Raw genomic sequence first — 224,197 nt, forward strand, 5'->3', positions numbered from 1 at the left:
TTACCTCCAACGTTTAGCGGAAAGTAGGGAAGTGAAAAATCTATCAAAACATTGTTGGAATTTCACGTTAACAGCAAAACACAATATAGTTTGGAGCGTATATCACTTTTGTTTATAGTCAGGTGCTTGTTTACTAGCTTAAAACAGTCATTAGTTTATGCAACATATTTTGCAAGTCGCCTTTAAAAAAATACAACATGTCAGGAATTTATTATTAAAATTAAAGGTTATTATAAAATTTCAGAAGGGGATTTTTAAAAGTACATTATTACTATTTGCTGTTTATTAGTTTATTAAATACGCGTGCAATTTAAAAACGGAAGAAAGACCTTTAAAATTAAGTACTTATCTAAAATACACTAATGCTATTTAGCTAGAGAGAGCTGTATGTTGAAAACTAGTTAGTCTAACGATTTATTGATTTATCTGTTTACTAAATGTTTGTGTACTATAATATTAATTAATTTTTAAACTAACTTATTGTGATAAATTAAAAATAATAGGGTAACCTTTGTAATTAAACAATGTTTATTTTGTTTTAAAATGTGCAAATACTATACAGCGTTGATAGTTGTAACTGCAGCTCACAAAATTTGTACTTTTTACGTATTTCAAAATTAAAGTTTGCCTAAAAGTTAGAAAAAAGGGAAAAATCATATTCTACTAAAAAGTTATTTGTTATTTTACAGATTACGGAATATTTAAAAAAACTTTTAATTAAAAAGTAAAATGAACGACTCTGTGCAGTCTCGGCTGTTTGTTGATCCATCATTGTCTACTATACACAACTTGTCTACATTCCCGCCAAATGAATCTTGTGAAGCCCTAAAGAAGACCTTTATTCAAGCTGTATCCATCGTCCCAGCTCTTGTAGGATTCGAAAACGTCTTCTTTCTTGTCTCATTAGCATTGTACCGGAGCAGGTTAAGGCAAAACAACGTGTATCGTTATGTGGCTAGTACGTTGACTGCTAATTTTGTGACATGCGCGCTGGGATTTTACCATTTTATGAACTACTATTATGGATTTGAACCCACTACACCCAACCCTTGGTGGGCGTTTAGAAAAGGTAAGTAGAAAAAATCTACTGAAATTAAAGTAATTTATTATAGTAAGGTGATTTCTTTTTAGTAGATTTGTGTAAATTTAGTGCATCTTGCATTTTTTTGAGAATGTGCGGCAAAAAACGCATTTACTGTTAAAACCGCGTGTTTAATTTATCAACTAAAAGTATAACCATTTGAGTAAAACGCATAGAGTGGGCGGATATTACGTGGTCAGCAAATAGCCTTTGCTTTTGATGTTTTTGTAAACAGTATATCTTACTATTAAAAATACAAATTGACTTTTTTAAAGGTATGACGGTTGCGCTCTCTCTAATCCTTTGCGGTAACATTGGCCTTTTAATCTACGCCATTGACGACTGCACATACATTGTTGGCAGAACGACCAGAACAGAACAATGCACAAGATATGACCCCAAAATTAAAAAGCGCAAAGCCAAGGCGCTGATTTGTCTGGTGTGGGCTCTGCCAACCATATTTGGATTGCTGGCTATGACAGATTGGAATTGCACCAGTAAGTGTCTCTGTACGCTAAGCTACGCATCGCACCGACCTATCTGTCCTGAACAACGCTGCTCTCATGTATATACGCCAATGTCTAAGACATACTTGCTGGTTGTGGTTATATTATGGGCGTTAGAGTGTAGTGGGCTTTTGGTTTTGCTGTGCAACTCGATTAATTCCGTTCACAACGCTGACTGTGAGATGTCAACAACTGGTGGCCGCAGAAAAGTTAGTTACCGCAAAACACTATCGCGTTACCATGCCTCCCACCAAGTACTCTTCCTTTTATTCGGACTTTTTCTGCTTTGTTCAGCACCGGTGATGGTTTTATTTGTTGTAGATTTTATCTTTCCTGATATACATTTCAGCCATGCCCTTGTTAATTTTATTACGCCCTTGCCGCTGGTCTACTGCCTGATTAGTCCATTGTTATTGTCACATCGTCTTTCTGGCTTAAAGTCAGCAGTAATGATGGCTTTGACGTTCTCGTGTTTTAAAAGCAAGCCCAAGCCTTTTAAAAACTATAACACTAGCACGAGAAAAATGAGCACATCAGTAATTTTAAACGACCAAAAAGGATCTAACAGTGTAGTGGTAGATTCCAAGGAAAATGGGAACTCACTTTCCTAAACGTTGTATCGGTTGTAAATAAAAAATCGGGTGTTGTCGGTTGAACTTTTTGTTATTTTTTTATGAACAAGATTTTTTTAATATGCAACTTCGCCAAAGTTTCCAATTTTGTCAGGTTATAGTGTGTTCTTTACCCAAACTGAATAATAAATCATAAAAGCCTAACTTAACTAAATCATAATATTGTGGTAAATTATTACTAAGCATTTCTATTTGTAATGTATTTTGCCAATTGTAAATTATGTAACTATTATTAATTCGAAAATTATGTAAAATTTGTATTTAATATTTATAGCGGGATCAATTCTTTTTGTGAATATTTTTTATAAGAAAATTATGTAGTTATTTGACGGTCAACGTACTTTATTACTTTCAAAAAAAGAATAAAGAAAATATTAAAATTTTGTGATTTGTTTGGTAACGTAAACTCTACAAATAAGATGGATTTTTTTGGCAACACTTTTTCTATTTATGTAACGCATGAATAGAGTTATTGTCAGACAATATGGCGAAGAAAAAAATGCGTGGCGTGGTTTCTTGATTCTAATTTAACCCAATAATTAGCTAATTATACGTGCTTGCCATAGGTTTTAAGGCAATATGAGTAAAGTAAGGTAGATATATTTTTAAGATAATTTAATATTTTGTATGTGTTTTACAAATAAATTAACTTTTAATTAGATATTTAACCGGTAACTCGTTTTTACGATTTTACGGTAAAAGAAAATCAGAAAATGTAATTATAATGGTTTAAAAACAATAAAAGTACTATAAAAAAAGTCCTAAATAAAAGGCAAAAGTACAATTTTTAACTTTAGAAACAAAATGTAGTAAATATATATTATTAAATATTAAATTTTTATTAAACAGAATTAAAAATCTGATAATATGAATTTATGTGTAAAATTACAATGTACTAAGATCAAAAAATGACTATTGCCAAGCAAGTGGCGGACAATTTATTTGTTAGCAAGGAAAAAAGTGGAGTTGGACGGCCGAATGGCATCGACGAACATCTTTACTCATCAGCAAAGCGATTATTACTCCAAAAAATTGAGTTTGTTAACGCCAAGAATTCATACTCAATAGACATAAATAAACTAAAGAGTAAATACACTGTATTAAATGCTGGCAGTTCTGTTTCTAGCATCAGTTCAAAGAGTTCAAATACGAAATCAAGCCATGAAAATGATGGGATACCTAATCCTAGGATTATGTTGTTTATGGGGAACAAATTAGACTTGGCATGGAAAAAATCCATGCGTGCCGGCGCTGGTTTATCTAATCTTGGCAATACTTGTTTCTTAAATTCTGCATTACAGTGTCTGACATACACCCCACCTCTTGCAAATTATCTAATAAGTTGCAACCATGTTGCTATGTGTAAAATGAACGGACAGTTTTGTATGTTATGTGCGTTACAGAGACATATACAGCAGAGTTTTAAGAATGTAGGACAATCTATTCGGCCAATGAACATACTTAAAAACTTGCGACTGATTGCTAAACATTTACATTTTGGTAGGCAGGAAGATGCTCATGAATTTATCCGATACTCAATTGATGCGATGCAGAAATCATGTCTCTTTGGCCACTCTAGTAAACTCGATATTCACACCAAAGCTACAACCCTTGTGTACCAGATATTTGGTGGTTATCTTAGAAGTCGAATAAAGTGCAGACAATGCAAAGCAGTGTCAGATACTTTTGACCCTTTTCTTGATATAAGTCTTGATATAAACAAACAAGGATGTAACGACTTAAAACGCTGCTTTGAACAGTTTGTAAAACCCGACATTCTGCAAGGAGATAACTCCTACAAATGCAGTGGTTGTAAAAATTCAGTATCTGCGACCAAACGATTTTCAATTCACAGGGCATCAAATGTTTTAACCATTCAACTCAAAAGATTTTCATCATTTATGGGCAACAAAGTTAACCGCGAGGTCTCATATCCATCGAAACTTAACTTACTACCTTATATGAGTACCCAGCAAAGTGGTAACCAATGGTATGAACTGTATGCTGTGCTGGTCCATTCTGGTTTTAGTTGCCAATCAGGTCATTATTATGCATATGCAAAAGCGCCAAACGGGCAATGGTATTGTTTAAACGATTCTTCTGTCTATCAAGTTGGTATTAATCAAGTTCTTAGCCAACAAGCTTATTTGTTGTTTTACCACAAAACCTCTGCTAACAAAACAAACCATGAAATTGTAAAGGCCAAGACTACAATCTCACAAAACAATGTTATTTCTAAAGTTATACCGACTTATCACAAAAGCACAAATGGTAATAACAACGTGGGCCAAACCAATGGTATTGACGCCGTTTCAATAAAACCTACATATGATTCTGATAAAAAGAAGGAATCAAAAAGCAGTACTTTTGCAGTGCCCGTTAAAAACAAACCTAAAGTTTTAAAAATTACAGAAGTCAAAACTAAAAAGGCAGTCATTAAATCTACTCCAAGCAATACTATCACTGAAAATCACTGTCAAAACAAAACTTCCATTTCCAAACCAACAGAAATTGTAAAGAAAGATATTCCTAATAATGTCAAAAAGAAAAATATTCCTAATAGTGTCAAAAAGGAAGATATTTCTTGTAATGTCAAAAAGGAAGATATTCCTGATAATAGCCACAGTATAACTAAAGATAAGTCCAAAACTGAAAACACCGTTTCCACGAAAAAGCCTGATTTTAATTCACCAAAGAAAACTAAAATCTCATTTAAATTAAACAGTTGGTCTCCAGTTCACAGACAAAAACATTGGCAGAAAGTCCACAACCATCAGAAGTGCAGCCCCAACAAAAATCTTATCGGATTAAACTCTGGATCGAGAAAAAGAGGAAACAATGACAATCATTCTTCCTCTTCAAACGAAAGCCGAAGATCGGACAAAGAAAAGGAATCTTATATTAAGACTTTAAAAGTGCTTCAGCAAAAACTTAAGGAACCAACAGAAACAGAAAACTCATCTGAACCAAAAGCGAAAATCAAGAAAATTGAACTCCCTATCAGTAATCATTTACAAGAGAAAGAACCCAAAAGAGTATCAAGCACCACAAACGGAAGTTCTGTTGTTCTTCAAAAATGGGATCAAAAATATGTTCCCAATAACAAACCTAAACCCTCAAAGCTAACGAATCGATCAGATGTGTTACAGTCCTTATTACATCAATCTGCTGACAAGGGTTATGGGTCAACGGGTAAAATTAAGACCTGGGGTGGGGAAAATTCCTGGGTCCAGGAAGATGCTAAAATGGATGCGATCGAAAGAAGACACGTAATGAAAGATGATTGGAACAAAGAATACGATCGAGGAAAAACAAAAAAGACCAAGTTAAAAAAGCATCAACGCAAATATCACGATCATTCGAATTTGTTTCAAGCGTATCAAAGTTCTCAACTAAACAAGGCTCGTAATTATTAAAAATTAATTGTTGATTTGAAAACCGAACTATAGTAGTGGCATCAAATAAGTCTAAAGTTATATTGCATTTAAATAACTGTTTAACTGCCTATGCCTTTATTACAACATGATATTTTATTTTTATTTGAAGAACAACAGTTTGTTTGCGTTTTTGGTGTTGTTTGTGATAGGGATTTAGTATTTATCATGGTTTTTAAATAAAAATTATTGTTAATTGTGATATATTTAATATTGTTTTTTTTTATTATTTTCTGGTGCTATTTTTATTTTTTTTTTATTGGAGAAAATAAGCAGTGTGTTTATTATGTTTTGGTAAAAAAGTTTAACAATTCTGTAATAGGAATTTTTAAATAATTTTTTTTTATTTTTAAAATTGCTCTAAAAAAATAACTGTTGCCAAAATAATTTTTTTATTTTTAATTAACTAAAAATTTAAAGATTAATTTTTTTTGTTGTATTATGGCTATGTGCTAAACTTTAAATATATTTGTAAAAAATAATGAATGACAATTAAATGATGTGTATTAATATTTCTTTTTAAATTAATTATTATAACTAAATATGTTTGTTGCCAATTTAAAACTGTCAATATTTAAAAATAATCATTTTCTGTATCACGAATTTTGTCATATAATTAAAATCTAAAATTAATTTTGTTTTTATTTGAATATCTTTGTGGTAAATTCAACTTATCCAAAATATCTCAATTTCACTGTTTTTTTGCTTTTTATTATTGCTGTCAATTTATTTCTAACCCTGCCCTGTTATTTTTCCATTTAGAATTAAATTTATTTAAATTAAAGTAAGTAAAAGTAATAATGTCGAAAAGACATAGGTTGGATTTAGGAGATGATTCAAGAAGAAAAAGGGAGAAGGATCGAGATCGTGATCGGGATGATGACAGGTAAAAAAAATTGGATTTCTTTGTTTAAAAAAAATTGTTTATGTTTTTAAGTAGTTTGTAAAAGAAATAAAATCTTTATTTTAAAAACGATACCTCTTAAAGTTTGTTTGTTATTTTAAAAATGCAGTATATATATACTTATTGTTTAAATTTTTTTACAAATACTGTTTTTTTAGATATCGTGATAGAGATCGAGATAGAGATAGAGACCGAAGTGGGCGGGATGATAGAAAGTCTTCAATTTCTAAATCTCTATCTGCTGGAAAACTTGTAAATCCAACTCAGGTATACTGTTGTGTTAATAAATAAAAGCTGTTTATTATTTTTTTGTAATGCTATTGTTCATTTAAAATAAGACCATTATTACAAATGGTTGTATTTTATTTACTGTTCAAGGAACTTGATTTGCAAATTAATTTTCACTTTTTTTATCATTTTGTAGGTACCTGTTAACCCACTTACCAGCTTGCCATACACACAAAAATACTACAACATATTAAAGAAGAGGTTAGGGCTGCCTGTATGGGATTATAAAGAACAATTTCTTATGCTGCTCGACAAACATCAAACTATTGTTTTGGTCGGTGAAACAGGTTCAGGAAAAACAACACAGGTAATATAAAATGCTGACCTACATACATTATCTCATACGCTGGATCTTATTAATTATATGTATCATGTTATTTGACATTTTTTTTTCACATTTTTTTTATTTTTTTTTTTTTCACATACATTATCTCATACGCTGGACCTTATTAATTATATGTATCATGTTATTTGACATTACTCTACCTATAACCTAAGTTCGGTGTATATATACAAAAATTAGATTTAATTTTAAGTTTCAAAATTATTAGATTCCACAATGGTGTGTTGAATATGTAAGAGCCAAGCATCCGATACAGAACAGAAAAGCTGTGGCATGTACGCAGCCGCGGCGTGTGGCAGCAATGAGCGTGGCACAACGTGTTGCAGAGGAAATGGACGTCATGCTAGGACAAGAAGTTGGATATACTATCAGGTTTTGAATCAAATTTTTACTAAAAAAAACTTAGATTTTGATCCTACCATTATCGTACCTTCAATTTTTTTAAATTTTGTCTTAATTTTAATATTTTCATTAAGATTTGAGGACTGCTCTTCACAAAAGACTTTATTAAAGTACATGACCGACGGTATGTTGTTGCGTGAAGCAATGGCGGACCCTCTTATGGAAAGATATGATTTCATTATCCTCGACGAAGCTCATGAAAGGACGCTTGCTACTGATATTTTACTTGGTGTAATCAAGGAGGTCATTAAGCAAAGACCAGACTTAAAGGTAAATAAATATTTATTTAGATTTTGTTATTTTTAAAGATGTTTTTTTGTCCACGTAATGTTTTTTTGTAAAAAAAATAAAAATATAAATAATTTTTTTTTAGATTATTGTCATGAGTGCCACACTGGATGCTGGGAAATTTCAACACTACTTTAACGAGGCTCCTCTTCTCACCATTCCTGGGAGGACTCATCCTGTGGAGATCTTCTACACTCCGGAGCCGGAGAGGGATTACTTGGAGGCTTCTATCCGGACTGTTGTTCAGATTCATCTTTGCGAAGAAGGGGAAGGGGATGTGTTGTTGTTTCTTACTGGACAAGAGGTAAAATTATATGTTTCCAAATTTATTTGCCTTTGTTTCTCTTTCTATAAATCTGTGTGTTTGTTTAGTGCCAAACAACATCTAGTAGTAATATGGCTTTAAAAGCAGATTCAATTGACTTTTTAAGGCCTTGGGTTTGATTTCTCTTGTTGGTCTTTCATTATATTTTGATTTTTTCTTTTTTTTTCTTTTAGGAAATTGATGAGGCATGTCGGAGGATTAAGTCAGAAGTTGATAACTTAGGGCCAGAGGTTGGAGACTTAAAAGTCATTCCACTTTACTCAACTCTTCCTCCAGCACAACAGCAAAGGATTTTCGAACAAGCTCCTCCGAAGAAAGAAAATGGAGCAATAGGAAGAAAGGTAAAAAAATTAGTAAATGTTTTTTAATTGCTAAAGCCTAAAAAGTAATTAACCAAAAACAGAAAATTAGCTGAAAAATTTAAATATTGTTTCTATTTTTAAGGTTGTTGTATCAACGAACATTGCTGAAACATCTTTAACAATCGACGGAATCGTATTTGTAATTGACCCTGGATTTTCTAAACAAAAGGTAAAGTTTTAAAACCCATTTTACCCTTTTTTACATTATTTTTCATCTATATAACTTTAGTATATTTATCCATAGGTTTACAACCCTCGAATTAGGGTTGAGTCATTGTTGGTGTCAGCTATCAGTAAAGCAAGTGCTCAGCAGAGGTCTGGAAGAGGGGGAAGAACAAGACCAGGAAAATGTTTTAGATTGTATACAGAGAAGGCTTACAAGACTGAAATGCAGGTAAACATTAGAAATTCTTTTATTTAAAAATTCAAAATATTTTAAAAATTTTTTTATTATTATTTTTAAAGGAGAATACTTACCCTGAGATCTTGAGATCGAACCTGGGATCAGTTGTCCTCCATCTTAAGAAGCTGGGGATCGACGATCTTGTTCATTTTGATTTCATGGATCCTCCTGGTCAGTTGTGTTCATATTTTTAATGTTAGGTTTTTTTTTAATTATTTATAATACTTTGTTATCTTTACAAGTGCATAAAAATTTGTCAAAAATTACTTTTTTTTGAACTTAATTATTAGGTTTTTCAATTTTTATATTCTTGTATTTGTATATTGTTACCTTTAGTAAAGTTTAAATAATTGTAAAAATGTTTTTTTTTAATTTTTTTTAGCTCCTGAAACGCTGATGCGAGCATTGGAATTACTCAACTACTTAGCTGCTTTAAATGATGATGGAGATCTTACTGAACTTGGTTCAATTATGGCTGAATTTCCTCTCGATCCACAACTTTCTAAGATGTTGGTTGCATCATGTGAACACAATTGTTCTAACGAGATTCTCAGCATCACTGCTATGTTATCAGGTACATTTTGTGTTTCTTAAAATATTTTTTGCCTTTTTTAAATTTTTTGATATTTCGAGTAAAATTGATATTTAAATACTAAAATTCATTACGAAATTAATCTGCCTTACTTTGACCCGATAATTTTTTCATAATGTAAATCTAATTCAATTCCTTTTGGTTGGCATTTTAAATGTTTTTTACATAAGATAACTTACTGAGTAGTAGTTTTGACTAGTTTGTGACTAACGTGACGGGTCGTGATGTGGCACTTGTGCCGCGTCCCCTGTTCTTGTGACCAACAGTGCCACAATGCTTCGTCAGACCTGGTGATGCGAAGAAACAAGCGGACGAGTCGAAAATGAGATTTGCACACATCGACGGCGACCATCTGACAATGTTGAATGTTTATCATGCCTTCAAACAAAGTAAGAGAACATTTTTTGTGCGCTGTGTAATTTTTGTTATTAAAAACTCCTAATGTTACTGGCAGATAGTGGTTAGAACACTTGTGGAGTGGTTAGAACACTTGATGTTACTACATTCATGCTAAGCCAACACTTCATCAGCAGCTTAAATATCGGGCTATTAAAATTTTAAATATCCCAAACTGTCAAGTTCAACTTGAGACTGGGTCAGGGTAACTGTTGTTACTCTATGTTCAAGTTGTAAACTTGATCTTCTCATAAAAAATATATGTAAATTAGAGGTCTTACTAAACTAAATATCCATAATCATTTTTTAAAAAAATAAAAAAATTTGTTTTTAGATCAAGCGAACACACAATGGTGCTTTGATAATTTCATCAACAATCGCTCCATGCAAGCTTGTGATAATGTAAGAACCCAACTGGCTCGGATCATGGATCGATTTGCTCTTCCAAGAAGAAGCACGGAATTTACGAGCAGGGATTATTACATTAATATAAGAAAGGCTTTGGTGTCAGGATTTTTCATGCAGGTATTTGTGCAGATGGTTTATATCTTTAGGGGAAAATTTGCTATTTGTTTTTATTAATTTATTTATTTCTGATGTGAGAAGGCTGACTTTACATCCTAAACATAAAGTAACTAACATTACTATGCCCAAGTCTTTATTTAGTATCTAAAGCTAACCTGCCTATTATTTTTCTAGGTTTGATTTATTTATAAGTTATATCGTCTCTGATTTAGTATGACAGTAATATTTATGACTTCTTGAATATTTTTTTGTTTTTAGGTTGCACATCTAGAACGTACTGGTCACTACTTGACAGTGAAGGACAACCAAGTTGTCCAACTTCACCCTTCCACTTGCTTGGACCATAAACCTGAATGGGTGTTGTATAATGAATTTGTACTAACAACAAAAAACTACATCAGAACATGCACTGATATTAAACCAGAATGGTAAATGAATTTTAGATTTTAATAACAAAAACCATATATATTGATTTTTTTTGTATATATCTTTTTTCTCGATGTGGGAAAGTCGAATGCGCGACTTAAACAGTTACATCAGTTACTCTGACCCAGTCTCGAGTTGCCTGTGGCAGTTTGGGATATTATAGAAAATATAATTGCCCGATAATTATGCTGCTGATTAAGTGCTGGCTCAGCAAGAGTTTATAGCATCTTACATAAGGGCGCTACAGCATGAGATTAGTGGGCATTGGACCCACGACCTCTTGTGTAGTGTAACAAGTGTTCTTACCATTACACTCCGCTGCAGGTAATTTAAAATATTGAATTTATATTTTTTTTAGGATGTTAAAAATTGCCCCCCAATATTATAATATGAGCAATTTTCCACAATGTGAAGCTAAGAGACAACTTGAAAGGCTGGTGGCTAAACTAGAAGCTAAGGGTTAAAAAACTAGATCAATCATAGAATTAATATTGCTTTTTTGCGATCCATTTTGTATGTCAAAGTTCAAAAATAATGTATATCGAAAATTGGGTATTATTTTGTTCAAAAAATGTTTCTTTTTGTGAAAATCTAAATTTCTTAAGCTATTTTGGCCTCAACTCTTTATTTACTGTCTTGACTAATTAGTGGTTTACAAAAATAAAATAACATATTTGTAAATAATAAAGGGTGTAATACAGTGTAACACAAAAATATTTGGCAAGGTATTAAAACAAATATAAATACAATGGTATGACATTTAAACAATACGAGATTAATAAATATGAAATAGTTAAATTAATCAAAAATTTAACACTTGAATTATAAAATGGAACAAAAGTTAATCAGAAAAAATAAATAAAGAAATTTAATTGGATGTGGATAATGCTTGTTCTCTGAGCGTGGCAAAATTAGATTTTTTAGTACTTTGATTAGATTGGGATTGACTGCTGTCTTGTTGCTTTTGTTTTCTCCATTTAATTCTTCTGTTTTGAAACCAGACTTTAACCTTAAAACATAAAATCAATTTAATATGAATTTCTGTATAAAAAAGGGTAAAAAAAAACTGGTTTGTATTTGTTTAACATTAATGTGATAAGGCAACTTCGCAAAATATAAAAAATTGTAAGGTTTAGAAATACGTTGTTACGATTAAATACCTGTGATTCTTTGAGGTTTAGTTGTCTAGCGAGGTAATATCGTTCAGTTCCGACCATGTAATGTTGTTTAGCAAACTCTACTTCTAATCGCTCTAGTTGATGGGTTGTGAATATTGTGCGAGCTCGCTTGCCTTTTTCTTCGTCGCTAGGTGGGGAACTATACAATCCATCTTGTCGTTGGTTAGGTGGGGTAAGACCTGAAATTAGATTTATATTTAGATATACATAATTAATTTTAGTTAGCTGGTTATACAGGTATGCGGAATGGTTTGTAAATAGCAGTTATTTTTGGTTTTCTAAATATAAAAACCTATTGATAAACGACCCCACTTTAATGATGCATTGTGGAGGTGGAAAAAATAATTACAAAATAACGAAATCGATTTTTAAACACAAACAGGCAAATTTAAATTTTATTGATTTTAAATAATGGCAACAAATTCGGTTATAAAATAAGTTAATTGCTTACCAGTTACATCTGGAGATCGCGCATAGTTTTTCATCATATTTGCTTGAATGTTTTGTAAGTTGCTCATAGGCCATCCAAGTCTTGGAGTAATCGGTGGAGTTGGAAATCCATGGCCTGGCATACCCGTTTCTTGGCTTGCCATTGTCATTCTATAGTAATCCTGTACGTATGCCTTAAGCATGTTTTGATGGTTGACCGGTGTACTTGGTCCATTGTAATGGTTAATGTTTGGTGGATTTTTTGGTGTTGCATTTTGGTGTAAGCTTGAAGGTAAAAATCCAGTAGTTGCTTGGTTGTTTGGTTGAATGTACGGGTTGTAAGGCTTTTCAGTTCGTTTTCTTTTGCTGGGTTGTTCGCCAGAAAGTTGATTTATGCGTTTAATGCTAAAACTTTTCGGTTTTCTCTCATTCGATTTATTGTTGTTGTCTTTCTTGGAAAGGATCGAGTCAATAGAGAAAATTGAGTGTTTTTTGCTCGGTCGAACTGCTGGGTAATTTTGCGAAGTTTCCGATGCATCGCTAAAACTTTCTTTCGACGAATTTGTCCTTAAAGATGGTGAACTATATGTTGAAGACCAGGGTGAACTTAAAGGTCTTAAACCCAAAAAACTGTCGTTGTTGGATGAAATAGGTGAAGGGGGTAAAAACGAGTCGTTCGTGCTGTTGCTGTCATCCGAAACTTTGCTGACATTTCGGCCTCTGTTATCCAATACTGGTACATTTCTTGCATGTTGTACAGGATCTCTTAGCTTCATGTACGGAATAAAAGGTAAGTCGTTGCTATTAGGATCTATCTTCATTTGATTGTGGTGACTAGAGAACATCTCGTAAAATTTCTCACTACTTGGTAATGCTTCAAATATAGGAACTGGACTTGTCATTTCTTTTGAATATAAGAACGATATAAACAATATTTTTAAATATGTCAATATTCAATATTAATTCTTTCTTATTTGTCTAATTATATTAGCTTGCTGAATGCATGTAATGACTTCTAGGAATTTAGGTCTAGCTTATATAGTCATTCGATCTTGCATCTTGCCTTTTTTCCATGCCAAGTCGTTTATTCGGTACGATTGGAATCGTAATAAGCCTGATTGCGCCGCTAATCCATTTCGTACGGGACTACTTTGTTTATACTCTCCGTTTGTAATTAGCCAGCGGTTGGTTTTGATCTTGTATTGTTTGCATATAAGTTGCGGACGCCCTTGATAAGGTAGCCCGATAAGAAAACGCGTCTTATCTTCGCAGTATCAATATTATTTCAACCCTACGCACGTTGATAATGGCGTTTAGACAATAGAACAATTAGTCTGATATACTAACTTGTTCGATTTAGATAAAAAAATGACAAGGTGTAAAGTGAACAATAACATTAAGTTGACACATCCATAGAAAGTGAAAGTCAAGACTTACAAAAACTGGGTTCAAATTGTTTAGCCTTATTCTGTAGTCACGTGAATTCTTGAATAACTTACAGACTATAACTTTAAGGAATTTTAAAAGTACCTTTTCATTTTATCACTTAATCCTCTTTTTCAATCATAAATTAAATTTTAATTAATTTTATTAATTCAATTTCTTTGATGACAATTTTTACAAAGTCATCACTTTGATTCGGCCAATTCAAACACAACTTAAGCACAACTGCAATCGGATTACTAACATTAGCCCAAATTTTTATCATTTTTCGTTTCAAGATTCCCATTAGCGCAAACATAAGTATGTTATTTAAACAGTAGGCTTAATTAAATTATAAGCATCCAGCTGCGTTTATAGCTGTACTACTACATCCGTATTAAGATACTTAACTGTTAATGTTTACTGAGCGTTTAGTATAATCCCTTGACATTATTTGACTGATCTTATGTAAACTGGGCAATTGGTGTCTTTAATCAGGGCGAATGTTACTTATTGTCATAAATGTATCAAACTTAATTGGATTGTACATTAACAAAAATAATATCTTATTGCTTATCATGTTAGCAGTAATTGCTGGAACGCTTCCCTGTAGTTTGGGTTATTGCAGTTTATAAGATTTTAATAAACAACTCTTAAAAATTATAGATAAGTACATTCATGTAAAATATTGGATTTGCATATTTTTTACTAGTTTAAATTGCTAAAAATATTATCGTAGTTCTTAAATTACTCTTTTAATTTTGAATTTAATCATATTGCAATATTTACACAAGCAGATAGCCGCGTAATGGGTCACGTGACTTGGGTGTTGAGATTAGGATGTTGATGGTGTAATGTGTATATTGGCACTAACTTGCGAAAATAAGCAAACTTTCTAATTCATTTACCGTGGGAACAAGGCTATATTTATCTAATGGCACGGAAAACGTAAAGAAGTTTAGTGTAAAATGCATACACATTAAACTTTAATTAAAATATTTTTTATTATATTTAGCCCATTAAAAATAAGACTTACAACCTATTAATTTACTTTTTAAATATTTTTGGCCAATTTACCCTCAACATTGTAAGGTTATATCAAGTGTTTGCCTTTTAAAAAATTTAAAGATTTTATTTCTTTGTTGGTATATCTATTTATAAAAAAAAAACATAACAAAGAGATTAATAAAAGAACAACATTGTTTAAAGACTGTAACTGATACCACACGAAGCTATTTTCTCATTAGCAAGCTATGGTGATGGCGTAACCTCCTGTCGGCAATTACTGTTCTGCTTTATTCAATCGAGGATAAACAAAAACATTCACAATTATTAAAAATATTAATAATTTATTGAGGGATTGTGTTATATTTAGATTTAACTAATTAGGTTATGCTTTTTAGGGGGTGAAATATTTTTTATATGGCTATTTATAGCTTTTGCTTTTGCAAAACTAAAGAAGGAAACCACCACCTTCGCCCTATATTGAACAGAACCCGTAATGTATAATAAGGGTAGTTTGCTGTTGGCTATAATGTAGGTTATTTTTGGCTAATAAATTTTTACAGTCATCAAAATTTAAAACTTTTGTAAAACAGGTAATGATTTAGTATTAACATTTTTATACTGCAATTTGAAATATTTTTTTATCAAGAAAAGTTGGACTTTGTTTTGATTTTTATGAACGCTAAACTACCCTTTGCAACAGCGCCGGTCAGCTGCCGCCGACTTGTTTTGCACCGAGTTAAAACCAGTATATTCTGGTTTGATACAACCTGAACCGACCTCTCTCCTTTTCTCTATATGTCGTCACAAAAATAATGAAAACACGTTCATAACAACCAAACAACGGAAAAGCAATGCCTAGGTTCTCGCGCTGATGCTTTTTCGGTTTATTCTAGTTAAATCTAGGTTTGCGCAGCGTAGCTCGCGGCTTTAAGGCTTTGTTTTTGTTGTTTGTTATTGTAAGGTCTCAGTCTAGGCTGAGCTAGGTAAGATTCAAGTGTACGCACAGTAAAATCTTCAGACAGTTGCATTTAAGTTCGTCTGATTTTGCAAAGAAAAAATGATGACGTTGCAGATCGTAAATCACTAATATGTTTTATTTACGTTATGTTAACGATTGGTTTCAAACTATATGTAAATTTGAGCTTGTAATATGTTATTTAACAAGTAAATAGAAGTAAATAAGGTAGTCTTAACTGTTTTATTTTAATTGCAGATATATTTACCATTACAAAGTGATATTGTGAATTAAATTTATTGTACTACTTTAGTCATACTTTAAATTCTTAACATAATACAAGAATTGCTTAACAATAATCCAGTTAAGCTCAAGATGCAAAATTTTGATGCTTTTGTTGACAAACTAGTGAAGACTTCAACGCTTATAATATTTATAGTCCATCTTGTCCAGTGCCGCGTTACCTACACATCAAAAAGTAACAAAAAACAGGTAAATTTTATTCTTAGTATGTTATTTATGTGATTTTTATTGTTTAGTTATATTGGATGAGGTAAGTAATCTGTTTTTTGTTTTTTAGAACCTTTTTGTATTTGTAATTAACTGGACTGTCAAAAACATAATCAATTTAAAATTGACTTCCCTGCATTTGATTTATACAACCGTCTAGATTACGTAGTTTTGTATTAACCTGTCACTATAATGAACAATAATCCGGTGTTATACTGACAAAATTTGATCAATTAAATTTTTTAACCCATTGAGTTTAAAAATTTTATTAATTCAAATTTTTTTTGGGGTTGTTAGACTGTTATAAGTCACCCAAAAATTCTTTGCTGCAGGGCGTTTTCGGTAATATTTCAATGCCCTTTTTTGGCAAAAACTAAATATTTTTAAAAATAAAAAAATTTTTACTTCACCTAACATAAAAATGACAAAAACAATTAAATTGTAATCAAGATTTAACTGTAAATCCAATTTTAGTTGATGCTACAATTATAAATAATTTTCTGTCAATTTAAAATGATATTTCCATTTATTTGTTATTATTACTTTTGTTTACACTTTCCACCAATATTTTTCTTCTTTATTTTTTATTGTTGATATTATATTGGTGGCCTTTGTCATATTATAAATTTTATGTGCTTTTTTTCGAAATTGCACCATAGTTTGACATATTTTTGGGAATTTGTGTTTTTTTAACCAGTTGTAGTTGACTGGTGTAGCTGTAGCCCCCCGTGTCTCCGCCCCCTCTGCCATTCTTGCGTTCATTAACCCGCGACCAGCAAAATGGGGAGACTGGGCGACCAATTGTTAGATTTTTCAACGAGTAACACGCAGCCCGTGGTAAGTTTCAAATACCCAGGTATGCCCTCTGTTACCATGACGATATATCGGGATTTTAATTATTAGCAAAAATTGTGTTGTGTTATATTTTTACTACTTCTTTTATTGTCATGATAATTAAAATCTCTCAATTTTGTTTTTTTTTACTGTTTCAACTGTCAAATAGTTATAAAAGGCAACTTTTATAGCTCGTAAAACTTTAACTCTTGAATGAAGAAAAGGCTCTGACAAAGCAAAACACTTTTGATAACATTTTTTTGCAGTGTTTTATTCCCTTTTAGGAATTTCGCGAAATAAATTTGAAAATCCTATGCTGTTCTTTTTATTTAATTAAATTAAATAATAAGAATGTTCAATTACAATTTATAAGACCAGAATACCAAATTTTTTTCCCTTTTTTCGGGATAATTAAATTATATATAAAAACATTAATATTTTTCTTGTTAAAACTTTAATTTATAAACACTGACAAAATTTAAATTGGGCCTTTAAATAAATTTATAAAATAAATAGCATGCTTTACTGCATGGCCTACAAAGTAGTAAAAACATAGAAAAAATACGATGTTATAAATATAGGGTCAGACCGAAACGGTAACTTTCACAGGAATTTCTTCTTCTTAAAATTAGGCTTAAAGTTTATATCTATGAAACTTTAACATTGTTTTATATTTTTTTAGAACCAAGAAACGTGTGAAAACGGAAACGGTTCAATTTATACTTGTAATGTTGGACACTGCTGTGGTGAAGAAGGTTGCTGTACTTACTATTATGAACTTTGGTGTAAGTATTTTCTATTAATTACTAAAATAGTTATTTTGTAAAATAGCGAGGGCATTTTGTAACATACTTTTAGATACATTAGAATTTTTAAAAGCGTAGGCCTGTTATTTTTCAAGCAAGTCATAAATTTATAAAAAAAAAAAAACATCAAAAAAGGGTGTTTGTTTTTGTTTACCTTTTTGGGGGGGTATTTATTTTAATTATGTTTTGTAAGTTTGTGTTTTAGTAAAATTTCTGTTTTATTATGGAAAAACAGGTTAGTACAAAAACTGTATTAAAAATATATGTAGATATACGTCATTAAAATTGACTGGTCATCAATATATTTTTTTTATTGCTGAATATGCTTCTTTATTATGTTATTAATAATTTATAATATTGGATTTTTGCCTAATTATACATTGTATATTTATGCAATAAATGGAATTATAATAAGCTTACGATATTTATTATATATAGTTTAACAATGTAACTGGATTTATTTTTATTTTAGCGTATGTGCGTTTTATAAGGATCTGTATTATTATTTTTTTTGATTACTTTTTTGCAGTAAAGATGTCGTTAGCCATGGTTCGATGTCTGCTTGCTGTTTAACAAGCAAAGGTTAATTAGAAGGCAAATTTAAATTAAAAAAAAACTTGTTGTTTTACTATACCAGCTTTAATTAGCAAGTATACTGTACGCAAAAAATGACAATTTCATATAGTAAAAAAATAATACATAAGAAAAACACCAAAGCTGAAAAAAGTTTTGTCACATTTTCGCCAAATCAGCTTCAATAAAAATAAAAATTATTTATTTTAAACAAAATCTAATTTTTTTTGCAGGGTTCTGGCTGATCTGGGGTCTAGTAATTTTTATGACTTGTTGTTGCATTTACCACCACAGACAGAAGCGAAGAGATGCGAGAAGGTTGAGAAATAATGCTCATTCTATTACCGGCAGGGAGCCATTTGCTGGGGCATGTAACTACCCGGGCCCACCTTTGGATAACAGTAAGTTTTAATCAATTTTTTTCAAAAAAATAAAAAGTCCTTGTTTAATGTAATAACTTGGTATATATTGATGTAAATGGTTCTACAAACAGAAAAAATATAGTGTTTTTGTATGCTGTTAATATTAAATTAAATTCAAAATATTAAATTTTCGAACTAGTTCTTGCACTGAAAGATAATACTAAAAAATATTATAGCCACTGGCATGGGCGTCGATCCAAAATTTTTTTTTACTAATGTTAGGGGTGCCAGAAAAAGTAACGTATTTTCTAAAAAAAAAACGTTTTAAAGTGCTCATAATTGGTTTAGCTTTTCTAAAATAGACTCTAAATAGTCTTAATCTTAATGTTCGCAACGATAGCAGACCACGTTGGTTTTTAACCAACGGAAGTACAACAATTATTACGTAAAATAAGGCACCAGACAATTGTTATTTGTTTCGTAATAATTCCAGTTTTACACAATCTACAACGTGGCACGCAGAAAATGCCATTTTGATTAACATTTGTTAACTACTTGGCGACATTCCAAGTATTTATTATCGTGAAATTTTCTAGATCGCGTATATAACTATCCGTTTTTACACCAAATGCAAAATTTTGCAAATATTCTAGGGGTGCCACATATATTCAGCACTTGGTAAAATTAAAAGTGGGGGTGTATGCACCCCCTGCACCCCCAGGATCGACGCCAGTGGCCACTGGCAGTTACCGTTCACATGTTTAGGATTGTTTGATTCACATTCTTGCTCTGTTAAATCATTGACTTAGTTTTAATAGCCGAGTAAATAAATACTAAAAAGGACATGATTCACATGTTGTGGGTGGCTAAAGTTGTGCTGAAAATGAGTTACTAATATATTTCTATTTGGCCCTATTTTAAAATATGATAATGGGTCAAAAATTATTGATGTGTTTTTGTTTCTACTTAAAACTGCAAAAGTAGGTTATAGAATTTTTGTATTAAAAAGGTAATTTTTTTATAGTTTTATTTAAAAAAAATATATTTATTTTTTGAATTTAATTTTGCAGAGGTTTTGGGGTATTGTAAATTGCCACTATACGATGATGTTATTCGAATCCCCCCCAGCGCTTCACCCCCACCCCCTTATTCATCTCGAAGAAGACCCGTAAACACTATAGCATGTGTACAACAAAACGAAAATGGGTAAATATTGTTTATTTTAACTCAAAGTCAAGTTGTGCTATTATATGCAAATTGGCAATTATGCAAAGTAGCAATTTTTTTAAAATAGAATGTTTTTTTCCCGTGTCATGTAGTAAGTGCATACCAGCAATTTTTTGAAATTTAAATATAAGCAAGCCATTTAAAATAAAAGGCTTACAATGAAATGTGTATTTCTACATGAAAATTAAAAATTTAATAGCCTACGCTTTTTTAATTAAACTAAGATAGGCTATTAACTTTATATGTTTATTACATTGATTGTCTTTTTTTAATTTTTAATTTTTTTTGACACAGTGATACAGCCATGACAATAGTCCCATGTAACATAACTTCATCGATGTTATCACTTGCCTCACTTAGTTATTACATTCCTAAAGTACTCGCTCAAAACCACCTTTCCCCACTTAACAACAACGTGAGTTTCGTCAGCTTTTTTAAGTTGACCTTTTTCTATATTTAAGCGAGTTTATTTTTGTAAGTGTCTGGTTGTGGTAAATTTTGTGTAACTTTTTTATGACTTTTACAATAAAAACCTTAGGTATTAAATTTTAACAAGGTAAAGATGTCAATATTTAATATTGCTTTATAGTCACATTTTTTTGGAATTTTTAAAATAAACTTTTTTTAACGTTTAAATGTTGTCTCAGGTTGCAACTGATAATCGACAAAGCTTACACCATACAACAGCCATGACAAACAACACCGTCGACACACCATCTATAATTCCCTGTTGCACAACAAGCTCAAGTACAAATCAACTAACATGTGACGACAAACAACAGGAAAGTGTATTAATGCAAGAAATTGAGGTAAAGAAAGGCTGCTCATCTAAATCCTTAACTAATGAAGCAAATGAAAGGTTAAGTGATGATAGTTACTCCGATGATGAAGAGATGTACACTGGCGATGTGGATTTAAATAATAATGTTGCTGAAGCGTTTTTACATCCGAAATCGTCGCCAGAAGTTGATCAAATAGAGGAAGACGTTCCAACTTCTTAAAAGTTTATTTTAGACATGGCAATCTTAAGTTAGGCAAACCAAGGTATTTAAAATAATATAATAACGTTGATTGTTTTATTTAGGTGAGGGTTAATTCTGCGAATTGCTTGTAAAATATTAAAAAAGTTCAAATTATTAGGCAAGTTTTACATTTAAAATGTTAGCTGTTGCACCCATATTGCAATTTACCTTTTTCCAATATACACACATCCTATAAACTGCTAGGTAATTTAGAAATTTTTACTTAAAAAAAATTTACCCTTCACATTCCAACTAGTCTACCGAGTTGATGTACAAACTAAAAAGCGCTAAAAACTGTGTATTGCTACTTAATTATGCATATAAATATATACACAAACTGTATTGCAAATATCACTAAATATCACGGTGTTGCTGCACAAGTTGTGTTAACATGAGATTTTTCATCATAAACTACTGCCGCAATTCGCAGCCCTCAATACTCCTTTTTTATGCCATGTATATAGGATTTTATTTTGCGCATTGGCAGTATTAGCTTATTTTTACATGTCAAAACCAGGTTCGCTGCTTCAGCGGCGTTGTTGTACTTTTGATATTCTTTTTAAATCACTGTGATCCTGACATAAATGCTGTAAGCTAAGGTGGATATCACCCTGTGCTTAGAAAGTGCATCGATTTTTCTGTTTATACTCTTTTCGTGTGTGTTTGTGTAATCATTATTTGTGTATACTGCGCGTGTTTTGTAAATAAGTTTCATTTTGTTTTCGAAGGCAATTCTCTTTCTCGTTTTTTTCTTATATTGGCCATTAGTTCACGTGGGGTAAAAGTTTCAAAATCATTAGTTTAAAACTTGTAAAAAAGTGTGTTCAGTATGTAGTGCAATATCTGTTTAAGTTGGGCTAAAAATGCCCGGGTTTTTACCGCTTTGGTACAGATATTTTGAGCCTTCGATAACGTATATCTGTTCCATTCCAATCGTAATGTTTTTAGAAGTTTTGGCGATCAGTTACTTTTATTTGTACAAATAACTGTACATAATTGTCATGGTTTACCTATTTTTAGTTCTCCTGTAACTAACTTGTAATTAGTTAGGTAATATATACACGATGTTACTTTATACTAGTGCCTTGGTTTTCTTTAGCCAGGATTTTATTTGTTTTGTATTGAATCAAACGTTTTTATCTTTCAATTTATTATTGCAACCTTTTTTGTGTTTTTACTTCTTAGCGTTTTCGAAGATTTTTTTTCACCATAACTTGTTTTCCACTACATAAGCGAACTTATGTTAACCACTGCATCGTACTGGTGTGTCCTCTTATTTACAGTGTTTTTGTTTTAATAAACCACCAAGTACAATATATTTTTTTTTTGGTATTTATTCATCCTTGATGTGGGAATGTCGACTTTGCGACATACGTATACCCAGTAAAATTAGTTACCCCAAACCAGTCTCGAGATGTCTTCGGCAGTTAGGATTATTTAGCAAAAGTTTGCACTGTTTATAGCACATTACTCAAAAGCACCACAGCATAAAAGTAGCAGGAATCGGACACAAGACCTCGTAGTAAAGCTCAGTGTTCTGACCACTTCACCATGCTGCCGGTTTATTAGTAAACTTTAAGTTTATAATAAAGTTAAATTTTATTTTAAGTCATTATTAACTACTTATTCTCTATGGTAAGTAAGCCATGTTATTAATTTTTATAAAATTTGTTTTTTTCCTCTTGGGGGATAAATTAAAATTTTAATACAAATATTGTGTTATCGATCCAGCAAAATGTTGTCATCACTAATTTACAAGGTCTCAGTTTGATTGACAGCTAGCTCACTTACAATTATAATGCACGTGTTTCGTAAGCCAATTAAACAGGACAAACTAGGTTAAAATATAAGTAATAAACAAATATTCAAGCAAAATATTTATATTTTTATTGTATTTCTATTGGCAGAGTAACAGATAGAGGGCTTAAGTATCGGTAACAGTCTAATTTATTAAAACTAAAACCGCTTTACAAACCGACGAACCGACAGACCGAACTACATTCCTAGCTGTTATCTGACGACTAAACTTTTAACATTCAAGACAATTAACAAAAATGTTTAGTTTTAATAACTCATCTGATGATGAAAATAAAAATAAACCAGAACAGACGCCGTACATGCAAACTCCTTACCTCAATATAAACCCCAATTACTTAGGAGGAGCGGAAGAATATATTCTTCCGGAGGACGCATCAGCTACAAGGTCACGAACTCAAATGATGTTTTCTATGGTCGGCACGGCAGCAGTTGTCGGAGCAAGTTTAGGAGGATTGGAAAGTTTAAGATATAGCGGTTTACAATTACTTAAAGTACGATTTCTATTTTATTATAAATAACTAGATTAATATTTTTTTTATTATATTTATTGTCGACATCATGACCTAAACATAGAGTAACAACAGTTATCCTAACCCAATCTTCAGTTACTTTTGGCAGTTTGAAATATTATAGATTATAATTGCTCAATGATTAAGCTTCTGATTAAGTGTTGGCTCAGCAGGTGTAAATACTGTTTATAGTGCCTTACTTAAGATCACTACAGCATCGGAGCATTGGGAGTCGAACCCAGAACCCCATGTAGTAAAGTATAATGTTCTGACCACTACACTGCCATTGAATTAAGCTAAGATCTTAAATTAACTGTCTTGCTATTAGGGTAAATCTCAAAGAATGCAAATGACAAGCGCGATTCTAAAAAATGGAGGACAAATGGCCCAAAAATTTGGTTCTGTTGCTGTACTATATTGCGCTTGTTCAATTATTTGTGAAAAATCGAGAGGAGTTGAAGATGAAGTGAACACATTGGTTGGTGGAGCTGCTGCTGGAGCTTTATACTCACTACCAGGTTACCATATTTTGTTTTAATATGTCTTATCCTCAATTTTATTAAGTTTTTTAGGAAAAATAGTCTAAAGTTGGTATAGCAATTTGAAATTGGTGTTTTTTGAATTTATTTAAAATGTTTTTATTGGTAGGAGTTTTAAATGTTAAAAAACATGGAACAGAAGCAGTAGAAGAAGAAGCAGTTGGTCTTATTAGAAAAACAATTCGGTAAGTTTATTTTACTTAGTTTTAAAGCTTTCTAAGCATTTGTTCACTAAATACTAACAGCTTACAGTATTTTTTACCAATTTGTTAGTTTATTATATTCATTGGTTTGGTTCTCACTGCTGCCTTATCCTAGCGCCTTTAAGTAAGGGGCTATAAACAGTACAAACAACTGCCGGGTCCAAATAAAAAACTGCATGTTTTTATCTAGCAATATGCCTAATAACAAACAAACTTTGAAAAGCAGCTTGAGGTAATGTTGGGGTAACAAATATTATCCTATGTTTAGGCCATAAAGTCAGCCTTTTCATAACCTAGAATTTGCCAAAAAAAATTCTGCAAAAAAAAAATTAAGAAATAAATTTGTTTTTAGAAAATTGCCACCAGTTGGTCGTTTCTTTTTTGGAACAGGAGTAGGATTGGCACTCGGAGGATTTCTTTGTTTATATAAAAACCAAACTTCTGATTATATTCGTGAGATAACCAGAAGATCGTGAATTTATTTGTTTTGTTGTCATTTAAACTTCTTTTTTTTATTTTTTATGTATTACAATCTTGAACAGAAGTATTTTAGATGTTGGTTTTATTAGCTACAAACAAATATAAATTGCATATGTGTTAATTACTAACATTTTGCATAACTAAAAACTAGTTAAACTTTGACCACCAACTACATTCTAGTTCAACAACTACCCCTTATCAACCTTTATCCATTTAAAACCAAAACCCTTGGTATCCTAATTACAATGGTATTTGTAATGTACCATGCATCACAACAGCATAACTTCCAGCAATATCAATTCTGCCATCCTTTCTTATTGTGACTGTGACATCGCCTCCTCTTTTTGAACATTGCCTTGCTTTCATTGTCATTTTGTTAAGGATTTCACCCCAAAATGGGGCCAAGACTGTGTGTGCTGACCCCGTAACTGGGTCCTCTGGAATTCCATTCCATGGTGCAAAGTAACGGGATATAAAATCATACCCATCTTCCTTAGGTGGGTTAGCTGTCACAATAACCCCCTTAAACAACGACCCATCATGGGTTAAATGCATGGCAGGGATATCAGGGTTTAAGGCTTCCAGCTGGTCCCTTGTAAAGCCTTCCTTCATTTTTATAACTAACTTCTTTGTTGTAGTTGAAAGCCAGACAGTGTCGGTCATGTTGAATTCATGTGTTTGTTTAAATATAGTTATAAACAATTCTAATAGGTCTTTGTTACATATGGTTGGCTTATTAGATGGAAAATCCAAAATAATAAGTTCTAAAATAAAAAAAATAGTTGGTGTCGTTCTACTAGTCAAGTTTTTAACTGTGATATATTACCATCTTTTTTCCGAGCATTTAGTTTTCCACTTAACGTTGAAAATGTAATTTCATTGTTCTGGTTGTTGGCAAAATGAAATATTGAAGCAGCTGAGGCAAGAGTTGCATGTCCACATAAGGGGACCTTGAATCAATAAACTAAAAGGTTAGAAATACAACTACACTACAATATTCAAGACAAAAAATTAAAGATTTTTAAAGGTATTTACCTCGTTGGTTGGAGTAAACCATCTAAGATCAAATTCATTTGCACATTTAAAGTTATCAGAAGTAACAAAAGCAGTTTCTGATAAGTTCATTTCAGCTGCAATACTCTGCATCATTTCATCAGAAATTTTACTAAAAGTTAAGGAAATTTATTTAACAAATAATGTAGCATTCGATAAATAAAGCTAAGGTTTCACTTACCCTGGTTTTTGTATCCAACATATTGCAGCCGGATTCCCAGAGAATGGTTTACTTGTGAATGCATCAATAATACACAAAGGAGCTTCCATTTCTAATAAGCTTACAAGCAAGAAATATAAAATGTGCAAATTAGTAGTATACGTCACGTGGCCTAGAAGCGATTGTTGTAGTAAGGGAAAGCCCCCTCTTAACACGTTATTTATCCTCAGATAAACAAGGTGTTTTTGTTTTAAAAAACACAAACTTGCATTTAAAAAAAGGGTGTAAATAAATGAATAACATTTCTCTATTTTTTGTACGTAAAGTCGGTAAAAAATAACAATATATAAGCAAAAAAATTTAATTTAAAATAAACCAATAATGTGTTGAAAGTTAAACCATTGTTCTTTTGTTAAAATTATAGTGTGGAAATAAAATTAAAAATGTTTATATCAAATACCAGAAGTCGTTTTTGTTTAAATTAAAATCGATCGTTTACTATGACTAACACCATTGTGTTTTAATGACGTCAATACAAAAATTCCAAAGTAAAAATAATTTTTTTATCGCCCTAATACCAAGTAATATCGGTATATCGAAAAAAAACAACAATATTGCCATTTTAACAGTACAATTTACTATATTATTAGAATCAAAATTATAACCTTAATACAAAAAATAAACGAAATATTATGTGTATGCGTTATTGCATATCGGATGTACTTTAAAACGATTAAGGAAACTGACGCTCAGGCTAACATTAGTGGCCTATATACAGTATAGTCTGCCTTTTTTTCTTTTGAATTGTATTATGAATGGTTTAACATAAGGCCCGTAAGCTTTAAATATTCGTCAGAGCGTAGCGAGTGAATTTCCACTACGTGTTTATATCCATTGTTGCGTCAGTTTAAAAACGAGGCAGTTGTTGTAGTAGTATTCTGTTGGTTTGTTTACTTTGAGATTCTGTATACAGAGTAGTATATGCTATATAAAAAGGGTAAATAGTAGTATAGAAAATCATATATAATAACAAGAAACTTTTGATAAGGTTTAGATGTATTACAAATTTAATAGTTTTACCAGATTTAACCTACTGTCATTTATATGAATTATTTGGTTAAATAGACAAAATTATCAAGTTAAATGTAAAAGACTATACTGACTATACAGTTACATTTAACATTAAGTTATTGTGTGAACTCACGCTTTAATAAGCTGTTAAGTGGAATACCTTAAACCATGAATCTCTTTTTTGTTTTGTTAGGCTTAAGTACTGCTTATCGATTTTACTGTATTTCAAATTTCTAAAGTGTTATGCTTATTGCTATTTTAGAACAAGTTTAAATACCGTATCGATTAACTTGAAAAGAAAGTCGAACTATTTTTAAATATTAATAAATTCAGAAATCTAAAATGGTCCTATCTAGAAGCGAACAGCAAGAACTGACGATTCAACATCTTAAGAATGGTTCGGGTATGGAGACGTGGTTAATACCCTACTTCGTGACGTTGTCAATCCTGATTGTTGGAATTGTTGTGATGCTGGCTTTCCACTGGCTTAAAAAAGGGTAAATTTATAATTTTTTAGGTTTTTCAAATAGAAAAAAACGGCCGTTTAATTAAACCTATCCGTATTCAAATTATTACTTTGTCGCAGTATTTTTTGCTAGTTTTTTTTTTAAATTTTAGTGCCTTATTAAATACGATGTCAATCAATTAATGTAGTAATTAAACAAACATTTCTCATAGCCAAGAATTTAAGTGTCTCGAGTTTTGTGGCAATTTTTTAAGCTTAAAATTAAAGTCTTTATTTGATTGTCGTTTTATTAATGCTCAAGTGTCTGAATAGCATGCAGTTCAAACAACCATTACCTACTTAACATATACATTTTATAATCTTCTTAACTCATGTTTATATGTACTTTACCATCAAAGCAACATGTAAGTTGAAAATTTACAAGTTTTCTACTCCCAGTAATGTTGTTAGTAGATATATACGTGATAAGAGAATTAATCCAGTTCCGGAATTACAAACAAAATAACGTTATACTTGCCTTAAAGCTGAAAATTTTCCTCGGTATTTAAAACAATGTTACTTACAAAATTGCGCTTATATAAGTTTTTAGCAACGTTTTATAGCAGTCAAACTAACCTAAAATAGTTTTTAAATCTTGTGTTTGGTGTTTATTGCGCCATCATTTGTAACGTCTTTAAGTAAGACGCTAACAGTACTTCTGTCAAGCCTACTGACAAGTACACTAAACTAATGTAAATTGCCTAATATAGCGTCAAACTTTTAACATTAAATCAATACATTCTACTTAAACTTAATATAATTAAACTTGTTTAGAAACAAAGAAGAAGAAAGAGGACATGAAGGGTACAATGCTGCAACAACTGAAAGCGACGAAATGCTGACCATGAGACCAACGAAAAACACAGACTTTGTTGTTGAATGTAAAGATAATAACCCGCCCCCGACTTACGACAGTCAAGCTGCCCAGCAAAGCACGAGCTGGGAAAATAATTCTATGAAGGCCTCTAATATTTAAAATCTTCTGCTATATCGGTGCTAATGATAATGTTCCTATTTTGTATGTTATTTATTATTCGTTCGTTTTTTTGTGTCTTTTTTATTGAACTATGTGCATTTTACGAAGTACATTTTTTCCAATCCCAGCTTGCTACTTATTATGGATTTGTGCACTCGTTAATAGCTCGCTATATTTTGCTATGCATAGCTTTTGGCTTAGTTCATTTGGATTTGGATAAATAGAGAAACACCTTATACACATATTAACTATGACTTTGGTTCTGTGTAGATTACGATTAGTGTTATCGAAATATTAAAACGGTGAATAAATTTTCGTTTTTGTAATTTTGTTTAATTTAGCTTAGTACGGAAATAATCGAATGATTCGTCATCAGATAATGTGGGAAAAATTCAGCTTAGTCATGGGTCTATTCAAGGCGAAGACAATTGTTATTTTCTTATAACAAAGAGCGTTAATTTCGTTCTGAAAAACTAAAGAATTTAAAATTAAATTGTTATTTTATAAAAGAGCTATTTAAGCATTTTTCAGTTTCCTATAAAAGAGTAAGAAACTGAGACAATATAGTGTGTATATATATATGCACAAATAATGTAAAAATGCTTTAAATATTTAACTAAATTGTTTTTAAACCTAAATATATAAAAACTAATTTTTAATTTAAACGTTTTTTAATATTTCTGTGTACATTTCCTTTATAAAACTAGGGTAACAACGTCACTCACAAAAATTTGCAATTTATTATTTCAATAAATATATTTCCGTCAGTGGGAGCACGTGAGCTACAAACGCACGTGGCCTGGTTTGTTATGGTCACAGCATTTAGATCGGAATGTTCGCTTAAAATAGAGACAAGGTTAGTCGATAGGTTGTGAAGTATTGAGCTGTTGAGATTAGGCAGTTGTTTTAACTTTCCTTAATAACTAGCAAGTGTAAGTTCCTTTAAAAACAAGTCTACGAAACGTGTGTTTTGGAATTTAAGTGTATTTATACAGTTTTAAAACAACAATAATTTTAAGATAGCGAAATCGTATTTACTATGTGATCTTAATCAGCAGTAATTAATTGTTAAAACGGAAATATTAAACACGAATAAAAAGGATATTTAGGCTTAAACGATTTGCTCTATTAAATGTTGGATTGTCGTTCGCAAATGCCAGGTGCTATGAACATTTATTCGCGTCTTAAAAAAATCGTTTTTTTGCGTAAGCAAATAATTGTGTACTTATTTGTATAAGCTACTGTTACCTAATTATCGCCTTCGAAGAAGGACAATGCCTACAGAAGGAAGCTGAACACAATAGAAAACAAATTGTGGGGAGTTTATAGCGACAGTTATTTTAGTAATGATAGATTGAACTTAGTAATTTAGTAAATAATAAGGTCTGAAGAAATGCTATGCTAATGGTCAAGATTTAACATTTTTTCAACTATGCATTTTTAGGGCAATAAGTTTATATTAGAATTAATTTTAATAAAGTGAAAAGATTAATGTGATATACTATTGGAGTTAAATATATTTGGATTCAACTATATTGAAAGTGCTGAAATATACATTATTTAAAAAACAATGTCTCCAAGAGTACTAAGTTTTATACAACTTCTTGCATTATTTGCAAGTTTGATTATAACTGTCGAAAGCTCAAGAGCACGACGAAATGTTATGTTGTCAATTAAACCAAAAACACCGAAATCATGTCAGGATAACACAATAACAGAAAAAAATACAACTTCAAATATTATTCTGACTGGGACGGTCACACAATGTGATTTAACTAGAGCAGGGTCTTATAAATGTAATTTACAGGTAATGTGTTAATTTTTATCCTAAAATTTTAAGTGTAAATATATTTTTAAACAAAATTCTAACTTGTTTAATTTGGGACTATTTTTGTTACAAAATTTAAAAAATAAAAATTTCAATTAAATAAATAACAAAAACAAAAATTTGCACAAAATAAAAAAAAATAGTAAAATAATTAATTTATGTTTTCATCTCTAGATTTGGAGAGTTATGAAAGGTTCTGCTTTAACAAATGACCTCCTTGTTATTAAAGCAAACAGTATGAACTCTTTCTTTAAAAAGAAGTTTTTAGATGTGTATGGCTTTGGAAACACCTTATATTGTGATTCAAATGTAAGTATTTTTAAACCTTATAACACAGTCCCTTGTGTTTTGTTAAAAAAGCTCTAAACTGAATGTAAATAGCACAAAAGGTCTGATTAAAGAAATGTAAATATTTTTATATTTCGGCTGAATCAATATTGTTCTAGTGACCTACATCAGCTATTTTGTCTGGCAACTTTTTTGGAATTTTGAACCCAGTTTTTAAATTTTTCAAAAATTTTTTTTTTAAATTTAAAAACATTTTTCTTTCAAGGTAAAAGTACAAGACACTAGGATAGTTTTTCTTAACCGGTCCAATAATCGACTAATTTTATCGGCATCAGTGGAATACATTACTTTAAAACTGCTGGAGAATGTGCAAGATGTGATAAATGGTAAGTTATTTTTACTTAAAAAAAAAACTAAATTTGAAGATCAAAAATCAAGCATGAAAAAAGAAAAAAATTGACCAAGATTTTTATCTGTTTATTTTGCAAAGTTGTGTGAGTTGAAGATACTGGCAAAGTATACAAATGTGTGTGGGGGTTGTAACATGATCTGTAAATTAAATTTACAAAGGGTTTGAATTGTATGCCTTTTATCATTTCAACAGTATACACAATAGATTAAATAACGGCATCAAAAGTATTGGGGATATTAACTATCACAATTAAAACATATTAAAAATAAATATAACTGATGATGCAATGCGATTTTTTAACAAAGGTGATATTGTTTTTGATTAATTGAGTGCCTTGTTCTTTTTGTTTGGACGATTTAGTTTTGCTGTTCTTTTTGTATCAGTTTTCCGAAATCAAGTGTTTATTTTTGCTGAGCGGATATCCAGTTGACATTAACAGTATTTCAACTAATTCCTCTACTCGCCAATCAATCAGTGGGCCTAACTTTGAACTTACGCGCTTACAACACCGAACCTAGTCCGTAACTTTCTATCGGGTAACCCTTAAATCTCGACGCGAGGTCATATTAAGCGCGCGTCGTCGCGAAAGGGTTGCACAAACGGGCACTTACCTCTAAAGCGAAAAAACGCTAGCCACGATAAGGTTTCCGGTTCAGTCTCGTGTGCTTTGTTATTGAACATGTTCAGAACGTCGGTATTTGACACGTGACGTTAATATCTCGATTCTTTCCGCAAAATTTCGAAAAAATTAGCTAGAATCTCGTAGGCGTAAAGTTTGCGTATTCAAACCTCCCTACGCTTTTTAAACATGCCACAATTCCAATACCACGTGTTTAAGGCGACTTCTATTTAAACAAATGTGATATTTAAGTGATGATAAGCCTATGTAACATTCGTCATGTTATGTACTTTATGAATAATTTCCAATTCCCGAAATTTTTTATGCGGTTCATATTTTCTGGTAAAAATGCACTTTAAAATTAATTGCTGGTTAAATTGGTGATTTTCTTGGCAAGGGAATTGCTTAATTTTTGTTTGATGTATTTTATAAATCGCCTCCGGTAATAAAAGTGACGATTTCGTGATTTAATTTTTTATGACGTCTTATATAATATATTTTACGATCTCACAAAATTAAATAAAAAATTTCGAAATTCTGATCATTTTTTGCAATTCTCAATAATAATTTTTTAACTTTAAATACATAAACGTATAAATTTAAAATATAGAAATGTCTTTTAGGGCATTTTTGCGGGCGAAAATTATGTGCGATATACATTTAATTATAACCAATTATAACTTTGAAATCTATGAGAAAATCAAAAAAGTTTTGTACGAAATTTTATAAAGATGTAACGAATTTGATATAAAGTGGTTTTATAAGTGTACTTAATTGGGTGCCAATTACTTTAATGGTAATTAAATGGCGATGTTTTTAACCTGCTAATTGGGCAATTTGTTGTTGGAGTGGTTATAATTGGAAAAAATATCTCAAATTTACTGTTTCAAATATATATAGGATTTTATATAAAAAAATATATATTTTATTTAAATATATAAAAGTTGGATAGGCCTATAAAATATTTATTAAAAAATCCTTTTGTTACAATATACAATAGGGGATTGTCTTATTTTCTAATAAATTAGCTAAAAATATAAATAATTAACAAATTGTATAGTAACCCTTCTTCAATTATACTTCCACGTTTAAGTAGGGGTTTTAAGGCAATAAATTTACCCCCTTTATGTTACCCTTTGCCCCCACTTGACAACTTACCCTCTTAAATTTCATCCCGGATAATATTAACAGTATATATATATAGGATACAACTGGGTTTACAGTCGGAAACGGATTGCTTTCAGTCCTATGTAATCTATACTTAGGGATTTGTAGGATATCATTCTTAACTAAGTGTTACTTAGGCTACCTTTAAATCGTTGATACGGGCTCGAAATTGCCACCTGTTAAAATATGTAATTTACTTAGGACTGTGTCGTGAATATACGTTGAACTATGCCTTCAAGCCATGCCCGAATATTGGTTGAAAATTTCGCGTGAATTTTCCGTGCGTTCACCCTATATGGCAACGTTTTTTTAAGGATTTAGTTTATCTGTAAATACGATTTTATCTCGTGTATTGTAAAGCAATTTAATGGGTCCCGAGGTTTAATTTTTTCTGCTGAATTGTAATATCATGCTGGGAAAATAATATCAACTTTTATTAGGTTTATATTTTTCAAAATTTCACGCCGTAAATTTTGCAAAATCGGGTTTTAAATTATTTTGTGTTTTGTATTTTATGTCCGTTGTTAAGGTTTTTATGGTATTTATATTGTTTGTTTAATAAAACGCAAGAAAGGATCTGAATAGAAGAAATATTTCGCCAAATTCCGAATGAAAATATTTTTTGCTGATTGTTTTTTAACGTTCTGCATTTACATCAAGATTTTTGCCAAGTTAAAATTTAATTTTTTGTCGTTAAATTGTAAAATTCAAATCTAAAATTTTTTTAATATTGTTTTTAAATTTGATTTTATTCTGGTATGATATCGTTGTTATCTCTTAGGGTTTATGGTATTTGAAAACGTTAAATATTTAGACTTAGTTAAATCGAAAATAAATTTATGTAAATATTTAGCCAAAAATGTTTACTTAAAATATTAAAATTGTCATCACAAAAATTTTACACCCAGAAAAAAAAACGTAAAAATCTAAAAATTGACAACTTTTTCTAATCCCTGCCCACGTGACATTATCACAATTGATCATTTGTTACGACACAAACACATTTTCATGGTGGCCTGCATCCGTCTGCCGATTAGTCGACAGTTTTACTAAAACATTGAAGATTAATCGTAGTTTAAACTACTGTGTGGTCCTCAAAAAGAAATCTCAAGTTGAGAAAGTTTTTTCAAATTGTTATGTCTCTTCTTGTATGTTTAATACCTTATGCTTGAGCGCATTTGTGATGCTTAAACATCAAAAAAATATTAAAAAACCTAAATTTTATTCTAAATAAGGCTGTCATAAACTAAATAAAGCGCATAGGGCCGTTGTATACCCTTTACTTGCAATTATATCATTGTGTCTTTTGGGATATTAGTTTAGAATACACATTGCCTGTTTTAAGCACACAGAAAATTCTTTAGGTCTGGCTCAGTAGGTTTGTTTAACTCTCGAAAACATATTTGTAAGGATTGTCTATTTTAGCCCCGACTTAGGTTCGTTTATTCGATTTTTGTTTAGAAAGGGCGTCTTGAGTATTCCTTTTATGTGCCTAAAATTAGGATTACGTAATTCGTTCTTTTTTGTTTTAACAAACCATTTTGGAAAGTCCATTTCTGTAGGTTTTTGTTTTTTTTTATATATATAATATAAGAATAATAACAACTTAAATGTAGGATAATTTTTACCCAATTTTAGGTTCAATTTTTTTCAAGAATAACCATAGCGTTAATAGAACGAATATAGGTTTATAATTGCCCTCAATTATCGCGTAACACTTACTGTTATTTACCATAAAATTAACATATTGGTGCGAATTAAATCGTCTTTAATTAAAACTTCTAATTAGTAAATGTCAGTTTAAATGGTGACGTCATCTTTTTCGTACAATCAAAGTAAACTTAATGAGATTATAAAGTCACTGGTTCTAACCTACAAAGACGATTGAACAAATAATCCCGGATCAGATTTCAAATGAACAAAACGCGATGAAGAAGTAGCACAAATACTTTACACGACTTAAGTTAAGACTGTGTTGTTTCTTTAACAACTTGTTTACATTTTTAGGTTTTACAATTTTTAAATTTAAAATAAAACAAAAATAAAAAATATATAACATTTTTTTTTGAATTGGAAACTCTAATTTTTGACGGTTTAAAATAATTATTCCAATATTTTATAAACATGTCAAAAGTTAAATCCATCTTTACAAAGTATTACATAACAAGGTCAAGATATTAATTTGTAATCTTCCAAATATTTAATAAGAAAAATCAATTTTTCAGAAATTCTTATCAAGTATTACTTGAAAAAAAAATGCTACGATTTTTAGGTGAACTCCCTTTTCCAATAAAACGCGCAACGATTTATTATATTTCTAATAAAAAAAAATTATTTATTATAAGGTCAATATTACTCAAAAATTTAACTTAAGAATTTGTTTTAAATTTCAAGAAGTTACATAAAACCACGATTTTACCTTTATTTTGACAAATCATAAAATATATAATTTCACGCACTAATCTATACATAAAAATATGTGGGAAAAATGCCTAGAATTTATATAAAAATTAATGACACATTAAACAGCTTATTATGTTACATTTGGACATAACTTAAATGTGCGACCCATATATTTACGTCTATAAAGTTGTCGGACAGTCAGCCAACATTTAATTGTGTTCCAATATTTTGTCAACTTTCTATTGAATAAAAACCTTCCAAAGTCGACGACCTTTTAAAAGAGGTCTCGTCGGTTGCTTTATGACCACTTGCTTGCCATAAACCTAATGTAAAGAAATTGATATGCGCTTTATAGCCGGACAAAAATGCCAGTCGACATTTGTTTCAACGACTTTTCAATTTATTTTTATTGTTCGCTTTCTCCTTCCGTAACAGACTGATCCTCATTGTCCGAGTTATAATTATATCGTCACGCCCTTTAAGATATGAAAGTAAATAACTTAACAAGTTTATGGGGAGTATTTTAGAGTTTTTTTACGCTTTTGTTGATGGATTAGTTACCTTAGCAAAGCTTTTTTTACTCTATATAACAATATATGTAATTTGGTATTTGGTATATATAGAAATATTGTCTTCTATTCATAAATGATTATGTTTTAAAGTTAATATAATTACATGTTGTGTTTTTATAATACTTTAAAACACACGCGACTTTAAAAATAATTTCCAATTAAAAGTTAACCGTTTATCATGTCTGTAACACTTCTAAATTTTAGTCATTTTGGCGCCGAATGTCTTGGTTATGTCAATGCATTTTACATATAACAAAGTTATAACGATTTTGGGAACGAACGATCGATTAAAATATCGGTTTATTGTAAAAATTTTTAAGTAAATTAGGCATGGTAGGTTATATTACTAGTTGGTTAACCTATTGTCTTAACTTTGGAATTAAAAAAAAAAAACTTTTTTCTATGAAGGCAATTAGAGTATTTTTTTTGTATATCTCTTTATCCTCAATGTGGAAAAGGCAGTTTGGGATATTATATAGAATATAATTGCCTAATAATTATACTGCTGATTAAGTGCTAGCTGAGCAGGAGTTCTTACCGTTTATAGCGCCTGCTCAAGGGCGCTACAGCATGAGATCAGTGGGGATTGAACCTCATGTGTGGTGTAGCAAGTGTTTTTACGACTCGGTTAAGCAACATAAATAATATATAAATATATACCTTACAAAAAAGGCAAATTGGAAAGGACCTTAAAACACAAGTGATCCAATTTTTTTCAATCTTTTAAAATTTTACTGCCATTGTTAGCGAAGTTAATATTTAATATCTCAAACTTTAAATGCGTTTTTTGTTTACACAAATGTTAAAACAGATATTATGCAGCCTAAGAAAATAAAATTACATTATGCGCACTCACTCTTACAAAATTTAATTATGTAATAAAATTAATATTAGGCAATAAAGATTAACCTTTAAGTATATGGCGAAATACCGTCGTAAAATTGAGATAATATAAATTACTTTTTAAAGGCATCTTAAACGTTAACCTATTTAAAATAGCGTTAAATTTAATTACTTTTTAATATATTACATGCCAGGAAAAATACTTCGAATTTTTAAAAAAATTATTTAAGAAAAATTTTTGTAATAATTTTATAAATTTTTTATTGGTAACAGGTTTTCTAACTTATAAAATTTCGCTGCTATATTATAGAGGTTGATATATTGTAATATAAAAAACACGTGTTTGTTAATCATATATATGTAAGAACTAGTTATACAAGTTAACAACGTGTTTTTATTATATATGTGATTATTACAATATTAAATTATTCATTTTTTTTTTTTTTTTATAAAAAGGGCGGTTTAAATTTTATAAATTTTTTTGTACTACTTAATAAAACAATAGTATTTATTTTAAAGAAAAAATGCCTAATTTCAATAAATTATCTTTATTGAAGCTTTAAAAAGCCAATATTTTTGCGTTAAATGGATAGGCTAAACTGGCGTTCCGATAATCAATAATTTAATTGAATTATCGGCTTTAGATTTCGATTTTTCACTTTAAATTGATCAACTTAATTTACTTAAACACTAGAAACCTTTTTCTCTGGGGAAAAATTTACTACGCAAAAATTACTAAAAAGTTTACGATAGGTCTGTAAATATTTTAATTTTATTTTTATTTTTTTAAATTAAAAAAAATAAACTTGACAAATTAAATTAAAAAAGGTATATTTTATTTAACTTTTGATTTAATGTAAATGTTTTGATTTATTTTTTTAAATTTTTTTTTAAACTTTTTTAAATTAAATAATTTGAATTTAATCGAGCATTTTGTAGCCTCCTTCAAGGTACACGACATAATTATAAACCTATTTACATCAAAACAAATCACATATTCTCTTAACCAATAAAATTACATTAACATCATTCAATTTAACCTAAACTATACAACTTACGAAAAAAAATAAAAACTTATGGCTTAGCGTTATCCCATATTAAGCTTCTAATATACGTTTTAATATATGTAAATACTAAATAGCTTAACAACACACGTGGTAAGGTATCTTGAATTTGTGTTAGTATAAAGATTAAGTGAAGCAGGTATATTGTGATATCAAACAACAGTTTATCGCAAGCAATTTAAGTGTGCTCAAAACTTTGAAATTTAAATGTTAATTTTTTGGCAATTTTTTTTGTATTGTTGCTTTTTAGTGTTAAAAATGCATTAAATATAATAAATTGTTTGATATAGACAGCTAGCCCTTATTATTATAATTTAAATTTACCAAATTTACACGTAAACTCCTAATATTTTAATATTCACTAGCTAATTGATAAAACCAATTAATATTTCATGTTTTTGGAAAATTTTAATACCATAAAGTCAATGCCATATTTGTATTTTGTTCCTTAATATTATAAAGCCAAACCATGTAACAAAATTAAACTAATTATACGCAACATACTTTATATAATTGTCTGGGGAATTAAAATAAACAAGCATGTCTATGTAATCAAATCAAATATTAACATACAGAGCCTTGATTAAGATGCCTAAATTTGCCAAGACTTGACTGACTTCAGTTTATTAGATTTCAATTTCCCATAGTACGAATTAATTATTTATATAAATTTCGTAATAGTATCAAAAATTTAAAACCCGTTTTTACTATGATGTCATTTTCTAAGGATCAACACGAGACTGTTCTTAAGAATTAGGTTAAAATTTAGTACACAGTTCATTGCTCAGTCAAGAGGCTAAGGTGGTGTAATATTTAGGTTTCAATAATTCATGTTTTTGGCTTTCGAAACCTAACAAGAATCGCTTTTATATTTTGTAATGTTTTGTAAAGTTACGGGTATCGCTTTACCAGTGTTAGCACCAAACGTCTGCACCACAATCCCGTATATGACGTCACAAAGCCAAGGTCTGACACACGGCTAAACAAAAACTTATATTGTATTTCTAATGATACGCTCGATCGAGTAAATAAAAAGATTTACAAAAAAATCGATTAAAAATTAAAGGTAAAGTTACCTTGGCGCGACGTTTACAGCTTCCCAAAGCCACTAAACTGTTCTTAATAAAAGAAAAACAACCCCAAGTTGAAGTTTAATTAACTATTAGGTCTAAATACCTTAACACTTTAAATGTGGGGGATTAAATTCGAGTATTTTAATTAGGAAGTCGCTTATTTGGTTTCCCTCGTTTCTAGTCTTTACACTTTTATTGACATTTTGAAACACCTGGCATCAATAAATAAAGGGGTTAAATATTAGTATTTAAATAACACATACAAATTAAAAAGGGCAATGCTAATAATTATGTATTTTTTATATTACCTGAAAAACAGTTTTACACTTTAGCTGTATTTATTTTTAATTTTTTCAAATTCTTAATAAGTGTTCATAATAGTCTTTATAATTTAAATTGATAACTTTTTAAAAAATATTTTTAAATAATATTTATTTTGTTAAATGTCATGTTTAATAAAAGCTAAATTACGCGCAAAATTTGAACGCCAAAATTCTTTTCAAAGCAAAACACAGAAAAAATAAACAAAAATTTCGAACCTCATATTTTAATAGCTTGACGTATAAGATTTATTTTATATAAAGTTTATTTATTATTAAAAAATATTTTTAAAACAGGCCCAATTATAACACTACTGTATTATTAGTCCACGGTACAGTAAGTCCTAATAACTATTTTACCATTACTATAACACAGTTTAAACCTAGGTGTTTAAGATAATATATATATGGCTTAAAAGTAGATTTAATATTACTAACTTGTTTAATATATTGGTGTTTTTGTATGTTTTATATGCTGGTTTGTTATTGCGTGGTTATTCAGGTGTAAAATCCGTTTTTTTTAAACCTGTTTTAAATAGTAGGTGTGTGTATAATATTACTATTTTAGGATTAAATAAAAAGTTTTTAAAATTTGAATAATTATTATAAAATATTTTGATTTTTTTTTCAAAATATTTGCTTTAAAATTTTTTTTTGACGAATTTTTGAATAAAATTCGCAGTGCGTTAAAGCTATTTGTTGTTCACCCCCTGTCACCCAGCGTTTCAACGTTGTAATTATATTAACCACATAATCCCCAAACCCAATCTTTACCTAAATAAACAGAATTAAAGGGGATCAACTGTTTCCCGACGAAAAACGCTTTAAAGCGACATAGTTTAAATTAAATGTAAGGGCATTTGTAAGCGTACACAGATGGCAAAGGGTTGTGTTTTTACTTTCACTAATTATCTGCAGTTCGGGTAACTTTTTAACTGTTTCTTTTTTGGCCCTGTTTTACCGGCAAACCCATTCTGCCAGAACCACAAGAAAAGTGAACGCAAATCAACCAAAGTGACCTCACGACCGCGTTTTGTTTAAATATACCGAGCAAACGCATTTCGACACTTTGTAAAAGGGGTTTTGTAGTATTTACTCACAGCTTATGTATCTTAAAACTTAGTGTTGATATTGGAACTAAAGTAAAACATCAAATTTAGCCAAAAATTTGAGTTCAATTTTGGCGCATTTTTAAATTGGAACTACTTTGTAATTTTAAACTAAAAATTTTGTTTTTTTATTGTTCTTTTAATGTGTGTACCTAAAACATGCTTAAAATGTACTTAAATTTTACATGAAAAAATTGGGTTACCATTTTAAAATGGTTGGAAAAGTTAAAAAGCTGATTTACGAATTCATTTTTTGACCTATTTTTTACTTCAATTTTTTTCGATTTTTTGTCAATTTTACGTGCTTGGTTTTAGTTTTCTTTGCATTAGAATTAAAGAATTTCACTCAGCGCCCCAGCTGTGCAAAACCCAAGTCTTTGTCTTTCGCTTAAATTCATGTTTTTTGTGTTTTTAGGTAAAAAGATCATCGAACAGCCGAAGAAAATAATCGGTAAATTTTTTTTGATTTGTCTAAATTTTTGATTAACGAACTCAGATTTATTTCCTGATCAATGCAGTTGCTGGCTTAAATATGCCAAACTCTTCGCTCTATTTATTTTAGCTTAACCAAATTTTGGCGCAAGACTATGCGCCCGTAGAATTTTAAATTATGTTAAAAATTAGAGCACAACATTCCTGCCTAAAAGCATCACGTTAATACATATACCATACTGGTTTATGTATTATAACATTATCGCGGACTATAATATTTAAAAATAAATATATGTTCTATTTTTTAACAACTAGTTTTATCATGTTAAATATATCATTTGAATATTGAGTAAGACGTTATAAACGATACAAACTCTTGCTGAGCCAGCACTTAATCAGCAGCAACATTATCGGGCAATTACAATCTATAATATCCCAAACTGTCAAAGGCAACTCGAGACTGGGTCGGGGTAACAAATGTTACTCTATGTTTAGGTCGTAAAGTAGACTTTCCTATATAAAGAATAAATAAATATAACATAACCTGATATCTGTAGATCCATGTAACGAAGTACTTTGTGGTTATGGTTCGACTTGCCAAAATATCAACAACACAGCCACATGTGTGTGTCCTGCGGTCGAGTGTACGGGGCAGGGCGAAGATGATTTATTCGCCCCAGTTTGTGGGTCAAATGGGATAACTTACCCGAACGAGTGTAGATTGAAGGCAGCACAATGCTCGATTCAAAAACGAATTAGGACCGCATCTCAAAGCGCTTGTGGTAAGAAAATTTGAAAATTTAAATTTTATGTCAGGTTTTTATATTTAATTTTAGGACATTTTAATTTATTTTTGTTTTGTTATTTTTTGTTTCAATAAAGGGCCTGTATAGTAAACCCTTTATTTTTAAGGCAATAAAAACGTTATAAACCATTATTAATTACCGGTTAATTAGTCCATTTTATAATGATTAATATGACAAATTATTAAGTTGTATAATTAATTTATCGATGGTCCAAATAAAAAAAAGAATAATTTAATTATAACCTAATAAAAAATATAATTTTTACTATTAAAATTCACTCACAATTTTTAATTTTTTTTTAATATACATTTAGTATAAATTTAAACTTACTGTTTAATTCTTTTAACACTTAGTTATTTATAACTATATTAAAGGGGTATTAATATTACTTGGTAAAAACTAAGGAGTTAATATAGTAAACATTTACATGTGAAAGTTACAAAAATGTGGTTAAAATTTCATCGAATTTCAGGTCCTGACTGTATTGGAAAAGACAAAAATACAAAGGCTTGTAATAAAGGTGCTTTGTAGTTTCGTTGTTGTTGCTGTTGTAGTTGCTATTGTTAGATTGGTGTTCTGTGATTGTTTTTTGTGATTGTTAATATTGTATGAAAACCTGAAAAATAGGTTTTTAGTTAAGATTTTTTTATGATATTTTAATTTTAGATTTCGAATTAATTTTTTTCTCGTTTTCTGATTTTTTGTGCGGTAGTTAAGTGTTGTTTTATGTAGTTTGCATGGGTTTTAGTAGCTACAATTTTAAATTAAAGATTTTTACGATAAATATTAGTTTTTACAATTTTTTTATACAAAATTTAGCAAATTTAAGTTTTTAAAATAACGTAAAAATATTGTTTTTAAAATTTTTTTCGCTTGCCCTGCGTGGCCATTGGACCATGTTTCCCTTTATGACATCACAGACATGGAATAATGATGTAATTATAACATGCTCCCGCCCAGTTAATTTACAAATCCTGCCCGAACATTATCGCATCCTGAAAATATAAAAGTTTTTTTTTTATTGCTATCAATAGAAACTTAATTTCGTGTTTAACGATTTCCTTATTTCCCGAGTTCCCGGCGAGTTTTTTTTACTTAAATTTTGGGACAGGATATCTTTAGAAAATCCTTTTTTGTGTCGGCAAAATAAAAGTCGTTAATTTGACACAATTTCTAACGCACCTGCCTTGACTTTTATTTAAAATATCATTAAAAGCCAACCTACTATTAAATATTAAAATACAAATAAGGTCATATCTTAAAGACTCCATCAAATTTTTGCAGGTTTTTGTCATTTTTATTAAAGATTTTTCATTTTTTGTCCTAACTAGACGGAACTTATTAAAATTTGATTTTTCGATGTAGTTGCACTGATGTCATGCAAGGTGTGGAATAATTGGTGTTGTGCTGATTCAAAGTTTAATTTAATTGAGTAGTTTGTAGTAATATCACCGCGTGGGTGAATTTATTTTCATAAATATAAGATTTAATCTAGTTGAAATACCCGTTTTTTGTAAATAAATTAGCACTGATTCATACAAATAGGTCCTTTTTAGAAAAAAATTTGTCATTTTTTTATGAAATTATTGTTAGATTTAAAAGATTTTAATAATTTAACGTTTTTTAACTTATTTACAACAGACCCAGTCGTGGATACTTTAGTTTGTGAGGCTACTCGTTGCGAGAACGCAGCAGTTTGTGTCGTCGATGTAGGTACGGACGGCTCTCGCACGCCATCTTGCGTGTGTCCGACATGCGATCATATTCTGACGGCACCGGTTTGTGGATCCGACCAGAACACGTACAGAACTAAATGCGATTTGCGGAGGTCGAGTTGTATAAACGGGAGGAAAATTACGGTCGTGCGAGCGTCATCTTGCGGTAAGATATTTTCGGTTTTAAATGATAATTTATCAAAAAAAAATTATAATTTTTTGTAAAATAACATGGGGTTCAGGGTTCGATTCCCACTGCTCTCATACTGTAGTCCTCTAAGATATTGTGCTATAAGCGGTATAAACACCAACTATGTCAACACCTTATCTCCAAATTAGTTAGCTATTTACAAAAATTATGTTTTTGGATTCAATAAAGCAATGTGAACCGAACTCAAAACTCTTAAATTCAACTTAAAATTAAATTCAACTTACCTTAAAAATAAACCCAACTATTAATATTTAGACCCATGCGATGTTTATGATGATGAAAGCCAATCATTTATTAAAACATGTGACGGAATATGCAGCATAAACCCAGCAGGGTTATCAGAATGTTGTTCGAATATCGAATGTTCTGATTCTGTTGGGTTGGTTTGTGGTTCTGACGGAAATACTTATGAAAGTGAATGTGCTATATTAAGGTAGGAATAATGTCTGTATTTAAATATAATTAATGTTGATGATGAAGTGAAGTGGTTAAAACAAATGGATTTATTACATGAGACCCTTGGTTTGATCCCAACTGATTTTAGGCTGTAGAGTCCTTAAGTAAAGTGCTATAAGCAATATAAACTTTTGCCGAGCAAAAAACCTTTTGATAGTTTAATTATCGGGTAATATACTCAATAGAATCAAAAACTTTCAAGGCAACTAGAGACTGGGTCTAAGTAACTGATGTTACTCTATTTTTAGGCCCTGTAGTTGACTTTTTCCAAATCATATTTATATTAAATACAATAAAACATCAAATATTTCAATTTAACAATTAATTTTTAATAAACGAAATATTTACTTTTTAGTCTTAATTGCAAAACAACAAGGAATGTAACTGTTATTGCTGATGGAAATTGTCCGGCTAAAAAAGGTGATTAATATGTTGTTAATAAGATTTCATATATATAAAATAAATAAAACCTTTAACATTGTGTTAAACATAAAACTATATTTTAAATTTATTATAAGCAATAGAAAAAACAATATGGAAATTTTAAGTTCTATAGTTATCTAATAAAAACTAACTACCTATATGACTGACCTAATGAACTATTTATGTAGAATCTGTTACAAAAATGTATTTTTTTATAGAGATGACTTTGGTGAGGGGTTCTGTAAGTATTGCTGATCAACCAAGTTGCCCCGGAGATTGTAATCCAAAAAATAAAGAATTTAAAAACTTTGTAAAAAGATTCGCAAAAGATGTTAATGACGTAAGAATAAAAAACCTTTTATTTTGAGAATAAAAAACCTTTAATTTTGAGAATAAAAAACCTTTAATTTTGAGAATAAAAAACCTTTAATTTTTTAATTTTGACCTTTAAAGTATTTAGATTTTTAATTGTTTTTAATATAAGAGATTTTTATGTTGTCAAAAAACTCACAAAATTTTGTTTAATTTTTTTAGAATTTGATGAACATGAAAGATGAAACAACCGGACAAATGATCGGAGAGTTTGCGGTCACTAATGTACGAAAAGGAAGCGCAATATTAATTTTCAGGTTTTCTATTTTTAACTTAAAGTAGAAATATCATTTTTTTTTGCTTTTAAATAAACGTTTAAAAAATTGTTTTTCTAGAGCTTATGCTTCCACGTCTTCTGAACCAATCACAGCGTTCGATGACCCAGGTCAAATGTCAGGGTGGGTGTACGAACAACTATTTGACCCCTTGATTGGAGCCGTTATTATTGCCGGGAAAGCTGATGGCATCAAATTTGTGGTTAATCGAGATCCGAAAGATGACCTAATTGTAGAAGGTAAGTTAAAAGTAAAACAATATGGTTTTTATTTAAGCCATTTTTTAATACTTGTAGAACAACATTAGAAAAAACATAAAGTAACATCAGTTACTCCGACCTAGTCTCGAGTTGCCTGTAGAAGTTTGGGATATTATAGATTATAATTGCCCGATAATTATACTGCTGATTAAGTGCTGGCTAAGCAGGAGTTCATACCGTTTATAGTGCCTTACTTAAGGGCGCTACAGAATGAGAGCAGTGGTGTTTGAACCCATGACCTCATGGTGGTGTAGCAAGTGTTCTTACCACTGCACCATGCTGCCGGTATTGTATAATAATGTTTTATAAAAACATTTTTTTTTTATTAAAAATTTAATTTTTATTAGATGTTTGTCTACAAAAGCAATGTGATTACGGTCAAGTCTGTCACATCACTAAAACCAACAGAAATTTCACAGCAACTTGTTCTTGTGATAATATCGGCGATCCCAACCGCTTATCAGTAACTCATGCTTGTAAACTAGCAAGTACTGGAAACAATGAACCTCTTATGTTTGTGAATCAAGTTGCTTCAAGAAAAACGACGTGTAAAGATCAACAGCAGTTGAATTTTATTGATATGTGTCAAGGTAGGCACTTTTTTATACTATTTTTAATAAAAAGTTTCTATTTTTAGGTTAAGTACCTTTATATTTGACTTTGTGTAGTGGTTAAAACTTTTGGCTTTACTACATGAGGCCAGTGGTTTGATTCCCACTGCCCTCAAGTTGAAGCGCACTTGAGTAAGGCGCTATAAACAGTATGAACTCCTGCTGAGCCAATACTTAATCAGCAGATTAATTTTTGAACTATAATAATTTAAAATATTCCAAACTTTCAAAGTCAACTTAAGATTCAGTCAAGGTAACAAAAGTTACTTCATGTTTAGTCTAAAAAAACAGCCTTCTCACACCGAGGATAAGTTTTTACAAAAACATATAGTTTTTAATAAAACAAACTTTAAGTTAAGAAATAGGTTAGTCTTTTACCTGAATGGCACATCTAAAAACCCCAACACAAAAAAATTAAAATAAAAGTTTGATAAGTATGTCATCCTGTCTTTTTGTTGATTGTATTATCTGTCCCATATTTCATTACAACAATATGTTCCGCCATATTGTTTATTTTTATTTACATAATAAAAATGGTATTTTGTCCATATCATACATAAATGTTTATTTTTAAATTATAATATCTATTAAACATCAAGCAAATAAGATAAGGTAAGTCAAATTTACAAAAAAAATTATCTAAATTGAATTATTTTCTTTGCACTAACTGGATTTTAAGATAAATTTACATTTTTTACAAAATTTTAAATTAATTGTCTACATTTATAGACCCTCCAACTGACTTATGCTCAAGTATAGGAGGTTGTAGCACACCAGGTACAGCTTGTATTGTAACAAATGGACAACCTTCATGTAAATGTATAACCTGTAATGACCAGTATAAACCGGTTTGTGCAAGTGATGGCCAAACATTTAGGTAAGAAAATAAATTTTTTTTTACCATTTGAAATAAAAAAAAGTTATTTTTAAATAGATAAAAATATATAAATTACTAGAATTCAAAAAAAATGTCATATACTAGTAGATTGCTTGCTCTATGGCAGGATTTAAATTTAAATTGTTGTAATATGGTCACAACTCTTAACTAATATTTGTTTGCAATAATATACCTGGGCACTTTATTTTGTAGGCCTATAAATTGGACATACATATATCCACTAAGCTTTATTATATATATATTTTAGTACTGAATACTTTATATTTGTTCTAGATCTGCATGTGAACTCCACAGACATAACTGTATGTTTAGTTCTACATTAACTATAGGAGCAACAGAGCCATGTGGTAAGCTCAAAATCTTATAATTTATAGTAAAAAAATCTTGTTTTAAAGGATAAAAAAATAAATGTTTTTCTTTTATTTTTAATATTTCAGCGAGTCAATGTGATGATGTAAAATGCTGGCATGGAGCTCAATGTGAGGTTAATGCACAAGGAAATACCTGTGTTTGTCCAACTGTGGTAAGTTCAATCATCCTATTTATGCTATTTTTTAATCGTTAATATGCCAAAGGCAACTCAAGACTGGGTTGGAGTAGAAAATTTCACTGTATGTTTAGGTGGCGAAGTTGACTCTCCCACATCACGATAAATAAAAAACTCTTTTTTTTCCTTTTTTTTCTTATTTTTTATTTAAACTTTGTATTTTTAGTGTGTTGAGACAGTATCAAAGGTTTGTGCCAGTGATGGAAATACTTACGATAATCACTGTAAAATGGTGGTGGCAGGATGCAATGCTCAAACTGATATAACTGTTGTTCATTCAGGGCCATGTGGTAAGTTAAAGTTTTATTAATCTTGTAAAAAATTATTCTGGATATTTTAAAATTAAATATGATTACTATGAAAAAAACTTTGTTGAAAAATAATTTTAAAAAAATTAACCATTTTTCTTATTTTTTAGATGAGGGTGATGACGATGAGATGTCTGGGGATGGAGGGGATGATAGTTGTAACTGTAAGTTTGGTGGCAGTTGTGCCAGCACAGTTGATGATGAAGATAGTGGCTGTATTTGTCCCGACGTTGTTTGTCCCCCATCGTAAGTTATTTTTTGGAAAGTTGGGGTTTTTATTTGGTGGGGCATTATGGGGACCGTATGGGATTACTACTTTAAAAGTTTTGGGGTTATTTTCTTACTTGGTGGGGTAAACGTTCCCCTCTAAAAAAATCGCCCATTTTAAAATATTAATACCTAATATTAACTTTTTTTCTTTTTAAATTCATAAACTTTGTAATTTTTAAACTTCTACAGAGCCAACCAAGTATGTGGTTCAAATGGGGTAACCTATGCAGGGGTTTGTGAACTTAACAAAGATAAATGCAAACTTCAGAAAATGATTAAAGTGGCAAGCCAGGGTTCATGCAAAGGTAAAAATTAATTTAAAAATGTTTTATGTCAAATCTATTTAGATTTTATTTTAAAATTGAAAAGCAGCATATGAATAATTAAACATATTAAAACTTAGTTGTACATTTATCTGACTAAAATTTTGTTGTACTAAATTATTAAAAATTTGAACATTTTATGTTTTTTAGCTATGTGTAGTGCTAGTAGATATGGTTGTTGTGCGGACAACAAAACTATGGCAACAGGGGTTGCTCAAAGTGGGTGTCCAGGTAACGTTATAATTTAATTTAAAAAAAATGTGTTTAAATTTAAGAAAATGAAAGAAAATTTTTGAAGAAAAAAAATTAAAAAAATTTCCTGAAAATTTAACTTATTGTTTATTTGTCTAAAAAATGGTTTTTAATTTTAAAAAATTACTTAACTTTTTAACTTAATTTTTTCAGAGAAATGTGGTTGTAACATGTATGGCTCCTATGAGAAAACCTGCGACCCAAGCACAGGTCAATGTGTTTGTAAACCTGGGGTAGGTGGAAGGCATTGTGATAGCTGCAAACCTGGCTACTGGAACTTTAGAGCTGTTGCTCAGGGAGATATTGCAGGATGCATGGGTAAGTGATTAGGGGTTACAAAACTTAATATTTTTACATAAAAAGTTTTTGTAATTTAAAAAAAATTATTTTGTATTTTTTGCATTAATATTAAAATCCCATTGCTAGACACTTAATAATAGTATCTCAAAAACTGAAGTTTGATCCCCACTGCCCTTATGCTGTAGAGCCCTTAGTAGGGCACTATATACAAATCACTGCTGAGACAACACTTAACCAGCAGCATAATTACCAGGCAATTATAATTTATAATATTTCGAACTGCCAAAGGCACATCAAGACTGGGTTGGTGTAACAGTTGTTACTCTATGTTTGGGTCGTGAAGTTAACCTTCTCACATCGAGGATAAATAAATAAAAAAAAAATTTAATTTAGCTTGCAGATGTCATGAATATGGTTCAACAAGGGAAGATTGCAACCAAATGACTGGAAGATGTAGTTGTAAGAAAGGAGTAACTGGGATAAAATGTACAAACTGTTTATCCGATGACTCTTGGGTCACTGCATCTGTTTGCGAAATTGCTGGTAAGTTTGGTATTTAAAAAAAAGCGTAATAGCGGAAAAGTGTAGGAATTTGAACACTTGGCTTTACTACACAAGGTCCTGGGTTTAATTCCTAATGTCAAAGGTTAATTAACATTAGTAAAAATAATATTTAAAACTGCCAAAGTCAACTAGAGACTGGGTTGTGGTAATATCTGTTATCTTATGTTTAGGCTGTGAAGCCAGCCTTTCTACATCGAGGATAAATAAATAAGAATATACCATGAATATATATGATGTGATTTTATGTTGTATTTTTCTTACAGAGCCCTTGGTATCAGACTCCTGCTATAAATTAAACTGTAAGAATGGAATGAAATGTGTTATGGTGAATAGTGGAAATTATGAATGTCAGTGTCCATCGTTAAGCTCTTGTGACAATTATAAAGGAAATCCTGTAAGTAAAAATTCAGATTTAAAATTTTTTTAAATTTTTGTTGTTTGATTTGCTTATTTTAAATTTATGTAGCATGGCATCATTTCTGTTGTACTTTGTAAAAAAATTCTTACAAAATATATTATAGCCTTTTTTTTAAATTTATATTGTTGTCTAAAAAATTATCTTTTAGCAGTAACTTAATTTTTTTTTTAATACACAGTGTTCACTTATCAAGGCAAGTTGTTGCATGCTGTAGCAAGCATGGGTCACCATTTTCACTTTAAATTTAAACCTAGTTAAACAATTTTAACTTAACTAATATCATGTTAAAGCTATAAGTGTTACAATATATTAATCACAAAAATATAATTAACAAAAAAGTGTATTACTCAAATTTTAAAAATATAAAACATTTAAATACATAAATTTGTATTGCTAGTTTCAATAAAATAACGACATTAATTTTGAGGATAAATTAAAGTTCTTTTTTGTCATCAGGTTTGTGGTAGTGATGGAATAACTTATGCAGATGAATGCCAAATGAAAGTGATTGCTTGTAGGCAAGGTTTTACTGTCCAAGTGGCCGCGAATATGTCATGTAAAGGTAAGGCTTTTATTTTATAATCCTTAAAAAAATAATTTCAAAAAAATTAATTTTCTTATTTTAAGATTTGGTAAAAATGGAACAAGCTCTTAGAACAACTGTTCCTCCAACAACCCTGAAAACACCACCAAAAATAACCATGAGAACCAGTACACCAGCTGTAACTGAACCAGTAATGCATAGTAAACCAGATATGTCAACCAGTATCGAACCATCTGTGGTGCCTGAACCAGAACCAGAACCATCTCCGGAACCAGAGCCTGAACCAGTAGTAACACCATCTTCTGCACCAGAACCAAAGCCCGAACCAGTTGTAACACCGTCTTCTGCACCAGAACCAGAGCCTGAACCAATGTCAACACCATCTCCCGCACCAGTAACACCAGGTAAACCAGATTTATCACCAATACCATCTGCTGAACCAGGACCTACCACAACATTGGATTCAAATTCCGAAGGTTAAAAAAACATTTTTTTACCAGAATTTATCAAAATTAAAATAATTTAACTTAACAAAAAATGCTTGGTATTTAAAATGCAACAAATTGTCCCAAAAACTGATTTTTAGTTATCTTAATTTTTTTAAAGGTAGCGGAGGTTGCATGTATAGTGATGATGAAGATTGTGAGGAAAGCTCTGGAGACGGGAGCATGGCAGAGGTAAATGAGGTAAAATATTTTATTCTTCTAATATTTTAACAAATATTTACACGAGCTCCAAAAAAAAAATATTTACACGAGCTCCAAAAAAAAAACACCTATTTTATATTAGAAGCTCATATGTTTTTTTCTTTACACTTATTTATCCTCAATCTGGGAAATTTAACTATATGACCTAAACGCAACATTTACTACAACATTTGAGCAGTGGGGATTGAACCCAGGACCTTATGTAGTAAAGCAGATTGTTCTGACACTATATTATGCTGCCAGTTCTATTTTGTCTAGTAAGCTTTGTTATATTTGTGATTTTATTTTTTATATATTAGGGAACTACTGTTCATACAACTTCTACACTGAGTGGAAACGAAACCCCAACTGAGGGTAAGATTGAAATATTATAAAAAATTAAAGATTTAATATTAAAATATTAAAGACTTTAAAAAATCTGTAAGTTCTAGTTTTTATAAAAAATAATAAAAATTTAGATTTAATAGTATTTAACTTTATTAAACTTTATGCTAATTTTTTTTGCGATACTCGGACAAAGGCTCTTCGCATTATATCTACCATTTTATTCATTAAATTTTATTCATAATTCATTCATTTTTGTTGCTTGCTTATCATCCTGTTCATTAGTCCATTGGATATTGTTACAGTTAACATTAAACTTATGGTTCAAGGGTGAGATGAATGTGTCAATATCGTGACATAAATGTGCCGATGTTGTGACATAAATGTGCAGATGACATAAATGTGCCACGCATGAAATATACTTTCAAACTAATAAAAATATTTAAAATTTTCCATTTTAGGGTTTATTTTTTAATTTAAAAAACATGAAGTATTTTTTTGCTTCTTTAAAATGTCTATGGTATCTTTTCTTAAGTGTCTTTAAGGCTGTATATTGTTACACTGTTTTTTATTGTTTTAATTTTGTTTTTGTTACTTAGCACCTGTTCTTTACACTGGAAAAGCAAAATTTGATGAAGCCGACGGTGTGAGTTTATCATACAGCGACGTTTTGAAAGATCCTGATTCTGAATTATTTGGGGAATATAGCAGCCATCTTGAAACTGAGGTAAAATTTCAATTTTTTTTAAAAGCGTTTAGAAGTTTTTCTTATAACTTGCATACACTTATTCTATCTTAACATTCATTTATCCTTAATTTTGGAAGGTAGATTTCATGACCCAAACATAGAGCAACATCTGTTACCCTAACCCAGTCTCGAGTCAGTTTGTGCAGTTCGGGAAAATATAGATTACGGTTAAGCAATAATTAAACTGCTGATTAAGTGTTAGCTCAGCAGGAGTTTAGACTGTTTATAGCGCCTTACTTAAGGGCACAGATGTTGCTGGCAGTGGGGATCAAACCCAGCACTCTATGTAGTTAACGAAAATGTTTCGACAACTACTTAATGCTGCCTGTATTTTTAATTTAGTTTAAAATTATATTTTTTACTTTTTTAGATTATGAGACTGGTTAACTCCCCTGAGTTGACAGGTAAAGTCCAATCGGTCAGTATCACCTCATTTGTGTCCCCAGGCTGGTTTGCATGGAATACTGGGGTCATCGTAAAATACAACATTCAATTATCACCCAACGCTGATGGCAATTTGGTTCAGGACACGCTAAATTCGCTGTCCGATGACGAACACCAATTTGAACTGATCAAATCTACAGGTACGACCTCTTAAAAGGAGGTAATGGCATGGTTTTTGTTTGAAAGTAACTAACGTGTGGACTAGGATTTTTGTTTTTTTTAACTAAAAGACTAAAGTTCAAGACTAATTTACTTTTGTAAATTTTTATAACAGATTTTTTAACAAAAAATTTCTCTTTTTTAAGTTGAGATTTTTTTAAAAAGTAAATTTTAAATATTTTATTTTGTAAATACCAAAAAAATAAAAACAGCATTTTTAGGATTATATATATTTTGATAAACTAGTTTACTACTTTTTATTGTAAAAAAACATTAGGTTGTTTTATATATACCACAAAACCATAAAGTTGTTTTTAAATTAAAATTTTTCAGCATTTTTATCAAATTTTTATTTATAACTAAATCTGTATGAAATGTGTTGTAATTTATCATTGTATTTTTTCAAAAGACTTTTTATATTACATTTATATTAAATTTTCTAAACTGTTAATGTTTTAATATTTACCTATAAACATATATTTGTATAATATTAATTAATAATGATTTTATTTAACTTTTTAATAATAATATTTTTAGTTTTTTTACACTAACTATAGAGGTTGTAAAATTATTCTAGTTTTTATAATTTTACTTTTTAAGTTTTGGTGTTTTCTATTCTGCATGCCCTATATTGTGTTCTAATTAATTAAACATATATAAGTTAATGGTATAGATTTAATTTTAAGATTAGAACAATTTTTTTTCGTTTTTTCTCAATTAATTTTTCACTTATTATATATCCTTCATTCAAAAATTCATTTTTTATGTAATAAATATCATCCTAATAATTTTTCAAGTTTATTTTTAAAGTAAAGAAACAAAAAACTCAGGACGAAAACTGCTTTTTCTTTGCTTGGCATTGCTTTTCATTTCATGTTGTTGTGCTTTTATTTTTTTTGCTTTGATTCAAAGTCTAATCAATTCAGTTTTGTCTGTATGAATGTGATATTCTCTGGTAGTTGGTGGGCTGAAGTAGAAATATTTTACGCGTCTGATTGTGATTTTTCACTTAATTGCTGTAACAATTGCAGATTATAATGTGGCAGTCTTAATTACAAAACCAATAGATACCATGCTTGAATCTAATTAAAAAACATAATTAATCGTTTATTTTAAAAATAGTAATTTTCATTTTTATTCATTTAAAATTCACATTAAATTTTTGCATTCACATAAATTTTATCACATTTAGTAGCAAAATCATTTTTAATTCATCTATTATAATATTAATATTGCTAAAATTAATTGCACATTTTATAACTAATTTTTAAGCAAATTCTTTACAAAATTTTTCGGTGTTCTTAAATTCTGGTGAAATAACGTTCTCTTAGTTTTAAAAATTGAACATATTAACACCTTATTCTTACATACTCTTTCAACTTAACAAAATTTCTTTAAAATTTAAACTACTGTCAAAAACTAAAAAACTAATTTTTTAAACCTAAAAAAATCATCTTTATTTACAAACCTTTAACTTAAGTAGAAAACTTTTGCCCTTTTGCTTTGCTTTTTTCAACTAACCCAGCTAACCTAGTTAGACAAACATTAAAGTTAGTGAGGGGAGTAATAAGATTGCCACATTACCTGCAAGTTACACTATTAAGTGAGAAAGGCTTTGAATTTAGGAATTGAAAATATGCTTGTCCATGATTGGCCGTATGTATCAGCATGGGGAGATGAATTGGACCAATTAGAGTCCAAAACAGTAAAGAAACAGGGTAAGTATTTTGAAAATGAGTTTGAGTGCGAAGTTTGAGTGTTTTTGAGAATCAAAATTTGTTTTTTTGACTGTATATGATTTTTTATGTGTGTATACTATGTGATAATAATGTGAAGGAAGAAAATTTAAAGTGTGTTTTTATATTATATTTTTTTGTTAAGATCAACTTTTGTTTTTTTTGTTGTGTTTTTATTTTTCTTTGTGTACCCATTTTGCTTATGTATCAAACTAACCCATTTATAATATTGAATGTTTGTGTTGCATGTGCACTGTTAGCATGGAATTATAAAAACTTGTCAAAATTTTTAAAATTTTTTTCTTTGATTTTAGATGACAAAAATCAAGAAATTCCCACTTTTGGAAATGCATCAGATTATATGGAAGGTTAGTGTGTTTTAGAAGCAACTTTAAAAGACAGTGTAGACAAAATATTAAACTAAAATATCAAATTTTTAAACAAGTTTAAAAGTATGTTCAATTTAATATGTATCATGTGTTTCTGTTCAGTAATGTTGTACTTTGAATTTTTTTAAAGTTTGTCCACTATTTGTGTACCAACTATATTTGTTCTAAATCAGAAATGAAAATCTATAATTTTTTAAGTTTAAAAATATCTACATTTAAAATCTGATTTTAGGGTTTGAAACCTTTTAAATTCTTTTAGACGTTGAATGGTCTGTACCTCAATTTGGAGGTGCTTCGTACGCTGAATTTCCTAGAGTTGATGCCTTAAGTGCCATTACTATCACAATAAGTTTTAAAACATTTGACCCTGAAGGTCTTCTTTTTTATTCCGGTCAATCTTCAGCTGATGGAGATTTCATTTCCCTTGCAATTAAGAACGGCTTGGTTGAATTCAGGTAACTTTTGTTGCATTACAACTTATATCTGCCTGCGCACCACAAACAGCAGTTTTATCTATTTTGTAGGCCTATAAATTAAACATACATACATATTTATTCTGTCTACTAAGCTGCATAATATTAAGATTTATTATTTATTTATTGAGGATAAAAATAATGAATATTCTCATGTTCTAAATAGATTTAACACTGGGTCAGGACCACTCATATTAAGAACCAGAAGAACGGTGAATGATGGACAATGGCACGATATATTTGCCAGAAGAAGCAGAAGAGATGGACTGTTCAGGGTAAAAAATCTTTTTTTAATTTTTTTTTGATATTTGAATCTGTTTTATTACTAACAAAATTGTTTTCTTTTAGCTTGACTCTGATAGTCCTATACAAGGGACTTCCCCAGGAGGTCACTCTGGTTTAAATCTGGACACAAACGTTTTTATTGGGGGTTTGAGTTACACCTTACAAGATAGGTAAAAAAAATAATAACATTTTTTTTAAATATATTTTTTTTAAAAAACACTACAACAACATGATGTAGTGACTAGAACCCTTGTCTTCACTACATGAGGTTCTTTGTTTGATCCCCACTGCTCATATGCTGTAGCACTCCTAAGTAAGGTGCTATAAAGAGTATGAACTTCTGCTGAGTCAGCACTTAATCAGCAACTCAATATTCCAAACTGGCACAGGCAACTGGAGACTAGGTTGGGATAACTGATGTTACTCTATGTTTAGGTCATGAAGTTGACCTTTTTACATCATAAATAAATAAATAAATGTAAAAAAGAGAATTAATTGACTTTATTTAAATATTTTTAGAATGCAAAAACAGTCAGGTGTTGAAAAGGGACTGACAGGTTGTATTCGTCATGTTTCAATAAATGATTCTCCCCTCGGTCTTAACTCATCGTCACATCAATGTATTGAATCTCACAGGTATTGTAACAAACTTAAACATCCTTTTTTTATTTTTAATGTGGGAAAGTCCATTTCATGTCCTGAACATAGAGTAACATTAGTTACCTCGACCCAGTTTCGAGTTGACAGTTTGGGATATTGTAGAATATAATTGCTTGATAATTAAGCTACTGATGTTGGCTTAGAATGAGTTTCTTCTGTTTATAGTGCCTAACTCAAGTTATAAATTATTTTTGAAATGAGAAGCCAACTTTACATAGCCAAAAAGTCAGCATATTTAGCTTACATTTTGTATTTTTAAATAAAATATAAGTTTTTTTATTTTTTTAGACTGGCTGAATGTAGTGGTTCACCATGTTATCCGAACAAATGTGAGAACGATGCAAATTGTTTTATCACGCAGAGAAATAATGTTTACACCAATAAGTGTGAATGTAAACCAAAGTTTGAAGGTAAAAAAATCACAATTTATAAAAAAATTTAAATGGTTAAAATTTGAAAAAATAATTAATTTATGTTAATTATTTTTAGGTGACTTTTGTGAAAAAGCTGCCACGAAACCTGACCCATGTGCCACGCATAACTGCCACGAGTCATCGACTTGTGTGGCCAAAAATAACAATGATGGTTACGTTTGTAAATGCCCTCCAGGACGATCTGGCTCTTTGTGTCAATCTGGTAAGTAGTGGTTTTTAATGGTTTAATGGTAATTTAAATGGTGTAAAAATTAATTAAGTTTTTTTGTGTATTTTTATTTGGCAAATATTTTTATTAAAAATCAGAAATTTGCGAATGTAATTCATTTTTATGTTATTTTAAGTTGAATAAAAAGTATAAAAAACATGTTTTAAATCACAGAAGAAAGCAAGGCTAGTGTGAGTGGTCCTTCTTTCATGCCAGCTTTTGCTCAAGATTCTTACATGTCGTTTGATTCATTGGGAAAATCAGTGAAGAGTGAAATGTCAATCGAGGTTTTGTTTTACACAAGCCAACCAGATGGTAAAAAAAGATTAAATTTTTTTTAAATTTATTTTGTAATGTTTAAAAAAAATCTAGTGTTTATAAAAAATAGTTAAAATGTCAAAATATTTAAAAAAGTCATCGAAAATCAATTTTAAACTTTTTTTTTTGGAACGTTATTTCAATTTAAATTTTTGGTTGTTTAAAAAATTGTCATTTAACTTGGTTATTGCAATATTCTTTAAATTAAGCTTTAAAAAAATGATTTTGTTTAGGTTTAATCTTTTATAACTCACAGAAGAGCCAAGGAAGGGAAGGAGATTTTATTGCACTTAATTTAATTGAAGGATATGTTGAGTTTATGTACGACTTAGGACAAGGAATGGCAAAATTAAGGTTAGCATAACTTTTAATATTTTTTAAATTTATTTAAAAAAGGTTTGAAATCTTCATTGTTAAACCAACAGCATGGTGTAGTTAGTTAGATTGGTTGACCTTACTACATGAAGTCTTTTTTTATCCCCACAGCCTTTATGTTATAACAATCTTGAGTAAGGTGCTATAAATGCCTGCCAAGCCAAAATAAAAACAATAAACGGGTTAATTGCCAAAAAATTACAATTAGTTTTATTTAAAATAAAACTCTTTAAAAAAACACGTAAGTCAATGTTGGAGTACCAGACATTTTTTATGTGCGCGCTAGTAAATCCACTTTCTCATATCGAAAATTAATAAAATTAAAAACAAAATTTTATTTATGGTTATAGGAGTATAGACCAAGTAAGTTTGAATGATTGGCACACAGTCCGAGTTTCAAGAAGTATGAGAATGGGGGATCTTTCTGTTGATGGGGGACCCACTGTTACTGGAAGCTCACCCGTAAGTTTTTTACTCCTAAAAATTTTGACCTTTTTATTTAATTTTTGTTTTAATTTTTTTTCTTGTTTTTGCTTTCGTGAAGAAAATTATTCCTCAAGTGGAAAATAAGGTTTGTAATAAAAAGTGATTTTGTTAAATAAGTTGTGCATTTAAATAACAAAAAATAAAGGTTTAAAAAAAAAGTTGTTAAAATATTTTATAGCCTTTTATACATAAAATTTAATTTACTTATTACCTTTTTTCTTTTTTATAATATTTAAAGCGCCTATGGTATTGGAGAAATAGGGTAGGTCCCAAAATCATAAATTCCATTTTTTCTCAGTTTGTAATGTTTGTTATGTAACAAAACAAAATTGAAAAAAATTAACTTTTATTGAAACAACATAAATCATTGCCTTGTGTGTATCAGTTAAAAGTTTTTATTATGTATTTGTTTTAAGGCATGACCAACAAGTCATTTTGTTGTCATATTCGTGCGTTTTATCATATTTTCAAAGTTATGTTCTTAAATCAAATTTATGATAAAAATGTGGCAATTTTTATCACACCATGTTTATTAATATTAAATATTTAAATATAAAACAGTTCAAATTTTTATTTAAAATATAGTTTTATGTCATCAAGAATTTGATTATTTTTTATATATTAATTTTTAGAACAAGCACTCAGAATTAAATTTAAAGCAACCATTATACTTGGGTGGGGTCCCTGATTATAAAAAAATGCCGGCAGGAAGTGACATCACTACTGGACTAACTGGAGCCTTACAAAAGGTTATTATAGTAACTTACAGTTTTTAAATTTTAAATTAATTAAAAAAATCAATATTTTAATTTTTAATTTTTTTCAATTTTTTTTTTTTTTTTAATTTTTTTTTAGTTTGAGGTAAATGGTATTCAGTACCCACTTACGATGGCTGATGACAAATCACAGTATAACGTCAGACCTTTTAATGCCCATGTCTGCTTCCATTCACCCTGTGGTAATGGGGGGTCCTGTCACCCAAATGGGGCAGAATATGACTGCACATGTGCCCCAGGGTATGTAGGAAGAAATTGCGAAGAAGGTTTGTCCAAAAAAAATTGAAAAAAATAATTATTAAATTTTTTGAAAATTTTTTTGTTTTTAATAGCTTTAATGTTTTTTTAACAATCAATCATGCCAAAAGTAAATTTTTAAAAATTTTAAATGAATTTTTTTAGAAACTTTTGATGATAAAAACATTTTACAAGACGAACCAGTTCAATCAATTTATTTTGATGGAAAAACTAAAGCAATGTATAAAAACTCAGTTAAATCCAGGTAGGTGAATTTTATTATGTTTAAAATTGTTTTTAAAATTTGAATTTTAATAATTTTCTTATTTCTAAATGCTCCCAGTGATAGGATTACTAATAATTTACTGCCAGGGTAAGTTTAATGTTGTCGAAATATCATTATTCAGTAATTAATTTATGTAAATGTTCAAGTTTTGCATTGTGTTATTTTTTAAAATTTTATAGGATATTTTTGTAAGTAGTAGAAATACTAACCTATACAGTTTTTGTTAATCTTTTTAACAACATTTAAAAAAATTACATAAAGTTTAAATTATTTGTCTTTTTTTTTATAAACTAAAAATATTACAAATCTTTAATTTTAATATGTAAATTAATAGGGGTCATTCAGCCAGTACGAACAGATATGAAATCACAATGAGAACTTCTAAAAAACACGGCTTACTTTTAATGATTGGGAAAGCAGTAGAAGGTGGGGATTATCTGGCACTTGCTATAAGTAATGGAAAACTACATCTCAGATTTGACCTCGGTTCAGGACCTGCTTATATTATCTCTGAAGATCGAGTTGATACAGGAAAATGGGTGACAATAACGGTTGAACGGTATGCAAAACTTATTTTTTTCATATTTATTTATTCCTCGATGTAGGAAGGTCGACCTCCCAGCCTAAACATAGAGTAGCATTAATAACCCCGACCCAGTCTCAAGTTGCCTTTGGCAGGTTGGGATATTATAGATTATAATTGCCCTATAATTAAACTGCTAATTAAATGCTGGCTCAGCAGGAGTTTAAACTGTTTATAACACCTTACTTAAGGGTGCTACAGCATAAGAGAAGTGAGGATTGAACCCAGGACCCCATGTAAATTTTTTTATTTTGTTTAATAAACTGCTTTCCGTAGTTTTATTGCGTATATGTATATATATAATTACACACGTTTAAATTTTAAACTGTCCTTGTAGGAATAGATTGAAAATGTGATTTTGTTTCAGTGAGTTAAATGAAGCAATGTTGCAAGTCAATAATGGAATGCCCCAACATGTTAAATCAAATCAACGAACTAGAAAACTTAACACTGACGACTTCCTTTGGATAGGTAAGCACAAATAAATTTAACTTATTTGCTATAATACATTCATATATATGATGAAGCTTATTAAATGATATATATACATGTCTAATTAAACAGCCTTAAAAATTATTTAAACTGTTGTTATAGTGCACAGGTAAATTCTCACAGGCAAATATATTATAGTTGCAAGTTGCAACCATATTATAACAATTAAAATGCAGCCGTTAGTGCGGGCAATTCATTTTTTTATTTCTAATCTATTTATATGGAAATTATCTATGTATTAAATTATAGGTGGTATTGATTATCGACCCAAAGGCGTTGGCCTTTACAAATCTTTTTTCGAGCCTTTTGTTGGTTGTATTTCAACTTTATCAATTCACAACGAAATAGTTGATCTACGACACGATGTCATCAATTCACCTGAACTATTATCGTGTCGGTGACCTTAATTTTGATGTCAACGACCTTGAGTTATCATCTTATAATTGTTGATGTAGCATAAGTTCAATTTTTCCGGCCCTTGGAAATTTTGTCAAATCAATGTTGTAATTTAACGAAAGAAACTTATCTGAAGAATTTTGGGCCAATTTTTAACAACATTTCATAGTAAAAGTATCAAAATATAAAATTACTGTTTGAATTAATTGGAAAAAAAATAGTTATAAAATGTCAATTATATTCTATCATTGTTTTTCAATTAAAAATGTAACCTGCATTTTAATATTGTGAATATATTAGCATGAACAATGTTTAAAAGCAATATGTCACAAACTATTCTTATCTCAATTTATGTTATAGGCCAATCTTTTTTTATATTTTCATTTTGTTTATTAGCATATTTTTTCATATTTTACTCCTTTATTGTAACGAGTTTTAATTCAAAATTAAGAGGTTTTTGTAGTTAATTTTATGAATTATTTTGCCAATTGTTCCAAAATAATTGTTTTTAAATAAACTAATGTTGTTTATAATTAACATCAAATTTAGAATTAAATAAATTTTTATTGTTTTTATTCACTTATTGTAACAAACTTTTTTTCTTTTCAATTAGTTTTCGTAAATCCAATTTTATTTGATTTTATTGCGAGCAACGTGAATGTTTTTATTGTTTTTATTAATTATGTTATCTTATGTACTATTTATTTTTTATTTCTCTGTTCTAATCTGACTGCTTTTTATTTTCTTACTCACTGTAGTCACGTGACACTCGACTCTAACCATTTTACACTTTCAAATTTTCGTTTTTAATTTTTCAAAGCAAAGTTTATCCATTTTAACAACCTGGTTTTACATAATATGGTACGCACGCTTTTATGGTACGTTGAGTTTTTGTGGAGCATCATCAGCATATTAATATTGTTGTATTAAAATAAAATTACTGTTGTCACTAAGATTTTAAGTTACATTGGCATTTAAATAGCAATCCCATGAAAAATTGAAAAAAAACATACAAATAGACCATTTAGAAATAAGTTCTAGCTTTTTGGCATATTTTTTACTTTGTTGTAAGTTTTTACATTGTCCTTGTTCTGCATAAGATTGATCTACTGTTTATGTTGTTAGGGGATGATCAATATCCGATGTATCTATTTTTAAACTTTTAGTTGATTTATCAAGTTACTTAGTTGTTTACTGTTTTACCACGTATAAACCAATGCCAAGTAGCTTCTGTAAGGCCATATGAGATAGTTTTAATATCTATATTACTGTTACATTAATCAAGTCATGAAGTAGAAATAAAACTTTAAAAAACGCAAAATCAGGGCTTAATATTTAGAATACTTTGCTAAAAACGATTAATTTATTTCTTTTACCTTTTACTCTAAGCCATTTTTGGTTAGTGGTAATAAATATAATTAAATAAATAATATTAAAAATTACGAAAAACGTTTTGGAAACTCTGCTGTTTTATTTACTATTTAGCTCAGGTTACATCACGTGAAGCTTTTGTTTTTTTATTAAAAAGTTTTTTTTTAAATGTTGATGATCAAATATAAAATAAAATATGCATGCAATAGAACCACTATTGCTTAAACAACCACAAAAAGAAGATAGCAACAACAGTATGACTGTAAGTAACGTATATTACTTAACAAATGTCAATTTATTTTACAAAAAATTCAACAATTTTGTTTACGTAAATTGATTGGTTTTTAAAGGAAACGGAGCAGAATGTAAAGTCGTTGAAATGTATTGAATGTAATGCAGTGTTTAGCACTTCTAATGCTCATTTATTGTCTTTATTGCATGCTGCTGACTGTGCATTAAAAAGGTAAGTATTGTAAGCAATTTTTTTTAATTATTTTTTATTAGTGTTTTTTTTTATTTTGTTGTTTTTGCGCATTGATAAAAGTAAATAATAAATACGATATACAATTAATATTACAACAATGCGACGGGAAAAAATAATAGAACCACAATTGTTTAAATTGTCTATCTAGGTAAATTGCTTTTGCCAATAATAAGCAATATGGGTGTACTGTCCGCAAAAGTTTGATATATTTATTAGGTTAAAAATATAATTTTCCTTAGAAAATCAAAACAAGAGAATTTAAAAGAAGAAAATAAGATAAATGTGACAACTTCAATTGAAACAAATTATCCAAACAAGGAATCCTCTAAAGATGAATTAAAATCAAGCTTAAAGCCGGGTATATTTGATTTTTCGTATTGGTAAAGCACTTTATACAGTTAATTCTTACATTGTAATAACAATTTTGCTTTTAGAAAAAGTTGTTGTACCGATACCAGCACCATTAAAGAAGTTTATTCAGTATAGTGATTCGAATGGTAAGTACTTTAATTATTAAACATTTTTTATTTATTTTATCCGTTTTTTTAATGAAAAAAAATTTTCTTTTTTAAAAATTTTTTTCAAAAGATTTCCTTTTTTATTTTGTTTTGATTTTTAGATCAATCAGCAAATGATTCAAAACCATATCAATGCCAAATTTGTGAATCAATGTTCAAAAACCTTAAAATTGCTTTTATGCACATCCAAAAACATGAAGCTTTTCAAAAAGAAAGTAAGTAAGAGTTAAACAATTTGTATTTTAAATATAATTTTTTTTTTGTTTTTTTAATTTCTGAACTGTTAGGTTTTATTACGTTATAAATGTTTTTTTTAAAGTAAGTTTTTTAAATGCAGGTTTGAAATTGGTAAATGTTTGTAATTTTTTCTAGGGTCAAAAATATTTAAACCAAATACAAAACAGACTGCTAGAAAATCTACGAATAATTATAATCCATTAAAACAACAATCAACTGAAAAACTAAAGCAGAATTTACAAAATAATGACAAAACAAAAAAGGTTACAAAATCGAAAGAAGTTTTAACTTTAAAAAACACAAAAGAGTCAGGGTCCCAACAAAATCCTATGAAGTATAACGAACAAAACAAAAGTAAAGTAGATAAACATAAAAATGATGACCCAACTAAAGAAAGCACTTCAAAAAAATCACAACAAGTAGAAAAAAATAATCTCGGTACAAATCTTCAAACCGATGATGAGATTTTAGAACCTATTACTGCAATATTAATGGAACAAAATATAAGCATAATAGATAACCAGAATAATGAAGATGAAATCCAAAGTTTAAATGATGTTGATATTGAAATCGAAAATAATTTGTCAAAAGAAAAATATTCTTTAGAAAATCAACAACAATGTACTACTCTAGAAAGTGATAAAAATATTAATGATAATACTGAAGAAATTGTAAACAAAGTTAATAAACTAAAGAAAACCGAACAAGATGTTGAAAAAATTGTAAATAAAAATAAAACAAGTTCTGTAAATGAGAGTTCTTTGGCGAGTGCTTCACAAAATAATGCAACTACTCATAAAAGTTCTGTCACAGTGGAAAAAGTACTACAAGAAAACGATTTATCCAAACAACATAAACTACAATCTAAAGACAATCCAATAAAAAATGGGCAAAAAGAAAGCACAAAGTTAAATATGTCGAATACCACTCTTCAAAAAGAAAAGAAATTTCCAAAAATCAAATTTGTTCAACAAAAAAATTCTTCCAAAAAAATGAAACCTAAATCTGTTTCTGGCAAATCCAGTAAAAAAGATGCAGAAAAAGGTGTAGAAAAATTTGCCAAAAAGGGTATTAAAAATACCCCTCAGGAAATTGCAAAATCTAAAGAAAACTCTAAATCTAAACCAAAGGTAACCACAAACGTAACATCGATTGAAAAAAACTTAGCAACGAAACAGCCCACTTTAGAGTCGAGTTCACAGGAAAATAATATCGAAAAACCTGACGAAGAAATTTTAAGTGACAATTTTTCTTCAAATTCAATGAGTTCTTGGATGGACCAATGCAACTACAACTCAACATTGGAAGCAAAAAAGAAGGCAAAGCGAAGTGTATCACTTTCTAAAAGTACTGAGGTCCAAAATGGCACCACCGATGTTCAGAAACTGGCTGTTAAAAGACATTCCAGTGATCTAAACATTCCTGTCCGCAAGAAAACTGCTCGTAAAAGCATTAGATCAAGACCAAGTACTTCACTGCTGCAGACAAACCAAAATAACTCTGTGCTGCCTCCTTGTGTAGATTCACTCACTCCCCGGAGCTCTTTAAACAGTTTAACAACAGACAAGTTAAATAAACCAACTAGAAGTTGGGAAAGTTGTCTAGAAAGTATTACACTGCCTATCACAGAATCTACTGAAAGTACCACTTCAAATATTTCTCCAAAGAAAAAGCCTACTGCCAGAAAAACAGCAAAATCCAAACGATAACTGCTATTCTTTTATCTTTCTTTCTGCAATTAACTTTAAACAGTCTTCATTTTTTAGCCATATAATTGTATAGCAATTTTTTCTGTAAATCATAATTTCAAAGAACATTTCTAATATTAAAACTACGTTACATTTCTACCTCTAGTAATTAAATCATATGCCAAATTTACTTCAAAAGTTTGTGAAAATCATATGCAGTAGAAATCCATTTTTTACAAGAAGTGTATGTTAATATTTTTTGTGTTTTTTTTCCTATTTAATTTTGCTTGAAGGCTTGCCGTGTTAACAGTGTTTTTTAGTTCTTTCATTGTCACTGTTATTTAAAAAATGCTAGCCATCATAATTTTACCTGCCATTGGAAATTACTGTAAATTATCTAAAATGTTGCTCTAGGTTTAAACTGCAGTTTATTTTATTTTAGCGAAGCTTTTTTGTTTTTATAATGTGTATTTGCTATTTAATTTTGATTATTTTTGTGTTATGATTTCTCTGCCTATTATAACTATTTTATATTACATACAATACTTTCTTAAATAATTAAGTAATTCATTTGATTTGCAAAAATAGATTTTAAGAACAGACACCAATACAAAAGGACAAGAAGCTAGTAGAATAGGCATTAGGTAGGTTATTAATAAATTTTGATTTGTATACTTAAAATATATATTTCTTTATACTCTTATCCTATATGTACTTTAAATATTTCACTCTAACAAAAAAGCTAAAATCACATATATTTAATAATAGGTTATTATAACTTTTTTAAAATTAATTCATCTTGTTACTTTTATGGTTCTCTTTTTCGCCTTTCTGGTTTAATTTTTTAGGTGAACGTGAACTGAAATTGATCCAATTTTTCTCAAATGTAAGTACCCCAAAGTCAACGTAATATACTTAAAGCGAAGAATGTGGTTTTGCCAAAATTTTTTCTCTTCTTAATTTTTTGACCTTCCGAACTGCAAGTCTCCTTGAATTAAGATTTTGTATTAAACGTATACCTGCTTAAGAGCTAATCGTCAGCGATGTAAATTAATAATAAATGAACAAAGCGTTGCCGTCGAATGCTTGCAAGTACATGAAAGACTTCGCCAAACTTTCCAAGCCAAATAATTGAGACAAAGTTGCCGGTTTTCAGTTTTCGTGTAGAAATGAATTATTTATTTGTAAGCGAGTAAGGTTTGATTATCACTAATCAAAATTGGCAAGTTTATGCAATTCTACAAACATGGTTTCAAACTTAAAGTAATTGAATTTAACCTACAGTTCAAGACTGCTGTTTGAAGATATTAAACTGCAATGAAAAAATGTAAAATTAAAATTTAGGCAGCAGACGACTAGATGTTAAAGCGATTGCATAGCATAAATATCTCCCTTGAGATTAATTAAGATAAACAAAGCAGCATATTAAGTTAATATATTTGTTTTTATACTTTTAATATAGTTTTGTATATTATATCCTCGTCTTAATGCATAGGGGAATAAAGAACTTCAAACAAGTGCAAGTTGTAATCGAATAGCTAATAACTACTGTACCGAGACCTAGTCATTCGGTTTTGAGCAAGAATCGCCAAACCTGTATATTTTACCAAACCACATAACTAAAGTACGGGTTGTATTGTTACTAGAAAGATTAGGGTTGAGATGCAAATAAGTGAAGGTTAGAATTAGATTGTACTTTAGAAATGTAGTAACTTTTATGCAATAGCTTTGTTTTTAGTAGTGTTACAGAATAAAAACTTGGCTGTGATATTAAAAGAACATTGTTTAGTAGCAAATATAACACAATTAGTTTAGGTATTAATACAAGAAACACCTATAGCTTATAACACAAAATTATAAAAGTATCAAATGTTATAGTTTATAGGCCTTTATAGAAGAAGACCCAGTATGTATATGTATATTGTTATCATATGTTAACTTTAATACATTTTATTACATGTAACGTTAGTTGAATTTTCATATATTTACCTTAGCCATCCCTAATAAAACATGATGTTTAAATATATTAAGAACAGTGTATAAACTGCCTAAAATATAACGAAACTTAAGTCGTCTACTATTACAACGAAATCAACAAAAAAACGGAAAATAACTTTTCGCCAGCGAAGCATAAAAGTCCTTGCAACATTTCTTCGAATTTTTCAATCAAGTTCTTTTTGTAGTAAGTGAAGCGTTTCTAAGTTATCTTTCGTGGTCACAGATAATTGTAGAATCTGTATTGTTGTTTTGGGTTTAATTTGACCAAATTTGTTAATATTAAAGTCGTAATGTTACAATGTAATTTACCTATTACCATTACGAACTTTGTAAACGCTATGAAAGAGTTGTAAACGCTATGTAATCCAAGCCAATTTAACAGTTTGTTTTTATAGTTTTTATATAATCTTGAGCATATATTCGCGTAGTATTACAGTGCCTAAAATGTATCTTTAGCAGATGTAAAACATAAAAGGTTAGGACGGGTTTTAAAGTAGGCTTATTCAAGCAAAAATACAAAAAGTTTAATTAGATACTTTGTTATTATACAGGTAACAAGTGATAATGTATAAGGCACCTTTATCAAACGGGATCACGGTCAGAGAACGGCAAGGCATATCTACTTCAAACATACGCAGGACGAAAAAAGACAACTGCAAGATGGCGGTAGAGCTCTTTCTCAAGAATTGTTTTTTGATTCGTTGTCTTCACTTTTGCTGCGTTCCTGAGTTTGATCGTGAATATCTAATGACCGACGAAGAGATAATAGGTAAGTTTCTTTATTTAAAAGTTTTAAAACAAATTTTCCAAATGGTAAGGCTTCTTTTTAATTATGAATTTGGAAATTTAAATGGTTAATTTCGTTAAAAGTAAAATTAAAATCATCGTTTGTGTTGCTAAATGTTGCGTTTGATGCAATCATATTAGGATCAGTAATTTTTTAATGATAAACGCTATTATATTTAACAAAAACATATTAAATAAATAGTAACTTAACCTAAGCCATTAGGTTTACCTTTTTAACTTATTGTCATCCACAAGATTGTATGCTAATACTGGTGCGCAAAAATTCGATTGTGCGACCTTAGTTGATATTAATATCAAAAAAATAAAATTTTTATGCAACTTTAATTTAAACCCAATCATAGTTCATGTTTTATTTAAGCTAAATTAACTTTCTATATAACTTGATATCTTTTTGGAATTTTTTTTTTGATTTTGATACGCCAAGTGGTTATGAATATTTATTAAAGAAGATGGTATTTGAGAAATACCATTTGGTTTAAGTCACATCGGCTTTTATAAGAATTTACAAATAAATTTAAAAAAATTAAAAATAAATAAGCCAGAATATAGAAATAAATTATGTTAGATTTTTTTGTATACTTTAGTGTTTTTAGTTATAATAAAGTTATGTTAACACAGTAAAATACCTTTTAGAATTGTAACCATAACTCTATAATGTAATTTCGTTTTTTCAAGAATAAGTTTCTGTCAAATTTAAAAATTTTTATCTGTTTAAATTTTAACCACCATTGAGAATTCCTAAATTAAAAGTCGCTGCGAAATTTGAAATGTATTCGTTTTTTTAGTTACCCTAACGATTTTAATTTCGCTATGGTAGCATGCATTATTGATGAAATTTTTCTACAATAAAATAACATTGAATTGAATGGTAAAAGTCAGTATCATTTTTATGCCAAATTTAATATATAAATGCAACTATATTATATTAGAATTGTTCATATCATAGCATAAGCATCGTTTTAAATTTAAGTTGTCTGCATTAGGTAACTTGTTCTTTGTATTTAATGAATGTAGTACTAGTATATCGATTCGTGTTAAAGCTCAAAGGCTTACTTAACTTGTCAGAAAATTAAGGAAAACAGAAAAGGTGTTTTGTTAGTTAAGATTATTTAAAGTAATTTATTTTTTTTGCAAAAGTTGCGTATTGAGACCAAAATTAAAAAAAAGTTTTTATTCATACTTAGATTAAGTTGTTTTTTAACGAAAATGTATTTATTTATACTGACAAGGTTTTGAATTTTTGGTTAGAATTTTTGTTTTTGTAAATGAAAAAAGAATAGAATTTAGTAAAAACTTTACAGCATATTCCGTATGCATTGTGTATGCAAATTAATAAGCGAAAGCTGTAATGTATATTCTATGGAGGGCATTACATTTTGTTCTTATAATTCTTATATTGTAACGGATTTTAGATAAATATTTATGTTACATAAATCTCATGTTTAAATAAGATTTAATGAAACAGTCAGCCTGCTAAATAATTAATACGGATCAAATATATGTGCTAACTGTATTTTTTTTGCCCTTTTAGACTGGACACCATTAAAGGCTAGCTAAAAACCTGTTAGTTTATAAAATGTCACTGAAAATTTAAAATATTTTAAAGCAATACTTAGATTAAGAAAAAGGTCATATCTAATTTTGCTGTAGCGTAAATAAATTAGTTGCTAATGTAGTAGCTGAAAGAAAATGTAATATTTAAATTAAATTTTTTTTTTAATTTAAAAAAATCACAGTTTAGAATTGCGATTGCAAAAATTTTGTTAAAGTTGTTTGTCTCTTTGAATGTTGGTTTGTTAAATAATTAGTTTATTTATATTTATGATTACATTTCTCTTAATCTAACTTTTTATCTAAACAATCTATTAAATATTTAATTTGAATTTGACATTCGAAATTTATTTTTGTAATTAGAATTTGCATAATTTAGAATAGGTTAAAAAATTGGGGTTTTACAATTATGATAAAATCAGCCAAAAATATAATGTAGAGTCAAATAAAGCTACGGTACAAAAAACCTGTAAGCAATAATAGATTTTAAATGCAGTTAGCATATATGCAAGTCGTAACGATTATAATTAAGCTATTTGTGAATAGTTTGTGATTATTTGTGCATTTGGTTTTAGTTAAAATATTAGGGGTTGATAATTATGTCCGAATCTGGGTCTAAGTTGTACGTAAATTCGATCCCATCATTTTCGTTTCAAGACGAACATGAAAATTCAAATGAATTATTAAAAGCGATAAATCTGCATTGCCACTTTGATTTAAGCAATCAAGCCGAAGAGTCAACAGACTACAGGCAACGCTTTGACAGCACTGGGGCTGACGAAAACACTTTTCTTATACGAGACGGAAGCGACCACCTTGGCCTAGTACCGTTAGCTCGTCGGTCGCGTAGCCTGCAAGCAGTTAGTAGCACAAGCCGTCTTTTGAAGCGTAAGAAAACGCATAAGTCTTTTGATAGGCTGCACAACAAATGTGACGAAACGATTAGGGAAATAAAAATGTCAACAACAAAAATGGCAGAAGCTCACAGAGGTTATAGCGATGATGTGTTGCTTTCTGACGGAATGATTTATAATTCTGATCCTGTAGTAAACATGCAAGGCTCTCACAGTACTAGTAATAGTTTGTTGAAGCTAAGCACTTGGAAACGATTGATAGTCAACTATTTTCGAAGGATTGGTCAAGGATTTATGTCCTACTTTCAAACAAAAACTAAAGGTAAATTTAAATACTTTTTAAAATGTTTGTTTTTAGAAGACTTTATTCATTTTTTCAAAATTTAACTTTTTGCTAGATAGCGCAAGAGAGTTATTTTAAAGGCTTATTTGCTTTGTATATCCAGTTAATTTATTAGAAGATAATTTTACAAACATAAGTTTTCAAATATCCAAAATTTTAACTTGTTTTTATTTATTTAAACTTAGCTTTATATCAAATTTCGTTGTTTAATTAACTTGTGCGTTACCCATGACAACGGCAACGCTAAAAAATGACGAAGCACTTGAAAAAGTCACGTATTCGTTCCGACCAATTTCATTCAATTTTACGCAATTTTGGGTATTTTGACTATTTACTGTGTATTGTTTAGGCACATTTTAAGGTTATTTACCATATTTTAAGGGTTTTATTTGTTGAAGTTAGGCTAGAAATAGACAGCTAGTTGCAAAGCAAATAAAAAGCATTTTATATTACTATCAAAAAACCCATTCACAATTTTATTTCTGTTTAAATATCAGAAATAAAATTCAGTTATTTTGTTGTGGTATTTAAACTGAAAAGGCCAATCTAGAAAAAAGGTCACGTCAAGAAAAATGTTTTTTTTGTCTAGCTAATCCTACGCTCCTTCAGCTCGCCAAATGATTTTTAGGCTGATAGAAAATATGGTAAAAAGCGAGTAAACTTTGCGGTCGGAGCAAAATTATCCAATGTATTGTAAGCATAACATATTGCTATAATTCAGGTAGAACTTGATGGTTTTAAAATGTTAAGTATAAAATGTTGAGTATTTAGGTTCATGCCTACATAAGTTTAAATGTTCTTATGTTGTCATTTAAAGTAAAGCTAATGTATGCTCATTGTTATGCTACAGATAGACTACAATATAAAGACATCTATATTTTAGCAAAATATTGACAAATGGAAGAATATTTTTATGTTAAACGGGCAGTTTAACATGTAAAGAAATATTAGTTTGTTATGATAACTGATATTTAGGTTTACCAAATAAAATAATGTTTGGTTTTTTAACATAGGTGATCTAGTCTTAAGGTTAAGTTAGAAAAAGTTAAAAGATTTCAAGTGCAAACATTTGTTCTATAAATCGTAAAATTTTTTAAACAGACTGTAAAAAAAAAGTGTTGTGTTGTATAAACTATTTAATAGAATTAGAGTTTAAGTTAAAAACTAAAATATGAAGTTTTCGGGCGACTTGCAAGGGTTTGAAATGGTATTAACCTTTCTGGTCTTACTGTTTTTATTTTGGTTTTTCGGAAGATTCGGACAGTCCAAGCGAAAAGGTAATTTATTTGAAACATAAATTAAATTTAAGTTTATATTTACATATCTATTTTAGTCTGTGTAGACTTTTTAAGTGGGTAAATAAATTTGACAAGCGCATTTACATTTAATTATTGGTGTTTTCCACCAAAAAATAAGGTGTACAAGTTAAGAAAATATCAGAAAACTTTTTGTTATTTTTGAAATTTTTTTGCTGTTTTTTGTGGGATTTTATCTCCTATCAATAATGCACACAGAGAAATGAAGGCCATTCTACAAAATTTAATTCGCTTTATATTTAATGACAATCTTTATTGATATAAGTAATTCAAGGATAAATATTTATAAAGCTTTTATTTAAAACACATGGTCAATGTTTAAAAAGGCGCGCACAAAACTTTAAGACAATAGAAATCGTATATTAATGCTGCCAATTCATTTTCAATAAACATTATAATTAATTATTAAAAAAATATTTTTTATTTCAACTTTTGCGCTGTAGTAAAACGTTTGTCAAATTCTGACAGCTTTAGTGGATCTAAAAATGAATTATTAATATTAATTATTTTAACATGTTATATCATTTACGTCGTTTGATAAGGAAATGTTAGGTGTAACTCATTAAATCTTTGGACAGGTGAGAATTAAATATGTTTGTTATAATGCTTTATTTATTAAATACGTTCGCCTATAGTTTATACTTGATATAAACGGTTGAATATGTTTGACTTTAATACGTGCTTTTATCCGTTTAAAAACTCTTATTTTTTTTGGAAATCCAATACTAAACAAATACTGTAAGGTGTGTAGGATATATCCTAAACCATGAAATTGTCAACAGAATGCTAGATTAAACTTTAAAACGTTGGTTTTATGGGTCAATCACATTAAATATGATTTACTTAGGAGAAATTTTAAGTAAATGAATCATATTTTTGACATGTTTTTCGGCCTAAATTTAATTAAAAATTTTGGGCAATATAATTTCTTTATTATTTTTAGGGTGAATTTATTATTGTAGAATTTTGATACTATATAAATTACTAGTATTAACCAGCTTTTATAAATTCGTTGTAATAATTTAAATTAGCATTTAAAAAAAGATCTAATTAATTTTTACAACATCTCTAAGCCTTAGCTCCAATTAACACAAAGTAAGTTTTCGCTTTTCATTAAAACACATCGATTCTGCACCATAAACAATACCTATAGTGCAATTTGTGGTTCTTTACTAGCCTCAAGGGTAGGCATATAGTGCATTTCGATTGCCCGCGTCTTTAGTAAATTGCTCCTGTGGGAAAAATTAATAAAAGTTAGCGAGAGAGGTTTGTTTAAAACTGTATAAGCCAACACTCGTCGTTTTAATCAGTCGTCTAGTAGTTGGTTGTCTACCAGTTGCAAGCAAGTAGCTGATCTGTATATACTTGTTAGTTGGGTATTACTAGCTGTGTTAAGAATTTTTTGGATTGGAATATGGGTATCAGTGAACCGGGTAAGCTTTTAACTTTTAATATTTAGTTTATTTATTATATTTAATACATTTAGGAATTCGATTATTATAAAAGATCGTGTTTTAGTCGTTGTGTTGTCGTTTTATTCAATTTAGTGAACTCAGATTTAATAATCTTTAAATTTTAGTTTATTAGTTTAAATTTATTATTTTTATTATGTTTAAAATCTAGCTTGTCATAGTAGAACGGTTTTGTTGTGGTGTTGTCGTTTTATTTGTTTAAGTGGGCTAATCTATCAACTTTTGATATTTAGTAATACTTTTGATAAGAATTAATTTATAAAACTATTTGTAATATATATGAAAATTTTGTGTTTTTGTGTTTTTGTTGTTATGTTGTCATTTTTCATTTGTTTTGAACTGGAATTGTGTATTTGGGGCTTTAATAATTTAGTTTATAATTTATTAATTATTAAGGTTATTTATAAATTTGTAAATATACAAGTTTTGCTAAGTAACCGGTGTTATCCAAATGTCAGATATATTATCTTACTAACGCGATTAAAACAGCTGCTAATTCCTAATTTCAATAATGTCGACACTTAACTACAATTAGCACTTCATGTTAACGCAATTAGAAAAGTTTAATAGGTAAATAAAATGTCAAATTTTTGCAAATTATTTATTGCACAAATTAAATATTTGTTTACCGATTTTTAATATGTTTTTTCAGTGTAAAAATTTAAAAATTTTATGTCTTCAAGTTAAGTAAATTAACTTAAATGTATTTATTAAACCTAACTTACAAAACGTGTAGACATAGAATTAGGCTTGTTCATTAATAATCCATATGAAAACACAAAAATAAACGTCTTGTTTAATATATTAGTTAAACAGTAGCGTCTAATAAGAAACCTAATTGTCTTATAATACATAATTTATTTAAGAAAAGCATAGTAATATTGTTACACTAATTATATTGACTAGACAATATATAGCTGTTTGCGACATAGATATATTATAAATATAAGTACAATATAAATTTTATTTTTGGGTCATTTTTTTACCTTTTGTTTGATCATAAAGAAAGTTATATAACGTAAGGACGACTAGCTCATTATCCCTACCAATTTTGCGTGGTTAAAATTAGATATCGAGCCAGCAGCTTAACTGCTTTTCGTTCTTTTTTAATCGATTTTTTTGGAATCAACCTTCGTTAACGTTTCTATACCGGTGTTGAATAAAGGTATTCTTCAGTTGGGTTTCGGTTACTGGACAGTAATGTTAAATATACAGTTAAAAAAGGAGTATTTATTAATTTAAAATTTACTTTATTAATTAAGTTGTAATTTACAGCGGTAAGGATATAGATTTTAGCTACATTTTTTTAGCAAAGCCTCGAGTGCTAGGTTTTATTACATATTCTTTTGCGCCTTTTATAAAGAGCAAAGAATATAGGGTTTTATTGGTAAATTCACTTGTTTATTTTGTTAAATAAACAGTGTGGTTTTGCCCATTTTTTGAAGGGATTTGTATATTGTGAAAGGTTACAGACATAAAATGGCTTTAAGAAGATTGAATAACATTCGAAAATTGTTAAGTACTCGTTTTAATAAGGTTGTCCATATGGCAAAAACTGCTAAGGATGAACCCCCAAAAGGTAAGTCTAAAAATAAAATGCTAGTTCAAAATTATAAACATGGTAACATTGGTTACAATATGCAAATTAGGTAACAGTGTAAATATGGAAAAATATGCATTGTTTAGTTTCTGCAAATGGCTAAACAACACATAAACCTGTTTAAAAATAAACATTTTAACTATGGCAAAAACATAGCAAAAAGGCAATGCCATAACAATGTTTATTTAAAAATTCCAGTATTAAGAATATTTTATCAAGTAAGCTATTTTATATCTTTTTCTTTTGTTCCTTGTCTATCAAAGAAAATTGTTCGACATTCTGTCAAACCAATTTATCCAGAAAACTTGTTCAAGCGTCTGTATCGTGGTTGAATTAACTCATCTATCTAAAATCAATATTCGGTTGGTTTTATTTTAACCTCTTAATTAACCTTTGGTTTGCCTAGTCGGTGCATATAATGGCATTGGCCTTTTAACACGTGGCTTATCGATAAATGGTATGACTTTGATTCAAAGTTCAATCTAAATTTATAAAATTAAAATACATACAATTAATATGTCAAAAAAGTTTTATATTCTTCATTATTAAATGGCTTGTCGCAATTTGGAAGCAACAACTATTGACCTGCGTCCCATAAACGAAAACAATTTTTATATAAAATTTAATTAAACATATTTCGCCCATTTAAATCTAAAATATATAAATTTGTCGACTAAAAATGAGTATCGATTTTTTTACATGTCAAACGCTTTACGCCACCTAACGTATAGTATCGTAAAGCTTATGTGGGCACTATGTGGTGTTATGAGTAATAAGTTTTTCACGATCAATATACAGGTACAACGTAAAAAGCAAAGAGTTGCTACATCGTTGGTTTACAATTTTTGTATTTAATATTAAATTGTTTTTACAAAATTTAAAAGGGACTTTTATATTTTCAATTATAAGACGATAACTTAAACTTTGTGCGAGTGCACTTTATTGCATTAAATTATTAAATTAAGGAAATTTAATATGTATTGTTACACAATCTACTTTATCCTTTAATTTTTTGAAATTTAATTAATTTACTTAAAAATACAAAAATGCATTTAGGAATAAACTTTTTTTTTTATTGTTAAAAAAAAACGACTAAATATATAAGTCGTTGGAAAAAATATTACTTTTCAAAAAAAAACCTAAAGACAAAAACTTCCAAGTTTATGGAAAACTCAGCATTTTTTAGAACACAAAGCGATATGGATAAACTATAAATATTTTCCTTCTATTTTCAGTATTTTTTATCGATCTGTCCAAATTGAATTTTAGAGCTAGCATCGTAAAGTGTTTTTCTGTTGTCAGATTCCGTAATCTAGAAATGTGCAGTTTGTAATTTATTTTAAAATTTGCAGTATTTATGTAGTATAGTGTTAAAAGTTTAGCCTAAATTTTAAAGTTTATTTATCAAGTTTGTATCGGTTAAAAATTAAATTCAGGCCTAATTTAGTTTGCTATTTATTTTAAAAACATTCTATTAATTTTAAAACTGACCTTTTACTCGCATTGAATTTGTTCCATAATTCTAAAATACGATATTTAAGATATCTTTCGTTTTTCTTAAAAGGAAAAAGTAATCAACATTCAAACATAAACAACTTTATCGTTTTGGCATTCAAAATAATAAAAAAATATTGTTCAATGATGCTGTCTGATAAATTATTCACAAACGTAATTTATAAAAGTACAGAAAACATCACAACAATTCAAATGAAATTTTTATGGTACACCGCGAGTGTTAAAATGTCGTGAATATGAATCACTTAAGCTTCAGCTTGTTTACAATTCGCTTGTGACCGCTTCTAAGCCAAGGCATTGTGCGCTTTAGCTTTGTAATATGTATGTAGACTCTTAGAGCAGGGTTCTATTTAGGCTAGTGTAATTCTGACTCTGTGTATGCAGGTCTGCTGAAATAGAATGCCCTACCATGGCTATGTCTGCCTTTAAATTTGTGGGTTTTCAACTTGATTTTAAAGTGCTTGATCTAGTTTATTTTTGGACTAAGATATTTCTAGTAAACAGTGTGTTGAGTTACATATTGACTGGTGTTAACGGGTATGAGACGTACTAGCCAAAAGATTAACATTAGGCAAATCCCAAGTGATTATCGCGGCATACAGGATACTGCAAATTGAATATCGTTGTACAGACTTAGCCGAGCGTTTATGTATAATGTGTTTTGTAGATGAGATTTTAATTTGCTTATGAAAGGCAAAAATTTAGCAAAATAGATGTATTTTACGGCTATACCTAATAGTATGAACGCCAATAGTCTATGGGAAACTGAGAAAATTGGTATAGCAATACTTGGTGCTTGTATTGTAATGATTATTGTCAACAAAATACACAGATACATACCAGCTCTTAAATGCTGGACAAAAGGTGTGTTTTTTAATAATTTTCAGTTAGGAACATTTTCAGATACATCATGTTGCAAATTTTAAAAGCTTATGTTACCTCCTACGTTTAATCGTTTGTAATGACATTTGATTTGAATTAATGTTCAACAGAAATCAATACCACTGTATGGATTTGATTGTAGGAATTCAATGCCTGGTTTATAGAATTTTCCCTTTATGCTGCTATACGTCAATGTCATATCGTTTATGCAAGGCTTAAGTCGATAATTTTAAAGTTATTTTTTGTGTATTACAGACGCCGATGGAGGGGAAATAGAAACGGTGATTTTGAGGTACATGCCGGAGAGTATGGAGAGGTTGCTGTCTCTGACTAACTTCGATCGAAAAGAACTGAAAACTTTGTACCGAAATTTTAAAAACGTAAGTCTGTATGTTATCTATTTTAACCATAAAGAAATGAAAGAATTTTTAATAGGAGTACCCTTGAAAGGTCAACGTCTTAAGCTATATTGGCGTTAACTTGAACGCATTACCACGACTTAGTCTTGGAAAGCATTTGCTAGTTTAGTATGTTGTTGACCTGGTTATATTTGCTCACCTGCCTCTTGGTTTTCAAGAATTTATTATAATCCAGAAAATGTCAAGTTTATATTTCAACTTAATGGGGTGTTTAGGACTTTGACCCAATCTTGAGTTGGTTGTTATATTTTTGGGATGCTTTTAGGCTTATAAATTTACCTATTGTTGTATTAAACACGCACTTTATCCATTAAAGCTTTGTAGTTTAAATGTTTGGTCATGCTAAATCAAGTTTTAAAGTTTTCCAGAATTTCAATTTGTTAAAAGGTTTCGATTTTTAACATTTTTATTCCGAGGACAAACGAATAAGGACTTCTATTTTTTGTTTTAATAGGAATGCCCGACAGGTGTAGCACAAGAAGATGTTTTTAAACAAATCTACGCCCAGTTTTTTCCGAGTGGAGGTAATAGATTTTATATCAGATCAAGTAATTTGGTATACATATGCGTAACCGCTCAAAATTGAGCTCATGAATTATTAAAAAGAGTTGCCTTAAATTAAATGATAATCAAAAAGAACATGGGCCTAGATTATAAAATTGCTTTGCTTTTTATATAAAAATAAACCTTGATAATAGAGATACGAAAATCAATATTAAAAACTACATTATCTATTACCTTAAAAAAAACTGAACTTTTAAAAATTTGTTTTTTATTTTTATTTTTTTAGATTCAGACCAGTACGCCCATTATTTATTTTTAGCTTTTGATCGAGGCGGGGAGGGTCACATTAACTTTGAGGTATGTTAACATTTAACTTGTTTATAATGTACTTGCCAATTTAACAATTAGACAATACTACATGGTTGATATTATTTAAAACCGACAAAAGCGTGTTAAGGACTGGGTCAGTGTTACATTATGTTTAGGCTGTGAAGTCGGCCTTCCCACATTAAGGATAAATCAATAACATATATATATATATATAGTATGTCAAAAATATGCTAAATTATGTATAAAACATAGAACTCATATGGGAGGTTATTAATTATCCAATTCTCTTTTTAATATATCCCTTATGAGTTACTTAAAATCTATACCAGTAATAATTAAATTCGAAATTGTTAATTTTTTAGGAATTTGTGATTGGTTTATCAGCTTTGTTAAGAGGTTCGTTTTCTGATCGATTAAGGTGGACTTTTAGATTATATGATATAAACCACGATGGTTATATTACAAGAGAGGTTTGTTTAAATATTGGTAACGAACAAGTTAAAAATTGCTTTATTTACAACTGTAAACTTCGGTATTTTAAAAATTACTCAATTAATTTTAATATTTTTTGTATCTTTGTACAAGTTAAAAAAATGCCCGTTTATTTAAAAAATGAACCCTACCGGTTCATAACTGCTTTAAGTTTTCTTTTTCTATTTTTAGGAAATGTACGATATAGTAAAGTCGGTTTATATGCTGCTGGGTAAATGTGTCGACCCTCCTCTATCAGATGAGGATTATGTTGAACATTCAGAAAGAATTTTTACAAAGTTAGATCGAAATGGAGATGGTTTGATAACGATTGATGAATTTTGCGAATCCTGTGGAAAGGTAAGTTATGAACATTTTGTATTTTTATTTATTTAATTTGATTATCACGGAGCACAATTAGCGATAACAACTTAATACCATATATAATTAAAAATGGGACAAATTTAGAGTTATAAACATGCCCTAATTATTAAATTTTTGAACCAAAACTGTTATAACATACTTTTTCAAAGCCCATACATTTTCTATACATTTTGTAGTTAATTCAATTTCTTAATTACTGCTTTAAATGTAGGAGTTTTTATTTATCTAAACTCAAAATTGAGCGTCTATTTAAAACATTAAAATTATTTCAAAACGCCACAAAATGTTAAAACGTTTTATAACAATTATAGAGTGCGTAAATATAATTGTTACAATTATATAGCAACGATATTAGCGCTACAAACACAAAAAAACATTTAATATGACAAAGTCTTCTTGTATTATACCTCATTAATAATTTATACCTAAAACCAGATGTTATAAATAAAAAGAGAAACAAATTGTTAAGGTATTATGTGTTAGGTTGTATCGATTGTAAATAAAACTCAAGATATTATCATCGCATAATTTTCAGTGATTCTTATCCAAGTTTTGGTCTTTAGATATTTATAAAACATATTAGAATGATGCTAAACGCGCTGTTTGACTTAAATCAATGTAAATTTAATTAAACACAATAAAATTATTTGTAAGAAACGGTTTATTAAAAGTAAATAGATTATTTAAGTTTGAAAAGAGCTTTTGTATATGTATATAGAGTTATAATTTGTAAAAATTAGTCGTTAGAAAACTATTTTTGTTTACCTTTTGCAGGATCAAAACATAGTTAAATCAATGGCAATTTTTGACCACGCTTTCTAGCAATCTAAAAGGCATTACTAAGCATCTCGCTTTGCTGTAAAGTCGTCCTTACCTAGAAAAGCACTACGCAGGCAAAGGTTGTTTACACATGAATTAATAATTTAACAAGCAAAAACGATTTTTTGTATTTTATTAATTATCAAAAACAAAAAAAAACATTCAAAATACAAATATGCTTTAAAAAAGTTATAAAAAATCAAAATTTTAACTGTGACAAAATCTGTGATCACTTTTTCTTTCCACTCTTGCTTTCCGCTACATTATCATCGACTTCAACCTCGCTCTCTTGCGCCACCAGGGGAGGTGGTGGTGGTAAAATAAGCGGAAATTTAAATTCTTTCTGGTATTCCAAGCTACAAGACCAAAACAATACAAATTTAATATTTATTAAACAATGCAATATAAACATACAAGCATTATTATATTAAGAAACAACACAAAAAGGAGCTGTTTTTAATTAAACTTTTTCACATATTTTTAAACTATATATTCGTTGGTTAAAATCAAACCCAAATTTTTTGATATGACTTATTTTTATTTGGTTGTTTATAGTATTTTGGATTGTGGTTTTCGATATATTGTATGCAGTATTACATTGGATTTGTTATTTATTGTATTTAATCTTAAATGTTTTCTATATTTTTTGATATGATAAACGCTTTAATAAAATATCTTCCTTCTATTAATGTTTTATACAATGATATAGCTTAAGCTGTAATCTTCAAGTAGCTTTTAATAGTTTATAATTAATTTATTTTCTAATTTGTTTAAGTTTACCTTATCAAGTCGTTTTCTTTTGCATATTCTTCAATCTCCAGTAACCTGTTTAATCTTGAAGTATTTTCGCCACGATTCGGAGCTCCAAATCTTACAATGTTAACTTCCAATCCAACGGCCTGTAACAAATACTTAACAGTTAATATATCTTACGTCTTGGTTCCATACGTTATTTTTACCTGCAAATTTAACATTCTTACTGTATCAAATTATCTGAATTTTTGTAAAACAAGTTTTTATATTTACCAAATCAGTAAAAGCATCTTCTGCTGCGTCGCCAGGGGGCGCTACAAGTACACTCACGCCTCCGTTGGATCTTACGTCATTCACTGCTCTTATGACGTCAGAACACGTGACCCTACCTCCATTTGTCATAGCAACTCCACTAGAAGGCCTTACCTCGAGACATGCTGCAGTAAGATTGTGAAGAGAACCGTAAATGACATCACTTCCAATAACAAAACATCTTAAAAATGACAACCATAGTTTAGTCATTGCAATATAAAACTGGCATTTGGAAAATATCAAATTTGGGCAGAAAGGCAAAGGATAAACCTAAATTGATTAATAATAAATACGTTTACCACGAAGTTACCACGATACGCACGCTTTTAAAATATAAATAATATAAAACAACTTTGCAGAAAAGAAGGCGGAAGTAAAGTAAACAAATAGGGTTAGAATCGAAATAAGGTAAACAGGTAAAGAATCCTAATAATGTAATGTTTAAAGTTTGTTAGTTAGTAAATTCAGGTTACTTTTCTGTGAGATTTTCACAAAGCTTTGGCCACTGTTCTCTGTCTTCTTTACGAAGTGGATCAATCACCATAATAAGTGCTGGATATTTGGTGTGGAGGTCCCTGAACAGATCACAAATCTCGTCCGCACTTTTCAATGCTCCCGTGGCAATTTCATATTTACCCTTATCCTAAAAAAATTAAAGTGGGTTTTTTATGTCTTTATACTTGATGTGGGAAGGTCGACTTCATGGTTTGGTTTAGAATAACATTTGTTAGTCAGACCCAGTTTTAAGTTGCCTTTGGAAGTTCAGAATCCTGTAGATTATGAATGCTTAGCAAAAGTATATCAGAAATAGTGCATTAGTGAGGGGTGCTACATCATAAGAGCAGTGGGGATCAAACCAAGGACTTTATTTAGTAAAGCTAAGTGTTGTAACCCACTATTTTGTGATTTATACAATAATCACGAAAGTTATATGTATTACAGATAAATGTCTTAAAAGTTGATTTTGTTAATAATTATTTTGGATGTTAACTTACATAATCAAATACTTCATGTCCTGCGCAATCAATTCCAATAAAAATATCCTGACCTGCCACCAGACCAGAAGTTGAGATGGCTTCCAATACAACATCTAATGGTTGCTCTAACTTCTCATATACTGGTTGGTAAGCTCCTGTTGGTCCACTCACAATACCAGAACTCTGTTAAATATTTTAAATATTTGTCTGTGGAAACTTTTGGGACAAAATATTTAAATACATTAACTGCCTTAAAAAGTTGCCGCTATGTAAAAAACTTGGGTGAAAATATTTTTTATTTTTATTAAAATATTGCTAACAAAGTAATTTTAATATGCAGATATATACTCACACTTTTTGCAGAAAGCCCTTTGCCGACATTGTGATAAACTTTCGTTAGTTTTTCAACACTTTCTTTCATGCTCCATCCAGGTTTGGCAATCGCAAAAACATTTTTCACAAAATTTAGCTTTCCTGCAGGGAAAAAATATTTTACAATTAAAGTTCCAAAGGTAGATATACATATTTATACATAGCTATGTTAATTTGTTTTTTTAATAACTACCTGGTGTTGCTTTGCCCCCACTTATAATACTAATAGCAGGTACAGGCATCACAATATTTTGTATTTCTTTCTGATTTGCATCATCATTTTTCCACTGTTTAACTGTGCTGTTTAAGTGTTCAAATGTTGGTTTGTTTAAGAAATTTGAAGCAGCTTTTAACACAGCAAGTGAGGTGATAGACACAGCACTGCATCCCTGGGTATTAAGTAAGTAAATTACAAAATTAAAGATTTTTTTTTACATTTATTTATCCTTGATGTAGGAAGATTGACTTTACAACCTAAACATAGAGTAACATCAGTTACGACGACCCATTCTCGGGTTACCTTTGGCAGTTTGGGATTTTATAAAATATATTTGCCAAATAATTATGCTGCTGATTAAGTGTTGGATCAACAGGAGTTCATACTGTTTATAATGCCTTACTTAAAGGCAACAGCATGAGAGCATTGGGGATCAAACCCAGAACCCCATGTAGTGATACCATATGTTCTGACCACTACACCATGCTGCCATTATTAAGTAAAATAAGTCTGTTTTTTAACACTATATTCAATTTACCTGTAATCTTAATGGTGGATATTCCTTAGGGGGCACTGGTTTGTCTGGAACCTTTCCTGGTTTTGAGGCTTTTGCCGACGGAGCCTTTTTCTTTTTTCCACTAGATGGTGTTGGAGTTCTTGAGTCACTATCGACCACCTCATCAACAGGTGACTCAGCAGATTCAGCTTCGTTGACCCAGTCACTAAAAATGATTAAAAAAATAATTATTAAGGTGAAATTATTTTTAATGTAATGTCAAGTTATATGTGTTGTTAATATTTTTATATTTATTATTAATATTATCTTGTTAAAAATTATGTAAAAAGATAGAAAACCTTAAAATTTTATCAACTTCTAGCTGATTTTGAATGGGGAAGTCAAGTAACACTTTAGAAATAGTTTCATTTAGATAACAGCAACATTTTGAAGCTATATCATCATCACTAGGCAAAGATTCTATAAAAATATAAAAAAGTTTGTAAATTTAGGGCGAAAACTAATAAAAAAATGTCCTAGATTAGATTTGCCACATTTATATTAAATATTTTGATTTTTGTTATTGAAAGTAAAGGGGTATGTGAAGAGTTTTACCAGTTTCAGGTTGTGGTTGTGCATTAACACCATTCATTTCTGTATCTAAGGAAAGCTGTGCAGTTGACAGTTTCTAAATAATACAGAACAACAATGTGTTATATACTAGCATGGAATTTAAGAAAATTGTAAATTAAAAAGCAAAATGAATAAACCTATAATTTACTTTCAAAACTAATAATAAATTAATATATAATACTTGAGAGATAGTAAAAGTAGAACATCAGTAAATATTTAAGTTTATGTTTTTTATAAAATAATTAAAAAATACCTTGGATTTGTTTTGTACAATTGCATGAACATCACATTGTAAAGCAGGTAAGCCAGAACTGTTTAGAATTATTTTGCCACTAATGCTTGAAACATAAGGTTCAAGTGCCAGCCCTTTAAAGTATTCTGACTACAACAAAAAGTTGACTATTTTAAATCATGGGAAATTTAGAGCTTTAACTTAGTATAAAAGTTTTTTTTAGGTAGTGTTTTTTCTAAATAATATGCCTCACCAATCGACCAAAAACATCCTTCGGATTTTCAATAACCATTTTGTTTAAAATATCTTCAAGTTTTTCGGGAACAGCATTTTCGTTATAAAACGTAGCAGCCCGTTGTTTTAAGCTTTCAAAATCTTCGTCCATTTTTAAAACCCGTCTCTATCTTCCAATTTATAATTAAAAATAGTTCTAAGTTAATGATATGTGCTGTTTTTTGTTAAAATTGTTTTTTTTGTATAAGATTTAAATTTTTTAAACGCGTCGCTTTGCCCTTAGCAACTTTGCTTGGATTATTTTATTAGGAGGTGGCGCAATTAAGCCAAAAATGACGTCACTCGTTTATCCTCTGCAATATAATTTTATAGACGTTTAAAAACCTAATAGAGTGAGTTAAATTAATTTTATTTATTATGTATTATTAAAAAATATGATAGCAGACGGCAATATTTAACGATTACATTTAATTCTTTAAAGAAATTTGTGTTTTCTTTAAATTTTTTTCATTCGCTAATGCTCGCCTGCGTTAGGTAATAATTAAATTTATTTAACTCATTTAGAATTAGTCTAATACCAAGCCACAAAGATGTAATTAATTTTCATGTAGGAATTTTTCAGGACAATCGATAAATATTTTGCTTCTGTAAAAATTGTATTATGCGGTTTCAAATTTTTAGTTTTTATATTACAAATACCAAACAATTGTATGGTTTTCAAGACAAGACTGTTTGATATCGACCTATGTACGTCAATAAGTTAAGATCGACTATAAAACCAACCTTACAAGGCTGCGAACGCATCGTCTCAATCTTTAGTAATACTCGCCAATTATTTCAATAGCAAAATCAAGATGTAAAAGTTATAAGTTCGATCAATTAAAAGTGCATATAGTACTGTAGTCCCCATAGAGATAATATTTAATAATTGACGTAAGTCAGGTTTATATATAACTATATAGAATGCAAGGAAGTCGAACATTTCGTTATAGTACAGCGTATACGCAGCATATTAATTTCTCTCTTATATGTGTTTTATTGAATTTTCTTAAAGTTTTGAATGTAGTAATAGCATATTCGTAGTACCAGAAATTAGCCTTCTTAAATTTAAGGTAATATAATTCAAAGAAATATATTTTTACAGGCGAAAATAACACTTTTTATAAAAATTAACTTAGTTTTTGAAAGGTAGCCTAATTTATTGTAACCAACATTGTCATTAGAAATCAGCTTGGTAACAGTAAAAATAAATATTTTTAAATAAATTTTTTTAAGTGAATTAGCAATTTACTGCGTACAAACAAAATAATACAACGTTTAAAAACAGGATAGTAACGCACGTCTTATATATTTTTTTAAGCTCAAAAACTCCTTAAAAATTTTATCGTTAAATTTTAAATTAATTTTTAGTGTAAATAAAATATAACTATTAAATACCAAATTTGGCAAATTGGATTTATAACAAAAAATATAAATCAATTAATTTATAATAAATCCGATTTGCTATTAAAATAATTCAATTAATAATGTGATAAAATAAAATGTCGAATCATAACAAGAATAAATTTTTCCAAGTATATTTAAGGAAATGTTATGTCATTGTTAATTAGGTGGGGTAGGAGAAATAATATTAATGACACATCCTGTTGATTAAACTTAAAAAATTTTTATAATTTCTCTAATAAAAATATATATAAATAAAATATATATAAAATAAACATACAAAAGTTAATATAAATATCTTGAGATAAGAAAAAATAATAAAAGTTAAAAGAAATGTTTTGTTTTGATTTTATTGGAATTTGTAATTATTTATAGTTCATAGCCTCAAGCAGATAATAAATTTAAATCAAAGTAATTTTAGGGCAATTTGTATGCTTGACCATTAATTTTTTTGTGGTAATATCTTACTAAAAAGTATTGTGTTTAATTTAAATGGAATAATTTAGTTTTAAAGTAATTGAAATATGTCTGAATTAGAACACATGAAACATTCGCTAGAATTGGCTGAAAATATTCTTTATCCAATAATTTCAGGTAAAAATAAAATTTTTATAAAATTAAAAAAATTTTTTTTAAATGTAAACAAAAAATTTTTTCTCATAAAATTCTTTAAGAAAAAAAATTAAATTTTTATTTATAGGTGTTGGTATTGTTGCAAATGTTTTCGTGATCACAATTATTACAATTTGGGAGAAAGCTCATTCCAACAGAACAGTAGCCAATGTGTTTGCAGTTAATCTTGCTATAGCAGATTTGCTCTTTTGTGTTGTTCTACCTTTATATATGCCAGTGTGGCTTGTTAATAATGGCTGGATTTATGGGGCAGCACTTTGTAAAATTTTTGAGGGTAACAACTTTTTTTTAATTTATTTTTTAATTTCAAAAAAATCTTGAAAATTTAAACTTAAAACTATTCTTAGCAGAACTTTAAGTTATTATTTTTTGGATCTTAAATATTAAAAAATGAAATAATTTTTTTTATATTTTAGTCATAAAGTTTGTCAATTTCCGGGCTTCAATTTTATTCCTAACACTAATGAGCATTGATCGATATCTGGCCATCGTTTACACCTTAAACTCAATGACCTACAGAACCAGACAGAATGCAATTAGAACGTGTGTTGGTATTTGGCTGGTGAGCATTCTGGTGGCAACTCCTGTGGTCTTATATGCTAATATACTAAACAGCTCAACTCAATATCCAGCATGTAGGTGGGTGTATTAAAATATTAGTAACAAGATAGTTAAAAGAAAAAAAATATAAAAATTAATAAAAAAGTTGATTAAAATTTATTGGTCAGTTGCTTTAACTTTAAACCTTAATATTAAAATGAATTTAAATTGTTTCTTATTTACTTTTAGGTTAATGTTTCCTGGTTATAGGACAGATATTATAGAAGATGAAAACGCTTTTTACGATCTTGTGGATTACGCTTCAATTGCCTCTGAATATGAATATGATACTCACAATGCAACACATTCCCCAACGTGTAAGTTATTTAAAAAAAGATAAGGTTAAAAATTAGCATGGTATGTTTTGAGTAAAGTTACTCATTTACCTGCCTGCAGTGGGGATCAATCAAAAAACCCTTAAAACTCGTGCGATTACTTTTTTAAATTTTTAAACAATTTTTTATTTAAAATAAAGTACCTTTTATTTAAAATAAAGTACCTGATCATGTCTGTATTGATCATGACCATGAAAATTCGAGTGGATTTTACACTTGGGAGTATTGTAGTTTTGTTTTCTTCTTTGCTCTTCCACTTGTTGTAATCGTGTTTTGTTATTGTGAGATCGTAAAAACTGCAACACAAAGAAGTATACAACGAAGTAAAGGTAATTACTTTAAGGTTAATTTTAAAAAATTATCACAAAATGTATTTAAAAATAAGTCAGATAGCATAGTGGCCAAATTTCTACACGATGTTAAATACTTTAGGCCCAGAGACCTTGCTTTCAATTCCTTTTGTCAGTATTATTCGATTTTTTTTTAAATTTTACAAACAATTATTGTTTAGCAGGCAGCCAAAGCAGAGTAGTAATAATGGTAGCAGTGTTGGTGATATTGTTCGTTATTTGTTGGATGCCGTTTCAAATATGGAGATTACTGCAACTGCCACCTGGGCAAAGTGTAAGTCAAAAATATATAGGGCCATTTTAATAATACTACACCAAAATTTAATCAATTATTTTTTTAAATTATATTTTGCAATTGCAGGTTAGATATGCAAATGATTGTTTGATAATAGAATCAACTCTAACAATGTTAGCTTGGTCAAATAGCGCTCTTAACCCAATATTTTACTCTATATCAAGTAAAAGGTTTCGTAGCAAAGCAATTATGGCTTGGAAATACATCAGGGGACAAGACAGGTTAAATAAATGTTTAAAAACAACAATTTGTACTTCATAAGTTTATTTAATGTGACAAAAACATAATTTAATAAAATAATTTAAGATTTCCAAATAGACAACTACCACTACACTTTCATGTTAACGCCTTATCATTTAAATGCGTTGATTTTTATTATTTTAATTTATGTTTAGATCTGTGTTAATGCCAATGAACAGGACAACAATACAAACTAGAACTACACAAGTTTGCAGCAACCGCCATCACGTTACATCTATAAGCCCATGTTCTACACCTAAAACTGCGGTTAAATACAACAAAGACACAGACCAAGTAACTGGGTTACCTCAGGTTAACCCAACTTATACTTGTGATGCAGCTGAAACACATAGCCAAGTGTAAACACCTTTAGTCTTCATTTTTTATGTTTTTACATTGATTTTATAGTATTTGCAATGATGTATTTATTTGTATATAGTTTTGAACATATTCAATATAAACAGCATGCATTTACATCAAAACATAGGTATTTTGATAAAAAACAGCCTAATTAAGTTAAAAATGAGGTTAAATTACGTTAGATAAGTAAGTTTAGTGTATTATTATACCAAAGATGGGCACCAAACCGTTAACCTGCTAATCGTTGAATAACGAAGTTAACTTTTGCGTAAAAATTTAACTTTTATGCCGGATCGGGTGAGAAAGTAAGGAACGGTGTGTGTGTGTAGCTAGGCGGAAATAACCACAATCCCTGTGTGCCACATTCTTATTGCCAGTTTTTAATAACTGCAGGCTGGCGCTAAAAAACTATTTTGCAAAACATTTTTCTTTAATATAAAAGTTTAACTAAACTGTGAGTTGATGCGAAAGAATTGTTTAATTTAAATGTTAACGCAAACGGTTACATTGCATTTAATTTCACTAATTACAGTTAACAAAGTTAATGTTTTGTTTAACGAGTCACTATTTAACAAATTTACTTTTTCAGTTAGTTGAGCCCTCCTATGTATAATACGATGATTAAGTTGAAAAACAATCATTACGAAAATAAATTTGTTAGTAATACAGTTAGGTTGTTTCAATATAATACAGTTAGGTTGTTTCAATTGCAAGCCTATGTAAAGTATCCAAATCGTGATTTTTTAACAAATTTTTAGTTTTTTTAAAATAATTAAATTAGCTTTTATTAAAATTAACTGTCATTCAAGTTTAACAATTTTTTATTTTAAAAAATAATTTGGTATTGTTTTTTTTTCTTAATTATTTGGCAACCCTGACTAATTGTAATCGCTCGAATGACGTCACTATGTAAACTAATCAAGTGGCGAAGTTTGTTTTTAGCTCAATGCTGCACAGAACTTACCAGCAATGTTTAATAATAAACGTGTATTAAAATATTTTAATTTGTAGGTGTTAAGCATAAGTTGGTATTAAAATCTTTTTGATTTTTGGGTAGTTAAACAGTTTAAATAGTTAAAAAATTATCAAAATTTTCTTTTAAAAATTCGTAAATTTGATTAGTTTTAATTAAAATAATTCAATTTAAATAAACAGCTAGCATTTAAAGGTCGTACTACTACACTAAAAAGTTTTTTATTTTTTTAACAGTTGTTTTATTTATTTTTTGATTAATTCAATCCACCAAAAAAAAATTAAAAGCGATTTTATTAACTGAAATGGGTATATGGTTTACAATTACAAATCGATTTTATGTTTTTATACTAAATGTCCTCATACTACTTGCTTTAAATGGTGAAAGGGGAGATTCCATAAAAGTTACTGGTCTTAGAATTGGTAAGTTGATTTTTATTGTAATTTAAAGTTAAATTAATATTTTTTTCCTTTTTTATTTTTTTGTATGACTTTGATTTTAAAAATAATGTTTTTAGATACGCAGACATTGGCACCATTTTATGAAGGAATACCAGCAGTTTATGCCCAATCGAACACAACTCTTCGTTTGTTTGGGGTAGGGTTTAACTCAACAGAAGCTCGTATTGCGTTTGCTGAGGAGTCCTTACCCTTTGGTGAACCATGTGATGATGAAAAAGCAACTGATCCATTTTATATAAAACTTGAAAACAGCACTACTTCAGCGACCACTGTGATCAATGTTGACTTAGCTTCGGATTTACAGAATAAAATCTATTACTTGTGTGTTAAGGAGAGTGATAGTGGGAATTATATCCATCAGGGCCCACAAAAATGGATCGCGATTTCAGTGGTTCCTCCTTTAGAAGTAACCACAAGCATCTTGCCATTACCACTACAGGTATGTTTACCTTAAATATATAACCAAGAATAGCTCTTAAAATTTAAGTAGGTCTTAAAAATTTCACTAGTTTTGGTATAAAATGTATTTATTTTGTCAAACAATGGAAAGTTGGACATAAAACTTTTATAGAACAACGTTTTGATTAATAATTTATAAGTTAGGGCCAACAAATATTTAACTTACCTTAAAAACTTGATTAAAAATAACTATTAGAATAAATTGGTTTGGAAATTTATCGAAATAAAATAATATTTTTTTAGATTGTTATAATCATTATTCTTTTAATGATGTCTGGCTTATTTTCTGGTTTAAATCTTGGTCTTATGTCTCTTGACCCAATGGAGTTACAAATTGTCATGAAATCTGGCTCAAAATCTGAAAGACGGTATGCGTCAGTTATTTACCCTATCAGAAAAAAGGGAAATTTTTTGTTGTGTACTTTGCTGTTGGGTAATGTGCTTGTGAACAACACTCTGACAATTCTGTTGGGGGATTTAGTCTCGGGAGTCCTAGCTGTTATCGGTTCAACTGCTGGTAATTCTATTTTTGAAATTTGATTTTTATATATATATATAGGCTATATATTTTTCAAAAATTTTTAATGGTCTTATTTTATATTTATTTTATGTCAAAGTTACTTGATTTATTTAACTAGTAATAACACACCTACTTATTTTGTAATAAGCCTGTAATCAAGCAAAGTTTACTTAAACAATCTTATTGTACTCTAGCCATTGTTGTTTTTGGAGAAATTGTCCCACAAGCTCTATGTTCAAGATACGGTCTCCACGTTGGAGCTTATACTATCTGGTTAACCAAGATATTTATGGTCATAACATTTGTATTGTCTTACCCTATTAGCAAAGTATTGGATTGTATTCTTGGCAAAGAAATTGGAGTGATATACAACAGAAAGAAACTACTGGAAATGATAAAGGCAAGTTATTATTTTATACATTTTTTAGATTTTTTAAATAGATCTGTTTAATTTATTTTATTGAAGTGTAAAAGCATCTAACAAAAGGTGGCTATGGTAATCCTTTATTAAACTGGGATTAACATAGATTATATATATATGATTATAAAACAGACATAATGGCCATTTGTTACTCTAGCTAAATTTCATATTTAAAACAAAACATTAGCCATTATAGCCTGTATAAAATGTTTAGAAAGAGCATTAAATATATTATGTAATTATAAATATGTTAAAACTGTTAACCAGTTTCCTTTATTCGAATTTAAGAGTTTATTTTAATATCTAAATGTCAGTTGCCATAGCTGTATATTCTAATAATAACTGCATATGTCATACCCAGTCACAAGGGTAATATATACAAAGTACAATCATGTACTCAATTACCAGTAATTACTAATTTTTAATGGATTATTACCGGCACTTAATTAAAATATTTGGCAAAAAACAATATGCTTATGCTAATGATTAAAATACTTTAAAAAACTAAAGTTATTTACATATTTTTCTTATTTATTGACATCATTTGTTTTTTCAAATTAATATTATTCAGAGAAATGAATATACTAAAATAAAAATTGTGTTATGACAGTTTTTACAAAATCACAATGACTCAGTATTTATTATTAGTAACATTGCAAATTAATAAAAAAGTTAATATTATCACTAAACTCTATGTTCACCAATATTGACTAAAATTCATTTTAAAACAACCAAGTAATTAACTGTTATTCCCTCGAGTTATTCTTAAATTAAAAGTGGGATCATGTTAACTTAGGATATTATTAATTTTCTATTTTTAATTTGTTTTCGGTTATAAGGTTAACTTTAGTATTTGTTTTATTTTAATTTATTCTCCTTATAGTGAATTAAATTAGTGTTAATTATAGAAGGATATAATTGGTTAACACATTAGGTAACAACAGCAACCAATCTTTCGTAAAAGACATTTCATGTTTTAAAATAACAAATTAATTAAAATTTATGTTTTAAAATAATAATTGAATAAAAATGTATTTTTTAATTGATCTAAATGGTATATATACTAGACAAAAAGTAGGCTTAATTATAAATATAACATATAGGCCTATACAAAAAACAATATAAAAAACATCTTAATTCATTTAATTTTTTTTTCAATCCATCCAAAAATAAATAAACTTGAAAACTAATGTTTTTAGGTGACAGACCCTTACAATGACTTGGCAACTGATGAAGTGAATATAATCCAAGGTGCCCTTGAACTCAGAAGTAAAACAGTTGAAGAGGTCATGACCTCTATCGAGGATTGTTTTATGATCGAGATTGGTGCCGTTCTAGATTTTGAGGTCGGTTTAAATCATAACGAAAAATAAAATTATTACAACTTATGAAACTATTTTTAAAAAAATATGTATTTATTAAAAAAAGACACATTATATTATAATCTGTGTCTGTTTTAAATTAAGTTTTATTTATTATACATTATGTGGGAAAATAAAACTCTGTATAAATGTTAATAAAAATGTAGTTTTTTAATAGACCAGTTTTTGCATTATATATTTACACTACATTCAAATATATATTACTGTAAAGTTTATATACTATATAATTTTCTTTTTTAGACAATGCGTGAAATAATGTCAACTGGATTCACCCGGATACCGATCTACAGTAAGGAGCGAACAAACATTTGTTCAATTCTATTTGTTAAAGATCTCGCGTTTGTTGACCCAGATGATTGCATGGCACTAAAAACTGTTTGTAAATTTTATCAACATCCGCTTAATTTTGTGTTCAATGATATCACCTTGGATAAACTATTAGAAGAATTTAAAACAGGTGAATTGATTTTTATTCCTAAAATTCTAAAAAATTATTTTAAAAATTAAAAAAAAAATTGGGTTCAAAATCGGGGTACCATTTTCCTTGCCCCCTAATATACAATTAGGTAAAAAAGCCTTATTTTAGACATTAAGTAACAAAAAATTGTATTCAATGGTATATATTAATACAATACAATAGTAAAATGGTAATTCAATATCACCTTTAATTTACAATACCAACCCAAAATAACTTTAATAATTTATTTACAAAGGCACTTTTCATATGGCCATTGTACAAAGGGTAAATAATGAAGGCCCCGGTGATCCTTTTTATGAGGTGATAGGTATAATTACGATGGAAGATGTTATTGAAGAAATTATTAAGTCCGAAATTGTGGACGAAACAGACCTTTATAGTAAGAAATAATTTTAAATATTTGATTTAAAATTACTTTTGTTAAACAGTTAAGTTTTAAAATTTAAAAAATATTATATTATTAAATAATTTATTTTTTCTTATATATTTATATATCGCTAGTCAATAGCCCACCTATAGTAGCATTTTAACTGTGGTAATATCGTTGCAACTCCCAACTAATATTTACCCATGATAATTCACCCTTGCACCACAAATGGCAGTTTTATTTATTTTGTGGGCCTTTAAATTGGACATATAAATATATATATCCGAAAATGTCAATTTTAAAAAAAGGAATTATTTTTAGCTGACAACAAAACCAAAAAACTCAACCTCATGAGACAAAAAATTCCAGTTGATCTCTCCCTCTTCGCTGAGCAACCTGGAGAAAGCAAACGTCCCAAGATCACTCCTCAACTGATGCTCGCTGTTCATCGTTTCATGCTCCACGAGGTTCCTCCCTTCCAGTTGTTGTCCGACAAAGTTTTGTTGCGGTTGTTGAAGCAGGATGTCATCGTTGTGTTGAATTTTGACGCCAGCACAAAAAATGCAGAAAAGTTGAAAATCTATCATCGGAATAAAACTTCTGATTATTTTGTACTAATCATAGAGGTAAACTTAATCTTATTTTGCTATTTTTAAACTTTGTTATATTTGGAAATAAGAATGATAACACTATAGACTTAAATATTGCTAGAACTTTTATATTTTAAAAAAATATTTTTTGTTCAAAATTCTTTTTATTTTTTTTTATTTTACAAAACTATTTTAAAGGGTCAAGTAAAGGCCGTGGTGGGTAAAGAGAGCCTGGAATTTCAAAGCGGTCCATTTTCATTTTACGGGGTCAATGCTTTAAAATCTTCTGACAATAATTCATCTCCCCCTTCTGCTACTGTTATACCAAAACATCCGCACCATCCACATGCAATAAAAAGCAATTGTAATTTTTTTTAAGTTTATGGATATATAATAACCTAGTGTCCAACTTAACCTATTGACCATCATTTGGCTCTGGACACACCTACCTTATAACACTTTTTTTAAGCCCACTTGCTTTAATAATCCAAACCTCCAGGGGTTAAATTAACACTAGGTTAAGTTTTTATTTAGTTAATTTATCCAGGGTGAGGTCATCCTAAGGTTAAATTAAATATTCAAAATATAAAATTCCTAAAATTTGTGATTTAAAATTAACATTTAAAAAATTGCAATACTTTTGTAAAAAATCAAAATTTTAATTTTTTTTTCGTTGTCCACTCTAGCATTGCATCGTTCTTTTACCCAAATATCATCAGACAGTGGTTTAACTGAGCCTAATGTGAAGGTCAGTAACACAACCAACGATTTAAGCAGTTTCTCAAGCATCCCTTTTCAACCTGATTATGATCTAGTAGCTCTAACCGATGTCAAATACGTAAAGGTAAATTAAAATTTATTTTAAAATTTAAGAAAAAAATTTATTTTGGCTTTTTATAAATTTTGTGAGTTAGGTAAAACATGACATTTATTATTAAATGTTACTCAAATTCTACAATTTAATGCCATTTGCTTTAAAAAGAGACTAGGTTAAAACTATCCAATTTTTAAAGGTCATCCGATTTTCTATCTCCTTAAACAGGAAATAACAATATTATTTTTAATATCTATAACTAGTATGCTAATTTTTGAATTTATATTGTATAATTAAGCAAAAAATTGAATGAAATATTATTTTTTTAAATATAGATTTCAAGAAAGCAATATTTAAATGCACTGAGAGCCACTAGAATGACTGCAGACGAAGCATCGCAAGAAGTTTTAAGTATTGAACCTCCTTCCCTTACTACACCTCCCCAGTAAGTTTAACTTTACACATATTAATATTTTTTAATTTTCCCAAAAAACAATATATTGTGCAGTTTATTTTTGAACGAGTCTTTGATTTTCTTTGGGTATTATTCTTGTTGTTACTAGTTTTGCCCAGTATTTAAATTTGAAAGCAGCAGTGTTTAGTTTAAAATTTAAATGAAATAGAAACAACAGATTTTTTATACTTCTAATGACAGTTTAGTAAAATTTGTAGATAATTGAATCACAGAATTGCATATTTATTAACAGACAGAGAAATGTGTTTACAAGTAGTAGTCCAGTTGATCAGGGTTACAGTCTTACTGAAGAGGAAAGAGTTATGCATGAATCGGAAGATGCCAGCCCATTTAATGCCAGGCTTAAGGCCTTGTTAATTGCCCATGCAGTTCAGCATAATAATGAGGAAAGGACAAAGAGTTTATAAGGCAAAGTTTAGGTTTTTTCATTGTTTATAAAGGTATTTATTGATTTTAGTGTTATTTGCCTATAGCATTATTGCATATAAACAGATATTGTAACATATCTTACCAAAAAACTTCTATTTAGACTTTGTAATTTTTTATATGATTACTACAGAAAAACTGACCTTAAAGCTACATCAAGCCTAAAAGAAAGTCCAAAGAACAAAGACAACATGAGTGAGATCGTCCCCAGCAACAATTTAATTCACAGTGAGAGCCAAGATTGTAGCCAATCGCACCCAGATCTTGCCTTGGTTAAAAGAAAACCGTTCTTGTCACAACACAATAAAAGCTTGTCATCCGGCCATCTTATGGCTATCGCTGCCAAGTATGCCACGGTGGCAGGTGACAGAGTTCATCATCATGGCAGTTTGGCACGGGCTTCTTTTGACGCTGGCGTCACCAAATTAACTCCGAAATTAACTCCGAAATTAAGTGGCGATATTGATGCAAAAATACCTGGCATTGTTGATTCAAATGTTGATGTTGAATCAAATGTTGCTGTTGATGTTGAATCTAATGAAAGAACTACACTTGTTGATAAGATATAATCTTTATTTACATTGTGAAAAAAACATTTATTCACATTTTTGATACATTTTATTTCATATCTTATTGTTAAGTTTTAATCTAAGATAATTCAACTAATTTTCCTAACTTCTGTAGTTAAAAATATTAATACTATATGTCATTTTGTTATAGTTATTCACTGTGGAAAATAAATCATATTTATCTATTTAAAAATCAAAAAAATCTTCAGGTTAATGTTTTAATTTAACAATTTTTACAACTTAGTAAATGATTTTATATTGCAAAAGTCAACAAAGGTGCAGTAAAATTGTTAAAGGAAATATTTATTTTTCTAGTGATAATTCAAATAGTTTTATTTTTATTGTTCTGTTATCAACTTTTTTTTATTTATTTTTCTTTATTTGTTATGTGATTATTATTATATTATCTACAAACACTCAATTAAATTTCAGTAGCAAATTTTAAGAGTTAAATTTTATTGTTTGTTGTACAGACTTTAATTAATAACTTTAAATAAAGTCAACTTAACAACATTTCAATCATATTGTAAATAAATTCCTGATTGTAGTTTCAAAAATTTGACAAAATGTTAATACCTATTAAGTATAGACAAAATACTGTTGTTACATGGTCAGTTCAAAGACTTTAATATCACTCAACGCAGATTTAAAATTCAAGCAATTGTCTAACAACTTATAGAAAGCATCATTAACATCTAACAAACCTGCAAATTGTGCTCATAGTTTTTTTTTTTTTTAAAAGCTCTAGGACCTTGGTCGCACAAATCCTACTATGTCCCTGTAAATAGTTAAGATATGTTGCAAATAAAGGGGTATTTAAAACTTATTTTTTTAGTATAAAAAATGTTTTAATATATAAATTGAGGATAAAAAACAATGTAAACAAACTAGGGGACTTACCCCTTTGAAACGTTAATTTTTTTCGTAAAACGTTAATGCACGTTGTTTCCAGGAAAAACAGCAATTTGTTAATGTTTATATGACCCATGATTGACTGATAGGAAACATGGAGCTTTTTTTTAAATGTCCAAATTCTACACACCACGATATTCATCTTCCTGATGGGAAAACCGTTTTTATTGGTCGAAGTCCAATTACGAAAATAACTGACAAAAGATGTTCCAGGTAATGACAGTATGATGTTAGCATTTGGTAAATAACTTTAGTTATTTTGTTATAAAAAGTACAATGGTTAAAGGCACTTGTAAATTGTAATCACAACATGAGATCCTGGGTTTGAGTTCCTACTGCTTCCTAGTTTGTTTATCAAATGGTTTAAAATTAGGTGGTTTTCACACATTGGGGATAAATTATTTGGTTTTCACATATTAAGGATAAATAAATATAAACATTTTTATTAATCTGTTATGTTTATTAATAGAAATCACATTCAAGTTGTTGCTGATTACTCAAAGAAATTAGTTGAGGTAAAACAGATTGGAAATAATTGTGGACATATTGATGACAACATTTTGGAGAAGGGAAAAAGTTTTACTTTTAAAGAAGGAGAAATATTGTATGTAGTGGATAAGGAATATCCTCAAATCTTATTTGTTAAGCAAACAAAAGGTGAAAACAATTATGAAACTTAATTTAAGGAATTAATTTACTTTTGCTAACTTTATAACATTTTCTATTTTTTTAACATGTGATTTTTGGACAAGTTTTTTTAATTTTAGTTTCTAAATTTCCTAAATGCTTTGCATTTGATTAAAAATTAATTTTTTTATTAGCAATAGAAGAACCATCAAGAAAAAGAACTCTTTCCGATTATTTTGGTAACCAAGAAAAACCAAACAAAAAATCTAAGATAGATGTTGATGAATCAAACAACAATATATCTGATGGTAAAATTAACTTTTAGAAATTTTGTATTAATTAAAATTAATTAAAAAAATGGCATATTTCTATTTTTTAAGTCTATAAAATGGTTCAATTTTGTAGATGACGATGCTGAAAATATTGTAAAAAGGAAACTTGAGAAATTACAAGGCCAATCTTTTGTAAAAAGTAACATCACAGGTAATTACTACTTTAACTGGTAGAAATATCTTAAATTAAACTTATAAAATTTATACCATGGTTTCTACTAATAGCTAAGACATAAAGTATTATATAAATATTGTAATTTTGGTTAAAGTATTATAGAAATATTGTAATTTTTAATATTTTTGGAAACCTGAACTTAGTGTTTTATTTTTTAGAACCTAAACATAGTGTCAAAGATCAACCTATAGTTAAATCAATCAATGTAGTGACAAAAACATCAGAAGGCAAAGGTTGGTATAAAGTTGAAACTATGTTGGTTTATGAACCTGAAGAACTGATCCATTCTTCAAATATTGTAGCTTTTGATATGGATGGTACACTGATAACAACTAAATCAGGTTTGGAAAATTTCTTAATTATTTTTTGTATATTTTTAACATAACATAAAATTAGGTTATATTTTGTAGGAAAAACTTTTGCTAAAGATAAAGACGATTGGAAAATTCTGTACAGCGAGATACCAAGAAAATTAAAAGAAATCCATAAACAAGGTTAAAATTTCAACAATTTATAATTTATATATTTATAATCTATATATATACATGTTATAACATTACTTGTAGGTCAAAAACTTGTCATAATTACGAATCAACTTGGTATTGGAAAGGGAAAAGTTAAGGAAAATGACTTTAAAGAAAAAATTGAAGCTTTATTGAAGAAACTTGGTGTTCCAATAACAGTAATTTAAATAATATTTAAAAGCACAATTTTTTTTGATTGCATTTGTTAATTGAATATAATATAGTTCACTAAAAATATGTAGGCCTATATAAAAAAGTTTTTAAAGTTTAAATATTTGCTTTTTGCGATTAAGTTAGGAAATTTTTTTTTTTTATTGACAAAAAAGCAATCAAATTACTAAATTTCTATCAAATATTTTCAGGTTTTAGCTATAACAAAAAGAGGAAAATATCGAAAACCAAACATTGGATCTTATACTTGGTTAGTAGAAAATGGAAATGGAGGAATAAGTTGCAATAATTTCATGTATGTTGGTGATGCTGCTGGGAGGCCTAAAAACTGGGCACCAGGCAAAAAGAAGGATTTTAGCTGTAGCGACAGGTATGTATGTTATTTTTTTTACCAACACACCAACATTTTTATTGAATTTTACACTTTTCTAAATATTTAGGTTATTTGCTATTAACTTGGAGAGCGAATTTCAAACGCCAGAAGAATTTTTTCTGTCACAAAAGCCAGTAAAATTTGATATGCCAACTTTTAACCCAGTAAGTGATAAACATTCTTTTATTAAATCATCAAATTGTTAACAGCTATGCAATTTTTATTGTTGTTGCACAAGTTTTGTTGTTTGAATAGTTTGTGTGTAAATCAAATATTGACTTTTATGTAAATATTGTATTTAGAAAAGTTTACCCAAAGATCAACCTTTAACAAATGGGCCACAAATAACCAGCAGCAATCAGGAACTTGTTATCCTAGTTGGCTATCCTGCATGTACATAACATTTTAATTGATATTTATAAAATTATATCTGAAGAATTATTAATTTAAATAGTTTTGTATATTAAAATGAATTTTTTGTTTCAGTAAAGCATTTTAAAATATTACTAATGTGATGCTTTTAGGCGGAAAATCCTCTTTTGCAAGAAACAATTTAGTACCAAAAGGTTATGTTCTTATAAACAGGGTAATTTCATTCAATTTTTAATAAAATATTACAATGCAGATATTTTATGAATTTGTAAAAAATTTTTAGGACACTCTTAAAACTTGGCAAAAATGTGTGGCAGCTTGTAACAATGCATTATCATCAGGAAAAAGTGTAGTTATTGATAACACTAACCCAGATAAAGTATCTAGAAATAGGTAATATCTTGATGACATAAATTTAAATTTGATTAATTTAGGTTGGTAGGAATATAAACATTTATTTGATTGTTTTTTCCAGGTATATAGAATGTGCCAAGAAATATAATTGTGATTGCCGATGTTTTTTGTTTAATATATCGATAGAACATGCATTCCATAATAACAGGTAATATTAATTTAAATTTAACTTCAAATTTAAACATTGTCTCATTTTCAATATAAAGTTTTTGATTTAGATTTCGAGAGTTATCTAGCAATGACCACGATGTAATACCAGCTATGGTTTTATATTCGTTTCGTAAAAAATTTGTTGAACCAGACAAACAAGAAGGTTTTAAAGAAATTGTGAAGATTAACTTTGTCCCAAATTTTAAAAGTGAAGATGAAGAAAAATTATACAACATGTTTCTTGATTAGTTTTAGTATTTGAAAACTCTAAAAATTACTAGATTTATTTGATAAATAAAATATGGTTCAAAATTATTTACTCATTTTTTAAATTATTCACTCATTTTTAAATTATTCTTTAATAATAAATAAAGTTATGCATAAAAATTACTTAATTATAAATATTAACTGAATTAATAAACCAAAAATAACGTATTTAATTAATTAATCAAATATTACGTATTTAATTGTTTTAAAATATCAATTTTTAATTTTTAAATCAACAAACAAGTATTTAAATATAATTAACAAAAAAACAATTTTTTAACGCAGTTTTAAGTTGTTAATATCAGAATATACATTAGACAAAGTTTTGAATGCCTAAAATCGATTTTTGATTTTTAATAAATAAACAAGCAATTAAATCTAATAAACAAAAAAAATTATTTTTTAAATATGTATATTAATTACTAGTATTATAAATTACTTTATACTTAATTTTGAATGTTTAATATCAAACTTTAACTTTTAATAAACAAACAAGGATTTAAATATAAAAAACAAACAAAAATTAAATTTTTGATCCATTTTTAAGTTATTAATATTATAATATAAAACTGTTTTGTTTATAATATAGAACTGTTTTGAAATTCAAGATTTCGAACCATAATAATAAAAATATTCACAATACCGATATGTTTTGAAATCTAAGATTTCGAACCAAAAGGAATGTTGAAACAAAAATAATCCCGACTAGTAAGGTTGTGGTAAAAAGATTTTGAAATGTTACCGAAGAAAAGCGTAATCTGTTTCAGGCAATCAGCCCCGAATTTGAGCGAGACGCAGAATTTAAGAGAAACGATTTTAGGTTTTGTGTTAAAACATGTGGTATATATATATATTTTTTTGTATATATCTTTATCCTCGATGTGGGATGTCGAATGCGCGACTTAAACATAGAGTAACATCAGTTACTCCGACCTAGTCTCGAGTTGCCTTTAGCAGTTTGGGATATTATAGATTATAATTGCCCGGTAATTATACTGCTGATTAAGTGCTGGCTAAGCAGAAGTTCATACCGTTTATAGCGCCTTACTCAAGTGCGCTACAGCATGAGATCAGTGGGGATTGAACCCACGACCCCATGTGTGGTGTAGCAAGTGTTCTTACCACTACACCACGCTGCCGGTCATATAGTTTAATAGTTGGTTTATACAGCTAATGTTTAATTAAATATTTAAAATTAATAAAGGTTTCCAATTTAAATTGTTTCGTAAGATAACGACGTTGTTAGTTTCTTAATAAATTTGATTAGTTAAGAAACTATTTCTTTATACGCCTTTAGCATAATGCGTTGCGGATGAATACAACTGACGTCACAACTTGACTTCTTGGATCGGCTTATCCGCCATTGTCGATATTATTTATGTTTTTAGCCTTAATTTTACGTATTCTTTTCTGTTGTCAATATTATTTATGTTTTTAGCCCTATTTTTTTCATATTTCTTTTTGTTGTCGATAATATTTATGTTTTTAGCCTTATTTTCACGTACTCTTTTCAATTATCGATAATAGTTGGCCGACAGCGTGGTGTAGTGGTAAGAACACTTGCTACACCACCATGAGGTCGTGGGTTTAATCCTGCTCTCATGCTGTAGCGCCCTTGAGTAAGGCGCTATAAACGGTATGACCTCCTGCTGAGCCAGCACTTGATCAGCAGCATAATTACCGGGCAATTATAATATATAATATCCCAAACTGCTAAAGGCAACTCGAGACTGGGTCGGAGTAACAGTTGTTACTCTATGTTTAAGTCGCGCATTCGACATTCCCACATCGAGGATAAAGATATATACAGAAAAAAAATATATATATATTAGTGTTTTTAGCCAAATTTTTTTTTGTATTTCTTTCTGTTGTCAATATTAATTATGTTTTTAGCCTTATTTTCACGTACTCTTTTCTGTTATCGATATTATTTGTGTTCTTAGCCATATTTTTTTTGTATTTCTTTCTGTTGTCAATATTATTTATGTTTTTAGCCTTATTTTACGTACTCTTTACGTACACTTTAATTGCTTTACATCAAACTTTAGTTTTTTAAAAACAAACAAAAATTTAATTTTTAATCCCTTTTTGAGTAATTAAAATTATGATAAATAACTGACCAAAATTTAAAAACCTGATAATGCTCTTTAAATTTTCTAAGATTTTAAACCATAATAAACTGAAAAGCTTTTGAACCATAATAAACTAAAAAGCTTTTGAACTATAATAAAATTATGAAAGGTTCTACTGTTTATTAAATAAATGTTATTGTTATATATAATAATAAACAAACAAAATAGAGGTTGTGGTTGTTTTAATAATTCTAAAACAAAAAAAAACATTTTTGTCTGTTACAAGCTTTAACCGGCAGCGTGGTGTAGTGGTAAGAACACTTGCTACACCACACATGGGGTCGTGGGTTCAATCCCCACTGATCTCATGCTGTAGCGCACTTGAGTAAGGCGCTATAAACGGTATGAACTTCTGCTTAGCCAGCACTTAATCAGCAGCATAATTATCGGGCAATTATAATCTATAATATCCCAAACTGCCACAGGTAACTCGAGACTGGGTCGGAGTAACTGATGTTACTCTATGTTTAAGTCGCGCATTCGACATCTCACATCGAGGATAAAGATATATACAAAAAAAAAAAAAAAGACACAATTTGATAACTATTCCTGTTCTATAAGTTTTGGTCTTACCGAGTTCCTCTAAGAAATTATCAAAATAAACCTGGTTAAACTAGTTAATTTCGATTAAATTAGGAAAAGAAAAACGTCAAATAATTAGCTTATGTTAGTGTTATTATGTAAATTTAGTTCAAACGGTAATCAGCGTACACCTTGCATAAAAAACGCAATAATTGATAAACAGAAGTTACGTCGAATAAAAGCTTTTTAATTTTTCTATCTTCAACTGTTTTACATTCTTTTTACAGTTTAAGTTGTAGTTAAGGTTATTAAATATGAAATACTTAAACAATATAAAAAAAAATATTTTTATTTTGTTTTAACCTAATTAACGATCTGCCAACATGTCGTTAAAACCTATTTACATCAAAAAGTCAATGAAAGACATTAATGCCATTTGTAAATACGATATTCAAAATGGGAAAACGACAAACACACATGTCATGTTTGCAAATAAAGCCTATACAGCAGCCACCAAGGCTCATAATGAAAAGGATGAAGAAAGGGCTTACATTTTGTATATGCGATATCTTGACGCTTACACAAAAATCCGAAAATCAACCGGTTTTCAGAAAGACCGACAGCATTATATGAACTTACTTGGAAGTACAAAGGTTGGTAAGGCGATGGAAAATGCAGAAGAGCTGGCTAAAAGTTTGGAGTATAGATACCAAGAGTTAGAAGCAAAGGAGATGTTGGAAAAAAAGAAATCTGAAAGTGAGCAAAGTAACTCAAACAATGCTGAAATTAAAACAAAAACACCGGTATTTCAACTCCCAACTGAAAAACTTAACAATGCTGAATTATACAAACTTCTTATAAAAGACAAGAGAAATATAATTATGATAGATGTAAGATCATCAACAGATTTTAATGATTCCCATATACAACATGGTGCTTGTATAAATATCCCCAGCCAATTTATAAAACCCGGAACACTATCTTCTAAAGTGGAAGAGGGAATCTCGGAAGATCATTACGGAATATGGAGCACAAGAGACTCTGCCGATTTGGTTGTTTTACTCGACTGGCATTCAAACTTATCCAGACTTGATGATAAAAAAGACCCATTACGAAGTCTAAAAGATTCGATTTGGAAGTGGGAACAGAAAAAGATTCTGCCAAGAGAACCGGTTATTCTCGAAGGAGGGTATACTGATTTTCTTGATAGCTACCCTCAATTTACAACTAACCCAAATGTAAAAGCTCCCCGAGAAAAAGCAAAGACTGGCAACGTTAACAGTTTATTAGAGTTCAGTTATGACAATCTTAAAGAGCAACTTCATCCAAAGGCATCCAAGAATTCTAGTGATGAAAGTGAAGATGCAGGTTATTCCTCATCTCCCACATCCATTTCTAATCCTGAGATCATGCAGCAAAAAGAAGAGATCATGAAGGAAAAAGTTAAAGATCCTTTCAAAAAAGATTTGCCCTCTGTTAATCCATCATCAGATAACACTTCGGCGTTTGCGGGTCTATATCCTGATATTTCTTCAATAAGCAAACCTCAAAAAAGTCCAAAAATAACTCTTGCACCAGTTTTTGAAAAACCAGAGAAAGTCGTTGTTAAAAATAAACCTGTGATTGATCGCTCTGTTAAACCAACTTCAAAACCAGAACCAAAAATAACTCCTAGTGAGCCCCAAAAAGAGGTTGTAAATGTCAAAGTTATTCAAAACCCCAAAGTTATTGTCCCACCTCGAATTGATGTCCCGAAAAAGCCTCCAATAAATTCAAATGATCAGAATGAAGAAGACGAGACATTAGCCATTCTGCAGAAAAAAATGGAACAAATGAAGTTGGAGAAAGAGGAAAAACGTAAAAATCTTGCTGAAATTGAGCGCAAAAAACGCTGTGTTGAAATGCAGGCTGAGATAAGAAAAATGGAATCGGAGAATAAAGATCTTGATAAACAACAGTTGGAAGCGCAAAAAAATCTAGCAAATACAATGCGAGGTAATAAACCTAAAACAGCTGTATCTTTGGACAAGAAAATTCCAACCAAGCCAATTGAAACTACACCTAAACTAATAGATTCAAATGCAGACAAACCACTTTCTACAAGTGCAAATAGTCAGGTCGTAAAGGCAAATGAACCAATGGAATCAACGGCCAATAGCTCCAAGCAAAATGAACCAATAAAACCAGTTGTTACCAAACCAACTATCCCACCTTCTTCAACAAAACCAGTTGTTAAAGAAGAACCAATAGTGATTGCACCAGATAACATTTCTCACAAAACATCAAGCACAGACTTACCCATTGCTAAAACTTTAAACTTTACAAAAACAGAAATACAGAGCAATTTGAAACCGATAACTAAACCAACTGATCCTAAACCTGCTTTAAAAAGGTCTGATCCGAATACTTCTACTGCACCAATAATACCGGCTAAAAGTATCAGTGCTAATGATATTTCTACACACCACATTGCACCCAGTGATGTTTATGCATCTGTAAAAAAACCTTTAAGGCCTGTTGAGGATCTGTCGGTGATAGAGAAACCTATTAATCAAGCTAGGAGCTCGCGCTCTACAGTTTCTGCAAAGCCACAAAGTCCTGTGCAGCAAAGTTTTGGTGGAGGTAGCTTGAAGCGGTCAAGATCGTCACCAAATATCAACAAACTTGTCAATGAAGAAAGAACAATTCGAGCATTGCCGATCAAGCCACAAAAGCCACAGGAAGTGCCAGTTCGCGCTACAAAACCTTCAGCTAATTATGCACAGCCTAGCGAGATTGCAAAACAATTCCGAAATTCATTGCAGGGATTACCAGGTACTGTTGGCCCTGCTTTAACTGGATTAAGAAACTTAGGTAACACTTGCTATATGAACTCTGTGTTGCAGTGTCTCTTTAACACAACACCACTTGCTGAGTATGTGCTTACTAACCTATACCGTAAAGATATTAACTGTCAAAATAAATTGGGATATGGAGGAAGGGTAGCTGAGTGCTTTGCTGTGCTGTTAAGAGAAATATGGAGTGGCCAGTGGCGATATTTAGTGCCCTCTGACTTCAAGGCGATGATCGGAAGTTTTAATTCAACATTTGCTGGTTATTCACAAGAAGATTCACAAGAGTTTTTGCTTTTTCTTCTTGACGGTCTTCATGAAGACTTTAACAAAACTTCTGAGTTAAAATATGCGGAAGAACCCGATAACAGTAAACTCTCTGATGAGAGAGCTGCTGATCTCGCTTGGAAATATCACAAAGAACACAATGATTCTATTATATTGGGCCTATTTAAAGGCCAGTTTAAGGGTATTATTAAATGTTTATCTTGCGGTGAGATATCAAGAAAGTTTGATGCTTTTGTTTATCTATCACTACCCTTGCCGCAAAAATCAACCAACATACACAGCGTGATTGAGTCATTCAGTGCACCAGAAAAAATGGAAGGAAGTAACCAATGGGATTGCCCAAGATGCAAAAGAAAGAGAGACGCAGTTCGCAAGATCGAAATCTGGAAATTACCGGCAGTTTTGATTGTTCATTTCAAAAGATTTGAATGTAGTGGCCAATGGCGTGATAAGATACACACAAATGTATCTTTTCCCCTAAATAATCTGAATATTAATAAATTCTGTGGTAACAAGAAGAGCTCTAGAATTTATGACTTGTATTCAGTATCACACCATCAAGGTGCTGGTTTGGACAGCGGTCATTACGTCGCAACTTGTAAAAATGTGATAGATAATTCTTGGTATCATTTCGACGACACAGAAGTGACCAAAACTTCATCACCAAGGAGCTCAACAGCGTTTCTATTGTTTTATAGTTCTATACCAAGAATTAAACCACGCCAGGTTGCATTTAATGCAATATAAAATAAGGAGGTTTATATTTATGTTATATATCATAAATACCCATAACATGTAAAGTATTTTAATTTGCAAAAAAACATTTTTTTTTAATTTACCGATTTTTTTTTGCCTATAGTATGTCAGCCTTATGTTGTAGCTTTTGTTAAATTAAAAAAAACTTCTAAAGGTTGTTCATAGATTGCTTTAATACTAAACATGTAAAAAACGGTTAATTGTTGTGCAATTTTCTTGTCTATATTTTAAGTGTGTTTAAGCTTTATTTTATGCTTGTATAAAATTGTTTGTATATGTAAAAACGCTCTAAATTGTTTTACATAAATTTAATAATCCCTTTTTTTAAGCTTAGTGATCTAAACGCCTTTTTGTTTTTTTGTGAGTAATTTATATTATATATAAAATATTTTTTGATGTATAAAAGTTCTATAGTATGTATACATAGCTCATAACATATTCATACAATTATGCAAAATTTTGCTTGGTTATATAGAAAAAATATTATCCTTTAATAAAGCTTAATAAATGTGATAATATTAGGATCATAATACAAATATATTATAACATTTTAATTGTGCACTTAACTACTTTATGTGCTTATTACTTTTTGTTGTTTAGGTGTCTTAAAATTGTAACACTTAACTTAATATTAATATGAGTGGAATAGGGAATGTAATGATGCAAGAAATGGATTATTCTAACAACAAAGATGTTTTGTATCCACAAAATTCCTCGATATGTATTGAGATTATACCGAGTACCAGCAAAACTCTTAATACTAATTCGAGAAAACGAAAAGGTATTTTATTTTTTTGTGCTTTAATTTCGAAAAAAAATCAATTTGCTATTACTGTAAAATGTTTATTGTTTATATATTTTAGGATAATACTACCCAAGGTTTAGTAAAATAATTTAAATGTTACTCTTTTTACATTTTGTTAAAGCCTAGTACAGGTAAATATTTGTTTTTTAGGTGCTTCAACTTCTAACAACAATTACAAAGTTAAACGAAAAAGTGTTGAAAAAATTCACATTTCGGTTGAAGATCCAAACATTTCTCAAATATCATCAGCACCAAGTTTTATTTCAACAAACAATGAGGACGATGATGTTACTGAAAAATATTTAACTAAATCATCAAAACCAAATAAAAATGTAAATTTATAAAAAATATTAAATCGGTTTAAAAACTCTGATATTAAAATTCCTTTATATATTTAATCAATGTTAAATTATCATTTAAATTAAGGTGGAAGCACAAGATTCCGATCTTTTTAAATATTCAAATATGGAAATAATAAACAATTCAGATGGTAAATATTGCTATTAAAATTTTTAATTACTTTTTGAATATATACAATCCATTTCTTATGAATTATTTTTGTTTTATTAATTATTGTACTTTTGTTTTAATTTGTTGGTATATTTTTTTAAATCAACGTTTTGTAGACAAACAAGAGATTGTTGTTATTTTTCCACCCAATGAAATTGAAGGACAATCCAATAAAGAATCAAAAAAGGTTTTTATACTTTGTAAAAATACAATTTTAATTTTTTTAACAATTTTAATTCTTAACACCTTATATTTTTACACTATTAAAATCACTCTTTACCATTTTTATTAGGGTTTATTATTTTATTTTATTATTTTTTCCCAACTAGAATAATCCCACCATCTCAAATGAATCAGAAACGTATCAATACACCAACTCAATTCAACAAACAAATAATTTATATATTGCATCTCCCTTTCCATCACATGGTTCACATATAATGTAAGTAAACACTCCGTTGGTAATTATTTACTTATTGAATTATTTAAATATATATTGTTACTTTGTTAAATAAAGTATTTAATGTTATGTTACATTTTTTCCTACGAGTACAATTATATGTATAACATATTTATATTAAAGGTTTATTTTTTAATTTTGTTGACAATTTTAATCGAAATCACAATTTTTGTATTTTTATACATACACCATATTAGTATTAGGATTCAACTTGGCTATTGCTACCTAAACCTTTGCTTTGCCAGCCAACTTTTAAATAATTAATGTTGTAAGAGTGTTAACCTTTTAAAAATACAGTTACAAAAATAAAATCTTTTAGAAAATAAATTTAAGTGTACATAAATTTTAAATGTAGTTATTAGAAAAAACTAAACTTATATGCTTCAAGGTCTAAAACTTACAATACATTTCAAAAAGTTAGAATTCCAAAAATTTTTTTATTTAAATATCTATAAAAACATTTTTTTATGTATTTAGACCAAGTACAACTGATGAGGAGAATATTTTATATATTGACCAACAAAATTCACAAGTTCAAAAATTAAAACAAACTTCAAGTAAAGGAACCAAATCAAATCTAAAACGAGAAACAGTAAGTTTTTTTTCAATTTACTTATAAATTTGTTTAATTACGTTAAATAGTTCTATTTATGTTTACTAATATTATCGGCATTGTGGTGCAGTGGTTAGAAGACTTTCTACACTACATGAGGTCATGGGCTTGATCCTCACTGCTCTCATGCTGTAGTGCCCTTCAGTAAGATGCTATAAACAGTATTAACTTCTGTCGAGCCAACACTTAATCAGCAGCTCCATTATCGGGCAATTATAATCCATAAAATCCCAAACTGCTAAAGGCAACTTGAGACTGGGTTGGGTTACTGATGTTACTTTATGTTTAGGTCATAAAGTCGACTTTTCCACATCAAGGATAAATAAAAACAAAAAATTAAATAAAACTTATATTTTTTATTTAAATCAAAAATCTGCAATATATTTGTTGTAGCTCTCAGCAAGTGCTGAACAGGCAAAAGACCCAGTCCGTAATGTTTGGGTCACCTCCAAAGGACACAAAGAACAATTAAAAGAGAGAGGACACACTTGGACAACTGGGATGTGGAGCAAAGAAGAGGTCCAAATCTTGATGAACAACATCGAAAAATATTGCCAGGTTCAAAATCAAATTAATTTAAAAAAACTGATAGTTTTTTTTCGAACTTTTGCACAATTTGGTCACAACTCTTGTTTTGAGTTGCATAACTTTAGGATTCACACAATTTGGTCACAACTCTTGTTTTAAGTTTTTACACAAATTGGTTACATTTCTTGATCTTTATTATTGTTAATGGAGTACCTTTGCTTTAAATTCTGTTATAAATATTTATAGGAACATGGAATAGGAGATCCAAGTGACATGATATTTAACAGAACTAAAGAACAAAGAAAAGATTTTTATCCAATAATATCTGTTGGATTGAACCGGCCTTTATTTGCTGTGTATAGAAGGGTTAAAAGAATGTATGATAAACAAAACTACAAAGGAAAGTAAGTAGTTGATTAGATATAAATATTCAAAAAATAATACAAAAATAAAGAAGTGTAAAATTGCAAAAATTTTTTAAAATTTTTTATTACAAATTTTTTTTTATAATTTTTTTTCTTAGGTACTCCAAAGAGGAGGTAAATAAGTTGAAGGAGCTGCATGAGAGATTTGGAAGAAATTGGACTTCGATCGCACAGCATCTTGGAAGAAGTTCGGACTCTGTTAAGGATCGATGCAGATTATTAAAAGTCGATCTTGCAGCAGGTACTTAAATTTTTTTCAGATTTAAAAACTTAAAAATAAACTATTCATAAGTCTTTGTTTTTTAACCCGTAGTTTTCTAATATCTTAAATTTTGTTGCTATTTATTGCCATAGCATTTATAAAGTTATTGTGCATTAGGTAAATGGTCTCAACGTGAAGAAAATAGGTTAGCTAAATGTGTTTACATGATTTCTGAAACTGAACCTGGAACTTCTGTTACTGAAAATATATCATGGAATCTTGTAGCTGAAATGGTAATTTTTCATTTTGTAATTATCCTTTTTTTCGACTTTTCACCACTAACTACACTGTTACATAATCTACAAGGAAGTAGATTTTTGTCATATTCCTAAAAAGACATTTGACTAAAAATCATATGCCCAAAACCCCGGTCTACTAATAATACAATATTTTTTGTAAACTTCTTTTCATCCTAACTTTTTTCTAAAAAATAGCCCACAATTTCTAAAAACATATTGCCCTAAATTTTAGAAAAATATAGTTTTCGAAATTTTTTTTAAATTAATAAAAAAACATTGAAATATGAATGATTTGTTTTTCTATGTAGATGCAAACAAGATCAGAGAAACAATGCCGAGCAAAATGGTTGTATTATTTAAATTGGAAAATGTTAAGAGGTCAAGAGTGGACAAAGCTTGATGACAAGCTGTTGGTGGAAAGGTAAAAATTTTAAGGGTTAATAACATTGAAATACTACAAGGCAAAAGCTTATATCCTAAGGGCCAAATTTTAAACGTTTGTTAAATGACGATGTTTTAAATTTTTTTTAAAATTTTTGTAGGATAGCAAAATTAAATGTTGAATCTGACAACGAAATAAATTGGTCGGAGTTATGCGAGGGATGGAAAAGCGCTCGCTCCCCCCAGTGGTTAAGATGTAAATGGTCGGGATTAAAGAAATTATTACTTGAATTCGATCTTGTCGATCTTAATTTTGTTGGTAAGAAAAAAAATCAAAGTTGTTTGTAAAAAATAATCTGAGGATTTAAAAATTTTTGATTTTTTTATTTTAAAATTTTTTTTTTGTTTTAGACACAGTTAAGATTTTGCAAAATTTATATTCTGAACAAGTCATGGAAATTATGGAAAGACCGAGAAAGTTGTTTAAAAGAATAATGGGAAAACAAACCGTGAAAAAAGTTAAACCAATAAAATCAAGTAAGTATTACAACTTGGAAAATTTAGCTGATTGGGCCTTTATTTAAAATTTTAAACAACTACATATCAAGAATTTGGTTTTAGAAAGGTTTATTTAGCCCAATAGGTCAAGAGAGTTAATTATTTTTTGTTTTTTACCCAATTTTTCAAACTTGAAAAAAATTTTTAATTTTTTTTAGAAAATATCAGCGGTTTAAACTTAGCAGATCAAGAGGAATGTGATGACATCACGACGTGCATCGTTAGTCAAGAAGACGAAACCTCCACTGCTCCTCTTTTTATTCAGTCCTCAAGTCAGGAACCCCAGATCACCCCTGACCCTCCTTCACCCTCCCCTCAGTTTTATTTAAGGGATAATTTAAATTCAATTGTGAGGCCAAGGACTCTCTCTGTAAGTAGAAAAAAATTTAATTTTTTTTTAATTTTTTTAAAGCTCCGCTCTTAAGATTAATTTAAAATCACAATGGATGTGCTTTTTTAATTTTTTATTATTTTTCTATTTATCCTAAAATCTGTAACTTTTTTTTATCAGGAACTGAATTCAACCCCAACCAAGAATGAATTTCAACTTTCAACAGATAACGGTAAAAAAATTTTCATTTTGAAATCTAAACTTTTTGGGATTTTTATTGTCAATAGTCATCCATTTTAACCAATATATGCGGGCAATAATTTACCCACGCACCCCACCAGGTAGTGTTATTTATTTTGTAGGTCTATAAATTGGGTCTATATATATATATATCATTCACTAAGCTCTGTTATATAAAGATTTTAATTTTGATAAATTTATTAAAATATTTTTAATTTAATGATGTTTTTAAATCTCAGTGTTACTAGGAGACAACACCAATGATGGTGGAATGTCGCTTCCAACTGGGACTTATCATCTCACTCCAACATCCCTCGATGGAATATATCTCATCCACAGTGACTCACAGCCGCCCGGGGTAAGGGGATTTACCATATTTTTATTTTTTTTGTTCATTTTTTAAATTTTATTTTTTAACCTATTTTTAAATTTTTTGTTAATGTTTTTGTTTTTTTAATTTTTTTTTTTTGTTTAACGTACTTTTAATTTTTTAATTTTAAATTTTATTTTATATATACATATTTAAAATTTTTTTTAACTTTTAAAAACATTTTAGGAAGTTACACTGAGTGCAGATAGCAACAACGTAGTTAACATTACCCTCGCACCTGATGCATTATCTTCACTTCTTAAACTAAATAACACCAACCAACTACAACCTGATACTGAGTTAAACCTAAACAACAAACCTGACTCAGGTAGAATTTTAAATTTTTTTTAATATTTTTCTTGTTTTAAAAAAATGATTTTAAAAACCTGTTGTAGTGAATTGATTTTGACTGTTTGCATGTTTTTTTGTATATATCTTTATCCTCAATGTGGGGAAGTCGTCTTTACGGCCTACACATAGAGTAACATCAGTTACTTCAATCCAGTTTCGAATTGAAGTTGCCAATTTTAGATATTATAGATTATTATCTGCTTTTTTAAGTATTGACTCAGCAGGAGTTCATACTGTTTATAGCACCTTACTCAAGGACGCTACAGCATGAGAGCAGTGGAATTTAAACCAAGGACCTCATGTAGTAAAGCCAAGTGTATTGTTTTAACAATTTTAGTTTTTTTGCGACATTAGGAAAAAAATGTTTTTATTATTTTAAATTTATATGTATTATGCAGTTTTACAATTAACTATCAACCTATCTTAATTTTTTTTATGTTTTAGTTTACATGTTATCCCAGTCTACTTCTGACCCTGAATTAAGTGTGGCGGATGACAGAAATCATGAAACTGATTTAGATAATTGTTTATTAGAAACTTCAACTTCCCTTACAAGTAAAACTGAATTTTAAATTTTTGCTAAACGTTGAATTTTCTTTAATTGAATTTTAAGTTTATTTTTGTTGCTTTTAAAATTTAAAAATCATTTTTTTATTTTAAAACTGATCTTAAAATCAAAATTTGAAAAAAAAAATTTTTGTTTTTTTTAAGTTGAACAAAACATTGCATCACATTTGAGCATTTGAAATTATACAAGAACAGTGATGTCACAGATAGTAATGACGTCATAAAAACTGCCCTAAATCAAGCATTATTTGTGCATCTAAAACTGACAATTTATAATTACTATACATTAGTTTTTCAAACTTTAATAATCATTTTTTTAAATCACTGAAAACTTTTAAGAATTTTTATTACTTTAGTTGAACTTATGAATATTTTGTGTTAAATTGTGTTTAATATTAAATGCATATTTTTTAATGTATTTTGGTTTGCCTATAAACTTTTGAGTTGATAAAAAAAACAATTAAAGAAAAATAAATGTTTTTTAATGTGTCAATAATCAAATAACAAGAACATTTCGATTTTTTAAATATACAATTTAAGATATTTGGGAATATTATTTGTAAGTTAGATTTTATTAAAACTGAAGTTTTCAAACTGTGTGGTGTTAACAATAGTGTTTATGTAAACATTTAGTTAGTATTGGGTACATTTTTGTAATCAGAATAAGCGCTAATTAGTTGGATTTATCAGTCGACAGACTCTACAGGCAATTACGCGTAACTAAAAGCAACAACATGATATTAATAAGTTTATCCAATTTTTTGCAAAACGCTTATTAGGCTAATGGGTTGCTTTAAAATAGTTTAATTTAAAATCTAAAAAATTTTTTTTTACATTTGTTGCATACAATATTATATATTGCCCATAGCATATAGGTGAAAGGGCGCCTATTACGCCGAAGTCAAGAATACGCTGTAACAGTCACATATGTTATCCGGACAGAATTCTTTGCTATGGTAAACGGGTCCTTGTTTTCTTTTACATTTTATGTTAGAAAGATAGCATTTGTTTAAAAAATAAATACCTGTACTTTCCCTAATTGCTTTACACCGCGCTTAACTTTTGCATAAACTGTTAAAATTTTTCAATTAATTTAATAACATCTTGTTTTTTGCAAAATAGTTACCCTAACTAAAAAAAGTTTTTACAAATATATACCCCATCATTTTTATATTAAATTCGAATTTAAAATATGAAATATTGTGTAATTAGGTAGCACAGCTAATAGTAAAATAGTCGTAAATCATATTAAAAATAATATATAAATGTAAGAAAATGCATTATATAAAAAGAACTATTTTACAAGAAAAACATTTCAAAATTTAGAAGTTTAATAAAAATATTTTAAATACAATTTCATGTATGAAATTTAAATAAATAAAACTAATAAATTAAGTACATATACAAAAAATCTATTATAAATGTCGACGCAAATTAATTGTAAAATATACTCAAAGTTAAAACATTACAGTGTAATGTAATATTTATGTTGGAACCAGGTAAGGCATAATGGAAATTAAACAAAGAGTTTATATTGACAATGATCACCACATTATGGCTCCCATGAGTTGGACTAAAAGCTGTATTTTCTTTATTCCATTGTTTATGATCGTGAGACAAATTACTGCTTTTTCGCAAATGGGTGCTGCCAGGCGATTGATCGTAGCCCATGTTTGTAGCACTATTATTCTCACAATCTGAGAGCACCTCACTTCTTAACGAGGTGTTCGATTCCTGGTCAAAAATATCACGTGACCTAATTAAACCCAGAATAAAAATTTTCTGTAACTCTTGTTTTACTGAAATTTTTGCGAAATGTTTTATCTTGAATGTTAGTTAAGGCAATGCGCGTCTAATAAAATATAAAATTTTAGGTTTTGAGATTTCATCAATTTTTAATAAAAGTTTCATAACTTTTATGAATATTAATATTTTCAAAAAATATTTTGTAAACACGTTAATTGGACCTGTGCAGTTCTGAACTGAACAATTATTTGTCGATTTAAAATTTTTTATTTTTTTTTTGAATTATATGCAATACTATTGGTCAAAAATATCACGTGACCTAATTAAACCCAGAATAAAAATTTGCTGTTATTTTTGTTTTACTGAAATTTTTGCGAAATGTTTTATCTTGAATGTTAGTTAGGCTAATACGCGTCTAATAAAATAAAAAATTTTAGGTTTTGAGATTTCATCAATTTTTAATAAAAGTGTCATAACTTTTATGAATATTAATATTTTCAAAAAATATTTTGTAAACACGTTAAAAGGAAATGTGCGGTTCTAACAGAACAAATATTTGTCGATTTAAAATTTTTTATTTTTTAAAAAAAAATTATACGCAATAATATTGGCCAAAAATATCACGTGACCTAATTAAACCCAGAATAAAAATTTGCTGTAACTCTTGTTTTACTGAAATTTTTGCGAAATGTTTTATCTTGAATGTTAGTTAGGCTAATACGCGTCTAATAAAATATAGAATTTTAGGTTTTGAGATTTCATCAATTTTTAATAAAATTGTCATAACTTTTATGAATATTAATATTTAAAAAAAATATTTTGTAAACACGTTAATCAGAAATGTGCAGTTCTAACAGAACAATTATTTGTCGATTTAAATTTTTTTATTTTTTTTAAAAATTATATGTAATATTATTGGCCAAAAATATCACGTGACCTAATTAAACTCAGAATAAAAATTTGCTGTAACTTTTGTTTTACTGAAAATTTTCGCGAAATGTTTTATCTTGAATGTTAGTTAGGGCAATGCACGTCTAATAAAATATAAAATTTTAGGTTTTAAGATTTCATCAATTTTTAATAAAAGTGTCATAACTTTTATGAATATTAATATTTTCAAAAAATATTTTGTAAACACGTTAACTGGAAATGTGTGGTTCTAAAAAAACAATTATTTGTTGATTTAAAATTTTTTATTTTTTTTTAAATTATATGCAATGTTATTGGCCAAAAATATTACGTGACCTAATTAAACCCAGAATAAAAATTTGCTGTAACTTTTGTTTTACTGAAAATTTTCGCGAAATGTTTTATCTTGAATGTTAGTTAGGGCAATGCACGTCTAATAAAATATAAAATTTTAGGTTTTAAGATTTCATCAATTTTTAATAAAAGTGTCATAACTTTTATGAATATTAATATTTTCAAAAAATATTTTGCAAACACGTTAATTGGAAATGTGTGATTCTAATTAAACAATTATTTGTCGATTTAAAATTTTTTATTTTTTTAAAAAAATTATATGCAATACTATTGGCCAAAAATATCACGTGACCTAATTAAACCCAGAATAAAAATTTGCTGTAACTCTTGTTTTACTGAAAATTTTTGCGAAATGTTTTATCTTGAATGTTAGTTAAGGCAATGCGCGTCTAATAAAGTATAAAACTTTAGGTTTTGAGATTTCATCAATTTTTAATAAAAAGGTCATAACTTTTATGAATATTAATATTTTCAAAAAATATTTTGTAAACGCGTTAAATGGAAATGTGCGGTTCTAACAGAACAAATATTTGTCGATTTAAAATTTTTTATTTTTTAAAAAAAAATTATATGCAATACTATTGGCCAAAAATATCACGTGACCTAATTAAACCCAAAATAAAAATTTGCTGTAACTCTTGTTTTACTGAAATTTTTGCGAAATGTTTTATCTTGAATGTTAGTTAGGCTAATACGCGTCTAATAAAATATAGAATTTTAGGTTTTGAGATTTCATCAATTTTTAATGAAAGTGTTATAACTTTTATGAATATTAATATTTAAAAAAAATATTTTGTAAACACGTTAATCAGAAATGTGCAGTTCTAACAGAACAATTATTTTTCGATTTAAAATTTTTTATTTTTTTTTCAAAACATTTTATGCAATATCATTGGCCAAAAATATCACGTGACCTAATGAAAACCAAAATAAAAATTACCTCAAACTTTTGTTTTACTGAAAATTTTTGCGAAATGTTTTATCTTGAATGTTAGTTAGGCCAATGCGCGTCTAATAAAATACAAAATTTTAGGTTTTGAGATTTCATAAATTTTTAATAAAAGTTTCATAACTTTTATGAATATTAATATTTTTGAAAAATATTTTGTAAACACGGTAATTGGACCTGTGCGGTTCTAACACAACAATTATTTTTCGATTTAAAATTTTTTATTTTTTTTCAAAAAATTTGTATGCAATATCATTGGCCAAAAAGATCACGTGACCTGATTAAACCCAAAATAAAAATTACCTCAAACTTTTGTTTTACTGAAAATTTTCGCGAAGTGTTTTATCTTGAATGTTAAATGCACGTCTAATAAAATACAAAATTTTAGGTTTTGAGATTTCATAAATTTTTAATAAAAGTTTCATAACTTTTATGAATATTAATATTTAAAAAAAATATTTTGTAAACACGGTAATTGGACCTGTGCGGTTCTAACACAACAATTATTTTTCGATTTAAAATTTTTTTATTTTTTTTCAAAGAATTTGTATGCAATATCATTGGCCAAAAATATCACGTGACCTAATGAAAACCAATATAAAAATTACCTCAAACTTTTGTTTTACTGAAAATTTTCGCGAAATGTTTTATCTTGAATGTTAGTTAGGCCAATGCGGGTCTAATAAAATACAAAATTTTAGGTTTTGAGATTTCATAAATTTTTAATTAAAGTTTCATAACTTTTATGAATATTAATATTTTTGAAAAATATTTTGTAAACACGGTAATTGGACCTGTGCGGTTCTAACACAACAATTATTTTTCGATTTAAAATTTTTTATTTTTTTTTCAAAACATTTGTATGCAATATCATTGGCCAAAAATATCACGTGATCTAATGAAAACCAAAATAAAAATTACCTCAAACTTTTGTTTTACTGAAAATTTTCGCGAAATGTTTTATCTTGAATGTTAGTTAGGCCAATGCGGGTCTAATAAAATACAAAATTTTAGGTTTTGAGATTTCATAAATTTTTAATTAAAGTTTCATAACTTTTATGAATATTAATATTTTTGAAAAATATTTTGTAAACACGGTAATTGGACCTGTGCGGTTCTAACACAACAATTATTTTTCGATTTAAAATTTTTTATTTTTTTTCAAAAAATTGTATGCAATATCATTGGCCAAAAAGATCACGTGACCTGATTAAACCCAAAATAAAAATTACCTCAAACTTTTGTTTTACTGAAAATTTTCGCGAAATGTTTTATCTTGAATGTTAGTTAGGCCAATGCGCGTCTAATAAAATACAAAATTTTAGGTTTTGAGATTTCATAAATTTTTAATAAAAGTTTCATAACTTTTATGAATATTAATATTTTAAAAAAAATTTTTGTAAACACGGTAATTGGACCTGTGCGGTTCTAACACAACAATTATTTTTCGATTTAAAATTTTTTATTTTTTTTCAAAGAATTTGTATGCAATATCATTGGCCAAAAATATCACGTGACCTAATGAAAACCAATATAAAAATTACCTCAAACTTTTGTTTTACTGAAAATTTTCGCGAAATGTTTTATCTTGAATGTTAGTTAGGCCAATGCGGGTCTAATAAAATACAAAATTTTAGGTTTTGAGATTTCATAAATTTTTAATAAAAGTTTCATAACTTTTATGAATATTAATATTTTTGAAAAATATTTTGTAAACACGGTAATTGGACCTGTGCGGTTCTAACACAACAATTATTTTTCGATTTAAAATTTTTTATTTTTTTTCAAAGAATTTGTATGCAATATCATTGGCCAAAAATATCACGTGACCTAATGAAAACCAAAATAAAAATTACCTCAAACTTTTGTTTTACTGAAAATTTTCGCAAAATGTTTTATCTTGAATGTTAGTTAGGCCAATGCGGGTCTAATAAAATACAAAATTTTAGGTTTTGAGATTTCATAAATTTTTAATAAAAGTTTCATAACTTTTATGAATATTAATATTTTTAAAAAATATTTTGTAAACACAGTAATTGGACCTGTGCGGTTCTAACACGAATTTGTATGCAATATCATTGGCCAAAAATATCACGTGACCTAATGAAAACCAAAATAAAAATTACCTCAAACTTTTGTTTTACTGAAAATTTTCGCGAAATGTTTTATCTTGAATGTTAGTTAGGCCAATGCGGGTCTAATAAAATACAAAATTTTAGGTTTTGAGATTTCATAAATTTTTAATAAAAGTTTCATAACTTTTATGAATATTAATATTTTTAAAAAATATTTTGTAAACACGGTAATTGGACCTGTGCGGTTCTAACACAACAATTATTTTTCGATTTAAAATTTTTTATTTTTTTTCAAAAAATTTGTATGCAATATCATTGGCCAAAAAGATCACGTGACCTGATTAAACCCAAAATAAAAATTACTTCAAACTTTTGTTTTACTGAAAATTTTCGCGAAATGTTTTATCTTGAATGTTAGTTAGGCCAATGCGCGTCTAATAAAATACAAAATTTTAGGTTTTGAGATTTCATAAATTTTTAATAAAAGTTTCATAACTTTTATGAATATTAATATTTTTGAAAAATATTTTGTAAACACGGTAATTGGACCTGTGCGGTTCTAACACAACAATTATTTTTCGATTTAAAATTTTTTATTTTTTTTCAAAAAATTTGTATGCAATATCATTGGCCAAAAAGATCACGTAACCTGATTAAACCCAAAATAAAAATTACCTCAAACTTTTGTTTTACTGAAAATTTTCGCGAAATGTTTTATCTTGAATGTTAGTTAGGCCAATGCGCGTCTAATAAAATACAAAATTTTAGGTTTTGAGATTTCATAAATTTTTAATAAAAGTTTCATAACTTTTATGAATATTAATATTTTTAAAAAATATTTTGTAAACACGGTAATTGGACCTGTGCGGTTCTAACACAACAATTATTTTTCGATTTAAAATTTTTTATTTTTTTTCAAAGAATTTGTATGCAATATCATTGGCCAAAAATATCACGTGACCTAATGAAAACCAATATAAAAATTACCTCAAACTTTTGTTTTACTGAAAATTTTCGCGAAATGTTTTATCTTGAATGTTAGTTAGGCCAATGCGGGTCTAATAAAATACAAAATTTTAGGTTTTGAGATTTCATAAATTTTTAATAAAAGTTTCATAACTTTTATGAATATTAATATTTTTAAAAAATATTTTGTAAACACAGTAATTGGACCTGTGCGGTTCTAACACGAATTTGTATGCAATATCATTGGCCAAAAATATCACGTGACCTAATGAAAACCAAAATAAAAATTACCTCAAACTTTTGTTTTACTGAAAATTTTCGCGAAATGTTTTATCTTGAATGTTAGTTAGGCCAATGCGGGTCTAATAAAATACAAAATTTTAGGTTTTGAGATTTCATAAATTTTTAATAAAAGTTTCATAACTTTTATGAATATTAATATTTTTAAAAAATATTTTGTAAACACGGTAATTGGACCTGTGCGGTTCTAACACAACAATTATTTTTCGATTTAAAATTTTTTATTTTTTTTCAAAAAATTTGTATGCAATATCATTGGCCAAAAAGATCACGTGACCTGATTAAACCCAAAATAAAAATTACTTCAAACTTTTGTTTTACTGAAAATTTTCGCGAAATGTTTTATCTTGAATGTTAGTTAGGCCAATGCGCGTCTAATAAAATACAAAATTTTAGGTTTTGAGATTTCATAAATTTTTAATAAAAGTTTCATAACTTTTATGAATATTAATATTTTTGAAAAATATTTTGTAACCACGGTAATTGGACCTGTGCGGTTCTAACACAACAATTATTTTTCGATTTAAAATTTTTTATTTTTTTTCAAAAAATTTGTATGCAATATCATTGGCCAAAAAGATCACGTAACCTGATTAAACCCAAAATAAAAATTACCTCAAACTTTTGTTTTACTGAAAATTTTCGCGAAATGTTTTATCTTGAATGTTAGTTAGGCCAATGCGCGTCTAATAAAATACAAAATTTTAGGTTTTGAGATTTCATAAATTTTTAATAAAAGTTTCATAACTTTTATGAATATTAATATTTTTAAAAAATATTTTGTAAACACGGTAATTGGACCTGTGCGGTTCTAACACAACAATTATTTTTCGATTTAAAATTTTTTATTTTTTTTCAAAGAATTTGTATGCAATATCATTGGCCAAAAATATCACGTGACCTAATGAAAACCAATATAAAAATTACCTCAAACTTTTGTTTTACTGAAAATTTTCGCGAAATGTTTTATCTTGAATGTTAGTTAGGCCAATGCGGGTCTAATAAAATACAAAATTTTAGGTTTTGAGATTTCATAAATTTTTAATAAAAGTTTCATAACTTTTATGAATATTAATATTTAAAAAAAATATTTTGTAAACACGGTAATTGGACCTGTGCGGTTCTAACACAACAATTATTTTTCGATTTAAAATTTTTTATTTTTTTTCAAAGAATTTGTATGCAATATCATTGGCCAAAAATATCACGTGACCTAATGAAAACCAAAATAAAAATTACCTCAAACTTTTGTTTTACTAAAAATTTTTGCAAAATGTTTTATCTTGAATGTTAGTTGGGCCAATGCGCGTCTAATAAAATACAAAATTTTAGGTTTTAAGATTTCATAAATTATTAATAAAAGTTTCATAACTTTTATGAATATTAATATTTTTGAAAAATATTTTGTAAACACGGTAATTGGACCTGTGCGGTTCTAACACAACAATTATTTTTCGATTTAAAATTTTTTTATTTTTTTTTCCAAACATTTTATGCAATATCATTGGCCAAAAATATCACGTGACCTAATGAAAACCAAACTAAAAATTACCTCAAACTTTTGTTTTACTAAAAATTTTTGCAAATTGTTTTATCTTGAATGTTAGTTAGGCCAATGCGCGTCTAATAAAATACAAAATTTTAGGTTTTAAGATTTCATAAATTATTAATAAAAGTTTCATAACTTTTATGAATATTAATATTTTTGAAAAATATTTTGTAAACACGGTAATTGGACCTGTGCAGTTCTAACACAACAATTATTTTTCGATTTAAAATTTTTTTATTTTTTTTTCAAAACATTTTATGCAATATCATTGGCCAAAAATATCACGTGACCTAATGAAAATCAAAATAAAAATTACCTCAAACTTTTGTTTTACTGAAAATTTTCGCGAAATGTTTTATCTTGAATGTTAGTTAGGCCAATGCGCGTCTAATAAAATACAAAATTTTAGGTTTTGAGATTTCATAAATTTTTAATAAAAGTTTCATAACTTTTATGAATATTAATATTTTTGAAAAATATTTTGTAAACACGGTAATTGGACCTGTGCGGTTCTAACACAACAATTATTTTTCGATTTAAAATTTTTTATTTTTTTTCAAAAAATTTGTATGCAATATCATTGGCCAAAAAGATCACGTGACCTGATTAAACCCAAAATAAAAATTTCCTCAAACTTTTGTTTTATTGAAAACTTTCGCGAAATGTTTTATCTTGAATGTTAGTTAGGCCAATGCGCGTCTAATAAAATACAAAATTTTAGGTTTTGAGATTTCATAAATTTTTAATAAAAGTTTCATAACTTTTATGAATATTAATATTTTTAAAAAATATTTTGTAAACACGGTAATTGGACCTGTGCGGTTCTAACACAACAATTATTTTTCGATTTAAAATTTTTTATTTTTTTTCAAAGAATTTGTATGCAATATCATTGGCCAAAAATATCACGTGACCTAATGAAAACCAAAATAAAAATTATCTCAAACTTTTGTTTTACTGAAAATTTTTGCGAAATGTTTTATCTTGAATGTTAGTTAGGCCAATGCGGGTCTAATAAAATACAAAATTTTAGGTTTTGAGATTTCATAAATTTTTAATAAAAGTTTCATAACTTTTATGAATATTAATATTTTTGAAAAATATTTTGTAAACACGGTAATTGGACCTGTGCGGTTCTAACACAACAATTATTTTTCGATTTAAAATTTTTTATTTTTTTTTAAAAAATTTGTATGCAATATCATTGGCCAAAAAGATCACGTGACCTGATTAAACCCAAAATAAAAATTTCCTCAAACTTTTGTTTTACTGAAAATTTTTGCGAAATGTTTTATCTTGAATGTTAGTTAGGCCAATGCGCGTCTAATAAAATACAAAATTTTAGGTTTTGAGATTTCATAAATTTTTAATAAAAGTTTCATAACTTTTATGAATATTAATATTTTTAAAAAATATTTTGTAAACACGGTAATTGGACCTGTGCGGTTCTAACACAACAATTATTTTTCGATTTAAAATTTTTTATTTTTTTTCAAAGAATTTGTATGCAATATCATTGGCCAAAAATATCACGTGACCTAATGAAAACCAAAATAAAAATTACCTCAAACTTTTGTTTTACTGAAAATTTTTGCGAAATGTTTTATCTTGAATGTTAGTTAGGCCAATGCACGTCTAATAAAATACAAAATTTTAGGTTTTGAGATTTCATAAATTTTTAATAAAAGTTTCATAACTTTTATGAATATTAATATTTTTGAAAAATATTTTGTAAACACGGTAATTGGACCTGTGCGTTTCTAACACAACAATTATTTTTCGATTTAAAATTTTTTATTTTTTTAAAGAATTTGTATGCAATATTATTGGCCAAAAATATCACGTGACCTAATGAAAACCAAAATAAAAATTACCTCAAACTTTTGTTTTACTGAAAATTTTCGCAAAATGTTTATCTTGAATGTTAGTTAGGCCAATGCGGGTCTAATAAAATACAAAATTTTAGGTTTTGAGATTTTATAAATTTTTAATAAAAGTTTCATAACTTTTATGAATATTAATATTTTTGAAAAATATTTTGTAAACACGGTAATTGGACCTGTGCGGTTCTAACACAACAATTATTTTTCGATTTAAAATTTTTTTATTTTTTTTCAAAACATTTTATGCAATATCATTGGCCAAAAAAATCACGTGACCTAATGAAAACCAAAATAAAAATTACCTCAAACTTTTGTTTTACTGAAAATTTTCGCGAAATGTTTTATCTTGAATGTTAGTTAAGCCAATGCGGGTCTAATAAAATACAAAATTTTAGGTTTTGAGATTTCATAAATTTTTAATAAAAGTTTCATAACTTTTATGAATATTAATATTTTTAAAAAATATTTTGTAAACACGGTAATTGGACCTGTGCGGTTCTAACACAACAATTATTTTTCGATTTAAAATTTTTTATTTTTTTTCAAAGAATTTGTATGCAATATCATTGGCCAAAAATATCACGTGACCTAATGAAAACCAAAATAAAAATTACCTCAAACTTTTGTTTTACTGAAAATTTTTGCGAAATGTTTTATCTTGAATGTTAGTTAGGCCAATGCACGTCTAATAAAATACAAAATTTTAGGTTTTGAGATTTCATAAATTTTTAATAAAAGTTTCATAACTTTTATGAATATTAATATTTTTGAAAAATATTTTGTAAACACGGTAATTGGACCTGTGCGTTTCTAACACAACAATTATTTTTCGATTTAAAATTTTTTATTTTTTTAAAGAATTTGTATGCAATATTATTGGCCAAAAATATCACGTGACCTAATGAAAACCAAAATAAAAATTACCTCAAACTTTTGTTTTACTGAAAATTTTCGCAAAATGTTTATCTTGAATGTTAGTTAGGCCAATGCGGGTCTAATAAAATACAAAATTTTAGGTTTTGAGATTTTATAAATTTTTAATAAAAGTTTCATAACTTTTATGAATATTAATATTTTTGAAAAATATTTTGTAAACACGGTAATTGGACCTGTGCGGTTCTAACACAACAATTATTTTTCGATTTGAAATTTTTTATTTTTTTAAAAAAATTTTGTATGCAATATCATTGGCCAAAAAGATCACGTAACCTAATTAAACCCAAAATAAAAATTACCACAAACTTTTGTTTTACTGAAAATTTTCGCGAAATGTTCTATCTTGAATGTTAGTTAGGCCAATGCGCGTCTAATAGAATACAAAATTTTAGGTTTTGAACTTTCATAAATTTTTAATAAAAGTTTCATAACTTTTATGAATATTAATATGTTTGAAAAATATTTTGTAAACACGGTAATTGGACCTGTGCGGTTCTAACACAACAATTATTTTTCGATTTAAAATTTTTTATTTTTTTTCAAAGAATTTGTATGCAATATCATTGGCCAAAAATATCACGTGACCTAATGAAAACCAATATAATAATTACCTCAAACTTTTGTTTTACTGAAAATTTTCGCGAAATGTTTTATCTTGAATGTTAGTTAGGCCAATGCACGTCTAATAAAATACAAAATTTTAGGTTTTGAGATTTCATAAATTTTTAATAAAAGTTTCATAACTTTTATGAATATTAATATTTTTGAAAAATATTTTGTAAACACGGTAATTTGACCTGTGCGGTTCTAACACAACAATAATTTTTCGATTTAAAATTTTTTATTTTTTTTAAAAATATTTGTATGCAATATCATTGGCCAAAAAGATCACGTGACCTAATTAAACCCAAAATAAAAATTACCTCAAACTTTTGTTTTACTGAAAATTTTCGCGAAATGTTTTATCTTGAATGTTAGTTAGGCCAATGCGCGTCTAATAAAATACAAAATTTTAGGTTTTGAGATTTCATAAATTTTTAATAAAAGTTTCATAACTTTTATGAATATTAATATTTTTGAAAAATATTTTGTAAACACGGTAATTGGACCTGTGCGTTTCTAACACAACAATTATTTTTCGATTTAAAATTTTTTATTTTTTTAAAGAATTTGTATGCAATATTATTGGCCAAAAATATCACGTGACCTAATGAAAACCAAAATAAAAATTACCTCAAACTTTTGTTTTACTGAAAATTTTCGCAAAATGTTTATCTTGAATGTTAGTTAGGCCAATGCGGGTCTAATAAAATACAAAATTTTAGGTTTTGAGATTTTATAAATTTTTAATAAAAGTTTCATAACTTTTATGAATATTAATATTTTTGAAAAATATTTTGTAAACACGGTAATTGGACCTGTGCGGTTCTAACACAACAATTATTTTTCGATTTGAAATTTTTTATTTTTTTAAAAAAATTTTGTATGCAATATCATTGGCCAAAAAGATCACGTAACCTAATTAAACCCAAAATAAAAATTACCACAAACTTTTGTTTTACTGAAAATTTTCGCGAAATGTTCTATCTTGAATGTTAGTTAGGCCAATGCGCGTCTAATAGAATACAAAATTTTAGGTTTTGAACTTTCATAAATTTTTAATAAAAGTTTCATAACTTTTATGAATATTAATATGTTTGAAAAATATTTTGTAAACACGGTAATTGGACCTGTGCGGTTCTAACACAACAATTATTTTTCGATTTAAAATTTTTTATTTTTTTTCAAAGAATTTGTATGCAATATCATTGGCCAAAAATATCACGTGACCTAATGAAAACCAATATAATAATTACCTCAAACTTTTGTTTTACTGAAAATTTTCGCGAAATGTTTTATCTTGAATGTTAGTTAGGCCAATGCACGTCTAATAAAATACAAAATTTTAGGTTTTGAGATTTCATAAATTTTTAATAAAAGTTTCATAACTTTTATGAATATTAATATTTTTGAAAAATATTTTGTAAACACGGTAATTTGACCTGTGCGGTTCTAACACAACAATTATTTTTCGATTTGAAATTTTTTATTTTTTTTAAAAATATTTGTATGCAATATCATTGGCCAAAAAGATCACGTGACCTAATTAAACCCAAAATAAAAATTACCTCAAACTTTTGTTTTACTGAAAATTTTCGCGAAATGTTTTATCTTGAATGTTAGTTAGGCCAATGCGCGTCTAATAGAATACAAAATTTTAGGTTTTGAAATTTCATAAATTTTTAATAAAAGTTTCATAACTTTTATGAATATTAATATTTTTGAAAAATATTTTGTAAACACGGTAATTGGACCTGTGCAGTTCTAACACAACAATTATTTTTCGATTTAAAATTTTTTTATTTTTTTTTCAAAACATTTTATGCAATATCATTGGCCAAAAAGATCACGTGACCTAATGAAAACCAAAATAAAAATTACCTCAAACTTTTGTTTTACTGAAAATTTTTGCGAAATGTTTTATCTTGAATGTTAGTTAGGCCAAAGCGCGTCTAATAAAACACAAAATTTTAGGTTTTGAGATTTTATAAATTTTTAATAAAAGTTTCATAACTTTTATGAATATTAATATTTTTGAAAAATATTTTGTAAACACGGTAATTGGACCTGTGCGGTTCTAACACAACAATTATTTTTCGATTTAAAATTTTTAATTTTTTTTCAAAAAATTTGTATGCAATATCATTGGCCAAAAAGATCACGTGACCTGATTAAACCCAAAATAAAAATTTCCTCAAACTTTTGTTTTACTGAAAATTTTCGCGAAATGTTTTTATCTTGAATGTTAGTTAGGCCAATGCGGGTCTAATAAAATACAAAATTTTAGGTTTTGAGATTTCATAAATTTTTAATAAAAGTTTCATAACTTTTATGAATATTAATATTTTTGAAAAATATTTTGTAAACACGGTAATTGGACCTGTGCGGTTCTAACACAACAATTATTTTTCGATTTGAAATTTTTTATTTTTTTTAAAAATATTTGTATGCAATATCATTGGCCAAAAAGATCACGTGACCTAATTAAACCCAAAATAAAAATTACCTCAAACTTTTGTTTTACTGAAAATTTTCGCGAAATGTTTTATCTTGAATGTTAGTTAGGCCAATGCGCGTCTAATAGAATACAAAATTTTAGGTTTTGAAATTTCATAAATTTTTAATAAAAGTTTCATAACTTTTATGAATATTAATATTTTTGAAAAATATTTTGTAAACACGGTAATTGGACCTGTGCAGTTCTAACACAACAATTATTTTTCGATTTAAAATTTTTTTATTTTTTTTTCAAAACATTTTATGCAATATCATTGGCCAAAAAGATCACGTGACCTAATGAAAACCAAAATAAAAATTACCTCAAACTTTTGTTTTACTGAAAATTTTTGCGAAATGTTTTATCTTGAATGTTAGTTAGGCCAAAGCGCGTCTAATAAAACACAAAATTTTAGGTTTTGAGATTTTATAAATTTTTAATAAAAGTTTCATAACTTTTATGAATATTAATATTTTTGAAAAATATTTTGTAAACACGGTAATTGGACCTGTGCGGTTCTAACACAACAATTATTTTTCGATTTAAAATTTTTAATTTTTTTTCAAAAAATTTGTATGCAATATCATTGGCCAAAAAGATCACGTGACCTGATTAAACCCAAAATAAAAATTTCCTCAAACTTTTGTTTTACTGAAAATTTTCGCGAAATGTTTTTATCTTGAATGTTAGTTAGGCCAATGCGCGTCTAATAAAATACAAAATTTTAGGTTTTGAGATTTCATAAATTTTTAATAAAAGTTTCATAACTTTTATGAATATTAATATTTTTAAAAAATATTTTGTAAACACGGTAATTAGACCTGTGCGGTTCTAACACAACAATAATTTTTCGATTTAAAATTTTTTATTTTTTTTCAAAGAATTTGTATGCAATATCATTGGCCAAAAATATCACGTGACCTAATGAAAACCAATATAAAAATTACCTCAAACTTTTGTTTTACTGAAAATTTTCGCGAAATGTTTTATCTTGAATGTTAGTTAGGCCAATGCACGTCTAATAAAATACAAAATTTTAGGTTTTGAGATTTCATAAATTTTTAATAAAAGTTTCATAACTTTTATGAATATTAATATTTTTGAAAAATATTTTGTAAACACGGTAATTGGACCTGTGCGGTTCTAACACAACAATTATTTTTCGATTTAAAATTTTTTTATTTTTTTTTCAAAACATTTTATGCAATATCATTGGCCAAAAATATCACGTGACCTAATGAAAACCAAAATAAAAATTACCTCAAACTTTTGTTTTACTGAAAATTTTCGCGAAATGTTTTATCTTGAATGTTAGTTAGGCCAATGCACGTCTAATAAAATACAAAATTTTAGGTTTTGAGATTTCATAAATTTTTAATAAAAGTTTCATAACTTTTATGAATATTAATATTTTTGAAAAATATTTTGTAAACACGGTAACTGGACCTGTGCGGTTCTAACACAACAATTATTTTTCGATTTAAATTTTTTTATTTTTTTAAAGAATTTTGTATGCAATATCATTGGCCAAAAAGATCACGTGACCTAATTAAACCCAAAATAAAAATTACCTCAAACTTTTGTTTTACTGAAAATTTTCGCAAAATGTTTTATCTTGAATGTTAGTTAGACCAATGCGCGTCAAATAGAATACAAAATTTTAGGTTTTGAAATTTCATAAATTTTTAATAAAAGTTTCATAACTTTTATGAATATTAATATTTTTGAAAAATATTTTGTAAACACGGTAATTGGACCTGTGCGGTTCTAACACAACAATTATTTTTCGATTTGAAATTTTTTATTTTTTTAAAAAAATTTTGTATGCAATATCATTGGCCAAAAAGATCACGTGACCTAATTAAACCCAAAATAAAAATTACCTCAAACTTTTGTTTTACTGAAAATTTTCGCGAAATGTTTTATCTTGAATGTTAGTTAGGCCAATGCGCGTCTAATAGAATACAAAATTTTAGGTTTTGAAATTTCATAAATTTTTAATAAAAGTTTCATAACTTTTATGAATATTAATATTTTTGAAAAATATTTTGTAAACACGGTAATTGGACCTGTGCGGTTCTAACACAACAATTATTTTTCGATTTAAAATTTTTTTATTTTTTTTTCAAAACATTTTATGCAATATCATTGGCCAAAAATATCACGTGACCTAATGAAAACCAAAATAAAAATTACCTCAAACTTTTGTTTTACTGAAAATTTTCGCGAAATGTTTTATCTTGAATGTTAGTTAGGCCAAAGCGCGTCTAATAAAACACAAAATTTTAGGTTTTGAGATTTCATAAATTTTTAATAAAAGTTTCATAACTTTTATGAATATTAATATTTTTAAAAAATATTTTGTAAACACGGTAATTGGACCTGTGCGGTTCTAACACAACAATTATTTTTTGATTTAAAATTTTTTATTTTTTTTTAAAGAATTTGTATGCAATATCATTAGCCAAAAATATCACGTGACCTAATTAAACCCAAAATAAAAATTACCTCAAACTTTTGTTTTACTGAAAATTTTCGCGAAATGTTTTATCTTGAATGTTAGTTAGGCCAATGCGCGTCTAATAAAATACAAAATTTTAGGTTTTGAGATTTCATAAATTTTTAATAAAAGTTTCATAACTTTTATGAATATTAATATTTTTGAAAAATATTTTGTAAACACGGCAATTGGACCTGTGCGGTTCTAACACAACAATTATTTTTCGATTTAAAATTTTTTTTTTTTTTTTAAAGAATTTGTATGCAATATCATAGGCCAAAAATATCACGTGACCTAATGAAAACCAAAATAAAAATTACCTCAAACTTTTGTTTTACTGAAAATTTTCGCGAAATGTTTTATTTTGAATGTTAGTTAGGCCAATGCGCGTCTAATAAAATACAAAATTTTAGGTTTTGAGTTTTCATAAATTTTTAATAAAAGTTTCATAAATTTTATGAATATTAATATTTTTGAAAAATATTTTGTAAACACGGTAATTGGACCTGTGCGGTTCTAACACAACAATTATTTTTCGATTTAAAATTTTTTATTTTTTTTCAAAAAATTTGTATGCAATATCATTGGCCAAAAAGATCACGTGACCTGATTAAACCCAAAATAAAAATTACCTCAAACTTTTGTTTTACTGAAAATTTTCGCGAAATGTTTTATCTTGAATGTTAGTTAGGCCAATGCGCGTCTAATAAAATACAAAATTTTAGGTTTTGAGATTTCATAAATTTTTAATAAAAGTTTCATAACATTTATGAATATTAATATTTTTGAAAAATATTTTGTAAACACGGTAATTGAACCTGTGCGGTTCTAACACAACAATTATTTTTCGATTTAAAATTTTTTATTTTTTTTCAAAAAATTTGTATGCAATATCATTAGCCAAAAATATCACGTGACCTAATTAAACCCAAAATAAAAATTACCTCAAACTTTTGTTTTACTGAAAATTTTCGCGAAATGTTTTATCTTGAATGTTAGTTAGGCCAATGCGGGTCTAATAAAATACAAAATTTTAGGTTTTGAGATTTCATAAATTTTTAATAAAAGTTTCATAACTTTTATGAATATTAATATTTTTGAAAAATATTTTGTAAACACGGTAATTGGACCTGTGCGGTTCTAACACAACAATTATTTTTCGATTTAAAATTTTTTATTTTTTTTCAAAAAATTTGTATGCAATATCATAGGCCAAAAATATCACGTGACCTAATGAAAACCAAAATAAAAATTACCTCAAACTTTTGTTTTACTGAAAATTTTCGCGAAATGTTTTATCTTGAATGTTAGTTAGGCCAATGCGCGTCTAATAAAATACAAAATTTTAGGTTTTGAGTTTTCATAAATTTTTAATAAAAGTTTCATAAATTTTATGAATATTAATATTTTTGAAAAATATTTTGTAAACACGGTAATTGAACCTGTGCGGTTCTAACACAACAATTATTTTTCGATTTAAAATTTTTTATTTTTTTTCAAAAAATTTGTATGCAATATCATTAGCCAAAAATATCACGTGACCTAATTAAACCCAAAATAAAAATTACCTCAAACTTTTGTTTTACTGAAAATTTTCGCGAAATGTTTTATCTTGAATGTTAGTTAGGCCAATGCGGGTCTAATAAAATACAAAATTTTAGGTTTTGAGATTTCATAAATTTTTAATAAAAGTTTCATAACTTTTATGAATATTAATATTTTTGAAAAATATTTTGTAAACACGGTAATTGGACCTGTGCAGTTCTAACACAACAATTATTTTTCGAATTAAAATTTTTTTTTTTTTTTTAAAGAATTTGTATGCAATATCATAGGCCAAAAATATCACGTGACCTAATTAAACCCAAAATAAAAATTACCTCAAACTTTTGTTTTACTGAAAATTTTCGCGAAATGTTTTATCTTGAATGTTAGTTAGGCCAATGCGGGTCTAATAAAATACAAAATTTTAGGTTTTGAGATTTCATAAATTTTTAATAAAAGTTTCATAACTTTTATGAATATTAATATTTTTGAAAAATATTTTGTAAACACGGTAATTGGACCTGTGCAGTTCTAACACAACAATTATTTTTCGATTTAAAATTTTTTTTTTTTTTTTAAAGAATTTGTATGCAATATCATAGGCCAAAAATATCACGTGACCTAATGAAAACCAAAATAAAAATTACCTCAAACTTTTGTTTTACTGAAAATTTTCACGAAAGGTTTTATCTTGAATGTTAGTTAGGCCAATGCGCGTCTAATAAAATACAAAATTTTAGGTTTTGAGTTTTCATAAATTTTTAATAAAAGTTTCATAAATTTTATGAATATTAATATTTTTGAAAAATATTTTGTAAACACGGTAATTGGACCTGTGCGGTTCTAACACAACAATTATTTTTCGATTTAAAATTTTTTATTTTTTTTCAAAAAATTTGTATGCAATATCATTGGCCAAAAAGATCACGTGACCTGATTAAACCCAAAATAAAAATTACCTCAAACTTTTGTTTTACTGAAAATTTTCGCGAAATGTTTTATCTTGAATGTTAGTTAGGCCAATGCGCGTCTAATAAAATACAAAATTTTAGGTTTTGAGATTTCATAAATTTTTAATAAAAGTTTCATAACTTTTATGAATATTAATATTTTTGAAAAATATTTTGTAAACACGGTAATTGAACCTGTGCGGTTCTAACACAACAATTATTTTTCGATTTAAAATTTTTTATTTTTTTTCAAAAAATTTGTATGCAATATCATTAGCCAAAAATATCACGTGACCTAATTAAACCCAAAATAAAAATTACCTCAAACTTTTGTTTTACTGAAAATTTTTGCGAAATGTTTTATCTTGAATGTTAGTTAGGCCAATGCGGGTCTAATAAAATACAAAATTTTAGGTTTTGAGATTTCATAAATTTTTAATAAAAGTTTCATAACTTTTATGAATATTAATATTTTCGAAAAATATTTTGTAAACACGGTAATTGGACCTGTGCGGTTCTAACACAACAATTATTTTCCGATTTAAAATTTTTTATTTTTTTTCAAAGAATTTGTATGCAATATCATTGGCCAAAAATATCACGTGACCTAATGAAAACCAAAATAAAAATTACCTCAAACTTTTGTTTTACTGAAAATTTTCGCGAAATGTTTTATCTTGAATGTTAGTTAGGCCAATGCGCGTCTAATAGAATACAAAATTTTAGGTTTTGAAATTTCATAAATTTTTAATAAAAGTTTCATAACTTTTATGAATTTTAATATTTTTGAAAAATATTTTGTAAACACGGTAATTGGACCTGTGCGGTTCTAACACAACAATTATTTTTCGATTTAAAATTTTTTTATTTTTTTTTCAAAACATTTTATGCAATATCATTGGCCAAAAATATCACGTGACCTAATGAAAACCAAAATAAAAATTACCTCAAACTTTTGTTTTACTGAAAATTTTCGCGAAATGTTTTATCTTGAATGTTAGTTAGGCCAAAGCGCGTCTAATAAAACACAAAATTTTAGGTTTTGAGATTTCATAAATTTTTAATAAAAGTTTCATAACTTTTATGAATATTAATATTTTTAAAAAATATTTTGTAAACACGGTAATTGGACCTGTGCGGTTTTAACACAACAATTATTTTTTGATTTAAAATTTTTTATTTTTTTTTAAAGAATTTGTATGCAATATCATTAACCAAAAATATCACGTGACCTAATTAAACCCAAAATAAAAATTACCTCAAACTTTTGTTTTACTGAAAATTTTCGCGAAATGTTTTATGTTGAATGTTAGTTAGGCCAATGCGCGTCTAATAAAATACAAAATTTTAGGTTTTGAGATTTCATAAATTTTTAATAAAAGTTTCATAACTTTTATGAATATTAATATTTTTGAAAAATATTTTGTAAACACGGCAATTGGACCTGTGCGGTTCTAACACAACAATTATTTTTCGATTTAAAATTTTTTTTTTTTTTTTAAAGAATTTGTATGCAATATCATAGGCCAAAAATATCACGTGACCTAATGAAAACCAAAATAAAAATTACCTCAAACTTTTGTTTTACTGAAAATTTTCGCAAAATGTTTTATTTTGAATGTTAGTTAGGCCAATGCGCGTCTAATAAAATACAAAATTTTAGGTTTTGAGATTTCATAAATTTTTAATAAAAGTTTCATAACTTTTATGAATATTAATATTTTTGAAAAATATTTTGTAAACACGGCAATTGGACCTGTGCGGTTCTAACACAACAATTATTTTTCGATTTAAAATTTTTTTTTTTTTTTTAAAGAATTTGTATGCAATATCATAGGCCAAAAATATCACGTGACCTAATGAAAACCAAAATAAAAATTACCTCAAACTTTTGTTTTACTGAAAATTTTCGCAAAATGTTTTATCTTGAATGTTAGTTAGGCCAATGCGCGTCTAATAAAATACAAAATTTTAGGTTTTGAGTTTTCATAAATTTTTAATAAAAGTTTCATAAATTTTATGAATATTAATATTTTTGAAAAATATTTTGTAAACACGGTAATTGAACCTGTGCGGTTCTAACACAACAATTATTTTTCGATTTAAAATTTTTTATTTTTTTTCAAAAAATTTGTATGCAATATCATTAGCCAAAAATATCACGTGACCTAATTAAACCCAAAATAAAAATTACCTCAAACTTTTGTTTTACTGAAAATTTTCGCGAAATGTTTTATCTTGAATGTTAGTTAGGCCAATGCGGGTCTAATAAAATACAAAATTTTAGGTTTTGAGATTTCATAAATTTTTAATAAAAGTTTCATAACTTTTATGAATATTAATATTTTTGAAAAATATTTTGTAAACACGGTAATTGGACCTGTGCGGTTCTAACACAACAATTATTTTTCGATTTAAAATTTTTTTTTTTTTTTTAAAGAATTTGTATGCAATATCATAGGCCAAAAATATCACGTGACCTAATGAAAACCAAAATAAAAATTACCTCAAACTTTTGTTTTACTGAAAATTTTCGCGAAATGTTTTATCTTGAATGTTAGTTAGGCCAATGCGCGTCTAATAAAATACAAAATTTTAGGTTTTGAGTTTTCATAAATTTTTAATAAAAGTTTCATAAATTTTATGAATATTAATATTTTTGAAAAATATTTTGTAAACACGGTAATTGGACCTGTGCGGTTCTAACACAACAATTATTTTTGGATTTAAAATTTTTTATTTTTTTTCAAAAAATTTGTATGCAATATCATTGGCCAAAAAGATCACGTGACCTGATTAAACCCAAAATAAAAATTACCTCAAACTTTTGTTTTACTGAAAATTTTCGCGAAATGTTTTATCTTGAATGTTAGTTAGGCCAATGCGCGTCTAATAAAATACAAAATTTTAGGTTTTGAGATTTCATAAATTTTTAATAAAAGTTTCATAACTTTTATGAATATTAATATTTTTGAAAAATATTTTGTAAACACGGTAATTGAACCTGTGCGGTTCTAACACAACAATTATTTTTCGATTTAAAATTTTTTATTTTTTTTCAAAAAATTTGTATGCAATATCATTAGCCAAAAATATCACGTGACCTAATTAAACCCAAAATAAAAATTACCTCAAACTTTTGTTTTACTGAAAATTTTCGCGAAATGTTTTATCTTGAATGTTAGTTAGGCCAATGCGGGTCTAATAAAATACAAAATTTTAGGTTTTGAGATTTCATAAATTTTTAATAAAAGTTTCATAACTTTTATGAATATTAATATTTTCGAAAAATATTTTGTAAACACGGTAATTGGACCTGTGCGGTTCTAACACAACAATTATTTTTCGATTTAAAATTTTTTATTTTTTTTCAAAGAATTTGTATGCAATATCATTGGTCAAAAATATCACGTGACCTAATGAAAACCAAAATAAAAATTACCTCAAACTTTTGTTTTACTGAAAATTTTCGCAAAATGTTTTATCTTGAATGTTAGTTAGACCAATGCGCGTCTAATTAAATACAAAATTTTAGGTTTTAAGATTTCATAAATTATTAATTAAAGTTTCATAACTTTTATGAATATTAATATTTTTGAAAAATATTTTGTAAACACGGTAATTGGACCTGTGCGGTTCTAACACAACAATTATTTTTCGATTTAAAATTTTTTTATTTTTTTTTCAAAACATTTTATGCAATATCATTGACCAAAAATATCACGTGACCTAATGAAAATCAAAATAAAAATTATCTCAAACTTTTGTTTTACTGAAAATTTTCGCGAAATGTTTTATCTTGAATGTTAGTTAGGCCAATGCGCGTCTAATAAAATACAAAATTTTAGGTTTTGAGATTTCATAAATTTTTAATAAAAGTTTCATAACTTTTATGAATATTAATATTTTTGAAAAATATTTTGTAAACACGGTAATTGGACCTGTGCGGTTCTAACACAACAATTATTTTTCGATTTAAAATTTTTTTTTTTTTTTTTAAAGAATTTGTATGCAATATCATAGGCCAAATATATCACGTGACCTAATGAAAACCAAAATAAAAATTACCTCAAACTTTTGTTTTACTGAAAATTTTCGCGAAATGTTTTATCTTGAATGTTAGTTAGGCCAATGCGCGTCTAATAAAATACAAAATTTTAGGTTTTGAGTTTTCATAAATTTTTAATAAAAGTTTCATAAATTTTATGAATATTAATATTTTTGAAAAATATTTTGTAAACACGGTAATTGAACCTGTGCGGTTCTAACACAACAATTATTTTTCGATTTAAAATTTTTTATTTTTTTTCAAAAAATTTGTATGCAATATCATTAGCCAAAAATATCACGTGACCTAATTAAACCCAAAATAAAAATTACCTCAAACTTTTGTTTTACTGAAAATTTTCGCGAAATGTTTTATCTTGAATGTTAGTTAGGCCAATGCGGGTCTAATAAAATACAAAATTTTAGGTTTTGAGATTTCATAAATTTTTAATAAAAGTTTCATAACTTTTATGAATATTAATATTTTTGAAAAATATTTTGTAAACACGGTAATTGGACCTGTGCGGTTCTAACACAACAATTATTTTTCGATTTAAAATTTTTTTTTTTTTTTAAAGAATTTGTATGCAATATCATAGGCCAAAAATATCACGTGACCTAATGAAAACCAAAATAAAAATTACCTCAAACTTTTGTTTTACTGAAAATTTTCGCGAAATGTTTTATCTTGAATGTTAGTTAGGCCGATGCGCGTCTAATAAAATACAAAATTTTAGGTTTTGAGTTTTCATAAATTTTTAATAAAAGTTTCATAAATTTTATGAATATTAATATTTTTGAAAAATATTTTGTAAACACGGTAATTGGACCTGTGCGGTTCTAACACAACAATTATTTTTCGATTTAAAATTTTTTATTTTTTTTCAAAAAATTTGTATGCAATATCATTGGCCAAAAAGATCACGTGACCTGATTAAACCCAAAATAAAAATTACCTCAAACTTTTGTTTTACTGAAATTTTCGCGAAATGTTTTATCTTGAATGTTAGTTAGGCCAATGCGCGTCTAATAAAATACAAAATTTTAGGTTTTGAGATTTCATAAATTTTTAATAAAAGTTTCATAACTTTTATGAATATTAATATTTTTGAAAAATATTTTGTAAACACGGTAATTGAACCTGTGCGGTTCTAACACAACAATTATTTTTCGATTTAAAATTTTTTATTTTTTTTCAAAAAATTTGTATGCAATATCATTAGCCAAAAATATCACGTGACCTAATTAAACCCAAAATAAAAATTACCTCAAACTTTTGTTTTACTGAAAATTTTCGCGAAATGTTTTATCTTGAATGTTAGTTAGGCCAATGCGGGTCTAATAAAATACAAAATTTTAGGTTTTGAGATTTCATAAATTTTTAATAAAAGTTTCATAACTTTTATGAATATTAATATTTTCGAAAAATATTTTGTAAACACGGTAATTGGACCTGTGCGGTTCTAACACAACAATTATTTTTCGATTTAAAATTTTTTATTTTTTTTCAAAGAATTTGTATGCAATATCATTGGCCAAAAATATCACGTGACCTAATGAAAACCAAAATAAAAATTACCTCAAACTTTTGTTTTACTGAAAATTTTCGCAAAATGTTTTTTCTTGAATGTTAGTTAGACCAATGCGCGTCTAATTAAATACAAAATTTTAGGTTTTAAGATTTCATAAATTATTAATTAAAGTTTCATAACTTTTATGAATATTAATATTTTTGAAAAATATTTTGTAAACACGGTAATTGGACCTGTGCGGTTCTAACACAACAATTATTTTTCGATTTAAAATTTTTTATTTTTTTTCAAAAAATTTGTATGCAATATCATTAGCCAAAAATATCACGTGACCTAATTAAACCCAAAATAAAAATTACCTCAAACTTTTGTTTTACTGAAAATTTTCGCGAAATGTTTTATCTTGAATGTTAGTTAGGCCAATGCGGGTCTAATAAAATACAAAATTTTAGGTTTTGAGATTTCATAAATTTTTAATAAAAGTTTCATAACTTTTATGAATATTAATATTTTCGAAAAATATTTTGTAAACACGGTAATTGGACCTGTGCGGTTCTAACACAACAATTATTTTTCGATTTAAAATTTTTTATTTTTTTTCAAAGAATTTGTATGCAATATCATTGGCCAAAAATATCACGTGACCTAATGAAAACCAAAATAAAAATTACCTCAAACTTTTGTTTTACTGAAAATTTTCGCAAAATGTTTTTTCTTGAATGTTAGTTAGACCAATGCGCGTCTAATTAAATACAAAATTTTAGGTTTTAAGATTTCATAAATTATTAATTAAAGTTTCATAACTTTTATGAATATTAATATTTTTGAAAAATATTTTGTAAACACGGTAATTGGACCTGTGCGGTTCTAACACAACAATTATTTTTCGATTTAAAATTTTTTTATTTTTTTTTCAAAACATTTTATGCAATATCATTGACCAAAAATATCACGTGACCTAATGAAAATCAAAATAAAAATTACCTCAAACTTTTGTTTTACTGAAAATTTTTGCAAAATGTTTTATCTTGAATGTTAGTTAGGCCAATGCGCGTCTAATAAAATACAAAATTTTAGGTTTTGAGATTTCATAAATTTTTAATAAAAGTTTCATAACTTTTATGAATATTAATATTTTTGAAAAAAATTTTGTAAACACGGTAATTGGACCTGTGCGGTTCTAACACAACAGTTATTTTTCGATTTAAAATTTTTTTATTTTTTTTTAAAGAATTTGTATGCAATATCATTGGCCAAAAATATCACGTGACCTAATGAAAACCAAAATAAAAATTACCTCAAACTTTTGTTTTACTGAAAATTTTCGCGAAATGTTTTATCTTGAATGTTAGTTAGGCCAATGCGCGTCTAATAAAATACAAAATTTTAGGTTTTGAGATTTCATAAATTTTTTAATAAAAGTTTCATAACTTTTATGAATATTAATATTTTTAAAAAATATTTTGTAAACACGGTAATTGGACCTGTGCGGTTCTAACACAACAATTATTTTTCGATTTAAAATTTTTTATTTTTTTTCAAAAAATTTGTATGCAATATCATTAGCCAAAAATATCACGTGACCTAATTAAACCCAAAATAAAAATTACCTCAAACTTTTGTTTTACTGAAAATTTTCGCGAAATGTTTTATCTTGAATGTTAGTTAGGCCAATGCGGGTCTAATAAAATACAAAATTTTAGGTTTTGAGATTTCATAAATTATTAATTAAAGTTTCATAACTTTTATGAATATTAATATTTTTGAAAAAAATTTTGTAAACACGGTAATTGGACCTGTGCGGTTCTAACACAACAATTATTTTTCGATTTAAAATTTTTTATTTTTTTTCAAAGAATTTGTATGCAATATCATTGGCCAAAAATATCACGTGACCTAATGAAAATCAAAATAAAAATTACCTCAAACTTTTGTTTTACTGAAAATTTTCGCGAAATGTTTTATCTTGAATGTTAGTTAGGCCAATGCGCGTCTAATAAAATACAAAATTTTAGGTTTTGAGATTTCATCAATTTTTGAAAAAAAGTTTCATAACTTTTATGAATATTAATTTTTCTGAAAAATATTTTGTAAACACGGTAATTTGACCTGTGCGGTTCTAACACAACAATTATTTTTCGATTTAAAATTTTTTATTTTTTTTAAAAAAATTGTATGCAATATTATTGGCCAAAAATATCACGTGACCTAATGAAAACCAAAATAAAAATTACCTCAAACTTTTGTTTTACTGAAAATTTTTGCAAAATGTTTTATCTTGAATGTTAGTTAGGCCAATGCGCGTCTAATAAAATACAAAATTTTAGGTTTTGAGATTTCATAAATTTTTAATAAAAGTTTCATAACTTTTATGAATATTAATATTTTTAAAAAATATTTTGTAAACACGGTAATTGGACCTGTGCGGTTCTAACACAACAATTATTTTTCGATTTAAAATTTTTTATTTTTTTTCAAAAAATTTGTATGCAATATCATTGGCCTAAAATATCACGTGACCTAATGAAAACCAAAATAAAAATTACCTCAAACTTTTGTTTTACTGAAAATTTTCGCGAAATGTTTTATCTTGAATGTTAGTTAGGCCAATGCGCGTCTAATAAAATACAAAATTTTAGGTTTTGAGATTTCATAAATTTTTAATAAAAGTTTCATAACTTTTATGAATATTAATATTTTTGAAAAATATTTTGTAAACACGGTAATTGGACCTGTGCGGTTCTAACACAACAATTATTTTTCGATTTAAAATTTTTTATTTTTTTTAAAAAATTTGTATGCAATATTATTGGCCAAAAATATCACGTGACCTAATGAAAACCAAAATAAAAATTACCTCAAACTTTTGTTTTACTGAAAATTTTCGCGAAATGTTTTATCTTGAATGTTAGTTAGGCCAATGCGCGTCTAATAAAATACAAAATTTTAGGTTTTGAGATTTCATAAATTTTTAATAAAAGTTTCATAACTTTTATGAATATTAATATTTTTGAAAAATATTTTGTAAACACGGTAATTGAACCTGTGCGGTTCTAACACAACAATTATTTTTCGATTTAAAATTTTTTATTTTTTTTCAAAAAATTTGTATGCAATATCATTAGCCAAAAATATCACGTGACCTAATTAAACCCAAAATAAAAATTACCTCAAACTTTTGTTTTACTGAAAATTTTCGCGAAATGTTTTATCTTGAATGTTAGTTAGGCCAATGCGCGTCTAATAAAATACAAAATTTTAGGTTTTGAGATTTCATAAATTTTTAATAAAAGTTTCATAACTTTTATGAATATTAATATTTTTGAAAAATATTTTGTAAACACGGCAATTGGACCTGTGCCGTTCTAACACAACAATTATTTTTCGATTTAAAATTTTTTTTTTTTTTTTAAAGAATTTGTATGCAATATCATAGGCCAAAAATATCACGTGACCTAATGAAAACCAAAATAAAAATTACCTCAAACTTTTGTTTTACTGAAAATTTTCGCGAAATGTTTTATCTTGAATGTTAGTTAGGCCAATGCGCGTCTAATAAAATACAAAATTTTAGGTTTTGAGTTTTCATAAATTTTTAATAAAAGTTTCATAAATTTTATGAATATTAATATTTTTGAAAAATATTTTGTAAACACGGTAATTGAACCTGTGCGGTTCTAACACAACAATTATTTTTCGATTTAAAATTTTTTATTTTTTTTCAAAAAATTTGTATGCAATATCATTAGCCAAAAATATCACGTGACCTAATTAAACCCAAAATAAAAATTACCTCAAACTTTTGTTTTACTGAAAATTTTCGCGAAATGTTTTATCTTGAATGTTAGTTAGGCCAATGCGGGTCTAATAAAATACAAAATTTTAGGTTTTGAGATTTCATAAATTTTTAATAAAAGTTTCATAACTTTTATGAATATTAATATTTTTGAAAAATATTTTGTAAACACGGTAATTGGACCTGTGCGGTTCTAACACAACAATTATTTTTCGATTTAAAATTTTTTTTTTTTTTTTAAAGAATTTGTATGCAATATCATAGGCCAAAAATATCACGTGACCTAATGAAAACCAAAATAAAAATTACCTCAAACTTTTGTTTTACTGAAAATTTTCGCGAAATGTTTTATCTTGAATGTTAGTTAGGCCAATGCACGTCTAATAAAATACAAAATTTTAGGTTTTGAGTTTTCATAAATTTTTAATAAAAGTTTCATAAATTTTATGAATATTAATATTTTTGAAAAATATTTTGTAAACACGGTAATTGGACCTGTGCGGTTCTAACACAACAATTATTTTTCGATTTAAAATTTTTTATTTTTTTTCAAAAAATTTGTATGCAATATCATTGGCCAAAAAGATCACGTGACCTGATTAAACCCAAAATAAAAATTACCTCAAACTTTTGTTTTACTGAAAATTTTCGCGAAATGTTTTATCTTGAATGTTAGTTAGGCCAATGCGCGTCTAATAAAATACAAAATTTTAGGTTTTGAGATTTCATAAATTTTTAATAAAAGTTTCATAACTTTTATGAATATTAATATTTTTGAAAAATATTTTGTAAACACGGTAATTGAACCTGTGCGGTTCTAACACAACAATTATTTTTCGATTTAAAATTTTTTATTTTTTTTCAAAAAATTTGTATGCAATATCATTAGCCAAAAATATCACGTGACCTAATTAAACCCAAAATAAAAATTACCTCAAACTTTTGTTTTACTGAAAATTTTCGCGAAATGTTTTATCTTGAATGTTAGTTAGGCCAATGCGGGTCTAATAAAATACAAAATTTTAGGTTTTGAGATTTCATAAATTTTTAATAAAAGTTTCATAACTTTTATGAATATTAATATTTTCGAAAAATATTTTGTAAACACGGTAATTGGACCTGTGCGGTTCTAACACAACAATTATTTTTCGATTTAAAATTTTTTATTTTTTTTCAAAGAATTTGTATGCAATATCATTGGCCAAAAATATCACGTGACCTAATGAAAATAAAAATAAAAATTACCTCAAACTTTTGTTTTACTGAAAATTTTCGCAAAATGTTTTATCTTGAATGTTAGTTAGACCAATGCGCGTCTAATTAAATACAAAATTTTAGGTTTTAAGATTTCATAAATTATTAATTAAAGTTTCATAACTTTTATGAATATTAATATTTTTAAAAAATATTTTGTAAACACGGTAATTGGACCTGTGCGGTTCTAACACAACAATTATTTTTCGATTTAAAATTTTTTATTTTTTTTCAAAAAATTTGTATGCAATATCATTGGCCAAAAAGATCACGTGACCTGATTAAACCCAAAATAAAAATTACCTCAAACTTTTGTTTTACTGAAAATTTTCGCGAAATGTTTTATCTTGAATGTTAGTTAGGCCAATGCGCGTCTAATAAAATACAAAATTTTAGGTTTTGAGATTTCATAAATTTTTAATAAAAGTTTCATAACTTTTATGAATATTAATATTTTTGAAAAATATTTTGTAAACACGGTAATTGAACCTGTGCGGTTCTAACACAACAATTATTTTTCGATTTAAAATTTTTTATTTTTTTTCAAAAAATTTGTATGCAATATCATTAGCCAAAAATATCACGTGACCTAATTAAACCCAAAATAAAAATTACCTCAAACTTTTGTTTTACTGAAAATTTTCGCGAAATGTTTTATCTTGAATGTTAGTTAGGCCAATGCGGGTCTAATAAAATACAAAATTTTAGGTTTTGAGATTTCATAAATTTTTAATAAAAGTTTCATAACTTTTATGAATATTAATATTTTCGAAAAATATTTTGTAAACACGGTAATTGGACCTGTGCGGTTCTAACACAACAATTATTTTTCGATTTAAAATTTTTTATTTTTTTTCAAAGAATTTGTATGCAATATCATTGGCCAAAAATATCACGTGACCTAATGAAAACCAAAATAAAAATTACCTCAAACTTTTGTTTTACTGAAAATTTTCGCAAAATGTTTTTTCTTGAATGTTAGTTAGACCAATGCGCGTCTAATTAAATACAAAATTTTAGGTTTTAAGATTTCATAAATTATTAATAAAAGTTTCATAACTTTTATGAATATTAATATTTTTGAAAAATATTTTGTAAACACGGTAATTGGACCTGTGCGGTTCTAACACAACAATTATTTTTCGATTTAAAATTTTTTTATTTTTTTTTCAAAACATTTTATGCAATATCATTGACCAAAAATATCACGTGACCTAATGAAAATCAAAATAAAAATTACCTCAAACTTTTGTTTTACTGAAAATTTTTGCAAAATGTTTTATCTTGAATGTTAGTTAGGCCAATGCGCGTCTAATAAAATACAAAATTTTAGGTTTTGAGATTTCATAAATTTTTAATAAAAGTTTCATAACTTTTATGAATATTAATATTTTTGAAAAAAATTTTGTAAACACGGTAATTGGACCTGTGCGGTTCTAACACAACAATTATTTTTCGATTTAAAATTTTTTTATTTTTTTTTAAAGAATTTGTATGCAATATCATTGGCCAAAAATATCACGTGACCTAATGAAAACCAAAATAAAAATTACCTCAAACTTTTGTTTTACTGAAAATTTTCGCGAAATGTTTTATCTTGAATGTTAGTTAGGCCAATGCGCGTCTAATAAAATACAAAATTTTAGGTTTTGAGATTTCATAAATTTTTTAATAAAAGTTTCATAACTTTTATGAATATTAATATTTTTAAAAAATATTTTGTAAACACGGTAATTGGACCTGTGCGGTTCTAACACAACAATTATTTTTCGATTTAAAATTTTTTATTTTTTTTCAAAAAATTTGTATGCAATATCATTAGCCAAAAATATCACGTGACCTAATTAAACCCAAAATAAAAATTACCTCAAACTTTTGTTTTACTGAAAATTTTCGCGAAATGTTTTATCTTGAATGTTAGTTAGGCCAATGCGGGTCTAATAAAATACAAAATTTTAGGTTTTGAGATTTCATAAATTATTAATTAAAGTTTCATAACTTTTATGAATATTAATATTTTTGAAAAAAATTTTGTAAACACGGTAATTGGACCTGTGCGGTTCTAACACAACAATTATTTTTCGATTTAAAATTTTTTATTTTTTTTCAAAGAATTTGTATGCAATATCATTGGCCAAAAATATCACGTGACCTAATGAAAATCAAAATAAAAATTACCTCAAACTTTTGTTTTACTGAAAATTTTCGCGAAATGTTTTATCTTGAATGTTAGTTAGGCCAATGCGCGTCTAATAAAATACAAAATTTTAGGTTTTGAGATTTCATCAATTTTTGAAAAAAAGTTTCATAACTTTTATGAATATTAATTTTTCTGAAAAATATTTTGTAAACACGGTAATTTGACCTGTGCGGTTCTAACACAACAATTATTTTTCGATTTAAAATTTTTTATTTTTTATTAAAAAAATTGTATGCAATATTATTGGCCAAAAATATCACGTGACCTAATGAAAACCAAAATAAAAATTACCTCAAACTTTTGTTTTACTGAAAATTTTTGCAAAATGTTTTATCTTGAATGTTAGTTAGGCCAATGCGCGTCTAATAAAATACAAAATTTTAGGTTTTGAGATTTCATAAATTTTTAATAAAAGTTTCATAACTTTTATGAATATTAATATTTTTAAAAAATATTTTGTAAACACGGTAATTGGACCTGTGCGGTTCTAACACAACAATTATTTTTCGATTTAAAATTTTTTATTTTTTTTCAAAAAATTTGTATGCAATATCATTGGCCTAAAATATCACGTGACCTAATGAAAACCAAAATAAAAATTACCTCAAACTTTTGTTTTACTGAAAATTTTCGCGAAATGTTTTATCTTGAATGTTAGTTAGGCCAATGCGCGTCTAATAAAATACAAAATTTTAGGTTTTGAGATTTCATAAATTTTTAATAAAAGTTTCATAACTTTTATGAATATTAATATTTTTGAAAAATATTTTGTAAACACGGTAATTGGACCTGTGCGGTTCTAACACAACAATTATTTTTCGATTTAAAATTTTTTATTTTTTTTAAAAAATTTGTATGCAATATTATTGGCCAAAAATATCACGTGACCTAATGAAAACCAAAATAAAAATTACCTCAAACTTTTGTTTTACTGAAAATTTTCGCGAAATGTTTTATCTTGAATGTTAGTTAGGCCAATGCGCGTCTAATAAAATACAAAATTTTAGGTTTTGAGATTTCATAAATTTTTAATAAAAGTTTCATAACTTTTATGAATATTAATATTTTTGAAAAATATTTTGTAAACACGGTAATTGAACCTGTGCGGTTCTAACACAACAATTATTTTTCGATTTAAAATTTTTTATTTTTTTTCAAAAAATTTGTATGCAATATCATTAGCCAAAAATATCACGTGACCTAATTAAACCCAAAATAAAAATTACCTCAAACTTTTGTTTTACTGAAAATTTTCGCGAAATGTTTTATCTTGAATGTTAGTTAGGCCAATGCGCGTCTAATAAAATACAAAATTTTAGGTTTTGAGATTTCATAAATTTTTAATAAAAGTTTCATAACTTTTATGAATATTAATATTTTTGAAAAATATTTTGTAAACACGGCAATTGGACCTGTGCGGTTCTAACACAACAATTATTTTTCGATTTAAAATTTTTTTTTTTTTTTTAAAGAATTTGTATGCAATATCATAGGCCAAAAATATCACGTGACCTAATGAAAACCAAAATAAAAATTACCTCAAACTTTTGTTTTACTGAAAATTTTCGCGAAATGTTTTATCTTGAATGTTAGTTAGGCCAATGCGCGTCTAATAAAATACAAAATTTTAGGTTTTGAGTTTTCATAAATTTTTAATAAAAGTTTCATAAATTTTATGAATATTAATATTTTTGAAAAATATTTTGTAAACACGGTAATTGAACCTGTGCGGTTCTAACACAACAATTATTTTTCGATTTAAAATTTTTTATTTTTTTTCAAAAAATTTGTATGCAATATCATTAGCCAAAAATATCACGTGACCTAATTAAACCCAAAATAAAAATTACCTCAAACTTTTGTTTTACTGAAAATTTTCGCGAAATGTTTTATCTTGAATGTTAGTTAGGCCAATGCGGGTCTAATAAAATACAAAATTTTAGGTTTTGAGATTTCATAAATTTTTAATAAAAGTTTCATAACTTTTATGAATATTAATATTTTTGAAAAATATTTTGTAAACACGGTAATTGGACCTGTGCGGTTCTAACACAACAATTATTTTTCGATTTAAAATTTTTTTTTTTTTTTTAAAGAATTTGTATGCAATATCATAGGCCAAAAATATCACGTGACCTAATGAAAACCAAAATAAAAATTACCTCAAACTTTTGTTTTACTGAAAATTTTCGCGAAATGTTTTATCTTGAATGTTAGTTAGGCCAATGCGCGTCTAATAAAATACAAAATTTTAGGTTTTGAGTTTTCATAAATTTTTAATAAAAGTTTCATAAATTTTATGAATATTAATATTTTTGAAAAATATTTTGTAAACACGGTAATTGGACCTGTGCGGTTCTAACACAACAATTATTTTTCGATTTAAAATTTTTTATTTTTTTTCAAAAAATTTGTATGCAATATCATTGGCCAAAAAGATCACGTGACCTGATTAAACCCAAAATAAAAATTACCTCAAACTTTTGTTTTACTGAAAATTTTCGCGAAATGTTTTATCTTGAATGTTAGTTAGGCCAATGCGCGTCTAATAAAATACAAAATTTTAGGTTTTGAGATTTCATAAATTTTTAATAAAAGTTTCATAACTTTTATGAATATTAATATTTTTGAAAAATATTTTGTAAACACGGTAATTGAACCTGTGCGGTTCTAACACAACAATTATTTTTCGATTTAAAATTTTTTATTTTTTTTCAAAAAATTTGTATGCAATATCATTAGCCAAAAATATCACGTGACCTAATTAAACCCAAAATAAAAATTACCTCAAACTTTTGTTTTACTGAAAATTTTCGCGAAATGTTTTATCTTGAATGTTAGTTAGGCCAATGCGGGTCTAATAAAATACAAAATTTTAGGTTTTGAGATTTCATAAATTTTTAATAAAAGTTTCATAACTTTTATGAATATTAATATTTTCGAAAAATATTTTGTAAACACGGTAATTGGACCTGTGCGGTTCTAACACAACAATTATTTTTCGATTTAAAATTTTTTATTTTTTTTCAAAGAATTTGTATGCAATATCATTGGCCAAAAATATCACGTGACCTAATGAAAATAAAAATAAAAATTACCTCAAACTTTTGTTTTACTGAAAATTTTCGCAAAATGTTTTATCTTGAATGTTAGTTAGACCAATGCGCGTCTAATTAAATACAAAATTTTAGGTTTTAAGATTTCATAAATTATTAATTAAAGTTTCATAACTTTTATGAATATTAATATTTTTAAAAAATATTTTGTAAACACGGTAATTGGACCTGTGCGGTTCTAACACAACAATTATTTTTCGATTTAAAATTTTTTTATTTTTTTTTCAAAACATTTTATGCAATATCATTGACCAAAAATATCACGTGACCTAATGAAAATCGAAATAAAAATTACCTCAAACTTTTGTTTTACTGAAAATTTTTGCAAAATGTTTTATCTTGAATGTTAGTTAGGCCAATGCGCGTCTAATAAAATACAAAATTTTAGGTTTTGAGATTTCATAAATTTTTAATAAAAGTTTCATAACTTTTATGAATATTAATATTTTTGAAAAAAATTTTGTAAACACGGTAATTGGACCTGTGCGGTTCTAACACAACAATTATTTTTCGATTTAAAATTTTTTTATTTTTTTTCAAAGAATTTGTATGCAATATCATTGGCCAAAAATATCACGTGACCTAATGAAAATAAAAATAAAAATTACCTCAAACTTTTGTTTTACTGAAAATTTTCGCGAAATGTTTTATCTTGAATGTTAGTTAGGCCAATGCGCGTCTAATAAAATACAAAATTTTAAGTTTTGAGATTTCATAAATTTTTAATAAAAGTTTCATAACTTTTATGAATATTAATATTTTTGAAAAATATTTTGTAAACACGGCAATTGGACCTGTGCGGTTCTAACACAACAATTATTTTTCGATTTAAAATTTTTTTATTTTTTTTTAAAGAATTTGTATGCAATATCATTGGCCAAAAATATCACGTGACCTAATGAAAACCAAAATAAAAATTACCTCAAACTTTTGTTTTACTGAAAATTTTCGCGAAATGTTTTATCTTGAATGTTAGTTAGGCCAATGCGCGTCTAATAAAATACAAAATTTTAGGTTTTGAGATTTCATAAATTTTTTAATAAAAGTTTCATAACTTTTATGAATATTAATATTTTTAAAAAATATTTTGTAAACACGGTAATTGGACCTGTGCGGTTCTAACACAACAATTATTTTTCGATTTAAAATTTTTTATTTTTTTTCAAAAAATTTGTATGCAATATCATTAGCCAAAAATATCACGTGACCTAATTAAACCCAAAATAAAAATTACCTCAAACTTTTGTTTTACTGAAAATTTTCGCGAAATGTTTTATCTTGAATGTTAGTTAGGCCAATGCGGGTCTAATAAAATACAAAATTTTAGGTTTTGAGATTTCATAAATTTTTAATAAAAGTTTCATAACTTTTATGAATATTAATATTTTCGAAAAATATTTTGTAAACACGGTAATTGGACCTGTGCGGTTCTAACACAACAATTATTTTTCGATTTAAAATTTTTTATTTTTTTTCAAAGAATTTGTATGCAATATCATTGGCCAAAAATATCACGTGACCTAATGAAAACCAAAATAAAAATTACCTCAAACTTTTGTTTTACTGAAAATTTTCGCAAAATGTTTTATCTTGAATGTTAGTTAGACCAATGCGCGTCTAATTAAATACAAAATTTTAGGTTTTAAGATTTCATAAATTATTAATTAAAGTTTCATAACTTTTATGAATATTAATATTTTTGAAAAATATTTTGTAAACACGGTAATTGGACCTGTGCGGTTCTAACACAACAATTATTTTTCGATTTAAAATTTTTTTATTTTTTTTTCAAAACATTTTATGCAATATCATTGACCAAAAATATCACGTGACCTAATGAAAATCAAAATAAAAATTACCTCAAACTTTTGTTTTACTGAAAATTTTTGCAAAATGTTTTATCTTGAATGTTAGTTAGGCCAATGCGCGTCTAATAAAATACAAAATTTTTGGTTTTGAGATTTCATAAATTTTTAATAAAAGTTTCATAACTTTTATGAATATTAATATTTTTGAAAAAAATTTTGTAAACACGGTAATTGGACCTGTGCGGTTCTAACACAACAATTATTTTTCGATTTAAAATTTTTTTATTTTTTTTCAAAGAATTTGTATGCAATATCATTGGCCAAAAATATCACGTGACCTAATGAAAATAAAAATAAAAATTACCTCAAACTTTTGTTTTACTGAAAATTTTCGCGAAATGTTTTATCTTGAATGTTAGTTAGGCCAATGCGCGTCTAATAAAATACAAAATTTTAGGTTTTGAGATTTCATAAATTTTTAATAAAAGTTTCATAACTTTTATGAATATTAATATTTTTGAAAAATATTTTGTAAACACGGTAATTGGACCTGTGCGGTTCTAACACAACAATTATTTTTCGATTTAAAATTTTTTTATTTTTTTTTAAAGAATTTGTATGCAATATCATTGGCCAAAAATATCACGTGACCTAATGAAAACCAAAATAAAAATTACCTCAAACTTTTGTTTTACTGAAAATTTTCGCGAAATGTTTTATCTTGAATGTTAGTTAGGCCAATGCGCGTCTAATAAAATACAAAATTTTAGGTTTTGAGATTTCATAAATTTTTTAATAAAAGTTTCATAACTTTTATGAATATTAATATTTTTAAAAAATATTTTGTAAACACGGTAATTGGACCTGTGCGGTTCTAACACAACAATTATTTTTCGATTTAAAATTTTTTATTTTTTTTCAAAAAATTTGTATGCAATATCATTAGCCAAAAATATCACGTGACCTAATTAAACCCAAAATAAAAATTACCTCAAACTTTTGTTTTACTGAAAATTTTCGCGAAATGTTTTATCTTGAATGTTAGTTAGGCCAATGCGGGTCTAATAAAATACAAAATTTTAGGTTTTGAGATTTCATAAATTATTAATTAAAGTTTCATAACTTTTATGAATATTAATATTTTTGAAAAAAATTTTGTAAACACGGTAATTGGACCTGTGCGGTTCTAACACAACAATTATTTTTCGATTTAAAATTTTTTATTTTTTTTCAAAGAATTTGTATTCAATATCATTGGCCAAAAATATCACGTGACCTAATGAAAATCAAAATAAAAATTACCTCAAACTTTTGTTTTACTGAAAATTTTCGCGAAATGTTTTATCTTGAATGTTAGTTAGGCCAATGCGCGTCTAATAAAATACAAAATTTTAGGTTTTGAAATTTCATAAATTTTTAATAAAAGTTTCATAACTTTTATGAATATTAATATTTTTAAAAAATATTTTGTAAACACGGTAATTGGACCTGTGCGGTTCTAACACAACAATTATTTTTCGATTTAAAATTTTTTTATTTTTTTTTAAAGAATTTGTATGCAATATCATTGGCCAAAAATATCACGTGACCTAATGAAAAACAAAATAAAAATTACCTCAAACTTTTGTTTTACTGAAAATTTTCGCGAAATGTTTTATCTTGAATGTTAGTTAGGCCAATGCGCGTCTAATAAAATACAAAATTTTAGGTTTTGAGATTTCATCAATTTTTGAAAAAAAGTTTCATAACTTTTATGAATATTAATATTTTTGAAAAATATTTTGTAAACACGGTAATTTGACCTGTGCGGTTCTAACACAACAATTATTTTTCGATTGAAAATTTTTTATTTTTTTTAAAAAAATTGTATGCAATATTATTGGCCAAAAATATCACGTGACCTAATGAAAACCAAAATAAAAATTACCTCAAACTTTTGTTTTACTGAAAATTTTTGCAAAATGTTTTATCTTGAATGTTAGTTAGGCCAATGCGCGTCTAATAAAATACAAAATTTTAGGTTTTGAGATTTCATAAATTTTTAATAAAAGTTTCATAACTTTTATGAATATTAATATTTTTAAAAAATATTTTGTAAACACGGTAATTGGACCTGTGCGGTTCTAACACAACAATTATTTTTCGATTTAAAATTTTTTATTTTTTTTCAAAAAATTTGTATGCAATATCATTGGCCTAAAATATCACGTGACCTAATGAAAACCAAAATAAAAATTACCTCAAACTTTTGTTTTACTGAAAATTTTCGCGAAATGTTTTATCTTGAATGTTAGTTAGGCCAATGCGCGTCTAATAAAATACAAAATTTTAGGTTTTGAGATTTCATAAATTTTTAATAAAAGTTTCATAACTTTTATGAATATTAATATTTTTGAAAAATATTTTGTAAACACGGTAATTGGACCTGTGCGGTTCTAACACAACAATTATTTTTCGATTTAAAATTTTTTATTTTTTTTAAAAAATTTGTATGCAATATTATTGGCCAAAAATATCACGTGACCTAATGAAAACCAAAATAAAAATTACCTCAAACTTTTGTTTTACTGAAAATTTTCGCGAAATGTTTTATTTTGAATGTTAGTTAGGCCAATGCGCGTCTAATAAAATACAAAATTTTAGGTTTTGAGATTTCATAAATTTTTAATAAAAGTTTCATAACTTTTATGAATATTAATATTTTTAAAAAATATTTTGTAAACACGGTAATTGGACCTGTGCGGTTCTAACACAACAATTATTTTTCGATTTAAAATTTTTTATTTTTTTTCAAAAAATTTGTATGCAATATCATTGGCCAAAAATATCACGTGACCTAATGAAAACCAAAATAAAAATTACCTCAAACTTTTGTTTTACTGAAAATTTTCGCGAAATGTTTTATCTTGAATGTTAGTTAGGCCAATGCGCGTCTAATAAAATACAAAATTTTAGGTTTTGAGATTTCATAAATTTTTAATAAAAGTTTCATAACTTTTATGAATATTAATATTTTTGAAAAATATTTTGTAAACACGGTAATTGGACCTGTGCGGTTCTAACACAACAATTATTTTTCGATTTAAAATTTTTTATTTTTTTTAAAAAATTTGTATGCAATATTATTGGCCAAAAATATCACGTGACCTAATGAAAACCAAAATAAAAATTACCTCAAACTTTTGTTTTACTGAAAATTTTCGCAAAATGTTTTATCTTGAATGTTAGTTAGGCCAATGCGCGTCTAATAAAATACAAAATTTTAGGTTTTGAGATTTCATAAATTTTTAATAAAAGTTTCATAACTTTTATGAATATTAATATTTTTAAAAAATATTTTGTAAACACGGTAATTGGACCTGTGCGGTTCTAACACAACAATTATTTTTCGATTTAAAATTTTTTATTTTTTATCAAAAAATTTGTATGCAATATTATTGGCCAAAAATATCACGTGACCTAATGAAAACCAAAATAAAAATTATCTCAAACTTTTGTTTTACTGAAAATTTTCGCAAAATGTTTTATCTTGAATGTTAGTTAGGCCAATGCGCGTGTAATAAAATACAAAATTTTAGGTTTTGAGATTTCATAAATTTTTAATAAAAGTTTCATAACTTTTATGAATATTAATATTTTTGAAAAATATTTTGTAAACACGGTAATTGGACCTGTGCGGTTCTAACACAACAATAATTTTTCGATTTAAAATTTTTTATTTTTTTTTTAAACTTTGTATGCAATATCTTTGGCCAAAAAAATTTCGTGACCTGATTAAACCCAAAATAAAAATTACTTCAAACTTTTGTTTTACTGAAAATTTTCGCAAAATGTTTTATCTTGAATGTTAGTTAGGCCAATGCGCGTCTAATAAAATACAAAATTTTAGGTTTTGAGATTTCATAAATTTTTAATAAAAGTTTCATAACTTTTATGAATATTAATATTTTCGAAAAATATTTTGTAAACACGGTAATTAGACCTGTGCGGTTCTAACACAACAATAATTTTTCGATTTAAAATTTTTTATTTTTTTTTTTAAAATTTGTATGCAATATAATTGGCCAAAAATATCACGTGATCTAATGAAAACCAAAATAAAAATTACCTCAAACTTTTGTTTTACTGAAAATTTTCGCGAAATGTTTTGTTTTGAATGTTAGTTAGGCCAATGCGCGTTTAATAAAATATAAAATTTTAGGTTTTAAAATTTCATAAATTTTTAATAAAAGTTTCATAACTTTTATAAATATTAATATTTTCGAAAAATATTTTGTAAACACGTTAATCAGAAATGTGCAGTTCTAACGCGATAATTATTTGTCGATTTAAAATTTTTTATTTATTTTTTTTTAATTATATGCAATACTATTGGCCAAAAATATCACGTGACCTAATTAAACCCAGAATAAAAATTTACTGTAACTTTTGTTTTACTGAAAATTTTCGCGAAATGTTTTATCTTGCATGTTAGTTAAGCCAATGCGCGTGTAATAAAATACAAAATTTTAGGTTTTAAGATTTCATAAATTTTTAATAAAAGTTTCATAACTTTTATGAATATAAATATTTTTGAAAAATATTTTGTAAACACGGTAATTGGACCTGTGCGGTTCTAACACAACAATTATTTGTCGATTTAAAATTTTTTATTTTTTTTCAAAAAATTTGTATGCAATATCATTGGCCCAAAATATCACGTGACCTGATTAAACCCAAAATAGAAATTACCTCAAACTTTTGTTTTACTAAAAATTTTCGCGAAATGTTTTATCTTGAATGTTAGTAAGGCCAATGCGCGTCTAATAAAATATAAAATTTTAGGCTTTGAGATTTCATCAATTTTTAATAAAAGTGTCATTACTTTTATGAATATTAATATTTAAAAAAAATATTTTGTAAACACGTTAATTGGAAATGTGCGGTTCTAACACAACAATTATTTGTCGATTTAAAATCTTTTATTTTTTTAAAAAAAATTATATGCAATACTATTGGCCAAAAATATCACGTGACCTAATTAAACCCAGAATAAAAATTTGCTGTAACTTTTGTTTTACTGAAAATTTTTGCGAAATGTTTTGTCTTGAATGTTAGTTAGGTTAATGCGCGTCTAATAAAATATAAAATTTTAGGTTTTGAGATTTCATCAATTTTTAATAAAAGTGTCATAACTTTTATGAATATTAATATTTTTAAAAAATATTTTGTAAACACGTTAATTGGAAATGTGCGGTTCTAACAGAACAATTATTTGTCGATTTAAAATCTTTTATTTTTTTTTAAAAAATTATATGCAACCAAAAATATCACGTGACCTAATTAAACCCAGAATAAAAATTTTCTGTAACTTTTGTTTTACTGAAATTTTTTGCGAAATGTTTTATCTTGTATGTTAGTTAGGTTAATGCGCGTCTAATAAAATATAAAATTTTAGGTTTTGAGATTTCATCAATTTTTAATAAAAGTGTCATAACTTTTATGAATATTAATATTTTCAAAAAATATTTTGTAAACACGTTAATTGGAGATGTGCGGTTCTAACAGAACAATTATTTGTCGATTTAAAATTTTTTATTTTGTAAAAAAAATATTTTGAGATTTTAACAATTTTTAATAAAAGTGTCATAACTTTTATGAATATTAATATTTAAAAAAAATATTCTGTAAACACGTTAATTGGAAATGTGCGGTTCTAACAGAACAATTATTTGTCGATTTAAAATTTTTAATTTTTTTTCAAAAAAATTATATGCAATACTATTGGATAAAAATATCACTTGACCTAATTAAACCCAGAATAAAAATCTGCTGTAACTCTTGTTTTACTGAAAATTTTGCGAAATGTTTTATCTTGAATGTTAGTTAGGGCAATGCGCGTCTAATAAAATATAAAATTTTAGGTTTTGAGATTTCATCAATTTTTAATAAATATGTCATAACTTTTATGAATATTAATATTTTCAAAAAATATTTTGAAACACGTTAATTGGAGATGTGCGGTTCTTACAGAACAATTATTTGTTGATTTAAAATTTTTTATTTATTTTTTTTAAATTATATGCAATACTATTGGCTAAAAATATCACGTGACCTAATTAAACCCAGAATAAAAATTTGCTGTAACTCTTGTTTTACTGAAAATTTTTGCAAAATGTTTTATCTTGAATTTTAGTTAGGCCAATGCACGTCTAATAAAATATAAAATTTTAGGTTTTGAGATTTCATCAATTTTTAATAAAAGTGTCATAACTTTTATGAATATTAATATTTTCAAAAAATATTTTGTAAACACGTTAATTGGAAATGTGCGGTTCTAACAGAACAATTATTTGTCGATTCAAAATTTTTTATTTTTTTTTTTTAAATTATATGCAATACTATTGGCTAAAAATATCACGTGACCTAATTAAACCCAGAATAAAAATTTGCTGTAACTCTTGTTTTACTGAAAATTTTTGCGAAATGTTTTATCTTGAATGTTAGTTAGGGCAATGCGCGTCTAATAAAATATAAAATTTTAGGTTTTGAGATTTCATCAATTTTTAATAAAAGTGTCATAACTTTTATGAATATTAAAATAGTTAAATTTAAAATCTAAATTTTTTTCCCATACAATATTCTATATTGCCCATATCATATAGGTTAAAGGGTGCCTACTACGCCGAAGTTAAAAAAAATGTTGTAACTTTTGTTTTACTGAATATTTTTTGAAAATGTTTTAACTTGAATGTTAGTTAGATCAATACGAATAAAATAAGGTGGCTAAATTTCGTATTTGCGACTTCGCAAAATTTAATATTTTATGTTATAACTTTCGTATATATCAATGATTTTAACCAATTTTTTGCAAAAACGCTTATTAGGCTAATGGGCTTGCTTCAAGGTAGTTAAATTTAAAATCTAAATTTTTTTTTTACATTTGTTGCATACAATATTATATATTGCCTATAACCTATAGGTGAAAGGGCACCTATTACGCCGAAGTCAAGAACACGCTGTAACAGTCACGTATGTTGTCCGGTCAGAATTATTTGCTATGGTAAACGGGTCCTTGTTTTCTTTTACGTTTTGAGTAAAAATGATGGCATTTGTTTAAAAAATAAATAATTGCAATTGCTTTACACCGCGCCTAACTTTTGCATAAACTGTTTAAATTTTCCAATTAATTTAATAATATCTTGTTTATTGCAGTTACCCTTACTAAAAAAAGTTTCACAAATATATACCCCATCATTTTTATTAAAAGTGCAAATATGCAATACTTTAAAACGCAAAAATTAAATTCGAATTTAAAATATGAAATATTGTGTAATTAGGTAGCACAGCTAATAGTAAAATAGTCGTAAATCATATTAAAAATAATATATAAATGTAAGAAAATGCATTATATAAAAAGAACTATTTTACAAGAAAAACATTTCAAAATTTAGAAGTTTAATAAAAATATTTTAAATACAATTTCATGTATGATATTTAACTAAATAAAACTAATTAAGTACATATACAAAAAATCTAGCAAATTAATTGTAAAATATACTCACAAGTTTAAACAAAAACATAGTTGCCCTTTGGAACCAAGTAAGGCATAATAGAAATTAAACAAAGAGTTTATATTGACAATAATCACCACATTGTAGCACCTTTGCCTTTTTATTGTTTGGCTTAAAATTTAATAAAAGTTCATGTTTAGTGTGCAAATAATAAATATTCATAATATGCCTATTTGATAATAAAGATAAAATTAAATAAGATCATATATGTTTTGTATTCTTCTATTTTCAGATTTTTTTAAAGCATACTTTTTATTTAATTTATGATTTAATTTTATTATGGCTTATTTAAACTAAAAATTAAGGCAGCAAATCAATAAAAAATGGCCTTATTATTTAACCTACACTTAAAACAATATTACAAAGAAGGCGAAATTCGAAAAGGTAATAAAAATAGACAAAATAATTGCCAACTGTACCATTGTCTATAATATAAAATGCATAGGTTAAAAAATGCTGTAGTCATATGGCATTTCTTCTGGTCAAATAATAAAAATGGGCACAAAATATATTTTAAAAAAACAATTTTTTTGTTTAAAGAACAACATGGCTTTTTTTATATTAACTTACTTAAAATCTTTATGTTAACATTAATTTTGTGGCGTGTTTTTAAATCATTAAATTGATTTTGTCATTTTTTCCCGTCGCAATGATGTAATATTTATAATATATCTTACAATTCATAAAATTTGTTCCTTTTTTGTAGGTTATCTTATTGCAATACTTTATAATTACAGTTTACGGTTCAAAGTTACATTGAACCCCTTTTAGAAAAACATTCACGCCATTAAAACTGTTACCTTTTTGCCGCAGAATTTAAAATTTGTGGATACGCACTTGGATATGAACCTGAAGATCTGAAAGCTTTAGTTCTATGATTTAAAGATTTTTTGCGGAAAACTTGAAATTTCGACGGCGGTAATTGCGTTTCGTCGATCGAGTTTGTTAGATCTTCTATAGAACTGGAGCAATTTAGTTCAACCATTGATCCCATAGAACTTTGGGGCTCACTTAATTCATTATGTGGCATTGATGCTATTGGTCTAGACAATGCATTTCCCCGATGCGGATCAGTCTTATTGGGGCAACTATTAAATGCAATAGGAATGTTTTTATGGTTAGGGTAAACTTTATTATGGCTCCCATGAGTTGGACTAAAAGCTGAATTTTCTTTATTCCATTGTTTATGATCGTGAGACAAATTACTGCTTTTTCGCAAATGGGTGCTGCCAGGCGATTGTTCGTAGCCCATGTTTGTAGCACTACTATCCTCACAATCTGAGAGCACCTCACTTCTTAACGAGGTGTTCGATCCCTGGCCAAAAATTCGATTTAACTTTGAATTTGAAACAGTTTTGCTTTTTAACACTGGAAGTTTATGTTGAAGAGGATCGCACACAAATGAACTCTCTTCAAAACTCTTTTCACGTGCTCGGAGCATTGGTAAGGAACCAAAGTCCTCATCTGGGGGTGGAGTAGGAGTGTGCGGATGCGGAATCTCGTCGGCTCCAGATGCAGAAAACCTCTTTGCATCGTCTTTTTTCTTTTTAGTTCTCGAGTCGAAAACCTCGGATTTCCACAGGGGTGAATTGTTTTGTTTGTTACTCGGCGAAGTTAAAAAAGTCGCAGAATGTCGATGCGGCCAAATCAAAGTTCTGGAGTTTGCCGATTCATTTAACTCCGACTCAGTGTCCTCATCCGGATCAAAGTCCGACATCATTCCAATCACATCATCATCTCTAAGATAGTCCCTGGATCCGGCAACATCGACCCTTTTATCCACGACAGATGAAGGCCTAATGTCATCAATATTTGTTGTGTCTTTATTAGAAATGTCGCCGTTACTGACATTGGTTTGTGTTGTTAAAGTCGAATTTGTTAAACCTGCAATGCTGTTTGGATTTGTGGTGTGATGATTATCACTTGAAGAAATTTCTTTTCTAAATAAAAAGAATATTTATAAATTTTTAAAAAGCTTTTTTAAACCAGTTTTAATCTAATTTAACTGCATCAACAAAACCCTCTGTTAATGTACGTTTCTATAGGGCATGTAATAACAAAAACATGATCTCACAATGTAGAAATTTCTTCCTAAGATCGGTAAGTTGTTGCGCAATAAAGTTTAACATTAGTTAGCATAGTAGTAGTGTAACGTTTATTTGCGCGATAGTCTTTTGTATGAAAGCCGTTTTAATCTTATAGTATTTTATATAAAAAAATGCTTTCACAATAACCCGAAAAAAAATAACCTCAGCGCTCACATGACGCCTCTATGCCCTTGATGTGCTCCTTTTAAAATGTTTAACTGAAGTGATGTTGGCACAACTATTTGTAAATGAAATTAAGACCCGGAGGGGGCAACCACCAACGATGACAGCTGTTCATTATATTTTGAAAAAGATTTATTATGCGTTTTTTTAAAAGACAGTCTCCGTTTCACTTTCTGTATTTCTTCGTCCTCTAATTGGGCTCGAGCAACTCTCTCTTTTATGGAATTTTCGTTTTTTAATACTGATATTAAAAGCATATTAAAAAATTCGTTATCCTGAACACCATCTTTTTTAACAGTCACTGCTTCTGACTTTATTGTTACATTTCTTTCCGAAGAAGAATAAGTCGGATCAGAAATTGAATTAAAATCGGGAAGTAACTTGGTATTGCTCGTCTTTGAACTATCGTCACTAGATCTAGCGCGCGATATTTCGTTAGTGGGTAAATCCATTTATACAATTGTTCGTAGAGCTGCCCTGTCTCCAAAGCATTTTCTATTGTAGATGGTAATGTGTGATAAATGGCGGAATGCAACTCACCGTCGTTTTTAATTGCATTTAAAAAGCAATTTACTAAAGTTTTTCTAGTTCTTATTTTCTTGAATTTTTATAAATCGAAGAATGTTGAATCATAGTTAATATGTCACTCGCAAGTGCGTCTAAGGGTTCGTTAGCCCCTCGTTTTCTTCTATGTAGCGCATTAAGTCGGTTCAACTGGGGACGCGGAATTTGAGAGAATGGAAAATGAAGGAACGGAAATTGAAGGAACGGAAAATGAAGGAACCGGAAAATGAAGGAACGGAAAATGAAGGAACCGGAAAATGAAGGAACCGGAAAATGAAGGAACGGAAAATGAAGGAACCGGAAAATGAAGGAACCGGAAAATGAAGGAACGGAAATTGAAGGAACGGAAAATGAAGGAACCGGAAAATGAAGGAACGGAAAATGAAGGAACCGGAAAATGAAGGAACCGGAAAATGAAGGAACGGAAAATGAAGGAACCGGAAAATGAAGGAACGAAAAATGAAGGAACCGGAAAATGAAGGAACCGGAAAATGAAGGAACGGAAATTGAAGGAACGGAAAATGAAGGAACCGGAAAATGAAGGAATGGAAAATGAAGGAACGGAAAATGAAGGAACCGGAAAATGAAGGAACGGAAAATGAAGGAACGGAAAATGAAGGAACCGGAAAATGAAGGAACCGGAAAATGAAGGAAAGCAAAAAAGGAGAGGGCGGAATCTTAAAAAAATAAAACGCGGAAATTCCGTTGACTGTTTATTTGTATTTAAGTCAATATTATTTTAAAAATAAACGGGCATTTTATAGAAGAGAGTTAGGGTATGCTGGGGTAATAAAAATTAACTCATTATCGCTTATCAGTTCTCGAATAAATGACAGTAATCCTAAATAAACAGTCAACGAAATTTCCGCGTTTTAGTATTTAAGATTCCGCCTTCTCCTTTTTTGCTTTCCTTCATTTTCCGGTTCCCTCATTTTCCGTTCCTTCATTTTCCGGTTCCCTCATTTTCCGTTCCTTCATTTTCCGGTTCCTTCATTTTCCGTTTCTTCATTTTCCGGTTCCTTCATTTTCCGTTCCTTCATTTTCCGGTTCCTTCATTTTCCGTTCCTTCATTTTCCGTTCCTTCAATTTCCATTTCCTCATTTTCAGTCGACCCGTTCAACTTTGAGACAGAAAAACGTTTTCTTAGTTTTTCTGTAAAACGGTCACCGAAGTTCGATCACTTTTGGCTAATGCTCGATCACTTTCGGCTAAGTAACGATGCTTGCAGCCTTGCCATATAGACTAAGTGCAAGCCTGTAGCCACTTTCTCTGGCATCCCATCCGTTGGCGTTTGCTATGTTGAAATTTATGAGATATTCCTCAACGTCGGTGTTACCTGCGTATTTTTCTAGCGCTTGGTTGCTGTTAAGCTCTGGCGATTGGCACACCGTTCTCAAGCCCAATTCTTTTTTTCTGGGAGGCTAGTTCCCTTTTAAACGCTCGTAGTTATTGATTTCGATCACGTTCTTAATTTCGATCGACAACGATGATTTAAAATAATGGTCCATTTTTTAGATGTTTTTATATAATTAACGAATGTTGGTCTAACGATTGCTTTTACTTTCTGCAACTTTTCTATAAATTCGCTATGGCTTTAAAAGATTTGATCTCGGCAGGACCTCCAATGTAACGTTTATTTGCCTGATAGCCTTTTGTATGAAAGCCGTTTTAATTTTTTAGTATTTTATTGCGAAAAGGTTCACAAACAACCGTTCATATGCTTGTACCACGAATACTTCATATAATACATTGCATCACGTTTAACTAATAAAACACGTGATACAACCCACGTGATAGAGATAACGGTGTAAGCACGTGACTTTAGGTGTAAGCACGTGACTTGAGGTGTAAACACGTGACTAGAAACAGATAACACTTAGCGTAAACAAGAAAATGGCGAATTCTTTACAATAATAAAACACTTACATATATTTATGTATTTTTACAAAGTCTTTTTAAACCGGTTTTAATCTAATTTAATTACATTAACATTACTATAGAGCATTTAATAACAATAACATGAGCTTTCAAAGGTTACATTTCTTCCCCAGTTCGTTAATTTATTGCACAAAAAAGTTAAACTTTAGTTTGCATAGTAGTAGTACATTTTACAAGGTGTCAGGTGTTAAAAAAAAGGCAAAAATGGGGCCTAATCATTGTTCTAAAAATGCGATCTCATTTTTAGCAATCGATTTGTAAACGTTAATTCAGACCCTTGGTATGTACAAAATCTCAATATTTTAAATAATATTTTTACTTAAATAGTCTTAAAATGGTATGAGTCACCAAATAAGAAAAAAAAAGTTTATTTTAATTTTATAAATTGTATTTTCAGCATTTCAGAATATGCATAAGAAAGATATTTTTCTGCTATAAATGCATTAAGTTTATTTTTCTAATTTTTATTTTTTTAATTACCTTTTATTGTTTTCATTGGTCCTTGGTAATTGTTTATCAGAGGCTACGAGATGTAGTCCATCATTTGCAGCGTACAACACAGGAATTCTAAACAAAACTTCACCATGAACCGAGTTACCATTCACAGTGACTTTTTCACTTGTTATATTGGATGAGATACTGGATGGGGGCTTCTTAATGTCTATAGAATTCGTGGGTGACGATTTTTTTGTTTTTTTTCTTCTAAAATAAAAAAATAAAACTTTTAAAAAAATTGTTAAGTTTTTTTTGAAAAATTTTTTTTTACATTTTAACTCTTTTATATAAAATTAAAGAGTGTAAGAGGTATAGCAAAGCTTTTTTTGCTTAGAATTTTAAGTATAATACAGTCATTCTGACTTTTAATTTAGGCTTTGTGAGTGTTAGCACAATAAATTGACCTAAGGCATAGAAGATTGCTAAATGTCATAAAGGTAGCCATTAAAGGATAAGCTAATTACTAGTTAGAAAATAGATTAAAGCATATCTTATGTAAGTGAATAAAAAATGTTTTTAAAAATATAAAGAATTAATTTAAATTTCCGTACCGTTTTTTAGTTTGTTCAGTATTTAATCTTTGCATTTGTCTTCGGCGTTTTTGTCGCTGATGTCTTGGGTTTACACCTCTTCGTGCACCACCTATAAAAAAAATTAAAAATTTGTAAAAATTTTATAATAAAATGCATAAATTAATATGTGTAAAACAATATATATAAAAAAAAATCTTAGTTAAAAACAAAATTAATTTCAAAAAAAAAGTAATTTCAATTTTTGAAGTGTAATAAAGATGTAAAAAACTTGAACACCAATTAATTGTGTTTAAATTCCAACCGCTAATACTGTAATTATCTTAAAAGTAATCACTACACCATTATATCATACCAGCAAAAATCCTACAGTCAAGTATCATTACAACAGGCAATTGCTTAATGTAAAACAAGCATTCAAAAAACAACAAGCACCACTTTGGAAGTGAAAAAACAATATGATAATGATGTTAAGTGTAATTCAATTACAGGGTAAGAGTTGTGTGGCACTTGCAACAACATTTAATTTAACCTAATTCCTGTTATGAACCACTGTGTTATTATTATGCGATTATTGTTAGAATTGATGTGTTTTTAAAAATCAACAAAATAAATAAAGACATTTTTTTTTAAATATTGGAGGTATAGTCTTGTTTAAATAATCTAACTGCTTTTTAAAGTGTAAATTGAATAGTTACTATATAAGACTTACTAATATAAAAAAATTTCATATATTAAAAAATCACTTGTGCGTTTAAAATAAATAAACATCATTGAATTAGAAAATGCCTTTTACACTTCTTACAAATCCAATTGAAAACAACAACAGAGATATAAAGTAATATATGAAACGGAAAAATTTTTACGACAATCGTAATTTGACCTGTAATTGTTTCAGACCAACACAGCAAAAACTCATGTCAAGCTGTGATCAAATTTCAATTATTGTTGGGTGTAAATTGGTGACTAGGCCTATACAATAACAGCACGTGCACCTGTACACCTAGGTGCTTTCAAATTAATAAAATTCTACATTGCTACGCCTACACTTGCAAATACATTTGTGTGCAAAAACTACTTTTTAGAATATGTGTTTAAATTAATTTAAGTTTAACAAAAAGCACATTGACAAATGTTATTTTAACTTTATAAAAAGTTAGTGTTAAAATTTCAATCAACCTAGTTTTTAAAAACAAAGAATTAAGTAACGACTATCCCAAGATTTTGTAGGATTCTAAAAATTTTAAGTTTAAGTAAAATCGTAAGAAATTAAACATGTATGTACTTACTATTTGCAATGGAAACAGTAGCCGCCGAACATGAAATCCATTTTTTAAGTCTCCGCCAATGATCTTTAAAATATATGAGTGTAATAAACGGAAAAACCGCAGAAAAACTAAACATCATCCACGACAAAATTGTCTGATAATAAAATCTTGATCCGTCGATTGCTATTGTGTCAGTTTGATTATTAGTGGTGTTAAAAATATAAATGGGTTCAAAAGCAGGGGGGTAATTGACTTGGGTCAGGATGTCGATAATGATGTAAGGTCCTTTGAATAAGATGTAGATGAAGAAGAGTAGGCAGACAAATTTTGCGCATTGAGCTTCGTTTAATAACATCGATTCCTGAATAAAAAAAACTGGTTAACTTAAAAATAATAATTATACAAAGACAATTGGTGAATACTGTTTCTAAAAATACATATATACATTTAAAAGTGCATCACCTCTAATTAAGCAAATAATAAACAAAAAAGGTTAAAATTAAAAGTAGGTTGAGTATAGGATAAAAAATAGCTAAATTAATATAGGGAAATTCCATATGGTTATAGCCATTATTACTTCCTTATTGACAAAATCAAGTGGTAATAATCAGTTAAAACAAATTAAAATAAAATTTTCACACCTGTAGACAGCGGTTTACATACTGTGGCGAATTGAAACCAATAATCCTTCTTTTTTCTTGCCCAGCTTTTACAAAAACAATGATCAAAAATGTCGCCGTGAGAAGTAAAGGAATACAAAAGCAAATTATACTTAACAATGATCTGTGGAATAATAACAAACATGAATTGATGTCAAGTAGAAACTTGTCATAAAAGGATATGTAGTTATGTAACAAAAAATTCTTGAAAATTTTTAAAATAGCAATTTCAGTTTTTACAATAGACTCTTATTTGCAAATACAATAAAGTTTTATTGATACCTTATTATTTAATACTATTACACAAATAAATATGCAAAAATGTGACGATAAAAGCATTTAAACCAAATAATCCCTAGCTAAACATATATTAAATATACATTTTAGGCAGTGATACATTTTTAAATTTATCTAAAACTTAATTTTAAACTTACGTGTAAGTCAGGGTTGTTCCTTCAACTAACCCGCACAAACTTCGCTCCACGAATGGTCGAGCAGTAACACCCAACATTTGGTTTTGAAATAAAAGTGGAAGGGAAAATATAAAAGCATGAATCCAAGTGTATAGGACGACATAATTAGCATGGTGGACACTAGAGTGCGTGTGATAGCTTGAGACTCGAGTCACAGCAATGTACCTAAAAATCAATAAAGTTAATGAAAAAGGTAAAAAAAATTTAAGTAAAAAAAGAAAATCTTAACTTATAAAATTAAATTGAATTTGTCTTGAAATGTTACAAACACTTTTAACATGTTAATAAAAAAATCTTAAATTAATTAAAAATCATAGTTTTTTAAATTACATAAATAACAAAAACGCAATAAAAATTTAATTATCGAGGAATAAATAATACTCTACCCGCAAAATGTAAACATTAACACAAAAAGAAATCACTTTTTTAAATCAACAAAAATCTATGATTTACAATGACCATCATTACACAATAAAAATTAATCAAATTAGGCAGTCACTTTTAGACAGTAGTTCTGCTTAATATTTGTTAGAGAGTTTCACCTGTCTATTGACATTGCCACAATAGTGAGCAGAACTCCGACATTTTGTAGTTGAACAAATGAAGCATTGAAACCCGCTAAAAAGTCACCGAACATCCAAATTTGTTCAATTGAAAATCCTGAAAATTTTAAAAGTTTTTTATTATTTTATTGCAATTCAATTCCTGTGTAAAAAAATGCATAAATATTTAAAAAATAATTTAAAAAATAATTAATTCAATTGCATTTAAAAAAATTTATAAACTATGTGGCAAAATGGTGTAGTGGTCACAACACTTAGCTTTACCACGACATAAGGTCCTGAGATTGATCCCCACTGCTCTCATGCTGTATCACCCTTAAAGAAAGTGCTATAAACGGTACAAACTTTTGCTTAATCAACACCTAATCAGCAGCTTATAACTATTCAATAGAATCCCAAACTGCTAAAGGAAACTTGTGAGTAGGTCAGGGTAACTGATGTTATTCTAAGTTTGGGTCATGAAGTCTATCTTTCAAAATCAAGAACAAATAAATATATATAAATAAAAAAATAACCTGTTGCAAGAGACATAGTCAGGGCACATTCTAATAATGCATAAGCCGCCATACTGAGCAAAAATGCATTGAAAGGGTTGTATCTTGATTTGCTTGCTTGAGAAACTGATAACACCAACATAGAATTTCCAATCAAGGATACAGCAAGTAAAAATATTAGTGCTGACGTTCGTATGATTACGGTTACATTGTCGTATGTTGTTATTACTGTTCCTAAAAATACAAAAAAATCAAAATATGTTGAAATTTTTATTGTTTTTTTAAGAACAAAAAATATTTGAAGGCACATATTGCTTTTTAAAGAAAATTTTAAATTTGTTCTTAGTAGATATTTACAATTGTTTATTTTAAAAACAATTTTTTGTGTTTTAAAAAGTAACTATAAAACCTATAAACAAATAAATTAAAAGATCAACAAAAATATTTAACTAACAATAAACTGAAGCATTTTACAGTGATATAAATATATTTTAGTTCCAAACCTGCAACTGTAGTAGTCGTTAAATTATCCAGAGTCGTTGTTACAGGAGTTACAGTTACCCCAACCAAACCGTCACCTTCATTTTCCGACATTTTTCTTTAACTTTCCAGTTTTTGATTAAGTTTTAAGACTCCAGCGAATCCACGACATTTCATATTCGTTCATATTACTTTTATTTTAGTTATAAATCTATAATTTACCGCTGAGTTCAACTCACATTTGTTTTTATAGCTCTTGCAATAATAATATATTAACAAGGAACGATTTGTAAGCTTCACTGGAATTTCTAAAAATGCACAAAACTTGATCACAGCCTTTTAAATTTTATTTTGAAATATTTTAGTCGCACGTGGGCACCCCTGAGCTGTTTAGAGCAAATACTTTTTTTTACAAAACTTATTATTTTTTAACATGTTTTAATACTATAAAAAAGGTTAAGATCATATAAATATGATCAAATAAAATTAAATAAACTAAAAAACATAAAACAATAAAATTAATGTCGGCATAGACCTAAGAACAAAACTTGTAGCCTACATCTAATATTTTTAATTAATTTTAAGACTTATTTTCTACAAGAATACACAACAAAATACGATTTTTTAAGGTTACCATAAAATATAAAAGCTTAATTACCCTAATGGAGCATTTTCTAAAAAAAGTTCTACTACGAGATCGTGTTTAGTCGAATTTAGCTTTGTCATTCCGTGCAAGAAAAAATAAACAACTACCGGTTTACGCCGGGGAACTTCTCCAACGGCCCAGGGATTTAAATGGCAAATAAACCTGCTGAACAAACAAATAAATACTTCAAAACGCCGGCTAATAGCCGGTAGAAGAAATGTCATTTAAATAAAGGTAAGAACTAAAATTGGAAAGAAGTATTATGATAAAAGGGATTACTTGTGTTTTTGTTTTGTAATATTGATGTTTAGAATCACAATTTCTTTTCACCTAACGTGTAAATTAATAAACAAATTTAATTCAAGAAAGTCACAGTCGTGTTTGAAGCAAATTCCTTCGTTATTAGCAAATTTAAAACATTTTGTGCTGTGCATATGAAATAAAATAAATACCTGATTATAATCAATGTAAATCCACGCGTAGGCGATAAAGATTCATAAAATGATAACGAAAATTTTTTTTGTCATCATCGTTTTGTTTAAAAAACAATGTCTATAATTTACCCACATACCAACGTATTGTTAAAGTATTCTTAACATTTTTGAAATTGTGTTTTTAGTCTTGCCCCTGCTTGAACGTAAAAAATAAATTTGTATTTGTAACGAAAAAGAAAATTTAATTTAAGCATAATGTACAAAACAAACATAATAAATTGCTATTTGTGAATTCAAAAGATAGTTATTTAGTTTTATGAAGACCAGGGCACAGTCAGGGAACCGGGGAAGGGACCAGCGGGCAACACCTTTGACACCTGTTGAAACGTGTTCATAATTTTTTTTTTTATTAATTCAAAGTCATCAAATTATACAACACTTCACGCAGAAATTGTAGGGTAGTGTTGTAAATTAAACAGGCTGAATCCCGCCGGTATGCTATTATAATACCACGCATATCCTGTTAAGCTTACTAAAAACGTAAAAATAGGAGAAAATCCTACGTCCTTTCTCACGTTCCTACAAGTTCAATGTAACGTGAAGATAAAATTACCATGTGTATAAACCGTGTACTTACTTAGAAAAGTGAATATTAATAGCGACGCAATTTTACGCCGGCGCTCTCACGCAAAAATTGAAAGAGACATCACGTGACCCCGCAGGCTAAAATCGCGCAAAAATAGGCTCTATTTTTCGATTTCACTTAACAGCTGATTTAAGGTTAAAATTATCAAGTTATTTTAGAATGAAGTTTATTTCTAGCAGATTCTATATGTTTACTCGGCTATGTCTCGTGTTATTTTTAATTTTGATTACAGCTTAGGTGTTTGTATTAAGAGAAAAACACTTAAGCATAACAATTAAGATAACTTATCATGTTTTTTTAAATAACAAAAACATTTTTAATCAAATGCAAATGGCCTACACCTATTTAAACGTTTTAAAATTAACATTAAAATATTTCAAGCAGAGCAAAAATTGTAAACCTTAACTAAAAATCAGTAACCATTTAATTTTTAGAAACACAATACAGTTCAGTTAACATAGGAAGCGTTAACTTATGTTCTCCTTACGCAAAAAACGTCGCTTTCTCATATTAAAAAAATTTGCGTGGTTCTATATTAAGAAAAGCAAAAAATTAATTTATATTTATTCAATAAATATTTTTAAATTAAATTTCCTGGAAAATCAGATAAGAATTTCGTTTTAATATTATTATTTAAGGTCAATGCTATTTAAATCCCTGCAAAACATAACTGTTTTGCAAATTAGTTTCCAAAAAAGTTATGGTTTTTCCGTTTAAAAAAGTAACAAACAACATATAACACAAATGCAAAACAACACTTACATAACAATAACCTAATAAGTGCTACAAACAACTCCAAGGCTTCTCCCTATTAAAGTGTTGATAAAAACAAAACAAACTTAATCTCTTTAGCGTGCGTCACTATAAGCTATAGCGTAAACTTGAACTGTAGGCTCAACATTCTTGTTGTTTTTTGCACGCTGTCACGTTTGGTTAAAAATAACTTGCGTGGGAAACGAAAAAAGGTTTTATTAAATATACAGATTATAGAAAATAATCACAAACGACAGTTTATCGACCAAAAAAACTAAAAATATAATTGTGTGGGGCGGGTATTATAAACAATAAAACCGGTTCTTATTTGTTTTGGTTATGTAGTCATAGAAAATACAAAAAACAGACTTATTGTAAGAATTTAAACCCTAAAAAAATATATATAAACAATAATCAAAAAAATATTTTTTTAGTTTGAAAAAATTTCTGTGTCTGATTTTAGACTGTTTTTGTTATTCAGTTTAGCTAACATGTTTAGCACTGAAAATCACAAGTTGATACACTAAATATAACGTGCAAATAAACACATTTTAAAGATTGCGATAAACAATTACACTGACGTAACGGAAATCTACAAAATCCTGTCGTTTCTTTACAAACAACTACAAAATTCTATAACACGTAAAAATGCGTGTAATCTGTAGTTATGTTATTAAGTTGGGTACTCCACGTGCGTTAAAGTAATTGTTTATATGGGGGCGGTGCGGTATACGCGTGCACTTTTGTCATCACTTGAATTTAACTGAAATTCGACGGAAAGCCAACGGCGTTTTCATATTCCTGGGTGATACAATACTCGAATTTTGCGACAGTGATTCACATGCATTATGTTGTTAGACCTTAGCCAGTTGCCAGACAGCGTGATCTGCCTCCCGGAAATATATAAACGGAAGTCTGCGCCGTCCACCCACTTATGATTTAAGTAATGATAATAAAACTTTTGATTTTTACCATTAACTCTATTTACTTTATGATTTTCAACATTCTTTTAGGTGTTTTGGAGTACTTATACATATTATTTCTATGATTTAGAATTACGAAATTCGTGCCATTTAGACTTATTAGGAAACTGTAAAATCTACGGTCATTAAAACTTAAAAAATACCAATTTTATTGAAGTATTAACAATGTAAGTCTACTCAAAATAACTAAAGCAATGCAAAAATAGCCAAAATGTTTAAATAAAGCAACATTTATCTTTTTATAACCGCGAGTCAAAACCGCAATATATAAACACGACCTTTGATGTACTCTATTTTTGTAATCCGCCGGAGAAATTTTGATTCTGATTTTTAGGCTAAGATTCTAGTTAACATATTATTTAAAAAATTAAAAGCAATTAGGCACGATTTAAATTAGATGTCTTTTAATTAAAATAAATTGGTGACATTAAAAAATCACTCTACCTAAATTAATGTTACGTCATTTGAATAATTCAAACTCACGCATTTTAAAAAATACTTAAACTTTGCCGGTAATTGCCGTTTGGCTGAAGTAGAATGTCGTGTGCTGTAGGAAAAGATTACCTAAAATTAGTGAAAAAAACGTCTATTTCGTTTAAGCGTTCTAGTATTTAGGACAATTGATTAGGTTGAGTAGCCTAGCAAATGTAGACAGACTAAAGTGGTGTACTTGGTAAATAATTACATCGTAGTACGGAAAAATCATCCCCTTCTTAGACCGAAAAAAACGATTTTAGGTAAGTCCCAGTAGTAATTGAAATCTAAAAGGATTTTTATCAATCTTTGCAACCGCATAACTTAAACAGCGTAACATACGATGCACGTAAGCAACTAATTTTAGGTGTTTTTTGTTATTTTCGATAGCAAGTTGCTATAAAATTTGAGTGGGTAGGCAATAATTCTTGACAACTATAGCCTTGAAAATACAAGTTTGCAAACACAAAGTGTTTTAAGACGACAGTGAGTCACACATACATATTGACATTGACTAGCCAAACAAGTTCGTTCACCATATGACATTTGCTAATAAGATAAAATGCATAAATTTAGTTGCATAATGATTTAGGTAAAGGGGCAAAAGGTAGCTTAAATTCCGCAAATTCTGTAAACTTAAAGGCAAACAAATTGTTGTATTGGAAATCCGACAACTGTATTTGTTTAAATGGTTAGGCTTTTTATATAAACCTTTCTATAAATAACTAAAAACTTGAATTGCGGCTAAAACTAATACAAATACATAAACTCAATACACGAACTGGTAGGTTGCTGATTCGTAATCGCCTACCTAAAAATGTGGTATTAAAATTAAAAAAAACAAAAATTTTAAAAATTTAGTTTTCTACAAAATTGTTAACAGGTTATTGCTTTCCTGGCTCAAATTTTTTACTCATTTTAATATGACACTTTACGAGCTATACTAAATCCCTATTTACTTTGCAAAAGGGAATTTTTGCTTTTTAGCCAATTAGTTACTTTAGCATATGCTGTAAGCCAAAAAGCACAGCAATTCTGTTTTGCAGTTTTAATCCTTTTGATTATTATTGGCAAAAAGTACATTTTTGTGTGGGCTAATTTCTGTTTGTGACAATTTTAAATAGTGTTATTTTTATACCGTCTGTAGTAAACCTGATTTTCAGATATTCAAAACCAGTCATTAAATTTTTTGCCGTTAAGGCCTCTGTTTTATTCCGCGAAAAATAACAACTGGTAACCGGTCAACGGCACCATATAATAAGGGAATTATTAAACGAAAAATAAGGCGAGAAAACAAATAGGTTACAATAGGTCATGTTTTATAAGAATTGGAAGTTCAGACGAAAAATAAAACGAACTAGCAACGTAAGGTTAATAAAATTTGAACTTTGCAAAAACACAAAAATACATCTTTTAAATTGGAATAAATTTCATAATAATCACACCTATATTCAAACACAATATTTTAGTTAAAACATCCAAATTTTTTAAACTCTAAAACATAACCTAATATAAAGCAAGCTCAAAATAAAACAAAGGTAATACAGTGGGTTTAGTGTAAACCAATGATATATATCTATTAGCAACAATAATTATAATTAACTAAGAATTGATAACAAACACAATATTGTTAATATAAATAAAATAACACAACAGAAAAATTGCTCTTTAAAAATTAGGCCTCATGTTATTATAAGGATGGAATTGTGATGGAATAGGGTTTCTGACAGTTTTTCGACTGGTCGACTTGCCAGCCTGCGAGGTGGTCACCTTTTTGGTCTTAATTTTATTGTGTATTTTCTTGTGCCTGTTACATTCATCACTTCTTGCAAATCTTTTACTGCAGATATCACAATGATAAGGCTTTTCACCGGTGTGTGTTCTTGTGTGGGTTCTTAGATGGTCACTGCGGGAAAATCTTCGCTGACACTCGGTACATAAAAACGGCTTATCGCCTGCGCAAAAATAAACATGATGATTAATAAACGATTCTAAAAATAACATTGTTATTATATTATTTCATTGTAATCCTATTATTTATAAAACATGTAATTATTCGCATAAAATTAAACAAAAAATGCAGCCTATGTGAAACATGGTACACATTCTAAAAACAACAGTTTTTAAGAAAAACTACTTGTTTTAAATATAAAATGTTAAAAAATTTACCTGTATGTATTCTGATATGACGGTTTAGCTCGTCTGTACGTGAAAATTTCTTATCACAAGTCGCCAACGGACAGGAATAGGGTCTGTCCTGTGGTGGTACTTTTGGACTAGGTCTCTTCCCAGTGTATTTCTTAGGTGCTGGCGGCGGCATCACATCAATAAATTGTGGTGTATGTGATACCATAGTATCTTTGTGTAACTGTGGCGGGCAGCTTGAAAAACTGCCCAAGAAATACGAGCTGTCTTCGGGAGTGAAAAATCCACCGCTTGGTGGAAGCATTGGAAACGCATCAGGATTGTAACAATATGGCGGCGGGGGCTGTGCCCTTATGTCATCGCATGGAACAAATCGTGAAGGGGCCAGTCGGTGGTCGATATTTAACATTTGAGAATGGTATGGAAATTGGCTGTTTTGCTGGTGTTGTTGCTGGTCGTAAAATTGGTCGATAGGTAAAAAACTAGAAGAGTTAAAATCACCTTGGCCAGGTAAGGTCATTCTACGACGAAGTTCGTCTCCAAAGTTTTCTTGTTTTTCCACAAAGTTGTTGTAACTGTTACATAGGCTGTTGTTTTGCTGTTGGTAACTTGCTGCAAACTCGCTGTACTCTAATTCAGGCTGGGTCATATGCTGTGGCGAGGTCTGGGCTTGGCCAAAATAATGCTGGGAAGATGTTGGCAAAGGGCTTGTATAGCCTCTGGCTTGACCTGGTGAAAACGCTTCTTCTTTAATAGTAACCGGTGGCACTAAACTTGATGTAATATCATTATGAGAATTGCTTGAAACTGGGTGATAAACATCCTGTGTATTAGGCGATTGATTGCCATTTGCAAGCTCGTTGGTCGGGTGATAGTAAGTTACATTATCCTGGTTTGGCATGTAGGTTATATTGTCCTCAGATTTCTTGATATGAGAGTATGTGGTAAACGACGACGCGTCCGAAACTTGGTTGTTTAAGCTAGGTGGGTTGGAGTAAACGCGGGAAATTACTGAAGTGTTGCGACGAGTCGTTGGGCTCTGTGGTTGAACCACCGGCGAGGTATGCACAGATGGAATTTGGTCGTTTACAGAGTAAGGCGAATGTCGCATTGTGTCTATAGAGTCTTTGTTAATATCCAAACTTTGCTCTGTGCCTGGCTGATACACGCTAAGGCCATCCTGGTATAAAGCCGGCATTGACATATTTTCTGCCGGGATCAAAGAAGGCATTGGACCGGCGTTAACTATCGCTTCACTGTTGGTTGTGATATGATTACTGAAAGCCTCTTGGGGCAGCATGTACTGAACCGAATTCATACCTGAATCTGTAAAAATAATATAATATCATTAATATAAGGTACCCATAATGCTAAAAACTTAGTTTATGCTTTTGCAAGCCTAACTTTAACAGTCTAATCTCAAGTTAGAACTGGTGATCTTATTTAAAGTAAAGGCACTTAAAACAAGGAACCAATTAGCTTTAAAACTACTTCGAAGGTCTAACTCCATGGCGGCCACAAAATTAAAAATTGAAGTACCAAATTCCTATAATGGCGCATAATTACATAAATATGACGTCAGACGTTCTCCTCATTAGAACAAAACAACAACCAAATACAACTAATAGTATTAAGCGAAATATAATTTATATAAACTCACGCGTTAACCTAGCAATTTAGAAAACGTTATGTTTACAAAAAAATAATCCGTTTGGCCTAAACTGTCTGAAATCGTGTTTAGCTTTCAAGACTTAATTTTAAAATAAAAAATCTTTGAACTATTTAAGATACTTGAAATTATTAGTAAGAGTCTAATTAAGAAATTATAATAAATTATAAGTTTTTGGGCACGCTTAACCGTTTAGTTAATTATACTAGTTTTTGCTATGTGATTGTTTTAATGCTTTTTATAAAAAGGTTAAGTTTAAAATGCAAAATGCCGACAAAAAAATTATTTTTTAACAGAATATATTTACCATAGTTTAGAGTAATTTAAATATATAATTTTTATTTAACATTCAACACAAAGTATTACAAATTAATAAATAAACATTTTCTTACCTTTAGAATCGACAACAGCCGAAGATTGGGTCGTTTCAAAAATCGAGTTCGAGTTTTGGTCATCAACAAAATGGATGCCCTCAAACGCCGAAGTTTGCGGTGTACCGTAATTCGAGGCTTCAGACCCGGTAGATGCTACACTACTTGTCGATGTACCCCCACCCGAAATAGCCTCACAATCCAGGGTTATTGACTTTGTATCCGCCGAGGTAGAATCAATGTTACTAAAGCAGGACTCGGGCCCGAGCAGTTGTGCAAATGACTGCGACAGACTAGCCCTATGGCTCACTGGGTTAGAGATAGCACTGCCAATAGCTTCCGTTTTTGTTATTTCGGTATCTTGGTGTATCTCGCTTGCGCATGAGGCCAGTGCATTATTGGTAGTAGGTGGAGTAATGATAGGTAGTTGATTGGTTGAAAAATTAAACCCACCCACACCATAGCTATCCGAGGCAGTACAGGTAAACGGTATTTCCGCTTCTCTTGGAATAAATGTGGGCGACTGTGTATTGTTTTGCCCGTTGGTTCTACTGTTTTCAGTATCATTAGGCGCTAAACTATTGCCATTATTGTCGCATAGATTAGTGTCAATTGGGTTGTCGAATTCAAAGTAAAAATCCATACTGCCCTCGCATTGTAGCATCTTGTTCTTGCTTTCCGTTAAACTAAAATTAAACACTGAGTTTGTATCTTCATAGTCTGTGTCCATTGATGATGGTGATGAAGTCGATTGTAAAGTAGTATTCCACCACACGAGCTCTGAATAGGTATTCTCGATAGCCAGCGTATTTTCTAGATGTGCCAACATAGGGACTGATTGCTTGAAGTCTAACTGCTTAAAATCTGGTCAACTGGTTGCTTAATATGCAACTGTGCACTTATGACTCATTAACTTGTTGATTTACTGGTTAATTTTTCTTCAATTTATACTATGACATTAAATTTATTTGATTTAACGTGCTTTGAATTCCGAGTTCAAGTATAACATGTAGGTCTCACTTCGACGAAACCGTATTGAGAATGAATACGGAGAATCGGCAGACCGTCGCTTAAGAACGAATTCTAGGTTCTACAGCCTGACGTCACTTTTTACGCAGACCGTGGGAATTTCGCTAATTACGGAATATCTAAAACCGATTACCCATAAATTTTTCGGCAGGAATATGCCGACGGGTTACATCGAAAATAATATTAAAAAAAGTTCGGGTTTTTGTCGCGAAATAACGTAAAAACTACAATATACCAACGAATTTCAACTTCAAAATCGGCTTTCTCCTTTCCGCTTTTTATAGAAATGTAAATAGGGTCCGACAAATAAGGTAAAGTGGATCGGCGTTTCGACGATTCTCCTTCTTACGTCGTTACGGCGTGTCAAAGCTTTGCCAAATATGGACAAGTAGTTAAAAAGGCTTTTCTGTTAGATGTTTCAATTCTCTTTTTACTGTACTATGTATGTTCACATACCATGAAAAAATATTTACTAGCAGGGAATTTCCATGGCCTTGGTAGCACACAGTACAGCATGGATATAGCGATATATTTTTAAAGTTTTTTAGGGTAGTTGTGTTTTTGCGTTTCTCTATTAAATATTTTTTACCACATGCTGTGTTAGATATGCGATACAAAACTTTTATTCCTTGCTTGACTGATTATTTTTAGCACATGGCAGTCTAAAGTACATTTTAATTGGAAAGTTGTTCTATTAATATATTTTTTCTTAATTTTGTTAAAAATCATTTATTTATAGTAGTTTAGGTACATATTATAACAGGTAATATATTAATCATCATATTTAGCTTAATTTAAATTAAAGCATCTTTTTTTAAATAACTTATTTGTCTCATTGTCTGTTTGTAATATTATTTAAAGGTTAGAATGTAAAATTAATAAAAAAATACCTTTTAAAAATAAGGAACTGTTACAAAGACTGGTAGACTTTAAACTTACCTTAAATTTGTCTTTTCACCTGTCTGACACTCTGACAGTTGTGTTTTTCTTAAGATATTTAAAATCATGGACCAAAGAATACAGGAGTCCTTGCAAAAAATTGACCATGAGGCAAGTGCCATGCAAAGAGACTTGGAAAAAAAACACCTAAGAAAAATACAAGTATGTTGTTTTATCTTTTATAATTGTAATGGTCAAATGTTGGCAATTTCTAACTTAGTAAATACCTTTAACCAAATGTAGTTTTATAAATTAACTTTTATTGTATATATATATTATTTAAAGGGTTTAATATTCCCACTGTAAATAGCATTTTATTAGTCAGATGGTACTACACATGACTATGTTATGATTGCAAATTTAACATAACATGGCACAAGAATTATGTGCACTAAGTACAATGTTGCTATAATTGGTACTCACAATAATAATTTGCTGTGGTATTTCTTAGGGTCGAGCTTTAAGAGCAGGAGCATCATGTTGTGATAATACTTCCGCCACTGCAGAAGAAGTACAAAACTGCATCAAAAATTCACAACAACCATTAGCTAGAGTACAGTCAGTAGTCAAACAAGGTATATAACACAATAAAGTTGGCATAAAGCTTAATTCATATGTATATACAGTAAAATTCACAATTTTTTGACTAAGTGAAGACCATTAATCTTTCGGATAAACTTAAACCCATATTGCTCCTATAAAATACATATTCTTACCTTGTATCTCATGTTTTTAGAATTAGAAGAATTTCAACAGAGGTTGCATAGAAGCATGCTTGTCTGTCAGGACAAAGCCAAAGACTCGATGAGTTATGGTGAAAAAATGGATCCAGCCACTGAGAAAAAATTTGCAGACTGTATGTGTGCATGTGCAGATGAACATTTAAAATTATTACCCGCAATGAAAGAAAGACTTATTTCTGCTATCAATCAAGTTTAATTTTAACCCAATTTGCTATTTTAGTCAATGTTGAAGTAATAAATGTCACAATTTTGTTATCAGTGCTTCATTTTTGACATTTCTAGTTATTTTTTTACTATTTTCCTCACTGTAGTACCTTACACCAGCAATTAGCTAAGCACAAATGGTAAAATACCAGCCTTACAAAAAGTAACCTTAAACGGTAGCGTGGTGTAGTGGTAAAAACAATTGCTACACCACACATGAGGTCATGGGTTCAATCCACACCAATCTCCCTTTGCGTAAGGCGCTACAAACGGTATAAACTCCTGCTGAGCCAGCTCTTAATCAGCAGCATAATTATCGGGCAAATATGATTTACATACAATTCCAAACGTTCGAACTTCCCACATAGTGGATAAAGATATTTACAAAACAATAAAAACTTAAAAGGTAGGCAAAATCACGACTAGGGCGATTTTCCATTAGGCAATGATTAATAGGTAAAAAAATCTGCATCATTCAAACTGCTCACAAATATAATAACAAGTTGGATTAAATTTGTATTAACTATAACACAAAATTTTACAATTTATGATTTTATTTATAAACCAAATATCCCCTATTCCCCCATTCCTTTATTAGTTTGGCCCTCGATATAATCAATCGCTTTTTGTTTCACTTTGTTCACATTTTCTTCAGTGCCATACTTGGTTTCAAATTCAACAAAACGCTTAAAAAAACTTCGAATTTTTTTGCTGGATATTGTAATGGTGGTCACTCTATCTAAAACATTCCTGAAAAAATATAAAGTTTAATATTTGTCTTTATATTTTATGCTAAAATAATGTTTATGTAAGAAAATGTAATTTTACCTGGCATCTTCTATTCGTTTCGCCTTGATAAGGGTATCCACATACATAGACCAAACATCGGTTCGTTTTGGGTAAGTTAGCAACGCGTTTTCAAACATAGTTTTACCGCGTTCCTGCTCTCCAAAAGTAAACTCAAACTGAGCAAATTTTGAAATAACTTCCAAATCTAAAAATAAAAAATCGTTTAGGTCTTTTTGTCCAAAATTAGTATAGGTTAAAATTGCCTGTTTACACTTACGTTGTTTCTTCTCTAAAGCCTCTGTGCTTTTCTTTAAAATAGAATTTGCCTGATCAAAGTTTTTATTTTTCATAAGATATTTTAAATAGGCAATCCAAACTTCTTTGTTTTTTCGAAATTTCTTTAACATTTTTTGGTAGGTTTCGTCAGCCTCCTAAACAATACAAAATCCATCAATAATACTTTTTAAACAAAACTTAAACAATAAAAAATCGTAACTGCAAATTAATCTTTTAAATATTTGTAAAAGAAATTTATTTTTACATCTGATTTTCCCGATTCGTTGAATATGTTAGCCAAATGCGTCAGGACTTTCAACTGATCGTTTTGCTGCATAGCGCGCTCTAGCGTCTGCTCCAAAGTCAGCTCAGTCCCGTAAAGATTTTCCAAATTCAAAAGCGCGACCCAGACATTTAACTTCTCCTGTTCTTCTCTAAAAATAAAAAACAAAAACAAATTGAAAATATTTATGCACCTTATTTAAAAATAAAATAAACAAACAACCACACGTTGGTAAGATTACTAAAATTCTAAAAATAAATCGCATTTTTTAATTCTTAATCTTGTCAACAACAACCCCCAAAAAACGTTAAAAACAACAAACACTCGCTAAGTTATGCATGGACTTCAAATTTTTAAGGTGTTGGGAAACACCCTTGCAAACGTGCAGGCATTTAAGCATTACATCACACATTTCTATATACACCTAAATAGCTCAAGCATTTTAAACATTCGTGTGGTTAAAAATGACAACAGAAGCTTAAAATAACTGAAAATACTAGAAACGGATTAGTGAAACTAGTAACCACTATTGTTTAGTGATATACCTATTGACATAATAAATATAAATAATGAGGTTTAACTTGATATTTACCTGAAATTGATGGTCTTCAGTGCTTTTTGTGCAACGGCCCTTGCTTTGTCTGTCTCAGTTAAATGTAAATGGAAGGCCATATATCGTACCCATAACTAAACATAAGATTTTGTTAAAAAATGCACATATTATGCTGAAAAATACGCTATAATTGCAAAAAAATAGAAAAATAAAATAATAGGATGTAGTTACTAGAGGCCAAACACTTTAAAAAAAATTAAATATAAAGTTAATTTTGTAGTAACACTTGTCCTACCAGTGAACTTTGTGGATTAGAAATCATCATTCGTTCCCAATCAGCGGCGCTCTGTGGAGCTCTCTCGCCGTCCATCAACTCCCTTTCTCTCTTCATTATCTCTCGTTCCTCGTTTTTCTCATCGTCGCCTTTGTTTCTCTTTTTCTGTGCAAGAAATATGCCGAGTTAAAAATTTAAAATGAAATATATATTGTGTATGTATTATAGGCACCGTACGAGACGATAAAAATTGCGTGTTTTTAGGACTAGACATCGTTGGTTCGATTCCCGCTGTCCCCATATTTCAATTTTTAAGAAATAAACATTTTTAACAACCTGTTGTACGTTGTCTTCGATTCCGCTATCTTCTCCATTACTGGATCCTACCAATTCCTCCTCCTTATCATCCCAGACAAATCCTGGCTCCTTGATGACGTCAGAGTTTTCCATGACGTCATCATTCTGCGAGACCGAGGTAGTTTCGACCTTTGAAAAAATAAAAAAAATTTTTTTTTAATTTCAATTTTTTTTTTTAATATTTTTAGAATAATTTTTTTAATTTGTTTTTATTTTTAACCCCCTTTAACCCAGTAAGCGGTAGCAATACTGGCTAAACGAGCTTCCTGTTGCAATCAGAACAATGCAAAAAAATCAAATTTAAAACAAAACTTTTATCCGAAGAAATATGAGATCAGCAAAAAAAATCTCAACTTTGCGTGAGATCATTTTTCTTTTCACAAGATGTCTATAGATAGACTGCGTGAATAAGAAATAGATAATTTCCGTATATTAAAAACAAAAAATAATCTTTTTTCACATCCTGCTAGGTTAATAATAGAGGGGGCGTTATTGCGAGAAATTAGATCCCGGATTTTTATATATAGAATGCATTGTTTTGCAAAACGTAAACAAAAAAATGATAAAGAATTAAATTAGCTTTCAAACCTTGATAGTTTAAAGTTACCCTTTATATAGGCAAAAGTTCGGATAAATTAATTTTCAAATTGTTTTAAAAATATTATGGTTGAAAAATTGAATATTTAATACACAAAAATACAAGTTAGGTACACGCCTCTTTATGATGCAGTTTTTTTTGTGAAAAAAGCTTTTTTAACCATGTTTTTTTTGAATTGTATAAAGGACAATAATAAATCAATTTACTTGTACTTCGTCGCTTTTTATTTTAGTTTCTTTAATAAGTCGTTCAACAATCGCCTTACTAGTAATCTTCGCAATTTTTGGACTCCTAAAAAAATAATAAAACATTTTAAAACCTATCAACAACGCAATACCTAAAATGTAAAAGCCCCCTGTATTGTTTAGTTATAAATATTTTGTTATTTTCTTACTTAATATTTTCTTTAGCATCGTCTACTTTTCGTTTAATGTTTCGCAAAGGCAATTCCATTGAACTCGGAATTATGTCATCTTCCTTCGTGTCACGTGACAACATGGACAGCTCAACTTTGCCATCTAGCGTATGGATTCTAAAAAAAAAATTCGATTATAAAATATAACATTTTATGTATTTTTTCTTATTTTTTAATTTTTGAAAGGTAATATAACACAAATAAAAAGATTATTTTCGTATAAGTAGTTACCTTATTACGCAGCATTTAACCAATTTTCCGGGATAAAAAATCTTTTCTGCTTCCTTCTGTTCTGATATGTAATATTTGCTCGCTTTTCTAAACGTCACTCGACCGGAAACGTCACGTGACAACGATACGAAAATTCCCGACTAAACAGAAAATTAATAAAATCGAAAAAAAATTAAAAAAAGCAAAAAGATGACGTAATCGTTCAGGGGTGATAGTAAATATTTACCAGCAGTAAACAGGCCGCATTCTTATGCATTTACTGAATACTTCAGATTCCGAAAATGCGTGAAAACGTAAAGAACGTTTCTCCCAAAATTTCTTTTTGAGTTGGAATGTTAAATACCATATCGCCTTTTTTCTGTTAGCGCCCACGCAATATAAAGAGCAGGCTTAGGGTGCGTAAAATTTGTCCCTTCTCAAATCAAAAATAGAATGCATTACGTAGTCAAATACCAACGCACCGTAATCTAAGTAACGTGATATTGATAATTCAGGCGAAAAACCAACAAAAAAAAGTTTTTTTTTTAACAGCCTAAAATGTCAGACGGTTTTAATAAATTAACCGTAATTTAAACGTGTATTAAACTAGGATTTACGCCTCATTTAACATAGTTTATTTAACAGTTTATAATTGTTGGCGTTTCAAAAACAAAAACTAAATGGCGTAAAAAAAATTTCTATTTTTAGTATTCTAGTTCCTTTCGCATATTAATAATCTAACGCCGGTCTAAGCTTACATTTTCTCATTAGTGATTGACCCAAAAAATATCGTTAAAGTTCCAGTAGTGTTAAAGCGGTCATGGCAGTTGGCTACAAACCACAAGGTTTCGGGTTCGAGCCGCACCGATGCCACACTATTCGCTCTTGAGCCTGGCGTTTACTCATAGCTCAAAATCACGTCACAAAAGCGCACCCTTACCCAATTAAAAAAATTAAACCTATCACCTAAAAATGAGACAGAAAAAAAACGTAAAAAAAAATACTTTCTAAATTGCAAGCAGCGGGATTTAAACCTAAGATCTCGACTGTTAAAAATTATGACTGTTAAAAACTATACAAACAAATTAACTAGTAACTTACTGGTGAACAAGACTTAATATATCCTTGTACTATTTGTTTTGGTTTCAGGGATTTGATGTCGGTCACGTGTTCAGTAGGTGTGATGTCTTTCTGCATGGCTGATTTTTTGAGTGACAGGTGAAGGCGGGTCGGGTTGCTGTTATCAACAACACAACATCTGCGAAAAAAATCAACATTTTTTTAAATATTTATTTATCCTCGATGTGGGAAAGTCGACTTAACGAACTAAACATAGAGTAACATCGAGTTTGCCTTTTAGTTTGGGATAATATAAAACATAATTGCCTGATAATTTAGATGCTGTTTAAGTATTGGCTTAGCAGGAGTTTATATTGTTTATAGCGCCTTACTTTAAGAGCGCTACAGCATGAAAACATTAGGGATCGAGCCCATGACCTCATGCAGTAAAGCCAAGTGTTCTAACCACTACGACATGCTGCCGGCTTACGTTTTTTGGAATGTGAAAGTTTACGAACCAAAAGGTCTGAAGTTTTGACCAAATATACCTTGTATGCCTGATTAGGCTTTTATAAGTTCATTTTCACAACATTCATTAATAAGAAATCATCAAAATATATATCGTCTTATGTAATAAGTTTTACCTGACTGTTTGCCCTTGTGTAAAACTCTTAAGCGGTTTGTCACAAAATTCGTCGAACAAATCAGTCAAAAAAACTTTTCCTTGAATATCAAACTCTCCGTGCACTAATAACCCATCATTTATTATTTTCCGTATATCCACGTTCATTACCGAACCAGGCCCGACTGTAGTGACGTCATCGCCCGTTGTTGAATCAACAAACGCACCTAAAAAAATAAGAAACATTTTTAAACGAATTTAATATTGTTAGTAATTCATTTTTTAAATATAAATTTTTTAAGTGACGTAGTAGAATTGCCATTTAAGGTTTTTGGTTCAATCCCCACTGCCGACATTGCAATGTTAAGTTCTGGGTTTAATCCCCACTGCCGGCATTGCCGTTTAAGGTTATAAGTTCAATCCCCACCTCCGGCATTGTCATGTAAGGTCCTGAGTTCGGTCTTCACTGCAGACAATGCCATAAAGGTTCTGGGTTTGATCCCCACTGCCAATTTGTCAAAGTCAACTTAAGACTAAGTTGGAATAACAAATGTTACTCTATGTTAAGGCTTTAAAGTCAACCCAGCTATTTAAAAAAATTGGTAAATATCAAAAAATACCTGTTTTAGCGATATACAATGTACTTCCATCATTCTTGAGAACGTGACATTTTATTCCCATGCCAGGTTTAAATCTAGTTCTCGCTTTTTCAACTGTAGTTGGATCATCAGAAACAAAAAGTCGAGGTAGAAGAGCTTTAACGCCAGGTATTACCTCAGTCTGAAAACACTTGTGTTTCTTGTCAAACTAAAAATATTATTTTAATGTTAAAAAACATGTGATAATTAATTTTTCATTTGTGATGTGGAAAGGTCAACTTCACGACTTAGACATAGAGTAATTGTTGTTACTCTGACCCAGTCTTAAATAGATTTTGGCTGTTTGGGATTTCAATTCCCCGATTATTATATTCATTTTTATTTTGGCTTGGCAAGAGTTAATATTGTAACAATATTGAACTGTCGTTATCTACTTCTTAGTCACGTGCTTACACCTTTTATTTTTTCTAGTCACGTGTTTACGCCTATGTTATCTTTATTGTTTGCAAGTTGTGTTTTTTATATGTAAGCTTTTTTTGGACTAGTTTTTTTTCAAAGGGTTGAATTTATATTCTAATATTTTTTGTATTTATTTTCGATTCTATTTGAATAAGCTTAAATAAGATTGTTATTGTATAAATAAAGATTGAACCTGAAACTCAAAACGTTACAATATGTTGTGGAAAGGTCAACTTCACGACTTAAACATAGAGTAATTGTTGTTACTTTACTCAGTCTTGAGTTAATTTTAGCAGTTTTGGATTTTAATTGCCCAAAAGTAACCTTTTAATTATTTCTTTGGCTCAGCAGGAGTTTACCTTACTCAAGGATGCTTCAGCACAGAAGAAGTCAGAATCGAAGTTAAGACCCCATGTGGTAAAATCAAGTGCTCTAACCATTACACCATGCTGTCAGTTAACACATATATACAACCATACTTACAGTTTTAACATATGTTGTTACATATGAGCCAACTGAAAATATTTCTTCTAAAGTTTGAGTATCAGAAATTTCAAACTCAGCTTTTGGGCGAAACAAACTCAGCTCAAGAACACCCCTAGCGGCACGACGGTTGTTAGTGATGTCCAAAAAATAGTGGGTTTTGACGTCGCGACAGCCAATCACATAACAGGAAATTGTTTGTCCAACTTTTAGGCTAATTGACAAAAAACATATTTTTTTTTTTAATAAAAAGTTTTTAACAAATATTTATCATTGATGTGGGAAAGTCGACTTCCTGACCTAAACGTAGAGTTTGTTACCCCAACTTAGTGTCAAGTTGCTTTTAACAGTTTGAGAAATTATAGATTATAATTGCCCTATATTTAGGCTGCTGATTACGCACTGGCTTAGCCGGAGTTTACATCATTTAAAGTGCTTTAACAAGTGCGATACAGCAAAAGAACAGTGGGGATTGAACCGACGACCTCATGTAGTAAAGCCAAGTGTTCTAACCACTACAACACACCACCAGACCAAAGTGAAACATTTTGTCTTTAAAATTATTATTTTTTTACTTTTTCATTGGCAGAGTCTTGTCCTTTACATCCTTTAATATCTCAGATACATGTAATCTTCCTGTTACTTGTTTGTTGCTTTCAGTAAGAGAATCAAAATAAATAAGAGCACAAGTCGCTCTGATGGACTTCACTTGCCCTACAACCTGAGATAACAAAAAAAAATTATTAATTTATTGAATTTTAAAATAATTCATGCAAATAACAAAATTATTGTAATTTTTTTATTTATTTTTTTAATATAGGAAGGCAAACTTTACAGCCTAAACATAGGATAACATTGGCTACCCAATAATATTAAACCAGTTATTATTTTACTTTTTGTCCAACTTTGATATCCTTAAAATTATTTTCAATTCCCCCAGAATCTGACATTTCCGAATCTTGTCTAATTCTTGTTCCAACCCCCGGTTTCAATTTCAACGTTCCCAACATAAAACCATCGTCCATCCTAAAAACAGTAAAGAAATTGTTAAGGAAAAACTTTAAATTTATATTTTATTTGTTACTTAAAACTTAAAGTAAGGCTTTTTGGCGAAAACATTTTTTTTTTTAATATATCTTTATCCTCGATGTGGGAAAGTCAAATTCACAACCTAAACATAGAGTATCATCAGTTACTCCGACCCAGTCTCGAGTTGCCTGTGGTAGTTTAGGATAATATAGATTATTATTGCCCAATAATTATAGTGCTGATTAAGTGCTGGCTCAGCAGAAGTTCATACCGTTTATAGCCCCTTACTCAAGGGCGCTACAGCATGAGACCAGTGGGGATTGAACCCACGACTTCATGTGTAGTCTAGCAAGTGTTCTTACCACTACACCATGCTGCCGGTTGAATAGAGTAACATATGTTACCCCAATCCAGTCTTGGGCTGACATTGGCAGTTAGGAATATTAATGATTATAAAAGCCCATAGTTTAATTAGTTTTTGATATTAACATTGCCTGCATCTACAGATAACGAAACTTATATGTCCAATTTATTGTCCTACTCAATAAAAAACTGCCATTCGTAGTGCACAGGTAAATTATCACAGGCAAATATTAGTTGAAAGTTGCAACCATGTTACAATAAATGAAATATCGATCTTGACTGTCTGGCGGTTTTACCAACTAGTAAAAAACACCAAAAATCATAATTCAAAAAATTAATATTAAAATTTACTTTTTGACAATTTCCGATTTAATAGTTTGCCCAATTTTAAGAATTCTCCGGTCAAATTGTTTTGAGTTATTGGAATGAAGGTTGGTGGCAACCATCACCAAAAACCCAGAGTTATTTGAATCCTTGTTGATATACCCAATACTTATATCATCATTTATGTATATCATATCAACATATACTACTCCATTGGTTGACTTCTAAAATTAAAGAAAAAATATCAAAAATGAAAATATATATAACGAAGCTTAGTGGACGCTATATATATATATATAAATCCAATTTATAGTCTAGCAAAATAAAAAAACTGCAGTTTGTGGTGTGCGAATTAATTATTGCGGGCAAATATTAATTAAGAGTTGCAACCATATTACGACAATTAAAATCCAGACAGTAGGGCAAGCTATTGATTGAACAGTTGATACAATATTTAAGAAAAAGTTTGGGGGGGTATATATATATATATAACAATTAGTACACCTAAAACTGTTAAGACTGATTTACATTTTTTATTACATATCTTTAGCATTTTCTATAAACAAAATTATTAAATAAAAAACAAACTGTTTACCTTTTGTTTTGGGAGGTTTTCGTAATAATTTAAAACTAGTTGTTGATTGGTTAGAAATATTTGTTGTTCAACAACATCAACATGAACGACAACAGCTTTATCTAAAGGTTCTGTTCAACAAAAAAAAATTTAAAAGAAAATTTATTATATATAACAAAATCAAAATATTAAAAGGTATATTTGTATAAAAGAATTTATTTTATTATTTCGGAAACTTATTTTTACAAAAATTTATTTTAAAATGATAAAAAGTTGTTTTAACCTTGTTTATCTAATAAAACACAGGTGTAGTCAATATCCAATCCATTAATAGTAACTACTTCTTGATCATCATCATTTTTATTACAAGATATATCAACAACTGTACCGATCTTCAAATCTAAAAAATAAAAAAAGCAAAAAATAATGTAAAAATTAAATATCTGGAGTTTTAAATATAAATTGATTAAATATAAATTGATCATAGATTCATCATAGTAAAAATAATGTTTCTTTTACCTTTTAATACCATGTTGCCCAGTTCGACAACTTTATTTCTTTGAGAATTATATTCGACAATTCGTGTTTCTTTTTCTTTACATTCAGAAGGTCGAAGTGACAACAAAAATCTAAAAATAGAAGATAATATAGAGTTAAACCAAAAGTCACAAGAAATTACAATTACTATATATACTTAGGCTTAACATACTCAATTGAATATTTTTACTTGATTTAGAAACAGTATTTTAAAGTTTTTTTAGTAAAAGACGAGTAGCAATATTTTGTACCAACCTTTGCTTTTCCAGATTAACTTCTGATACTTTAGCAATAACAGATTGGCCATCATAAAATTGATCGGTGGTTGTCTCCAAGTAATAATCAGTCAGCATCTAAAAAAAAATTAAATACAATTTAAAACTAATAACCTTACAAAGTAAAAAAAAAAAATTTACATTAAGTTACTTATGGTAGGCCCACTTGTAGTACATTTAACTAAAGAAATCAAAAAAAAATAATTGCAAAAGTCATGCTAGAATGTTTGTGATATATAAAAATGTAAGGTCAGATAAGAAATATGTTATTAGACCTAAGGATTTTGATGATTAATTAAAGTTAAACAGGGGTTACATATGTAAGAATATTACAACAGGAAAACAGGCAACAATGAATCAACCATCATATACACCAATAAGCAATTCATAAACCATAGTCTACATATATGCTATACAATAACAGCCTGTATCTTAAAGGCTTAAAATTAACAAAAAATGTCTACAACTACTACTACTACTTCAATATCAACAACAATAGCAACAAGCAGTAGTTTATCTACAGTGGGTCTTGTGTTAAGTGGATTTATTGGTGGGGTGGTGTTAGCTTCATTAATATTTATAGTGCTTTTATATAGACAAAGCAAACAGACTGGAGAGAGACAAAGTTTAAGCAGCCAAGAACATCGTAAAGACAGCATCTCATCTCAAGGAATTGTTTACACTAGGAATAGCTTAAACGAAACTCGGTTAAAAAGTGATATCAAGCAATGGAGATCGGGCTATTCAGACAAATCATCCACAACAGAAGAATCCTCTGTTACTGATTTAGAGCGAAAAATAACCCCGAAAAAACAGACTGCTGTTTATGAAGAAAATGTAGGCCCTCAAAACAATATCCAAGGAAGTTTAAAATTATCGCATCAAAACACAACAACAAATCAAACCACAGTAGCTCAGTTTAAAATAGAATCTGACAACAAACAGCAGAATAAAATGTACACAAAAATGAAATCATTATCGACCAAACAACGCCAACAACAAGTTCATTCTTCACCACGAAAAATAAAATCAAAATCTTTAAGCGGTCCAGTAGAGTATAACGAAGAGCAACCTAAAACTTCGCTTTATGAATATTTAAAAGGTTTAAAAAGAAGTAAAAAACAACAAAACAAAAACCAAGATATGTATGTAGAAAAGAAAGAGGAAATTAAAACTGATATTGAAGAACAAATATATGCAAAAAGCAGCCACTAAAAATTGTTAATGTTTTGTTTAAATAAAAGTTTAATAAAATTCAAGATATTGAATTTGCATAATTTATATTGAATTTGCATAATTTGAAATTTGAATTTGCATAATTTGAAATTTGAATTTGCATAATATTGAATTTGCATAATTTGCATAATTTAAGATATTGAATTTGCATAAGATATTGAATTTGCATAAATAGGGAATTAATATTAAGAAAGGAATATGTATTAGAAATGTATAGTTAACAATATACAAAAGTGACATCATAGATTTCTTAAAATTAATGAATCATATTTGTAATGCATAATACTTAACATTAATTATTTATAGAATATCAGAATAAAAAAATCACCAAATTTAATTTATTTTACTTATTTTATATACTGGTAAAAAAAAACTCACAATAAGATAAGGTATATTCAAAAATTGGCACAACTTAATATTAAAATTTCTTAATAAAACAAATAATATATTTTCTTACCGATTTTGGGCAAAGGCCAACCAAGTTGTTGGAGATATCAATAAAAGCACCAAATTGAACAACTTGTTGGATAAAACCCGGAATTATTTGACCTTCCTGAAGATCAGCAAAAACTAACGGAGTTTCAATTCTACTTGTCGAAAAGTTAAACAAACTTCTCTTCATAGAAACTAAAAAAATTAATTTTAGATTTAAAAATTGTTTTTGTTATTTTAATTTTTTTTTAATTTCTTGGGGGACTTATTTATGCTTTATGTAGCAAGTTTAACTTCACAACCATACAAACAGTTACATTTGCTACCCTAACCTAAGTTTGGGTATAAAATCAGCCTTTTCACATTAACAAAATTTAAATCTCTACTGCTCTCATGCTGTAGCTCCTTTAAGTAAGGTAACAATTTAAACTTCTGCTGAGCCAACACTTAATCAGCAGCTAATTTATCACACAATTATAAACAATAATATTTCAGACTGAGTCAGGGTAACTAATGTTACTCCATTTTTAAATGGCAGAAAAATATAAATGAAATCGGGGATAAATAAATATAAAAAAAAATTACACAAAAAAAATCTTAAAACTTAATATTAAGTAAAATAATATTCACCATTCAAGGATGATTTCCTTATGTAAGTAACACAATCTTCAAGAACACTTCCAACAGAAATAGTTGAAAACAACTCTTGTGATATTGTAAGGAAATCTGACAAATGTTCTTTATATAATCTAGCACTTATCCATTCTTCAGATGGGATGTCGTTGTTTATTATCAAAACCTTGAAAAAATCTTTCTCTTTGTCTGTAACTTTCACTGAAACAATCTAAAAAAACAAACTTTTTTAAAAATGTTTTTACACTTATTTATTCTTAATTTAAAAAGGTCGACTTCACGACCTAAACATAGAGTAACATCAGTTACCCCGACCCAGTCTCTAGTTGCCTTTGGTAGTTCGGGATAATATAGATTATAATTGCCCAATAATTATAGTGCTGATTAAGTGCTGGCTCAGCAGGAGTGCATACCGTTTATAGCGCCTTACTCAAGGGCGCTACATCATGAGAACAGTGAGGATCAAACCCAAAATTTCATGTAGTGAAGCCAAGTGTTCTGACCACTACACCATGCTGCCGGCATTTACAAACAACGTTTTTTAAATACAACCCTTGTTTTTAGTAAAATTTGCATTTAATTTACCTTATTTGCTGGCATGACAAGATTTGTAGTTTTTGGTTTATCGACATTTTTCTTTTCAGTTTGTGAAAGACAAAACGATAATTTTAAATTATTAAGTTCAGGTTCACATGATAATACACGAGCTCTCATAACCTAAGAATACCAAAATTATTTCATAATTAAAAAAAAATATTAAATAAAAAGAATGTCAATATGATAAGGAAATCACAAAAAATAAAATTATTTTTAACCCTGTTAATATAAATATAACAATTGCCTTTAAAAATTTAGAATTTTTTTTAATTAAGATTTATTTTTTACCTGCCCAATAAAAAAAACTTTTTGTGGATTTTCGACAACTTCAGCAGATAATTGAGTCTTGGGAACCAATCCACAAATATCATCATAAAGCTTTAAAATTACTCTAAAAAAATATATGTAATAATGCTGTTTTACATGTAATTTCAAGAAAAAATAAAAAACAAAAACACACTATAATTTAACTACCAAATTTTATAAAATTAATGTCAATAAAATAAAAAAGTTAAAACAAAAAAACTTAATCTTCTTTGGCAAAGCTAATACTATTAGACATTATAATAAAAAATGTTACTATTTAAAACCTTTTAAACATGTATAATTAAACAGAACAAATTTCCTAAAATTTGATTTCTTTTTTATAATTTACCCATAATCTTTAATAACAGTTATATATCCATGTACAATTTGACCAATAGTTATATCAGTGTAGTTTGTTACGACGGGTAGCTTGGATTTCAATAAAGTGGGCTTACAAGTTAGTTGTATATGTCGCCTTTTTGGGTCAACGCTCAAAACCTAAAAAATAAAAAAATATCAAAATTACAAAAATTGAAAAAAAATAAATTGTAAATTAGTGCCAAATAATTTAGCAATATTATAAAGTAATACACATTTTAAAAAGTACTTTCAATTATGCATCAAAGATTAAAACACTTTTTTTTCGATAATATTTAAATTTACCCTGCAATTAATAACATCAGAAACAGCATATTTCTTCTCAGGGTGTTGTAACACGATGTCTGAAATATGCAAGTTTGAAACAAAACCTTTTAAGTTCCCACAACCACGAAACTCCTCGTCTAAAAAAAAACAACAATAAGACAAAAATATTGCTATTGCTATCAACTCAAGACTAGGATCAAGGTAACAAATGTTATCTCATGATTAGGTCAAAAAATTGGCCTTCCAACATCGAGAATAAATAAATGTAAAAAAAAATTCTAATCACAAATTTTTATAAAAATAAAATAAAAACCTTTTCCAGATCCAATCTTGACCAAGAGACCCCTGTGATTGATAGCCATTACTTTTGCTTGCACTACTCCCCCAATTTTCACATCTTCATATCGCAGGAAAGCTGCTTCTAACATACTCCTAAAAATAAAAAAAATAAAAATTTGTTACTACAATTGATTTTACCAAACATCTTTTTAATATACACTTATACATGATGTAGAAAAGCCGTCTTTCTGGCCAAAACATAGAGTCAACCAGATCAAAAGTAGATTTTGGCAGTTTCCAATATTATTTATTTTTTAACAGAAGTTTGTTTATAGCTTACTTAAAGATGCTATAGCATGGAAGCAGTGGGGATCAAACCAAGAACCTTCTATAGTAAGGCCAAGTGTTTAAACCAATACATCATGCCACTATACCAAACAAAATTAAAACACAATTTTTTCTCACTTTTTTAAAGTAAGTTCCAAAATTCCTTCAATGTTACAATTCTGAATTACTTTTGCTTTGTAAGATTTCTTCTTCACCAGTTCACTCATAGAAACATCTATCCGATTGTCAGATAAATGCTTGATTAGAATGATGCCAGTAGGGCCATTATTATCCAACTACAAAAGACAAAACATAAGCTTTTTAGTATTTATTTATTCTTGATGTGGAAAAGTCGACTTTAAGACCAAACTAGAGTAACATCAGTTACCCCAAACCAGTCTTAAGTTAACTCTGGGTAGTTTAGGATATTACTGAATGGTTGTTGGCTCTTGAAGTTGGTATATACAGTTTAAAAGGTCTTACTTGTAGGGTTACAACATAGAGGTAGTGCTTTTATAAACGAATACAAAAATAATAAAAACAAGTTTGTTGTTACCTGTCCAACTAAACCTATTCCCTTAAGTTTATGTTTGACTGAAAATTTACATTTTTGACCAATCAAAAAATTGTCCTGCAAAAATAAAGTATAGAAAAAGTTATATACATATATTTACAAAAAAAATTATATTTTATAAAATTAAAATATGTTGAAATTTAAAATATGAATTTTTTTTAAATGAATAGATACCTTATTAGAGCTTAACAACTCCAATCTTTCCTCGTCCCTCCATAACTTTGGATTGGTTGCCAAGGCAACATGTTTAAGAACATTAACATACAAAATACATGCAACAACATTATCATCCTTGTCAAAATTTAATTTCTTGGTTTTTGACACTTTTGTATCTGCTTCTTGCAATTCATCTTTAACGTTTTTACTCCCTTTCTTTTTACGCTTTTTGATTGGTTCTGAATTTTCTTCACCTTCGGAATTGTTTTCTTCCGTTTTTTCAGTTTCTGTGACTTCTTTTTTCTTTTTTTTAAAAGGTAGTGAATGTAAGATTGCAACGCTGCCTTGGAACTCGAGAAAATTCCCGATTTGACCTCTAGGAAGTTGCTGTCAAAACAAAAAAGAGTTTAAACACTAAATTAAGTTACTAGAAAAAAAATGAAAGACATAGTTAACAACAAGAGAAAAATATAAATGCTTATGTAAAAAAGTGTTTTAAAAGCATGACACTGTAAAGTTTAAAAAAAATAGTGTTTATAAAGTGTAATAAATTGTTTTCATTATAAGATCTGTTGCAAATTACTGTTTTATTCTAAGTAAAGTAGTATGAAAAAAAGTAGTACAAAACATGAACTGTTTGTTGTTTGATTAAACGAATAGGTCAGTACAAAAATTTGAAAAGTGCTTATGTCAAAAATTTTAATACCAAAGTGGACAACACAAAAGGAACGCTGATTCAGTGCCCAAGTTAATCTTGTCACTTACTTAAAAAAATTTAACCGCTACGCTAAGAAAAGACACTCCAATACACACTTAACACGATGGCCTAATGAATGCCAAATAACACTTAAACATACTACAGTTCTAGTTAAGATAAAGCCGTAAAATTAAATTAGATCGTTACTGAACACAGAAAGGTTAAGACAAACTTTCAAAGTTTCAATTGCCAATTAATTTTAAATGCAAAATAAATTAGGTTTGCTTATGTAAAAATAATGTCAGAATTTACAGGTTAGTTTATATATAGTAAAACAATTAACTGAATTTTGAGTTATGTATGTTTAACTTACCTTGGTACATTTAAATTTAACCAATGTTCCAGGCAGAAGTGAATCCAAAGTGATTTCTTGTTCAGATTTTGTCTGAAAAATAAAAAAAGAATATAGTTAAATAAAAAACAAATCATAACCTAATAATAGCTCAATATTTTTTAAATTTCAAAAACCTGCTAAAAATTATAATTTTAAATTTATTTTAAAATGATTTTAGAATGATATGGGAAGTTCAGCCAGTTCTCAGAAGAAGGAATCAGTAGAACATCAAGCAAGAAGACAATTACTTTTGCAGAGGAAAGTGACGACCGATATTCTTGAAAAACTGGCAAGAGTTTTGCCAACTGTCACTAATCCACTTGGAAAAACATTAAAGTAAAAACAATTTCAAAATTGCATCAAATTGGGATTCAAAATTAGTCCAAAAATTTAGTTTTTTATATTGTTTTTTAAACTAGTGCATTGCTCTATATTTTTACATTGTAAGGGTTACAATAGCTTTGCAAAGTGTCTACTTTAATATTTTTACAAAAGATATACAAAGTCAACAGAAAAAATCAAATGCCTTAGTTTTTTCAATAAGGTTAACCCCAAAAAATGTAAGTAAAGTTGAAATTAAAATAATTTTTGCAGACTTGATAAAGACTCGGTTACTAATCTACAGTGGAAAGCAAATTTAAGTTATCTGGAAGATTGGAAGAAGTGGAAAAAAGACGAAGCAACTATCGGAAATTTAATTAACCTTCTGAAGGCTGCTACCCACAAGTAAAAAAACTAAATATTAATTTTAGGTTCTCTTGCAAAAAAGGTTGTTCTTTAATAAATATCTTAAGTAAATAACATTTTTCTTGAAATACAATTTTTACATGTGTTTTAAATCATTTTAAGTTGCAATAATTAGAAAAATTTTTCAAAAAAAAAAATTATTTTTCTAGACCTGAAGATTATGAATGTTTATTTAACATAAGTCGTGAACCTAAAAATGCAACAACAGCAACTGATAGAACTCTTGAATCACCGAAACCAAGTCCAACACCAAGAAAAAAAGAAGCAGATTTTCTTTCAAAAGAAGGCAGTAAATAAATCGATAATTTTATCAAATAATTTTGAGCATAGGTGAACATTAAACTGAGGGGTGGGTTGCCACATTAAAAAAGAAATACAAAAATCTTAAAAAAAATTTTTTAATCATACAAATTTTTTTTGACAAAAACCCTTTTTAAAAATTTTTTTTCTTGAAATTTAGTTAACTGTTTGGATAATGGTCGAATCACACAACTCATGGTTGGCCCACCCCCCTTCTAATACAAGCTTAGTATCAACATTATTTTGTAAGTTTTACAATTTTTTGTTTAAACCTAAAAATTTTTAAAAATATATTTAAAAAAAAAAATTTATTTTTTAGATGCTCTGTTGCGTAAAAATCCTTCATCGAGTTTTCAAAATCAACCAATTAAAAGTCGTCTGTCCTACCAGAAAAGTGCATCAAAAACACCAAATTTGGGTTTTAACACACCATATCAACCAGTACCAATTCAATACAAACCAGATTCAATAAAATCGCATCATTCAAATAAAATTTCTGAAACACCATTTTTAACCAGTTTCAGTCAACGTCAGCAAACACCATATAAACCAGATTCTGTAAAATCTTACCATGACCAACCGACACCAACATCAACCAAAGTAAGCCATAAAACACAACCATACATACCATATTCAAACCAAAATCAACCAGATACCAACCCTATAACACCATTATCAACCAAAATCAGTCAAAAAACAGAACCTCATAAACCAAATATCGAAACACCATTTCCAACAACAGTAAATGCCAAATCAGAAAAATCGCCAGATAATAAAGTACTTGATGATTATTTTACAACACTCAACACATCAGAACCAAGAGGTAATTCCATTTTCTTTTTTTGTTAATTAATTTAAATTCTATTATTACAAACACCTTTAATATATATTTTAACTTGCAGATTCTAATATATTAAACTCAGGGTCCAAACCAAACTATCCTGTCTTTTTAACAGAAGAAAAACAGTTAAGGTAAAAACTGAAATACAAACAGTTAAATACCTTTTTTTAAAATAAATTTCTTAAAAAAAATCTAAATTCTTAAAAAACCTTAATGATTACATACTGAAAGTGCACAAAAGGCATATTTGAATGAAAAAAATCGCTGCTTTAACACAACTGATATCAAATCGCTGCTTTAACACAACTGATATCAAATTTTAATCCAAATTTTTAGTCCACAACATAGCAATCTTCAATCACGTAACTCAAGTGATACACAACATCCATGGATAGATTACAGAGACTGGGGAAGAATTGACACAACTTGGACATTCGGTCAAGTCGATCAATTTGAACAATTTGATGCCAACTCACAACTCAAAATTGGAAATTATTTACCAGGAATTGTTAAACTAAACCAAGTAATACACTAGGCCTACTGTTTAAGTTCTCATGCTGTAACGCCACTGAATAAGGTGCTATAAAAGGTATGCACTCCTGCTGAGTCAATACTTAAAAAGGGTAACCAGACACTTCGGCCCCCGGACACTTCGGCCAAGACACTTCAGCAAAAAATTTTTTTTCAAAACAGCGAGGATTTTGCATTTTAATTACCGCAAAAAATTTTATTTTCGCGTAGATATATACAGTTTTTTAGACAATATTTGAAACAAATTAAGCAGTAAATTGTCTTTGGCCGAAGTGTCCGGGGGCCGAAGTGTCTGGCATTCCTTAAAAAGCAGTTCAATTATTCGGCCATTATAATATATAATATCCCAAACTGCCACAGGCAACATAAGATTGGGCCGGGGTAACTGATGATACTCTATGTTTAGGTCGTGAAGTGGACCTTTCCACATCGAGAATAACCAATTGTAAAAAAAATTTTAAATTGGAAAACAGATAAGAAAATGTGCCTTTTTGATATTTTAAAAATTTAAAAGCAATTTATTTTTTTAGATGATTGTAGTTTCAGACACAAATGAAAAGATGTTGCATTATTTTACTTCATCAGGCCAACATTACAAATCTGTCAGCACTGGAAATCTTACACCAGGTTAACTTAATATTACAAATAGTCTTAGGTTTTACTTCCAAGCATTTGAAATTTATTTAATATTTTCCATAGGAGGTATGTGTAGTAGTGGTATAGATACTGTTGCAGTTTGTTGTGGCACAGTGGTGGCTATATGGAATAATAATGGACAATATATGGGTGAATTTGGAAGGGGGATTTTTGATTGGTGTAGGGGAATATGCATGGATCAAAATGACAGGTAAAAAATGAGGTTATTTAAAAAAAAATTCTGCCTTAAATTGGATTTAAGTATAACCAAATTTGTAATACAACAAAATAAGTACTTGAACGTTATTATAAAAGGTATATTGTGACTGATATTGAAGCCAACACAGTTACGATCCACAGTAAGGATGGTCAAATGATCAACAGACTACAAACCAATGAAACAAACCATTTCAACAGACCATATTACACCACTGTAAACCACAGGAACCAGGTAAGTACACCCAAAACTAGCATGGTTTTAATATTTCAAATTCATAATAAAAAATAAAAACTTTTTGCTTATAGATATTAGTTAGTGATAGCCGAAACCACTGCATCAAAATATTCGATAAAAATGGTTCGTATTTAAGTAAATTTGGTTCGTTTGGTGGTGGACCAAGTCAGTTTCGAGTACCACTTGGTGTAATAACTGATTGTTGTGGAAATGTGTTAATTAGTGATTATGGAAATAACAGGTAAAATAATTTGACTTTGAGACAAGTTGAATAAAAATCGCAAACAAATGTTTTAAATTGTATAACAACAAGTTAAGTAGAAAATATATGAATTAGTTTAAATATTAATCTGTAAAAACCAAAATATATTGTAAAAAAATGTCATAATTCTTCTGTATAAAAGTCATTAAATTTGTTAGCCACTTTTTAATCATGTATACAATTAATTAAAGAACTTTAAAATTTTTTTCTTAGTGTGAAAAAAAATTAAATTAAAAATAAATTAACTAAATATATTAACAGGGTTAGTATGTATAGCAGTGGTGGCTGGTTTTTAAAACATATTCTAACAAGAGAAAACCAGATAGGTCAATCTATTTCCATAACAACTATAAGCAAACGAAAGCTCGTTCTAAGCACAATGGGTCAAAACTACCTCAACGTTTTTGAGTTTTTACAAATGGGGGAACGGGTTTCTCCGTTATTAGATTACCTTCAGTAATTTTTATAAAGTTTTTTGTTTTTGTAATTTTTTTTATGATCTTAATTGTTTTATTACTTTAACTTTTTTATATTTTTTGTTTTCATGATTTTTGTTGCACAATGTTAATATTAGATTGATTTTTATTACTAATTTTTAGTATATATATACCTTACTAGGGGATAAATGTTACTTCAAAAAATAAAATAATCTAAAATTAACATGATGACTTAAAAAACTAATAATAATAAATATAGAAATTTAATTAAACTTACGATTGATTTGTTAATTTTTCTTGAATCATTCGAAAGAGTTAAAATTTTCCCGTCACTTTTAACTTTTGTTACTAAACATCTGATAACATTTCCTTGTACAAGGGTTTTATTGGGATCTAATAAAAATAACAAAAAAGAACAATTCAGCAAATCTTTACTTATATATATTTCTAGTTTTAAAGTGAACTCCTGTTATGTCAAAAACCAATTGGCATCCTAATTAGCAAGTAATTATATTTAATTTTATTTTAAAGAGCCCAAAGTCAACTCAAGACTTCAGAGTAACAAAGAATTCAATTTATGTTTAGGCTAAAGTCAGCCTTTCGAAATGGGTACAACAAAATACAAAAAAATGTAAACCTATATTTTTTATCATGTTTTTTTACGAAAAGTGAGACAATAAAAAATGCTTTAGAATTAAATATATTTTTAAACCCACCCGCTTGTTTAAATGGTATAAAAGCATTCACATTTTTCTTTCCAATATCAACAATATACCCATGATCTTCAATTGATTTAACCACTCCACTTAGGTGCTGGCCATTTTTTATATTCGAAACAATTACACCTAAAAAAATAATATCAGCACCATCTATGTTATATGCTTGACTTTATAACAATATTTAAAAATTTGTAAATGTATATTGTTATACATATCATTTTTTATTAAATTTAATTTGCTATTAAAAAAAAAATTAAACTATATTTTACCAACCTTCATTAACTGCTTGAGGGTCCAATGAAAGTTGAATGCTTTTAGTAATTGGATTCAAACCACAAACAGAACAAACAACCAGTTGACCAACATAGAATAACTCAGATAGTGCTGGGATAGACTAAAAAAACAAACTTTAATTAATAAAAAGAAAAATAGTTAAATATAAAAATGTAAAAAAAAGATTATGTTCAGGTCGTAAAGTCAACCTTTTTACATCAAAAATAAACATTAAAAAAAACTGTTTATACTATGATGATATACCTCCATTTCTGTTTCAATTGATTGTAGTTGTTGTTGTAACTTGTTGGTATAGAAAGTTGAAATTCGATTTGCTTTCACAAATCCTGTGTTACAGTTTGGTAAACTTAACATAATCTCTAGTTCAAATATTTCTTTTACACATCCAAGAATTAACATTCCTTCATGGAATTTCTGCAGAATAATAAAGATCATATTTATACTTTTAAACTAAAGAGCATTTTGTTACTGTAACATTTTTCCCTTACAAGGTCAGAAGTTTATTAAATTGGCAAATTTTGGCAACAGAAGTTATAACTTTAATATGTCGCATAATCAATATAAATGTAGAATTAAATTACCTTAAATGTAAGATAGTCAACCGATGTCATTCTACTTTCATCCGATTCAATTTCTTCCCGAGCCGCTTCTGGCCAACCTTCCAAATCACTTTTTCGTTTTCGATCTTTTGACTTCTCAGGTCTTTCCTTAATAACTGTTGGATTCTAAAAAAAATAAGTAATACTTAATGCTATGCAACATATTACAAAAAAAAATAATTAATCTTTAGGCATTTTTTAACTATTGGAATTAAAAAATACATTTTTGTAGTTTTTACACAATTTTGCTTATTTTAAAAAAAATATTGGAGAATGTAAGCTTTTATAACAATCCAACAATTGCAATTAATATTTAACAATAATTTGGACATAAAGTATAATTTGGACATAAAGTACGGGATGCGGGATAGTGCGGGACCGTATGTAAATGCGGATTAACTTTAAAGGTCAAGAAATGATGCAAAATTGAATATAAAGCACAAGGGAAGATTAGGAGAGGGTATAAAAAGTCCGTCCTTTTCCGCATTCAGCGTTTTTTTTGTTAACGTTTACATACGGCCTCGGTACTTCCCGCATCCCGTATTTTAGTACTACCCAATAATTTTTATATACCTCTCGAAATAAATTATCCGGTCGATCCATTTGCAGTTTTGGTTTCTTGGTTGGAACTGAACTTGGAATTCTGGGAGCTTTTCCACGTGGAAAACATTCTTCTTCTGCCATTTTTTATCTTTTTTCTTAAGATTTTTACAGACTACAAAATAAGAATTTGAAATCTACGAAACAACAAAATATTAACAATTTCATAAAAACCAAATATGCACGATTGTTTTAAACGTAGTTACAAATTTTATAGTACTTTAATTGCTAAGAATTTCGCACAAAGATATACAAAATATTTATAGAAACACGAAATCTAAAATCGTCTTTTTAATTTTATAAGTTCATAGATTTAACGTATATTAAAACACTAAATAACTAAACCTGTCTAAAAATATAGACTTACTGTTATACACAGCCAAAACATACACATAATTTAGCCTAATCAAGTATTAAAACACAATCTTTTCGAATTTTTTATTTAGTTTTACATAACTCAACTAAAAATGAGAGAGCTACGTTGACGCACGTGGTTGTAAAATAAAAAAAAAAGAGTTTTGCTTCAATGCTTCCAAAGCCAAACTGCGTAACTTTTTTTCTTTCTCTCTTCTCTCTTTTAATTGGCGGGAAAAACGAAATCAGCTGATTTTTGTTTACCTTATATTTGTAGTTTTTTGTTTACCTTCATTTTTGGGGTTTTTAATTGAAAAAAACTACTGATTTTAGTGTTAAATATAGTTTATATATCTCAGAGTTTGTGATTTTAATATGGCTAAGCTAGAAACTTCTCAACACGACGAATTAGAAGCCTTATTTGACAAAGAAGATGATAAATTTGAATCAAACACGTCCGAAAATCAAAAAGAAAATGGTAAAAAAATAAATTTGCAGTTTAAATGATTTCAAGTTAAGCAAATGTACATGTAAGTTTAAAGTGAAGCATTTACTATGTTTAATTGTAGGAGCTATTAAAAATAAAAGATTCTAAAATTTTGTGAATGAAATTTAATAAACTTGAAGAAAATTTTGAATTTATGTTTAGATGAAGAAGATTTGGATCTTCTGGCAGCAATTATGGACGAGGATGACGTTGATCCTGAAGAAATTCAAAGTGAAGAACAAAATTCTAAAACTATAGAAGGTAATTTTTTTGACAAGTCAATAAAATTTATCAAATTTTAATAAAAAAAAATTTGAGGTACAAAAATATCATTACTTATAATTTAGATGAATATCTTGAACTTGAAAGAAAGATGGCAGCTTTAAAAGAAAAAATGAGCCAAAAGTCTGACCTTAATACTTCAACAACCTCTAACTCGAAAAAAGAAAGATCACCAACGGAAAGTGATTCAAAAAGAAGTTTTCTTGCTGCTTTTGGAAACAAAGATGAATATCAGAATGATTCGATCAGTGAAGTTCTCAAAGCTGTGCCCCAAAATAAAGTGGAAAATAAAACGAGGCTTTTTGGTGAGGAACCCTCTCAAAAAAAACGAAGAGTCAGCCATCAAGAATTAGAAAATATGAACACAGCAGCAAAAATTACAACGACAAATGGTACTTCTTTATCTTTTTATTCTCAACCTTCAGTTAAGCCTATACACAAACAACAACCTGTTCTTAAAGGGAAGAAAATTCAACCAAAAAAACCATTGCAAAAAGAAGGATATTTTGAAACAGAAACATTTTCAAGACTTCGTCTAAAGTAATTTAAAATTCTAAATTACATATTTTTCTATCCCAATTTTGACCTCATATTAATTTAATTTTTTTTAAATTCATAACTTATGTTCTATATTTTAAGGGAACGTTTTGTTTCTGCTGGTGACCTACAAGACCTTATGAGATCTAAGACCCACTTAAAATTGAGTTTAATTCGGCCAACCCTTAAGCTATCTGCGGATAGTGATTGGGTGACCATTGCTGTGGTAGCTAAACAAATGGATCCTCAAACAGCAAAAAATGTACAAAAAAAATTTAAATTTTATTCATATAAAAAAAATTAGTTTTATGTTTAAACCTAAACGACATTAAAAATATATACCTTTAACAAGCTCTAAAAATTAGCTATACACAGCCCAAATATAAGTGTTTTATTTTAAATTTAATATTTAAATTCTCAGGGTAAAAAGTTTAGTATTTGGCATTTATCTGACCTATCAGATTGCACTAAGCATGTTGCTTTCTTTTTATTTGGAAAAGTCCATGAAGAATTGTGGAGAAAGATAACAGTGGGGTGTATAATTGGGTTACTTAACCCTTCAATTATGCCACCCAAGAAAGATGATTATTCAGGGGGTAAAACGTAAGTTTGATTAATGTTTTTTTTTAATGTTCAAATACTTTGTGATTTATTTTTAACACTTATTTACTTTATTTTTCATACGATCTTGACTTTTTTGGCATATCACATTAATTTATTGACTGAAAGTAAAAATATCGCATTAATATAAAACCTATATTTCTTTAATGACTTTGTTCAAAAAATTGCTGTTTTTTAGGTATGACAATACCCCAGCTTTGACGGTTGATTTAGCTGACAGAGTTATGAAAATTGGGATCTCAGCCGACCTTGGTTGGTGTACGGCGACTAAGTTTCGTAACAAACAACCTGCAGGAAAATGCCTTGCTTTTATAAACAAGTACAACAGTTACATTTATAAAACACTTGACTTCACTACATAAGGTCCTCGGTTAGATTCACACAGCTCTCATACTGTATCGCTCTTGAGTAAGGCATAATAACTGGTATTAACTCCTGCTGAGTCAACACTTAATCAGCAGCTTAATTATCAAACAATTATAATCAATAATATCCCAAACTGCTGAAGGCAACTCGAGACTGGGTTCAGGTAACTGATATTTTCTTTGCTTAGACCTTCCCACATCAAAGATAAGTTATTAAACATAAATTCGGGGTTTTGTTTTAGAGGTTTTATATTTTTTTAGGCAATTTGGGGAGACTTGTATTTTTCACATGCAATCCAAATACAAGAAAATGAGCTCAAAAAGGGGGGAACTACAGGGCTCGGTTGCTGCAGCTCCAATATCAGATAAATTTAAGAAAACAATGTGGAACAAGGTTAAGGGAGACCAGTTCTTTTATGGGGGGCAAACTTTTAGTGCTGCACCCCCCTCTAGTAACCCCAATGTCCAAAGGTAGGGTAAAAATAAATTTAAAAATATTTTTACAATTTAATTTTTTTTTTCTGATATATTTTAGGAAAGAATCGAAAATGAAATTAACACAAGTTTTAAATGGAGTAAAAAACAAAGAATCTTCTCTTCAACAAGTAAGTAAACATCAGTAAAAGTAATATAATTATTTTTTTTAATTTTAACAAATTTTTTTTTTAGAGAGAAAAAATCCAACGGTCTCGAGTTATGCAAGCAATAAGTGGAATCAAAGAAGAACAATCTGTTACAGGATGCTCTGATTTATTGTATGAAAATATATTTATCTTATAATATACAACACTCTAAATAAAACACTTTTTCAATGCCCAAAATTTAAGTTTTTTGGAAAAAAAATCTAGTTTTTTTTTCTTGTATGTATTTGTGCTTTATCAAGACAAAAAATATATTTTACATTTGTTCACAGTGCTGATATGCTATCTTCTGGTGACATGGCAGCAGGATCAAAACAATTTCTAAATCATTTACAGAAGAAACAAAATATTGAGCAAGAAGTTAACGAACCGAAAGTGGTTTTGTCACCGGCTCAATTTCTCAAGCAACAAAAACAATTTATCGACGAAAAGAAAAAAGTAAAACAATATTTTTTTGCATTTTTAAAAAAAAATCAATGTATTCTTACTATAAGAATTTTTTATGATATTACTTTAACTATAATTTATAATTTAAGGTTAAACAAATGCAACCTGCCAAACCACAACCGATCAAGACAACAAATTATGTTTCTGCGAACGACATCAAGAAATGTACAGAGGAGTTAATTCGAATGAAAAAGGCTAACGCTCTGAAAAGAAAACAAGATCTTGCCAATAGCACAAAGTATTGTAAAAACAAATTAAAAAAAAATTTCCTTTATAAAGTGTGTTAAAGAAATAACATTTTTCATAAATTTTAAGTAAAAATATTTACTCATATAAAAGTGAAAAAAGCTAATTTTGTTTAATAAACCAGAAAAAATTTTCCTTTTTTATAGACTTGGTGAGAGCTCTTTGAAAGCCAAAACAAATGTTGGTCTTAATTCAATCAAATCTAATCAGCTTTCTGAAAAATCTCCTGCACTAGGAGGTGGGAACAATAATAGCAGTGGACACATTGACTTGTTTGGTGATTGGTTAAGTAATAAGAAAACAATGCCAGCGAGTTCTAGTTCAACTATAAGCTTAGCAGAACTTCGAAAGGTATTTTTTCCTAAATCGAGTTTTAAAGTTGGTATATTACTGTTTATAGGTTTAGGATATTTTTAAATATATTTTGAGATCCTAAATTTCGAGACTTACCCAGGCACATTTAATACAATATAAACCCTTATATTTATGTTTAAAACAGTGGTTAAATAGAAATTTATTTAGGTTCTGTAAAATGAATGTTTTTATGTTACAGAGGAAAGCAATTGCAAAGTTGAGAACAGAAACAGGTTCAGTCGATATCAAAAAATCAAATCCTAATTCAACGGTCATTGAAAAATCTAAAGAAATTAAAACGAACCAAAAACTTCAAGACAAAATGAAGAATATTGTGCAGGAAAATAGAAAAGACCTGCAAGAAAAGAAAGTGGAGTTCATTAAAGACAAGCCAAAAAATGGATTGGAAGGTTAAAAATAACATTATTTAGTAAAACTTTCTAATAAAAATTTTAAGCAAGTTTATTAAACAAATGTTTTATTTAGGTTTTCGATCCAAAATATCAAACTCAGAATTTCAAGATATTCTAAATGCAAAATCATCCCATTCAGACAGCTTAGATTTGGTATAAACTCAAAAATTTAATATTTAAATCCTTTATGATCAGTTTTTTAAAAGTTTTATTTGTTTTAGGCTGAAATGGAGAGGACGGAAAATTATTTTAACCCTTTGATTAGAAAAGAAATGATGGAAGAAAAAATGGCAGAAACTATCGAGACACCTTCAAAGGTAATTTATACTTTAAAAACAAAACGGAAAACCTAAAAGTTTAAATTAAACTTCAGATTTGCAAACTTATAAATGAAACTTACAGGACACCAAATAAAATTTAAACCAAAACAAATAATTTAAAGGGCCCATTATGTGAATAAAGGCCTGTAATACAACTGTTATGACAATTTTCTAGGTGGTATCATGTGAGCAGTGTGCTTACACATTTTGGGTGCCGCACGACCGTTGTAAACAGTTACAACACTCACTCTCTTGGAGAAATGTGAGAAAGCGTTTTTTTGAATGTACAAACTGTAAACAACGAACCACAACATGGGAACCTTACCCAACCAAAACTTGCAAGTATGTTCTAGATCCTTTTTATATTAATAACCACTGAAAAAGTATTAAAAACCGGCAGCGTGATGTAGTAGTAAGAACACTTGCTACACCACACATGAGGTGGTGGGTTTAATCCCCAATGATCTCATGCTGTAGCACCTAAAAGTAAGGCGCTATAAACGGTATAAACTCCTGCTGAGCCAGCCTTTAATTAGTAGCATAATTAATCTATATAATATCCCAAACTGGTCAACCCGAGACTAGGTCGGAGTAACTAATGTTACTCCATGTTTAGGTCGCGCATTCGACCTTCCTACGTCAAGGATAATAATATAAACAAAAAATATTAAACAAAATTTTGTTCTAGGGGTTGTGGCAATGACAAGACATGGAAAAGGACTTGTATGTTAAAGACAAAAGATGCAAAACTGGATTCCGAGCTTCTTCTTATTCGTGGAATTGAACATTCCAAGTTTTTAAACTCAATGCAATATTAAATAAAACGTTTTTAACAACCTAGGAGAAAAATGTTTTTTGGTGATTGAAAAAAATGTTTTTATAAATGATGAAAAAAAAATTCGGGTGACCCAGTGAATGTAGTGCAAATTTTTTGTGGTGTGTTGTGAAATAAATTATTAGCATGGACATTTTTTTGTATTTAATTTTGTATATCATAAAGAATGTACTAAAAGCTTGACAGACTTTTTTTTTGCATTTTTTTATCCTTACTACAAGGGCAATTTTGCAGTCTTAACCTTACAAACTGCAGCCTTATTAAAACCCAATACCAGCTTTCCATAAATTTTAAATAATAATGATGATAAATATTTCAACTTGTGAAAAAAAACAAATTAATATTTTAAGTTTTTAGTTTGTATTAACACATTTTCTCAATGTTTTCCTTTTAGGAATAGTTAAACACAGTGCATTAGATAAACTAATGTATACACTAATACGTATAGAAGTCCCACTATTTTAATACAATACCTGGTTCGGATATAAAAATGATTTTAAATATTCGTAAAAATATAGAAAAATAATATTTTGGGTTCGGGTAATGATTGTGCCGCATTTACAAATGTTAAGGTAGGTAAAAAAATAAGACAAGGCATTTGGTTGTATTGAGATTATCATTGTTTTTATAACACTTTTAATACAAATAATTTAATCTATTTCATCCATATCTGTAAACTCAGTATCAATTTTAGCAGTATTGTCTGATAGCTTTACTATAGAGCAGGTATGTATATCATTGGATACATTTTGATCACATATGTTTTCAGAATCTAAAAATCAATAATATCGATTACTTACATTAAATGTAAAATATTTTTATGCAAATTTTAGTTTTTACCGTTTATTTTAGAGCTATTGTCGCCTATTTCCATATGATTTATTTCTATTTCAGTCTCTTGTAGTACACTATCATCTTTAGGTAATTCCTAAAAAAAAAAAATTTATCAATTTAAATTTAAAAAATATGTAATAAATATGTTACTAAAACTTACTTTTTTGTTTTTTGTATTCACAAAAGTCACTTTGTCTTGGTTGTTATTGTCTGATACCAAACATTCAGGTATTTCTTTTTTATTTACAATATCAGCAAAATTTTCATTTTCCTCTGATTTCTGTTCAGAAATCCCCATAGACATAGGAGTTAAATTATTGTTTATCTTATCACTGTTAAATAACTTGTCTTCTTCGTAATTTTCATTTTTAGACACATTTTTTTCAGTAAATGTGTTTTTAAAATATTGGGCCTTGCTTGTGGATGGCAAGTTAGGATCTTTAAAATAAAAAAATTAAAAATTTAGAGCAATGCCAAGTAGATGTTTTAATATAGAACAAACAAAAAATAATCAATTAACCAATTTCTGATTTTGTTGGATTCACAATTTTTTCTTTAATTGTTGGATTGGGCAATATCTAAAAAAATGTAAATGGTATTTAAAAATTAAAAAAAAAAAAAAATTAAACATAAAAAGTTTTTGTTAAAATTTTTTATATTCAAAACTTCTAACAACCAAAATAAAAATGCTTAAACTTTAACAAGTAGAACTTACATTGATTTTGGTTGGTTTTCTTCTTTGGTAAAACATGACATAAGCAACTTTAGTGACAACATCGTTAGAATTCATCACAGAAATATTACTATCATCGCATACCCTCCATTCTTTTGGGCAAAATATAGATTTTTTTATTATTTTTAATTTTAAAATCGGCTTTTTTAAAGCACCTTTATTATGTGTTAATGTGGTTATTTTAATAATTACATTTTAATTATCTTTTGTCATATATCGTCACTTTATATATTGCCCACTTATAATTATAATATAATTCTTTTTTTTTAGTTTTTATATAATAATCACCATTAAAATGGTGCTAAAATTTTAAAACAAATAATAATAAATAAAAAATGACCAAACTAAAGCAATATTAAAAAAAATGAGTCAAAATATAACAAAAAAAATTTAACGTTTCAATTTTTAAAAAAATATTTAAAAATATAAACCATAATCAGACTTTTCAATACTTATTAGTATAGTATAAAATAAACAAACTTACTTGAATCGGAACCGGAATAAACATATGAAGTATAATGACCTCCAAATATTCCACCATGATGGTTTACAACTGAGTGTAAATCATAAATATAATCCTCCCCGTTCTTACAATAACTCGTCATATCAAGACCTCTGTAGAAAGAAAAACAATTATATAAATTTATATTTTATTTTTTGTGTTTATTATCTATGTTGAAAGGCCTAGTTAAAACCTAAATTACCCAGTCTCGAAATGCCTTTGCCAGTTTTAGATATTTATTTGGTTATATAGCATTAAACCTTATGCCACTTTTTTGTTGTTTTTTGGGGGGTTAAAAATTAGTATTTTTTGCTAAAAAATGCTGCATATTGATTTAAACTTTAATACATATATTTCCAAGTGTCACTAATGAAGCCTATAGTGTTATACTGCTAGATCTTAATATCAACATTATGTATAAAAAAAAATTATCAATTTTTAAGTTGAAAAAGCAAAAAAATAACAAAATAAAAACTTGCCTGATAGGAAAATCAACTAATGTTGTTATCTTATCTCTCCATAGAAAGTTCTTGAACGAAAATCGTTTTAATTGAATAATAAGGAGATCAGGTAGTTGCCATAACGATAATTGTTTCGTAGCCTCTCGGTGCTCTTTACAACTAGGACAATACCTGTAATGAAAAATCAAAATTTTGAGAAAAAAGTTTATATAAAAAATCATGTGTAAAGTAATCCCTTATTGACATAATGCAGAATTAAACGCAACATTTGCACCTATTTCAGAAGACAAAAAAATTTAATTCTGTAAATTTATTATTAAGTATTCACACTAGAATAATTTTAAAAATTTATATTTTTTATTTTTACCAAGCTTCATCTGGTGTTAAAATCTCAGGTTCGGTAAAAAGTTGAAGGCAATCATATAAGTTAGGCACAGAAGGAGGCTGGGTAGGCAAGCTTGGGTATTTCTACAAAATAATTTTTGTTACCATAATTCATTTAAAAATTAAAAATTTGAAGAACAATAAAATTTTAAGCTAAATAAGTCAAGATTTATTAAATTTTAAGTAGTTGTTATTTTTTTTAAATTATTTCAATTTTTTATATTACCAATGGTCGGTTTGCTACTTTCACAAAGTTTTTAGGTTTGGGGTCCGTGTGCCAATCCATTCCAACTACGACATATTTTGATAAATCCAACACCTCATTATAACCACCATCTAAAAATTAATAAAAATGCTATAAATAATAGAACGGTAAATATATATATATTGAAAAGATATGTTTGTAAAAAAAATATATATTTACTTAAGATTAATGGACAAAACATATATGTATGTGCAATTAAAAGTTCTTAAAAAAAAACTGTCATTTTGTGATAAAATTATTAAAATTTAACTACTTAAATTATTACTAAATAAAATTAAAAAATTAATAAGTATGTAGAATTACCAGCAGGTTTTATAACAGGTAAATTCGACAAATTTTGACCACTCCAACTAATAGGAATCAATGTAAACGAATTATCTAAAAACAATTAATTAAATAAACTAAAATTAACAATTTTATAGTTTACATCTGTTTGCATTTACTAAAAATGGGTTATTATACGCATTTATTAAAACTCTAATGAATGTCTTACCATAGGTAGTTGGGTTTTTAATTTCAGTAACATTATTCGTGTCCTTATCTTTTTCGTAGTACGACACTTGAATTGATTTTCTAAACAGCAATGAACAAAAATAAATTTATAAATATCCAAAAGTTAGACTTTTCCTTTTTATTTATTTTAAACCGAGTTAACATATTCATTCAGGCTCTTGATGCATTGCCAACAATATCAACAAAAAATGTAAAAACACTAACACAAAAAGTCACAAAAAAATAGCAACTTACTTGGCAAGAATGTTAAACAAGTTGACAATATAAGTGAATGTTGCTTTAGAATGAGGAATAAATGCAATGAAAGGTAACCCAACTTTCTCTAAAACTCTTTTACAAACATTTTTGTGATGTGGCCAATCTGATTTCTGGCATTCTCTAAAAATCAAAAAAACATTTTTTTAAATAAATTTTTTTTTTTACGGTAAAAAAAATAAATATTTTTTTAGTTACTTACTGGTCACAGTATCCCACTTTATAGCATCTTAAACATCGTTTAATCGAACCTTCAGATGCCCTTTTCTTACAAAAAACACATTGTTCAGGAATATCCGGTGCATTTTTTCGCTGGTTCACAAAAATCTCGTAAACTTCTTCGTCACAGTCTTCTAAAGTTAACATTTCTTGACTAAAAATAAAATAAAAAAAAATTTAAAAATACAATTTTAACACAAAAATCTTTATAATTTTTATGTTTAAATTATTGGGGGATTGTACAGTACTTGCTAATATTGTACAGTACTTGCAACACTTAATATACAACAAAAATTAATTTAATATTTTTTACAAAGTTGGCTATGCCATATAGCATATGTTCAATTATTAATTGGCTGTTGCAAAAGTAATGGTAATAAATAGAATGGTAAGGAAAAAATGGTGTCTATTTGATGGTATGGTAAATGGTATCAGAATAGGTATCAATTTGATCGTATGGTAAATGGTATCAGAAATGGTATCAATTTGATGGTAAGGTAAATGGTATCAGAACCGGTATCAATTTGATGGTATGGTAAATGGTATCAGAAATGGTATCAATTTGATGGTATGGTAAATGGTATCAGAAATGGTTTCAATTTGATGGTATAGTAGACGGTATCAGAAATGGTATTAATTTGATGGTATGGTAAATGGTATCAAAAAGGGTATCAATTTGATGGTATGGTAAATGGTATCAGAAATGGTATCAATTTGATGGTATGGTAAATGGTATCAATTAATTTTTTTTAATATATAGGAGTCATAAAAGATATAAAAGTACTTACATGAATATAACATCGGTTGAGAGAATTTTGTCAGAGGTTGAGATAGGTGAATATAACTTATGTACTTGATTGTTATAAACTTCATATATTCTCATCTATAAAAATATAATATAAAAATGTAAAATTTAAAAATTTGTATTCCAAAAATTTTAATTAAAATTGTTACATTATTTTTCAACTTAAAAAATTAATTACATATCAATTAAAAATATGTTAAAAATAACTTTCACCTATTAACAATGTAATATTAATTGGAGAAATGAAAAAAATCCAATTTAAGAATTTAAATTCAAATTGTAAGGGTTATTTTTAATGTAAAAAAATTTAATTATCAATCAGTTGTAATATTAATTAGAAAAATGGAAAATATCTAATTTTAAAATTGTTAACCTTGTTCTGATTGACTCCTGTAACTTTTGAAACTTCTTCTAAAATTTTTTCGCATGTACCATTAGTTTTTGGAATCCAAATAGAGATCTTATAAAAAATAAACATTTTTTAATTGTGTTTAAATTTCTTAAAAAATTGTATTTGTTTTACAAATTTTTCAAAAAATTTTTTAGGTATTTTCCAAAAAAAAATTTTAATGGCTGTCAAAATTTCTTGAAAACACATTTTATTGTTTTTTAAATTTCTCAAAAAAATTTTTAATTGTTTTTGTTTAATAACAAAATAGAAAAAAGGAGGCAAAAAATGCATTTTTTAAGAAAATTCAAAAAAATAGGTCATGTTATGATAAAATATTGTAAATATGTTTTTATTTAAAAAACAAATTGTATATTGTCCCATACTGCAATTAAACTACAATTTCACATAAAAATTTTATATATACCCACCCTTTTTTATTTTTTTTATTTTCAGATTTTGGCAGAAATTTTGAATACAATTTATAGCTTACCTTAACAGGTTCTTTAGGTGGTTCTTTATATTGAAATATAACGTCTAGATGTCTTACAACAGAAGGTAGTGGTACGGGTAAAAATAGAAAAGGGTCAAATTTTATCGAATGCTAAAAAATTAAACATTTTATTGTAAATAATTTATTAAACAGACATGTTCCCAAAATAGGCCCAAAATTACAAAGAAATTATTCATTAAAAAAGTATGTATATAAAAAATAATAATTTTTAAATTTAATTTCGAATTTTGGATTTTTTTAAATTATATTTTTACCTTATTACATTTTGGACAAATAAGTTTCGATTTCAGCATTCCATGGAATAAATCAACAATAAACGAATCGTTTCTTGAAGTGTGCAACTTCCAACTTTCTGCAGCAACCACGAAATCATTTTCCTCCCTTTCTATTATCTGAAAAATTCAGAAAAAATATTTTTTTTTTAATTTAAAAAAAAAATTATTTCCCCAAAAAATTTTTTTAATATCGGATTTTATAACACATAAATATTTGTAGATTAAATTTGCTTTATTACCTGCATTCCTAATCATTAAATATATAAACCCTATTATATTACAACACAATTAATTCCATTATCATAGCTGTAATGAGTTAAGCGCTATATCATGACAGAAAACCAATCAAAATACACAACATAATCTCCTAGTAACATCTCAAATTACCTCATAATACGGTTTTTTAAGAACTCGGTTGACATCCTCGTGAAGAATATCTAACAACCATGCCATAAATTCCTGAGCATCGTGTTGCATGTAGTCGTTAAACTGGGGGGCTTTTAGGCCGACAGTTTGCTAAAAATAAAAAAAAATCATAAAAATTCTGAGTTGCCACACTTTCTAGATTTTAATTGTCATAACATGGTCGCTACCTGCCTCAGGTAATTTCGCCGCACACCACAAATGAAAGATTTATTTTAATTTGAAGGCTTCCAAATTAAATGTTTATATTATTTTTTACTAAGTTCTTTTACATATAGGTTGTTTTTATTTTTTAATGCTTTTACTAAGATTGTAAATAAAAAAGGACCAGACCTTATTATTTGAACCATTCTTTAAAATATACACAGATAAATTGTCCAAAAATATCAAAAATTTAATTTTTAAAATATCAGAACTTACCCTGAATCTGGAAGGTGCAAAACATTTATGTTTTCCAGAACTAATTTCTTGAAGGAGCAAATAAAAAGATTCTGCCATTTTGCCTTTCATACCGAGAGGATTTTCATAATTCAAATCATCTTTATATCTTTTATCTAAAATTGAAATAAAAAAATTAAAAAAAAAAACTTTTCATTTTTCTTAGAATAAAATTGTTTTTTTTAGAATTTAAAAAAATTTTTTTTTGGCCTATTTGTAAAAATTTGATAATTACCTAAAAAATATTCTTTCAACTCCCTCGTGTTTGCCAAACATTGCAGCACACTGTTTAAAAAACAAGTATTGCCCAAATTTTGCAAACCTAAAAAATAAAATATCGAAAAAATTACGAAAAAAAATATGTAAGCAATACTGTAAAATATATCACTAATTTTTCAATACTGATTTGAAATTACCAAATATTTATTTTATTTATTTTAATTTTTTGATTACCGGTATATTTTTGAACCGAATCAGTTTTTGATTTTTGAACGTTGTTGTTTGAAATATTAGATTTACTTGGTTCAGTTATTTCTGCATCACCTTTAGCTTTATTTTCTAAAAAAATAAATATTAAAAATTAAATTAAAATTTTTGTAATGTTCATTAACAATGTTTTGCATGAATTTATATTTACCTTGTGATACACAGAATAAGGTTTTCCATTTGACTTTTTCTTTTTTGTACAGCAGGATTGTAAGTTTATCGATGTTAGCTCGATGTTCACATTTATCTTTTAAAATATTCCCACTACAATACCAAAAATAAAAATTTAAAAACTATAATAAGATAAAAAGCAGTAGTGTGGTATAATAGTTATTAGATTACAAGACAAAAGGTTTCAGGTTCAAGCCCAACCAATAACATTTGTTAATACTATTGCATTTACATATAGCATAAACATGTCATAACAGCACACCCTTTAAATATAAACCTATAAGGTGATGTGAAAAAATAAACGAGAATATTAAATTGGTTACCTTAATTGGATTTTCCAACAGAATGTTGCATCAGTATCTGTTTTATGTTTTTCATGGAATTTCAGGCACCTGTAATCAATAACATTATTAATCAATAAAAAAATTTAAAAAACATATTTTCTAAGAATAATTAAAGTTCACATAAAAACACAATAGGCAGAAAAAAATAAAAAATGCAACTATTTTTTTTAGTTAACCTACCCAGTTTTAAATTTAATTATCATTTTCCTTTCAATAAACTTGATGGTTATACTCCATGGATCGATGTTAGCAACATGCATTAAAAACACAATCCCATTTTCACCCTGCAAATATTAAACAATAAATTAACAACAGCACAAATATAGTAAAAACCAAATTGTCGTTTTATTTTAAGAAAAAAATTTATTGACCTAATGATGCAAAAAAATCAATTGTTTAAATTTTTTATAGTTAAAAGGTTGATATTTCAAAAGATGTTGAAATAAAGTAGACCTATCGTCATTTATTGAAAAATAAAATGGATTCGAAACCCACCGATTCAACCCATTCATTTTCCACATCCTTTAAATAATGAAGTGAAACGTATTCTGAATTAGTAGTTGCATTGTTGCTTTCTGGGCTTGGAAATTGATCAATGTGAGAACCTAAAAAACAAATAACAATTAAAAATTTCCATATAAGCATTTTGATACTTACTTTAAAATTAGATAAGAAAAAATTCCAGTTTCTGTTACCGCAGATTATATAAGTTTATACGCAATAGGTCTAAGCCCAGGGGAATTTATGACAAAGCAGTTTTTAAAGTTAAAGTATTTAACCTTTAGAGTAATTTATTTACCCTATTTATCTTATGAATACTTAAAGTTTTGTTAAAAAAGTACGAAAAAAACATATATATATATATATTTACTTATTAATTAATAATATTTTTTTACGGTTACCATTACAATTATCAAATACGTACTTGGTCCAGTAGAAGCCCCTGTATTTAAACTTCCAAGAACAGGTCTATTCCCTCCTTTCAATATTCCATTTGTTACAACTGTACCTGTTGACATCGTCACATTTGCTGATGGTACTTCGTTTTTAACTAGGAATTCCTGTTTAAAAAATTAAACTATTTTATATCTGCTATTTACATGTAAAATATAAAATATAACATATTAGATAAAAAAGCCTTTTTAAACTTTAATAAAATTGTATTTTACCATTATAAGCTATACTGAATAGAGTATAGCGTGTTGTTACTTGCTTAGCTTAACTATTGAATGATTTTGCTTTTACTGTTACAGCAGTTTAAATACTAACACTTCATTAAGATATGGCACATCAGTTTAAGTAATTAAACAATGTAATAGGCAAGCTATACAATAATATAGACATAGTAATAATCAAAAAAAATTTTAACACAGAAGTTTAAAGAAAGAGAGCAAATTAAATTCAACATGCTAACTTAAAAAAAAATTTAACAAAAATGTTTTTTTTGTATTTTTTTTATTTTTCGGATTACAAACCTTTTCATTAGAAGAAGTGTGCATCATTTTTTCAGGAGGTTGCTCATCGGAGAAGTCAGCATCATCATTACTATTCTGATCTGTGTTCATATTAGTTTGTGTAGTACTCTAAAAATATAATCAAAAATAATTATTTTTTTAATATAAATAAAAGTTTATATTTAAATAATAAAATTTACCAAATAAAAATTTACACTCAGGCTATATAGACAGGTATATTTATTTTAATTTAAAATTTTTAGGAATTCTGTAAATTTAAAATTTTTTGTATACCTTAAAAAATGAAGGCCAACGCAATGTTGTGTCCTTTTTAGGTAGAATTATAATCAATTTTTCATCATTTTGATTCGTGTAACCACTCTTCGAGTTCACTTCGAGAAAAAAATCCCACCCATATTTCTTCATTCCTGATCAAGATTTCAAAAAATTGATTATTCTAATACAGTGGTCAGAACACCTAGCTTTACTACATGAGAATGTAGTTTCAATTTCCATCGGTCTCATGCTGTAGTGATTTTGAATAAGGCACTATAAACTATATAAACTTCTGCTAAGCTATCACTTAACCAGCAGGTTAATTATTCAACAATTATAATTTATATTATCCCAAACTGCCAAAGGACAACTTGAAACTAGATCGGAGTAACTGATGTTACTCTATGTTTAGATAGTGAAGTCGATCTTTCAACATTGGAGATGAATAATATAAAAAAATACTTGATAACAAGCACTTCACAACTGATATGTTAATGCACTTTTAAAGCAGTATTAAATGTTTACCTGGTGCAATTAATGTACAGCTCTGATCAGTGAGAGTGATGCTGATGCTTTTAAGGTTAAAGGATTGATCAATTCTTGTTAAGACAATATAAATGTTATGACCCTTCTGTGACCAACTCATCTGAAACATATCTAAAATCAAAAATTTTCTCAAGTTAAAAAAAATTAAGTGTAAAAAGCCTTTTCGTAAACTATAGTTTGGTAATATTATTAAATGTGCGCTTCTACCCTTTTACAATAACATAAAATATAAACAGTTTGAAGACTGTTGCAAAGGTTATATAAAAGATGTAATAAATATATTTATGAAACAATAAAAGATGTTATAATAAAAAAATATATGAAAAAATAAATCTATTAAAATTTATAGCCAACCAATAAGCATATGTCACTTTTTACAAAACAATTGTGACTTTGGTTTATCAATTTTATTAAAAAACAATAAAACTCAAAACTTTTGAAACAAAAATTTTTAAACTTACCCAAAGGTTTGCTTAAATCCATTTCTTTTATTTTTAATTTTTGTTTCCGCTTGCAATTATTTTCTTTGATATTACGGTTCACGCAAATTTCCATTATTAAAAAAGAAATTCCTAATAAGTTTTAATGCACCTTGCATATTGAAGCTAAAACTGTATGCAAAAAAAAATTGATTTTACATTTCTATTTTTGATACAAAATATTTTTCACTAAATACATAAATAAATACATAACAGCAGATGGTAATCGAATGATATCAATCCAATAAAAAAAACCAAGGCTATTAATAGTATTATACAGGACATGTTAAATAAATATACAGTAAAAAAATGACTGAAGCAAAAAAATTTGCAAAAAATAACAAAAACGAGAAATATGTTTATCTAAATAAAATAATTATCTTGGATTTTTAGTTTTTAAATTTTCTATTGCTGATTTTAAAAAATTGCCCCATAATTTAAAAAAATGTTTTAAACTTTTATTTTTGTCGCCTATTTTTTTTTAATGATTGTCCAGCACCCTCGAATGCAGAAAAACTGCTACTATCGTCCTCAACTTCTTTGCTCTTAGGATCGTTGTTTCTAATATATGTAAGATGCCCAAAACTCCATTTATAATTAGGGATCCCACGTTTTACGTTGTTTATATCATACTCTACCTTTTTGGATTTTAAATTTTTCTTTTTGCCGTCGATCCGATTTCCAGACCCAACAAAAGCTGAAAATCCAGCACTTTCTTTCATATATTCTTCGATTGCTTTTTTCATGTCAGGTGTCCCAACGATAAAATCATCCTGTGGTTTTGGTGCCATTGCTTCTTGATGTTGCTGGTCTACAGGAGCGTCAAATTCCAAACTTAAATCACATTCAATAATACAAACAGAGTCACTGGGTTTTACTTCTAAAACACACAACTCATACTGTCTGTTGTTGTACTGTATAGCTATAACATCGCCTTTGGTTAGACAGGCAAAGTTTCTGAGCGCATTTTCCAATACAGCTTTAGGGTTTGAAATATCATGAAAATCCGTACTCTGTGGTTGAAACCTAGCGTACGTCGCTATAGGAAGAGTACAGTTTTCAACCTTTACAAGGTCACCTTCATTTAAAAGCAAATTTTGCATCATCCAGTACGGCAAAAATATTACTCCTTCCTCGGAAACGAATTCTAGTACACCACAATGCGAAGTTCTGTTGTTTACTTGTAAGTTTGTCAACTTAAACAACATTGGATACGAAATGTTTAATCTACTTAACTGATCCAATGCCGAAGGAGGCATGATAATTTTTCCACCCTTTTTGATGTCATCACTCTTGTTTTCTGATAGAGCTCCGAAACTACTTGAATAACACTTGTACTTGTTTGTGAAAGTATTAGCCCTCGGCCCAAAATTATCAAACATGCTAAACATCTTATATGGTTTATGAAAATGCCTGCAGCACAAATTAATTTTTATGACAAATATAGTCAAGTAGCGTATGCTAAAATTTTTATTATTATGTTTGTCGTCTGTCTTAATTTAATAAATAGTCAGTATTTCATACATACTGATTTTTAAATAGCTATTACAGAACACTAACAAGCATTTAAAGTGTACTTAATAATTCTTACCACAGAGCAACAACAGGGGCTTTCCTACAAGCCAGCGGGAATCGAACCTCTGATCTTGGGTATTACGTAAATCGTAAATTAATACTGTTTCGAGTGCTTTAAAAACTGTTTTTAATTTTGATCAAATTTTTTTAACAATTTACCCTACTTATTAACTACAACTTAATTAAATTTAAAAGCAACGTTATCGTCCTCAGTTATTATAAAATAATATTTTATCACCTCATTAATTTCCATGCTATTTAGCTAATCGTCATTTTACAAACAATAGACTGTTGTGAGTGGTGACGCAGAAAAATAAATCGACATGCCAAAAAAAATTGTTTTCGAAATAGAAACGTCGACTCACCTAAATACTACACACCACAGCCCGGGCTAAATATTTTTACAGGTAATAAAATTAAAACCAACAGTTTAATAAAAGTATAAAAATTTTCTTTACGAAAACAATTTGTATTTTGCATATTTACATATTACTTCTTATTAATTTATAAAAAAAATAAAAAAGTAGCCTAAGAAAACAAGTAAAATTAGCTATTCTTTATAGTTTTCTTGAAATGGGTAATATTTGTGTTTATAGTCAAATTTTCTTGTCTTCATAAAACGTTTTCCACATTCAAGTGAATAAATTTCGTGCATATCTTCGCTAGTTAAGGAGAAATCAAAAACATTTAAGTTTTCCAATACCCTAGAAGGTATTACACTTTTTGGTATAAGGCTGAGTCCACGTTGTATATTAAATCTTAGTGCAATTTGAGCTGCAGATTTGTTGTACTTAGTTGCAACATTTTGCAAGATTGGATCATCTAAAAGGCCAAGCTGTTTTGTTAAAACATCAGCTCTATTTGCTGCCCCGACAGGACAATAGCCAGTTACATGTATGCTACTTGCTTGGCAAAATTTAACTAAATTATCCTCGTTTAAATATGGATGGTTCTCGATCTGGTTTACAGCTGGTACCATAACACTTTCGTTTAGAATTCTTGAGATTTGATATTTATTAAAATTAGAAACTCCGATAGAACGAGCTTTACCAGATTGAACAAATTTCTTCATATTTTTCCAAGTTTCCACGTAGTCTACTTCTTCATCAAAGTACGCTAATCCATTTTCGTTTTCTGGTAACAAATTGTTAATGCCAAAAAAGGCATGAGCTGTAGGAAAATGCATAAGATACAAATCAAAATATTCGATTTGCAGTCGTTTTAACGATTCGTTTATACATATATCCATATTTTCAGGCCGATGAAAACAACGCCATAGTTTTCCAGTTATAAATAAGTCTTCTCTTTTTAATTTACCTTCCTTCAATTTAGCTGTAAATGCATCACCAATAATAGCTTCATTGTAATACGATAAAGCACAATCAAAATGCCTGTAACCTACATCAATTGCATAGCAAACAGCATCAAATAGTTTGCTAGGATCTGATTTTGAAGTACCAAGGCCTATAACTGGTATTTCATAGCCATCGTTTAGCTTAACTTTCTGCATATTGTTGCAACGAACTTTAGTTTTAAAAGATAGTGCGGGCTTTACTACTCGCTAACTTTGATTATTTAAGCTTTCATCTACGGCACGAATTATTACTAATTCCTTAAAAACAAAAGTTTAACTGGCAGCAAAATTTTAGAGGAAATGACATATGGATTTTCTAATTGTTACACAAACCAGTTAAAAACGCACGTTTATACATGTCATGTTTTCTAAAGTGGACTTTTCTTTTGTTTTTTTGCACATTGATAAAAGTAAATAATAAATACGATATACAATTAATATTACAACAATGCGACGGGAAAAAATGACAAAATCAATTTAATGATTTAAAATTGAACGATGCAGTGGTTTACAATTGAGCGTGTTAAAAGCAACTTAAAGATATCAAGAGTAGGCAAAAACTTCTCAACCGTAAATTTAACTTAGCAAGAAGTTTAGCCTAAATGTACCGTTAAAACAAAAGTTTGTAGCAACAATATGCAGACCGTTAAGCTAAATAATGGCTATGAAACACCAGTTATAGGCCTTGGTACTTCAAAGTCAAACCCTAGCAAATTATTTGATGCTGTTTGCTATGCAATTAATGTAGGGTATAGGCACTTTGACTGCGCATTTGTGTATGGTAATGAAGCCATTATTGGTGATGCAATCGCAGCTAAAATAAAGGAAGGCAAAGTAATAAGTAAGGATTTATTTATTGCTGGGAAATTAGGGTGGTGTTATCATCGGCCTGAAAATGTGGATGCATGCATAGACGAATCCTTAAAATGACTGCAAATTGGATATTTTGACCTGTATCTCATGCATTTTTCTAAGGCGTATAAATATCGTAGCGTAAATGAAGTATTTGCAATGCAAGATTACGAATTGCAGATGTTCTGACGAGGAAGTAGACTATGTTGAAACTTGGAAAAATATGAAGAAATTTGTTCAATCTGGTAAAGCACGTTCAATCGGAGTTTCAAATTTTAATAAATTTCAAATCTCAAGAATTCTAAACGAAAGTGATATGGTACCAGCTGTAAACCAGATCGAGAACCATCCATATTTAAACGAGGATGATTTGGTCAAGTTTTGCCAAGCAAATGGCATACATGTAACAGGATATTGCCCAATAGGCTCGGCTGATAGAACTTAAGTTATAACAAACGACATAAACATTCTAGATAACCCGGTTTTAAAAAAGATTGCAACGAAGTACAACAAATCTAAATTGCACTTAGATTTAATATACAACGTGGTCTAAGTCTTGTACCAAAGAGTGTAACACCTTTAGGATATTGGATAACATAAGTGTTTTCGATTTCTTTCTAACCAGCGTATATTAGGAGAGCCCAAAAAATGTTCCGAACACAAATATTACCCGTTTCGAGAGAATTATAAAGAATAACTATGGCCACTTTAAATGTGAATGGTAAAATTTTAATTTCAATATCTAAGTATAATAAGTGACTATGAAATACTTTTATACGTAATCTTAACTATAACACCTTGTTTTATACTCTACCTTTTCCAAACCTAACTTATTTAATAACTAAACTAAAATGCGTCGTTATTACAATCTTGCCTTTAATTTTTTTAAATTTTTTTCTAGTGCTACTCTTTCTTTATTTAAATCTG

General features: G+C 28.3%; 24 protein-coding genes and 1 pseudogene across 38 annotated transcripts; 17 read left to right on the plus strand and 8 right to left on the minus strand.

Annotated features, from left to right (window-relative positions):
• The first annotated feature begins 693 nt into the window (after positions 1-693).
• On the plus strand, positions 694-2,569 carry LOC145745796 (uncharacterized). The gene is made up of 2 exons (XM_082563957.1): positions 694-1,069; positions 1,357-2,569. The coding sequence occupies exons 1-2, from the start codon at positions 730-732 to the stop codon at positions 2,196-2,198; spliced, it is 1,182 nt and encodes a 393-aa protein (XP_082420083.1). The 5' UTR covers positions 694-729; the 3' UTR covers positions 2,199-2,569.
• A 507-nt stretch (positions 2,570-3,076) lies between these two features.
• Positions 3,077-6,041, plus strand: LOC145745794 (ubiquitin carboxyl-terminal hydrolase 36-like). The gene has a single exon (XM_082563955.1). The coding sequence runs from the start codon at positions 3,128-3,130 to the stop codon at positions 5,633-5,635; it is 2,508 nt and encodes an 835-aa protein (XP_082420081.1). The 5' UTR covers positions 3,077-3,127; the 3' UTR covers positions 5,636-6,041.
• A 372-nt stretch (positions 6,042-6,413) lies between these two features.
• Positions 6,414-11,598, plus strand: LOC145745795 (putative pre-mRNA-splicing factor ATP-dependent RNA helicase PRP1). Its single transcript, XM_082563956.1, has 15 exons — positions 6,414-6,539; positions 6,716-6,824; positions 6,982-7,152; positions 7,397-7,560; positions 7,665-7,860; positions 7,964-8,182; positions 8,377-8,544; positions 8,648-8,734; positions 8,810-8,959; positions 9,031-9,139; positions 9,351-9,542; positions 9,827-9,949; positions 10,291-10,481; positions 10,740-10,909; positions 11,266-11,598. The coding sequence occupies exons 1-15, from the start codon at positions 6,454-6,456 to the stop codon at positions 11,369-11,371; spliced, it is 2,241 nt and encodes a 746-aa protein (XP_082420082.1). The 5' UTR covers positions 6,414-6,453; the 3' UTR covers positions 11,372-11,598.
• A 4,532-nt stretch (positions 11,599-16,130) lies between these two features.
• LOC145745539 (uncharacterized) lies at positions 16,131-22,569 on the plus strand. Of its 3 annotated transcripts, XM_082563644.1 has the most exons (7): positions 16,253-16,391; positions 17,107-17,246; positions 17,926-18,028; positions 18,856-19,023; positions 20,055-20,190; positions 20,506-20,626; positions 20,859-22,569. In XM_082563644.1, exons 2-7 carry the CDS (start codon positions 17,190-17,192, stop codon positions 21,210-21,212), a joined length of 939 nt encoding a protein of 312 aa, XP_082419770.1. In that variant the 5' UTR covers positions 16,253-16,391; positions 17,107-17,189; the 3' UTR covers positions 21,213-22,569. The 3 variants fall into 3 exon arrangements, with proteins under 3 accessions (XP_082419768.1, XP_082419770.1, XP_082419769.1); XM_082563642.1 differs by lacking the exon at positions 17,107-17,246 and having other exon boundaries at positions 16,131-16,391; XM_082563643.1 differs by having other exon boundaries at positions 16,262-17,246.
• A 501-nt stretch (positions 22,570-23,070) lies between these two features.
• On the plus strand, positions 23,071-24,849 carry LOC145744992 (mitochondrial import inner membrane translocase subunit Tim23B-like). The gene is made up of 4 exons (XM_082562976.1): positions 23,071-23,542; positions 23,889-24,078; positions 24,209-24,284; positions 24,655-24,849. The coding sequence occupies exons 1-4, from the start codon at positions 23,288-23,290 to the stop codon at positions 24,776-24,778; spliced, it is 645 nt and encodes a 214-aa protein (XP_082419102.1). The 5' UTR covers positions 23,071-23,287; the 3' UTR covers positions 24,779-24,849.
• Positions 24,850-24,866: 17 nt separating this feature from the next.
• On the minus strand, positions 24,867-26,154 carry LOC145744991 (phenazine biosynthesis-like domain-containing protein). Its single transcript, XM_082562975.1, has 4 exons — positions 26,017-26,154; positions 25,818-25,947; positions 25,609-25,732; positions 24,867-25,546 (listed from the first exon to the last, which is right to left on the minus strand). The coding sequence occupies exons 1-4, from the start codon at positions 26,103-26,105 to the stop codon at positions 25,023-25,025; spliced, it is 867 nt and encodes a 288-aa protein (XP_082419101.1). The 5' UTR covers positions 26,106-26,154; the 3' UTR covers positions 24,867-25,022.
• Positions 26,155-27,023: 869 nt separating this feature from the next.
• On the plus strand, positions 27,024-28,873 carry LOC145745450 (uncharacterized). Its single transcript, XM_082563531.1, has 2 exons — positions 27,024-27,563; positions 28,346-28,873. The coding sequence occupies exons 1-2, from the start codon at positions 27,409-27,411 to the stop codon at positions 28,545-28,547; spliced, it is 357 nt and encodes a 118-aa protein (XP_082419657.1). The 5' UTR covers positions 27,024-27,408; the 3' UTR covers positions 28,548-28,873.
• A 1,122-nt stretch (positions 28,874-29,995) lies between these two features.
• On the plus strand, positions 29,996-61,945 carry LOC145744592 (agrin-like). Of its 7 annotated transcripts, none has more exons than XM_082562474.1 (47): positions 29,996-30,354; positions 30,550-30,684; positions 30,929-31,049; positions 40,661-40,696; positions 41,235-41,459; positions 41,956-42,003; positions 43,125-43,364; positions 43,665-43,842; positions 44,221-44,285; positions 44,507-44,628; positions 44,823-44,917; positions 44,996-45,174; positions 45,543-45,785; positions 46,536-46,683; positions 46,978-47,051; positions 47,142-47,227; positions 47,418-47,541; positions 47,670-47,805; positions 48,019-48,134; positions 48,303-48,383; positions 48,558-48,722; positions 49,098-49,247; positions 49,532-49,662; positions 49,865-49,879; positions 50,143-50,248; positions 50,314-50,706; positions 50,837-50,907; positions 51,237-51,291; positions 51,861-51,988; positions 52,380-52,593; positions 54,238-54,330; positions 54,663-54,716; positions 54,997-55,192; positions 55,377-55,485; positions 55,559-55,665; positions 56,015-56,131; positions 56,444-56,565; positions 56,645-56,791; positions 56,972-57,112; positions 57,349-57,469; positions 57,841-57,952; positions 58,609-58,725; positions 58,832-59,018; positions 59,155-59,254; positions 59,610-59,834; positions 60,226-60,329; positions 60,600-61,945. In XM_082562474.1, the coding sequence occupies exons 1-47, from the start codon at positions 30,118-30,120 to the stop codon at positions 60,749-60,751; spliced, it is 6,321 nt and encodes a 2,106-aa protein (XP_082418600.1). In that variant the 5' UTR covers positions 29,996-30,117; the 3' UTR covers positions 60,752-61,945. The 7 variants fall into 7 exon arrangements, with proteins under 7 accessions (XP_082418600.1, XP_082418604.1, XP_082418599.1 ...); XM_082562478.1 differs by having other exon boundaries at positions 50,314-50,634; positions 50,837-50,916; XM_082562473.1 differs by having other exon boundaries at positions 50,837-50,916; positions 60,600-61,944.
• Positions 61,946-62,242: 297 nt separating this feature from the next.
• Positions 62,243-65,553, plus strand: LOC145745574 (uncharacterized). Its single transcript, XM_082563689.1, has 6 exons — positions 62,243-62,379; positions 62,468-62,580; positions 62,841-62,959; positions 63,036-63,098; positions 63,221-63,334; positions 63,492-65,553. Exons 1-6 carry the CDS (start codon positions 62,314-62,316, stop codon positions 65,063-65,065), a joined length of 2,049 nt encoding a protein of 682 aa, XP_082419815.1. The 5' UTR covers positions 62,243-62,313; the 3' UTR covers positions 65,066-65,553.
• Positions 65,554-67,079: 1,526 nt separating this feature from the next.
• LOC145746211 (calsenilin-like) lies at positions 67,080-81,009 on the plus strand. 5 transcript variants are annotated; one of them, XM_082564425.1, is made up of 8 exons: positions 67,080-67,226; positions 67,594-67,811; positions 77,638-77,762; positions 78,256-78,325; positions 78,592-78,662; positions 78,998-79,105; positions 79,299-79,466; positions 80,265-81,009. In XM_082564425.1, exons 2-8 carry the CDS (start codon positions 67,607-67,609, stop codon positions 80,310-80,312), a joined length of 795 nt encoding a protein of 264 aa, XP_082420551.1. In that variant the 5' UTR covers positions 67,080-67,226; positions 67,594-67,606; the 3' UTR covers positions 80,313-81,009. The 5 variants fall into 5 exon arrangements, with proteins under 5 accessions (XP_082420551.1, XP_082420554.1, XP_082420555.1 ...); XM_082564428.1 differs by lacking the exons at positions 67,080-67,226; positions 67,594-67,811 and adding an exon at positions 70,450-70,576; XM_082564429.1 differs by lacking the exons at positions 67,080-67,226; positions 67,594-67,811 and adding an exon at positions 71,705-71,874.
• LOC145746210 (enolase 4-like) lies at positions 80,527-84,807 on the minus strand. The gene is made up of 12 exons (XM_082564424.1): positions 84,555-84,807; positions 84,323-84,451; positions 84,052-84,124; positions 83,796-83,916; positions 83,479-83,662; positions 82,917-83,112; positions 82,704-82,825; positions 82,370-82,534; positions 81,848-82,017; positions 81,336-81,555; positions 81,090-81,208; positions 80,527-80,665 (listed from the first exon to the last, which is right to left on the minus strand). Exons 1-12 carry the CDS (start codon positions 84,684-84,686, stop codon positions 80,539-80,541), a joined length of 1,758 nt encoding a protein of 585 aa, XP_082420550.1. The 5' UTR covers positions 84,687-84,807; the 3' UTR covers positions 80,527-80,538.
• Positions 84,808-86,418: 1,611 nt separating this feature from the next.
• LOC145745653 (apelin receptor B-like) lies at positions 86,419-88,841 on the plus strand. 2 transcript variants are annotated; one of them, XM_082563787.1, is made up of 8 exons: positions 86,419-86,572; positions 86,679-86,885; positions 87,028-87,250; positions 87,401-87,528; positions 87,708-87,875; positions 88,058-88,170; positions 88,258-88,412; positions 88,587-88,841. In XM_082563787.1, the coding sequence occupies exons 1-8, from the start codon at positions 86,503-86,505 to the stop codon at positions 88,792-88,794; spliced, it is 1,272 nt and encodes a 423-aa protein (XP_082419913.1). In that variant the 5' UTR covers positions 86,419-86,502; the 3' UTR covers positions 88,795-88,841. The 2 variants fall into 2 exon arrangements, with proteins under 2 accessions (XP_082419913.1, XP_082419914.1); XM_082563788.1 differs by having other exon boundaries at positions 88,061-88,170.
• Positions 88,842-90,008: 1,167 nt separating this feature from the next.
• On the plus strand, positions 90,009-96,995 carry LOC145746344 (metal transporter CNNM4-like). The gene is made up of 12 exons (XM_082564606.1): positions 90,009-90,186; positions 90,282-90,664; positions 90,928-91,201; positions 91,399-91,604; positions 92,825-92,971; positions 93,248-93,464; positions 93,721-93,864; positions 94,174-94,478; positions 94,641-94,806; positions 95,129-95,286; positions 95,592-95,701; positions 96,291-96,995. The coding sequence occupies exons 1-12, from the start codon at positions 90,069-90,071 to the stop codon at positions 96,724-96,726; spliced, it is 2,664 nt and encodes an 887-aa protein (XP_082420732.1). The 5' UTR covers positions 90,009-90,068; the 3' UTR covers positions 96,727-96,995.
• A 716-nt stretch (positions 96,996-97,711) lies between these two features.
• LOC145745345 (bifunctional polynucleotide phosphatase/kinase-like) lies at positions 97,712-101,025 on the plus strand. Of its 2 annotated transcripts, none has more exons than XM_082563393.1 (14): positions 97,712-97,851; positions 98,108-98,295; positions 98,460-98,573; positions 98,671-98,748; positions 98,931-99,113; positions 99,183-99,266; positions 99,339-99,454; positions 99,659-99,837; positions 99,908-100,004; positions 100,143-100,233; positions 100,365-100,426; positions 100,496-100,605; positions 100,688-100,774; positions 100,845-101,025. In XM_082563393.1, exons 1-14 carry the CDS (start codon positions 97,733-97,735, stop codon positions 101,023-101,025), a joined length of 1,689 nt encoding a protein of 562 aa, XP_082419519.1. In that variant the 5' UTR covers positions 97,712-97,732. The 2 variants fall into 2 exon arrangements, with proteins under 2 accessions (XP_082419519.1, XP_082419520.1); XM_082563394.1 differs by having other exon boundaries at positions 100,833-100,972.
• A 2,965-nt stretch (positions 101,026-103,990) lies between these two features.
• Positions 103,991-107,913, plus strand: LOC145746222 (ubiquitin carboxyl-terminal hydrolase 8-like). The gene has a single exon (XM_082564443.1). It carries the CDS (start codon positions 104,081-104,083, stop codon positions 107,561-107,563), a length of 3,483 nt encoding a protein of 1,160 aa, XP_082420569.1. The 5' UTR covers positions 103,991-104,080; the 3' UTR covers positions 107,564-107,913.
• Positions 107,914-108,177: 264 nt separating this feature from the next.
• Positions 108,178-114,736, plus strand: LOC145745123 (uncharacterized). The gene is made up of 19 exons (XM_082563118.1): positions 108,178-108,353; positions 108,528-108,709; positions 108,804-108,867; positions 109,004-109,074; positions 109,217-109,329; positions 109,825-109,939; positions 110,354-110,518; positions 110,735-110,892; positions 111,012-111,154; positions 111,293-111,408; positions 111,723-111,835; positions 111,957-112,114; positions 112,207-112,332; positions 112,512-112,723; positions 112,865-112,916; positions 113,164-113,282; positions 113,481-113,622; positions 114,090-114,200; positions 114,357-114,736. The coding sequence occupies exons 1-19, from the start codon at positions 108,209-108,211 to the stop codon at positions 114,389-114,391; spliced, it is 2,340 nt and encodes a 779-aa protein (XP_082419244.1). The 5' UTR covers positions 108,178-108,208; the 3' UTR covers positions 114,392-114,736.
• A 44,243-nt stretch (positions 114,737-158,979) lies between these two features.
• LOC145744952 (uncharacterized) lies at positions 158,980-169,261 on the minus strand. Its single transcript, XM_082562928.1, has 9 exons — positions 169,035-169,261; positions 168,553-168,765; positions 168,017-168,134; positions 167,436-167,639; positions 166,984-167,125; positions 166,364-166,703; positions 165,096-165,186; positions 164,530-164,751; positions 158,980-161,217 (listed from the first exon to the last, which is right to left on the minus strand). Exons 1-9 carry the CDS (start codon positions 169,123-169,125, stop codon positions 160,074-160,076), a joined length of 2,565 nt encoding a protein of 854 aa, XP_082419054.1. The 5' UTR covers positions 169,126-169,261; the 3' UTR covers positions 158,980-160,073.
• A 4,894-nt stretch (positions 169,262-174,155) lies between these two features.
• LOC145745212 (uncharacterized) lies at positions 174,156-178,124 on the minus strand. The gene is made up of 3 exons (XM_082563218.1): positions 177,154-178,124; positions 175,117-176,418; positions 174,156-174,902 (listed from the first exon to the last, which is right to left on the minus strand). The coding sequence occupies exons 1-3, from the start codon at positions 177,959-177,961 to the stop codon at positions 174,616-174,618; spliced, it is 2,397 nt and encodes a 798-aa protein (XP_082419344.1). The 5' UTR covers positions 177,962-178,124; the 3' UTR covers positions 174,156-174,615.
• A 581-nt stretch (positions 178,125-178,705) lies between these two features.
• LOC145745594 (protein FAM136A-like) lies at positions 178,706-180,092 on the plus strand. The gene is made up of 4 exons (XM_082563712.1): positions 178,706-178,924; positions 179,155-179,262; positions 179,552-179,675; positions 179,837-180,092. The coding sequence occupies exons 2-4, from the start codon at positions 179,167-179,169 to the stop codon at positions 180,037-180,039; spliced, it is 423 nt and encodes a 140-aa protein (XP_082419838.1). The 5' UTR covers positions 178,706-178,924; positions 179,155-179,166; the 3' UTR covers positions 180,040-180,092.
• Positions 180,093-180,342: 250 nt separating this feature from the next.
• LOC145744669 (protein RRP5 homolog) lies at positions 180,343-202,949 on the minus strand. The gene is made up of 38 exons (XM_082562580.1): positions 202,796-202,949; positions 202,205-202,348; positions 201,867-202,037; positions 201,603-201,723; positions 201,327-201,455; positions 200,888-201,003; positions 196,382-196,453; positions 195,330-195,698; positions 195,138-195,212; positions 194,720-194,877; positions 194,289-194,407; positions 193,994-194,112; positions 193,680-193,828; positions 193,313-193,415; positions 193,013-193,144; positions 192,425-192,638; positions 191,820-191,989; positions 190,107-190,204; positions 189,834-189,943; positions 189,598-189,714; positions 189,336-189,445; positions 188,768-188,964; positions 187,918-188,050; positions 187,600-187,745; positions 187,025-187,238; positions 186,104-186,290; positions 185,506-185,710; positions 184,904-185,060; positions 183,824-183,963; positions 183,572-183,709; positions 183,384-183,468; positions 182,559-182,708; positions 182,244-182,387; positions 181,988-182,082; positions 181,378-181,546; positions 181,114-181,267; positions 180,876-181,041; positions 180,343-180,797 (listed from the first exon to the last, which is right to left on the minus strand). Exons 1-38 carry the CDS (start codon positions 202,904-202,906, stop codon positions 180,623-180,625), a joined length of 5,562 nt encoding a protein of 1,853 aa, XP_082418706.1. The 5' UTR covers positions 202,907-202,949; the 3' UTR covers positions 180,343-180,622.
• LOC145744878 (uncharacterized) lies at positions 196,224-200,633 on the plus strand. The gene is made up of 12 exons (XM_082562844.1): positions 196,224-196,322; positions 196,581-196,738; positions 196,997-197,128; positions 197,299-197,438; positions 197,769-198,272; positions 198,352-198,421; positions 198,627-198,813; positions 199,352-199,448; positions 199,521-199,668; positions 199,773-199,908; positions 199,983-200,152; positions 200,435-200,633. The coding sequence occupies exons 2-12, from the start codon at positions 196,587-196,589 to the stop codon at positions 200,631-200,633; spliced, it is 1,935 nt and encodes a 644-aa protein (XP_082418970.1). The 5' UTR covers positions 196,224-196,322; positions 196,581-196,586.
• A 590-nt stretch (positions 202,950-203,539) lies between the features above and the next one.
• Positions 203,540-208,793, plus strand: LOC145744530 (protein MCM10 homolog). Its single transcript, XM_082562391.1, has 17 exons — positions 203,540-203,654; positions 203,826-203,924; positions 204,011-204,485; positions 204,585-204,744; positions 204,904-205,085; positions 205,282-205,422; positions 205,730-205,939; positions 206,004-206,073; positions 206,138-206,223; positions 206,382-206,547; positions 206,646-206,794; positions 206,949-207,153; positions 207,356-207,566; positions 207,643-207,722; positions 207,791-207,886; positions 208,065-208,231; positions 208,578-208,793. The coding sequence occupies exons 1-17, from the start codon at positions 203,552-203,554 to the stop codon at positions 208,705-208,707; spliced, it is 2,730 nt and encodes a 909-aa protein (XP_082418517.1). The 5' UTR covers positions 203,540-203,551; the 3' UTR covers positions 208,708-208,793.
• Positions 208,794-209,079: 286 nt separating this feature from the next.
• On the minus strand, positions 209,080-219,617 carry LOC145746445 (ubiquitin carboxyl-terminal hydrolase 19-like). The gene is made up of 30 exons (XM_082564728.1): positions 219,472-219,617; positions 218,990-219,121; positions 218,483-218,616; positions 218,210-218,317; positions 217,660-217,795; positions 217,230-217,339; positions 216,915-217,018; positions 216,714-216,782; positions 216,371-216,483; positions 216,187-216,291; positions 215,969-216,055; positions 215,716-215,849; positions 215,260-215,388; positions 214,852-214,989; positions 214,577-214,687; positions 214,069-214,155; positions 213,679-213,773; positions 212,874-213,044; positions 212,651-212,794; positions 212,397-212,476; positions 212,207-212,281; positions 211,865-211,974; positions 211,622-211,722; positions 211,273-211,425; positions 210,776-210,906; positions 210,274-210,383; positions 210,079-210,136; positions 209,719-209,996; positions 209,565-209,652; positions 209,080-209,496 (listed from the first exon to the last, which is right to left on the minus strand). Exons 1-30 carry the CDS (start codon positions 219,563-219,565, stop codon positions 209,375-209,377), a joined length of 3,507 nt encoding a protein of 1,168 aa, XP_082420854.1. The 5' UTR covers positions 219,566-219,617; the 3' UTR covers positions 209,080-209,374.
• A 4-nt stretch (positions 219,618-219,621) lies between these two features.
• On the minus strand, positions 219,622-221,323 carry LOC145746446 (ubiquitin recognition factor in ER-associated degradation protein 1-like). The gene is made up of 2 exons (XM_082564729.1): positions 221,081-221,323; positions 219,622-220,902 (listed from the first exon to the last, which is right to left on the minus strand). The coding sequence occupies exon 2, from the start codon at positions 220,878-220,880 to the stop codon at positions 219,948-219,950; it is 933 nt and encodes a 310-aa protein (XP_082420855.1). The 5' UTR covers positions 220,881-220,902; positions 221,081-221,323; the 3' UTR covers positions 219,622-219,947.
• Positions 221,324-221,614: 291 nt separating this feature from the next.
• LOC145745067 (aldo-keto reductase family 1 member A1 pseudogene) lies at positions 221,615-222,574 on the minus strand (annotated as a pseudogene).
• Positions 222,575-224,197: the final 1,623 nt, after the last annotated feature.

The sequence above is a fragment of the Corella eumyota genome, chromosome 3, assembly GCF_963082875.1.
Source record: "Corella eumyota chromosome 3, kaCorEumy4.1, whole genome shotgun sequence".
Lineage (NCBI taxonomy): Eukaryota > Metazoa > Chordata > Ascidiacea > Phlebobranchia > Corellidae > Corella > Corella eumyota.

What these genes read in the sequence shown, in the direction of transcription:
- LOC145746211 (XM_082564425.1), top strand. Translation starts at nt 67,607, where the DNA reads ATGTATAAGGCACCTTTATCAAACGGGATCACGGTCAGAGAACGGCAA. An exon ending in AGGGTCACATTAACTTTGAG is followed by an intron (nt 78,663 to 78,997) that starts GTATGTTAACAT and finishes TTAATTTTTTAG; the next exon opens with GAATTTGTGATTGGTTTATC. An exon ending in ATGGTTATATTACAAGAGAG is followed by an intron (nt 79,106 to 79,298) that starts GTTTGTTTAAAT and finishes TTCTATTTTTAG; the next exon opens with GAAATGTACGATATAGTAAA.
- LOC145744991 (XM_082562975.1), bottom strand. Translation starts at nt 26,105, where the DNA reads ATGGAAGCTCCTTTGTGTATTATTGATGCATTCACAAGTAAACCATTC. An exon ending in TGTTGGATACAAAAACCAGG is followed by an intron (nt 25,948 to 26,016) that starts GTAAGTGAAACC and finishes CTTAACTTTTAG; the next exon opens with TAAAATTTCTGATGAAATGA. An exon ending in AAATGCTCGGAAAAAAGATG is followed by an intron (nt 25,547 to 25,608) that starts GTAATATATCAC and finishes TTTTTATTTTAG; the next exon opens with AACTTATTATTTTGGATTTT.
- LOC145744992 (XM_082562976.1), top strand. Translation starts at nt 23,288, where the DNA reads ATGTTTAGTTTTAATAACTCATCTGATGATGAAAATAAAAATAAACCA. An exon ending in GCGGTTTACAATTACTTAAA is followed by an intron (nt 23,543 to 23,888) that starts GTACGATTTCTA and finishes TCTTGCTATTAG; the next exon opens with GGTAAATCTCAAAGAATGCA. An exon ending in AGCTTTATACTCACTACCAG is followed by an intron (nt 24,079 to 24,208) that starts GTTACCATATTT and finishes TTTTATTGGTAG; the next exon opens with GAGTTTTAAATGTTAAAAAA.
- LOC145745653 (XM_082563787.1), top strand. Translation starts at nt 86,503, where the DNA reads ATGTCTGAATTAGAACACATGAAACATTCGCTAGAATTGGCTGAAAAT. An exon ending in TCTTTATCCAATAATTTCAG is followed by an intron (nt 86,573 to 86,678) that starts GTAAAAATAAAA and finishes TTTTATTTATAG; the next exon opens with GTGTTGGTATTGTTGCAAAT. An exon ending in AACTGCCACCTGGGCAAAGT is followed by an intron (nt 88,171 to 88,257) that starts GTAAGTCAAAAA and finishes TTGCAATTGCAG; the next exon opens with GTTAGATATGCAAATGATTG.
- LOC145745795 (XM_082563956.1), top strand. Translation starts at nt 6,454, where the DNA reads ATGTCGAAAAGACATAGGTTGGATTTAGGAGATGATTCAAGAAGAAAA. An exon ending in TGTTTCTTACTGGACAAGAG is followed by an intron (nt 8,183 to 8,376) that starts GTAAAATTATAT and finishes TTTTTCTTTTAG; the next exon opens with GAAATTGATGAGGCATGTCG. An exon ending in TGATTTCATGGATCCTCCTG is followed by an intron (nt 9,140 to 9,350) that starts GTCAGTTGTGTT and finishes AATTTTTTTTAG; the next exon opens with CTCCTGAAACGCTGATGCGA.
- LOC145745796 (XM_082563957.1), top strand. Translation starts at nt 730, where the DNA reads ATGAACGACTCTGTGCAGTCTCGGCTGTTTGTTGATCCATCATTGTCT. An exon ending in TTGGTGGGCGTTTAGAAAAG is followed by an intron (nt 1,070 to 1,356) that starts GTAAGTAGAAAA and finishes ACTTTTTTAAAG; the next exon opens with GTATGACGGTTGCGCTCTCT.
- LOC145744878 (XM_082562844.1), top strand. Translation starts at nt 196,587, where the DNA reads ATGGGAAGTTCAGCCAGTTCTCAGAAGAAGGAATCAGTAGAACATCAA. An exon ending in CACTGGAAATCTTACACCAG is followed by an intron (nt 199,449 to 199,520) that starts GTTAACTTAATA and finishes TATTTTCCATAG; the next exon opens with GAGGTATGTGTAGTAGTGGT. An exon ending in AGTGATTATGGAAATAACAG is followed by an intron (nt 200,153 to 200,434) that starts GTAAAATAATTT and finishes ATATATTAACAG; the next exon opens with GGTTAGTATGTATAGCAGTG.
- LOC145746344 (XM_082564606.1), top strand. Translation starts at nt 90,069, where the DNA reads ATGGGTATATGGTTTACAATTACAAATCGATTTTATGTTTTTATACTA. An exon ending in ATTAGAAGAATTTAAAACAG is followed by an intron (nt 93,465 to 93,720) that starts GTGAATTGATTT and finishes TTATTTACAAAG; the next exon opens with GCACTTTTCATATGGCCATT. An exon ending in CCGATGTCAAATACGTAAAG is followed by an intron (nt 95,287 to 95,591) that starts GTAAATTAAAAT and finishes TTTTAAATATAG; the next exon opens with ATTTCAAGAAAGCAATATTT.
- LOC145746222 (XM_082564443.1), top strand. Translation starts at nt 104,081, where the DNA reads ATGTCGTTAAAACCTATTTACATCAAAAAGTCAATGAAAGACATTAAT.
- LOC145744592 (XM_082562473.1), top strand. Translation starts at nt 30,118, where the DNA reads ATGTCTCCAAGAGTACTAAGTTTTATACAACTTCTTGCATTATTTGCA. An exon ending in AAATTGTCCGGCTAAAAAAG is followed by an intron (nt 44,286 to 44,506) that starts GTGATTAATATG and finishes ATTTTTTTATAG; the next exon opens with AGATGACTTTGGTGAGGGGT. An exon ending in TGCATCAGATTATATGGAAG is followed by an intron (nt 54,717 to 54,996) that starts GTTAGTGTGTTT and finishes AAATTCTTTTAG; the next exon opens with ACGTTGAATGGTCTGTACCT.
- LOC145745345 (XM_082563393.1), top strand. Translation starts at nt 97,733, where the DNA reads ATGGAGCTTTTTTTTAAATGTCCAAATTCTACACACCACGATATTCAT. An exon ending in ACTGACAAAAGATGTTCCAG is followed by an intron (nt 97,852 to 98,107) that starts GTAATGACAGTA and finishes GTTTATTAATAG; the next exon opens with AAATCACATTCAAGTTGTTG. An exon ending in ATATGCCAACTTTTAACCCA is followed by an intron (nt 100,005 to 100,142) that starts GTAAGTGATAAA and finishes TATTGTATTTAG; the next exon opens with AAAAGTTTACCCAAAGATCA.
- LOC145746446 (XM_082564729.1), bottom strand. Translation starts at nt 220,880, where the DNA reads ATGTTTAGCATGTTTGATAATTTTGGGCCGAGGGCTAATACTTTCACA.
- LOC145744952 (XM_082562928.1), bottom strand. Translation starts at nt 169,125, where the DNA reads ATGTCGGAAAATGAAGGTGACGGTTTGGTTGGGGTAACTGTAACTCCT. An exon ending in GTGGCAATGTCAATAGACAG is followed by an intron (nt 167,640 to 168,016) that starts GTGAAACTCTCT and finishes ATTGATTTTTAG; the next exon opens with GTACATTGCTGTGACTCGAG. An exon ending in GGAACAACCCTGACTTACAC is followed by an intron (nt 167,126 to 167,435) that starts GTAAGTTTAAAA and finishes ATTATTCCACAG; the next exon opens with ATCATTGTTAAGTATAATTT.
- LOC145745574 (XM_082563689.1), top strand. Translation starts at nt 62,314, where the DNA reads ATGCATGCAATAGAACCACTATTGCTTAAACAACCACAAAAAGAAGAT. An exon ending in ATAGCAACAACAGTATGACT is followed by an intron (nt 62,380 to 62,467) that starts GTAAGTAACGTA and finishes TGGTTTTTAAAG; the next exon opens with GAAACGGAGCAGAATGTAAA. An exon ending in GCTGACTGTGCATTAAAAAG is followed by an intron (nt 62,581 to 62,840) that starts GTAAGTATTGTA and finishes AATTTTCCTTAG; the next exon opens with AAAATCAAAACAAGAGAATT.
- LOC145745594 (XM_082563712.1), top strand. Translation starts at nt 179,167, where the DNA reads ATGGACCAAAGAATACAGGAGTCCTTGCAAAAAATTGACCATGAGGCA. An exon ending in AACACCTAAGAAAAATACAA is followed by an intron (nt 179,263 to 179,551) that starts GTATGTTGTTTT and finishes GGTATTTCTTAG; the next exon opens with GGTCGAGCTTTAAGAGCAGG. An exon ending in ACAGTCAGTAGTCAAACAAG is followed by an intron (nt 179,676 to 179,836) that starts GTATATAACACA and finishes TCATGTTTTTAG; the next exon opens with AATTAGAAGAATTTCAACAG.
- LOC145744669 (XM_082562580.1), bottom strand. Translation starts at nt 202,906, where the DNA reads ATGGCAGAAGAAGAATGTTTTCCACGTGGAAAAGCTCCCAGAATTCCA. An exon ending in CGGATAATTTATTTCGAGAG is followed by an intron (nt 202,349 to 202,795) that starts GTATATAAAAAT and finishes TATTTTTTTTAG; the next exon opens with AATCCAACAGTTATTAAGGA. An exon ending in TTGGCCTTTGCCCAAAATCG is followed by an intron (nt 190,205 to 191,819) that starts GTAAGAAAATAT and finishes ATTTTTTTTTAG; the next exon opens with ATGCTGACTGATTATTACTT.
- LOC145746445 (XM_082564728.1), bottom strand. Translation starts at nt 219,565, where the DNA reads ATGGAAATTTGCGTGAACCGTAATATCAAAGAAAATAATTGCAAGCGG. An exon ending in CTGTACATTAATTGCACCAG is followed by an intron (nt 218,617 to 218,989) that starts GTAAACATTTAA and finishes AATCTTGATCAG; the next exon opens with GAATGAAGAAATATGGGTGG. An exon ending in ATAATTAAATTTAAAACTGG is followed by an intron (nt 216,783 to 216,914) that starts GTAGGTTAACTA and finishes TATTGATTACAG; the next exon opens with GTGCCTGAAATTCCATGAAA.
- LOC145745450 (XM_082563531.1), top strand. Translation starts at nt 27,409, where the DNA reads ATGGTCCTATCTAGAAGCGAACAGCAAGAACTGACGATTCAACATCTT. An exon ending in TTCCACTGGCTTAAAAAAGG is followed by an intron (nt 27,564 to 28,345) that starts GTAAATTTATAA and finishes AAACTTGTTTAG; the next exon opens with AAACAAAGAAGAAGAAAGAG.
- LOC145745539 (XM_082563642.1), top strand. Translation starts at nt 16,275, where the DNA reads ATGCAAAATTTTGATGCTTTTGTTGACAAACTAGTGAAGACTTCAACG. An exon ending in CAAAAAGTAACAAAAAACAG is followed by an intron (nt 16,392 to 17,925) that starts GTAAATTTTATT and finishes ATATTTTTTTAG; the next exon opens with AACCAAGAAACGTGTGAAAA. An exon ending in GTACAACAAAACGAAAATGG is followed by an intron (nt 20,191 to 20,505) that starts GTAAATATTGTT and finishes TTTTTGACACAG; the next exon opens with TGATACAGCCATGACAATAG.
- LOC145746210 (XM_082564424.1), bottom strand. Translation starts at nt 84,686, where the DNA reads ATGGACGAAGATTTTGAAAGCTTAAAACAACGGGCTGCTACGTTTTAT. An exon ending in GAAGTTGATAAAATTTTAAG is followed by an intron (nt 83,663 to 83,795) that starts GTTTTCTATCTT and finishes AATCATTTTTAG; the next exon opens with TGACTGGGTCAACGAAGCTG. An exon ending in AAGGGCTTTCTGCAAAAAGT is followed by an intron (nt 82,535 to 82,703) that starts GTGAGTATATAT and finishes AATATTTAACAG; the next exon opens with AGTTCTGGTATTGTGAGTGG.
- LOC145744530 (XM_082562391.1), top strand. Translation starts at nt 203,552, where the DNA reads ATGGCTAAGCTAGAAACTTCTCAACACGACGAATTAGAAGCCTTATTT. An exon ending in CGAAAATCAAAAAGAAAATG is followed by an intron (nt 203,655 to 203,825) that starts GTAAAAAAATAA and finishes ATTTATGTTTAG; the next exon opens with ATGAAGAAGATTTGGATCTT. An exon ending in GATTATTCAGGGGGTAAAAC is followed by an intron (nt 205,086 to 205,281) that starts GTAAGTTTGATT and finishes GCTGTTTTTTAG; the next exon opens with GTATGACAATACCCCAGCTT.
- LOC145745123 (XM_082563118.1), top strand. Translation starts at nt 108,209, where the DNA reads ATGAGTGGAATAGGGAATGTAATGATGCAAGAAATGGATTATTCTAAC. An exon ending in AATAATAAACAATTCAGATG is followed by an intron (nt 108,868 to 109,003) that starts GTAAATATTGCT and finishes AACGTTTTGTAG; the next exon opens with ACAAACAAGAGATTGTTGTT. An exon ending in AAACAACAAACCTGACTCAG is followed by an intron (nt 113,623 to 114,089) that starts GTAGAATTTTAA and finishes TTTATGTTTTAG; the next exon opens with TTTACATGTTATCCCAGTCT.
- LOC145745212 (XM_082563218.1), bottom strand. Translation starts at nt 177,961, where the DNA reads ATGTTGGCACATCTAGAAAATACGCTGGCTATCGAGAATACCTATTCA. An exon ending in GGCTGTTGTCGATTCTAAAG is followed by an intron (nt 176,419 to 177,153) that starts GTAAGAAAATGT and finishes TTATTTTTACAG; the next exon opens with ATTCAGGTATGAATTCGGTT. An exon ending in TCATATCAGAATACATACAG is followed by an intron (nt 174,903 to 175,116) that starts GTAAATTTTTTA and finishes ATTTTTGCGCAG; the next exon opens with GCGATAAGCCGTTTTTATGT.
- LOC145745794 (XM_082563955.1), top strand. Translation starts at nt 3,128, where the DNA reads ATGACTATTGCCAAGCAAGTGGCGGACAATTTATTTGTTAGCAAGGAA.